The 288,358-nt window shown below is 42.3% G+C and overlaps 9 protein-coding genes, 1 long non-coding RNA gene and 1 pseudogene across 18 annotated transcripts; all 11 read right to left on the reverse strand.

The window, feature by feature from the left end:
* Positions 1-10,989: 10,989 nt before the first annotated feature.
* Positions 10,990-19,994, reverse strand: LOC120022550 (zinc fingers and homeoboxes protein 1-like). Its single transcript, XM_038966501.1, has 3 exons — positions 19,669-19,994; positions 12,836-15,613; positions 10,990-12,570 (listed from the first exon to the last, which is right to left on the reverse strand). Exon 2 carries the CDS (start codon positions 15,494-15,496, stop codon positions 12,842-12,844), a length of 2,655 nt encoding a protein of 884 aa, XP_038822429.1. The 5' UTR covers positions 15,497-15,613; positions 19,669-19,994; the 3' UTR covers positions 10,990-12,570; positions 12,836-12,841.
* A 3,846-nt stretch (positions 19,995-23,840) lies between these two features.
* LOC120022333 (ATPase family AAA domain-containing protein 2-like) lies at positions 23,841-59,001 on the reverse strand. The gene is made up of 25 exons (XM_038966228.1): positions 58,926-59,001; positions 36,868-36,976; positions 36,496-36,568; positions 35,806-35,884; positions 35,582-35,707; positions 35,129-35,240; positions 33,807-33,911; positions 33,123-33,231; positions 32,840-32,955; positions 32,387-32,561; positions 32,046-32,134; positions 31,768-31,927; positions 31,507-31,597; positions 30,982-31,296; positions 30,657-30,774; positions 30,342-30,528; positions 29,961-30,146; positions 29,629-29,764; positions 29,319-29,515; positions 28,566-28,725; positions 28,131-28,253; positions 27,607-27,747; positions 24,346-24,473; positions 24,050-24,178; positions 23,841-23,873 (listed from the first exon to the last, which is right to left on the reverse strand). The coding sequence occupies exons 1-25, from the start codon at positions 58,999-59,001 to the stop codon at positions 23,841-23,843; spliced, it is 3,273 nt and encodes a 1,090-aa protein (XP_038822156.1).
* LOC120022573 (oocyte zinc finger protein XlCOF6.1-like) lies at positions 58,557-60,413 on the reverse strand. Its single transcript, XM_038966531.1, has 2 exons — positions 60,089-60,413; positions 58,557-59,921 (listed from the first exon to the last, which is right to left on the reverse strand). Exons 1-2 carry the CDS (start codon positions 60,273-60,275, stop codon positions 59,023-59,025), a joined length of 1,086 nt encoding a protein of 361 aa, XP_038822459.1. The 5' UTR covers positions 60,276-60,413; the 3' UTR covers positions 58,557-59,022.
* A 6,716-nt stretch (positions 60,414-67,129) lies between these two features.
* On the reverse strand, positions 67,130-83,442 carry LOC120022430. The gene is made up of 3 exons (XM_038966320.1): positions 82,779-83,442; positions 74,662-74,726; positions 67,130-68,186 (listed from the first exon to the last, which is right to left on the reverse strand). Exon 3 carries the CDS (start codon positions 68,184-68,186, stop codon positions 67,560-67,562), a length of 627 nt encoding a protein of 208 aa, XP_038822248.1. The 5' UTR covers positions 74,662-74,726; positions 82,779-83,442; the 3' UTR covers positions 67,130-67,559.
* A 122-nt stretch (positions 83,443-83,564) lies between these two features.
* Positions 83,565-145,021, reverse strand: LOC120022425 (major histocompatibility complex class I-related gene protein-like). 5 transcript variants are annotated; one of them, XM_038966312.1, is made up of 9 exons: positions 144,828-145,021; positions 137,853-138,125; positions 137,429-137,722; positions 137,046-137,330; positions 136,673-136,795; positions 136,492-136,515; positions 134,283-134,312; positions 134,029-134,106; positions 132,494-133,225 (listed from the first exon to the last, which is right to left on the reverse strand). In XM_038966312.1, exons 1-9 carry the CDS (start codon positions 144,895-144,897, stop codon positions 133,218-133,220), a joined length of 1,185 nt encoding a protein of 394 aa, XP_038822240.1. In that variant the 5' UTR covers positions 144,898-145,021; the 3' UTR covers positions 132,494-133,217. The 5 variants fall into 5 exon arrangements, with proteins under 5 accessions (XP_038822243.1, XP_038822242.1, XP_038822241.1 ...); XM_038966315.1 differs by lacking the exons at positions 132,494-133,225; positions 134,029-134,106; positions 134,283-134,312; positions 136,492-136,515 and adding exons at positions 83,565-84,454; positions 86,832-86,879; positions 87,232-87,255; XM_038966314.1 differs by lacking the exons at positions 132,494-133,225; positions 134,029-134,106; positions 134,283-134,312 and adding exons at positions 83,565-84,454; positions 86,832-86,879 and having other exon boundaries at positions 144,828-145,019.
* On the reverse strand, positions 113,434-117,321 carry LOC120022433. Of its 2 annotated transcripts, XR_005472600.1 has the most exons (5): positions 117,183-117,321; positions 115,711-115,843; positions 114,888-115,018; positions 113,712-113,747; positions 113,434-113,596 (listed from the first exon to the last, which is right to left on the reverse strand). It is a non-coding gene; the product is annotated as an uncharacterized LOC120022433 (long non-coding RNA). The 2 variants fall into 2 exon arrangements; XR_005472601.1 differs by lacking the exons at positions 113,434-113,596; positions 113,712-113,747 and adding an exon at positions 114,392-114,469.
* LOC120021983 (major histocompatibility complex class I-related gene protein-like) lies at positions 122,315-128,328 on the reverse strand. Its single transcript, XM_038965786.1, has 5 exons — positions 127,610-128,328; positions 123,544-123,596; positions 123,123-123,416; positions 122,605-122,846; positions 122,315-122,344 (listed from the first exon to the last, which is right to left on the reverse strand). The coding sequence occupies exons 1-5, from the start codon at positions 127,750-127,752 to the stop codon at positions 122,315-122,317; spliced, it is 762 nt and encodes a 253-aa protein (XP_038821714.1). The 5' UTR covers positions 127,753-128,328.
* Positions 145,022-159,516: 14,495 nt separating the features above from the next.
* Positions 159,517-170,199, reverse strand: LOC120022432 (histone H3-like centromeric protein A). Of its 2 annotated transcripts, XM_038966324.1 has the most exons (5): positions 170,088-170,196; positions 166,764-166,896; positions 164,906-165,036; positions 164,353-164,427; positions 159,529-160,204 (listed from the first exon to the last, which is right to left on the reverse strand). In XM_038966324.1, the coding sequence occupies exons 2-5, from the start codon at positions 166,885-166,887 to the stop codon at positions 160,076-160,078; spliced, it is 459 nt and encodes a 152-aa protein (XP_038822252.1). In that variant the 5' UTR covers positions 166,888-166,896; positions 170,088-170,196; the 3' UTR covers positions 159,529-160,075. The 2 variants fall into 2 exon arrangements, with proteins under 2 accessions (XP_038822253.1, XP_038822252.1); XM_038966325.1 differs by lacking the exon at positions 164,353-164,427 and having other exon boundaries at positions 159,517-160,204; positions 170,088-170,199.
* A 73-nt stretch (positions 170,200-170,272) lies between these two features.
* LOC120022427 lies at positions 170,273-174,439 on the reverse strand (annotated as a pseudogene).
* Positions 174,440-182,471: 8,032 nt separating this feature from the next.
* Positions 182,472-206,302, reverse strand: LOC120022421 (tenascin-X-like). Its single transcript, XM_038966306.1, has 19 exons — positions 205,909-206,302; positions 203,870-204,160; positions 202,979-203,590; positions 202,244-202,359; positions 193,925-194,078; positions 193,526-193,804; positions 191,974-192,749; positions 191,389-191,445; positions 190,432-190,965; positions 186,068-186,155; positions 185,484-185,603; positions 185,049-185,201; positions 184,765-184,907; positions 184,529-184,661; positions 184,275-184,426; positions 183,899-183,995; positions 183,187-183,348; positions 182,825-182,988; positions 182,472-182,692 (listed from the first exon to the last, which is right to left on the reverse strand). The coding sequence occupies exons 1-19, from the start codon at positions 206,300-206,302 to the stop codon at positions 182,594-182,596; spliced, it is 4,524 nt and encodes a 1,507-aa protein (XP_038822234.1). The 3' UTR covers positions 182,472-182,593.
* A 38,719-nt stretch (positions 206,303-245,021) lies between these two features.
* On the reverse strand, positions 245,022-258,633 carry LOC120022423 (cyclic AMP-dependent transcription factor ATF-6 beta-like). Of its 3 annotated transcripts, none has more exons than XM_038966309.1 (17): positions 258,324-258,632; positions 256,798-256,877; positions 252,832-252,913; positions 252,542-252,601; positions 252,361-252,443; positions 251,968-252,154; positions 251,636-251,800; positions 251,180-251,343; positions 250,844-251,023; positions 250,152-250,234; positions 249,813-250,007; positions 248,833-248,940; positions 248,450-248,549; positions 248,220-248,287; positions 247,988-248,090; positions 247,771-247,855; positions 245,022-247,375 (listed from the first exon to the last, which is right to left on the reverse strand). In XM_038966309.1, exons 1-17 carry the CDS (start codon positions 258,394-258,396, stop codon positions 247,101-247,103), a joined length of 2,091 nt encoding a protein of 696 aa, XP_038822237.1. In that variant the 5' UTR covers positions 258,397-258,632; the 3' UTR covers positions 245,022-247,100. The 3 variants fall into 3 exon arrangements, with proteins under 3 accessions (XP_038822237.1, XP_038822236.1, XP_038822235.1); XM_038966308.1 differs by having other exon boundaries at positions 251,147-251,343; XM_038966307.1 differs by having other exon boundaries at positions 250,844-251,343; positions 258,324-258,633.
* Positions 258,634-288,358: the final 29,725 nt, after the last annotated feature.

Here is a 288,358-nt window from a genome sequence, read left to right on the forward strand (position 1 = left end):
CTGTGTGGATTTAAGTAATTCATGCATATTGGAAGTGTGCACTCTTTCTTTTTGGATAGAACAAGCTTGTATAGGGTATATCAATTAGGATTTTTTTTTAGGCCTTTACTCAACCCATATTTTACCACTTCAGACCATATGGGACTTTTCTATTATTGCAGGAAACTTGCACTATTTCAGTACTAATGCATTCTGTGATTGCAGGAAACTTGCACTATTTCAGTGCTAATGCACTAATCTGCAGCCTGCTTATTTGATTTACGAAACACAGATTGCTTCTCTAAACGGACCACTTCACCAATGTCATAGCACGAGAGGGGACTATTCAGCCTTTACTCTACAATGATGCATATAACTCAGCACAGCTTTCAATCCTGTGCCACTATCAGGCAGTAATGTGATTTCTGGCCTTTGCCATCCACTTCTAAGGAAAACATTTTTTGGGCATCCAATATAATGGTGTCTCACCTCCTGGAAATCCTCCACTTCCTGATGGCTAAGGCCAATTTTAAGAATCCATTTTGGGATGTCAGTTCACTATCTACTGTACCAACCTTATTTTAAAGTCTAGTAGGGGCTTAGAGAGTAGAGTAACAGCTGTAATAGGACACAGAGGGCACTGGCCTGGCATTCTCTCCTCTGCTCTTGGCAGATGTAATGTGTCTCAAATGGTTTACCTCGAGATTTGAATGGTAAAGGACAGAGCTAATCACTACGGGCTGACTGGCCATGGGCCCACCAACAGAACCCGATACGCCAGTAAATTCATTTAGGCAAAGCGCAAGCCTCCTGTTTTATAGTATTCTTAAGCCGAATTCAAGCGTCATTAATTACCATGAAGTTGGCAAAGCCTTAGTTTAAAGTGTTAAAGCACAAATACAGCCTCAGCCATTGGGGTTGTTTCTGCATGTCATCAGCAAAAGCAGGAGAAAAAGCTGACCCTTCAGCTTACCATCCTGCAAAAGAAATGACAAGCATCACTGGAAGGATTTGTTCACCTTGTTCATTTCCACCACTGTTGACTCGAGACCATCAGACAACAGAGATGGAGTTCTGTTACTTCCCACTTAGTTCCGCTGGGATACATCTAATATTGGTTAGAGGTCCTGAGGCTCTGTCTGCTGGGATATTAGTGGTCAGAGGAACACAGGTAAGATGCACACTGGAGATGAAGTTTGGGTCTTAACAGAAGCAGCCAACATTGTTGAGAACAACCGGAGATTTAAATGGCGTTGCTCATGCTTCACTTGTTATTTTGCCACAATATCAACAAGAAGATGGACTGCCCTGCACAACCTGCTGCAATTCCTGCAGGCCTGTGTTTCAGCTTTTGATAAAGAGATGGTTGAATTTTAAGGGACTCAGGCACAGGAATAATGGGCCAGGTGGAACAGAAATCAGATACCCCTCCAGGCCCCTCGCTGTTGGGCCTCTGAGCCAAGGTCGGCCAACAATGCCGAGTGCTTAATAGGAGGAAGTGATTATAAGCTCACAGAAACTCCGGTGTCAAGAGAAAGGCGCTGCCGCCCATGTCCACTCAAACCATTAGGAAGCTGAGCAGGTGCTCCCTCATCGTGTCCCAAACAACTGGATGGATTGATTCTTAAAACCTGTATCGTAATGTTTTGGTCCAACATCTGAAAGTGAAAGATAAGGGTATGAATGTGTATGATGGACTAGTTTAGTTTATTAATTTGACCATTTTTATAAACAAGCACACAGAAAACTTGAAAAAGCCATACATGCACATGAGGTAAATCATCAAGGATAACACAAAAAAGTCGGATTTATTTCCATTGTGGTTCTCTTGAGACAAGATGGCTAGGCAAGATCGAACACGGTTGAACACAGTATGACAGTTAGATCTTTTTTGTTTTATTATCGATCTCATCATTGCAGTTACTTCATAGGGGCCACTCATATGGGACCAGAATACTTTATTTTTAAAGCTTCCCAGGGAGGATGTTGTTTTTATGGGCAGAGGCAACTCATTCCACTCTGGGCTCCAGTATACAAGAAAGTACCTTTCCCATCATTACTCCTGAACCTGTATAAGCACACATTAGCAACACCTGATCTGGTACTGTGATTGTGTATCCCTAACACAGGGAAATTAATCAGATATCTGGGCACAGAACCATAAATACTACTGTAACCCAAACCCGGTCTAATCTGGGACACCCTAGCCTCAACAGGCAGCCAGCTGAGTTCCTGAAAGCAGCTCCTGCATATGTGAGTATGTGGACTCACCTTCAATACTACCCTGATCAGCTTATTCTGGGCTATCTGGAGCTTCCCCTTCATAAGCTTGGATAAGCCCCCAAACCAGGAAGTACTAGCGTAGTCAAAATGGCATTGAATGAGCTAGCACTTTCAAGTCGTTATCAAGCAGCTTGGGCTTTCTGGCCAAAAACTTAGTCCTAGCATTAACCTTCCCTAGCACTTTAGTGGCCATGCTCACACCTCCCAAGCTTCCATCAAGGATGCATCCCAGGTATCTAACATAGGTTTTAGTAGTCAGCACCTCACCCCCTAACGCCATTCTGATTTTAGAGGAACCACTCAATTTAGGTCTGGATCCCAAAATAATTGCCTCAGTTTTCCCTAAGTGCAGAGATGGCTTATCTCCAAGCCATTTGCTAATGTTAGTAAGCTCTGTGCTAAATATGCTCTCCAACATAGTTTAACTTTTGTGAGACACCAGAAGTGTAGAGTCATCCGCATAAAGGAAGACGGCAAGAACAAGCATCTTTCATATCGTTAATATAAAGTAAAAACAGTAGAGGCCCAAGCACGCTCCCCTGCGGAACGCCCCAACTCATTGAATTTGCCTGAGACAGTGAACCATTAACCTCTACTACTTACTCCCTACCTGATAAATAGGACTTTACCCAGCCTAGAGGAATACGGCTTAACCCCAGTGCCTCCAGTTTGGAGATTAGGATACAGTGGTTAACTGTATCAAAGGCCTTCTGTAGGTCAAGCAGTACCATTCCACAGAGATTTCCTTCATAAATCTATTTCCTGGTGAAGTCAGTGAAGTAAAGTATACATGAATTTTTCTAAAACCCGACTGAAAATCATACATTAGACTTTGTTTGTTGACATATTTATACATTTGCTCATGTACAACTCTCTCCAGTATCTTTGATGTTATACTGAGGATAGATACAGGCCTATAATTACCAGGGTCAGACTGTATCGCCTTCTTATACAGAGGTATAACTTTAATATGTTTCATGTCCCTGGGAAAGATGCCTTGTTCAAGAGAGAGATTAACAATATGCGTAATACAAGGGGCAATTTGCTCAGCAGAAGAAACCTTGCAGGAATATTATCCAGGCCTGTGGCTTTGGAGCATTTAAGCTCTGCTAGCATACTGGCTATTTTGGCTGCTGCTACCTTTGCAAAAGAAAAAGAGTTTGGCTGAACCCCTCACTCGGCATAATATTTTTGACTTGGTCGTTTCCAGACAAACCAGAACAGGTGGCAGGCAGCTTGCTGGCAAAATAAGTTTTAAAAAATGAGCTGAATCCATTGGCATCCTCTGCTTTTTCATATTCCATCTCCCCCTGATGTTCAGTCCTTTATGCAGACATCAGTATTGAAATCCCCTAACAAAATGATTTCCTTCAGCAGAGAATCATTACAGTTTGACAACACAAGTTTGAGACCTTCATAGAATGCATTCTGATTGGGCGGCCAGACAATCTCCAGATCAACGCTTAAATCCGATCTGACGTGATAAGCAATGTCCGATCTTACAAACGCACATATCCCCTCCACCTTTCCGATTCCGGTCCTTACTATCTCAATTTTTGAGTCCCAAACAGATGAATCCAACCATGTCTTTGTAAAACATAAGACACCCACCTTTGATTTGCGAGCCAACAGGCGTATCCCATCGATCTTCGATAGTACAGTCGTGGCCAAAAGTTTTGAGAATGACACAAATATACATTTTCACAAGGTCTGCTGCCTCAGTTTGTATGATGGCAATTTGCCTATACTCCAGAATGTTATGAAGAGTGATCAGATGAATTGCAATTAATTGCAAAGTCCCTCTGCCATGCATATGAACTGAATCCCCCCAAAACATTTCCACTGCATTTCAGCCCTGCCACAAAAGGACCAGCTGACATCATGTCAGTGATTCTCTCATTAACACAGGTGTTGACGAGGACAAGGATGGAGATCACTCTGTCACGCTGAATGAGTTCGAATAACAGACTGGAAGCTTCAAAGGGAGGGTGGTGCTTGGAATCATTGTTCTTCCTCTGTCAACCATGGTTACCTGCAAGGAAACACGTGCCATCATCATTGCTTTGCACAAAAAGGGCTTCACAGGCAAGGATATTGCTGCCAGTAAGACTGCACCTAAATCAACCATTTATCGGATCATCAAGAACTTCAAGGAGAGCGGTTCAATTGTTGTGAAGAAGGCTTCAGGGCGCCCAAGAAAGTCTAGCAAGCGTCAGGACCGTCTCCTAAAGTTGATTCAGCTGCGGGATCGGGGCACCACCAGTACAGAGCTTGCTCAGGAATTGCAGCAGGCAGGTGTGAGTGCATCTGCTCGCACAGTGAGGCAAAGACTTTTGGAAGATGGCCTGGTGTCAAGAAGGGCAGCAAAGAAGCCACTTCTCTCCAGGAAAAACATCAGGGACAGACTGATATTCTGCAAAAGGTACAGGGATTGGACTGCTGAGGACTGGGGTAAAGTCATTTTCTCTGATGAATCCCCTTTCCGATTGTTTGGGGCATCCGGAAAAAAGCTTGTCTGGAGAAGACAAGGTGAGCACTACCATCAGTCCTGTGTCATGCCAACAGTAAAGCATCCTGAGACCATTCATGTGTGGGGTTGCTTCTCAGCCAAGGGAGTGGGCTCACTCACAATTTTGCCTAAGAACACAGCCATGAATAAAGAATGGTACCAACACATCCTCCGAGAACAACTTCTCCCAACCATCCAGGAACAGTTTGGTGACGAACAATGCCTTTTCCAGCATGATGGAGCACCTTGCCATAAGGCAAAAGTGATAACTGAGTGGCTCGGGGAACAAAACATTGATATTTTGGGTCCATGGCCAGGAAACTCCCCAGACCTTAATCCCATTGAGAACTTGTGGTCAATCCTCAAGAGGCGGGTGGACAAACAAAAACCCACAAATTCTGACACACTCCAAGCATTGATTATGCAAGAATGGGCTGCCATCAGTCAGGATGTGGCCCAGAAGTTAATTGACAGCATGCCAGGGCGGATTGCAGAGGTCTTGAAAAAGAAGGGTCAACACTGAAAATATTGACTCTTTGCATCGACTTCATGTAATTGTCAATAAAAGCCTTTGACACTTATGAAATGCTTGTAATTATACTTCAGTATTCCATAGTAACATCTGACAAAAATATCTAAAGACACTGAAGCAGCAAACTTTGTGGAAATTAATATTTGTGTCATTCTCAAAACGTTTGGCAACGATTGTAGGCTTCGGACGTTGAAGTGCACAAAATGTAAACCTTTCTTCCCAAAGGCCTGACTGAATTCCTGATTTACTTGTAACTCGCCACCTACTGCACTACCATCCTCTTACTGCACTACCATCCTCCCGCTGCACTACCATCCTCCCGCTGTACTACCATCCTCCCGCTGCACTACCATCCTCCCGCTGCACTACCATCCTCCCGCTGCACTACCATCCTCCCGCTGCACTACCATCCTCCCGCTGCACTACCATCCTCCCGCTGCACTACCATCCTCCCGCTGCACTACCATCCTCCCGCTGCACTACCATCCTCCCGCTGCACTACCATCCTCCCGCTGCACTACCATCCTCCCGCTGCACTACCATCCTCCCGCTGCACTACCATCCTCTTACTGCACTACCATCCTCCTGCTGCACTACCATCCTCCCGCTGCACTACCATCCTCCCGCTGCACTACCATCCTCTTACTGCACTACCATCCTCTTACTGCACTACCATCCTCCTGCTGCACTACCATCCTCCCGCTGCACTACCATCCTCCCGCTGCACTACCATCCTCCCGCTGCACTACCATCCTCCCGCTGCACTACCATCCTCCCGCTGCACTACCATCCTCCCGCTGCACTACCATCCTCCCGCTGCACTACCATCCTCCCGCTGCACTACCATCCTCTTACTGCACTACCATCCTCCCGCTGCACTACCATCCTCCCGCTGCACTACCATCCTCCCGCTGCACTACCATCCTCCCGCTGCACTACCATCCTCCCGCTGCACTACCATCCTCCCGCTGCACTACCATCCTCCCGCTGCACTGCCTCTGGTGGCCTCTGCAGTCATGGAGCACCCCCCCCTGTTTTACTCTCCACCCTAGGTAAGTCCTCTGGTCCCACTCCACCTTCAATGCTCACACACCCCGCGGGTACAGCACACAGACAGCAAACGTAAGTTTCATTGACCCCATGCCCAAAGCTAGGATCACTGCATTTAAGATGAATCCACTGCGCGCTTTCCAAACATGCCAGACCTTTGCTTTTACTCTTAATCCAATGTTCGCATGAGGAACATGGGTGCATAGGCCATTTGATGGTGTTGGTGATAAACTGAGGTCCAGGGCATTGATGGATATCACCCGATAAGAGAAGGCATAGAGTTATTATAAGATCTCCACCATTCATTTGAGTTTTCAGACTGGCTTTCGATTATCGTTTTGGTTTGTGCCTAGGTGTTATGAAAGTTTGGTATAAAACATTCCTTCCAAACCCGAAGTGTTGGACACCATCAAAAGTGTCGGCATGACAGAAGTTGCTGAGAGTTTACAGTTCTTTCATCTAGATTGCAGCTGCCGCCATGCCGGACTTGCCGGCCACCATTTTGAGTGAGTATGAGGTGTGTGTGTGATAGCTTGTGTGAGTGAGTGAGGGAGCATGCATCACCTGGTAGAAGAAGGCTAGTGATGCTAATAACCAACTCAGTCCATCATCAACATTAGGGGATATTTTATTTAATAGAGAAGACAGATGAAGGATCATACCAGTGGCACATAGTCATTTGATATGGAACATATTTCCTGGTCAATTTTTCAGAAGTCAGACACAGTTGTGTGATTTGCTGAAAGCATAAATTTAGATATTTTCATTGATCTGAGATTTGTATTTGTCAGGTCTATGAAGTCAGGAACAAGGTCAGATACAATCTACGTCAAAGAAAACCTTGGGGATTGGTGACTGATGAGATTTTCTTTTAAATACTGTCTTGACCTCCATAGACACGGATGCACCAAAGGAGGAAACTGCACAGGAGAATGTCAGAGGCACTTTGAGGACACTGCATTCTCTTTGACGACCAATGACATTTGCGGAGCCTGAATTGAGAGTTGATGTAACCAGTTTGAAATCAGGCTTTACTATCTGTGGCAGTGCAGCAAATGCATTGACATGAAAACTAAGGGGGGGGGACACAACATTGTTCAAAACGTCTGGGAATGGTTTATTAAAACTGTGGCATTGAAGGATCGGTTAGAGCGGGCGTGATTAAAATGTCTGTACCCACGACACGCTTTCATGTCAGCTGTGACCTAGATAAACCGGCACACTGTGTGGTGACTTGGTACGATCGGAAAAGTACCTCGCTGACACAATACAAAACTCCAGGCAGGTGAACTGGTAACAATGCAGAGTGGACTACTGGAACCAGGGTTAGGGGGTGACACTTCTCCAACCCCAAGAGGAACTTTGTTATAATTGTATATTATTGGATTGTATGCACTGACTGCATTGAAGGAACACATCAGAGGCAACACAATCTATTCAGGACATATCATGTTCAGCATATGAACATCTATATTATTGGATTGTATCACTGGGGCAATGAATACATGCATAGATGTCAGTCCCTCGGTATAATGGCGTAGGTTGTGAGCAGAGAGAAGAAAGTTAATGCTAGACATGAGCTTGAAATTGGGTCACTACTCTGGTCAGGATTCTTTATTTGATTTGTCTATTTATTCTTGATATTGGAATACTTGAAACCAGTGGAACCATAAGCGATGTCCCAAACGGAAGATGGTGAAGTGAAAAGATCATCTGCTTCCTGTGACCAACTGTAAAGCTTGTGCAAGAGTCACAATAACATTACATCATTATACTACAGTCGCTGTAGTAGCAACACATTACTCCTTCATCCAAGTCATTTTCAATACCGTTCCACTGTGATACATTGATGGGATGCTCTGTTCTGTTTAAAAGCTAAATTAATTCAGGTTAATTTGGTCTCCTACCAATTTGAATGGTATCGCTATGTAACATTATTCAGGTAATGAACTGATACAGCTGAGAACAATGTCCCTCAGCCACCAGATGGCAAATGTGATTTTAAACAGTACATGCTGCCCGAAAAATAGCACACTGTTTGAATACATTCTTTGTATACTTCAGATTTCAATGCCCTCATACAATTGTGTAACAGCCCCCTTTTCAGACACAGAGATCCAGCTATGGTGTCTTCAGCCCAGGCTTTTTAGGCTGGGTTCAACAGTACATTGAGAACAGACCTCTGTTCACTCTACCCTGGATCATATCCCAGTTTCAAACTCGGAACACAAAGGCAAATATGAGACGACAGACTGGATTCGGTGTGATGGGTGGCGTGCATGGACTGAACCGTTCGGGAGTCTAGAGATGGTGGCCTAATGGTATATCTGTCAACAGCTATACAGCATGAATCCCCTTTGCCTTGCGAGTCAGGGTAATGTAAGGACAAGTTCATGGGAGGCGCATCTCTGGACACTGCCATAGCTGCGTCAAAGCAGTCGCTCACGTTGTGGGTTGGTTCAGCCCAGTAAAGAACTCTGTGTTCTCTATTCGTCCCATATAGGCTACATAGTCATGTGGGGGCATTATCGCAGGTGGGGTTATTGGGGATTAACTGGATTAAAAAATGGTTTGCACTGTAGACCGTTGTGCGACAGACGTTGGGAATGCTTTATTTGCAGCGTGTCGCAACATGGGAGCAGGCAGCCAGGCATTTGAAATGTAGGCCGACGCAGTGCTCAGGGACCTCAGGCTGCAGCAGCAGATACGTGGGGGAGGGCGGGGAGACGGGGAGAGTCGTCCTTAACATGACCCAGTGAGCACCAGAGACTGGGTTGCTCTCTCCTCGCTCGCCCTCTGCTGCGTAATCGCTGGGGGAAAGCAGTGGCTGCGGCTGGCACAGATGCCGCTGCTGCCAAGATGAGAGCGTACAGCATTAACACATGCTCATCTGTACCGCCATGTGTGTTTACATAGCACTGCCTGGGTATGCATATCTGGGTCAGCAGAGAATGGGTATGTATTCTACCTCTCATTGCTGGTCGCTGACACCATTTATTTAACTTTCTTGCATATCTAATTATTTTCTCTCGCTCTCTCTTCCCCCCCCTCTGATTAGGATGGAAGCCCACAGCTGGTCACACCCTTGATTTGGCCGGTTCTCTTTAACATTAACTCTTCGATGGCCAAATATCAAGCAGTCTCCCATTGAGCAAGGCAATAAATCTTAGTGGAGATTTTCAGCCTGCCAACACATTTTTTTGTGGGGAATTTCAGCACAACGGGACATTTCTCTTTGGGTAAATGCATCTCCAGTGAAATGACACTGGACTTGTTACTGTGTGAAGTCATAATATAACAAATTATATGAAGATAATATAGGTTGACCGCAAAAGTAACTTTAGTTTTACCAAGCCAGTCCCCTACACTATGTCCATCATTGTAACACTGGTAGGACGGGTGATAACAATGTATGGTCAAAACTGTACTTCAAATGTTAAATCACCCCACTCTGGCTTACCTTAATCAAAGTTGGTTTAGAAAAACAATAACATTGCAAATAGCTCCACCTCCTGGAATAAAAAGACAGCCATACCAGAAGAATCTGAACCATAAAGTATACCTCAGCATGGCTCATTCTTAATAAACCTACCTCAGCATGGCTCATTCTTAATAAACCTACCCCAGCATGGCTCATTCTTAATAAACCTACCTCAGCATGGCTCATTCTTAATAAACCTACCCCAGCATGGCTCATTCTTAATAAACCTACCTCAGCATGGCTCATTCTTAATAAACCTACCTCAGCATGGCTCATTCTTAATAAACCTACCTCAGCATGGCTCATTCTTAATAAACCTACCCCAGCATGGCTCATTCTTAATAAACCTACCTCAGCATGGCTCATTCTTAATAAACCTACCTCAGCATGGCTCATTCTTAATAAACCTACCCCAGCATGGCTCATTCTTAATAAACCTACCTCAGCATGGCTCATTCTTAATAAACCTACCCCAGCATGGCTCATTCTTAATAAACCTACCTCAGCATGGCTCATTCTTAATAAACCTACCTCAGCATGGCTCATTCTTAATAAACCTACCTCAGCATGGCTCATTCTTAATAAACCTACCCCAGCATGGCTCATTCTTAATAAACCTACCTCAGCATGGCTCATTCTTAATAAACCTACCCCAGCATGGCTCATTCTTAATAAACCTACCTCAGCATGGCTCATTCTTAATAAACCTACCCCAGCATGGCTCATTCTTAATAAACCTACCTCAGCATGGCTCATTCTTAATAAACCTACCTCAGCATGGCTCATTCTTAATAAACCTACCTCAGCATGGCTCATTCTTAATAAACCTACCCCAGCATGGCTCATTCTTAATAAACCTACCCCAGCATGGCTCATTCTTAATAAACCTACCTCAGCATGGCTCATTCTTAATAAACCTACCCCAGCATGGCTCATTCTTAATAAACCTACCCCAGCATGGCTCATTCTTAATAAACCTACCTCAGCATGGCTCATTCTTAATAAACCTACCCCAGCATGGCTCATTCTTAATAAACCTACCTCAACATGGCTCATTCTTAATTAACCTACCTCAGCATGGCTCATTCTTAATTAACCTATCAGGTGGTATAAATACAACTGGATTGACAAATATTGCCATTTAATGATGTAAGGTTCAAATAATGACATCCAATATCTTATTAAAATCATATTTCCCTCAAGTATGTTTTGCTGCGTAGATGTCTATATTAAAATACTTCTGAAATGGCATGTCAGTTAAGACAAATTGTGGAACGCAATTGCATCAATACTCATGTTGAGTTTGTAGTAGATCGAACAATAATTGCACAAAAGTCAAAAATCAGGGGGCAGTGTTGTCCACACTAATAAGAAGCATGTCAGAAACAAAATGTATTGTCTGACTGTAAAACAAATGATACATTTAGTATTTTAGTTGATCTCAAAGGCTTACAGTTAGTTGCAGTTTTCCTATAGCTTGACATTGACTACTAAAAATCTGTTTCTTCCCTGCAAAACCACTGGTCTGAAACTAAATACATTTTCTTGACAGTTTATTTTAGCTTCGGATAAAAAGTATTCATGAAAGATATAATAAATAGACTAATCATACATGTCAATTATTACAGCAATTAAGGATGGCAAAAGGCTTATCATAGTACAGAATTTATAAGGTTCTCTGTCTACTAAAAACAGAGAACCAAAACAATAATTTACAATTCACCATCACCCTCAATTGATTGTTATTTGATGTACAGTTGCATATAACCTGTACATCCAGATTTTAGCATAGTCCTTGAAGATAAGAGGAAGATAAGCAGAGGAAAAAAGTTTAAAAAGTTAACTGAAGTAAAATTGGCTCTCGATTTATAAAGGAACCATACCAAGTGCTTGTGGTATCTTCACTCTATATATATTGTCATTGTACACCTGAAAGATTTTAACCCGTAATTTGGGGGGGGGGGAAAGCACAAGTTACTTACTTTAGAAAAAAAACTGCCATCTGAAGCAAATTGTGAATGAAGATGTTTCATGTGTATTTTTTATAACGCATCTAAAATGAACAGTCACTTTCTTCAACTCATAGCTTAAAAGACTGAGGTAATGTTTACTAAGTCCTGAATTACAGCACACATGCCTTTTTCATTTGGAAAGCCAACACACAAAAAAGGACACCCCAAAAAACTGAGCATAATATTAACCAAGCTTACTCCATATTTTGTGATTTAAGACTAACAAAGAACTTGAATACATATAAAAACAGTTTTGTAGAACTAAAGCACTGGTTCCATTTAAAACATAACCCAAAAACAGATGGCACTGATTTAAGTAATATTCACAAATCTGTGAGGTTTTAAAAACCGTTTTGTCAGTACATCAAAGAAAATACATGGGAAATTCCCTTGAACCTTGACACAATTTCACAATTTAAAAAAACGGTTCAATGTTATCACATAACCTACAAGAAAAAGGTGAGGTTTAACCTCATTGACATGTCTTGGATTTAGTAAAGATAGCAAGGTCAAATATGACTAAAATGTCCCAAAAGACCAAATAGTATTTTAAACAAAGGTAAAACATACTGTATGTATCTATTATTCCTTGCTAAAATTATTTGGCATCATACACCTTCTCTTGTTTCTTTGTGTCTGGTTGGTCCATGCAGTATAACACAAACACTTAGTACATTTCACCTGTGTTTTTCATCTCCTTTTCTGTAGGCAAACATTGTGAATTCTGTGGGAGCAAAACACGTCACAAATTAGAAAATCTCATGTTTTCTACTTAGTGTTCACATTTCCTCATTGACTGTATAAAGAGGAAATCAAGGTAAAAAGGTAATTACATTTGTATTAAGCTAATTTAATTAAATTTAGAGGTGGGAAAAACTTGCCATGTAAAAAAAAAAAAACATCCAGGACACACAAGGAATGATTGCCTTTACAATTATAAAATTATTTCACACGAGCTCATTCTACCCATCCTTTTCATCGTCACTCACCTTTAATCACTGATCCTCTGACTCCGGCTGTGATTGCTCGATACATTGAGGCTCTTCCGTGGTTTCATTGTCATTATTATCAACTTCATCATTGTTATTTTCATCATCTTTGTTATCGTTGTCATTATTTTTTTCATCAGTGACGACATCCCCTTGCTCTTTCACTTCCATCTCTGCCTCACTGTCGCCATGCGTCTCCTCTTCACCGTCACTGAAAGGGTCAAGGCCTTTCTCTTCCCTCCTGCTGATCTCCGCAAACCAGTCCCGCACCTGCTCATAGCTCATACTGGACTTGGCCACCAGTTCATCCAAATCTTTCTCATTTAAGACCTTATGCTTGAGGTAGTGCTCCTTTAAAATCTCTTTACCCGTCTTGACTTTGATGGCAGGGGTTGTTTGTTTGCAGGGGTATGGCCGCCTCGTCCTCCTGGACCAACCTCGAAAGCGTTTCCGTGGCTTCTTCTTAAGTTCACCTCCGTTCATTGCCTCGTTAACTTTTCCACTCTGGTACAAGTAGTACCACTTCAGGTTGCTGTTCTTGCAGGCATACCGGGTGTCTCCAAACCAGTTAACAATGTAGGTTCTGGGTAACCCGCTCTCCTCTGCCATCTTGTCGTACTCTTCAGCAGAGGGCCACTGGGTACGAACAAAGGTGCTTTTCAGGACGTGGAGCTGCTCTGGGGTTTTCTTCATTATCTTTCGGCCGCTGGGTGGAGTCTGAGCCTCTTGCCCAGAGGAAGGCGCTTTGATCCGTTCACTCTCCGGCTCCTCTGTGCCATCAGAGTCCACTGGCATTTTTCTCCTCTCGGAGAACCAGGCGTCCACCTCTCGCCTAGTCAGTTTAGTCTCCATCCTAAGCCTACTTAGCTCCTCATCGCTAGGTGTGTCAGACGTCTGGTAGCTGGCCTCCAAAAGCAGAAGCTGCTCCGGAGTCTTTTCCTTGAACTTCTGAGGTGTGAAGTCAGGAAAGGCGTGGCGGAACTTGATTCGTGGATCATAAATGGGCCCTTGGGTTGTCGGAGAGGATTCACTGGCTTCGTCGCTGGAGTCGATCACAATGGCTGTGCTGCTGCTGCCGTCATTACTGTTGGCGCTGACTGAAATGTCATTTAAGGCAACGCCGTGGTGGTCCTTTGAGTTGCGTTGGTTATAGCGTGTGTCGCTGAACCACTTCTTTATTGCTCTTTTGGTGAGGTTAGTGACCTTCATCAACCGAGAGATTTCTGCCTCAGTGGCAAACTGTCTCCTTAGGTAACTGGCCTTCAGCTCTGCTAGCTGCTCCTTGGATTTTTTAGGTCGCGCTCCCAGGGAATCGGGACTGAGTGGAGAAGCAGTCTCAGAGGTGGAGGGTTCTGGCACCTTACTGACACTGGTTCTGGGGTTGGGGACCCCAGCTACAGCTAACGTGATGGGTGAGGCCACAGGGACAGCGTTGCCACCCCCTACCTGAGTCAAAACCATCCCTGGTTGCCCTACAATCTGACAAGTCTGAAAGATGGACTGCAGGCCATTGGCTGCTGTTGCAAAATTGGCTGGGATGACAGTGATGGTCTGTGGCACCGCCTGCACTGAGCCATTAAACTTCTTCCTCCTGGCCTCCTCCACCTCCTCTGGGGTCCAGCTCACACCGTGCTTCAGCCGCTGAGCAGAGAACCACACCTTTATTTGCTCCTCTGTGAACTTGGTTTGGGCTGCTAGACCCATGATTTCTGACACAGATGGGTAAGGGAACCTGTTGTAGGCGCTGACCAGCAGGACATTATTGTCCATGGCCCCATTGTATGTGGGGATACTACTGACCGGGATGAGGAGCTGGGTCTGGGAGGTCTGCTGATTCTGTAAGGCAGACAGAACTTGAGCCAATGTCCCTGGGGGGAGCATTGTGGCTGAGTTACTAGTCTTTATTTGGAGCACGTTTGGGCTGTTGATCATTATGCTTTGCTGAATAGGTTGAATGGTCAGAGGGGTCGACACAGCCACTACATTGGGGGTGACAGGAGGGGGGACCACCTCCTCCGTCTCTTCCTCCCCATCACTCTCCACTTTAATGACACTGTAATCTGCCATTTTGTGTGACCCTGTAAACTTCTTGGCCTCCGCCCTACTCTTGATCTTCATGATTGGCGTTTTGCTTAGGGCAATACCCTTACAGGATGTGTCCTCATCCTCCTCAACCTTAACAAAACTGCCATCAAAGGTCAAGTCATTGACTCTCTGCTCAAAGATGGTTTGATTGTTACGTTTCACCATAGTCCTGGTGAAATTGTCTTCTCCAGGGTGGTGGCGTGCATTATGCTCCAACAATGCATCATACCTCTTGGTGTGAAAGTCACACTCAACACACACATAAGATGAGTTTAGAACTATATTTGGGTGCTCAGTGTCCACGTGCAAGGTAAACATATTGAGCTGTGAGGTCTGAAAGCTGCAGTACTTGCACTCATAACCTCCTTCTGCCGTACTCGAGTCCATAGTTTTAATGAAGTGGTCGATGGCCTGTGAGTCCTCCTCATTCGGGATGCTTTCAGTTGAGTTTTCCACAGGACAGTTAGCGGCCCCCTCAGCCTCTCCCTCTGTAACGACCTCCATGTCAGGGTCTGAATCCACCATTTGAACAGGAGGGACCATGCAAGGCGTTGTTGATTTTCTTCTGCTCGCCATTATCCGTCTTATCTGAGCTTGTGTTGAATATATATATATTTTTTAATCTAAATCTTGGTTCAGGACTTGTTGCTCCATTCAGGTGCTCAAACTTGAAAGTTGGCTAATTGTTAAATCCTGCAAGAGATAGAGCCATATTATGTGCACATAATTGAGAGAGAAATTCAAGGTCTAAACAATTTACATGAATGCCTATCTACTAGAAAATTTAGAGGGGGGGGGGGGGGGGGGCTTTACTGAGCAAAAATATAAATGCAAATATTTCAAAGGTTTTGCTGAGTTACAGTTCATATAAGGAAGTCAGTCAATTGAAATAAATTAGGGCCTAATCTATGGATTTCACATGACTGGGCAGGGGCGCAGCCATGGGTGGGCCTGGGAGGGCATAGGCCCACCCACTTGGGAGCCAGGCCCAGGCAGAGAATGAGTTTTTCCCCACAAAATGGCTTTATTACAAACAGAAATACTCCTCAGCACCCCGCCCTTCCCCCTCTGATGATCCCACAGGTGAAGAAACCGGATGTGGAGGTCATGGGCTGGCGTGCTTACACGTGGTCTGTGGTTGTGATGCGGGTTGGACGTACTGACAAATTCTCTAAAATGACGTTGGAGGCGACTTACGGTAGAGAAATTAACATTAAATTATCTGGAAACAGCTCTGGTAGACATTACTACAGTCAGCATGCAAATTGCATGCTCCCTCAAAACTTGAGACAACTGTGGCATTGTGTTGAGTGACAAAACTGCACATTTTAGAGTGGCCTTTTAGTCCCCCAGCACAAGGTGCACCTGTGTATTGATAATGCTCTTTAATCAGATTCTTGATATGACACGCCTGTCAGGTTGATGGATTATCTTGACAAAGGATAAAATGCTCACTAACAGGGATGTAAACAGATTTGGCAACAATTTGAGAGAAATAAGTTTGTGTGTATGGAAAGTGATGAGATGAGTGATAAGATGGCGCCGAAGAGGATGGCTGACATTTTACATGCGCCTAATCAACTGTGCTATTTTGTTCGGTTTTTTTTGCGTTGTTTGTAACTTTTTTTATTTATTTTGTACATAATGTTGCTGCTACCATCTCTTATGACCGAAAATCACTTTTGGACATCAGAACAGCGATTACTCACCAAGAACTGGAAGAAGCTTTTTCCTTTAACGAGTCTGATGAGGGGGGAAAAACTACTTTCCCAGGAACAGGCTCAAATCCCTGTCATTTGGGTGAAGAAAAGACAGCGGAAAAGAGGGCGCAGGTCGGGCTGCCTTCTGAGAGTCCGTAGGCGAGCGAGTATACTTCCACTGCCATCCGTTCTACTTGCTAACATGCAATCATTGGAAAATAAAATTGATGACCTACGATTACAATTATCCTACAAAAGGGACATTAAAAACTGTAATATCTTATGTTTCACTGAGTCGTGGCTGAACGACGACACGGATAATATAGAGCTGGTGGGACTTTCCATGCACCGGCAGGACAGAGAAGAAGTTATGTCTGGTAGGACGAGGGGTGGGGGTGTGTGTCTTTTTGTCAATAACAGCTGTTGCGCAATGTCTAATATTAAAGAAGTCTCGAGGTATTGCTCGCCTGAGGTAGAGTACCTTATGATAAGCTGTAGACCACACTATCTACCAAGAGAGTTCTCATCTGTATTATTCGTAGCCATCTATTTACCACCACAGACCGATACTGGCACTAAGACTGCAGTCAACCAACTCTATAAGGTCATAAGCAAAGAAGAAAATGCTCATCCAGAAGCGGTGCTCCTATCTGCCGGTGACTTTAATGCAGGCAAACTTAAATCAGTTTTACCAAATGTCACATGTACAACCAGAAGGGGGAGAAAAAAAAAAAAGAAAAAAAAAAAAAAAAACTCTAGACCACCTTTACTCCACACACAGAGATGCATACAAAGCTCTCCCCCGCTCGCCATTTGGCAAATCTGACCATAATTGTATCGTCCTGATTCCTGCTTACAAGCAAAAACTAAAGCAGGAAGTACCAGTGACTCGCTCAATACGGAAGTGGTCAGATGACGCGGATGCTAAGCTACAGGACTGTTTTGCTAGCACAGACTGGAATATGTTCCGGTATTCATCCAATGGCATTGAGGAGTATACCACCTCAGTCATCAGCTTCATCAATAAGTGCATCGACGACATGGTCCCCACAGTGACCGTACGTACAAATCCCAACCAGAAGCCATGGATTACAGGCAAAATCCGCATCGAGCTATGCCCTCAGACAAAACATCAAACAAGCAAAGCACCAATACAGGATTAAGATTGAATCCTACTACACCGGCTCTGACGCTCGTCGGATGTGGCAGGGCTTAAACTATTACGGACTACAAAAGGGAAACCCCGACGCGAGCTGCCCAGTGACACGAGCCTACCAGACGAGCTAAATGCCTTTTATGCTAGCTTCGAGGCAAGCAACACTGAAGCGTGAACGAGAGCACCAGCTGTTCTGGATGACTGTGTGATAACGCTCTTGGTAGCCGATGTGAGCAAGACCTTTAAACAGGTCAACATTCACAAAGCTGCGGGGACAGATGGATTACCAGGACGTGTACTCAAAGCATGCGCGGACCAACTGGCGACTGTGTGGCCAAACACGACTCCAACACCATCATTAAGTTTGCTGCCGACAACAGTGGTAGGCCTGATCACCGACAACGATGAGACAGCCTATAGGGAGGAGGTCAGACACCTGGCAGTGTGGTGCCAGGACAACAACCTCTCCCTCAATGTGAGCAAGACAAAGGAGCTGATCATGGTTTACAGGAAAAGGCGGGCCGAACAGGCCCCCATTAACATCGACGGGGCTGTAGTGGAGCGAGTCGAGTGTGTCCACATCACCAACAAACTATCATGGTCCAAACACACCAAGACAGTCGGGAAGAGGGCACGACCAAGCCTTTTCCCCATCAGGAGACTGAAAAGATTTGGCATGGGTCCCCAGATCCTCAAAAGGTTCTACAGCTGCACCATCAAGAGCATCCTGACCGGTTACATCACCACCTGGTATGGCAACTGCTCGGCATCTGACCGTAAGGCGCTACAGAGGGTAGTGCGTACGGCCCAGTACATCACTGGGGACAAGCTTCCTGCCATCCAGGACCTATATAATAGGCGGTGGACCTATATAATAGGCGGTGTCAGAGGAAAGCCCATAAATATTGTCAGAGACTCCAGTCACCCCAGTCATAGACTGTTTTCTCTGATACCGCACCATGTCTTGGACCAAAAGGCTCCTTAACAGCTTCTACCCCCAAGCCATAAGACTGCTGAACAATTAATCAAATAGCCACCAGACTATTTAAATTGTCACTCCCCCCCATTATTATCTATGCATAGTCACTTCACCACTACCTACATGTACAAATTACCTAAACTAACCTGTACCCCGCACACTGACTCGGTACCCCCTGTATATAGCCTCGTTATTGTGTTACTTTTGTTTGTTTGGTAAATATTTTCTTAACTCTTCTTGAACTGCACTGTTGGTTACGGGCTTGTAAGCAAGCATTTCACAGTAAGGTCTACACTTGTTGTATTCAACGCATGTGACAAATAAAGTTTGATTTGACATTTCTGGGATCTTTTATTTAAGCTCATGAAACAGGGGACAAGCACTTTACATCTTGCGTTTATATTTTTGTTCTGTGTACTTTAACAGATTGTTGTAGGTGTGGTGGGACATGTATATCAAGTTTAATTTCACTAATACGCAAACATTAAATCGTTACATTGTTTCCACTGCCATGACTAAACTCCACGCGCAACACTGATGCCAGTCTTTAAATAGCGCGAGCGCTAATAAACTGGCTGCTTATTCTGTATGCATTCTAGCCCAAAGCAAAGGGATGTGAGAACTGCAGTACAAAACATTTGATTCCTAAATCGATGGAATATTGATAATACTTCTGTATCATTAGTCTGCTAACTACCTGTGTGTTTAACAACTTGTCAGTCAGTTACACTGCAAAGAATATTCATCTGTTAGTTGTCCCCTTGTGCCTCTGTCACGAGTGTACGGTATTTTGCTGTTTTTGGGGGGATGGGAGTATTTTGCAAAAAGTGGGAAATGGTAGTCAAATCTTATTAATGGCAGCTATTATGTGAATGTATGATTAACTTCGCATGGTGTTCATTTTATTACATACCCGTGCAGATAACTGTCGTTTACAAGCATCTTGCAACAACCAGTTAGCTTCCAATCTGACTGCTGATGCGCCTTCTTCCGCCTTTGCGGTCGTTCCCTCACCAACAAATGCACTGTCGACTCCGGCAGTGGCACACAGGCGCAGCGAGTCCATCTGTTGTTACCATAGACGCAGAGCAGAATAGTGAATGCGCCGAGATTCGTTTGGTTTTTCACTCCCTTTCCTTTTGCCTACAAAACGTCGCCTTGTTTGGTTTGTTCATGCATTAAAACCGAACTAGATGTAGGCATCGATAGTTAATCGAATCTAACGAGTCATTTTTTCTTCCAGAGCGTCATGACAAATATTTTACGTCACAACGTCATCTTAAAGCGACTTCCTCCATAGAAAAAAAATAAAAACCACCAGAGGAAGAGGCTCATTATATAAATAATCTTTGAAAGAACTGACCTCTTCTGAATTATCCCAAAAGCCCATAATTTTGACGTGAAATGTTGAAAAATTATAAAATTGCCCAATAAAAGAAAGTCATAAAAAAGGATGTATATAATATGCAATTAAATCAAATTGTATTTGTCAGATGCGCCGATTACAACAGGTGTAGACTTTACAGTGAAATGCTTACTAGCCCTTAAACACTTTCTTAAAACGGCAACAATAAAATAAAAAGCAACAATAAAATAACAGTAACAAGGCTACAGTTGAAGTCGGAAGTTTACAAACACCTTAGCCAAATACATTTCAACTCAGTTTCACAAATCCTGACATTTAATCCTTTTAAAAAGTCCCTGTTCTAGGTCAGTTAGGATCACCAGTTTATTTCAAGAATGTGAAATGTCAGAATAATAGTAGAGAGAATTATTTCAGCTTTTATTTCTTTCATCACATTCCCAGTGGGTCAGAAGTTTACATGCACTCATTTAGCATTTGGTAGCATTGCCTTTAAATTGTTTAACTTGGGTCAAACGTTTCAGGTAGCCTTCCACAAACTTCCCACAATAAGTTGGGGAAATTTTGGCCCATTCCTCCTGACAGAGCTGGGGTAACTGAGTCAGGTTTGTAGACCTCCTTTCTCGCACACTTTCTCAGTTCTGCCCCAAAAAATGTCTATAGGATTGAGGTCATGGATTTGTGATGGCCACTCCAATACCTTGACTTTGTTGTCCTTAAGCCATTTTGCCACAACTTTGGAAATCGAGTAAATCGAGTCCTATATCGACATAACCTGAAAGGCTGCTCAGCAAGGAAGAAGCCACTGCTCCAAAACCACCATAAAAAAGCCAGACTACGGTTTGCAACTGCACATGAGGACAAAGATGGGTCTTTTGGTTAAATGTCCTCTGGTCTGATGAAACAAAAATAGAACTGTTTGGCCATAATGACCATCCTTAAGTTTGGAGGAAAAAGGGGGAGGTTTGCAAGCCAAAGAACACCATCCCAACCATGAAGCACGGGGGTGGCAGCATCATGTTGTGGGGGTGCTTTGCTGCAGGAGGGACTGGTGCACTTCACAAAATAGATGGCATCATGAGGTGTAACAGTTTAACTTTAGACCGTCCCCTCGCCCCGACCCGAGCGCGAACCAGGGACCCTCTGCACACATCAACAACTGACACCCACGAAGCATCGTTACCCATCGCTCCACAAAAGCCGCGGCCCTTGCAGAGCAAGGGGAACCACTACTTCTAGGTTTCAGAGCAAGTGACGTAACTGATTGAAACGCTATTAGCGCGTACCCGCTAACTAGCTAGCCATTTCACATCCGTTACAGAGGCAGGAAAACTATGTGGATATATTGAAGCAACTTTTCAAGACATCAGTCAGGAAGTTAAAGCTTGGTCAAAAATGGGTTTCCAAATGGACAATGACCCCAAACATACTTCCAAAATTGTCGCAAAATTACTTAAGAACAACAAAGTCAAGGTATTAGAGTGGGCATCACCAAGCCCTGACCTCAATCCTATAGAAAACATTTGGGCAGAACTGAAAAGCATGTGCGAGCAAGGAGGCCTACAAACCTAACTCAGTTACACCAGCTCTGTCAGGAGGAATGGGCCAAAATTCACCCAACTTATTGTGGGAAGCTTGTGGAAGGCTACCTGAAACGTTTGACCCAAGTTAAACAATTTAAAGGCAATATAAATGTTTCCTCATGTTTCCTCCAGCATCGTCACAAGGTTCTTTGCTTTTGTTCTGGGATTGATTGGCACTTCTCGCACCAAAGTACGTTCATCTCTAGGAGACAGAACGTTTCTCCTTCCTGAACGGTATGACGGCTGCGTGGTCCCATGGTGTTTATACTTGCGTACTATTGTTTGTACAGATGAATGTGGTACCTTCAGGTGTTTGGAAATTGCTCCCAAGGATGAACCAGACTTGTGGAGGTCTACCATTTTTTTTCTGAGGTTTTGGCTGATTTCTTTTGATTTTCCCATAATGTCAAGCAAAGAGGCACTGAATTTGAAGGTAGGCCTTGAGAAATACATCCACAGGAACACCTCCAATTGACTCAAATTATGTCAATTAGCCTATCAGAAGCTTCTAAAGCCATAACATAATTTTCTGGAATTTTCCAAGCTGTTTAAAGGCACAGTCAACTTAATGTATGTAAACTTCTGACCCACTGGAATTGTGATACAGTGAATTATAAGTGAAATAATCTGTCTGTAAACAATTATTGGAAAAATTACTAAGTAGATGTCCTAACCGACTTGCCAAAACTATAGTTTGTTAACAAGAAATTTGTGGAGTGTTTGAAAAATGAGTTAATGACCCCAACAAGTGTATGTAAACTTCCGACTTCAACTGTATATACAGGGGGACAATGTGGCTATATACAGGGGAGTCATGCCGTCAACATGCGGTGGAACAGGTTAGTCGAGGTAATATGTACATGTAGGTAGGGGTAAATTGGGGGGTGGGTGGGGTCAATGAAAATAGTCTGGGTAGCTGTTCAGGAGTCTTATTTTTTTATTTTTACCCCCTTTTCTCCCCAATTTTCGTGGTATCCAATCGCTAGTAATTACTATCTTGTCTCATCGCTACAACTCCCGTACGGGCTCGGGAGAGACGAAGGTCGAAAGCCATGCGTCCTCCGAAGCACAACCCAACCAAGCCGCACTGCTTCTTAACACAGCGCGCCTCCAACCCGGAAGCCAGCCGCACCAATGTGTCGGAGGAAACACCGTGCACCCGCCCCCCTTGGTTAGCGCGCACTGCGCCCGGCCCGCCACAGGAGTCGCTGGAGCGCGATGAGACAAGGATATCCCTGCCGGCCAAACCCTCCCTAACCCGGACAACGCTAGGCCAGTTGTGCGTCGCCCCACGGACCTCCCGGTCGTGGCCGGCTGCGACAGAGTCTCGGCGCGAACCCAGAGACTCTGGTGGCACAGCTAGCGCTGCGATGCAGTGCCCTAGACCACTGCGCCACCCGGGAGGCTTGGAGTCTTATTGATTGGGGGTAAAAGCTGTGAAGAAGCCTTTTGGACCTAAACTTGGCGCTCTGGTACTGCTTGCCGTGCGGTAGCAGAGAGAACAGTTTATGATTAGGGTGGCGGAAGTCTTTGGCAATTTTTAGGGACATCCTCTGACACCGCCTGGTATAGAGGTCCTGGATGACAGGAAGCTTGGCCCCAGTGATGTACTGGGCCATAAGCACTACCCTCTGTAGTGCCTTGCGGTCAGAAGGCCGAGCAGTTGCCATACCAGGCGGTGATGCAACCAGTCAGGACGCGGTCGGTGGTGCAACTGTAGAACTTTGAGGATCTGAGGACCCATGGCAAATCTTTTCAGTCTCCTGTGGGGAATAGGCATTGTCATGCCCTCTTCACAACTGTCTTGGAGTGTTTGGACACCATTAATATTAGATTCCGTGCACCAGCTGGTAGATTAAAGACAGACAGAAAGTAAACAGCATAGTGGACAACTAGGAGCATTGAAGTGCGAGGCCAAACTTCTCAGCTGTTTTGGTCCTGTGGGTCCCACACACTGACTTGCAAGTCTCAAGTCAATTCTGACTCAAGTCCATGCCTCAAATACTGTAAATGATGGAAAACCACATTTCAGACCAATGTAATGCATGATTAGGACCATTGTAATAGGTTAAAAAAAGAGAATCTTTAAATGCATCATATTTTATTACAATATGGAAATATGTAAAACATCAAGCGAAGTTAGGAAAAGTTGTCAATGTCTCTCTTCATTTCCTAAAATGAACGAAAGGAAAATTAACAAAGATTTCAAGTCATTCACGTGACTCACACGCACATCAATTAACTAAGCACACATTTCAATGTAGGGAATGTTTTTGGTCTCCATACACAACGTACTGTATTTCCTACAACAAGTGACGTGAAAGAGTCCTAAGTTGTAAGCCACATACCTGTACGAGCTCCGTCTTATCAAAGTTCTTGCGGTGTCTGTAGATGCTCTGACACAACAACGCATAGAGCTTCTCCAGCTGATGCACCTCATAACCCTCAGTCTTGGACACAGCTCTTTTGAGCAATTCCTGGACAAGAAATATTACACAAATCACTGTATGAATATAGGATGAATGGTTAAGTGTTTGGCTGTGACCATGATTGTTTTCTGGACCGATATTTCTGGTCTACAACGTTCTGGTACATTGTAAGAAGCATGACCTGACCTAAAAGACTGGTCAGGAGGGTACAGTACCTTGAGTTTGTCGTGGTCCACAACCAGCTGAGGGGTCTTCTGGGTCAGGATCTCCAGGGCCTTGTCCACGTCGATCAACTGCTGTTGCTGCTGCACCAGAGTCCTACTGGCACGGGTCACACGCCTCTCTGTTGGAGGGAAACGCAGGAAGGTGTGTGTGTGTGGGGGGGGGGGGGGGGGCCGATAAGCTGAAGTCCCCTGCTGGCTGAACAGGCTATTGCTAATGCTAACACAATGTGCAATTGGTGTTGACATGCACATCTCCTAACATGCAAATGAGGTTTCTAATCGAACAGTGGATCTGAAGCATTAAGTGGAGGCATGGTTTCCTATTCTAGACCTTAGAGGTGTTACTTTGAAAAGCGTTCAAACTAAGGCACAGAAGACCATTATAAGCATTTGCACCATTAATGTCGTTTGATATCTACAACAAAGTCAACCTTTCTGCATGCGTTCACTCGCCCTCATGCTGTGGCGAACACATTTACAGTACAACCAAAGGCACTCACTTTTACAGAGTATTTAAATAAGTCAAGAGGTGGGTGTATCCCTTTAACTGATGCGTTATGCTGAGTTAGAGCTCCAACAGCAGGAGCCCCATAGACCAAAGGTCAGCGAGACTGACTGAACTGTTCCCGTCGGCCAGAAGCAGTAGCTTGCCTCGCTGCCCGTGTCCTGGACCCTAATACAGACCTATGTCCCAGTCCTCCTCCAACATTTCAGGCTCTTTGGTCTTTGCATGGTGTTTCTCCCCCTGATCTACCTCCTTTGTAGGGGTGTTGTTAACTGGACTTGATCATGTTCCACTGGAGGGCTGATGGTGGTCTCCAATGACTGCCACCACTGGACCGGCTTAGACCCCAGATTGGACGTGTGTGAGTCTTCTGTGGGGTCTTGAGCTTGCTGTTGCCAGTCTCCATTGGGGATGGTGGGCTGCTCTGTAACACAGGCCTCTTCCACATCCTCGGCAGGCTTAGTGGTCTTCTCTGAGGTACACTCCATAGGGGAGTCTCCACAGCCGTTCTCTAGAATAGTCTCCAAAGGCTTAGCTTGTTTCTCTTCACCCTCCTCTATGCGATCCCTCTCATCCTCCTCTTCCTCCCCAGAGTTTGTGATCTCCTTGTTGGAAGAAAGGGAAGACGTGGGTTTCTTTTTAATTCTTCTTTATGATGCCGGAGCTCCATTTGCTTTTGGGTCGTGTTTTGGGCCGTTTCTTCTCACGGGCTAGTAAAGTGGTTAAATAGAGAAGGTCATTTAACACGATAGAGAAATGGACAGGCAGAAAGACAGACTTCTCTGTAACCATGAATATCCCATTCCTCTCCTCCCTGGCTCTCAATTTCTGCTCTTCCCTGTCATCGTGGTTTTTTAACTGTTTGGTCTGGTCTTCTGACTGGTCCACTCAACTGGAAAGACTCCTCCTCTTCCTCTGGCTACACCTACTTCTGTTCCTGTCCTGATCGTTGGTACGTCCACTTTCTATCACTCGCAACACATCTGGCTGGTATTAGTTTTCTGCCCTTACATTTTGAAACACTACTACTGATAATAACTGCTTATGTACTGTAAATCAAGCAGTAAAAAAAACTTTGGTGGTTTCCCAGTGTCTACCATTCAGTGCCTTCAAAAAGTATTCACACCCCTTTACTTTCCCCACATTTTGTTGTGTTACCGCATGCATTTAAAATGGATTACATTTAGATTTCTTTGTCACTGGCCTACTCACAATACCCCATAATGTCAATGTGGAATTATGTTTTTAGAAATGATAATAAATTAATAAAAAATGAAAAGCTGAAATGTCTTGAATCAATAAGTGTTCAACCCATTTGTTATGGCAAGTCTAAATAAGTTCAGGAGTAAAGATTTGCTTAACAAGTCACATAATAAGTTGCACAGACTCATCATTCTGTGTGCAATAATAGTGTTTAACATGATTTTTGAATGACTACCTCATCTCTGTACCCCACACATATAATTATCTGTAAGGTCCCTAAGGTCGAGCAGTGAATTTCAGACACAGATTCAGCCACAAAGACCAGGGAGTTTTTCCAATGCCTTGCAAAGAAGGGCACCTATTGGTAGATGGGTAAAAAAACAATAAAAAAACACATACATTGAATATCTCTATGACCATGGTGAAGTTATTAATTACACTTTAGATGGTGTATCAATACACCCAGTCAATAAAAAGACACAGGCGGCCTTCCTTACTCAGTTGCCGTAGAGGAAGGAAACCGCCAATTGTGATTTTAAAACAGTTACAGAGTTTAATAGCTGTGATAGGAGAAAACTGAGAAATGGATCAACAACATAGTAGTTACTCCACAATACCAACCTATTTGACAGAGTGAAAATAACGAAGCCTGAACAGGATAAAAATATTCCAAAACATGCATCCTGTTTGCAACAAGTCACTAAAGTAATACAGCTAAAAGTTTGGCAAAGCAATTAACTTTTTGTCCTGAATACAAAGTGTTATGTTTGGGGCAAATCCAATACATTACTGAGTTCCCCCCTCCATATTTTCAAGCATAGTTTTGGCTGCATAATGTTATGTGTAAGCTTGTAATCGTTAAGGAGTGCAGAGTATTACAGGATAAAAAATAAACTAACTGGAGCTAAGCACAGGCAAAATCCTAGTAGAAAACCTGGTTCAGTCTGCTTTCCACCAGACACTGGGAGATTAATTCACCTTTCAGCAGGACAATAACTTAAAACACAAGGCCAAATCTACACTGGAGCTGCTTACCAAGAAGACAGTGAATGTTCCGGAGTGGTCGAGTTACAGTTTTGACTTAAAATCTGAAAAATGGTTGTTTAGCAACGATTAACAAGCAATTTGACAGAGCTTGATGAAATTTGAAAATAATAAAAATGGGCAAATGTTTCACAATCCAGATGTGGAAAGCTCTTAAAAAGACTAACCCAGAAAAATGAACAGCTATAATCGCTGCCAAAGGTGCTTCTACAAAGTATTGACTCAGGGGTGTGAATACTTATTGTAAATGATATATTTCTGCATTTCATTTTCAATACATTTCTAAAAATATGTTTTCACTTTGTCATTATGGGGTATTGTGTGTAGATTGGTGAGAAGTTTATTTAATCCATTTTGAATTCAGGCTGTAATACAACAAAATGTGGAATAAGTCAAGTATGAATACATTCTGAAGGCATGTCATTTCCACTGGATGTTCCTCTGCTCTGTAACAAATAACCTACCAATAAACAGTTAAGAAGTAGATTGGTGAGACTTACGTGCGGGCCGTGGGGTGTTGGCAGTGAACGGGGTGCTGGCGTCTTTGCCAGTGTTACCACCTGGCCTCTTGGACTCTGCGAACCCTTCCTCTCTGGGCAAGGTCTGGTAGTAAGAGGGGGCGAACTTTGATGACGTGCACCCTGTTAGCAGACATTAACATGTTATTCGCTTTGTCAATGAAAACTAAGATGTTTCTGGGAAAATAAGAGAGGGTTCATCTCATCATTGGACAAATAGTTCAAGAAGCTGACACTAGACACTGAAACAATAACTAGCTGAACTCGTCTGGAGAGTGGTTGGTCACACTATATTTGAATACTATCAACAAACTATTTGTTGATAAGCAACTGCTTGCTAAGGCTACGGTTGGGTTTAGGTTTAGAATAAGGGTTAGGAGATAGTTAGTTGAAATGTTACTGATAGTCCATCTGTAGATGCTCTACAGATGGACTATCTAAATAAAGTGTTACCTAGATGTTACTACTGTAGCTTTTAAATCCCAGCAATACGGCAACGTTATTACCTCTCTTGTTGCGTGACTCTCTGATCTGCTCACAGATCCTGTTAAAGTCCTCGTCCAGTTCGTCCCGGATGATGGCGTGGGTCGTGTCCTTCAGGGCACAAGCCCGGTGACGAATCTGACGATCTGGAAACACAAAGAGAGAGAGAGAGACATTGATGACAAAGGTACATCGGTAGGGGGCCTTGTCATCCACGGGGCCGACTAACTGCAGCGGAACAACGAGAAGGGAGATAACTAACAAAAACTAATGTAGCATACTCAATGGAGTAAGATAAGCTTGGTCCCAGATCTGTTTGTAATGTCTTGCCAACTCCTCCGGTCATTGGCAAGACAGCGGAAAACAGATCTGGAACCAGGCTAGAATTACATTTCAGTTATCATTTAATAATAATAGCAGCATTCAGCTGAATGAGCTGGAGATGATTGTAGGTATACCAGATGGGTCGCTGTCAGGGTTGTACTCCAGGGCGTTCTTCCAGATCAGGTCCACGTCGTTGACAAACTCCCTGACGGTCACGTACTTGTGGAGGTCGACCTTGGACAGTACAGTGGAGAGGTCCATGGGATGCCTGATCACCTTAATATAGTCAGGAACCTGGTGAGAGAAGAACACAAACCATTGATAAGATGGGGGACACAATACCACTCTGATAGGTTGTTTTGGATGAGCGCGTCGGTAAAGGAGAGAGGCTACAGATCTGAGGTGATAAGAGTGCAGCCCAAGGAACCACAGCTCACTTAGACTGTATGTACTTGTATTCAGACTCGCTAGTTAAGTATTGACTAAGTTTGGGCCATTCAACTTACATTAGAGTAAAAGTAATCTTGACTATTTGCATTTATTTATTTTACCAGGTAAGTTCACTGAGAACATATTCTCATTTAAAGCAACGACCTGGGGAATAGTTACAGGGGGGGGGGGGGGGGATGAATTAGCCAATTGGAAGCTGGGGATGATGATGGCCATGATGGAATGAGGGCCAGATTGAGATGTTTTCCAGGACACCGTGGTTAACACCTCTATTCTTACAATAAGTACCATGGGATCTTTAGTGACCACAGAGAGTCAGGCCACCAATTTAACGTCCCATCCGAAAGATGGCACCCTACACAGGGCAATGTCCCCTGGACTACAACACCTCATCTTCCTTCCTTGTTCCGCTCTCTTTTTCGGTGTTCTCTCCCTACCTCTTCTATGTCCACAGGCTTAGTGAAGGCCTTGAAGCGCTTGTCCTGGGAGAGGCGCTCGGTGACGTTGCGCAGGAACAGCCTCAGCTCCCTGAGTGTGTCCTCTTCCTGCTCCTCCAGACGCAGACGCTCCCTCTCACTCATCTGCCTGGGGGGAGGAGGAGGGGCAAGGGGGAGCACCTCCATGGCATGCATCACTGAGGTGGGGGAGGCAGAGCGGGTAAAGGAGGAGGAGGGTTCAAATGGAGATGGGACACAAACAGCAATTATACCAAGTGATTATCAAAAGGTATACGTGTCTTGTACTTACAGGCTTTCTTCTTGGAAGCAGGTGCCCTGGCAGCCTGGCTAAGGATGAGATTCTCAAAGAACTTCCTTCTCTCCTGCTGGGTGGGAATTTGGATAGAGTGCACTTCTCCATACTCCAACCGGAACAGAGTCTGGATCTGCGAGAGACAAATTGTTGAATAGTTACCTCAGTGACCATTTAGGGCCTTCACCTCTACAAAGAGTATTAACTGAATGTAAAAAAATATATATATATATAATTTTTTTAATGGGTTGAGTAGCCCAGTAAGGTACACATACCACTCCTCTACAGTACTTGTGATGTATTGTGGGGAAGGCCCAGGTAAGACCTACCTCGTCGGCCAAGTCGTGGTGAGCCACGTTGCTGGTGGCCAGCAGCATGATGGGGGAGAAGGAGGGGATGTCCTGCAACAGGCTGAGGAAGGTGGCCTTGAGGGCCAGGCCCACCGTGTCCCACCACTGCTGGATGTGGGGGATGTACAGGATGCTGGGGGAGGTCCGCTTGGCCTCGCAGAACACCTGGGGCAGGCAGGGCGAGAGGTCACCGACACTATCACTCACCAACCAATCTTCCTGCCCTTGACTTAGTAATTATGTGCTTGATGGAGTTAGCCTTTCTACATTGAAGTCAACTCTGGGGCTATAGTTCTCTGCACCACAAATGAGAGGAGCATGTTAACATTTCACTTCTAAAAGATTCGGTTCAGCCAGTACCTGAGCACAGGCCTCCTCGGGGGAGGTGCAGCTGACTCCAAACAGCACGGCCATGTCCAGGGTGTAGACGGTGAACTTCTCCAGGGCGTGGAGCACGGCGGGGGCCAGGTGGGAACTCTGACCCGCCCCGGGACGCCCAGCCAGCAGCAGCCTGGGCCGGTAGGTGGTGGGGTGGCAGGTCGCACTCCTGGAACAGGAGGCGAGAGGTGAAGCGAATGGAGACTCCGGGATGTGATTATGAACGGAAACAACGAGAATAGGGGGTTTATTTAAGGTTAAAATGTATCTACGTCTTATAGGTAGGCTATACCTTACCTGGCAAAATGGAGGAAGCTCCCTTTGGTGGTGGTCTGTTTGGTGATGGAATTATTGGATGAGGGGCCCTCATCCCCACTGTACATGAGGTCATCCTCCAGAATGCTGGCTGTCAGATCTGACCAAAGGAAAAAGTTGATTGAGAAGTTGCATCAACTGAACTTAACCAACAATCCACTCTAACAGTGACCTAGCCTGGTCCCACATCTGTTTGTGCTGTATAGCCAACATTGGCATGACAATGACCATAGGAGTCGGCAAGACAGCACAAAATAACGACCGTGACTGTGTTCTCAGACCAAACTGAACCGCGACCCGGACCCACCTGTGTCCCTCTTCCTCTTGAGGCCCTGCTCGGCGTGGGGGAAGACCTTCTGCAGTGCGTCCAGCACGTTGGTGAGTTCGTTGCCCAGCAGGGGCGTGACCACAGGGGTCAGGGCCTTGGCAGGGGACGACACGGCCCTCTGGGAGGCTGGCACCATCTTCCTCACGGCGGCCACAAAGTCCCGACTGTTGATGTTGATGGAGCCCACATCCAGCAGGAGCTTCTGGGACGTGCTGTAGATCTGGGGGTAACGGCGGCGCAGCGCGCAGAGGGCCGCCTCGGCGCACACCGCCTTGATGTCGGCGCCGCAGTAGCCTGGGGTACAGAGGGGGAAGACGTTGCGGATAATACGTGGCATGTGTAGGATTGACTGTGGAACTGTGTTAAATCGATAGATTAATTGTGGTGAATCTGTCTGAATATTATGAGACAACAAAACTACATAGTCCTTTTTGTTCTTACAATTAGTGTGAAATTTTGACTTCCCCAACGCTAGAGTTGATTTGGTATACATTAATCACCTACCGACACATTTATCAGCCAACTCTTCCAGGAAAGGATCGGAGGGTGTAGGATTCCACTGTCTGGTGTGAATCTTTAGGATATCTTTCCGGGACTGAAGTTGGAGAAAGAAATTAAAAGGTAAAGCACACAAATGAAACGTAAATGCACGTAGGTCTCTGATTTCAGTGGAAGAGTCGGATAAACATTGGAGTTACACATGCACACATATCAACTCAAGTGATGATTCCCCCCCCCCCCCCCCCCACCTGGGATCAGTCTTACCTCGCGATCAGGGAGGCCAAAGAGGAACTCCCTGTCGAAGCGTCCGGGGCGTCTAAGGGCGGGGTCGATGGAGTCCAGTCGGTTGGTGGCTCCAATCACCACCACCTCTCCTCGGCTATCCAGGCCATCCATCAGGGCCAGCAGGGTGGACACGATGGAACTGCAGGAAGGAACCACAAGGGGGGAGTACACAATGTTGCATGCAGGTGCAATCAAGGGTAAGTCTCTGTAAGTAATGACTTCACTGGTGTGAAATGAGAGTGGCTGAAATGTCTCACCTGTGTATCTGGTCTTGGCGACTGGAGCGCACCGGAGCCAGCCCATCAATTTCATCAAAGAAGATAATGGCTGGCCGCATCTGGTAGGCCTGTGGGTACAAATAATGAGTCTTGCGGTCAGTGCAAGTACATCTCTATATAATAGGCATTACCCTAAAACACTGTATAGCCAGCCACCCTTGCATTTCACTTTGCAGAGTTACAACAAGAGACCAATAGTGACTTGAGCAGAAAATTCTGATAGATAGACCATTGAGTCTAGTATTTGCCTCACAAAAACTGAATGCACTGATAATTACATGAATGATCTCCAGTGTGTTGTATGAGGAAATGTACTTTACTTGGTCAAAGAGCAGCCTTAGCTGGCGTTCCGACTCGCCCACCCACTTGCTCAAGCAGTCGGCCCCCTTCCTCATGAAGAAGGCCACCTTCCTGTCCCCCTGGCTGCACTCGTTGGCCAGCGCTCTGGCCACCAGGGTCTTCCCCGTACCCGGGGGACCATAGAACAGGCAGCCCCTGCAATAGACAACAGGGATTGTCTTAGAATGGATCCTTGCAAAGGACACAACTGATCCAAGAGCCAATTAAATGAGTGGATAAGGCTGTGATTAGGGTTGGGGGTGGGGCTTAAATCCATTGACAGGATCCATTCTAATTGTTCACCCAAGTAAGTTCCTCATCGAGTCATAAGCTATTTCCTATGTCATTATTGTAAGCTATCCAAGATAATGTAAATCAACTGCTAGTTACCCAATAAAGTATGTTAGCTTTTCAACCCTAAAACAAGTGCTCACCTTGGGGGCTGGATCTTGAATTTCTCAAACACCTCTGGGTAGAGCAGAGGGAAGACTACCATCTCTTTCAGGGCGGAGATGTGGCTTGTCAGACCGCCAACGCTGTCAAAGCGCACCTTGAGGGAAGAGAGAGGGTTGGTACATTACACAGAAGAAGCAGGCAGTTCATTTAAAGACCATAGCATGTAGGCAAACCAACTTTTAGATATATATACACAAAAAAAAAAAATAGCTTAAAATCATTTCACATTTAAATTCAGCTGACTGTGATGTTAGAACGTACCGACTGGTCAATCGCCATGGGGTCGACATCCGCCAGGCTCGCACCCATCTTCATTCTGTCCTTATGGATTCCCAAAATGTCCTCTTTGCGCAAATTCAGAGGCAGACACCTGAGAGGGATCCCAAAATTTGCGGTTTTGGCAAGCTTATTCTGAGCAAAAGCTCAAAACCGCACCGGATTCCGCTGGTCTAAAATATTAGACTGAGATTTTATTTTAAAATCCAGATATTAATATTGTTCCTTGTGTTAGTCTCATATAGGAGAAACTCATGAGCTAGATCATGTGTTCACTCCAAAAGGTCTGGCTCCCAATGAACCTCACCAAGGAGATATTACTAGAAAACCATGCTGGAACCTTCGTCTATTATTACATCATCGACGACCACCACTCATGTTGTCATAGACACAGTTCAAAAAACATTCAAGAGTGGGGAATCATTGGTCTGCTCAGGCCCTTTTTTCTAGCATGTTCATTATCCTTTAAATAGGATTGAATCGTGTCCAAGATAATATGTGATGTCAAATAACAGATGATCAGTATAAAAATGATGTAATATGTAACAAAACATTGTTTCATCCTTTCTGTAGTACCAATTTCTAGCGGAGATGTCATCTGTGAACTAAATTAAACATTTTACCATTGTAGGGACAAGTAAAACTGTTAAAGTGTATCAAACTGATGACATGTTAACTGACCTGTTCTTGGCTTCTTGCTCTGCGTCTTCCTCGTCAGAGGAGTCGTCCTCATCAGAGGAGCTGGCTTCCCGGGTGTGCCAAGCATGCCTTCTCCTGTGGGTCAAACCAAACCGTAAGGAGACAAAGAAAGGACAAACTTCTTCACTACTTTACGGTGCTCCTCTCTTCCCAAGCTGTCAGTCCCCAATAGCAAATGTGAGACCTAAGTTGTTTAAATTGTGCCAAAGACTCACCTGCCTATGGACCCATTCCTGTTGTTTGAAACAGTGAAACAAGAAAAGAGATGAAAAACATTAAAAGTAATCTATATTCACAACGTCCTACAAGAGCAGCCCTTAGACAACAACCAGAACCATCAAGGACCCAACACATGAAACACAGCCTTATTGGACCCTACACTACCGGTCAAAAGTTTTAGAACTACTCATTCAAGGGTTTTTCTTTATTTTTACTATTTTATACATTGTAGAATAATAGTGAAGACATCAAATCTATGAAATAACACATATGGAATCATGTAGTAACCAAAATAATTATTAAACATATCAAAATATATTATATATATTATGCAATAATATTATATATTATGCAATTTCTGAGACTGGTAACTTTAATGAACTTATCCTCTGCAGCACAGGCAACTCTGGGTCTTCCATTCCTGTGACGGTCCTCATGAGAGCCAGTTTCGTCATAGCACTTGATGGTTTTTGTCTTAAAATAATGATGGACTGTCGTCTCTCTTTGCTTATTTGAGCTGTTCTTGCCATAATAATGACTTGGTCTTTTACCAAATAGGGCTATATTCTGTATACCACCCCTACCTTGTCACAACACAACTGATTGGCTCAAACGCATTAAGAAGGAAAGAAATTCCACAAATGAACTTTTAAGAAGGCACACCTGTTAATTGAAATGCATTCCAGGTGACTACCTCATGAAGCTGGTTAAGGGGATGTCAAGAGTGTGCAAAGCTGTCATCAAGGCAAGGCGTGGCTATTTGAAGAATCTGTTTTTGTTTAATTTGTTTAACATGTTTTTCGTTACTAAATGATTCCATATGTGTTTTTTCATAGTTTTGATGTCTTCACTATTATTTTACAATGTAGAAAATAGTAAAAATAAAGAAAAAGCATTGAATGAGTAGGTGTTCTAAAACTTTTGACAGGTAGCGTACAATATATTTAGGTTAAAACAGATTTTGATCATAAAAAATAACACAATAAAACCAATGTAATATACATATGGACTAAGACTATTGGTAAAGTGCCAGTGAAGTAGAATACTGTGGGAGGGTGAGCAACAGTGGAGACCTGCCACTCCTTCGGCTGGTGGTATGGGCACTCCTGGGCACTGAGGCACTGATGCGGTAGCTCCCTCTAGTGGAAGATGCCTGACGGTCGAAAAACGGCTGTTTCCTGGATTCTACAGATGAAACAGTGAGAGGAGTAACATCATGATAAGCACTGATCTCCCTGCCCATAGTCAAGCACTTCAGAGTAGGAGTGTTGATCTAGGCTCAGTTTTGCTTTCTAGATCAGAATATTGTTTGTGGAGATTTGCTCTGATGAAGGTCGACGTTAAACAACGTTAAAATGTGATGAAATCCTTTTTTTAAATTATTACTAAATTACACTTCTCAAAAGGCACCGAATTGGTGGAACTACGCTAATTTACAGAGAACATTTCTCAGAAGGCTTTAGTTCAGTGAAGAGTAATAAGTTGGGATGTGCTTTTTACGGGATTCAAATGTAAAAAGGACCAACCATCCAGTGGCGCATGGTAGCGAACCACCGCGTTTTTCTGTCGAGGTTCATAGCGCTTGCTGTTATCGTCGTTTTCATCATCCTCATCATCGTCGTCATCATCGTCGTCACCGTCATCAGAGTACTCTGGAAATAGGTATCGGACCAAAAGTTAATGAATTCATGTTTAGAGAGTTATGGTCAAAAATACTGTAACTTTCCCCTAAACTACAATAGAAACATACCTTCAGCTTCTTGTTTGGAAACAGTTTTTACCGTTGGAGAGTCGATAGTCTTCTTTCGCTGGGCTTTAGAATACATCCTCTGCAATTATACATTTTTAAATAAAAACTTCATAGATACAACAGGTATGGTATAGTTATGTCCTTCTTTCAATGACCGGTATGACACAATGGTACATATTTCAGTGAGACTTCAAATCTCATTTCTCATATCTCAAGGCTCTAAACAAGGGATAACTGTGTGAAATTCTAATTAATCTATTACTACTCCGGCTTCTTGAAATACGGTGGCCACTGATAAACCCTTTATAAGTCATCTGCTGGTGAATGAGGCAACAACATGACAATAGTGTGATTACTTTCCCCAAAACCACAGCACAGAGGGGACTGCTGAGGGCAGAGAGAGAGAGAGAGGGTGGTGGACCACAGATGGGTGCAACACCCTTACAATGGCCTGATAAGAGATTGTGTGCAGTAGCAGAAGATATAGAACCTGGAAACAGTGGCCAGTTATTATGTAAACATTTCTACAGTGCAACAAGCCCTTGTGTTTGGGTAGAGTTAGTGTGGGTCTTCAATGTCAATGAATGGTTTCTTATTGTTTGCTAATTATACGCTGTACTGTATGTCATCCCTGCCTTTTTGGATGGCTGAATGACAAAATTATATTTCACGGGATGGAAAAAGCCTCACTGATTGTTTTGAGTTTTTCAAGTGGCGGCACATCTTCATGTCATCAATCTTGTGGAGGACCGCCTCAGCAGTACTATGGAGAAAAACAAGTGACGATATAAAAACTTCTGATGGTATCCTTCTTTAGCATGACTTCATGGAGGTTTTGGGTCCCAATGCAATAAGCATTAATTGTGTACTTATCATTTTGGGGGAAAAGCAGAGGAATTTGTAATATGCCTATAATAACCCACGTCTGACATCTGTAATAACCCAAATAGTCCCTGTATTAGGACTATCCCCCATGTTACACACTCTACTGGGGAAGTAAACAAGAGACTAGGGAGCAAGGACACACGGGGGGAATCAGGATTTTGTGGTGATGCTCCTTACTTAGTGATGAGGCAGTCGTAGATCATGGACTGTTGGTCCCTGGTGGTTCTGGTGCTGCGTCGCACAACCCCCTGGGATCCTCCTGGTCTAGGAGACCCCTCTGGAACAGCTATTCAAAACACAATTCATACCTTATTCACAATTCCATGTAGGTGAATGAGTGTGAATGAGAATGATTGTTTTTAAAGGAGTCAATTGTGGGACATCCTCTTAAAAAAAGAAAAATAGTTGTGTTTTTTATGACATGTCTAAATAGGTGAATAGGTGAATTGTTGTATTCTAGGAACGACCTAGATTGTGTTTGCATCATAATGTGAAACATGCTTTAAGCTCACCAGTTTGGTCATCTTCACTGGCCCCATTGACCTGAAACCTGGGCGATTTCCTGGGAAGGAATCAAAAATAACATTGAAAAAAAATGACCTTAAAATGTCAGAAGAATTCTTGATGGTATCGGAATCAAAGTGCTCTGTAGGACTAGCCTGGGTACCAGTCTGTTTAGCTAACATTCCACCCCAGCAATGACATGGAGTAGGCCTACAGGGAGTGGAAAGTTACCTAAACAGACTGGTACCCAGGCTACTGTAAGACTGCAGACAAAGACACATCTTGACTTTATATCTGGCTTAGGGATAGAAACATTAGCCTACCATGCCGAAATGTTTATGCAGTGCATTCGGCAAGTATTTCAGACCCCTTGACTTTTTCCACATTTTCTTACGTTACAGCCTTATTCTAAAATGGATTAAATAAGAAATTTTCCTCATCAATCTACACACAATACCCCATAATGAAAAAGCAAAAACAGGCTAATTGAATATAATATTTACATAACTATTCAGACCCTTTATTAAAGCACCTTTGGCAGCGATTACAGCCTCGAATCTTCTTGTGTATGACATGCTTGGCACACCTGTATTTGCGGAATTTCTCACATTCTTCTCTGCAGATCCTCAAGCTCTGTCAGGTTGGATGGGAAGCGTCGCTGCACAGCTATTTTCAGGTCTCTCCAGAGATGTTCGATCGGGTTCAAGTCTGGGCTCTGGCTGGGCCACTAAAGGACATACAAAGACTTGCCCCAATGCTACTCCTGCGTTGTCTTGGCTGTGTGCTTAGGTTCGTTGTCCTATTGGAAGGTGAACCTTCTCCACAGTCTGCGGTCCTGAGCGCTCTTGAGCAGGTTTTCATCAAGGATCTGTACTTTACGCCGTTCATCTTTCCCTCGATCCTGACTAGTCTCTGTCGCTGCCGCTGAAAAACATCCCCACAGCATGATGCTGCCACCACCATGTTTCACTGTAGGGATGGTGACAGGTTTCCTCCAGTCATGCTTGGCATTCATGCCAAAGAGTTCAATCTTGGTTTCATCAGACCAGAGAATCTGGTTTCTCATGGTCTGAGAGTCCTTTAGATACCTTTTGGCAAAATCCTAGCGGGCTGTCATATGCCTTTTAATGAGGATTGGCTTCCGTCGGGCCACTCTACCATAAAAGCCTGATTGGTGGAGTGTTGCAGAGATGGTTGTCCTTCTGAAGAGGAGATAGAACTCTGTCAGAGTGACCATCGGGTTCTTGGTCACCTCCCTGACCAAGGCCCTTCTTCCACGATTGCTCAGTTTAGTCAGATGGTCAGCTCTGGAAACAGTCTTGGTGGTTCCAAACTTCTCCATTTAAGAATGATGAGACCACTGTGTTCTTGGGAACCTTCAATGCTGCAGACATTTTTTTGTACCCTTCCCCAGATCTGTGCCGCCACACAATCCTGTCTCGGCGCTCAACGGACAATTCCTTTGACCTAATGGCTTGGTTTTTGCTCTGACATGCACTGTCAACTGTGGGGCCTTATATAGACAGGTGTGTACCTTTCCAAATCATGTCCAATCAATTGACTTTACCACAGGTGGACACCAATCAAGTTGTAGAAACATCTCAAGGATGATCAATGGAAACAGGATGCACCGGTGCTCAAATATGTAAATAAGGTATTTCAGTTTATTTTTAATACATTTGAAAAAAATTCTACAAACCTGTTATTGCTTTGTCATTATGGGATATTGTGTGTAGAGTGCTGAGGAAAATGTTTTATTTAATCCATTTTAGAATAAGGCTGTAACATAACTAAATGTGGAAAAAATGAAGGGGTCTGAATACTTTACGAATGCACTGTGTACAAAGAACAAAAATATAAAAAACGCAACATGGAACAATTTCCACGATTTTACTGAGTTACAGTTCATATGGATATCAGTCATTTGAAATAAATAAATTAGGCCCTAATCTATGTATTTCACGACTGGGACAGATACCTTAAAAAGATACCTTAAAAAAAAGGTGTGACCACCATTTGCCTGTGGAATGCTGTCTCACTCCTCTTCAATGGCTGTCGAAGTTGCTGGATATTGGTGGGAACTGGAACACGCTGTCGTACACGTCAATCCAGAGTATCCCAAACATGCTCAACTGGTGACATGTCTGGAGAGTATGCAGGGCATGGAAGAACTGGGACATTTTCAGCTTCCAGGAATTGTGTACACATCCTTGCAACATGGGACAGTGTATTTTCGTGCTGAAACATGAGGTGATGGCGGCGGATGAAAGGCACGACAATGGGTCTCAGGATCTCGTAAAGGTATTTCTGTACATTCAAATTTCCATCGATAAAATGCAATTGTGTTCGTTGTCCGTTACTTATGCCTGCCCATACCATAATCTCACCGCCACCATGGGGCTGTTCACAACGTTGACATCAGCAAACTGCTCGCCCACACAACGCCAAAAACCGGGGTTCATCCGTGAAGAGCACACTTCTCCAGTGTGCCAGTGGCCATCGAAGGTGAGCATTTTCCCACTGAAGTCGGTTACGGTGCCGAACTGCAGTCAGGTCAAGACCCTGGTGAGGACAACGAGCATACAGATGAGCTTCCCTGGGATGGTTTCTGACAGTTCGCAGAGCAATTCTTTGGTTGTGCAAACCCAGTTTCATCAGCTGTTCGCGTGGCTGGTCACAGACCATCCCGCAGGTGAAGATCCCGGATATGGAGGTCCTGGGCTGGCGTGGTTATACATGGTCTGCGTTTGTGAGGCCGGTTGGACGTACTGCCAAATTCTCTAAAACGACGTTGGAGGCAGCGTATGGTAGAGAAATTAACATTAAATTCTCTGGCAACAAATCTGTTGGGCATTCCTGCAGTTAGCCTGCCAATTGAACACTCCCTCAAAACTTGAGACATCTGTGGCATTGTGTTATGTGACAAAACTGCACATTTTAGAGTGGCCTTTTATTGTCCCCAGCACAAGGTGCGCCTGTGTAATGATCATGCTGTTTAATCAGCTTCTTGATATGCCACACCTGTCAGATGGATGGATTATCTTGGCAAAAGATAAATGCTCACTAACAGGGATGTAAACAAAATTGAGCACCAAATTTGAGAGAAATAAGCTTTTTGTGCTTATGGAAAATGTCTGAGATCTTTTATTTCAGCTCTTGAAACATGGGACCAACACTTTACATGATGTGTTTATATTTTTGTTCAGTATACATCCCTAATTTTTAACTCATGAGTGCTCTGACTTGCCTTGTTATCTTTCTGACAGGTCTCCCATTATCTGGTGTATGTCCATTTAGCTCTTCCAAGGAGATAATATGCCGATCGTTCTCACCAACATATCCCTGAGAAAGAGAACAGCAGACCTCAAATTAAAATTAAAAAAATATTGGTCAACCTTGAAGCCACTGACAATCAATTGTCTTACATCTGTTGAATATAAGTGGTTTGTTGCGACAAAGTTTAGAAATGTACAACAATTATCTGCATAGCTAACTACAATTAAGCTTCTTTTTTTTTTTTTATCGGTGACATTATTTGCAGATTTTGCAAAGAGACGAGATGACTGACAGTTTTCAAATGAGGACACTAGAAGAAAAAAAATCATTTTTTCCCACCACTCACTGTCAACTGTTCAACTCACCTTAGTCAAGCGTGCGGACTTCCTCGGTAAATTCTGCGGGGATTGAAAATCGGCGTCTGGTTGTGAAGACTTTTGGTTTGTTGATTGGTCTGCGTCCGAAATTCTACGTATTATCACCATTGTGTTAAATTAAGTGCGCGTTTATAGAGTATAATAGCTAATACTACGGTCAATTATTCACAAGTGCAATGTTAACAATGGTATGCATCGATCTATCTCCATATAATTGCGAATTGTGAACGAGGTCCTAGCAAACCTGAGCTGTCAAAACTACTTCTGTATAAATTCAAAAGACAGCATTCTGGCGCCACCTACGTCACAGATCGTATGCTGGCATCGTTCGTTTTACATCTCCCGGGGCGGCAAGATTAGTTTATCATGAATCCCTATTAGCTATGGCACACGCAGCAGCTACTTTTCCTGGGGTCCACATAAAACGTACAAAAACATGAGAAAGTACGGAACAGCTATAGACAAGGACATTGCCTACATACATACACTACCGTTCAAAAGTTTGGGGTCACTTAGAAATGTCCTTGTTTTTTAAAGAAAAGCACATTAACATTAATGTCTACACTGTAAATGATTATTACAGCTGGAAAAGGCTGATTTTTGTATGGAATATCTACATAAGCGTACAGAGGCCCATTATCAGCAACCATCACTCCTGTGTTCCAATGGCACGTTGTTAGCTAATCCAAGTTTATAATTTTAAAAGGCTAATTGATCATTAGAAAACCCAATTATGTTTGTCATGTTTTGTCTTTCATCATGTCTTGTCCCTGTGCTTCCCTCTGCTGGTCTTATTAGGTTCTTTCCCTCTTTCTCTCTCTCTATCGTTCCGTTCCTGCTCCCAGCTGTTTCTCATTCTCCTAACGACCTCATTTACTCTTTCACACCTGTCCCCTATTTTGCCCTCTGATTAGAGTCCCTATTTCTCCCTCTGTTTTCCGCTTCTGTCCTTGTCGGATTCTTGTTTGATGTTTGCTGTTCCTGTGTCCTTGTTCCGCCCTGTCGTGTTCTTTGCCTTCTTCAGATGCTGCGTGTGAGCCGGTGTCTATGTCAGCTACGGCCAGTGCCTTCCTGAAGCGACCTGCAGTCTGTGGTCGCGTCTCCAGTCGTTCCTCTCTATTGACGAGAGGATTTCAGTTCCTGTTTTGGATTGACCATTGATAATATCCAGGAGAATCATTATTTGTTTATTACTGGAATAAAGACTCTGTTACTATTACGTCGCTTTTGGGTCCTCATTCACCAGCATAACAGAAGAATCCGACCAAGATGGACCCAGCGACTATGGATTCTCTCAACACTGCCGTCGAGTTCCAGGGAGCAATGCTCGGCAGACACGAGCAGGAATTGTTTGCTGCTCGTCATGCCGTTGAGACCCTGGCCGCTCAGGTTTCCGATCTCTCTGGACAGTTTCAGAGTCTTCATCTCGTGCCACCAGCTACTTCCTGGTCTTCCGAGTCTCCGGAACCTAGGGTTAATAACCCACCATGTTACTCTGGGCAGCCCACTGAGTGTCGCTCCTTTCTCACCCAGTGTGATATTGTGTTCTCTCTCCAGCCCAACACGTACTCAAGAGAGAGAGCTCGGATCGCTTACGTCATATCACTCCTTACTGGTCGGGCTCGGGAGTGGGGCACAGCTATCTGGGAGGCAAGGGCTGAGTGTTCTAACGATTATCAGAACTTTAAAGAGGAGATGATACGGGTTTTTGATCGTTCAGTTTTTGGGAAGGAGGCTTCCAGGGCCCTGGCTTCCCTATGTCAAGGTGATCGATCCATAACGGATTACTCTATAGAGTTTCGCACTCTTGCTGCCTCCAGTGACTGGAACGAGCCGGCGTTGCTCGCTCGTTTTCTGGAGGGACTTCACGCTGAGGTTAAGGATGAGATTCTCTCCCGGGAGGTTCCTTCCAGCGTGGACTCTTTGATTGCACTCGCCATCCGCATAGAACGACGGGTAGATCTTCGTCACCGAGCTCGTGGAAGAGAGCTCGCGTTAACGGTGTTTCCCCTCTCCGCATCTCAACCATCTCCTCCCACCGGCTCAGAGACTGAGCCCATGCAGCTGGGAGGTATTCGCATCTCGACTAAGGAGAGGGAACGGAGAATCACCAACCGCCTTTGCCTCTATTGCGGTTCTGCGGGACATTTTGTCATGTCATGTCCAGTAAAAGCCAGAGCTCATCAGTAAGCGGAGGGCTACTGGTGAGCGCTACTACTCCTGTCTCTCCATCAAGATCCTGTACTACCTTGTCGGTCCATCTACGCTGGACCGGTTCAGCTGCTTCCTGCAGTGCCTTGATAGACTCTGGGGCTGAGGGTTGTTTTATGGACGAAGCATGGGCTCGGAAACATGACATTCCTCTCAGACAGTTAGGGAAGCCCACGCCCATGTTCGCCTTAGATGGTAGTCTTCTCCCCAGTATCAGATGTGAGACACTACCTTTAACCCTCACAGTATCTGGTAACCACAGTGAGACCATTTCCTTTTTGATTTTTCGTTCACCTTTTACACCTGTTGTTTTGGGTCATCCCTGGCTAGTATGTCATAATCCTTCTATTGATTGGTCTAGTAATTCTATCCTATCCTGGAACGTTTCTTGTCATGTGAAGTGTTTAATGTCTGCTATCCCTCCTGTGTCTTCTGTCCCCTCTACTCAGGAGGAACCTGGTGATTTGACAGGAGTGCCGGAGGAATATCATGATCTGCGCACGGTCTTCAGTCGGTCCAGAGCCAGCTCCCTTCCTCCTCACCGGTCGTATGATTGTTGTATTGATCTCCTTCCGGGGACCACTCCCCCTCGGGGTAGACTATACTCTCTGTCGGCTCCCGAACGTAAGGCTCTCGAGGATTATCTGTCTGTTTCTCTCAACGCCGGTACCGTGGTGCCTTCTTCCTCTCCCGCCGGAGCGGGATTTTTCTTTGTTAAGAAGAAGGACGGTACTCTGCGCCCCTGCGTGGATTATCGAGGGCTGAATGACATAACGGTTAAGAATCGTTATCCGCTTCCCCTTATGTCGTCGGCCTTCGAGATTTTGCAGGGAGCCAGGTTCTTTACTAAGTTGGACCTTCGTAACGCTTACCATCTCGTACGCATCAGAGAGGGGGACGAGTGGAAAACGGCGTTTAATACTCCGTTAGGGCATTTTGAATACCGGGTTCTGCCGTTCGGTCTCGCTAATGCTCCAGCTGTCTTTCAGGCATTAGTTAATGATGTACTGAGAGACATGCTGAACATTTTTGTTTTCGTTTACCTTGACGATATCCTGATTTTTTCACCGTCACTCGAGATTCATGTTCAGCACGTTCGACGTGTACTCCAGCGCCTTTTAGAGAATTGTCTCTACGTGAAGGCTGAGAAGTGCGCCTTTCATGTCTCCTCTGTCACATTTCTCGGTTCTGTTATTTCCGCTGAAGGCATTCAGATGGATCCCGCTAAGGTCCAGGCTGTCAGCGATTGGCCCGTTCCTAAGTCACGTGTCGAGTTGCAGCGCTTTCTCGGTTTCGCTAATTTCTATCGGCGTTTCATTCGTAATTTCGGTCAAGTGGCTGCCCCTCTCACAGCTCTGACTTCTGTCAAGACTTGCTTTAAGTGGTCCGGTTCCGCCCAGGGAGCTTTTGATCTCCTCAAGAAGCGTTTTACATCCGCCCCTATCCTTGTTACTCCTGACGTCACTAAACAATTCATTGTCGAGGTTGACGCTTCAGAGGTGGGCGTGGGAGCCATTCTGTCTCAGCGCTTCCAGTCTGACGATAAGGTCCATCCTTGCGCTTACTTTTCTCATCGCCTGTCGCCATCGGAACGCAACTATGATGTGGGTAACCGCGAACTGCTCGCCATCCGCTTAGCCATAGGCGAATGGCGACAGTGGTTGGAGGGGGCGACCGTTCCTTTTGTCGTTTGGACTGACCATAAGAACCTTGAGTACATCCGTTCTGCCAAACGACTTAATGCACGTCAGGCTCGTTGGGCGTTGTTTTTCGCTCGTTTCGAGTTCGTGATTTCCTATCGTCCGGGAAATAAGAACACCAAGCCTGATGCCTTATCCCGTCTCTTTAGTTCTTCTGTGGCTTCTACCGACCCCGAGGGGATTCTCCCTGAAGGGCGTGTTGTCGGGTTGACTGTCTGGGGAATTGAGAGACAGGTAAAGCAAGCACTCACTCACACTGCGTCGCCGCGCGCTTGTCCTAGTAACCTTCTGTTCGTTCCTGTCTCTACTCGTCTGGCTGTTCTTCAGTGGGCTCACTCTGCCAAGTTAGCTGGCCATCCCGGCGTTCGGGGTACGCTTGCTTCTATTCGCCAGCGGTTTTGGTGGCCTACTCAGGAGCGGGACACGCGCCGTTTCGTGGCTGCTTGTTCGGACTGCGCGCAGACTAAGTCAGGTAACTCTCCTCCTGCCGGTCGTCTCAGACCGCTTCCCATTCCTTCTCGACCATGGTCTCACATCGCCTTAGACTTTATTACCGGTCTGCCTTCGTCTGCGGGGAAGACTGTGATTCTTACGGTTATCGATAGGTTCTCTAAGGCGGCACATTTCATTCCCCTCGCTAAGCTTCCTTCCGCTAAGGAGACGGCACAAATCATCATTGAGAATGTGTTCAGAATTCATGGCCTCCCGTTAGACGCCGTTTCAGACAGAGGTCCGCAATTCACGTCACAGTTTTGGAGGGAGTTCTGTCGTTTGATTGGTGCTTCTGTCAGTCTCTCTTCCGGGTTTCATCCCCAGTCTAACGGTCAAGCAGAAAGGGCCAATCAGTCGATTGGTCGCATATTACGCAGCCTTTCGTTTCGAAACCCTGCGTCTTGGGCAGAACAGCTCCCCTGGGCTGAGTACGCTCACAACTCGCTTCCTTCGTCTGCTACCGGGCTATCTCCGTTTCAGAGTAGTCTTGGGTACCAGCCTCCTCTGTTCTCGTCCCAGCTCGCCGAGTCCAGCGTTCCCTCCGCTCAGGCTTTTGTCCAACGTTGTGAGCGCACCTGGAGGAGGGTCAGGTCTGCACTTTGCCGTTACAGGGCGCAGACTGTGAGAGCCGCCAATAGACGTAGGATTAGGAGTCCTAGGTATTGTCGCGGTCAGAGAGTGTGGCTTTCCACTCGTAACCTTCCCCTTACGACAGCTTCTCGCAAGTTGACTCCGCGGTTCATTGGTCCGTTCCGTGTCTCTCAGGTCGTCAATCCTGTCGCTGTGCGACTGCTTCTTCCGCGACATCTTCGTCGCGTCCACCCTGTCTTCCATGTCTCTTGTGTCAAGCCTTTTCTTCGCGCCCCCGTTCGTCTTCCCCCCCCCCCCCCCCCGTCCTTGTCGAGGGCGCTCCTATTTACAAGGTACGAAAGATCATGGACATGCGTTCTCGGGGACGTGGTCACCAGTACTTAGTGGATTGGGAGGGTTACGGTCCTGAGGAGAGGAGTTGGGTTCCATCTCGGGACGTGCTGGACCGTTCGTTGATTGATGATTTCCTTCGTTGCCGCCAGGGTTCCTCCTCGAGTGCGCCAGGAGGCGCTCGGTGAGTGGGGGGGTACTGTCATGTTTTGTCTTTCATCATGTCTTGTCCCTGTGCTTCCCTCTGCTGGTCTTATTAGGTTCTTTCCCTCTTTCTCTCTCTCTATCGTTCCGTTCCTGCTCCCAGCTGTTTCTCATTCTCCTAACGACCTCATTTACTCTTTCACACCTGTCCCCTATTTTGCCCTCTGATTAGAGTCCCTATTTCTCCCTCTGTTTTCCGCTTCTGTCCTTGTCGGATTCTTGTTTGATGTTTGCTGTTCCTGTGTCCTTGTTCCGCCCTGTCGTGTTCTTTGCCTTCTTCAGATGCTGCGTGTGAGCAGGTGTCTATGTCAGCTACGGCCAGTGCCTTCCTGAAGCGACCTGCAGTCTGTGGTCGCGTCTCCAGTCGTTCCTCTCTATTGACGAGAGGATTTCAGTTCCTGTTTTGGATTGACCATTGATAATATCCAGGAGAATCATTATTTGTTTATTACTGGAATAAAGACTCTGTTACTATTACGTCGCTTTTGGGTCCTCATTCACCAGCATAACAATGTTAGCACAGCTGTTGTCCTTATTAAAGAAGCAATACAACTGGCCTTCTTTAGACTAGTTGAGTATCTGTAGCATCAACATTTGTGGGTTCGATTACAGACTCAAACCATTCGACACGAAAGTAGATCTGTTTAAATTCTTTCGCAAGATTAAATTTAAGGGCCTAGTAACACATCAAAGAACTGGCACCCATTTTAAGCCCAAAAGCAAATTCTGTCCCATGGTTAACAACTCCTCGATTAATACCTATTGTAGGTTAGTCGAACAAGAAGCCATGTCAGTATATACAAGACAAACAAACCATATTCAGAAGAATCTCACTAGAACAGAAGAACTGGCACTCAATGAATTAATGAAAGATTCATCTTTGGTTATAAAAACCTGCAGACAAGAGGGGTGCTGTGGTTGTTTTAGACTATGAAAAATATAAAGAAGAAATTCAGAGACAACTCAGCAATGAATGTTTCTATAGAAAACTGAGTGTTGATCTCACACAGGTGTTCCAAAGGGATATATGCTCTAATCTGGAGCAAGCCCTATTAAACCACCTTATCTCAAAACCTGAATATGAATATCTTTGCTGCAAATGTGCCATACGTCCATGCTTATACATTTTACCGAAATTACACAAACCTAAAACACAACAAGGCAACTATCCAGGCAGACCAGTGGTTGCAGGTATAGGCTCAATGCTAGAGCCATTGTCAAACTTTGTAGACTCTTTTATTAAATCTCATGTGCAATCATTGGCATCATATGTAAAGGACTCTATAGAGTTCATGAACAAGATCTCACCAATAACGGGTTTAAAAGAAGACTGTATTTTGGTCACATTAGATGTCGAGAGTCTATATACCAGCATTCCCCATGTGGGGGGGGCTGGCAGCACTAGCACACTATTTGGGAGACAGAGATACTAATGAATATCCACCAACAAACTTCATTCTAGAGCTGGCTGAATATGTTTTGACGTACAACTATTTCATGTTTGATGATGAATACTATCTCCAAACGAATGGAACATCGATGGGCTCTACATTTGCTCCGAGCTATGCTAACCTCTATATGGGTCTTTTTGAAGAACGTTTTGTTAATAATGAAAACGAGAATCCATTTTTGAATGAAGTCCTTAAGTGGTATCGATATATTGACGACATTTTTTGTATATGGGTAGGAACTGAAGAAGAACTGTCAGATTTTATGGCACTACTCAATGACATTGACCCTAATCTCAAATTCACTATTGAACGTGACACTCAACGTGTTCATTATCTCGATATGTGGATTGAGAAATCAAATGGAACCTTGTTTACAACTCTGTATAGAAAAGAAACGGACAGAAATACTCTATTACAGGGTGACAGCTTCCACCCTGAGCCATTAAAAAGAGGACTTCCAAGAAGCCAATATTTTAGACTGCGCCGTATATGCCACTCCACAGATGATTATCTAGAAAAAGCAGCGGAGATGCGCATGAGGTTTCTAAAAAGAGGCTATTCGTCACAATGTGTGGATGAAGCTCATAATTTGGCATTGGAAAAAACACGAGATGAACTGTTACAAAAAAGACCCGCTAAAGCTACAGAACACTCCGTAATGTTCACAACTACATATACTTTGAATTCGCGAAAAGTGGGAGATGTGGTCAAGAAACACTGGCATATTTTATCATCGGACCCAGTTTTGCCGGCCTAATTTAAATATCCACCACGTATTGTGTATAGGAGAGGTCGCAATTTACGCGATAAATTGGTTCATGCCAACTGCCAGCCACTTAAGAAAATTAGCCAAGCTCTTTTACGCCCTATACCAAATGGTAGCTATAAATGCATAGGATGCGCACAGTGCAACAATATGATGAAGTGTGAATATTTCTGTCACCCACACACAGGAAAAAGGTTCAAAATAAATGACATTATTACGTGTTCCACCACCCATGTTATTTACATTATTAAATGTCCATGTGGGCTCTGTTATGTCGGTAAAACCACCCGCTCTCTCAAACAGAGAATTAGTGAACATAAAAGTTCAATCAGGAGAAACGACCGGGATTATCCAGTCGCTGTACATTTCAATGACTTGAAGCATGACATTTCCACCTTTAGATTTTGTGGCATAGAGAAAGTTAAGATATCAGACAGGGGAGGTGATATTAATAATACTCTGAGTAAAAGAGAATGTTTTTGGATTTTCACCCTCCAGACATTATTTCCAAAAGGACTTAATGATGAAATGCCTATGTATGTTATGCTGTGAATTGGAACATGAAATATGTGTCTCTTGTAGATTATTCTGACGTTTTTCATATGATGTACCCAATGACTAATGAAAACTTGCTATGTCCTCATTGAGATTATACAGAAGTGTTCAATACGCCTTATTTATACACTTTTGTAATATTTATGAAATGCATATTGTTATATTTGGTAGCACTTATTAGTTTTTTCCTTTGCCTCCAACCCCCTTCGATATGTAGAACGGATGTGGGTGGGGCCAGGTCTACATAAGGGTGCAACTTTCAAAAAATCCCAAAAGCTCTGATGAAGGCCTTGAGGCCGATACCTAAAGCTTATTAAATATCGGTGATACTATCAAGAGCAGTGTGCGGTTTCCTTTTTCCTTCATCTTGTTCAATTGTTGCCATGCACCTGCAAATAAGATTGCTCAGATGTGCGAGTGCCTTTTTGAATTCGATTACAGGCTCAAAATGGGCAGAAACAAAGACCTTTCTTCTGAAACTCGTCAGTCTATTCTTGTTCTGAGAAATGGCTATTCCATGCGAGAAATTGCCAAGAAACTGAAGATCTCGTACAACGCTGTGTACTACTCCCTTCACAGAACAGCACAAACTGGCTCTTACCAGAATAGTAAGAGAGGTGGGAGGCCCCGGTGCACAACTGAGCAAGAGGACAAGTACATTAGAGTGTCTAGTTTGAGAAACAGACACCTCACAAGTCCTCAACTGTCAGCTTCATTAAATAGTACCCGCAAAACACCAGTCTCAACGTCAACAGTGAAGAGGCGACTCCAGGATGCTGGCCTTCTAGGCAGAGTTCCTCTGTCCAGTGGCTGTGTTCTTTTGCCCATCTTATTCTTTTCTTTTTATTGGCCAGTCTGAGATATGGCTTTTTCTTTGCTCTCTGCCCGAAGTCCAGCATCCCAGAGTCGCCTCTTCACTGTTGACATTGAGAGTGGTGTTTTGTGGGTACTATTTAATGAAGCTGCCAGTTGAGGACTTGTGAGGCGTCTGTTCCCAAAACTACAATCTGTTACAGAGTGGACTAAGTTCTGTAGACTTTACCCTTTGCAAATGTTTCAAAAAATGTCATTGTTTATAAAGGTGTACAAAGGCGAATTGAGTTATTGCACAAGCGCACTTCACAGAGTAGGCATTCCCCAACGAAAATATGCAAGCGCCTGCTAGAATGCGCCAATAGAATCTTGCTAGCACGTGCTTGGCTCTGCCCACCTCTTTGCTTGTTCTGCCCACTATGGCTCATTTGTTCCTATTTTAAACGACAGGCTGTGGTCTATCTTGATACAATCCTGATCTAGCGAGCTTACATTCTGTTCTGTGTAGCGATACAGAATTTAAGCTTGTGAGATCAGGATGGTTCGCACAAGGCTACAATGGGGGTAGATAATTAACTGAAATGTATTAGTCACACGCAATCTCAATTGGGGGTGGGGGGGCTGCATCATTGGTAGGGGACGACATATTTACTGTTGCCTTGTTTCCTTATTGATATAAACTATATATGCTAAAGTATCTGGATACCCCTTCAAATTAGTGGATTCGGCTATTTCAGCCACAACCATTGCTGACAGGTGTATAAAATCGAGCACACAGCCATGCAATCTCCATAGACAAAACATTGGCAGTAGAATGGCCGTACTGAAACGCTCAGTGACTTTCAACGTGGCATTGTCATAAGATGCCACTTTTCCAACAAGTCAGTTAGTCAAATTCCTGTCCCGGTCAACTCTAATTGCTGTTATTGTGAAGTAGGATTGTCTAGGAGCAACAACGGGTCAGCCGTGAAGTGGTAGGCCACACAAGCTCACAGAACGAGACCGCCGAGCACTGAAGCATGTAAAAATTGTCTGTCCTTGGTTGCAACACTCAGTACAGAGTTCCAAATGGCCTCAGGAAACAACGTCAGGCCAATACCGATCATAGGGAGCTTCATGAAATGGGTTTCCATGGCCGAGCAGCTGCACACAAGCCTACGATCATCATGTGAAATGCCAAGCGTCGGCTGGAGTGGTTTTAAGCTCGCCGCCAATGGACTCTAGAGCAGTGGAAACAAGTTCTCCGGAGTGATGAATCACGCTTCACCATCTACAGCATTCAATGATATTCTAGATGAGTCTGTGCTTCCAACTTTGTGGCAAAAGTTTGGGGGAGGCCCTTTCCTGTTCCAGCATGACAATGCCGCCGTGCAAAAAGTGTGGTCCATACAGAAATGAATGGGCTGCACAGAGCCCTTACCTCAACCCCATCGAACACCTTTGGGATGAATTGGAACGCCGACTGCGAACCAGGCCTAATCGCCCAACATCAGTGCCCGACCTCACCAATGCTCGTGGCTGAATGGAAGCAAGTTCCTGCAGCAATGTTCCAACATCTAGTGGTAAGCCTTCCCAGAAGAATGGAGGCTGTTATAACAGTAAAGAGGGAACCAACTTCGTATTAATGCCCATCATTTTGGAATGAGATGTTCGACGAGCAGGTGTCCACATACACTACATGACCAAAAGTATCTGCTAAAACAAACAAACATTTGTATTAGCATATTTAAAATAATTGAATAAGGAATTCACATGATCATATTCATTTCATATTGTATATTATAAACATAATAATATGTCATAAACGTAACTATCCCCAACACATAACTTCAGAGCCAGGATCCAAACCATAATACACTGCTCAAAAAAATAAAGGGAACACTAAAATAACACATCCTAGATCTGAATGAATGAAATATTCTTATGAAATACTTTTTTCTTTACATAGTTGAATGTGCTGACAACAAAATCACACAAAAATGATCAATGTAAATCAAATTTATCAACCCATGGAGGTCTGGATTTGGAGTCACACTCAAAATTAAAGTGGAAAACCACACTACAGGCTGATCCAACTTTGATGTAATGTCCTTAAAACAAGTCAAAATGAGGCTCAGTAGTGTGTGTGGCCTCCACGTGCCTGTATGACCTCCCTACAACGCCTGGGCATGCTCCTGATGAGGTGGCGGATGGTCTCCTGAGGGATCTCCTCCCAGACCTGGACTAAAGCATCCGCCAACTCCTGGACAGTCTGTGGTGCAACGTGGCGTTGGTGGATGGAGCGAGACATGATGTCCCAGATGTGCTCAATTGGATTCAGGTCTGGGGAACGGGCGGGCCAGTCCATAGCATCAATGCCTTCCTCTTGCAGGAACTGCTGACACACTCTAGCCACATGAGGTCTAGCATTGCCAGGTCGCAGTTGCAAATGAGAACTTGTTCTCAACTAGCCTACCTGGTTAAATAAAGGTGAAATAAAAAAATAAAATAAAAAATTGTCTTGCATTAGGAGGAACCCAGGGCCAACCGCACCAGCATATGGTCTCACAAGGGGTCTGAGGATCTCATCTCAGTACCTAATGGCAGTCAGGCTACCTCTGGCGAGCACATGGAGGGCTGTGCGGCCCCCCAAAGAAATGCCACCCCACACCATGACTGACCCACCGCCAAACCGGTCATGCTGGAGGATGTTGCAGGCAGCAGAACGTTCTCCACGGCGTCTCCAGACTCTGTCACGTCTGTCACATGTGCTCAGTGTGAACCTGCTTTCATCTGTGAAGAGCACAGGGAGCCAGTGGCGAATTTGCCGATCTTCGTGTTCTCTGGCAAATGCCAAACGTCCTGCACGGTGTTGGGCTGTAAGCACAACCCCCACTTGTGGACGTCGGGTCCTCATACCACCCTCATGGAGTCTGTTTCTGACCGTTTGAGCAGACACATGCACATTTGTGGCCTGCTGGAGGTCATTTTGCAGGGCTCTGGCAGTGCTCCACCTGCTCCTCCTTGCACAAAGGCGGAGGTAGCGGTCCTGCTGCTGGGTTGTTGCCCTCCTACGGCCTCCTCCACATCTCCTGATGTACTGGCCTGTCTCCTGGTAGCGCCTCCATGCTCTGGACACTACGCTGACAGACACAGCAAACCTTCTTGCCACAGCTCGCATTGATGTGCCATCCTGGATGAGCTGCACTACCTGAGCCACTTGTGTGGGTTGTAGACTCCGTCTCATGCTACCCCTAGAGTGAAAGCACCACCAGCATTCAAAAGTGACCAAAACATCAGCCAGGAAGCATAGGAACTGAGAAGTGGTCTGTGGTCACCACCTGCAGAACCACTCCTTTATTGGGGGTGTCTTGCTAATTGCCTATAATTTCCACCTTTTGTCTATTCCATTTGCACAACAGCATGTGAAATTTATTGTCAATCAGTGTTGCTTCCTAAGTGGACTGTTTGATTTCACAGAAGTGTGATTGACTTGGAGTTACATTGTGTTGTTTAAGTGTTCCCTTTATTTTTTTGAGCAGTGTATAATTGCAGTCAGTATTTCAATCAGAATAAGAATATTCATCATAATATAAAACCTATTATTTCTATCAAGTCATCACTCTTAAACCATAATTATCTCCAAAGCATTTACAAAATATATGCACCATCGTTTAATGATTAAATTATTTCACTGCATAGCTAAACGTTAGTATCCACACGCAGCAATATTCCTTTGCCACTGAAAGTGGAAGTGACAGGGTTTTAAATACGTTGCAGATATGAAACAAACAGACAATCATAATATCAGTCAAAAATATAGAATTCCCAGTTTATGCTTCAAAATCCACCTTTATAAAGAGGTTTTAAAATTAGCTTCTATTTGACAATTCCATGACGTGACGTACAGTAAGGCATTTTTGGCAGAATAGATGGATGCAGTTCAATGCATGATTAACATAATACACCAATACATTTCTTGGTAGTCTAAAAACATATTGTAACGACCCTTGGTTTATAAGCGCGGAAATCAACTCTGCCGTTGAGCATGCTTTTGCGGCATAGACGATAGTGCGCTGGACTTCGGGCTAGAAGGTCGAGGGTTCGACCTTCTAGCCCCTGCCTGTTTCATTACAATATTGCTAGCAGGTTGTAAATCACAGCTGGCCTGGTAGATTGTTTGCTGCCTCCACCCGTTTGGGATGGACTGTTTCAATCACTCCATATTTTGAACAAAAACGGACAACTGTAACTAAGGCTGGGAATGACAACACAATCAAACTAGCAAGGGCAATAATCCCAAATCAGTCACAATGGGGCTAATAGGCTAGCGCATATGTGTCACACAAGGCCCGCGGGACGAATAGGACACACAGACAAGTATAAATTAGTCAACAGTTCAGTCATCTACTTTATGAAATTACAGCCTGATGTGCTCCCATCCAGTGTTGCCAACTAATTTTCAGGGTAAGTTGCTAGAGGCAGGTTGAGTTGTTGCTAAAAGTTGCTAAATTACGTTGTGATGTCATTGCGTGATAACGTAAAACTGCGTCATTATGTAGAATATGCAATAACGTTACTCAAATTGACTGGCCATCTCTGCAAAAAATATGATTTGACATTTGTTCAGGTACAGACTCCCACTCTTTTCTGTACTTCCGGCTGTACAATTTTGATTGAAACTTGTTGATTGATGTTGTAAGTTCTGTTCAAGATCAAACATTCGTTACCAACTATATTCATTGGGTTTGTCTCGTCGAACCCGTGCTACTGCTGCTGCAGTCAGCCAACAATGATTTGCAATTTGCTGAAATTGCTGCTGGCCTGCTGATGACGTCACTCACAATGCACTTTTGCAGCCAGGCACGTGTGTTGTGACAGTGTGTGACAGAAAATTAAAACGTTTTTGTGTCATTTAGAGGAAAAATGCGTGCATTTGAGCCACTTTTCAAAAGTTGCTAAAAGTTCAAAATACATGTTTAAAAGTAGCTACATTTGTTGCTAGGTGCTGTTTGAAAAACAGTTGCCAGGGTAGTCTGAAAAGTTGCTAAATCTAGCAACAAAATTGCTAAATTGGCATCACTGCTCCCATCCGGTGAATTCAAATCCAATTATGCTGCTGTCGTGTGTCCCGTTTACAGCGCACAGCTGAGGGAAGGTTACTAAAATGTCTCAGTCTGGCTTCGGTTTTTAAAGCTTGACAATGAATAAATTTAACCTGCAACAAAACACCACACAAAAGAGAAAGATGTAGGCCTATTACAGCAACATTAAAGCAGTGGCCTAGGCTGGCTACTCAACTACAATAACTTACATTTTGAGTGCACCCTACAGCAACGTTGCATTTAAGTTTAAATGTTACAACAAACCTATAGCTACGTTTTTGTTATTTGGAGTGAAATACTTTTTTTTAATTATTTTTTTAAATAGGGTCACAGCATATCATGCACATCTACAAGCATAACAGCAAAGGCTGGACAAATATTAAATATTTGATTAAATATGTTCAAATGCTATATACAGCAGCCTCCTATGTACATAAGTGGGCAATATAAAGGGCCATATTTATTCTTATAAAAAAATTGCCAATTTGGGTTTCGGTTGCACATTTGTTTTGTAATAAATAAATAAAAATGAAAAATCAATTTGGCCCTGTTGCCCATTCAGTTTGACACCCCAGGGCTAGCGTATCTATACTGAACAAAAATATAAACGCAATATGTAACGTGTGGGTCCCATTTTTCATTAGCTGAAATAAAAGACCAGAAATGTTCCATATGCACAAAAATATTATTTTTCTCAAACGTTTACATCCCTGTTAGCGAACATTTCTCCTTTGCCAAAATGATCCATCCACCTGACAGGTGTTGCATATCAAGAAGCTGATTAAACAGCATGATCATTACACAGGTGCACCTTGTGCTAGGGGCAATAAAAGTCCACAACACAATAACACAGATGTGTCAAGTTGAGGGAGCGTGCAATTGGCATGCTGACTTCAGGAATGTCCACCAGAGCTGTTGCCAGAGAATTTAATGTTAATTTCTCTACCATAAGTCACCTCCGTCGTTTTAGAGAATTTGGCATTACGTCCAACGGCCTCATAACCGCAGACCACATGTAACCACACCAGCCCAGGACCTCCACATCTGGCTTCTTCACCTGCGGGATCATCTGAGAGCAGCCACCTGGACAGCTGGGGAAACTGTGGGTTTGCACAACCAAATAATTTCAGAAACTGTCTCAGGGAAACTCATCTGCCTGCTGGTAGTCCTCACTAGGGTCTGGATCTGACAGCAGTGCGGTGTCGTAACCAACTTCAGTGGGCAAATGCTCACCTTTGATAGCCACTGGCAAGCTGGAGAAGTTTGCTTTTCACGGATGAATCCCGGTTTCAACTGTACCGGGCAGATGGCAAGCAGCGTGTATGGCGTCGTGTTGGTGAGCGGTTTGCTGATGTCAACTTTGCTGATGTGAAATTGCTTTGAACAGAGTGCCCCATGGTGGCGGTGAAGTTATGGTATGGGCAGGGATAGGCATTAGCTACGGACAACGACTCCAATTTTATCGATGGCAATTTTAATGCACAGAGATACCGTGACAAGATCCTGAGGCCCAAGGCCGCCATCACCTCATGTTTTACCATGATAATGCACTGCCCCATGACACAAGGATCTGTACACAATTCCTGGAAGCTGAAAACCTCCCAGTTCTTCCATGGCCTGCATACTCAGCACACGTCACCCATTGATCATGTTTGGGATGCTCTGGATCGACGTGCACAATAGTGTGTTCCAGTTCCCGCCAATATCCAGAAACTTCGCACTGCAATTGAAGAGGAGTGGGACAACATTTCAAAAAGTCACAATCAACTGCATGATCAACTCAATGCGAAAAGGTGTCGCGCTGCATGAGGCAAATGGTGGTCACACCAGATACTGACTGGTTTTCTGATCCACGCCCCTACTTGTTTTTTTTAAGGTATCTGTGACCAACGGATGCATATCTGTATTCCCAGTCATAAAATCTATAGATTAGGACCTAATACATTTATTTCAATTGACTGATTTCATTATATTAACTGTAACTCAGTAAAATCTTTGAAATTGTTGCATGTTGCATTTATATTTTTGTTCAGTGTATTTATGTAGCTAGCTATTTATTTAGCAAGCTAAAAACACAGAGCCTAACGTTAACCCGGCTAGCTGCTGGGAGGATGTCTTGTCATTGGAGGAGTGGGTGAGTGACTGACTTTTCCCCCCTCATTGTTTTTCAGTGGCTACAGCTAGAGATGCAGGTGTTATTTAGTTTGAAAAATTGTGAAATTGCTTTGCTAGCTAGCTAAGCTGAACTTATCCACAGTTAGCATATCTCCTAGTAGTCAGCCAAATTACGTATTTGGCGTTGATCAAATGGGCAGGCAGACAGGCAAGTTCCCATTCAAATGTCAAAACCTGGGTTGGAACAAGCAAGCATTGGCAGGCAAGCTGCAGAAGGATGAGCAGGCTACTATTCCCCATCATTTCAGTGGAATTTTGATGGCCAACTAGCTTAACAAGTTTGAGAGGGTTTATCTAAGGTTTCCTCGTTAGATTTGAGCTTATCTCGCTAACAATATCATTAGATGTTGATTTTGTTGTTGCCTATGCACATCAACAACTGAGGGAGAGAGAGCCTACCTTTTCATGGTTGTTTGATCAATAGGACTGTGAAGTTCCCAAATGTAAGAGGACTCCTGTGGTATTTACATAGTTGCAGAAATCCATTCAGGTGTATTTTGTGCGAATACGTTCTAATGATCTAAAGTCGCACTGTTGCTACTACATGTAAACACACAGTCCAGTTCAAAGTGAAGGATGGCAGGCCTGGCAAACGACATATTTGCATATAGGCCTACTATAGCTCTGATTGGCTATGGCGCACCAGTCTCCGTAAACTCTGGTCCTGGACAGATGTTGTTATTAGGTTTTATTTACTGCAGTGTCTATTAATTGTCCAAACACACAGCTGCTTTCCCACTCTATATTGCTATAGGATTTTCACAAACGCCATACTATACATCCCAGCATTATATGAATTACCATATCTAAGTGCTCGCTTGTCAGATTATTAGAAATGTTTATTTTAAAGGTGTCATTTTCCCGGGGGTGTATATGAACAGATTTATATAAAATGTCACGTTGCTAAAACGCTGTCAGTTCTAATTGAAACAAAAGACAAAGGAACCCAGGGGTGTATTCATTAGGCCGATTCTGTTTCAAAACGTTTTGTCTGTTGCAAAGAAACCGTTTTGCAATGAAAACAAGAGTTTCTATTAGACAAATTAAGTAGGTCCCTCACTGTTTCGTTCCATTGGATGTAACGAATACACCCCAGGTATTTAACAAGTGAACTGGTTACAGGTGCGCGCATAGGAGTGTATAGTTAAAGGGGCATAAGAGCCTTTGCTACGCAATGATATTGTCGCAAATCTGGGTGGTTGCCCCATCCGGGATTCGAGTTGCTAGGTTATGGGTTAAAGCTGAAATCCTCAACAAACAGCACCATTGATCACCCCAGGCACATTTGTTATCATTTTTGTTTTATAAAAAATAATAAAAATAAAATATAAGTAGTACATACTCTGCTGCAATGAAGTCAGAGAAAAACATAAAACTGTTGTTTGAAGTAACATATTTGTTGTTATATCACAAATGTACGTGGAAGTTTCACCACAATGGATTTCAACTTTAAGGTTGCTGCAATATCATGGATGAGCAGCATTAGGTCAGAATAGACCATCAAATTGGATAGAGAAACACTCAAATTCAAGGATAGAATTTTCTGAAAAGTTTTCTGTATTAACATCAGTCTGATCATTTTCTCTTCACCGTGGCTCAGACATTCCAAAACAATCTAATTGTTAATAGGCTAATGTTTAAACAGTCTATATCTATTCATTTGAAACCAACAGCATGAATGATCCAGTGTGGTGTTGCTTTCATACGAGTTTTGTCCACATCCTGCATTTTTAGTCCCATCTTCTGACGTAAGATGTCCGTGTCCTCACTGTCTTTCGCCATTCTGTTTTGGTTCTGTTTTTGTTATTTGTGGACTTTATCCACATGTTTCAACAGGTAAGCATTCCCAGTGAATCTTCTACCACACACAGAACAGCCATGCTGTTTTTTACCTGTGTGAGTCAGTATATGCCTGTTCAGATGTGTTTTTCGACTGAATTTCTTTCCGCAGCTACCACAGCTAAATGGTTTCTCTCCTGTGTGAGTACGTACATGTTGGGTTAGGTTCCCCTTCTGATAGAAGCTTTTCCCGCAGTATCCACAGCTAAATGGTTTCTCTCCTTTATGAGTCTGTATATGCACATTCAGCAGCCCCTTCCTATAGAAGCATTTTCCACAGTCACCACAGCTAAATGGCCTGTCCCGTGTATGAATCCTCATGTGCTGGGATAGATGTGCTCTGTTTTTAAAGGTCTTGCCACAAACAAGGCAGGGGTTCCCACCGTGACAGAGTGGGACATGGGCCTTCAGTTTACTGGTGGAGTTGTGGGGGCATTCAATGGGTCTTTCCCTGGCGAGAGTCACATGCCTCTGAAGGTCAGCTTTTAGAGCAAATACTTTGCCGCAGTCACAGCAGCAGTGAGATTTTTTAGACATGGTGCTGAGTTTAGAACAGTATGCCCCCAATGGTGGTTCGGGATCCAATGGTGGACTGTTAACTTGGTCACTAATTACAGCTGAGCAGTGGCTGATGGCTTCCTGATCCCATTCACTTTTCACACAGGGAGAACTAAATATAAACTCTATGGTATTACCCTCCGGCCCTTGAAACTGCTCTTCCTCCTGGCTGGTCCTCAGTTCCTCTTTAATCAGTATGTGCCCTGGTTCCTCTTGTCCCAGACTAGGGCACCACTCCTGCTCACCGTGTTTTTGCTCGGGGGGAAACTCCTCTTCAGATACAGGGAGAGAGAGCTGCTGGGAGTCTGGATGGAAGAAATGATAGGCGCAGACATGCCTGAGTACACATGATTTTTGCAAAATCGACAAAATAATCATGCATGGTGAAAGCTAAACTAAAAGGTTAATGAAATAATAATCGCTGATAGCCTAAACAGTATATTAAGTGAGTAAATGGGATCTACACACAAACCTGTTGTACATAGTTTTATACCCGGTGTAATCCCAAATAGTTTCCGTAGACGATCATTCTCCTCTTTAGATCGTGAGATCTCCTCCTGGTACTCAGCTACGACTTTCTCAACTGCCCCCAAAATCTCCACTGTCGCCGCCGTCAAACACTCAGAAAGAAACGAATTCAAAGACTGTAATTTAGACATTCTTAGAAGACTTGTGGTATTATTATTGTCAAAAGAGCCTGTTCCTCTCAGGTTGTATTCACCTATCTAGTCTACAATTCGTCTACGAGGAAGGAATATTAAAAAATAAACTCCCTCTCCTAGTTCTACATCCGTGTTGTCTTCTTCTTCCGTTCTAATGAGTGGGTATGGCGGACCCAGAAACACAAATTGGCGCCCCCGGGTGGATGCAGTTTTAATACAGAGAATTACATACGGCGCAAAAAGCAATCATTTATACTGAATAAAAATATAAACACAACAATTTCAACGATTTTACTGAGTTACAGTTCATATACGGAAATCAGTCAATTGAAAAAAAATCATTAGGCCCTAATCTATGGATTTCACATGACTGGGCAGGGTCGCAGACATTGGTGGGCCCGGCTCCCCAGTGGGTGGGCCTATGTCCTCCCAGGCCAATCAGAATGAGTTTTACCCCACAAAAGGGCTTTATTACAGACATAAATACTCCTCAGTTTCATCAGCTGTCCGGGTGGCTGGTCTCAGACGATCCTGCAGGTGAAGAAGCCGGATGTGGAGGTCCTGAGTTGGCGTGGTTACATGTGGTCAGCTGTTATGAGGCCGGTTGGATGTACTGCCAAATTCTCAAAAACGACATTGGAGGCGGCTTATGGTACAGAAAATAACATTCAATTCTCTGGCAACAGCTCTGATGGACAATCCTGCAGTTAGCATGCAAATTGCATGTTCCCTCAAAACTTGTATGACAAAACTGCACATTTTAGAGTGCCCTTTTATTGTACCCAGCACAAGGTGCACCTGTGTAATGATCACACTGTTTAATCAGCTTCTTGATATGCCACACTTGACAGGTGGATGGGTTATATTGGCAAAGGAGAAATGCTCACAAACAGGGTTGTAAACAAATTTGTGCACAACATTTCAGAGAAATAGGCTTTTTGTGCATATGGAACATTTCTTGTATATTGTATTTCAACTCAGGAAACATGGGACCAACACTTTACATGTTGCAAGAGGAGGAAGGGAAGCGCTACTAAGGTACACAATAGTACATTTTGGTAGAAAGAAGGTGCTCTTTGGTAAAAGGGGTAAATTGGTCATCAAAAAGAAAGGAGGACCAAGGCACTCTTCATATAATTAATTAAAATGCCTTTATTTGTATGGCATGTTCAATAGAAAAAAAGTTTTAAAAATCCGACGCGTTTTGGCTGGATGGCCTTCGTCAGGGAGTACAAGGAAATAATACAATGTCCTCTTTTGAACATCTTTTCCAATTAGCCCTAATTTGAAGAGGTAGTGATTACAAAATTGATTGGACACACCTAGTAAGCAATACTATACACATTAAAAAATGAAATACTGTAGCTATGTTATCAAAAAATTCAACTCCAAGCTAGAAGTATCAGAACGCCTAGAAAGGTAGTTCTAACCTTAAATATGACTGGGAGAAGTTTCAAGAATAAGAAAGCAATATATTCCATAGTACACTAGAACACAGCAAACATGAACAACAGTATTAACATAGCTGAGGGAAATTGAGCAAAATGTCCACTAGATGACAGCAAATGGACCTATCACGACCCTACAGGAAGGGTGAGAAATCCATATCTTCATTTAAACCAGGGTACTTAGTGGCCTGCAGCTTGTAAATCCCAAAACTTTCCCTTTGGTTTAACTGTTTACGACGGCTCCCTTTTCTAATTGAGGCCGGAACATGATCAATACCCATAGCTTGTAGGGAGGCAGGGTTGCCATGGTGTGACTTGTAGAGCCTTGCCATTGGGTAGTCTTCATTGCCTACCCGTATGGCGTACTTGTGTTCCACTAAACGGTCTTGAAGGCGTCTCTTTGTCTGTCCAATGTAGAAGACCTTGCACTGTGGACATTCCAATCTATAGATGACATGCGTGGTTTTGCAGTTAATGAAATGCTTGACGTAATACTCAATTTTAGAAGCTGTGTCAACAAAATACTTTTTCTGTGCAATATTTCTGCAATGGTTGCACTGGTTGGTTACATTTAAAAGATTCCTTGGTTTTGTCGTCAAGCCAAGTTTTTTGAGAGTCACCAGGAAGATAGCTGTGGACTAATTTGTCGTTAAGGGTGGGACATCTCTTAAAGCTTATGACTGGTGGCTCGGGGAAGACTTGGCGTAGTAGCATATCACTTTGGATGATTCCCCAATTATTTTTAATGATTCTTTTCATGTTCTCTGCTTCAGTGCTGTATTTTGTAACAAAATACACTCTCTCTGATGTATCACGATGTATCACGCGTTTATACTTTTGTTCAGTAAATATAAACCTTGAATTGCTAATGCTATGTATTGGCCATTGAGAGGCTTTGAAGCTCCCGGTCGGACATATTGGTACTCCCCAGTAGGAACAGTCCCCCATAGGAATGAATGGAATTCTACAGTATTTCAATTAAAGGACACAATTATATGTATTTAAGCTGTTTTTTTTTGTTGTAGTGGGGACAGTAACATTAGAAATAAAATAATTCTTTAAGGAAAATGTTTTTATATATTCTTACATTTTTTATTTAATCTTTAGCTCACATAATACATAATTTAAAAGTATGAATTAAGGTGTCTGTAATATATAATAAATGTGGCAAAAACATATGCAGACATCAATAAATACATTTCTATAACTTCCCTCAAAAGGGCCACAATGAAAATGCTTTTTAATTTTTTTATTATGAATAGATTTTATTTTATGTCATCCTCTATGAATTTCAATGCATTGTATCCAGGTGTGGTTGTAGTGTTTTTAAATGCATTGTATCCAGGTGTGGTTGTAGTGTGTTTTTAAATGCATTGTATCCAGGGGAGGTTGTAGTGTTTTTAAATGCATTGTATCCAGGTGTGGTTGTAGTGTTTTTAAATGCATTGTATCCAGGTGTGGTTGTAGTGTTTTTAAATGCATTGTATCCAGGGGAGGTTGTAGTGTTTTTAAATGCATTGTATCCAGGGGAGGTTGTAGTGTTTTTAAATGCATTGTATCCAGGGGAGGTTGTAGTGTTTTTAAATGCATTGTATCCAGGTGAGGTTGTAGTGTTTTTAAATGCATTGTATCCAGGGGAGGTTGTAGTGTTTTTAATTGCATTGTATCCAGGGGAGGTTGTAGTGTTTTTAAATGCATTGTATCCAGGTGAGGTTGTAGTGTTTTTAAATGCATTGTATCCAGGTGAGGTTGTAGTGTGCTTTTAAATGGTCAAATAAATCTAATCGAACAAAGGATCATAATTTTGCCTGAACTGAAATAATGGATGAATGTTTGTCAGAAGCAATTAAAGTGAATGTAATTTAATTGGAACTGAACAACTGCACTGCACATAAAGAGTTTGCACTTTATTGTACATCATGAATGAACAGCATTACGTGAAAATGGATGAGAAATACTCTTAGACAAATACAAGCAGACCTCTCCTGGAATGTATAGAATATTTTTAATGTTATCAATAACATCAGTCTGACCAATTTTTTTCCATCACCCTGAGAGACATTCCAAAACAACTGACCAGGAATTGTTCACTGGCTAACATTGCGTGAGTCAGTATCATTCAGGGGACCCTTGTGATTGAAGCTTTTTCAGCAGTCACCACAGCTAAATGTTTTTTCTCTTGTGTGAGTCCATATATGTTAGTTTAAGTTCCCTTCTCCACAGGCAACACAGCTTAATGATTTATTTCCTTGGACCCAGTTTTTATTTACAATAACTGCCTGGACAAGTTGCCCAAACCTAGCAATAGGCTACAATAAAAAGAGACACATGGATAATGCAACACTTAACAGTTAAAACACATACAGTACCAGTCAAAAGTTTGGACACACCTACTCATTCAAGGGTTTTTCTTTATTTTTACTATTTTCTACATTGTAGAATAGTGAAGACATCAAAACTATGAAATAACACATATGGAATCATGTTGTAACCAAAATGTTTTAAACAAATCAAAATATATTTTATATTTGAGATTCTTCAAAGTAGAAACGCTTTGCCTTTATGACAGCTTTGCACACCCTTGTGGCATTGTCCTAAGCAGGATGGAGCAGGTTTTCATCAAGGATCTCTCTGTACTTTTCTCCGTTCATCTTTCCCTTGATCCTGACTAGTCTCCCATTCCCTGCCGCTGAAAAACATCCCCACAGCATGATTCTGACACCAACATGCTTCACCGTAGGGATGGTGCCAGGTTTCCTCCAGACGTGACGCTTGGCATTCAGGCCAAAGAGTTCAATCTTGGTTTCATCCGACCAGAAAATCTTGTTTCTCATGGTCTGAGAGTCTTTAGGTGCCTTTTGGCAAACTCCAAGCGGGATATCATGTGCCTTATACTGAGGAGTGGCTTCCGTCTGGCCACTCTACCATAAAGACCTGATTGGTGGAGTGATGCAAAGATGTTAGTCCTTCTGGAAGGTTCTCCCATCTCCACAGAGGAACTCTAGAGATCTGTCAGAGTGACCATCGGGTTCTTGGTCACCTCCCTGACCAAAGCCCTTCTCCCCCGATTGCTGTTTGGCCAGGCAGCTAGCTCTAGGAAGAGTCTTGGTGGTTCAAAACATCTTCCATTTAAGAATGATGGAGGCCACTATGTTCTTGGGGACCTTCAATGCTGTAGAAATGTTTTGGTACCCTTCCCCAGATCTGTGCCTCAACACAATCCTGTCTCGGAGCTCGACGAACAATTCCTTCGACCTCATGGCTGGTTTTTGCTCTGACATGCATTGTCAACTGTGGGACCTAATATAGACAGGTGTGTGCCTTTCCAAATCATGTCCAATCAATTTAATTTACCACAGGTGGACTCCAATCAAGTTGTAGAAACATCTCAAGGATGATCAATGGAAACAGGATGCACCCGAGCTCAATTTCTAGTCTCATAGCAAAGGGTCTGAATACTTACGTAAATAAGTTTCTAAAATTTCTAAAAACACGTTTTCGCTTTGTCATTATGGGATATTGTGTTTAGATTGCTGAGGATTTTTGTATATTTTTTTATCCATTTTAGAATAAGGCTGTAACGTAACAAAATATGGAAAAAGTCAAGGGGTCTGAATACTTCTTGAAGTGAAATCATTCTTACCGCTGTTCACCGTTGAAAGTGTCTCAAACAAGAGCAAAATTACGACAAAGTACATTATGAACCCTCACATGAACCCTCACACATAGAGACCCTATTCATTAAAAAACACTGACTAGGTTTCTGGCATAAGAGAAAAAATATTTGTCTTGACCTTCAAGGCTGCATGTTGGAATTATTTGTGTTCTCCATAAATCAATGTTTAAAATGTGATATTAAAAGAAACTCCACTGCATATTAATTCAAGAGTGTAGCTTTGTCTTAGCCTGGTAACCCAGTGAACGGTTATGAAATGGGCCCTAGGTTGAAATAAACAATCATAACAAATGATATTACAAATACCCCAAGTATTAACAATGCTCTACAATATTAAACAACACAATTTTTACATATATTTGCAGGATCTTAAAACAAGATATACAATATGTTAAAAACACTCATGAAACACACAAATGTGTTATGGAGAAAATGCGTTTAAGTTAATCAAAATATTACTTAAAATATAATTTGTTATGATTTTTATTTCAATCTAGGGCCCATTTCAAAACCATTCACTGGCTTATTTGGGTATTTGCAATGTTTGTCTATAACTCTTTTGAAATGTTACTTAAAATATGAGTATATCATTGATTGGTCAGGGATATAAAAACATATCAACATATACCGCTAGGTTTATATAACCCTGATCTAGTACAAGTCTAGTTATAATCCCTGAAGAATGATACAATTACCTTAAAGATGCCTCGCCATACAGTAACATCCACTGTAACAGTAAAACAATGAAATGTACAACAGAATACATAAATTGAAGAGAATGAAGAGGCAAGATGGTGCCGACAGACATTGCCGCTTTGCTTCTAGCATTTCGCTACACCCGCAATAACATCTGAAATTGTTTTGTTTTTTTGTGGACCCCAGGAAGAGTAGCTGCTGCTAAACAAATGTGTAAAATTGCAATAGTCAATATCAGTATATAGGCTACTGTAAAATTGCAAACACATTACAAATATAAATCTTCTTTGCACATCTTTAACTTTGTGATTTAAAAAAAAAAGTAGATCATGTTATGTCTGGCTATTCTAAGCAAAGTACAAACGCTAATTGATGTATTTGATCGGTTTCCTTACAAATGTGTGTTATTGCACCGTGCCTGGCATGTAAGTGCGCAATAGCTTTCCAGTCGTCGACACAATGTATGGAGGAACGCGCATAAAAGTAGACTACAAATGCTATAATGCAATTACAACAAGTAGACTATTATGATAGTAGACCGCAGCAGTTTATATGGTAAGCGATTTTAAAAGTATATATTTTTATTATTCTTTACCACGCCTGCTGTACATTTTCACTTTCGCTTTGATATTCGAGTACACCATTTACCGCTTTGGCTCTGGCAAATACGTTCTAGTGAAAAATATACAACAAAAAGCATCAAATTAGGTCTATACATCTAGCTAATTACACTACAGACGTTTTTTAAAGATATATCCCTATTTTAAAAATAATATGTCGATGGAAAGCTCCTTCACGACTGTCCTTTGAATATCTTCCTAGGAGTTTGAAGAGTATTTCTATCCAATAATTTGAGGGCTGAAATAAACCTAGCTGTTGTCAGGTAAAATAGAGCGTGGGACGTTTCCGTGGCTGTAGCCTGTGGCGTCATACTGAAGAAAAATATAGCCACGGCTATGAAAATATTCTAACATATTTTTACTTGAAATCAAATATTTAATTAAATCTCTGAGTCAATAACAAAAAACAAATGAAACCCCTTATCTTTATTTTATTTGAGGTGCTTACACTTTTGAAACTGTTGTCACTAACAATTCATGTGAAGTGATTTTTATTTATTTGCTTTACTTTAATGTTATTGTATGTTTCTTATGAGAAAATATACTTGTAGTGATATCCTATGTTCATTTGTTATTGTAATGCAATTAATTTTAAATAAAATATAAAAACGCTATCAAAATACTGTGATTTTTCATTGTAGGTTGGAATGGATAGCTTAAATCATGGACAACATAAAATAAACATTCACATAACCTCAATCATTGTATTATGTAACAATTATGAGACTTTGTATTTTACATTAACAGACATTTTCTGACCACTTGGTAAACTTTCTCTTTTTCTCTGATGATACACATCTCATCATAATGTAATGATTGATTGCTCTGACATAGGTGTCAATCAGTACATCTCTACTGTCAACTCATCCCTCCCTTCATCATCTTCATCCTCTACCTTACGCTTTTCCAAGTTCCCCAAACTCCAGAAGTCCGAGCGCCTCCTCTTTTTCCCGACCCCTCCCTCCTTTGTTACTTCCTTCCGGAACCCAAAGCCTCCTTTCTCTTTATTGAAAGCCTGCAGCCCGCCGATGATGGACGTGATAGCCTCATTCCTCTTTCTTCCCCCCTCGCCTTCCTCTTCCCCCTCTTGGTAGTGCAGAGTTTCCATAGGGTGGCCGGGGAAGGGACCCAGCGACCTCCTCTCCAGATCCCCCCTCATCATGCCCTTCTGTCCCCAGCCATTCTCTGCCATCAGCTCCCTGAGCAGGCCCAGACGTGGGTCCTCTGGTCCCAGCTCCAGCAGCGGTCCCCAAGAGCGGAGGCCCGCCGCAGCTACAGCCCCTGGGACATCGAGGGAGGCCTGGAGCTGGAGTAAGTCAGCCTCCCACTCAGGGTTCTCCAATGTGGGCAAGATGGCAAGGGGGAAGTGGGGGTGCCCGTGTGCCACTGGGATGGGAACCAGCAGAGCCAGTGACAAAAGAGTGATCATCGGCTGAGAGGCACAGAGAAGGAACGAAGATAATCTCATCTATAAGTTGTTGGAAAGATAAAGTAGTTGTGAAATAAATCACAAAAGGAAAAAGAGTCAATGCATCATGAATTGCAAACCATCCAGATATTTGCAAGCCCTGATTCTTAGGGCCCTATTCAAGAATAATACAAAATTAACTGTGTGGGGCAACAAAGAAGATTCACATCATAACACCATTCCTTCTTCCCACACAAAAATATTATTTTACCCTGAAATAGCACTAAGTGGGTTAGATAAGATAGGACAGCAGCACAGATTTCTACAGATATTTAGTTAGAACCATTTACTATGTAAGCACTGAATCATATGTACCTGCTGTACATATTAGTACACAGAAATAAACAGAATATCAACATCCACACCTAATACCAACCACATTAGCATTGATATATCCATTGGCTTACCTTGTAGAGTTTGTGTTTCTGCCTTGACATCACCCTGACCTTTTAAATACCCCATAAATTAAGAGTTTATCAGCTGACAGCATCGTGATTGGTTAATCGAGCCCTTGACACACAAGTGTAACGTAACTCTGACATCTACATTCTTCTGGCTTGGAAACAAGTCTTACTTAACTGATGGACTCTAAAGTGTCCAATTATTGTGCTTGATTGTGAAGTGATTCATTAGGATTTAAAGAAACCTCATTAAGGTCTCAGTCATTAAGGTCATCTCACAGGGAGGACACAGACACAGCTGAAAGAATTCCATTGTCCGGTTTTGTAAGGATCGACGAGAAGCCGGTACAGGGAGTTAACATTTAATAATTATCGGACATGGAATGGAACGGGACAGCGTCTGGACAAGAAAACATAACGACATGAATACTGACAAAGGGAATAAAGTGAGGAGCAGACCAATATAGAGGGGGTAATCAACTAAGTAATGGAGTACAGGTGAGTCCAAAATTACACAGCTGTGCGTAATGATGGTGACAGGTGTGCGTAATGTAGGCAGTCTGGCGCCAGAGAGGGAGAGCGGGTGTGACAGGTTCCTGACATAATCCCAATCATTACAGACATAATTCATAAATACTCTGGATCAGTCACTTTTCTCAATTGAACTATTTATGTAAAAACGTCATAAAACCAGACTACTATAACGATCATACAACACCAACTATGTCGGAAATTCCAACACGAAAGATAACTTCTCTTTTGCTTTCTGTTTGCCATGTAAAAATCATTATGGTGCATTAAGTTTGTTGGAACCTCTCCAGCGCGCTGACAATAAACAATGATTCATTTAAGATTGACTTTGAGTGTCCCTCGTGGTAATTTCCACGACACTGTGTAAGAATTTCCACGACACAATCATAAGTGGTTTATTGAGGTCACACCCAAACTATAGATTAAATTAATTACTTAACAGAGCGGTTATTCTCACAGAGGACAGTCCTCTGTGCTTAGTAAATTCTCCTTTTAAAGAGATTGTCCTGTACTTTTGTATACTTTTTAGCCAGTAGTTCTGAAAGTAGTGCTCACGAGCCAAAAGTGTTTCCTGAAAATTGCTTGCTCTGTCACACAAACTCAGCAAAAAAAGAAATGTCCTCTCACTGTCAACTGCGTTTATTTTCAGCAAACTTAACATGTGTAAATATTTGTATGAACATAACAAGATTCAACATCTGCGACATAAACTGAACAGGTTCCACAGACATGTGACTAACAGAAATGGAATAATGTGTCCCTGAACAAAGGGGGGGTCAAAATCAATATTAACAAACAGTATCTGGTGTGGCCACCAGCTGCATTAAGTACTGCAGTGCATCTCCTCCTCATGGACTGCACCAGATTTGCCAGTTCTTGCTGTGAGATGTTACCCCACTCTTCCACCAAGGCACCTGCAAGTTCCCGGACATTTCTGGGGGGAATGGCCTTAGCCCTCACCCTCCGATCCAACAGGTCCCAGACGTGCTCAATGGGATTGAGATCCGAGCTTTTCGCTGGCCATGACATTCCTGTCTTGCAGGAATCACGCACAAATCGAAATCGATCCCGCTCCAGAGTACAGGCCTCGGTGTAACGCTCATTCCTTCAACGATAAACGCGAATCTGACCATCACCCCTGGTGAGACAAAACCGCGACTCGTCAGTGAAGAGCACTTTTTGCCAGTCCTGTCTGGTCCAGCGACGGTGGGTTTGTGCCCATAGGCGACGTTGTTGCCGGTGATGTCTGGTGAGGCCTACAAGCCCTCAGTTCAGCCTCTCTCAGCCTATTGCGGACAGTCTGAGCACTGATGGAGGGATTGTGCGTTCCTGGTGTAACTCGGGCAGTTGTTGTTGCCATCCTGCAGGTGTGATGTTCGGATGTATCGATCCTGTGCAGGTGTTGTTACACGTGGTCTGCCACTGCGAGGACGATCAGCTGTCCGTCCTGTCTCCCTGTAGCGCTGTCTTAGGCGTCTCACAGTACGGACATTGCAATTTATTGCCCTGGCCACATCTGCAGTCCTCATGCCTCCTTGCAGCATGCCTAAGGCACGTTCACGCAGATGAGCAGGGACCCTGGGCGTCTTTCTTTTGGGGTTTTTCAGAGTCAGGAGAAAGGCCTCTTTAGTGTCCTAAGTTTTCATAACTGTGACCTTAATTGCCTACCGTCTGTAAGCTGTTAGTGTCTTAACGACTGTTCCACAGGTACATGTTGTGGGGGATGAATCAGAATTACTTGGGTAACATGGATAAATAAGATGTTTTATTTACATAATATGCTTATGTGAGATACTTGTCATTAGAATGTCTCCCTTTGGACTATACTGTTGGCAGTTGCACTTTTCCCTTCTCTGCTAGGGAAAAATCACTTGGGGCCCAGAGAGGGGAGAGGTCAGGCTTGTCTTCATATGTGAATGTATCTGTTAAACCATCTGGTGCTATGCAGAATATCAGAAGGGGAGGAGGACAGAATGGAACATTGTCTTCTTATGTGAATGTGTCTTTACCTATTTTTAAACCATGTGAAGGGATGGCGTGATTAATGGGGAACCAGTTAGTTGTCTCCACAATGTCTGTACGCCAGTCACTCCCTCCTTTTCCCATTGGGGGGAGGAGTATGGCAGTGTCTGGAACCATTGTATGTCCCCTCTGATGTTGCACTTATCTTGAGCTAGTATATGACCTAGAGGCTCACTCCCCTCAGTGAGCTTGTCCAGGAGTGAGGTTTACTTGAGATGGGAGAAAATAGAGTTGACAATTGAGTTATGCCTTGGATGAGGTAATGTTTTGGTACTATGAAGTACCAGGGACGAGATTAGAACCTCGTCTTAGAGACCAAACTGAACGATAATTTATAGCTAATGCTATCTGGCTATGGGATACTCCTTTCTCAAGTAAAAGGCCCTTTATGAAGTTTTCCTAAGATCTGTGGTTCGTCATGTAAGTTGAGAGGGGTGTATCTTGGCTATAAAAGATCTTGGTATTCTTTTGTAGGCACTCTCAGAATTCATTATAGACACTGAATTGATCTGAGAGTCAAAGGGCTATGGTGAAGCTCATATTATTAAAAGATTAAGTTTAAGTATAACTCTGACTGGTGTGTGGTTTGTAACTCTCCTCATTTGGTAAACAGGAAATTGCCACGACAATGTTCATTAATTGTTTATGGTTCATTGAACAAGCATGGGAAAGAGTACAGGCCTCGGTTACAATGAAGATCTGTGAAGTTATTTGGATTTTTACGAATTATCTTTGAAAGACAGGGTCCTGAAAAAGGGACGTTTCTTTTTTTGCTGAGTTTATGTGCTCCCTCTCTTGCTCTGCTGTGTGTGCATCTTGCTAGCTGTTACTCAAATGGGAAAGGGGCTGAAGCTCATTGGCTGAAACTCGAATTGCTAGGGGGCTGGCCCATGTGGGCTTCCAGAAAACAGTCGCTTTCAAACTAGGGATTTTGTGGCCGATTGAGGTAAAACAGTAATTCTGCTCATAGATTATGCATGTATGAACTACACATTGAAACATCCAGCCCAAAGCAGGAGGTTTAAAAAATACTTCCTAATTGCCAAAGATCCAGAGCATGTCTAAGAGGATTGTAGCATGATCCTAACTAAACCAGGTCTGTTAAAAGCAGTCTAGTAAGGTATGACTTCTCCAATTTGACTGATAGGAATTTACTTCAGCTATCTGATCTGTTGAAAAATGCTTTTAGACAACGAGTAAATAAAAGACATCCTATGTTTCCATTAGTTAATAAAGACCATTTATTAAAGTACAAAGACCTCATATTGTCATATTAGGGGTGGGGTTGGGTTACTTGATATTGCACACACACATTTCCTGGCACTCACTGTGCACAATATCATCTATACATCTTGTTCTTGATTACTGCATTGTTGGGTTTAGAGCTTGCAAGAAAGGCATTTCACTGTACTTGTGCACATTACATTAAAACTTGAAACTCTAAACTATGTGCACATTGATATTGATACCATATCATAACAACCATGACAAACTGTGGAACAAAACAAGTAGTCATGCGGAATAATCATAAAATGCTTAAATTTACCATAGCATTATTATATACTGAACAAAAATATAAACACAAGATGAAAAAATGTCAACGATTTTACCGACTTACAGTTCATATAAGGAAATCATTCAATTGAAATAAATAATATGATATGCATTGCTGGGTCTCTGCTTTTCACTGACAGTCGCAACTCAACAATAATCTATTGTGCTGCCCAACATGCTTCCAACTGTAGGCCAAATCATGCTTTCTGGTGTAGTATCCGATTTTCAATTATTTTATTTCTTTCTGTATAGACAGGAGTAAGCTAATTAGGCTATATAATTTTAGCAATTTAATTATATTTACTTTAGTGAAAGCGTAGCTTCCCCTAGCCTTATGGACATGCCGCCTATGCCTTTTAATGTGGAATAACCACAACCAGTCAGGAGGTTTTCATCTGATTGCCAAACAATCGCTTAACAAAGGCGCTCCTGTAGGCTATCCGCGCACATTCGTCCACTCACTAAATCATTTCAGCATCCAAACCCCGACAATGCACTGTGCAGCCGCAATTTGATGAATGGAAAGAGACACCTATTACAAAACACCTATGTGTATTGTGTACGTGTACTGCCATTGTCATTAGGCCTACACTTGTAGCCTGAATTGATGCATCCACTGTTGTCCACGTGGTCCTCAGACTCCGAATTGACCTCCAGCGTCTCGGCCTCTCATCTCCACCTTGACAAAATGTAAGTGTTCTCCTCAAACCACAATGCAATTTGGAGCATAGACCACCATGTTAATTGGAAAATGTTTCATGCGGCTGACATGCAGTAATGTTAGATAATGGTGTAATAGCCTATATTTTTGAGGGATGTTGTATTAATTGTGATAGGCTCACGTTTTACAGGTACGGCGTACCCCCACTATTTATTTTGCCGGGACGACGCACTGGACCTTACCGCCTTACTTTCACCCCTGATCTTTGGCAAACATGAAATGCCTTACAACTGTTTTCTTTCTGAGTGTGTTTATGTAGCGACAAATCCCCTTAAATTCAGGTGGTAAAATAACTAGAAAGAAGCCCATTCTGTTGAGGTAAAAAAATGGATATAGCAATATACACCCATTATTAGATAAACCATACGCCATTAGGGTGAGTTTTGGTTAAGTGGGACACTTAGCAAAGTGGGACACTTAAGCTTTGTAATGGATATCTTTAAATGTGTACAATAGCACAACCATCAATGCCTGTGTGTTAGTGAGGAAGTATGTGATTGTAAAAAAATGGGTTCAATGGGTATGGCGTCATCATTGTGGGCGTTCGGTCTTCAATAATGTCCATAGAGCAGCACCAAAAACAAAAATTGAACTTAAACAAAATGTTTTACTTTTTCCAAAGTCATTGTATTCTGTCACAATAATGCTCCTCTACTGTATGTGGCTTGTGTAGGAGCATGACAACAAGTAAGTTGTTTTGATCTTGAAGGATGATCTTATCCTTGTCGATCTTAATACTAAAGCTGAAAGTATGTGAAGTACACCTAGAAAGTATGTGAAGTACACCTAGAAAGTATGTGAAGTACACCTAGGTTCATTGTGTCAAACAGCATGCTTGTTATTCTTCAGTGTTTTACTTCCTTGACAAACCTGTTCTGGATCAGAACTACAGTAACTCCTCTGTCTGTCCTGTTTATGACTAATGTACCACATGATTTATGATAAGTGATCAAAGCAACCTTTGCAATGAAAACAAACATGAGTTATTTCTAAATGGTTCATGGTTAATAATTTTTTGGTAAACCCTGCTGCCTTTTTGTGTAATTGTTTGGTAAACCCCACAGTCTTTATTCACCTAAACGTTACCTAATAGTATCACCATACATACTCAGCTATAATCAACTACATTGGCCTTGTTATGCTCAAAGTTCAAAAGTGCAATTACAAAGTTAATGCGACTTTGTAATTATAGGTCTGCAGTAAGTCCTTGAGAATGGTTGCATTAGTTACATATCCTGTAGTTTACCTGTTGACTTTGATGGTCATGGCGTCACTTTCGAACTTGTCTCTGAAGATGGAGGACACGGCCACCTTGTATTCAGTGTTGGGAATCAGTCCAGTTAGAAGGTAGGTGTTCATGTTACCATTCACCAGAATATTCACCATGGAGAGAGAAAAAGAGTGAGAGAGAGAGAGAGAGGGAGATTCATTTCAGTAGGGAATAGAAGAAAAAACAAACAGAGACAGACAGACAGAAACCAGACAGACAGACAGAAAAATAGACAGACAGACAGACAGAAAATTAGACACAGACAGTAAACCAGACAGATAGACAGAAAACTAGACAGACAGAAATAATTCTTTAGTGTCTCCTCCTCTGGTTGGGGTCCAGGTGAGTCCAGGTGACCCTGAAGCTCTCTGTGGAGAACTCGCTGCTCCTCAGGTTCAGAGGCTTTGAGTGTAACGGCTTTCGTTGGTGGAAGGAGAGGGGGACCAAAATGCAGCGTGGTACATATCCATAATATCTTATAATAAGAATGAATACAAAATACAAAAGAACAAGAGAATAAATGAAAACCGAAACAGTACAGTATGGTACTAACACAGGAAACAATCACCCACAAAACACAATAGAAAACAGGCTACCTAAATATGGCTCCCAATCAGAGACAACGACTGACACCTGCCTCTGATTGAGAACCATACTAGGCCAAACACATAGAAATATAAATACAGAACAAAACATAGAAAAACAACATAGAATGCCCAGCCCAACTCACACCCTGACCAAACTAAAATAAAGACGTAAAAAAGGAACTAAGGTCAGAACGTGACAGTACCCCCCCCCCCCCCCAAAGGTGTGGACTCCGACCTCAAAACCTGAACCTATAGGGGAGGGTCTGGGTGGGCATTTACCGCGGTGGCGGCTCTGGAGCAGGACGTGGACCCCACTCCACCATATTCTCGGCCCACTTATGTGGCACCTTAGGAGTGGCGACCCTCGCCACCGACCCCGGATTGGAGACCCTAGTAGAGGGCAGCACTGGACTGAGGGGCTCCTCTGGACTGAGGGGCGCCTCTGGACTGAGGGGCGCCTCTGGACTGAGGGACACCCTCCTTCCCCGTCAGACCACAGGATCCAAGAGGTGTTCCCAAGCCATGTCATTTTCAATTTGTTCCCCATCTCCTTCCTCCTCCATTGCCACCTGATAGGCACGTCACCTGATAGGCAAATGCGTATCCCTAATCAACGCTACATCCTCTTGAGGTAACCCAGCACTGTATATGCTTTCACATCAATGCCTCCAGAATGTTGTCCAGAGTACAATTACCCCAACATCTATCCTTTCATCTGATGCATTAAAGCAACTAACCCAACCCAACTATGGTGGTTAAAGTAGCTCCAAGACCCAACCCATCTGCATGTCTATAGTGGAATCTACTCTTTCTCTCTCTCTCTTTAGCTCCGCTTCCTTATCGCTGCAGGTGCTGTAAGGAGTACTGTGTGTAGACCAGACCAACGCTGTCCCAACACCCCCCTCCTAGTGTATCTTGATGTACACTCAATCTCCAGAATTCAGCCCGTGTTCTCGTTTATCTCCTGCTCCTCATGTGCCGCTTTCACCTGGGAATATGCACACTGCAACACATGGGTCATTTCCTGACAACATAGACTCTCCCAACAATGCTACTACAGTAACCCCTGCTACTACTAACACTGCCCATGACGCACACCTCAAAATCCCCAATTTGCGCCGTAGTCCAATTCCATGCTGTTACTATCGCCTCCTTCAGTTATTGTCCCTATAGCGACTGCCGTGAGAATAACTACTGCATGGAATCTGTCAATTGTTCGCTGTCTGTTTGGCTGTTATAAAAGGGAAAGAGATCAATGACGTTGGAAGAATATCCAACCTAACAAAACTCTGAGTCACAGGTTTCCCGAAAGTGTCTGAAATTCCAACACTATCTCTGCTACTTTCACCATGATCTGGGTATGTGTAATAGTCCCTACATTGTGCAGTTAGCTGTCCTCCCTCTCCTACGAGCTATCTCCTGTAACAATATACATAGTCTCTGGGGATGATACCACTATCACCCCGACCTCAATTTATAAGCCCCCACAGATCTTCACCTCAGTCACATTCAATCCCACTTAACAGCCTTATGTAAACCTTCTGTCTCAAACGCAGACCTCATGTGTACCTCGCCTCCTGCTACAGATACATTTGCACGTATATCGTTCCATCTAACCCATAACACATGGTCACTACTTCTAATGCACCATGGTCACTACTTCTAATGCACCATGGTCACTACTTCTAATGCACCATGGTCACTACTCCTAATGCACCATGGTCACTACTTCTAATGCACCATGGTCACTACTTCTAATGCACCATGGTCACTACTCCTAATGCACCATGGTCACTACTTCTAATGCACCATGGTCACTACTCCTAATGCACCATGGTCACTACTTCTAATGCACCATGGTCACTACTCCTAATGCACTTCTAAAGTTATAAACATACTAAAATATATACATCAGTCCCTCCTTTGGAACAATGATCACTCTGTGTTCCACGAAACCTAAAAACATATTGACTTAAACAGGGAAAAGAGAAAATACATGTTTAATAATTTCACACCACCCTTGATGCTACTACAACTGGGGACAGAACCGCCCATCCTTTACGTGCTATGCCCATGTCATGCTGGTCTCCATGCCCGTCTCCTTCATCTTCATCCTTGGGTGTTAATGCAAGACACAGACTATGAGCCTTGTATGCAATTAATTGTACCGTATCATCGAGCAATCTATATGTACTGATGCGATTTAACATACAAATTCTGATGACATGGTAAAAAAAAATATATATAATTAAATTAAAAATAGTTGACCCAAGCTATCATCCAGTGAGTTCTCTAGCAACCTCCCTATTGGAGGACACTTAAAGATAAGGTTTATACAGCCTCCCTAGGCCTAATACATTTGGGCAGTGCACCCACCCCTCACAGTTTGAGAGCAACTCTCTCGCTGTAGCCGAAACATAGCTAAAACATTTTAGAAATGATCCAACCCAAATTCAGAATGACAGTCTTTAGTGCTTTACTTTGAGTCTATCACTCCAAATCGAGCTTCTCAACCTAGCACACATCATCACGGTTAGAATGTACATTTATAAACGGGACCTATTATTGCCGGTAATAACACTTCTCATTACAACCCCCCTTTGTCCCTGTTTTCCTGTCTCGAGTGGCATGGTAATGAAATATCGGTATCTCAATGCATTCTTAGTCTAAATCATTCGCAGTGTGTAGACCTTCCTTAATATCACCCCTCCTCCCCTTCCTCTTGGCACTTCCTCCTTCCCAACGGCACATTTGTGACTCATGCCTGTCACATTTGATGGCCCTTGGTAATGCCCCAATTTCAATATAAAGTCATCTGTTTTTCCCACATACGAGTCTCTCACCTGAGCCGCTACCACCATTTTGTTAGGTCCATGTCTCCCACCTGTACACCAGGAGCTTGAGAGAAGTTTGAATGTTATCTCTCCATGCTCACTCCACATGCGCGGTCTCAGGACTCATGGCGCAGTCCTTCCGCCTGTATCCAGGTTAATGGCTCGGACTCAGATAGGAGTGTTGTTACTATCGCATTGAACTTCTTTGTCGCTCTTTCTTCAGCCGGTTAGGGAGGGTTTTGAGGTTCACACACACTGTTTGTGGTCAAATTATTCCTATCATGTATTAAGACACAATCTGACATCACCTTCCATGATAACCACAAGAGAGGACAGATCAGAACAAAAGTTTAGTTCAATTCGTTTCTGATTCAGGAAATCCAGACAAGCATTGACTATATGACAAATTATTACATTCCCAATTTTCTTAATAACCTTATCTCTACGACAAATGTCAAAGAGCATAACAACATACTGTTACTGTTGAAACCATTTCAAAATGTTGTTCATACTCCCTTATTTTACTGGCGACCTCTTGGAAGAGTTACCAGATCAGGGAGTTAGCACCATAACCCATGGGGGTATCCCAACAATCCAGCAGACCCAATCTGGGGAAATTTGTATTGAAACAAAAACAAAAGTGAAATCAGTAATACACATATTACAATCCATTTGGAGTAACTGTCAACCCTTATTAACATATTTACCCTTCTATATGCAGACTGAACAAAATACATTTGTGTATTTACCCAAGGACCAGAGCCCCAGGGAACTGGTAATTTCCCCTTTGAACACATTTCACATCGTGATTCAAAAACCAACAACGCTGCATGTTAACTCAAAAATTATTACATTGAATAACCAATCAACTTAGATTTACAACTCCATAAGGAAATAATAGTATCTCATAAAGTAATTGTAAGACTGGTGTTTCTTATTCATTTTATAATTAAATCCCACCTGTTTCGATCATTTCTAATGAGATTGATCAGGCCTCACCAGAAAGTCAGGATACAGGGCATTTGACACCAATAAATATTTCATAGCCCTTTTCTTTCCCTGTCCTTCCGAAACCCTTTACAAACATTTCCATCATTCTGCATACCCAATTTAAAACCAAATTGAAAAGATCCCACAAAATAAATCCCACGGTATCCGGTAAGTTGTGCATGCGTGCTGGTGTGTGTGGTAAATCGTAGGTCAAAAACACACATGAACAGGCCTTACTTATCTGGGAACTCCGTTTATGGCCTAATCCAGATACTTTTATACTTAAAACTGACGAATATCACTAACTGCTCTCCCCAAGACCACAGTCTCAGGGAACATTCACTTCACTCGTGCATAATAGAGGGGTGTTGCGCTACCCGGTTCTGCACATGTGCAGATCAAATACACAGCTGGAACGCCGATTAAGCTCTACATGTCCTAATAATTCGAAAGATTGCTCAGAAAAACAGGTGTTTTAATCAGCGTATGCTTACTTCGATTATGATTTTACGCCGATTAAGATAAGCAGAGTAAGGTTTTTACATGACTAATGCCATACTTGGCCTTCTGCCATAATCAGTTTAATATTGAATTATTAGTGTGCATGTAAACTACTCATTGTTTCATGTGTTGATGTAAGAACTAAGATTCATATGTTATCACGTTTACCATGTGATTTGTAATGAGGTAAAGAAAATCTATTGGACACCTTTCTAAGAGCTCGATTCAATCTGTAACGATCATGCAGAATATCAGCGTTGTAAAGCAGTTCACAATTAAAGGGGAAATCTGTCGTTGCTACATGCATTTTTGGACTTATAAATTCATTATACATACCCATTGATCCTTCAAGAATATAAATTAGAAATGCCTCATAAATAAAGGCCAAATTCACAATTTGTATGATTTATTTTTAATCAGGGTTCTGCAGCACCCTCAGCAGACCTACATCACGCGGCTATGTGCCTATTGGCTATGAGCCGATTTAACACTCAATACTGTATATCTGTATCTAATTAAAGATCGATAATATTATCTTTTCCCAGTGATAAAAGATGGCGCTAGCAGCACTGACTCTGGTAATGTTATTAAAAAGTATTGTCAGTTATTTTATTGTATATTTCTTAAGTACATAGTGAATGCAGTTGAAACTGTGGAAGTGCTGATGTTAGTTCTGCTGTTCCAGGTCAAGGCAGCAACGAACGTCTAGAGAGGGAGGCAATGCTGGCTAATGGAGGTAACATAATTTATCCTTTTATTTTACATTTAAAAAAGTAATACAATCATGGCCTCCAATCTCATTCTTAAAAGTTGCAGTTTTTTCTGGTGTCAATTGTTGTTGATTGTATAACAAACAGTATCTGAGCACTTAACAGATTAGGTGGCAGCAGCCATACCACCCTGCATCCAACTACAGGCATTGACACTACAAACCATATATTAACCAACATCCCCAAACACCCCAACAAATATCAACATCAAGAGACTACATGGACATGTAACAATAACACACCACTACTATTTATTTCTTTAGGTTCGTGAAATGGGTCCTTGTCCACCCACGACTCTGGTAATATTTAACTTATATTGTAATTCATAGAGTTATCTAAATGATTGTATTATTGTTATTAGAATTCCTACTGTTACTGCAGCTATAGCCCTGAGTATTAAGAGCAAGCAGTCATTCCCATAATGACTTTATTGCTCTTTTCTCTCAGACATTAAAGTGACTGACAGCACATCCAAACCAAAGAACGTGTGATTCTGTTTTGTTAATCAACAAATACTGTGAATCTGGATGTATTCACTTCCAAGCATTTACGATTCTGATCAGATAGGCTTGGATATGAAGTTCTTAGTTTATGATCATTTTGATCTTTTGAAAATCGTAGTGGGATTCTTTGTGAGAATAAAATGTGCCAAAAGAAATGTGTTTTCACTTGAATAACATTTTTGTGAATCACATTTTATATATAGAAAATGAACATTTGTGTTTTCATGTTTTTCTTACCAGATGTATTGGTGCTGGAACCATAATTTGATTTCTATTGTACAGTTACAGTTTACATAACCAACCAAACTTGTTTGACCTGTTTGACCACGTTCCATGAGGAAAGACTAGAGCTCTCCTGGTTGTGAAAGCCAAGGTACTCTGTTGTCACAATGTCCAGTTCACCTGGAAATTTGAAGCAGACTTTATTTAGGCATATTAGTCTTCTTATTTTCGGGCCGTTCAACATTCATGTGTGCGTTCAAAATTTATTTTGTCTTACCTTGGTTCCTTTTTGCGACACTTTCGACGGGGGACAGCGGTAAGAATGTTTATTTCTGTAAGTTAAATGTTTTTTTGCCGAGTTGCTAAGTAAAAAAAAATCATATTAAGAAATTATTATGTTGACAATTCATGTTCAATTATTTTATCATGTGAAAATGTTGTTTTATTAAGTTATTTATTGTTCTGTTGACACAAGAAATGTGCGTGAACTGTCAAAAATAATAATTTGTTACTTAATAACTACGTCTCAACATTTTATTTAGTTCTTAAAACTGTATTGATAATTAGGCTACAATTATATTATTCGCCTGTTGCTGCCAAGTACATTGACTATACCTGACTGTACACCTGTGAAAACTATCTCACCTGGCAACAGAAAAGGACCGTTTGATTGGTTGGAAATGCTATGGTGCCGACTAGCCTAGTGTCCAATTTCGTTGATCAAAGATCCGTTTTTTTAGTTTGGTCTCTTTCAACAACCATTGTAGGCTAAGTGGTGAACAAAAAATTGAATGATTATTAAATACAAATAATATAAAATGTAACAGTTTGATTAAGGTACATTTTATCACCATCATCCCTTCATTTAGAATTCCAATTAATTTGATATTCCTTTAAACAGCATTTCCCAAACTCGGTCCTCGGGACCCCAAGGGGTGAACGTTTTGTTTTTCGCAGTAACACTACACAGCTGATTGAAATAATCAAAGCTAGATTATTACTTAATTATTTGAATCTGCTGTGTAGTGCTAGGGCAAAAACCAAAACGTGAACCCCTTGGGGTCCCGAGGACCAAGTTTGGGAAACCCTGCCTTAAAACAATCGTCCTCAATTCTTTTGGTCTTTGAAGAAGCATTTTATCTCTACTCAGGAGTCACAACTAACTCATGTTTCACTCTTTGTGACCAGTGGAGAAATGGTCGCTAAATTACATCTACACTGCCCTGTCAAAGAGAGTAGAATTGCCTGGTATCAATGAGTTCACTGCCATGGGTCTGACGAACAACAGACAGATTGATTACTATGACAGTGTGGCAAAGAAGAAGATTCCCAAACAGGACTGGATGAGGGAGAAGCTGCCAGCAGACTACTGGGAAAAAGGTACTCAGTCACGCAAGAGCAAGGAGCAGTGGTTCAAAGTCAACATCCTAATGGAGGCTACATAGCCTACTGTTGATATTTTACTAAAACGCCAAAATAATTGATTAACTTTAAAGTACAATGCAAAAAAGGGGGTGGGGGGAAGACTTAACCATACCAATTCAGTAGGGATGATTGTGAGTACTTATGAAAAAGGCTAAAGAGGGAATTAACAGAGAACAGGAGTGTTTCTTTTCTGTAATCCACATTTACACTATTTAAGGTTCAGATGACCATTCAAATGGCAGCTTGTTTGTAAATACTCACAGTCCTTATTAGCCTTGGTTCTTTGTCCCCATATGCCATGAATTTGGAAAGCCAGTCCACACACTCCTTCCCAGGTAGAACCTTGGTGTACTGGTTGAGGATCTGCACCCCGTCCCGCTTCCTCTTAATCAGCTGAGCTTTAACAACTGGGCCCACCCACTGCATAGTGACATCATCAAAGGCCAGGAAGTCGTCACCATCGTAGCTGTATTGGTCGCACTGACCTTTATGAATTTCAATGTGCCGTCAATCTGTTGGGCAACCGCATTTTCACTTATGATACATTTTCTAGAAGTAAAATCCTTCTTACTGCTGTTCCCTGATGAAAGTGTCCCAAACAAGAGCAAAACTACAACAAAATACATTTTGAACCCTCACATGTATTGTATGACCCTAAAATATACAAATATACTACATTCTGTGTCTAATTCAGGTCTGCCCCACAATGCTACGACTGTGTGCTCTTAGCGTTCTCTAACAAGTAAACTCCAATGTTGATCCTGATCATTAAGTTGAACAGGTGTTATACAAAGTCCAAAGTCTCTTCTCTGATGCAACTGTACTTCATAAGCAATAGTCAAACCTTGTCTTTGCACACCATTCAAAATCAGAATTATGTGCAAATGCACTGTTGCTTACAATTCTGTTATCATTAGCCAATACTATCCTCCTGTAGATAAATTCATGTGGAACAGGCTATACTTTTGGAACTTTTAAACTAAATGTTGGCATGTACTGTTGAATACATGGTAGACCCTATGTTGAATTATAGAATGTGCAAAAAAGTGGCTTTTATTAGTATTTTTTTTAATTATTTCTTTCAGAATAACAAATCATACAGGATGTTTCAAAAGCAGTACAGGTTACATACATTGTGTACGTGTGTGTACGTCCGTGGGCATGCATGTATGCAATAAGCCTTGTAAAATAGTGGTTTAGTAAATAGTAACAGCAATGCTATGCAAAATGTATTAAATCATTTGGTGAATGCATTTAGTCCACAGGTAGAGTTCATAACACGAGAGACCCTATTCATTAAAAAACACTGACTAGGTTTCTGGCATAAGAGAAAACAATATTTTTGTCTTGACCTTCAAGGCTGCATGTTGGAATTATTTGTGTTCTCCATAAATCAATTTTTAAAATGTGATATTAAAAGAAACTCCACTGTATATTCATTCAAGAGTGTAGCTTTGTCTTAGCCTGGTAACCCAGTGAACGGTTATGAAATGGGCCCTAGGTTGAAATAAAAATCATAACAAATGATATTACAAATACCCCAAGTACCCCATCATCATCAGTACCCCAAGTATCTAGTACAAGTCTAGTTATAATCCCTGAAGAATGATACAATTACCTTAAAGATGCCTCTCCATACAGTAACATCCTCTGTAACAGTAAAACAATGAAATGTACGACCCAAACGGTTCCTAACCACCCCACTTATGAGTCTCTATTTGGAAGCAAGTACTTACTCAAGAACAGCAAAAACCATTAAATGCAGCAGTTTTTAGCACATTGAATCAAAGTAACTATAATTTCCATCACTAGCTTATAAGATTGAAAACGTGCAACTGAATAGTGTTATCAATAGCCATCCTATAAAATTATGAAATTAATTAACGTTCCTTCGTGGTCCGGTCAGGAAGTTTGGCCACCAATGGTCATCTAGCAACCTGCACATAATTAGACAACATGGAAAAGATGTGCATTATTAGATTGAACACGAGTTACAGTGGGAAATGTAGTTACACTGATTACTTATTGTTACTGACATGGAAAAACAACTCACAACCAACAATGTCAGACAAAGCAGTCATCTAAAGTACTGCAAAATCTATTTAATCTAAATTAATTATGGGTTACTTGTATCACATAGCTTTTTATTTTATTTATTAACCATGAAATAAAACATTTGTAAAATAACTGTCCATAAAGATGATACAGTAATTTGATATTGCCCAACATCTGGCCACCCCAAAAATTTGATAAGGATTGAAATATCATGAAACCATTTTGTTAATGAAACATATGCTGATTGTGTGGTAAGCAAACAATGTTTTTTAGTGTATATGGGATTGATAATAGTGCCTTGTTCTGTTCTCTGGCATACTGTAACTCAGATTTCCCTGCATGTTCATTATCATACTAACATTGCTTGTCTTATAGAGTAACCAAGGAAACCTTTGGACTATGGTGAATGATCACACAGATAATCTCTCATACTGGGGTCAGCCATGTTCTCAATGTTTTGAGAACAGCAAAACCAAAATCTACAATCATTTGGATCGTATTTACACATACTTGTAGAACTCATTATGAATACATTTATGTGTAATTTACGATCAACTTTCTGAAGCAACACCTAACCTAATTGATTTAGTTTATTTGTGTGATTGAAGACTGTTGTCTTACCTTGCTATTTCCTTTTAACCCCATTACAGCCACTCCATTGCCATTAGTATTGCCATCTGTATACTTGTATACCATTGGCATCTGTATACCTCTGGCCCTTCTTTAGACACTGTGTTAACTAACCTCCAGACGAGCTTCAATGCCATACAACTCTCCTTCCGTGGCCTCCAACTGCCCTTATATGCAAGTAAAACTAAATGCATGCTCTTCAACCGATCGCTGCCCGCACCTGCCTGCCCGTCCAGCATCACTACTCTGGACGGTTCTGACTTATATGTGGACAACTACAAATACCTAGGTGTCTGGTTAGACTGTAAACTCTCCTTCCAGACTCACATTAAGCATCTCCAATCCAAAATTAAATCTAGAATTGGCTTCCTATTTCGCAACAAAGCATCCTTCACTCATGCTGCCAAACATACCCTCGTAAAACTGACTATCCTGCCGATCCTTGACTTCGGCGATGTCAATTACAAAATAGCCTCCAACACTCTACTCAGCAAATTGGATGCACTCTTTCACAGTGCCATCCATTTTGTCACCAAAGCCCCATATACTACCCACCATTGCGACCTGTATGCTCTTGTTGGCTGGCCCTCGCTTCAAATTCATTGCCAAACCCACTGGCTCCAGGTCATCTATAAGGCTTTGCTAGGTAAAGCCCCGCCTTATCTCAGCTCACTGGTCACCATAGCAGCACCCACCTGTAGCACGTGCTCCAGCAGGTATATTTCACTGGTCACCCCCAAAGCCCATTCCTCCTTTGGCTGCCTTTCCTTCCAGTTCTCTGCTGCCAATGATTGGAACGAATTACAAAAATCATTGAAGCTGGAGACCCATATCTCCCTCACTAACTTTAAGCACCAGCTGTCAGAGCAGCTCACAGATCACTGCACCTGTACGTAGCCCATCTGTAAATAGCCCATCCAACTACCTCATCCCCATACTGTTATTTATTTTTTTGTTCCTTTGCACCCCAGTATCTCCACTTGCACATTCATATTTTGCACATCTATCACTCCAGTGTTTAATTGCTAAATTGTAATTATTTCACCACTATGGCCTATTTATTGCCTACCTCTCTTATCTTACCTCATTTGCACACACTGTATATAGACTTTTTCTCTATTGTGTTATTGACTGTATGTTTGTTTATTCCATGTGTAACTTTGTGTTGTTGTTTGTGTCGCACTGCTTTGCTTTATCTTGGCCAGGTAGCAGTTGTAAATGAGAACTTGTTCTGAACTGGCCTACCTGGTTAAATAAAGGTGAAATAACATTTAAAAAATGATTAGCTAAAGAAAAACAGAGGAAGATGTCAGTAGATGTTTGAATGTATAGCTACAATACAATTCTACAGTGTCCCGCGTGGATCATTTGGTAAAGCGTAGCACTTGCAACACCAGGGTTGTGGGTTAGATTCCCACGGGGGACCAGTACTAGAAATGGTATACCCTTACTACTGTAAGTCGCTCTGGATAAGAGCATCTGTAAAATGTTAAATTATAAAATGCAGCCTTTAGTTAGTTTTGTGAATATTGTATGTCCGTCACAGAAAAGCAACTTTCCTTGAGGCAACACCTAACTTCATGTACTGTAATTTGTTTATTTGTGGCATTACAGACTTTGTTGCCTTACCATACTCGAAAGTGTTCACTCCAGAAAATTCCACTCCATTGCCAGTAGCTGGAAAAACACAATCTAAAGTTTCAGTACATAGAAAAAACAGAATTATCTGTGACTTTCAAAAGTAAATTTTAACGCAATGTATTCAATGCAACCACTCTCTTCAGAAGAGGATAATGTAATGAGTGTCTTAAATAGGCCATATTTTTCAGAACCAAAAAGTATATCTAAACACAGTAAATGCTTGATTGTTATATAGGGTGTCTTTACAATTGGATGAACAGTTAGTTTTGATATAAAAGCATCATGTTGTCCTTACAACTAGTGTCAAAAGTATGTTATACGTAACAATTTGACCATTATGTTGATAAATGACATGTATACAGACCGAGGGAGAGGCTGCGATACTAACCTGTAGTTCTCAAGCCAGGAATCACTTTGATGGGTAAAGAGAAAAATACATAGAAATGTTATAATTCATATGGATTTAGGCCGTAGTTCCCACCTTTCATAGCAGTACCTTTGATTAATATTTTCTTAACATTTAACAACAAAAAAACAATTTAATTGATATAAATCAAGACCTACCAATTGTCCCTCTTTTGTGCAGAACAAACAGGACCCCCGAAAGCAAGATCAGAACTACAATAATGGCGATGACTGACCCAATGACTACAGCACCGAAACTACTGCAATCACAACATTCTCCATCTGAAAAACAAAAGGCAGAGTATTTATAAAAAGCAACAATATGTAACCAGAAGCTAACATCAGTTTGGTTCCTGCTTCACTTGCAAAGCTGTTGTTAGTATGCTGTTCAGTTCAAATTAAGATTGTTTCCTGTGTCAATAACACTAAACCAAATTAACCATCAATAACAACACTAAACCAAATTAACCATCAATAACAACACTAAACCATATTAACCATCAATAACAACACTAAACCAAATTAACCATCAATAACAACACTAAACCATATTAACCATCAATAACACTAAAACAAATTAGCCATCAATAACAACACTAAACCGAATTAACCATCAATAACACTAAAACAAATTAGCCATCAATAACAACACTAAACCATATTAACCATCAATAACACTAAACCAAATTAGCCATCAATAACAACACTAAACCAAATTAACCATCAATAACAACACTAAAACAAATTAGCCATCAATAACAACACTAAACCAAATTAACCATCAATAACAACACTAAACCAAATTAACCATCAATAACAACACTAAACCAAATTAACCATCAATAACAACACTAAACCATATTAACCATCAATAACAACACTAAACCAAATTAACCATCAATAACAACACTAAACCAAATTAACCATCAATAACAACACTAAACCAAATTAACCATCAATAACAACACTAAACCATATTAACCATCTATAACAACACTAAACCAAATTAACCATCAATAACAACACTAAACCAAATTAACCATCAATAACAACACTAAACCATATTAACCATCAATAACACTAAACCATATTAACCATCAATAACAACACTAAACCATATTAACCATCAATAACAACACTAAACCATATTAACCATCAATAACAACACTAAACCATATTAACCATCAATAACAACACTAAACCATATTAACCATCAATAACACTAAACCATATTAACCATCAATAACAACACTAAACCATATTAACCATCAATAACAACACTAAACCATATTAACCATCAATAACACTAAACCAAATTAACCATACTTTACCCCATTTCCCCCCAACTGTATCCTTCAAAGTTCTATGGTCGACATAACATTCATAAGTTTCCTTATCTGCCTCTGGGATCTGCACACTCATCCTGATCTGGTAGGTGTCATCATCATTGGGTAGGACTCCTGTAGACTGCACTCCATCATGTTTGGTTAATGTAACACCATTCTTCTTAATATGCATTAACACATCTTTGGGATAGAAACCTGTGGCCATGCAGGTCAGTCGGACATGTCCTGCAGTTTTGGCCTTTTTAGCAAATGCATAGACCTTTGTAGGGGCTAAAGAGGGAATAAACAGAGAACATTAATATTATTTCTGATCTCACATGTACAAATGGTTGTTTTTGTTTGTTAGGCTATACTATTTAAGTACTCACAATCAGCCATAATGAATTCACTGTCCCCATATTCCATGAATTTGGACAGCCAGTCCACACACTCCTTCTCCAGGTAGCCCTTGGTGTACTGGTTGAGGATCTGCACCCCGTCCCACTTCCTCTTAGTCATCTGAGCTTGAACAACGGGGGCCACCCACTGCATAGTGACATCATCAAAGGCCAGGAAGTCGTCACCATCGTAGCTGTATTGGTCGGTGCCCTTTATGAATTTCACTTTGCCGTCGCTCTGTTGGTCAATCTCACAGCCATGTTTCCACTGAAGAATATGCACATCTGAGAGGAAAAACAAATGAAAAAGACAGTCAATGATGCCTCTATGACAATATACATGGATAACTAATGACCTACAATTTTAAAAGATTAATGGTGAGCGTAGGACAGATTGCAGGTGTTCCCTCACCAGTGTTGTTGTGCATCATGCGATCCATCAGGATGTTGACGTTGACTTTGAACCACTGCTCCTTGCTCTTGCGTGACTGAGTGCCTTTTTCCCAGTAGTCTGCTGGCAGCTTCTCCCTCATCCAGTCCTGTTTGGGAATCTTCTTCTTTGACACACTGTCATAGTAATCAATCTGTCTGTTGTTCATCAGACCCATGGCAGTGAACTCATGGATACCAGGCAATTCTAGTGGCTTTGACAGGGCAGTGTAGATGTAATTCAGGGAGTAGATGTCTGTAGGGAAAAAGATTTTAACATTGAGATAATTTGTCTGAATCTGCCTTCTCTCCATGTTACTCAGACTATGCTGTAAAACATGAATAGGAAATGACTGCATGTTAAATATTTATCTCTATCATACTGTAGGTCTGTAACGGCCAACAAAATAATGTATTCAATTAATAGTGTCAGAGAGGCCTTGCATGATGTTGTCTAAATGGTAGGTGGCATATCAATAACAAATAAGCCCAAACTCATGCATTAGTGAGAAGTGGGACACATTCTGCAACTTATAAATCAACCTATTTCATATTAATATATTGAAGAGATACTTTGCGATTTTTGGACATGAGGCCCTTTATCTACTTCCCCAAAGTCAGGTGAACAACTGTTTATGGCTCTGTGTCCAGAATGAAGGAAGTTAGCATTGGCTTGTGAAACTACCTCTAACGTTAGTGCAACTGCTAAATAGCGTTAGCGCAATAACTAACAATCTTTGGGTACAGCTAGTTAGCATCGGCTCTCAAAAGTACCACCAACTTCCTTCATACTGGACACATATACCTATAAATGGTATCCACAAGTTCATCTGACTCTGGGGAAGTAGATAAAGGGCTTCATTGACAAAATCTTGAAATATCCCTTTAACAAAACACCACCCGAACTCATCAAGTAGCTCGGACCTCTTGGTGTAATGATTAAGGTGTTGGCTTGACAGTCGCTAGATCCAGGTTTGAGTCCCGGTCGGAGCTATTCCCCGGATTCTCTACCATATCAAGAAAATAAATCATATGTATTTCCTTTTTCCTTTGTTCATGTATTGTTCTTTTGTTGTTGTATATCGTATTATAAAATTGTATGACCGTCCTTGTCTATCAGTGAGTGTATAAGTGTTATGTTAGTTGTCATGTGTTTTTTTTGTGAATAAACAAATGTGTGTAAAATTGCAGTAGTCATTATCAGTATATAGGCTACTGTAAAATTGCAAACACATTACAAACATAAAATCTTCTTGGCACATGTTTTACCTTGCGATAAAAAGTTTAGATAATGCTATGCCTTGTTGTTCTAAGCAAAGTAAAAAAGCGCAATGTATTTATCGGTTTCCTTACACATTTGTGTTGTTATTGCACCGTGCCTGGCCTGTAAGTGCGCAATAGCTTTCCAGTAAGCGATACAATGGATGGAGGAGCACGCGTAAAGGTCGACTAGAAATGCTACAATGCAATTACAACAAGTAGACTGTTATGCTAATAGACCACAGCAGTATATATATGGTAAGCGATTTTAAAATGAATATTTTTTTATTATTCTTTTGCCACGCCTGGCTGTAAACGTTTACTTTCACTTTTGATATCGAGTACACAACTTACCGCTTTGGCTCCGGCAAATACATTCTAGTGAAAAATATAAAACAAAAAACATCAAATTAGGTCTATACATCTTGCTAATTAAACTACAACCGTTTTCTTAAGCTATATCCGTATTTAAAAAGTACATGTCGAAGGAAAGCGCCTTCACGAATATCTGTTGCGTTCCTTCTTCCTTCTGTGGGTTTTATGGCTGAGTTCAACCCAAAAGGGTGTTTTGCCGCCGCCAACTGGACCGGTTGAAACCTAAACAAGGTAAAAAGAAAATCCATACGTGATAGGGAAACTAACCTAATCCACCCAAATAAAAATGCTACATTGACATAACAAAACTCACACTACTTCCTTCTTTCAATTCTCCATATCTCCCCTGAGAGGGTGTTACACTTGTGACAATATTCCATGTAACTCCTTCGCAGAATCTTTCAACCCCAGGAACTGCTCTGCCGCTTCCACAATTATTTTTATCTTCCTGGACCTTTTCTCCACCTTGGCAGTGCCATTTATCATCATAGCTATAAACGTCCACCTTCCTAACTTTTTAAATACCTGGGTCCTGCTGGTGAAAGGAAACCCCTGCAGCCTGCAGTGAAGGCCTATCCACAACCATATTACTCTTCAAGTGCACCATTCAAACCCTCAAACCTTTTAACAGCTGCTGCATATGAAAAGCCAACTGACATTTACTCCTGAGGTGCTGACCTGTGGCACCCTCGACAACCACTGATTATTATTTGACCCTGCTGGTCGTCTATAAACATTTGAACATCTTGGCCATGTTCTGTTATAATCTCCACCCGGCACAGCCAGAAGAGGACTGGCCACCCCTCATAGCCTGGTTCCTCTCTAGGTTTCTTCCTAGGTTCTGGTCTTTCTACACAGTAAATTTATCTGAGTACATTTTACTCAAATTGAATACAATTATACTCTACAAAATATAACATTTGGTTCCAGTCTAAATAGAGTAAACATTACTCTTGTTGCAGAGTTATTTCTACTCTATTCAGTGTTTATATTTAACTCTACAAACTGTAATTTACTCTATTTAGAGTAACATGGGAACAACTCTACTGCCAATTCACGCAATATAGAATTGAATGTTATCAGTCAAGCATAGCATTTGTACAACTAAACTTAACGTCAATAAATCAGAAGTCAGTATTTAACAAAGAACTTTATTCTTAAATGTAAGACATTTGCAATACATACATCAAAATACTGATGATAATAAAATTAAATTGTGGACTGAAATGAAATGTTGGCCTCTGTTCACTTTAATACATGTACATAAAAAAGCTCAATATTGCAATTCAATACATCTAACAATGACATGGAGGATTTTGTGAAACTGGCATCTCACATATCAAAAACACTGATAAAATAAAATTGTGGCCTCTATAAAATGACATTTTGGCATCTGTCCCCCCCCCTTTATTAAAAGTAAATAAAAAAGCCATTATTGCAATACATCTTGGTTTTAAAGAGCTTACTGTGCCGTTTTTAGAGTCACAGGAAACAGTATGGGACAATAAACAAACTTCAATCACCACAACTGTAAGACATCTGTATATCAAATGCTTTGTGACAGAAAAGCTATTTAACATCAACTACATAAGGTCCCTCTGTTGTACACCCAACTCTATATGCTCATCAAGACATTGTTTGTATGGCAAAAGTAACCTCTCATCTTTAACAAAAACATGGTGGATTTTCTGAAAAACTGGCATCTCACAATGGACTTTAAGACAAACTAAACAATACACATTTCCATGGTGTTTGGCCCATTTAACAATTAAAACCGTTGTCACGTTCCTGACCTTATTTTCCTTTGTTTAGCTTTGTTTTGTTGGTCAGGACGTGAGCTGGGTGGGCAGTCTATGTTATGTGTTTCTATGTTTAGGTTCATTGGAAATTAGCCTTATATGGTTCTCAATCAGGGGCAGGTGTTTGACGTTTCCTCTGATTGAGAACCATATTAAGGTAGGCTGTTCACACTGTTTGTTTGTGGGTGATTGTCTTCCGTGTCAGTGTTTGTACCACACGGGACTGTTTCGTTTGTTTAGTCTGTACCTGTTCGTGCGTTCTTTGTTATTCAAAGTTCACATGTTCAGGTCTGTCTACGTCATTTTGTTGTTTTGTAGTTATTCAAGTGTGCTTCGTGTTCGTCTTGTTTAATAAATCAACATGTATTCAACCAACGCTGCGTTTTGGTCCGATCCCTGCTCCTCCTCAGACGAGGAGGAGAACAACCTGTACAGAATCACCCACCAACCAAGGATCAAGCAGCGTGGGAAAAAGCAGCAGCAGCGATCGCAGGATTTCTGGACATGGGAGGAAATACTGGACGGTAAAGGTCCATGGGCACAACCTGGAGAATATCGCCGCCCTCGTGAAGAGCTGGAGGCAGCTAAAGCCGAGAGGCGGCAGTATGAGGAGGCAGCACGGAAACAGGAGCAAAATCTGGACTACACTACGTGGGAGGAGATTGACAGGTGGGCGATCGACCCAGGGAGAAAGCCGGAGCCCGCCTGGGATTCTCTGGCGCAGTCTGAGGAGGGATACCGGCGAATGGAGGCAGCACGACGACGCGGTAGGAAGCCTGTAAGTCAAGGCCAAAAATTTCTTGGGGGGGGCTAAAGGGTAGTGTGGCGAAGTCAGGTAGGAGACCTGCGCCAACTTCCCGATCTTACCGTGGAGAGCGAGAGTACGGGCAGACACCGTGTTATGCGGTAGAGCGCACGATGTCTCCTGTACGTGTGCATAGCCCGGTGCGGGTTATTCCACCTCCCCGCACTGGCAGGGCTAGATTGGGCATTGAGCCAGGTGCCATGAAGCCGGCTCAACGCGTCTAGTCTCCAGTGCGTCTCCTCGGGCCGGCATACATGGCACCAGCCTTACGCATGGTGTCCCCGGTTCGCCAACACAACCCAGTGCGGGTTATTCCACCTCCCCGCACTGGTTGGGCTACGGGGAGCATACAACCAGGTAAGGTTGGGCAGGCTCGGTGCTCAAGGGAGCCAGTACGCCTGCACGGTCCGGTATATCCGGCACCACGCACCAAGCCTCCTGTGCGTCTCCAGAGCCCTGTTCCTCCTCCACGCACTAGCCCTGTGGTGCGGTTCTCCAGCCCGGTACCACCAGTTCCGGCACCACGCACCAAGCCTCCTGTGCGTCTCCAGAGCCCTGTTCCTCCTCCACGTACTAGCCCTGTGGTGCATGTCTCCAGCCCAGTACCTCCAGTTCTGGTACCACGCACCAAGCCTCCTGTGCGCCTCCAGAGTCCTGTGCGTCCTGTTGCTGCTCCCCGCACTAGCCTTAAGGTGCGTGTCCTTAGCCCGGTACCTCCAGTTCCGGCACCACGCACCAGGCCTACAGTGCGCCTCAGCCGGCCAGAGTCTGCCATCTGCCCAGCGTCGCCTGCACTGCCCGCCTGCCCAACGCCGTCTGAGCTGTCCGTCTGCCAAGCGCCGCCTGTGCTGTCCGTCTGCCAAGCGCCGCCTGCGCTGTCCGTCTGCCCAGAGCCGCCTGCGCTGTCCGTCTGCCCTGAGCCTTCAAAGCCGCCTGTCTGTCCTGAGCCTTCAGAGCCGTCCGTCAGTCAGGAGCCGCTAGAGCCGTACGCCAGACAGGAGCCGCTAGAGCCTTCCGCCAGACAGGAGCCGCTAGAGCCTTCCGCCAGACAGGAGCAGCCAGAGCCGCCCGCCAGACAGGAGCAGCCAGAGCCGCCCGCCAGACAAGAGCAGCCAGAACCGCCCGGCAGACAGGAGCAGCCAGAGCCGCCCGCCAGACAGGAGCAGCCAGAGCCGCCCGCCAGACAGGAGCAGCCAGAGCCGCCCGCCAGCCAGGAGCAGCCAGAGCCGCCCGCCAGCCATGAGCAGCCAGAGCCGTCAGCCAGCCATGAGCAGCCAGAGCCGTCAGCCAGCCATGAGCAGCCAGAGCCGTCAGCCAGCCATGAGCAGCCAGAGCCGTCAGCCAGCCATGAGCAGCCAGAGCCGCCAGCCAGCCATGAGCAGCCAGAGCCGTCAGCCAGCCATGAGCAGCCAGAGCCGTCAGCAAGCCATGACCAGCCAGAGCCATTAGACAGTCCGGAGCTGCCCCTCAGTCCGGAGCTGCCCCTCAGTCCGGTGCTGCCCTTCAGTCCGGTGCTGCCCCTCATTCCGGTGTTGCCCCTTAGTCCGGTGCTGTCCCTTAATCCAGGTGGGTTAATTTGGAGGGTGGCCATTGGGAGGAGGCTACGGAAGCGGGGATTGACTATGGTGGGGTGGGGACAACGTCCAGAGCCAGAGCCGCAACCGTGGACAGATGCCCACCCAGACCCTCCCGTATAGGTTCAGTTTTTCCGCATCTTGGGGGGGGGGGGGGGGGGGGGTACTGTCACGTTCCTGACCTTATTTTCCTTTGTTTAGCTTTGTTTTGTTGGTCAGGACGTGAGCTGGGTGGGCAGTCTATGTTATGTGTTTCTATGTTTAGGTTCATTGGAAATTAGCCTTATATGGTTCTCAATCAGGGGCAGGTGTTTGACGTTTCCTCTGATTGAGAACCATATTAAGGTAGGCTGTTCACACCGTTTGTTTGTGGGTGATTGTCTTCCATGTCAGTGTTTGTACCACACGGGACTGTTTCGTTTGTTTAGTCTGTACCTGTTCGTGCGTTCTTTGTTATTCAAAGTTCACATGTTCAGGTCTGTCTACGTCATTTTGTTGTTTTGTAGTTATTCAAGTGTGCTTCGTGTTCGTCTTGTTTAATAAATCAACATGTATTCAACCAACGCTGCGTTTTGGTCCGATCCCTGCTCCTCCTCAGACGAGGAGAAGAACAACCGTTACAACCGTGGTGTCAATTGGTACCTGAGGAGTCTCAGCCATCTTACAGCCCCAGTCCACCACATTTAAAGATAACATTTTACCTGGACCGATCATGACTGTTGGTGTCAAATGTCTGCCAACTGTATGCTATTTGACTTGTGTTTCTTTGCCAATGTTTTAGTTACATTTGAAGCTTTTTAATAGTTTTTTAAAGAAATTATGCTTTGCTTCATAGCGCATGCACCAGCTATGCAAAACGGGTCCAATTTTAAGCATACATGTGGGGTAATACACCATAAAATGATGCTTCGATAGCAGCCTCTTTTTTGGAAACAATTACTTGAATAACTTGTGGTGTTCTACGATTAAGTGTTTAAAAAAAATTGTAATAGCCTTTGATATCATTGGAGAAAATACAATGTTTACTATCTGAAGCAACAGTAAATACCAGTGTAGATCATTTGGACAAACTAAGTCCCCAAAGATAAGTGGTAGATTGCGAAGTAAACACTAGGACTGGATAGCATTTAACCCCAAGTCATTAGTCCTCTCCTAACTTCACTGCAGGAGGTTTGTTGTTTTGCTCCATGTAACCATAGTTAAAGCTCTTTATTCTGCTGTCTATTTCATTTGATGTTGTGTACTTGTCTATCAAGTGCAGTATTAGCAGTTATGTCATATTGTGCCAATCCCTCCAAGATATCATGCATAATATTGACAGAGAAGTTTTCACATGTATTGAAGTACTGCAAGGAGTTGAGAATGCAAGAACGTTTAACACCCATGTCACGCCCTGACCTTATATATCTCTGTTTTTCTATATATTTTGGTTAGGTCAGGGTGTGACTAGGGTGGGTACTCTAGTTTTTGTATGTCTAGGGTTTTTGTATGTCTATGTTGGCCTGATATGGTTCCCAATCAGAGACAGCTGTTTATTGTTGTCTCTGATTGGGGATCATATTTAGGTAGCCATTTTCTTCATTTGTGTTGTGGGATCTTGTCTGTGTATAGTTGTTTTAGTGCACATCAGTAGCGTCACGTTTCATTTGTTGTTTTGTTAGGTGAGTTTCAGTTCATTAAAATTATGTGGAACTCTACTCACGTTGCGCCTTGGTCTCATCATTATGACGAACGTGACAACCCATCACAGAGGGAAGACTGGGATTCATCTTTTTTTTGGCAGTGTTCTGCATGAAGTGCTCGAGTTCGCATAACTATCTTGGGTGAATCTTCAAATTCAGTCTGAAAGTCCTCTTTCTCAGCAAGACAAAAATGGCAACAATATCTGGCACTGAATGATTCAACAAAACCAAGTAAACAGTGAAGACCAAGGTTGTCACCTGTAACTTGGACAATAGTTCCATACGCTGGTTGATCATACAAGGGGAGCATAATTCCATCCCTCAAGTACTTTAATATCCTGCACAATTGGATCAAGTATTTTAGAAAAACCATATGTTTTAACGTCTTGGGCATGAAATAAAGCAACCAAATGAATATTAAACAGAAATGAGTTGAACTTGAGAAAAATTCCATAAGGTGAAATAGATTGCTCCTAATTTATGTATTTCCCGTTTTGATCCAAGAGGATTTGCAGTTTAAAAATCATAGAAAAGCTGTATCTGAATTGCATGCTTCTGTTTTGAAAATAGAGCATGGCTCTTGAACAGATCTCCATCACATAAGTCAACGTTTACTTGAACTGGAATCAGTTTGCATCATCTCCTTTATATTAGGGTGTTTGTAAATAAACACGTTTTCAAAATTGGGATGTAAACAAATTTATCAGTAACAACAATTTGATCATAGCCTTCAGTAGTCCGATTGCGTTGTGTATCAAATCTTGAACCAAGAACGTATTCAACTGGGTCTACCATTTGTCACGTTCCTGACCTATTTCTGTTAGTTTGTTGTATGTGTTAGTTGGTCAGGACGTGAGTTTGGGTGGGCATTCTATGTTTTCTGTTTCTATGTTGGTTTAAGGGTTGCCTGGTATGGCTCTCAATTAGAGGCAGGTGTTTGGCGTTTCCTCTAATTGAGAGTCATATTTAGGTAGGTTGTTTCACAGTGTTCGTTGTGGGTGGTTGTCTCCTGTGTCAGTGTTTGTCGCACCATACGGGACTGTTCGGTTTGTTTGTACATCGTTCCTTTTGTGTAGTCTATTTTCCCTGTTCGTGCGTTCTTAGTGTTATATGTAAGTTCGTATAGTTCAGGTTTGTCTACATTTGTTTTGTTATTTTGTTAATTATTTCAAGTGGTTTCGTTTCGTGTTTTTCCCGTCTTGTTTTATTAAAATTATGTCATATCAACCCGCTGCGCCTTGGTTCAATCCATGCTCCTCCTCTTCGGATGAAGAGGAGGAGGACTACCGTTACAGAACCACCCACCAAATAACCAGAACCAAGCAGCGGTGTAACGGGAGGAACGGACAGCGCACGAAGCAGGATTTATGGTCTTGGGAAGAGATCATGGAAGGAAAAGGACCATGGGCTAAAGTGGAGGTGAATCGCCGCCCATGGGAACAGCGGGAGGCAGCTCGGAGAGCGGAGGTAACGGGAGAGAGGAACCGGCATTATGAGGGGACGCGTCTGGCACGGAAGCCCGAAAAGCCCGTGAGTACTACCCAAAAATGTATTGGGGGGGGGCTAAGAGGTAGTGGGCCAAGGGCAGGTAGGAGACCTGCGCCCACTTCCCAGGCTAACCGTGGAGAGCGGGAGTACGGGCAGACACCGTGTTACGCAGTAGAGCGCACGGTGTCTCCTGTACGTGTGCATAGCCCAGTGCGGGTTATTCCACCTCCCCGCACTGGTAGGGCTAGATTGGGCATTGAGCCAAATGTCATGAAGCCGGCCCTTCATATCTGGCCACCAGTACGTCTCCTCGGGCCGGCTTACATGGCACCAGCCTTACGCATGGTGTCCCCGGTTCGCCTACATAGCCCGGTGCGGGTTATTCCACCTCCCCGCACTGGTCGGGCGACGGGGAGCATTCAACCAGGTAAGGTTGGGCAGGCTCAATGCTCAAGGGAGCCAGTACGCTTGCACGGTCCGGTATTTCCGGCACTACCTCCCCGCCCCAGCCCAGTACCACCAGTGCCTACACCACGCACCAGGCTTCCAGTGCGTTTCCAGAGCCCTGTTCCTCCTCCACGCACTCTCTCTATGGTGCGTGTCTCCAGCCCAGTGCCTCCAGTTCCGGCACCACGCACCAGGCCTACAGTGCGTCTCAGCCGGCCAGAGTCTGCCGTCTGCCCAACGGCGCCTGAACTGTCCGTCTGCCAAGCGCCGCATGAACTGCTCGTCTGTATTGAGCCTTCAAAGCCGCCCGTCTGCCATGAGCCTGCAAAGCCGCCCGTCTGCCATGAGCCTACAGAGCCTTCCGCCAGACAGGAGCCGCTAGAGCCTTCCGCCAGACAGGAGCCGCTAGAGCCTTCCGCCAGACAGGAGCCGCTAGAGCCTTCTACCAGACAGGAGCAGCCAAAGCCTTCCGCTAGACAGGATCAGTCTGAGCCATCCGTCTCCGCAGCGCCATCTGAGCCATCCGTCTCCTCAGCGCCGTCTGAGCCATCCGTCTCCTCAGCGCCGTCTGAGCCATCCGTCTCCCCAGCGCCGTCTGAGCCATCCGTCTCCCCAGCGCCGTCTGAGCCATCCGTCTCCCCAGCGCCGTCTGAGCCATCCGTCTCCCCAGCGCCGTCTGAGCCATCCGTCTGTCCCGAGCCATTAGAGCCGCCCGTCTGTCCTGAGCGTCCAGAGCCGTCAGCCAGCCATGAGCGTCCAGAGCCGTCAGCCAGCCATGAGCGTCCAGAGCCGTCAGCCAGCCATGAGCGTCCAGAGCCGTCAGCCAGCCATGAGCGTCCAGAGCCGTCAGCCAGCCATGAGCGTCCAGAGCCGTCAGCCAGTCATGAGCTGCCCCTCAGCCCAGAGCGGCCATTAATCCAGAACTGCCCCTCAGTCCAGAGCTGTCTCTCTGTCCGGAGCTGCCTTTCAGTCCGGAGTTGCCCCTCTATCCTGAGCTACCTCTCTATCTACCTCTCTATTCTCACCTACCTCTATGTCCTGAGCTACCTTGTCCCGGAGCTGTACCTTTATTTTGTGTTGCCTATATTAGGTGGGTGGAAGAGAGGGGTGGTCATTCTGAGGGGGATTAGCAAACTGGGATTGACTATGGTGGGGTGGGGACCTCGTCCTGAGCCTGAGCCACCACCGTGGTCAGATGCCCACCCAGACCCTCCCCTAAACTTTGTGCTGGTGCGCCCGGAGTTCGCACCTTAAGGGGGGGGTTATGTCACGTTCCTGACCTATTTCTGTTAGTTTGTTGTATGTGTTAGTTGGTCAGGACGTGAGTTTGGGTGGGCATTCTATGTTTTCTGTTTCTATGTTGGTTTAAGGGTTGCCTGGTATGGCTCTCAATTAGAGGCAGGTGTTTGGCGTTTCCTCTAATTGAGTCATATTTAGGTAGGTTGTTTCACAGTGTTCGTTGTGGGTGGTTGTCTCCTGTGTCAGTGTTTGTCGCACCATACGGGACTGTTCGGTTTGTTTGTACATCGTTCCTTTTGTGTAGTCTATTTTCCCTGTTCGTGCGTTCTTAGTGTTATATGTAAGTTCGTATAGTTCAGGTTTGTCTACATTTGTTTTGTTATTTTGTTAATTATTTCAAGTGGTTTCGTTTCGTGTTTTTCCCGTCTTGTTTTATTAAAATTGTCATATCAACCCGCTGCGCCTTGGTTCAATCCATGCTCCTCCTCTTCGGATGAAGAGGAGGAGGACTACCGTTACACCCTTCCCCACTTTTCTGTAAAGTACTGCCTTCTCTTACTTTCAGAATTTAATACACCAAAAGGATTACATTTTTTCTAAACACTGATCAATTTTACTTGTCTCCTGTATAGACACACTTCACAGCTTCTTTAGCTTGAATATCATCAACTATCTCTTCCATGGAAATGACCAATGAGTTAATGGTTGTTTCACCTACACCTGCCACTTTAAGTTCAGCTATGGTTGCAGCGCGGCTGTCTACAAGACTCTTATTGACAAGGACTGAGTCAGAAGGGGAACTTGTTGATGGCAAGTCATCAAAATGACTTACTGTGTCACGATCGTTATAAGGAGTGGACCAAGATGCAGCGTGGTATGTTTCCATCCTTTTATTTGGAAGAGAAACTTAAACAAAAACAATAAAGCGAACAAACGAACCGTGAAGCTCAGAGTAGTGCTCACAGGCAACTATACCTAGACAAGATCCCACAAAGCACAATGGGGAAATTGCTACCTAAATATGATCCCCAATCAGAGACAACGATAAACACCTGCCTCTGATTGGGAACATAGACATATAATGCCCCTTGATAACCCACCCTTAATCACACCCGACCTAACCAACATAGAGAATAAACAGCTCTCTATGGTCAGGGCGTGACATACTGCTACATATTCAGATGTAGAGGGGCCTTCACCATGATCAGAACAAGGTCTATGTGCTTTATAAAGATGCTTTCTGAACCCAGAAAAAGTGCCATAAACTTGTGAACAACCAGCCTGACCGCATTTAAGACCAAGTGTCTTTCCTGGACAAAGTCCGTGGACCAACTTCAAGTGTTTTGTCAAGTAATTAGCTTTGCCTGGGGGCATTTGCAAGAAAAACTCAACATTTTAGATGAATGATATGAAAAAGTTTGTGCGAAATGAAAAAGGTTATTTCCTATGCTGCGATTTAAAATATCTTCATATTAATTTTCATCCTTAAAACTACAGATGCGCCCATAGATGAAGATTTGCTCATTCAACAGGTCTGACCCTCGCAGTGCAGAACTTAACTGGGCTTTTATACCACCAGAGTTTACATGAACAGAGTTTTACATTTACTTCTTGAACTGCACTGTTGGTTAAGGGCTTGTAAGTCAGCATTTCACGGTAAGGTCTACATTTGTTGTATTCGGCGCATGTGACAAATAACATTTGATTTGATTTGAGACGCAACACACATTTCTTCTGATCTTCAGAAGCACAACAAATCAAAACCAGCCCGCCTCTCGTGATCCTACCCAGCCCTTTCTCCACCAGTTTGGATAACTCAAATGGATTCCTCAAGATTGGTAATTCGATCAGCTGCTCCTCATTTACAAACCTAAATCCTACAAAATACGAATTGATATTCTCATAACTGTACTCTATGGCTCAAATCAAATTCTATCAAAGTTTATTTGTCACGTGCACCGAATATAACAGGTGTAGACTTTACAGTGAAATGCTTACTTACAGGCTCTAACCAACAGTGCAATTTCTAAGTATAAATAAATAAATAAATAAAAGGTATTAGGTGAACAATAGGTAAGTAAAGAAATAAAAACAACAGTAAAAAGACAGTGAAAAATAACAGTAGCGAGGCTATATACAGTAGCGAGGCTATATACAGGCACAGGTTAGTCGGGCTGATTGAGGTAGTATGTACATGCAGATATGGTTAAAGTGACTATGCATATATGATCAACAGAGAGTAGCAATAGCGTAAAAGAGGGGGTGGTGGGTGGCGGGATACAATGCAGATAGCCCGGGTAGCCAATGTGCGGGGGCACCGGTTGGTCGGGCTAATGGAAGTAGTATGTACATGAATGTATGGTTAAAGTGACTATGCATTTATGATAAACAGAGTAGCAGCAGCGTAAAAAAAGGGGTTGGGGGGGGCACACAATGCAAATAGTCTGGGTAACCATTTGATTACCTGTTCAGGAGTCTTATGGCTTGGGGGTAAAAACAGTTGAGAAGCCTTTTTGTCCTAGACTTGGCACTCTGGTACTGCTTGCCATGCGGTAGTAGAGAGAACAGTCTATGACTGGGGTGGCTGGGGTCTTTGACCATTTTTAGGGCCTTCCTCTGACACCTCCTGGTGTAGAGGTCCTGGATGGCAGGCAGCTTAGCCCCAGTGATGTACTGGGCCGTACGCACTACCCTCTGCAGTGCCTTGCGGTCGGAGGCCGAGTAATTGCTGTACCAGGCAGTGATGCAACCAGTCAGGATGCTCTCGATGTTGCAGCTGAAGAACCTTTTGAGGATCTGAGGACCCATGCCAAACCCTTTTAGTTTCCTGAGGGGGAATAGGCTTTGTCGTGCCCTCTTCAAGACTGTCTTGGTGTGTTTGGACCATTCTAGTTTGTTGGTGATGTGGACACCTAGGAAGCATTTGGCTGCATTCCAAACACTTTAAAAAAAGACACACCCTCTCCCCTCAGCCCTTTTGTTCTTTTACCCCTTTTTCTCCCCAATTGGTAGTTAGTCTTGTCTCATCGCTGCAACTCCTGTACGGACTCGGGAGAGGCGAAGGTCGAGAGCCTTGCGTCCTCCGAAACACAGAAGCCAGCCACACCAATGAAGAAACACCATACACCTGGCGACCGTGTCAGGGTGCAGTCGCTAGAGCACGATGGAACAAGAACAAACCCTCCCCTAACCTGGACAACGCTGGGCCAATTGTGCGCCGCCCCATGGGTCTCCCGGTCGCGGCCGGCTGTGACAGAGCCTAGACTCGAACCAGGATCCCTAGTGGCACAGCTAGCACTGCGATGCAGTGCCTTAGACCACTGCCCTCAGCCCTCAAATTAAATGGACACTTCTGATGACCTATCATGACGTCTGATGAGGGAGGAAATAATTCATTTTAAATGGACCACCCTTGCCCGGAAATTCGTCACTCGTTCGTCCCGCGACGATTGTGTTTTCAGCCACTGGTAACTTGTGGGTGCTTTATATGCGCAACAGTCAATTATGATTGCATGTCTACTTATATGAACTATATAATATAATATCCTCCAAATAGGATCGGACCTCCATTATGGCATCTGCTGAGAGATTCCTTCGTACTGCATCCTCAGTTGCTCTCTCGCCAAACAGCATCCAAACAGTAGACGTTTGTGGCACTACTGCTGGTGCTTCTACTCCCTCTTCTTCCTGTTGCCCTGGTGCCTGAGCCAGCTGACTGCTGGGGCTGTCCCTCCCTGCTGCTGAGGTTATTCTTTGAAGAGCCTCATCAATCGCTCTGGCATCACTGAAGGCTAACTTCTTAAACCTGTGGTCAAGTGCAACGGTTTCTGATAGCACGTGATTATATTCCATTCTGTGGAACTTTCGGTCTATTGATGAACATAAGGTGTCCATCAACTCTGTCACATGTCCTGTGGTTACATTTGCTTCTCTCTGGTGGCTGGCTGTGATTCACTGCAGACCCTTACACAGGAGTATCATTTTTGAGGCTGTCACATAGCTGAAAAGAGAGTACAGTAACTTATTAGTTCAGGTTCATGTTTTGTCTACTGACACTACATTCTCATCTACTGCTCATATACATATATAATACTATATTAGATAATGATGTAGTAATAACTGCTTATTGTACCTCTCTCCACTGATCTCCACAGTGACCTTCTCAAAGGGTTCCAGGACTCTGCACACCTCCTCCACCACCTCCCATTCCTCTTGGGTCAGAGCATCAACAGGTGCATTGACAATGGCCAGGGTAGATATGACGGCATCCTTTGACTCAAGAAACGGCTTCAACATATAAAATGTTGAATTCCACCTTGTAGTGCAGTCTTGTTTAGGCCTCAGCTCAGGCATCCCCATATGGAGTTGTGTAGACTTTAGTTTTCATCACCTACTGTGTTCCCGTGGAAGTATTCCACAGCTGCTTTCACTTTGTCCACAGTGGGCTTCATCACCTTCAGAGCATCTCTGACAATCAGGTTGATTATGTGGGCAAGACATGGATGATGGGTCCATTTAAAAATTTTCATGGCTTTGGTTATGTTAGCTGCATTGTCGCTAACACAACAGACCACTTTTCCATCTACTTGCCATTCTCTGGCCACTGTCAACAGTTCCTCTGCCAAGTTCTCTGAGGTGTGTCTGTCGCTGAACTCAAAGCAGTCCAGAAGACAGCTAGACATTGAAAAATCTTTAATGAAGTGACTAGAAGTGGTTACCCTTGATGTCCAGCAGTCTGCAGTAGCTTTTTGGACTCTTTCCCGCACTGAAGCCTGTGTGCTCTCATACAGTTGTGGAATAAGTGATTTTGAAAGGGTTTTCCTGCTTGGAATTGTGTACATTGGATTTAGACTATTGATATAATTTGTAAAACCTCTGTCCTCCATGATCGAAAATGGCTGGAAATCGGTGGCAATCATTTTAGCCAATGCAATATCAATTTGGCCTTGTTTTGCTACAGACATAGACTTTGGCATAAACTGGTCCATAGACGACTGCGTTGCTGTGGGTCGCGGAGTAGTCCTACTTGACTGAGTGGATACATCTCCACGTGTGGAGGTGCTGGCTCCACCACTATCACTAGCAGGCCCGCTAGTTTCTCGAAGCTCCGCTACAGCTAGCTTCACAGTTGGGTGCACAGTTCGCATATGCCGGTGTAAGTTGTGCGTAGAACCGGCTTTATATGAGATTTTGTTTTGGCAAATTTTACACTGTGCTCTAAGATTGTCTACATTATTAAAATGCATCCAAATGCTACTGTGCTTCCGACACATTTTCCAGCTGTTGTTTTCACAGCTGTCCAACCTCCATTGGTTGACACTGCGTGTCTGATTGACAGGAACAACAGGTAAGGCTGTTAGTCTGAGCAGACAGTCAGAACAAATGTGTGTACACTTGAGCATTTAGTTAATTATATTCATTTAAATCTTATGGTTATTCATATCTTAATTTTTAAAAATGTAAATAAATAGATTTGGCTCTTCTGATATGCAATGTTCACCGACAAGAGCCGGCTCTTAGAGCCGACTCATTCGCGAAAAACCCATCACTAGTTTCAGGCACTGAAGGGACATAATTGTACCACTGATAGATGAGAACATCTTTGATTGCGAGTGTACAAACTCGACAAAACACGAGGGCTGAGGGGCTTACGTTGCCAACTTCCCTTTCTTGGCTAATCATTTGGACCGATGACAAAGATAGTCGCGAGGATTCCCCCAAGGGGAGAAGGCGAGGGTAAATGGAGGAGGGTGTGTCTTTTATGAGATTGAAATGCTGCCTACTTTTTTCCCCTGCGTTGCTTTCCTTGTTCTTTGAAGAGTATTTCTATCCAATGATTTTCGATTTTGAAATAAACCTAGCTGTTGTCAGGTAAAATAGGGCGTGGGAGGTTTCCATGGATGTAGGCTGTGCCATCATACTGAAGAAAAATATAGGAAATATTAAGATATGAATAATCATAAGATTTAAATGAATATAATTAACTAAATGCTCAACTGTACACACATTTGTTCTGACTGTCTGCTCAGACTAACAGCCTCACCTGTTGTTCCTGTCAATCAAGTTTGTGGACGACACTACAGTGGTAGGCTTGATTACCAACAACGACGAGACGGCCTACAGGGAGGAGGTGAGGGCCCTCGGAGTGTGGTGTCAGGAAAATAACCTCACATTCAACGTCAACAAAACAAAGGAGATGATTGTGGACTTCAGGAAACAGCAGAGGGAGCACCCCCCTATCCACATCGACGGGACAGTAGTGGAGAGGGTAGTAAGTTTTAAGTTCCTCGGCGTACACATCACGGACAAACTGAATTGGTCCACCCACACACACAGCGTTGTGAAGAGACACAGCAGTGCCTCTTCAACCTCAGGAGGCTGAAGAAATTCGGCTTGTCACCAAAAGCACTCACAAACTTCTACAGATGCACAATCGAGAGCATCCTGTCGGGCTGTATCAGCACCTAGTATGGCAACTGCTCCGCCCACAACCGTAAGGCTCTCCAGAGGGTAGTGAGGTCTGCACAACGCATCACCGGGGGCAAACTACCTGCCCTCCAGGACACCTACACCACCCGATGTCACAGGAAGGCCATAAAGATCATCAAGGACAACAACCACCCGAGCCACTGCCTGTTCACCCCGCTATCATCCAGAAGGCGAGGTCAGTACAGGTGCATCAAAGCAGGGACCGAGAGACTGAAAAACAGCTTCTATCTCAAGGCCATCAGACTGTTAAACAGCCACCACTAACATTTGGTGGTTGCTGCCAACATACTGACTCAACTCCAGCCACTTTAATAATGGGAGTTGATGGAAATGTATGTAAAAATGTATCACTAGCCACTTTAAACAATGCCACTTAATATAATGTTTACATACCCTACATTACTCATCTCATATGTATATGTATATACTGTACCCTATACCATCTACTGCATCTTGCCTATGCCGTTCTGTACCATCACTCATTCATATATCTTTATGTACATATTCTTTATCCCTTTACACTTGTGTGTGTATAAGGTAGTAGTTGTGGAATTGTTAGGTTAGATTACTCGTTGGTTATTACTGCATTGTCGGAACTAGAAGCACAAGCATTTCGCTACACTCGTATTAACTCGCATTAACATCTGCTAACCATGTGTATGTGACAAATAACATTTGATTTGATTTGATTTATAGCTACGGCTGTGAAAATATAATACATTTTTTACTTGAAATCAAATATTTTATCAAATCTCTAGAATAAGTCAACAAAAAAAATGTATTCTTACAACTCTCATAGACTTACGCAAATGTAACCCCTGACCTTATTCTCTTTATTTTATATGAGGTACTTAAACTGTTTAAACTGTTGTTACTGACAATTCATGTGTAGTGATTTATATTTGCTTTACTTTAATGTTATTTTATGTTTGTTAAGAGAAAATATACTTGAAGTGATGTTCATTTGTTATTGTGTTGCAATTTTACATTTCATTTAAAATAAAAAAATAAAGGCTATCAACTGTGATTTTTCACTGTAGGTAGGAATGGCAAACTTAAATCATGGACAACATAAAATAAACATTCACATACACTCAATAATTGTATTATGTTACAATTATGATACTTGTATTTTACATTGACAGACATTTTCTGACCACTTGGCAAACTTTCTGTTTATCGGCTTGTCAGTCTCTTTCTCTTTTTCTCTGATGATACACATCTCATCATAATGTAATGATTGATTGCTCTGACATAAGTGTCAATCAGTACATCTCTACTGTCAACTCATCCCTCCCTTCATCATCTTCATCCTCCAGCCCTCTACCTTACCCTTTTCCAAGTTCCCCACACTCCAGAAGTTCGAGCGCCTCCTCTTTTTCCCGACCCCTCCCTCCTTTGTTACTTCCTTCCGGAACCCGAAGACTCCCTTTTCTCTATTGAAAACCTGCAGCCCGCCGATGATGGACGTGATAGCCTCATTCCTCTTTCTTCCCCCTCTTGGTAGTGCATAGTTTCCATAGGGTGGCTGGGGAAGGGACCCCGTGGCCTCCTCTCCAGATCCCCCCTCATCATGCTCTTCTGTCCCCAGCCATTCTCTGCCACCAGCTCCCTGAGCAGGCCCAGACGTGGGTCCTCTGGTCCCAGCTCCAGCAGCGGCCCCAAGAGCGGAGGCCCGCTGCAGCTACAGCCCCTGGGACATCGAGGGAGGCTTGGAGCTGGAGTAAGTCAGCCTCCCACTCAGGGTTCTCCAATGTGGGCAGGATGGCAAGGGGGAAGTGGGGGTGCCCGTGTGCCCCTGGGATGGGAACCAGCAGAGCCAGTGACAAAAGAGTGATCATCGGCTGAGAGGGTCACAGAGAAGGAACGAAGATAATCTCATCTATAGGTTGTTGGAAAGTAGTTGTGAAATAAATCACAACATGTGTCAATGCATCAGAAATTGCAAACCATCCAGATATTTGCCCTGATTCTTAGGGCCCTATTCAAGAATTTAAAAATATGGTGGTGTTGTGGTGCAACAAAGAAGATAAACATCATAACACAGCATTCCTTCTTCCCACACAAAAATATTATTTTACCCTGAAATAGCACTAAGTGGGTTAGATAAGATAGGACAGCAGCACACAAAATGCACACCTAACATGCAGATTTCTACAGGTATTTACTTAGTAAATGGTTCTATGTAAGCACTGAATCATATGTACCTGCTGTACATATTAGTACACAGAAATAAACAGAATATCAACATCCACCCCTAATACCAACCACATTAGCATTGATATATCCATTGGCTTACCTTATAGAGTTTTCAGTGTTTCTGCCTTGACATCACTCGGACCTTTTAAATACCCCATAAATTAAGAGTTTATCAGCTGACAGCATCGTGTCCTCTGTCCCTGATTGGTTAATCGGGCCCTTGACACACAAGTGTAATGCAACTCTGACATCTACATTCTTCTGACTTGGAAACAGGTCTTACTTAACTGATGGACTGTAAAGTGTCCAATTATTGTGAAGTGAATCATTAGGATTTGAAGAAACTGCATTAAGGTCTCAGTCATCAAGGTCATCTCACGGGGAGGACACAGACACACCTGAAAGAATTCCATTGTCCGGTTCCTGACATAATCCCAATCATTACATAGTTCATAAATACTCTGGATCAGTCACTTTTCCCATTTGAACTATTCAAGTAAAAACGTCATTCAACCAGACTTCTATAATGATCATACACCAACTATGTCTGATTTTCCAACACAAAAGATAACTTCTCTTTTGCTTTCTGTTTGCCATGTAAAAATCACAATGGTGCATTACGGTTTTTGGAACCTCTCCTGCACGCTGACAAAACAATGATTCATTTAAGATTGACTTTGAGTGTCTCTAGTGGTAATTTCCACGACACTGTTTAAAAATTTCCACGACACAATCATAAGTGGTTTATTGAGGTCACTCCCACACTATAGATTAAATGAATGACTAAACAGAGGTTATCCTCACAGAGGACAGTCCTGTGTGCTTAGTAAAATCTCCTTTTAAAGAGATTCTCCTGTACGTTTGTATACTTTTTAGCCAGTAGTTATGAAAGTAGTGCTCACGAGCCAAAAGTGGGCCCTGAAAATTGCTTGCTATGTCACATATGTGCAGATATGTGCTCCCTCTCTTGTTCTGCTGTGTGTGCATCTTGCTAGCTGTTAGTCAAATGGCGAGGGGCTGAAGCTCATTGGCTGAAACTCTAATTGCTAGGGGGCTGGCCCATGTGGGGGAAAAAGGTGCTTCACATCTTTCAGAAAACAGTTGCTTTCAAACTAGGGACTTTGTGGCCAATTGAGGTACAACAGTAATTCTGCTCATAGATTATACATGTATGAAATACACATTGAAACATCCAGCCCAAAGCAGGATGTTTTATAAATACTTCCTAATTGCCAAAGTTCCGGAACATGTCTAAGAGGATTGTAGCATGATCCTAACTAAACCAGGTCTGTTAAAAGCAGTCTAGTAAGGTACGACTTACTAAGGCACTGCATCGCAGTGCTAGCTGTGCCACTAGAGATTCTGGGTTCGAATCCAGGCTCTGTCGCAGCCGGCCGCAACCGTGAGACCCATGGGGCAGCGCACAATTGGCCCAGCGTCGTACAGGTTAGGGGAGGGTTTGGCCGGCAGGGATGTCCTTGTCCCATCGCGCACTAGCGACTCCTGTGGTGGGCCGGGCGCAGTGCACGCTGACACCATTGGTGCGGCTGGCTTCCGGGTTAAGTGGGCATTGTGTCAAGAAGCAGTGCGGCTTGGTTGGGTTGTGTTTCGGAGGACGCACGGTTCTCGACCTTCACCTCTCCGGGTCGGTACGGGAGTTGCAGCGATGAGAGGGAGAAAAAAACTGGTAAAAAAAGTCTAAAATAAAAATAGTAAGGTACGACTTCTCCGATTTGACTGATAGGAATTTACTTCAGCTATCTGTTCTGTTGAAAAATGCTTTTAGACAACGAGTAAATAAAAGACATCCTATACTTCCATTAGTTAATACAGACCATTTATTAAAGTACAAAGACCTCATATTGTCATATTAGGGGTGGGGTTGGGTTACTTGATATTGCATACGCACATTTCCTGGCACTCACTGTGCACAATATCATCACAAACATCTATACATCTTCTTATTGATTACTGCATTGTTGGGTTCATAGCTTGCAAGAAAGGCATTTCACTGTACTTGTGCACATGACATTAAAACTTGAAACTCTAAACTGCGTGCACATATTGATATCATAACAACCATGACAAACTGTGGAACAAAACGAGGAGTCACGAGGAATAATCATAAAATGCTTAAATTTACCATAGCATTATTATATACTGAACAAAAATATAAACGCAAGATGATTTTTTTTTACAGTTACAGTTTAAATAAATAAATGACGCCCTAATCTATGGATTTCACATGACTGGGGAGGGGTGTAGCCATGGATGGATTTTGGAGGGCATTGTCCCACCAACTTGGGAGCCAGGCCCAGCCAATCAGAATGAGTTTTTCCCCCCACAAAAGGTCTTTATTACAGACATTTGGCATGATCAAAGGTGGTCCAACCAGTGCCCGCCGTTTAGTTTTGGCCTGCCCTGCTGTGTTCAGTGGTAGGTGAAGTACATTCTCTTCTTGGTTGTACTGAGGAGCTGCAGCAGGTTGTGTTTTTAATGTCTAACAGAGTGGGACATGGGCCTTGTGTTGACAGGTAGAGTTGTATCGGTTTTTGCAGAAGGGGCATTTGCTGGGTCTCTCCCTGGCAAGAGTGACATGTCTCTGTAGGCCAGCTTTCAGAGCAAATGCTTCGCCACAGTGGCATTTGTTAAACGTGGTGCTACATTTTGAACAGTGTTCTCCCGCTGGTGGGTCGGGATCCAATGGTGCGTGCGCTGCTGTAAAGTCCTACTAAGTCGCTGCTTACAGCTGAGATGTAGCTGGAGGCATTGTTTTGATTATCTGGAGGGTCACAGGGAATGTCTTAACACTTTAGCTGGGTCACAGCACCAAAATATTTTAGATCCACTAGTTTAGAGTCACTCTCTGTTCTCCACAGTCTGGGTTTTGGGAAGAGACAAGGACTGAAGTGGGTCCTCCTGATCCCATTCACTTTTCACACAGCGAGAAATGCACATTAACTCTTTGGTATTAGCCTATTGACCTTGAAGCTGCACTTCCTCAGGGCTGGTCTTGAGTTCCTTCTGTTCCTCTTTAATCTGTGTGGGCTCTGGGTCCTCCTAGCCCAGACTGGAGCACCTTCATGCTCACAGTGCTGCTGCTCAGGGGGAACCTCCTCCTCAGAGACAGGGAGAGAGAGCTGCTGGGAGTCAGGAGGGAAGAAGAGAAGCTAGCTAGCTAAAGCCTTTAGACATGCCTAAGTAGCTACAAGGTTTTCACGAGACAACTAGTAAGCTATTTAATCATGCATGGTGAAAGTTCAACTTGAAAGTTCCTGAAAAGTTAATCGATGTTAGCCCGCCCGAAACAGTGAATTAATTGAGTAGGTAATATCTACATACGATATACAAAAATATGTGGACACCCCTTCAAATTAGTGGATTTGGCTATTTCAGCCACACCCGTTGCTAAAAGGAGTATAAAATCAAGCACACAACCATGCAATCTCCATAGACAAAGATTGGCAGTAGAATGGCCTTACTGAAGAGCTCAGTGACTTTCAAGGTGGCACTGTCATAGGATGCCACCTTTCCAACAAGTAAGTTCATAAAATTTCTGCCCTGCTAGAGCTGCCCCGGTCAACTGTAAGCGCTGTTATTGCGAAGTTGAAACGACTAAGAGCAACAACGGCTCAACCGCGAAGTGGTAGGCCACACAAGCTCACAGAATGGGACTGCCGAATGCTGAAGCGTTCACTACCAAGTTACAAACTGCCTCAGGAAGCAACGTCAGCACAATACCTGTTAGTCGGGAGCTTCATGAAATGGGTTTCCATGGTCTAGCAGCAGTTTGGTGGATGCCAGGAGAACGCTACCTGCCCCAATGCATAGTGCCAACTGTAAAGTTTGGTGGAGGAGGAATAATGGTGTCATGACTCTCCTGTGAGGATCCAATGATCAGGTTACAATGGCTCAACATCCACCAGACCTCTCTCACCTGCAGAGGGGAGGAGGGATTGGTATGGGGGTTTTATGACACCTCATGCCCGGTCGTAAATTGTAAATCTCTAAAGGGGCAAACTTTCTCTCTCTACCCTTTAGTATTGAGATTGGAATCTCTTTATTACAGAGACGTTTTGCCGCACAAAAACTTGAACGTCCAACAGTGAATACGGGGACAATATTTTTAACATCCAAATGTAGGGGATGATGAGAGATGGAATATGGGAAATTAATGTCTATTTTGTAATGTCATTAAAAATTGTATAAAAATGATGTAACAAAAATATTGTAACTTGAAGAGTTTTCACACTGTGTATGTCAGGTTTCCATCCTTTACATTGTGTAGGAAATACCAGGGATGAAGAGAATATTTTTTATTACATTTTCTAACAAGATCATAGTTTTGATGATACTTTGCCCAGTAAGTAGCCACGCCGAGGGAGCTCAGAGAGCATGTCAGCATAACGGAAACACCCCCTTTTTACACGAGCATATAAAGGATGAGTTGAGAATTAACATACCAGGCCAGAATGACTCTAGCTGCAGCTTAGGTCTCCATTGGTTACGACCCTGACGCTTCGAACACACAGACTGAGTCATTGCATCAATGCTGCATAACATTTTGCGCAGCTACGCAACTATACTGAATGCAGGTATCTACACACGTGTTGCAGACGATCACATGCAATTTATTTTTCATTTTTTTCACCTTTATTTATCAGTTACTTATTTAGATGACCCAAACCCGAAAGGGTGCAATTGATGCAGAGAGGGAGGTTGATATATACAGACCGTCACCAGGTAACAGTTGTTGGTTCTCATCAATATCTTCATGGCTGCCAGTTGGAGATCCTTCCTGACTAGAACCTTCACTAGAAATTTCACTAGAACCCTGACCTGAAAAAAGAACAGCAAAACAGTCAAACCCCATCACCTACACAGTTTACGTGTTAGACCGAGTCAAAACCAATGTCACAAAAGAACGTAATGAGGTAATCATTTTAAACATTACCTGAGTCAAGAGGAGAGGGGTTGTCTCTGGTCTTCCCTAAAAAAGAGCTTGTGATAAACTTATTATCCTTATATTATTACAAATAATTGTCACGCCCTGACCATAGTAAGCTGTTTTTTCTCTGTGTTGCTTGGGGCGTGATAGTGACTAGGGTGGTCATCTAGGTTTTTGTATGTCTATGTTGGCCTGATATGGTTCCCAATCAGAGACAGCTGTTTATCGTTGTCTCTGATTAGGGATCATATTTAGGTAGCCCTTTTCCCCATTGTTAGTTGTGGGATCTTGTCTACATTGAGTTGCCTGAGTGCATACCAGTAGCGTTTCGTTTCTTCTTTATTGTTTTGTTTGGTGAGTTTCTCTTTATCAAAATATGTGGAACTCTATGCACGCTGCGCCTTGGTCTACTCATTACGACGAGCGTGACAATAATAAAGAAAATGATGACATCATATTACTGTCATGTCTCTCTATCTTTCCCCACTGTAATCCTTTCTCTCTATCGGATATTAAAGTCAGAAATGTATATATAAATATAAATATATATTTTTATATGTATAAAAAAAGATAAGTCAACTGACGTTGAAATTAAACAAAGTTTTGGCTTTTCCCAAAGTCATTGTATTCTGCCACAATAATTCTCCTCTATGAGGCTCTTGTGTGGGAACATGACAACATTTATCAGCAAGTTGTTTTGATCTTGAAGGAGGATCTTATCCTTGTCGATCTTCATACTAAAGCTGAAAGTATGTGAAGTACACCTAGAAAGTATGTGAAGTACACCTAGGTTCATTGTGTCAAACAGCATGCTTGTTATTCTTCAGTGTTTTACTTCCTTGACAAGCCTGTTCTGGATCAGAACTACAGTAACTCCTCTGTCTGTCCTGTTTATGACTAATGTACCATGTGATTTATGATAAGTGATAAAGGCAACTTTTGCAATGAAAACAAAAATGTGTTATTTCTAAATGGTTCCTCGTGCATTTTTTGGGTAAACCCCGCAGTCTTTTTTCACCTAAACGTTACCTAATAGTATCACCATACATACTCAGCTATAATCAACTACATTGGCCTTATTATGTTCAAAAGTGCAATTACAAAGTTAATGTGACTTTGTAATTATAGGTCTGCAGTAAGTCCTTGAGAATGGTTGCATTAGTTACATATCCTGTAGTTTACCTGTTGACTTTGATGGTCATGGCGTCACTTTCGAACTTGTCTCTGAAGATGGAGGACACGGCCACCTTGTATTCAGTGTTGGGAATCAGTCCAGTTAGAAGGTAGGTGTTCATGTTACCATTCACCTGCATCTTCACGATGGAGAGAGAAAGAGAGAGAGAGATCAATTTCAGTAGGCAACAGGAGAAAAAAGCAGATGGAGAGACCTCTTTAGTGTCTCCTCCTCTGGTTGGGGTCCAGGTGAGTCTGTAGAGGACCACGTCTTGGGCTGAGTGTTCCCAGGTGACCCTGAAGCTCTCTGTGGAGACTTCAATGGTCTTTAGGTTCAGAGGCTCTGGGACTATCTCTGGATTACACACAAAGGATAAATGGCTCAGTGTGTTAGAGCATGGTGCTGGCAACACCAGGGTTGTTTGATCAATTTCTGCACATGCTACATATGAATAAATAAATGTGTCACAGTCAATGTTGAGAGTGACACACTCGCTTTGGGTAAAAGTGTATGTGTTACCTCACAACCCTATCATCTGTGGAAAAATCAGTCAAAATTACATATTTTTACACTAAATCCTGTCATTAAATTCCTAAGATAAAGAAAAGCAGCTCAGGACAAGAGCAATAGAGAATTACAGTAGAGTAGAGCAATAGAGAATTACAGTAGAGTAGAGCAATAGAGAATTACAGTAGAGTAGAGCAATATTTTGGACTAGCAACTCTCTGGCAATCAATCAATCTCCTTTAGTACCACTCTACCACAGGTACTATACAGCTCTCCAAAACTAACAGCTGGGGAGAATAGAGGAGAGGGGAGAGGCAGTCTTACTGGTGGTAAATCTGCCAGTCAGGGGCTTGGCTTGACAACCCCCGTCATACAAAGCCAAGATGGTCACAGTGTACTCTGTTAGTGGCATCAGGTTACCAAGCAACACTGGGGTTTCGCTGCATCCACATATGCCCTATGGTCAAAGAAGAGGTAAGGTTTAAGCGTGCGAATTCATCTCATCTCAAAGAATATGTACTGTAGATGGCATTCTTGTCCTGATACAGTCTTTACATCCTGGCCAATATCGAAAAGCATTCATTCATTTTAAGAATAACAACAAATAACAATAACGGTACTGGGATGTCTGTGCCTGCTGGATTAGCCTTTTTTTATTTATTTTTTTACTGTATTTCCACTTTACGTTTCAGAAGGGGGAACATGCACACGATAATGAGATTATTGTGGATGGTCAGGTTAATATAATAGTTTGTTTAAAACGTTTACATGGTTTGCAAGAAGAACGATTTCCCTAATAATCCTGTTTACATTAAACCATCTGAAATCAGGCTAATGATGGGACTTGGATAAATGCAGAAAATCGCCAATCAAAATAAACGTTCTACCACAGTGACCATGTTATTTTTGCGAAGACTATTTGATTCTGAGTTCGGACCTATAACGTTTGTATGTGAAAACTATTTATAAGATGCATACTTTCTTACTTTTTCAGAATTGACTTAACTCGGCTTGTGCTACCCGGTTCTGGCACATGTGCAGATCAAATACACAGCTGGAACACCGATTAAGCTCTACATGTTCTAATAATTCGAAAGATTGCTCAGAAAAACAGGTGTTTTAATCAGCGTATGCTTACTTCGATTATGATTTTACGCCGATTAAGATAAGCAGAGTAAGGTGTTTACATGACTAATGCCATACTTGGCCTTCTGCCATAATCAGTTTAATATCGAATTATTAGTGTGCATGTAAACTACTCATTGTTTCATGTGTTAATGTAAGAACTAAGATTCATATGTTATCACGTTTACCATGTGCTTTGTAATGAGGTAAAGAAAATCTCTTTGGAAAGTGCATTGACATATACCCATTGTTACTTCAAGAATATAACTTATATATTCCTCATGAACTTAGTTGTTGTCGTACCTCATCAGAGCCCAAAATATAAGCTCAAAATCAAATTTTATTTGTCACATGCGTTTCATTATTTTCCTCGTCTATAAGAACTTTGTAATTTTTAAAATAGCCAAAATAGTCTTTGTGTCTCTGAACAACTGGCTATCAATAAATCAGGCTGGGCTGAATATATAGTTTATCGACGACGAGAGCTACTCATTTCCCTTTGAATCTATTTTCCTTGAAAATTGGATACAGAACTTTACGCCGTTCTGCAATTTCCTTCGGGAACTGGTCATTCATACCAATTTGGGTCCCAGCAAGTCTTTCACCCAGGCTTTTAACCATTATTTTTATCTTTAAAGGAAGCAAATTTGGCAACGATTGGGCGTTCATACCTTTGCCGTCTGTCCGAAGCAGTGTACACGTTCCAGTTGGATTTTGTTGATAGCTTCGCGTGGAATCTGAAGAGTTGTAAGGAGGAACTCTCTAACTACATATTCAGGAACTTCTCCTTCTTTCTCTTGGATACCTGTAAGTACCAGATTCTCTCTCATGGATCTAGTCTGTATGTCAAGTAAGGCTTCTCTCAGAACAGTGTTCTTCTTTTTAAGTTCATTCACTTCGGTTTCAATCTTATTGACTGTCCCTTTTAGCCTGTTTGTTTCCTTCTCCAATGTCGCAGCTTTTTCATCACTCATATCGAGGCTTGATTTCAACTATTTTATATCCTTACTGACTAATTCAAGTATACCCAGTTTGTCATTTACTGATTTTAACAGATCGGTTTCAACCTTTACCATTCCCGGTGGTGAAAATATTAAATCGTCTGTGTCTGTAGAAGAGTCACGTTTCCGTTTTGAAATCGGTTCCGCTGTCTTACTCTCCGTCATGTTTGGGTGTTGCTTGTTTTCGTAATACTTGTCGATACATTTCTCTAGTCTTACGATTTGTTGTTTTCCAGATTGAAGGTTATCACCCACCAGATTGTGTAGTGCTAATATTTAGTCTAATTTACCGATATTGAATATTACGTTTTTATCTTGAGGTGCTCTACAAAACTACGTTCAGTCCCCCATCTTCAGTCCGCCACCAAACAACATTTTACTTTCACTTTTAGCAACATTACAGATAAATAATCTTGGGCCTACCACTGTCCATTGTCAAAGTGTCCCAAAAAGGAGAAAAAGTACGACAAAATATATTTTGAATGCTCACATGAATGAATTGCCCGAAAATAATAAGAATATTTATCCTAAATAATTTCTGTGTCAAATTCGTAGGTGAGCCACACAGTGCGACGACAGTGAACCTGGGCTCTCCTGACAGGTGAACTCCCATCTTTCCTCATGGAACATGGTCAAACTAGTTTGGTTGCTTGTGTTAACTGCAGCTAGACCTATATGCATAATCTTAACTTTATTCATTGGTATCCTTCATTGTTATAATGACTCAAAAGCCTAACAAGGGTCCAATAATTATTGGACCAGTCAAACGTGGCATGCAGTGTTGAACACATAAGGGATACTGAGGCGTTCACATTGGTTCATAAAGGAGTCTTTTATTAAAGCAGTAATTTATACTTTCCCCGAAAAATTCAAACAAAACATATTTAAAAAGCAGTTCAGTGCATGTGTGTTTATGTGTGTGCAACAATTTAAATGATTGGTTTCTAGTTTAAAATAAACCATCTACAATAGAAATAGAATAAGGTTCCAATACCTATACATTTAAATGGCCAAAATATAGGCGATTTACAAATCAATTTGTTGAAAAGGAATTCTATTATGATATTCGAAAGATCAAAACGTTCATTAATAAGTATTCAAATCCAAGCCGATCAAAACGGTCAATTCTTGGGAATGTACACATCCAGATTGACAGTATTTGTTGACAAACAGAATCACATGTTGTTTGCTAGATTTAGATGCGTTGTCAGTCACTCCTCAATGTCTGAGAGAATAGAGAGAGAAAGTCATTATGGGAATGACTGCTTGCTCTTTATACTCAGGGCTATAGCTGCATGAACAGTAGAAATGCTAATAACAATAATACAATCATTTAGATAACTAAGAATTACACCTAAATAGTAATGGTGCAGATAGCATTACATATCCATGTAGACTCATGATGCTGATATTTGTAAAAGGATGTTGGGATGTTTGCAGTGGTGTAAAGTACTTAAGTAAAAATACTTTAAAGTACTACTTAAGTAGTTTTTTTGGTTATCTGAACATTACTTTGCTATTTATATTTTTGCCAACTTTTACTTTTACTTCACTACATTCCTAAAGAAAAAATATATTGATTTTTTGTACTCGTTACATTTTGACAGGAAAATGGACCAATTCACACACTTATCAAGAGAACATCTCTGGTCATCCCCACTGCCTCTGATCTGGCAGACTCACGAAACACAATAACAAGAAAATTGTGCTGTCTGGTTTGCTTAATATAAGAAATTTGAAATGGTTTATACTTTTACTTTTGATACTTAAGTACATTTTAGAAATTCCATTTACTTTTGATACTTAAGTATATTTAAACCCAAATACTTTTAGACTTTTACTCAAGTAGTATTTTACTGGGGGACTCACTTTTACTTGAGTCATTTTCTATTAAGGTATATTTACTTTTACTCAAGTATGACAATTGAGTACTTTTTCTACCACTGGGTGTTTGGGGATGTTAGTTAATATATGGTTTGTACTGTTGATGAACATGTGCCAGTTGCCTAGTTGTATACATGGTGGTATGGCTGGAGGAACCAAATCCTTTAAGTGCTCAGATACATAATAGTACTTTCAACAACAACTAACACCAGAAAAATGTGTAACTTTCAAGAATGAGATTGGGGGGCCATGATTGTACTACATTATATATATATTTTAAGGATAAATTATATTACCTCAGTTTGCCAGCATTGCCTCCCTCTCTAGACGTTCGTTGCTGCCTTGACCTGGAACAGCAGAACTAACATCAGCACTTCTACAGTTTCAACTGCATTCACTATGTACTTAAGAAATATACAATAAAATAACTGACAATACTTTTTAATAACATTACCAGAGTCAGAGGAAGTGCTGCTAGTGTCATCCTTTATGACTGGGAAAATAAAATATAATTACTCTTTACTTATATACAGTATTCAGTGATGATAATCGGTCCTCTATAGCCATGCATATTCCCACTTAAAATTTGATTAATTAACTGAAAAAACCTCATAGCAAACAATGGGCAATTTCCAATACATTCATTTAATTCACTTCCTGATTTGACAGAATTTAAAACTACCCGCCTAGTACATAGAAGATGTGACTTTACATTTCACGTCAGTGTCATAATAATCCTACTCAGTACAGATAGTTCATTAGTTAGAATGAATGTGTCATGTTGTCCCCTACTATGTTCAGTGTCTAATTGCTAGCTTTTCTTTAGGTGTTCCCTTCCTTGAGAAACATTTTCTTGACTATGATTCACAGTCCCTTCATTTTACAAGTTTATATACCACATGATTTGTGATAAAGGTGATTAAAGCAAAGTTTGCATCAAAAAGCAAACATGACAGAATTACAACTAAATAATAAATAGTAATAGTGCAGTTAGTATTACAAGTCAATGTAGTCTCATGATGCTGATATTTGTCCAAGGATGTTGGGGTGTTTGGGGATGTTAGTTAATATATGGTTTGTACTGTTGATGGACATGTGCCAGTGGCCTAGTTGGATACATGGTGGTATGGCTGGAGGAACCAAATCCTTTAAGTGCTCAGATACATAATAGTACTTACAACAACAACTAACACCAGAAAAATGTGTAACTTACAAAAATGAGATTGGGAGGCCATGATTGTACTACATTATATATTGTTTTATACATTTTCTCAAGGATAAATTGTTACCTCCATTAGTCAGCATTGCCTCCCTCTCTAGACGTTCGTTGCTGCCTTGACCTGGAACAGCAGAACTAACATCAGCACTTCTACAGTTTCAACTGCATTCACTATGTACTTAAGAAATATACAATAAAATAACTGACAATACTTTTTAATAACATTACCAGAGTCAGAGGAAGTGCTGCTAGCGTCATCCTTTTTCACTGGGAAAAGATAATAGAATCACTCTTTAGTTAGATACAGATATACAGCCTTCAGTGATGATCATTGGTCCTCTATAGGCATGCATATTCCCAAATAAAATTCTATGAATTAACGGAAAAATCATCATAGCAATGTAATTCACTCTCTGATTTGACTGAATCGAAACTACCCACCTAGTACATAGAAGATTTGACTTTAATTTCACGTCAGTGTCACAATAATCCTACTCGGTACAGATAATTCATGAGTTAGAATTAATTTGTCATGTTGTCCCACACTATGTTCAGTGTCTAATTGCTAGTTATTCTTTAGACTGTTCCACAGTCCCCTCATTTTACAAGTCTATATACCACATGATTTGTGATAAAGGCGATTAAAGCAACCTTTGCAACAAAAAGCAAACATGACAGACCTTGCTGTATTGTTAAAGTAACCTTTGATAACTTCATGAAGGCGTTTTTTACAATACCAGAAATCAATGTTATCAGTCAATCATTCTTAATTGCAATTATAATCTACACTCCGTTGCATGAAAGAAATTGGAGCCTTATCTGCTTTTAACAACTGTAAAACATAACATGACCTCCACTCTACAACTATGAGTTTTGTAAGTCTTACCAGGCATGTTCAAAACAGCTGCTCCATTTCCATTGCCTGCAAGTAACAGAGTCATGTGAACAGAATAACTTTGCAAGTACATGGTTGATGTTGTGCTATATACTAATCGGTATTGTCCAGAACAACAAGTAGACAATAAGAAGTCAAACTATTCATCTGTATGTGATTAATAAAAATTATTGATGTGTAAAAACAAGAATTAGAGGGCTGTCATTCATTTAATTATCACAAGACATAATTAAATCACAACAATTAACACTCATAAGATGGCCCATCATTATACATATCCCTACCAGATCTTTGGTATTGCTGTGCTACTGCTACACATGTAATTGTTCTAGGAAGGATAAAAAACATGACATTGTATCAACGGTACCATTTAGAGGTGCCTGGATCCCAGTAGGTGGTAGAGCTCCTTTTTTACCAGCAACTAAAACAATGGAGCAAGATGTTAACGCCAAATATGACAGCTTTTTATTAAATGAGTATCTGAAACAGTGGAAGAAACAGTGGAAGAAACAGCGGAAGAAACAGTGGAAACACCGTGGTAAAAACACCGTTTTTGACCTCCTGACTTGAGATTTACTAAAAGTCATGCCCTGATGTTGAAAAAGGTTTCGACATGCCTAAACTACCATAATCGCTTTAGTTTATCTCACAAAACAATACAAATAAGAAAAATAACATACTGTATGAAATTCATTCACAATGTGAGAAACTTACATATTTTGCCTCTCTTCCAAAGAACCAACAGTGGGGTAACCCCGGTGAGCAGGAGGACCACCGCAACAACAGCACCAATGATAACACCTGTTACTTGGGTACAATCACAGCATTTCCCATCTGCATGGAAGACAATATAAGAGGACATACTCAGCATTAACAATAACATACTGTACATTGAGCTTGAAAAACAGTTGTCACATTTTAATAATCTGCATTCATGACCTGTTAACAGACTCAGAAACGTCTGATTTTACCACAATTGATAACCATGCTAATAACTGGTTTGTTGAAAATACATACAGTACCGGTATATTGAATATAAGGACTACTTTACCCCATTTTACCACAATTGGTTCCTTCAATGCTCTATGGCTGACAGAGCATTCATAAGTTTCCTTATCTGCCTCTGGGATCTGCACACTCATCCTGATCTGGTAGCTGTCATCATCATTGGGTAGGACTCCTGTAGACTGCACTCCATCTTGTTTGGCCAATGGAACACCATTCTTCTTAATATGCATTTCTACGTCTTTGGGATAGAAACCTGTGGCCATGCAGGTCAGTCGGACATGTCCTGCAGTTTTGGCCTTTTTAGCAAATGCATAGACCTTTGGAGGGGCTAAAGAGGGAATAAACAGAGAACATTAATATTATTTCTGATCTCACATGTACAAATGGTTGTTTTTGTTAACCATTTGTTAGGCTATACTATTTAGGTCCATAAGTACTCACAATCAGGATTGCAGTCAGTCCGTGTCTATAGACTGCTTTAGAAGCAATATCTATCTAAAAATAAAATGTATCTGAACTATCTGAGTTGTAAAAAGATCCTTTGAGTTATCCATAGTTAGGCTACACTATGTGAGGTTTAGAACACTATTCAAAAAGTACTCACAATCAGCCCTACTGATTTCTTTGTCCCCATATTCCATGAATTTGGAAAGCCAGTCCACACACTCCTTCTCCAGGTAGCCCTTGGTGTACTGGTTGAGGATCTGCACCCCGTCCCACTTCCTCTTAGTCTGCAGCGCTTGATCAACTGGGGCCACCCACTGCATAGTGACATCATCAAAGGACAGGAAGTCGTCACCATCATAGCTGTATTGGTCGGTGCCCTTTATGAATTTCACTGTGCCGTCACTCTGTTGGTCAATCTCACAGCCATGTTTCCACTGAAGAATATGCACATCTGAGAGGAAAAACAAGTAGAATAGGAGAGGGAATGACTCACCTATGTTATGGTCAAGTCTTGGAGTTTTAGTAAAATATCTACAGTAAGCTATGTAGAGTGACACAAATGCTGTGTTGTTTCTCACCAGTGTTGTTGTGCCTCATGCGATCCATCAGGATGTTGACGTTGACTTTGAACCACTGCTCCTTGCTCTTGCGTGACTGAGTGCCTTTTTCCCAGTAGTCTGCTGGCAGCTTCTCCCTCATCCAGTCCTGTTTGGGAATCTTCTTCTTTGACACACTGTCATAGTAATCAATCTGTTTGTCATTCATCAGACCCATGGCAGTGAACTCATGGATACCAGGCAATTCTACTGGCCTTGACAGGGCAGTGTAGATGTAATTCAGCGACCATTTCTCTAATGGTTACAAAAAGTGAAAGATGAGTTAGTCGTGACTCCTGAGTAGAGATGCTTCTTCAAAGACCAAAAGAATTGGGGATGATTTTTTAAGGAATATCAAATTAATTAGAATAGTAAATGAAGGGATGATGGTGATGATAAAATATACCTCAATCAATCTGTTACATTTTTTATATTATTTGTATTTAAAAAATCATAAAATGTTTGTTCACCTCTTAGCCTACAATGGTTATTGAAAGAGACCAAACTAAAAAAACTGATCCTGGATCAACGAAATTGTACACTAGGCTAGTCGGCACCATAGCATTTCCAACCAATCAAACTGTCCTTTTCTGTTGCCAGGTGAGATAGTTTTCACAGGTGTACAGTCAGGTACAGTCAATGGAACTTGGCAGCAAGAGGCAAAACATAAACATTGTAGCCTAATTATCAATACAGTTTTAATAACTAAATAAAATGTTGGGACGTTGTAGTTATTAAGTAAGTAATTATTATTTTTGACAGTTTGCAAACATTTTCAACAGAACAATAAATAACTTAACCTACAATTTTCACGATACAATAATTGAACATGAATCGTCAAAATGTACCTCTATAATAATAATTTCTCCATATAATTTTTTCCCCTAGGTCTATAGCAACTCAGCCAAAAAACATTTTACTTTCACCTTTAGCAACAAGACAGAGAAATAAATGTTCTTACCGCTGTCCACCGTCGAAAGTGTCGCAAAAAGGAACAAAAGTACGACGACATACATTTTGAACGCACACATGAATGTTAAATGCCCCGAAAATAATAATAATAATATGCCTATCCTAAATAAAGTCTGTGTCAAATTCCAAGGTGTGCCCCATAGTGAGCCGCATAGTAGAGTACCTTGGCTTTCACAACCAGGAGAGCTCTAGTCTTTCCTCACCGAACGTGGTCAAACAGGTCAAACAAGTTTGGTTGGTTATGTAAACTGTAACTGAAGCTAGGTCTACTTCATGCAGTATATATAGACGTACCTTTATTCATTGCTATCTTTCATTATTATAATGACTCAAACGCATAACAGGGGTCCAATAATTATTGGAAGAGTAAAATGTGGCATGCATTGTTGAACACTTACTGTAAGGGCTACTGAGGTGTTCACATTGGTTCATAAAGGAGTCCTTTATTAAAGCAGTGTGAAAAGTGAAAATACAAGTGAAAATACATTTGTTTTGGCACATTTTATTCTCACAAGGCCTCACAAGCCTATCTGATCAGAATGGTAAATGCTTGGAAGTGAATACATCCAGATTCACAGTATTTGTTGATTAACAAAACAGAATCACACGTTCTTTGGTTTGGATGCGCTGTCAGTCACTTTAATGTCTGAGAGAAAAGAGCAATAAAGTCATTATGGGAATGACTGCTTGCTCTTTATACTCAGGGCTATAACTGCACTAACAGTAGGATTTCTAATAACAATAATACAATCATTTAGATAACTCTATGAATTACAATAGAAGTTCAATATTACCAGAGTCGTGGGTGGACAAGGACCCATTTCATGAACCTAAAGAAATACATAGTAGTGGTGTGTTATTGTTACATGTCCATGTAGTCTCTTGATGTTGATATATGTTGGGGTGTTTGGGGATGTTGGTTAATATATTGTAACGACCCTGGGTTTATGAGCGCGGAAATCGACACTGCCGCATGAGCATGCTTTTGCGGCACAGTCGATAGCGCGCCGGAACTCGGACAAGAAGGTCGAGGGTTCGAGACCTGCTCCCTGCTGTTTCATTACAATATGGTTTGTAGTGTCAATGCCTGTAGTTGGATGCAGGGTGGTATGGCTGCTGGCACCAAATCTGTTAAGTGCTCAGATACTGTTTGTTATACAATCAACAACAATTATCACCAGAAAAAAAACTGCAACTTTTAAGAATGAGATTGGGAGGCCATCATTGTGTTAATTTATCATTTTATTTTACATTTAAAAAAGTATGTTACCTCCATTTGTCAGCATTGCCTCACTCTAGACGTTCCTTGCTGCCTTGACCTGGAACAGCAGAACTAACATCAGGACTTCTACAGTTTCAACTGCATTCACTATGTCCTTAAGAAATATACAATAAAATAACTGGCAATACTTTTAAATAACATCAGCAGAATCAGAGGACGTGGTGCTAGCGTCATCCTTTATCACTGGGCCTTTATTACTCCTGTATGAGTGGAGTAATACACTCATCCTGATCTGGTAAGTGTCATCATCATTGGGTAGGACTCCTGCAGACTGCACTCCATCATGTTCGGTCAATGGGACACCATTCTTCTTCATTTGAATGAACACATCTCTGGGATAGAAACCAGTTTTGGCCTTTTTAGAAAATGCATAGACCTTTGGAGGGGCTAAAGAGGGAATAAACAGAGAACAGGAGTGTTTATTTTCTGTAATCCACATTTACACTATTTAAGGTTCAGATGACCATTCAAATGGCAGCTTGTTTGTAAATACTCACAGTCCTTATTAGCCTCGGTTCTTTGTCCCCATATGCCATGAATTTGGACAGCCAGTCCACACACTCCTTCTCCAGGTATCCCTTGGTGTACTGGTTGAGGATCTGCACCCCGTCCCACTTCTTCTTAGTCGGCAGAGCTTGATCAACTGGGGCCACCCACTGCATAGTGACATCACAGATAGAACAATGAGACAGATATTTTAATGGATGTATAAATGTGAAGCATCCGGTTGGTGTTTCCGAGATGAAGCCCACTGGTGGACAGTGGGAGAAGATGGAACCAGATTGATTTTGGCCGACATTCTGCTAATTTGTCATGTCAATACAGTTTTCTGTTCCCAAAACTAGAATCTGCTATGAACAGAGTAGACTAAGTTGTAGACTTTACACTTTGCAAAAGTTAAAAAAAATCTGTTTAGAATGAGTGCAAAGGTGAATTGAGTTATAGCACAGGTGCACTTCAAAGTAGGCATTCCCTAACGGAAATATGCAGATGTATACTAGATCGCGCCAATAGGATATCGCTAGCGCCTGCTTGGCTCTGCCCACCTCCTTGCTTGTTCTGCCCACTATGAATAATGTGTTCCCATTGGAAACGACAAGCTGTGGTCTATCTTGGTTTTGATAACCATGTAAATCTCTCTCTGACAAGGTGACTTTTATCACTATGTACAGTATTAGGCTCCATTTACTCTCAGATTCGAAAATGCTAATTAGCATCAAAGTAGACATCATGCAAGAATACAAATCCCTGCTAACTCTAGCACGTCATCTCTAACTGTCAGCTTTGCTAACAGGTACATTTAAAGAAATGTAGCAAATGTATTAAATACTACATCTAGCTAACATTAGATAGTGAATCCAGAGATTCTTACTTTTGCCTCGATTAGGCAATCTCGTCCAGATCATCATGGCATTTGTAGTTCTTTATGATAGCCACATTAGCAGCTAATTAGAATTTCATTTGTTGGGGGTAAATACAGGCAAATATATTGATAAAAGTCACCTTGTCTGAGAGATTTAGTTATCAAAACGTCACGCCAGGGTAAGTCTACACAAAACAGCCCTGATGTTAAGTGTTAATAAAATCCCCTATGGGTAAAATTAATGGTGGAAAAACGATTGGAACCATTTCCATTTCACCGCTAGATTTTATGGGTATTATGACTCATACTGTGGTACTCTATAGGAGGCAATGACACACCTATGATCAAGTCCAGTCTTCTTTGCGCATTGCAAGTTAATTATCTTGGAGTTTTAGTAAAATAACTACAGGATGTTAACATTGACTTTGAACCACTGCTCCTTGCTCTTGCGTGACTGAGTGCCTTTTTCCCAGTAGTCTGCTGGCAGCTTCTCCCTCATCCAGTCCTGTTTGGGAATCTTCTTCTTTGACACACTGTCATAGTAATCAATCTGTTGGTTGTTCATCAGACCCATGGCAGTGAATTCACGGATACCAAGCAATTCTACTGGCCTTGACAGGGCAGTGTAGATGTAGCTCAGCGACCATTTCTCTAATGGTTACAAAATGCAGCAAATGGGTTAGTCACAACTCCTGGGTAGAGATGTAAAAGAAGTTAGGTAGAGATGGGAATTCAAAAAAAAAGTTATGATAATCGATAATAGTTAGCATAGTAACATCATAGTAATCATTTTGGTATGAAATCTAGACTATCTGATAAATCAATCCATTATAACTTTGTTTAATTCAATTATGTTTTAGACTAATTTGTTGTTCTGAAAGAGACTAAATAATACTAGAACGGAGACTAAGAACTTTTATGTGCCAGTCATACTAGTCTTATCACCTGACACCTGGCAGTTCCAACCAATCAAACTATCTTATCGTGTTGCCAAGTAAAAATTATTTTCTCAGGTGTGTAATCAATGGAACTTGCCAGCAGCAACAAGGAAACATTGCAATATAAAGACCTTCAAAACTAGCCTAACATTAAACAAAAAGCTGGGGTTGTCATCAATAATATGAACATAACATTACAATTTAAATAATATGAACAAAACAGTCTTTAATTTAAGAAACATATATTTTTTTTTAACTCAGCAAGTAAGGTAAGAACAAATTCTTATTTACAATGATGGCCTAGGAACAGTGGGTTAACTAACTGCCTTGTTCAGGGGCAGAACGACAGATTTTTACCTTGTCAGCTTGGGGATTTGATCTAGCAACCTTTCGGTGACTAGCCCAACGCTCTAACCACTAGATTACCTGCCACCTCGGCAGTAATTGAAAATGTTTTTTTTTTAACGTTTATTATTGACTTGAAAAATAATGTAGGCTATATATATATATATATATATATGGCTCTGCCAAGAGCTTTTATTTTCACTTATGATACATTTTCTAGAAGTAAAATTATTCTTACAAAATACGTTTTCAATCCTCACATGTATTGTATGACCCTAAAATATACAAGTACACTGCTCAAAAAAATAAAGGGAACACTTAAACAACACAATGTAACTCCAAGTCAATCACACTTCTGTGAAATCAAACTGTCCACTTAGGAAGCAACACTGATTGACAATAAATTTCACATGCTGTTGTGCAAATGGAATAGACAAAAGGTGGAAATTATAGGCAATTAGCAAGACACCCCCAAAAAAGGAGTGATTCTGCAGGTGTTGATCACAGACCACTGATCACAGACCACAAATGTGCATGTGTCTGCTCAAACGGTCAGAAACAGACTCCACGAGGGTGGTATGAGGGCCCGACGTCCACAGGTGGGGGTTGTGCTTACAGCCCAACACCGTGCAGGACGTTTGGCTTTTGCCAGAGAACACCAAGATTGGCAAATTCGCCACTGGCGCCCTGTGCTCTTCACAGATGAAAGCAGGTTCACACTGAGCACATGAGCACGTGACAGACGTGACAGAGTCTGGAGACGCCGTGGAGAACGTTCTGCTGCCTGCAACATCCTCCAGCATGACCGGTTTGGCGATGGGTCAGTCATGGTGTGGGGTGGCATTTCTTTGGGGGGCCGCACAGCCCTCCATGTGCTCGCCAGAGGTAGCCTGACTGCCAATAGGTACCGAGATGAGATCCTCAGACCCCTTGTGAGACCATATGCTGACACATGCACATTTGTGGCCTGCTGGAGGTCATTTTGCAGGGCTCTGGCAGTGCACCTCCTTGCACAAAGGCGGAGGTAGCGGTCCTGCTGCTGGGTTGTTGCCCTCCTACGGCCTCCACCACGTCTCCTGATGTACTGGCCTGTCTCCTGGTAGCGCCTCCATGCTCTGGACACTACGCTGACAGACACAGCAAACCTTTTTGCCACAGCTCGCATTGATGTGCCATCCTGGATGAACTGCACTACCTGAGCCACTTGTGTGGGTTGTAGACTCCGTCTCATGCTACCACTAGAGTGAGAGCACCGCCAGATTTCAAAAGTGACCAAAACATCAGCCAGGAAGCATAGGAACTGAGAAGTGGTCTGTGGTCACCACCTGCAGAATCACTCCTTTTTTGGGGGTGTCTTGCTAATTGCCTATAATTTCCACCTTTTGTCTATTCCATTTGCACAACAGCATGTGAAATTTATTGTCAATCAGTGTTGCTTCCTAAGTGGACAGTTTGATTTCACAGAAGTGTGATTGACTTGGAGTTACATTGTGTTGTTTAAGTGTTCCCTTTATTTTTTTGAGCAGTGTATATAAAATTCTGTCTAATTTAAGTCCGCCCCACGATGCTATGACTGTGCGCACTTAGCTTTCTCTAACAAGTAAACTCCTGTGTTGATCCTGATCATTAAGTTGAACAGGTGTTGCACAAAATCCAAAGTCTCTTCTCTGATGAAACTGTACTTTATAAGCAATAGTCGTACCATGATTTTAAACACCATTCATAATCAGAACTCTTTGCAAATTCGCTGTTGTTTACAATTCCGTTATCATTAGCCAATACTATCCTCCTGTAGATAAATGAATGTGCAACAGGCTATACTTTTGGAACTTTTAAAAACATTTTGCCCTGGTAGACCCTATTTTGAATGATAGAACGTGCAAAAAAGGGGCTTTCATAATTGTTTTTTTATTCAGAAAAACAAATCATGCAGGATGTTTCAAAAGCAGTACAGGTTACATACATTGTGTACGTGTGTGTACGTCTGTGGGCATGTATGTATGCAATAAGCCTTGTAAAATAGTGGTTTAGTAAATAGTAACAGCAATGCTACGCAAAATGTATTAAATCATTTGGTGAATGCATTTAGTCCACAGGTAGAGTTCATAACACTAGAGACCCTATTCATTAAAAACGCTGACTAGGTTTCTGGCATAAGATAAAACAATATTTTTGTATTGAGCTTCAATTGAGCATGTTGGAATTATTTGTGTTCTCCATAAATCAATGTTTACAAGGTGACATTAAAAGAAACTCCATTGCAAATGAATTCAAGAGTGTAGCTTTGTCTTAGCTTGGAAACCCAGTGAACGGTTTTGAAATGGGCCCTAGATTGAAAATAGGGTTGGCTTGCCTTCTCTAGTCACTCGTAGGCTCAGTCACTGGTATACTTTACAAAGCCATTTTGGGTTTACTACCATTTAATTTGGGCATTTTTATTATTCAGAAATGTGGTGGGAACTCTCTTTGTTCGCAGGACTTTATCCTGCTAACTGTTCCAAATGTCCAAACTGAATTTGGAAAAAAGGCTTTTATGTACTCTGCACCATCGGCTTGGAATGCCTTCCAAAATAGTTTTAAATTGGAAGAACTTGTCCCAATTGGTGTTTTTAAATCATTGATGAAGGATTTTGTGGCTGATTCCTTGACCTGTCAATGTTTTTAATTTGCCATTTTATGATATCATTATGGCCACTACCATAAATGGTTTTTACTATTTTACTTTTAGTTTTTCATGTCGTCTGTCTGTAATTGTGTATGACTTGGTGCTGCCAGGATAAACAATCATAACAAATTATATTGCAAATACCCAAAGTATTATCAATGCTCTACAATATTAACAACATAATAATTTGTACATTTATTTTCAGAAACGTAAAACAAGATATTGTTTGGCCAGAGGTATAAAAACATATCAGCATATACCTCTAGGCTTATATAACCCTAAAGCATTATACAAATACCTTAAAGATGCCTCTAAGAAACATCCATTGCAACAGTAAAATAATGAAATACACGACAGAATACATTCACTACTATCCCCCATAGTACAAAGGTTAACCTATTCTATTCTATAAATAAATATTCCAGTCTGGCACAGTTGTGGGATGCGATAGATCCCAAATTAATACAACCACTAGCATAAAAAAAAAACTGGTTCAAGCAATGAGCCTGAAGCCAGAACATTTAAAATGTCGATATACTATGAGGGTATTTCTTCACATTATAAGCGCAGCAATGCGCACACGGCAGTAAGTGCAAATGTTCCATTAGTAGGAAAACACCATTCTCAAAAGTGACCACAAATGCGATTATGCATGTAATGCTTTTTTTGTATATAAAGGTGCATTTTTATGGTGAAGATTATCTTCACCAAACTTCAAACTCACGCGCTGTGAAGACCAAGGAGCTCTTCAAACAGGTCAGAGATAAAGTTGTGGAGAAGTACAGATCAGGGTTGGGTTATAAAAAAATATCTGAAACTTTGAACATCCCACGGAGCACCATTAAATCCATTATTAAAACATGGAAAGAATATGGCACCACAACAAACCTGCCAATAGAGTGCCGCCCACCAAAACTCACGGACCAGGCAAGGAGGGCATAAATCAGAGAGGCAACAAAGAGACTAACTCTGAGCTTTGCCGCTCTGAAGGAGCTGCAAAGCTCCACAGTGGAGATTGGAGTATCTGTCCATCGGACCACTTTAAGCCGTACACTCCACAGAGCTGGGCTTTACAGAAGAGTGGCCAGAAAAAAGCCATTGCTTAAAGTGTTCGCCAAAAGACACGTGGGAGACTCCCCAAACATATGGAAGAAGGTACTCTGGTCAGATGAGACTAAAATATTGTTTTTCGGCCATCAAGATAAACGCTATGTCTGGCGCAAACCCAAAACCTCTCATCACCCCGAGATGAATAGTTATGCACACTCAAATGTTCCGTTTTTTTGTCTTATTTCTTGCTTGTTTCACAATTAAAAAAAAAAAAAGTGGTAGGCATGTCTTCAAAGTGGTAGGCATGTTGTAAATCAAATGATACAACCCCCCCAAAAATCTATTTTAATTCCATGTTGTAAGGCAACAAAGTAGGAATAATGTCAAGGGGGTGAATACTTTCGCAAGCCACTGTATATCATTCAAGTGACAGGCTACTATTGTAACCCATCACAGTATTCTTGATTTAATCTTGTCTGTACATATACTAAATAACATATGTGTGAAATTTGTTTTGATTTAGAAAGGACCATTATCATGCACCTGTATGGAAACAGGGACAGCTGAAATAAATACGTCAGTAGACTATACTCCTGTTTTAAAGAGAAGCAATGTGCTTAATACTAGGATAGTTGACAAATAAAATATAGTAGGCCTAGCATATGGAAAGCTGATGGAATTCTATTTTTAATAATGACCATCATTCTGTTTTCTCACGCAATTGCATAGCCTATAGAAATGTTGAGCAACATGACCTCATTGGCTCTCGTGAAGTGTTTGATTAGATTTTTGATTACATTTGCATTGATCGCAGAGTGATTAAAGGGACAATAGAGTTAGCCAGTATGGTAGGCTACTAATGACCATCAGCAGCATCAGAGCTTGGAGAAGTCTAATTAGCGTGACTAAATGTTCATGTGGAATTTGACTGCCGTCATGACGCGTGGCCACACCGAAACAGCCGTAGCCATACTATAAAATTATGAAATGAATTGACTGTCCTTCATGGTCCGGTCAGGAAGTTTGGCCACCAACGGTCATCTAGCCACCTGCACATAAATTGACAACATGGAAAAGATGTGCATTATTAGATTGAACACATACATTACAGTGCAATGTTGTAAAATATTACCCATTACAATAATTTACATAACTCAGCTATAATTACAACTGGATGGGGTCAAATACCACCTATGGTTTTGCCTCACATTTGGGCTTCTGAGTGGTACAGTGGTCTAAGGAACTGCATCTCAGTGCTAGACGTGTCACTACAGACCCTGGTTTGATTCCAGGCTGTATCACAACCGGCCGTGATTGGGAGTCCCATGGGGGGGCAAACAATTGGCCCAGCGTCGTCTGGGTTAGGGTTTGGCCGGGGTAGGCCGTCATTATAAATAAAAATTTGTTCTTAACTGACTTTCCTGGTTAAATAAAGGTTAAATAAAATATTTATTAAATTAACCAACCAGTGGTTTGGATCTTTAACTTTATCTTTTGGTGATAAAACAAGTGTTGTCCGTGACATTTTGAAAGTGATATTCCTTATGTTCTAAACTGTCTATTTATTGATAAATGCAAACTTTGTAGGATCAACAAAGGAAATGTATTTATTACATTAAAGTAACCAAATCTAAGTGACAAACCAAAGCAGCATATAATTCACACTTGTTTTATGCTATCTCCATAATTACTCGTTAGGAAATTATTTTGGTAATAAACAAGCGACATTTCAATATTAGAGGAACCAGAAGAACCCTATAAGACTTGAGTTGGATATCACTGAATTATTCAACCATCCAAATTGCAAGTTGAAGAAGAGATGACAGAAGTGTTGATATCAATCTAGACTTACTTCCCTTAGGCAGCATTGACTTCTTAACGTCCTCCTCACTGCCTATGTCTGAGGACCCTTCGTTCTGGCTGCCTTTACCTGAAATAGTGGCAGAGGGAAACTGTCTTTCTACAATCTCAAAGTAATTAGGAAACAAATACAATCTCAGTCTTGGATTTATATTAAGTATGGACACATGACTGTAAGTCGCTTTGGATAAAAGCGTCTGCTTAATGTATTTTATTTTTATTATGGGTCAACGGATATTAGATTACCAGAGTCTGATGAGGTTCTGCTTTCATCATCTTTGGATAAGAAAAGGGAGAAAACAGTCACTCATTTCATTCCAGATAATACTTAGTAAAGTAAAGTTTCAGTACAAGAAGATCATGTTGTAATAGGAGTTGAATGAATGACTAAAGTGTTTCAGACGTATTCAAAACCCAAAGGGAAATCTAAACAGTATTGGTTGTTACATAGAACACCTTTTTAAGTTTGATGACCGGATTGTTGTTCTGATATTAAAGCATCATATTGTCCTTATAACTAATGTCAAAAGTATGTTATATGTAACATTCAACCATTATGTTGATAAATGACATGTACAGTGCATTTGGAAAGTATTCAGACCCCTTCCCTTTTTACCACATTTTGTTAAGTTTCAGCCTTATTATAAAATTGATAAAATTACATTTGTTTCTCATCAATCTACACACAATACCCCATAATGAAAAAGCGATACATTTTTAGCTAATTTTATAAAGATAAAAATAACAGAAATACCTTATTTACCCAAGTATTCAGACCCTTTGCTATAAGAATCGAAATTGAGCTCAGGTGAATCGTATTTCCATTAATCATCCTTGAGATGTTTCTACAACTTGATTGGAGTCCACCTGTGGTAAATTCAATTGATTGGACATGATTTGGAAAGGCACACGCCTGTCTATATAAGGTCCCACAGGTGACATGTCCGAGCAAAAATCAAGCCATGAGGTCAAAGGAATTGTCCTGGGGAAGGGTACCAAAAAAATGTCTGCTGCATTGAAGGTCCCCAAGAACAGTGGCCTCCATCATTCTTAAAAGGAAGAAGTTTGGAACCACCAAGACTCTTCCTAGAGCTGATCGCCTGGAGAAGGGCTTTGGTCAAGGAGGTGACAAAGAACCTAATGGTCACTCTGACAGAGCTCCAGAGATCCAATGTGGAGATGCGAGAACCTTCCAGAAGGACAACCACACTCTACCAATCAGGCCTTTATGGTAGTGGCCAGATGGAAGCCACTCCTCGGTAAAAGGACATGACAGCTTGCTTGGAGTTTGCCAAAAGGCACTTAAAGGACCATGAGAAACAAGATACTCTGCTCTGATGAAACCAAGATTGAACTCTTTTGCCTGAATGCCAAGCGTCACGTCGTGGCATGGTGGTGGCAGCATCATTCTGTGGGGAGGATTTTCAGCGGCAGGGACTGGGAGACTAGTCAAAATCGAGGGAAAGATGAGCGGAGCAAAGTACAGAAAACCTCAGGACCTCAGACTGGGGCAAAGGTTCACCTTCCAACAGGCCAACAACCCTAAGCACACAGCCAAGACAACGCAGGAGTGGCTTCGGGATAAGGCTCTGAGTGTCCTTGAGTGACCCAGCAGGAGCCCAGACTTGAACCTGATCAAACATCTCTGGAGACATGAAAACAACTATGCATCGACGCTCCCCATTCAACCTGACAGTGCTTGAGAGGATCTGCAGAGAAAAACCAAATACAGGTGTGCCAAGCTTATAGCGTCATACCCAAGAAGACTCAAGGCTGTAATCGCTGCCAAAGGTGCTTCAACAAAGTACTGAGTAAAGGGTCTGAATAGTTATGTTAATGTATTAATTTAGTTTCACATTTTCCATAATTTGCAAAAATGTCTAAACCTGTTTTTGCTTTGTCATTATGGGGTATTGTGGTGTTTGGTTTAGAGAATATGAAATATACTAATTCAAGTCGCTGATGGAGCGCTAAGGTTAAGCGGGTCTACACAAGAAGTTAAGGGTTATAGGAGGAAGGTATATAGTGGGTGCAACTAAGCTTGGAATGTGTTGAGTGCAGGGAACACGATCGCATGTAGCAGTACTGATAAACTGTTGAAGGCTAATAGCACTTAGCTCTCTGCTTAGCAAGAATGATGCAATGTTTAGCGCTAAGGACGAGACTCCACCCAAAGTGGGGTATGAATACTACCACGGGGGAAGCCATGTCTGTGTCTGAATTACAGCTGTATCGACCCTTTGGGAAGAATTAAACTTGGTTAAGCTTCTCTAGTGACTGAGTTATTTACTCTGAAAATTAGAACCTAACAGTGTGCAGATTGAAGAGGGGGAAGAAACAATGTAATCCATTTTAGAATAAGGCTGTAACGTAACGAAATGTTGAAAAAGTCAAGGGGTCTGAATACTTTACGAATGTGCTGTATACAGACAGAGGGAGAGGCTGCGATACTAACCTCCAGTTCTCAAGCCAGGAATCACTTTGATGGGTAAAGAGAAAAATACATAGAAATGTTATAATGCATATGGATTCTGGCCGTAGGGCCCCCCCCCCTCATAGAAGTACCTTTGTTAAACTTTTCTTAACATTTAACAACAAAAACATTTCATTGTTAATTGATATTAATCAAGACCTACCAATTGTCCCTCTTCTGTGCAGAACAAACAGGACCACCGAAACCAAGATCAGAACTACAATAATGGCGATGACTGTCCCAATGACTACAGCACCGAAACTACTGCAATCACAACATTCTCCATCTGAAAAACAAAAGGCAGAGTATTTATAAAAAGCAACAATATGTAACCAGAAGCTAACATCAGTTTCCTTCCTGCTTCACTTGCACAGCTGTTGTTAGTATGCTGTTCAGTTCAAATTAAGATTGTTTCCCGTGTCAATAATACTAAACCAAATTAACCATCAATAACAACACTAAACCAAATTAACCATCAATAACAACACTAAACCAAATTAACCATCAATAACAACACTAAACCGAATTAACCGTACCCCATTTTCCCACAATTGGTTCCTTCAATGCTCTATGGCTGACAGAGCATTCATAAGTTTCCTTATCTGCCTCTGGGATCTGCACACTCATCCTGATCTGGTAGGTGTCATCATCATTGGGTAGGACTCCTGTAGACTGCACTCCATCATGTTTGGTTAATGTAACACCATTCTTCTTAATATGCATTAACACATCTTTGGGATAGAAACCTGTGGCCATGCAGGTCAGTCGGACATGTCCTGCAGTTTTGGCCTTTTTAGCAAATACATAGACCTTTGGAGGGGCTAAAGAGGGAATAAACAGAGAACATTAATATTATTTCTGATCTCACATGTACAAATGGTTGTTTTTGTTTGTTAGGCTATACTATTTAAGTACTCACAATCAGCCCTACTGAATTCGTTGTCCCCATATTCCATGAATTTGGAAAGCCAGTCCACACACTCCTTCTCCAGGTAGCCCTTGGTGTACTGGTTGAGGATCTGCACCCCGTCCCACTTCCTCTTAGTCGGCTGAGCTTGAACAACTGGGGCCACCCACTGCATAGTGACATCATCAAAGGCCAGGAAGTCGTCACCATCGTAGCTGTATTGGTCGGTGCCCTTTATGAATTTCAATGTGCCGTCACTCTGTTGGTCAATCTCACAGCCATGTTTCCACTGAAGAATATGCAAATCTGAGAGGAAAAAACAATAATGAAAAAGAAGGTTAATGACGCTTCTTTGACAATATACATGGATAACTAATGACCTACAATTTTAAAAGATTAATGGTGAGCGTAGGATAGATTGCAGGTGTTCCCTCACCAGTGCTGTTATGCATCATGCGCTTCATCAAGATATCGACATTAACTTTGAACCACTGCTCCTTGCTCTTGCGTGACTGAGTGCCTTTTTCCCAGTAGTCTGGTGGCAGCTTCTCCCTCATCCAGTCCTGTTTGGGAATCTTCTTCTTTGACACACTGTCATAGTAATCAATCTGTCTGTTGTTCATCAGACCCATGGCAGTGAACTCATGGATACCAGGCAATTCTAGTGGCTTTGACAGGGCAGTGTAGATGTAGCTCAGGGAGTAGATGTCTGTAGGGAAAAACATTTAAACATTGACATCATTTGTCTGAATTTGCCTTCTCTCCATGTTGCTCAGACAATGCTGTAAAACATGAATAGGAAATTACTTTAGGTCAAATATTTATCTCTATCATACTGTAGGTCTGTAACGGCCAACAAAATAATGTATTCAATTAATAGTGTCAAAGAGGCTCTGCATGATGTTGTCTAAATGGTAGGTGACATAAATAACAAATAAGCCCACACTAGTGCATTAGTGAGGAGTCGGACACATTCTGCAACTTATAAATCAATCTATTTCCTATTAATATATTAAAGGGATACTTCTGGATTTTGGCAATGAGGCCCTTTATCTACTTCCCCAGTCAGATGAACTCATGGATACCAGTTGTATGTCTATGCGTCCAGTATTAAGGAAGTTAGAGGTAGTTTCACAAGCCAATTTCTAACTAGTGTTTGAGCAATGACTAAAAGGCTATGGGTACAGCTAGTTAGCGTTGGCTCGCGAAAGTACATCTAACTTCCGTCATACTGGACGCAGACACCTAAAAATGGTCTCCACGAGTTCATCTGACTAATCCTGAACTATCCCTTTAAACCAACACCTAGCGACCTCATCAAAGAGTCCGGACCTCTTGGTGGAACGATTAAGGTGTTCGCTTGACAGCTGCTAGATCCAGGTTTGAGTCCCGGTCGGGGCTATCCCCCGGATTCGCTACCATATCAAGAAAATGAATCATATATATTTCCTCTTTCCTTTGTTCGTGTATTGTTTTTTGTTTGTATATTGTATTTTAAATGTGTGACTGTCCTTGTGTATAAGTGTTTTTTTTATAATTTTTTTTATTAACAAATATCAACAAACAAAAGAGGAATAGTCACATGCAAACAAGCATACATACAAACTATTTACATTGCCAGGAATCCTAAACAAACAAATCATATTCATTAATAATACAACACGTTTTAATTGCCTTTTTGTTTTTCATTTTAGTTAAAGTAGTGCCATATTGTTTAAATTCATTTATAAAGTGAAATAAGTTAGGTTTTGAATTAGACCATTTGCATTTGTGAATATGAAATTGACCTAGTATTATTAGCAGTTGAATTAAATATACTACATCTTTATCTATGTCAGAATTTCTGAAATAAATCATTATAGCAAAACCATGAAATAGACCAAACGGTCCTATTTTTTTTGTAACAAAATTCTGTATATCAATCCAAAAGATTCTACTATAAATACAGGCAAAAAACAAATGCAAAATGGTCTCCTTCTCCATTCCACAGAAATCACATTTATAGTCAATATTCAGCTTGAATCTTTCCAAAACATGTTTCACGGGATAAATTCCATGTAACATTTTAAATGAAACTTCCTTTACCTTGTTACTGATACAATATTTGTTAGCAATTTCCATGCTTTCCCCCATTGTATATCACCATAGATATTTGACCAAAATAATCTTGCTGAGGGAATTTTAGTATCACAAACAATATTCCTAATCTGTTTATTACTGTCACGCCCTGACCTTAGTATTCTTTGTTTTCTTTATTATTTTGGTTAGGTCAGGGTGTGACAAGGGGTGGTTTGTTTAGTCTTGTCTAGGGTTTTTTGTATGTCTATGGGTTTTTGACTAGTCTAGGTAGTTATATGTCTATGGTTGCCTAGATTGGTTCTCAATTAGAGGCAGCTGTTTATCGTTGTCTCTGATTGGGAACCATATTTAGGCAGCCATATTCTTTGAGTATTTCGTGGGTGATTGTCTATGTATTAGTTGCTTGTGTCTGCACTTATTATATATATAGCTTCACGTTCGTTTTATTGTTTTGTAAGTTTATTCAGTGTTCTTCGTTAATAAAAGTAACGATGTATTCATATCACGCTGCGCATTGGTCCTCCGATCCTTCTTACTACTCCTCCTCAGATGAGGAGGACGACGAACGTGACAGAATCACCCACCAAACAAGGACCAAGCAGCGTGAAAGGGAGGAACAGCACTTGGTGGAAAAATGGACCCGGGAGAAGGATGAGTGGAAAACAACCTGGGAGGAAATAGAGAGGTGGTCAATTGATCCAGGGAGAGTGCCGGAGCCCGCCTGGGATTCAATGGAACAGTGCGAGGAGGGATACAGGAAAATGGAGGAACGGAGACGATATAAAGGTACGCGGCTAGCACGGAAGCCCGAGAGGCAGCCCCAAGATTTTTTTGGGGGGTGGCACACGAGGAGATTGGCTGAGTCAGGTAGGAGACCTAAGCCAACTCCTCATGCTTACCGTGGGGAGCGTGTAACTGGTCAGACACCGTGTTATGCAGAGATACGCACGGTGTCTCCAGTGCGCTATTCTAGCACATTGCGTTCTATTCCAGCTCCTCGCATTGGCCGGGCTAGAATGAGGAGGGTGCCGGCTCAGCGATCCTGGTCTCCAGTGTACCTCCTTGGACCAGGATATCCTGCGCCGGTTTTGTGTACTGTGTCTCCGGTGAGTCTGCACAGCCCAGTACGTCCTGTGCCAGCGCCCTGCATTTGCAGGGTGAAAATAAACATCCAGTCAGGACGGGTTGTGTCAGCTATACACTCTAGACCTCCAGTGCGTCTCCACGGTCCCGTGTATCCTGTTCCTCCTCCCCACACTCGCCCTGAGGTGCGTGTACTCAGCCCGGTACCACCAGTTCCGGCACCACGCACCAGGCCTACAGTGCGCCTCCAGGGTCCAGTATGCCCTGTTCCTCCTCTCCGCACTCGCCCTGAGGTGCGTGTCCCCAGCCCGGTACCACCAGTTCCGCCACCACGCACCAGGCCTACAGTGCGCCTCCGCCTGAGACGCCCGTCTGTCCTGAGCCACCTGAGCCGCCCGTCTGTCCTGAGCCGCCCTTCAGTCAGGAGCCGCCTGAGCCGCCCTTCAGTCAGGAGCCGCATGAGCCGCCCTTCAGTCAGGAGCCGCCTGAGCCGTTCTTCAGTCCAGAGGCGCCTGAGCCGCCCTTCAGTCCGGAGCCGCCCCTCAGTCCAGAGGCGCTCTTCAGTCCAGTGGGGCCCTTTATTAGGGTCTCCAGTCCAAGGTCGGTGGTGAGGTTTCCCGCTCCAGAGACATTATGTAAGTGGGCCGAGTCAGAGGTGGAGCGGGGTCCACGTCCCTCACCAGAACCGCCCCTGCGGAGTTATAACCACCCAGACCCTCCCATATAGGCTTAGGTGTGCGGCCGGGAGTCCGCATCTTTGGGGGGGGGGGGGGGGGTACTGTCACGCCCTGACCTTAGTATTCTTTGTTTTCTTTATTATTTTGGTTAGGTCAGGGTGTGACAAGGGGTGGTTTGTTTAGTTTTGACTTGTCTAGGGGTTTTTGTATGTCTATGGGTTTTTGACTAGTCTAGGTAGTTATATGTCTATGGTTGCCTAGATTGGTTCTCAATTAGAGGCAGCTGTTTATCGTTGTCTCTGATTGGGAACCATATTTAGGCAGCCATATTCTTTGAGTATTTCGTGGGTGATTGTCTATGTATTAGTTGCTTGTGTCTGCACTTATTATATATATAGCTTCACGTTCGCTTTATTGTTTTGTAAGTTTATTCAGTGTTCTTTGTTAATAAAAGTAACGATGCGCATTGGTCCTCCGATCCTTCTTACTACTCCTCCTCAAATGAGGAGGACGACGAACGTGACAATTACTACATTTATCTTTGATGTTAATATTGCCAATGAATATATGTTCATGTAAATCTATGTTACTTACATCAACCACAGAGGAATTTAAAAGAGATACAACCCCCCTTGGAATCGCATCAAAAACAATTGCATATTCTTTCGGGGTTATTGGAATTTTAAACTTATCAAGAAATTCCCCATATGAGAGTAGATATCCATCCTCATTCAGTAACTGACCAACCAAAATAATTGTATTGTCACGTTCCTGACCGGTTTTCTGTTATTTTGTATGTGTTTGACGGTCAGGGCGTGAGTTTGGGTGGGTAGTCTATGTTATGTGTTTCTATGTTGGTTAAAGGGTGACCTGATATGGTTCTCAATTAGAGGCAGGTGGTTTTCATTTCCTCTGATTGAGAGCCATATTAAGGTAGGTGTTTTCACATTGTTTGTTGTGGGTGGTTGTCTTCCATGTCTGTGTACGTGCACCACACGGGACTGTTTCGGTTTGTTCGTTCGTTTTATGTAGTCTGTTCCTGTTCATGCGTTCTTCGTGTATATGTAAGTTCGTTAGTTCAGGTCTGTCTACGTGCGTTTGTTATTTTGTAATTATCAAGTGTATTTCGTGTCAGTGTTCGTCTTGTCAAATAAATCATTATGTATTCATCACCCGCTGCGCCTTGGTCCACTCTCTCACCGAAAGACGACCGTTACATGTATTCTCAAACCAGTTACGAAAAAAAGAGACCTATTTTTAAATCGTATATCTTTGTTGTTCTATATAAAGTATCTGTGAGGGGAAAAATTGTGTTTATACGCTAACATCCAAGCTAAAATTGCCTGCTTATGGAATTTGGCCAACTTTACTGGGATTTTATCAACATCAAAATTACATCGAAGCAAAAATTCGAAACCACCAACAGAGTCAAATAAATACTTCGGGAAGACATTCCAAATACTGTTCAGGTTCTTAACATACCTCAGAATCCAATTTATTTTAAAAGTATTATTTAGAGTATTGAAATCTAAAACCTCAAGACCTCCTTGTTCTTGGGTATTAGTGAGAATATATTTTCGTAGATAGTGAGGCTTGTTCCTCCAAATAAAATTATAAAGCATCTTATCTAAGTCCTTTACAATTTTAGGGGATAATTCAAGTAATAACGAGACATAAACCGATCTGGATAACCCTTCAGCTTTGGAAAATAAAACACGACCGTATAACGAAATATCTCTAAGCAACCAGAGGTTCAATTTCTTCTTTGTTTTCTCAATAATGGGGTTAAAGTTTAATTCACTCCTTTGTTTTTCATCCTTGCATATAACAATTCCAAGATAAGTAACCTTATCTTTAATTGGGATACCATATACTTCCTGTAAAACACAATCCTCGAGTGGAAGTAAGACTGACTTATTGATATTAATGTTCAAACCTGAAACGAAGGAAAAGTCTTCAATACAGGAAACTGCTTTAGAAACCTCATTCCTGTCTCTTAAAAATATGGTGGTATCATCAGCCAGTTGACATAGTATAAATTCATTGCCAAGTTCTGAAACACCTTGAAAAATCCGTGAATTTCCCTTCCATTAACAAAAGCCTTGGCTCCCGCAAAGTATGCACTTTTCCCTTCCTTCCTTGCTCTCTCAATCATCGGCCACAGACGATTCCGAGCTTCTTTGTCAAATGCTGTCAGCTCCTCCTTGAACCTCAGGTTGTTCTTTTTTAAATAGTAATTTTTCTTTGCACTTTTCCATGTCATATACCTCGCTGTCCTGGAGATGAATCTCATGACCACTGGTCGTGGTGGCTGGATGTTTTCCCCATCTCTCAGCCTACCCAGGCGGTGCACTACATCCAGAGAACCTGCAACAACATTTCGCTCCTCCTCCGGGACTATTGCCCTGCAAATGTCCTTCACTCTTGCTTTGATGTTCTCGTCAGATATTTCTGCTATTCCATAAATTCGAAGATTCCATCTCCGACCATACCGGTCATTCTCGTTTACCTTCGACTCCATTTCAGTGAGTTTCTTCTCCTGCTTTGCAACCTGAATTTTCAATGTTGCGTTCTGCTGCTTCAGAGTTTTTACTTCCTCAACATTGAAATCAATCGATTTCTTCCGGTTAACGATACTGATAGTGTTCTTTTTCACCAAATCCATGATGTCATCTGCGCTTTCTTTGATTTTAGATGTGAGGATGCGGATGATGTTGCCCTGTTGCTGGCTCATTGATGGTTAACTTCTCAGCTTCTTTGGAAGTTGCTCCTTGGTTGGGGTATTCGGGTATGATTCACAACTTAACTACACACGCTGAAACTGTTCGATAGCTAGCTTGTTTGTTGGAAATCGTCAAAAATATATTTCAATGGTTTGATTAATTACAAAATTATTCAAAATAGCTACATTGTATGGTTAGATATCATTTTTTGTGAAAAAACAAACAAATTGCAACTGCAGTCTAAAACCATAAACTTTGTGTCACCCCCTCTCATGCCACCATCTTGAGCGCCCCCCCCCCCCACCCAAACTAAGTGTATAAATGTTTTGTTAGTTGTCATGATGTTTTTTTTGTTGCACCCCAGGAAGACTAACGTTAGCTGCTGCTAAACAAATAAACAAATGTGTGTAAAATTGCAGTAGTCATTATCAGTATATAGACTACCGTATAATTGCAAACACATTACAAACATATAAAAACTTATTTGCACATGATCTACTTTGTGATTAAAAAAAAAAGTAGATAATGCTATGCCTTGTTGGTCTAAGCAAAGTAAAAAAAGCTCATTAATGTATTAATGTTTCCTTACAAATGTGTGTTGTTATTGCACCGTGCCTGGCCTGTAACTGCGCAATAGCTTTCCAGTAAGCGATACAATGGATGAAGGAACGGGCGTAAAGGTCGACTAAAAATGCTACAATGCAATTACAACAAGTAGACTATTATGCTAATAGACCACAGCAGTATATATATGGTAAGCGATTTTAAAAGTAATATTTTTTATTATTATTTTGCCACGTCTGGCTGTAAACGTTTACTTTCACTTTTGATATCGAGTACACAACTTACCGCTTTGGCTCAGGCAAATACATTCTAGTGAAAAATATAAAACAAGAAACATCAAATTAGGTCTATACATCTTGCTAATTATTTTCTTCAGCTATATCCTTATTATAGTATTTGTCGATGTAAAGTTCCTTCAGAAATATATGTTGCGTTGCGTTCCTTGACCTTTGAAGAGTATTTCTAGCCAATAGTGATGGGTCGTTCGTGAACGAGTCTGCTCTAAGAGCTGACTCTGACTCTCTCCACAGTGGCCAGAGAATGGCAAGTAGATGGAAAAGTGGTCTGTTGTGTTAGCGACAATGCAGCTAACATAACCAAAGCCATGAAAATGTTTAAATGGACCCATCATCCATCTTGCCCACACAATCAACCTGATTGTAAGAGATGCTCTGAAGATGATGAAGCTACTGTGGACAAAGTGAAAGCAGCTGTGGAACACTTCCACAGGAACACAGTAGGTGCTGAAAACTAAAGTCTACACAACGCCAGATGGGGATGCCTGAGCTGAAGCCTAAACAAGACTGCACTACAAGGTGGAATTCAACATTTTATATGTTGAAGTGGTTTCTTGAGTCAAAGGATGCCATCATATCTACCCTGGCCATTGTCAATGCACCTGTTGATGCTCTGACCCAAGAGGAATGGGAGGTGGTGGAGGAGGTGTGCAGAGTCCTGGAACCCTTTGAGAAGGTCACTGTGGAGATCAGTGGAGAGAGGTACAATAAGCAGTTATTACTACATCATTATTTAATCCAGTATTATATATGTATATGAGCAGTAGATGAGAATGTAGTGTCAGTAGACAAAACATGAACCTGAACTAATAAGTTACTGTACTCTCTTTTCAGCTATGTGACAACCTCAAAAATGATACTCCTGTGTAAGGGTCTGCAGCAAATCACAGCCAGCCACCAGAGAGAAGCAAATGTAACCACAGGACATGTGACAGAGTTGATGGACATCCTATGTTCATCAATGGACAGAAAGTTCCACCAAATGAAATATAATCACGTGCTATCAGAAACCGCTGCACTTGACCCCAGGTTTAAGAAGTTAGCCTTCAGTGATGCCAGAACAATTGATGAGGCTCTTCAAAGAATAACCTCAGCAGCAGGGAGGGACAGCCCCAGCAGTCAGCTGGCTCAGCCACCAGGGCAACAGGAAGAAGAGGGATCAGATGGAGTAGAAGCACCAGTAGTAGTGCCACAAACGTCTACTGTTTGGATGATGTTTGGCGAGAGAGCAACTGGGGATGCAGTACGAAGGAATCTCTCAGCAGATGCCGTAATGGAGGTCCGATCCTATTTGGAGAAGCAGATCCTCTGAGCTGGTGGAAGAACAAGGCCTCTGTCTACCCACGTCTTACTAAATTCATGACAGGGAGACTCTGCATAGTGGCCACATCCGTTCCCTCTGAGAGGGTCTTCTCAAAAACGGGACAAATAATTTCTGACAGAAGAAACCGCATCAGCCTATGGAAAGTGAGGCAGCTTGCATTTCTGAATGCTAATCTCCCATAAAAGCTAAATCTGGTCAGCATTGCTGTGTGCTGCTGGTTATTACATGGCAATAAAGAAGAGAGAAAAGAGGAACCAGTTTAATGTTTTAAGTGGGATGCTGCAGTTTTGCACATTATTTACTTTTCTTTGATATGGTGTAATATTATATTATGCCGTTCAGATTGTATTCGTTTTGAATTGTTAAATTTATATGCACTTTGTTTATATACATTTAAAAAGTTATACTTTAAATGCAAATGTTAAATAACATTCCTTTTCATAACAAACCAATGCATTGTTAAATACATTGTGGTTAAGGTAGAGTATGATTTCATTTAATCATTTAATTAGAATTGTTTTAACACCAATCATAGTCAAACTATCGCAAACTGTTTGACTTGAAAAAAATACGAAACATATATAGCAGTTTGGGAGCCAAAACATTCGGCTCTTTTTGGTAAGCTGAGCCGAACGAGCCGACTCACTGAAAAGAGCCGGAATGCCCATCACTACTAGCCAATGATTTTCTAGGGCTGAAATTAACCTAGCTGTTGTCAGGTAAAATAGAGCGTAGGGGGTTTCCGCGAATGTATGCTGTTGCGTCATACTGAAGAAAAATAGACTATGACGATATAGTAACATATGTTTTACTTGAAATCAAATATTTAATAAAGTCTGTAGTATAAGTTGTGAAGGACGGTTTTGTTCTCTTTCTAACAAAAATATATGCCTTATAGAAATAGGACATGTTAATCACAAAACATAGCGTGATTGCAGAAAAGCTGTTGATAATCTAGGGTGTCGAATGTGCTAACCACGAGGTTGAGACAAGATGGAAAATTCTCAGCTACACAACAAACACTTCCGGATATCTGGATCCTGTGTGCTGTGCGACTGGGACCAGTTTAGGCACCACCGATAGGCTAGCAAGTTTAAACCACGCTAAGCCTCTACTGTGATAGGCCAACTCTGGAACTACCTCGTCCCAGTATAAAAGAAAACGTCTGTACTATTCTAGTCAGTTCTCTGCCTTACCCTGCGTGGTGATAGTGAACCCGTATATACGAAAATTGCATTTACCATTCTGAGCTTATGTTAAATAAAAATACTTAAAGTATATTCGGTGACTTTGAATCACATTTTATCCTGATACCAGATTCGATTGACGCAACCTTTTATAAAGTCAAGAACAAAAAATATATACATGTATTCTTACAACTCTCATTTTTATTTGACGTACTTAAACTTTTGAAACTGTTGTCACTGACAATTCATGAGTAGTAATTTTTAGTTATTGTTTATTTGCTTTAATGTTATTTTATGTTTCTTAATTTAAGAGAAAATATACTTGTAATGATGTCCTATGTTCATTTGTTATTGTATTGCAATTTGACATTTAATTTAAAAAATAAAAAGGCTATCAAAATACTGTGATTTTTCACCTTAGGTCGGAATTGGTAGGAATGGATAACTTAAATCATGGACAACATAACATAAACATTCACATACCCTCAATCATTTTATTATGTAACAATTATGATACATTGACATTTTCTGACCACTTGGTAAACTTTCTGTTTATCAGTTTGTCGGTCTCTTTCTCTGATGATACATATCTCATCATAATGTAATGATTGATTGCTCTGACATAAGTGTCAATCAGTACATCTCTACTGTCAACTCATCCCTCCATCATCTTCATACTCCAGCCCCTCTACCTTACCCTTTTCCAAGTTCCCCACACTCCAGAAGTCCAAGTGCCTCCTATTTTTCCCAACCCCTCCCTCCTTTTTTACTTCCTTCCGAAGCGGAACCCGAAGCCTCCCTTCTCTCTGTTGAAAGCCTGAAGCCCGCCGGCGATGGATGTGAGAGCTTCGTTCCTCTTTCCTCCCCCCTCTCCTTCCTCTTCTCCCCCCTCTTGGTAGTGCAGAGTGTCCATAGGGTGACCAGGGAAGGGACCCAGCGGCCTCCTCTCCAGATCCCCCCTCTGGCCCCTCATCAAGCCCTTCTGTCCCCAGCCGTTCTCTGCCACCAGCTCCCTGAGCAGGCCCAGACGTGGGTCCTCTGGTCCCAGCTCCAGCAGCGGCCCCCAAGAGCGGAGGCCCGCTGCAGCTACAGCCCCTGGGACATCGAGGGAGGCTTGGAGCTGGAGTAAGTCAGCCTCCCACTCAGGGTTCTCCAATGTGGGCAGGATGGCAAGGGGGAAGTGGGGGTGCCCGTGTGCCCCTGGGATGGGAACCAGCAGAGCCAGTGAGAAAAAAGTGAGCATCGGCTGAGAGGCACAGAGAAGGAACGAAGATAATCTCATCTATAAATTGTTGGAAAGATAAAGTAGTTGTGAAATAAAATCACAAAATGTAAAAAGAGTTAATGCATCATAAATTGCAAACCATCCAGATATTTGCAAGCCCTGATTCTTAGGGCCCTATTCAAGAATAAAAATAAAAAATGAAGTCTGGTGCAACAAAGATGATAATCATGACAGCATTCCTTCTTCACACACAAAAATATTATTTTACCCTGAAATAGCACTAAGTGGGTTAGATAAGATAGGACAGCAGCACACAAAATGCACACCTAACATGCAGATTTCTACAGGTATTTACTTAGAACCATTTACAATGTAAGCACTGAATCATATGTACCTGCTGTACATATTAGTACACAGAAATAAACAGAATATCAACATCCACCCCTAATACCAACCACATTAGCATTGATATATCCATTGGCTTACCTTGTAGAGTTTTCAGTGTTTCTGCCTTGACATTCCCCTGACCCTTTAAATACCCCATAAATGAAAAGAGTTATCAGCTGACAGCATCGTGTCCTCTGTCCCTGATTGGTTAATCGGGCCCTTGACGCACAAGTGTAATGCAACTCTGACATCTACATTCTTCTGACTTGGAAACAGGTCTTACTTAACTGATGGACTCTAAAGTGCCCAATTATTGTGCTTGATTGTGAAGTGAATCATTAGGATTTGAAGAAACCGCGTTAAGGTCTCAGTCATTAAGGTCATCTCACGGGGAGGACACAGACACACCTGAAAGAATTCCATTGTCCGGTTCCTGACATAATCCAAATCATTACAGACATAGTTCATAAATACTCTGGATCAGTCACTTTTCCCAATTGAACGATTCAAGTAAAAACGTCATTCAACCAGACTTCTATAATGATCATACAACACAGACTATGTGTGACATTCCAACACGAAAGATAACCTATCTTTTGCTTTCTGTTTGCCATGTAAAAATCCTCATTTTTATATGGGTAGTTGGATGTTTTAGTTTGTTTTCTTATCTGTATATTGGTACCCAAGTTCATGTCATTGTCTGGTGTTGTTGGGTGTCTACAAAATATCCTATTTTGGGCAGTGGGTAATTGGTATTATGCAATTGTAAGTGGTTTATTGAGGTCACACCTACACTATAAATTTGATTAATTACTTAACAGAGCAGTTATCCTCATAGACAGTCCTGTGTGCTTAGTAAATTATCCTTTTAAAGAAATTCTCTGGTACTTTTGTATACTTTTTAGACAGTATTTCTGAAAGTAGTAATTACAAGTCAAAAGTGGGCCCTGAAAATTGCTTCCTATGTCCTGTGTGTGCAGATATGCGCTCCCTCTCTCGTTCTGCTGTGTGTGCATCTCACTTGCTGTTACTCAAATGACAAGGGGATGAAGCTCATTGGCTGAAACTCAAATTGCTAGGGGCTGACCCATGTGGAGGAAAATGTTGCTCCGCAGCTTCCAGAAAACAGTCGCTTTCAAACAAGGGATTTTTTGGCCAGCTGAGGTGAAACAGCATACCACCCTGCATCCCACTGCTGGCTTGCTTCTGAAGCTAAGCAGGGTTGGTACCTGGATGGGAGACCAGATGCTGCTGGAAGTGGTGTTGGAGGGCCAGTAGGAGGCACCCTCTACTCAAAAGAAAATGCAACAGGGCAGTGATTGGGGGCATTGCCCTGTGTACGGTGCTATCTTTTGGATGGGGTGTTAAACGGGTGTCCTGACTCTCTGTGGTCACTAAAGATCCTATGGCACTTATTGTAAGAGTAGGGGTGTTAACCCCAGTGTCCTGGCTAAATTCCCAATCTGGACCTCATACCATCACAGTCATCTAATCATCCCCAGCTTACAATTGGCTCATTCATCCCCTTTAACTGTTCCCCAGGTCGTTGCTGTAAATGAGAATGTGTTCTCAGTCAACTTACCTGGTAAAATAAGGGTAAATTAAAAAATAAATACAAATTCTGCTCATATATCATGCATGAACTACACATTGAAACATCCAGCCCAAAGGAGGTATAAAAAAAATACTAATTGCCAAAGTTCCGGAGCATGTCTAAGAGGATTGCAGTATGATCTGAACTAAACCTGGGCCGGATTCACGAAACATTACTTACCAAAAAACTTAAGCTGCTTAAGAAAAAGAAAAGAAGTTCATAAGATAGTTCGTAAATGCAATTCGTCAAAATGTTCTTAGGAATTCGTCGTTTTCTTAGGAACTTCGTAAATATCTTATGTGGCATTGACATTAGTGATGTGCTTGAAACCAATAAATAAGCCTATGTGACAGGGATGATAGGATTTGGCCTACTATAATAAAGTGTTGATATTTCAATTTTATTACATTTATTTTTTTGTTTTATGTCTCGAGAATAAAAATATTTTAATTGGCTCGCAAACCCTTTACACACAAACAAAAAAAACAAATTTTCACACATAGCCATCAGACTAACGTTAGTTACTGTACATAAAAACAAAAAATGAATAAACAAGGAAAGCTCAATAAAAACTCGAGTAAACAAGAGCTTGAAGTGATGGTGGAGGAAATAGCAGCCAGGAAAAGGTTGCTGTTGGGGAGACTTGATATCTGCAGGTTCACTGCAGAGACCAAAAAGAGAGGATGTGCGAGAGTGGCCGAGTCGGTCTCTGCCATCGGGGGTATGGCAAGGGACAGTGACACCGTAAAAAATAAGTGTTCCGACATCAAGTCGGCTGCTAAGAAGAAGGGAGCTGAGAAACCATTCATGTGGACCAGCTGGAGGAGAAGATGTCGTCCATCATAGAGATGGTGGTAGAGGGACTGCGCGACCGGTAAGTTAATTAGCTACGGTTGCTAGCTAACGTGTAAAGATATTATAGCCAACAAAGCTAACGACGTAAACTTTAGCTAAGTTAACCAAGTTCTTCTTTGCAAATTGACAAGATAGCGCTAGCTATTTAACACTTCTAGAATATTGTAATATATTGTTAATTACTAGCTAGCTAGATAATGCGTGTTTAAATTGTATTCTTGCTGTATTTAAATATCCGCAAGCCAACTGTTTGTGTGGCGCAAGAAAACATTAATGATTACAAAAGTACCCATTCGTCTCAAGACAAGGGGTTAGCTGCCCTAAAGTTAAGTACATTTCCAAGAAGAAATCCTAAAAGCATTATTTTCGAGAATCGCATTTATTCTTAACTTTTTTCTTAGGAAGAAACTTAGGAAAAACCTTAAGAACATTTCCAATAACTTTATTGAGGAATAGCAACTTCGCTTAACTTTCTTCTTAAGTCTATAGTTAGGTTAAAAATGCCAGTTAAGAAATGTATTCTGAACAAGGTTTTGTGAATCCGGCTCCTGGTCTGTTAAAAGCAGTCTAGTAAGGTACGACTTCTCAGATTTAGCTGAAGTAAACTCCTATCAGTTATCTGATCTGTTGAAAAATGCTTTTAGACAACGAGTAAATAAAGTGGAGGTCCTAGGCTGGCGAGGTTACACATGGTCGCAGTTGTAAGGCTGGTTGGACTACTGCGAAATTCTCTTAGACGACTTTGCAGGTGGCTTATGGTAGAGAAATTAACTTAACATTATCTGGGAACAACTCTGGTGGAAATTCCTGCAGTCAGCATGCCAATTGCACACTCCCTCAAATCTTGAGGCATCTGTGGTATTGTGTTGTGTGACAAAACTGCATATTTTAAAATGGCCTTTTATTGTCCCCAGTACAAGGTGCACCTGTGTAATGATCATGGTGTTTAATCAGCTTCTTGATATGCCACACCTGTCAGGTGGATGGATTATCTTGGTAACTGAGAAATGTTCACTAACAGGGATGTAAAAAATTTGTGCACAGCATTTGAGAGAAATAAGCTTTTTGTGCGTATAGAACATTTCTGGGATTTTGTATTTCAGCTCATGAAACATTTGATTGATATATAGCCAAGCTATCATTGCTCATTGTGTATTTATTCCTCATGTTATTTCTTCTATTATAATTTATTGTATTTTGCATTGTTGGGAAGGGCCCGTAAGTAAGCATTTCACTGTTAGTCTACAACTGTTGTTTATGAAGCATGTGACAATTAACATTTGATTTAGTACCAGGTCAAACCCCCCTCTGCCTCCAGAAAACCCCGAATTCTTCGGGGCATGGATTCTACAAGGTGTGGCGTTCAAACGTTGCTCAATTGGTATCAAGGTACCTAACGTTTGCCAGGAAAACATTTCCCACACCATTACACCACTGCCACCAGCCTGTATCGTTGACACCAGGCAGGATGGGGCCATGGACTCATGCCGTTTACGCCACAACAGGAACTTGGATTCGTCAGACCAGGCAATTTTTTCCCACTCCTCAATTGTCCAGTGTTGTTGATCGCGTGCCCACAGTTCCACACACACCATTGTTATACCGCGCTGTCATTTGCCTGTTTGTCGCCCGCCCACAGGACTGCCGCTGACTGGATGTTTCTTGCACCTTTCTCGGTAAACCCTAGACACCGTTGTGCATGAAAAGCCCAGGAGGTCGGCCATGTCGACGATACTGGAACAGGTGCGCCTGGCACCAACGATTATACTGCGCTCAAAGTCGCTTAGTTCACTCGTTTTGCCCATTCTGAAGTTCATTTGAACAGTAACCGAATGCCTTGATGCCTGTCTGCATGCTTTATATAGCAAGCCACGGCCACATGACTCACTGTCTGTAGGAGTGAACCATTTTCAGAAACAGGATTGTGTACCTAATAAACTGTGTATGTGCTGCCGCTGACAGGAAAAGCTGACAGGAAAAGCATTCGGGGTGAAAGGTCAGATCACCAGACCTCATGACCATTGCTGACGACGGCATTGGCTGGGAGCAGCCGGCACATCGTCCCACACTGAATAACCTGGCCAGGTAGAGAAATACGATCAGTTAGCGCTCATTATTCTTGAACAATACGAGGCCAGAGCAGGTCTTTTACAACATTAACATCCACTTAAGGAAATCACCTTCGACGGAAGAGAAAAGTGTACAAATAGAAGATTGCCAGTAGCCTACAGAGTAGTACAGCACAAGAAAATGAAGATGGGACCAAAACAACCAAATGGGTAGTCTGGTGCAGATAAGTACATTAGGTAGAGGGAGATTCAAATCAACCAGAGCAGAGGTGTGTAAAGTGGGTGAAGACTGTTGAGTCACCTGCAGTAGTCCTGCTGGCAGTAGATGCTGCCGTCACGGCAGTAGAGAGTGAGGTGCGTCTTGAGCTCACACTGGCATTGGCTACAGCGGAGACACGCCGCGTGCCATGCCCGCCCGGCAGCCAATAGGACAAAGCGGTTGCAAACACACCCCCCCGCAGCTGGCACACACCAGTGGCTCCTCTGCTATGCCTGTAGCTGGAGACTGCAAAGCAAGAATAGAAAGGTAATTCCTGGGTTCAAGGACTCCGTTCTAATACTTTACAAAGGCATCCCTCCCTCCTCTCTTACTTGAGGTAATCACAGATTTGACATGATAAGCTGACTCATGTCAGATCAATGATTAACATTGGTAATTCAACAGGGCCATGAAGAGACATTTCAGGCCATTTGGAGGCCACTATAAAAAGAGACACACATTTCCTGTTGTCATGCGCACATGCATGTTAATTATGATGTAGTCAGACACTCACTACTGGAGCAGTGCAAAAAAGGAGCAGAGCTTCTCTTTATGCGAAGCTTGCAAATCAAAGTCTATTCATAAAAACCCATAGAAAACACATGGCGTGTAGGGCCCCTGGGTCAGCATTGAGGCTGTTCTCACACCACTAGATAGTATTTTTTTTTTTACAATCAAAATGTAATCATATTTGGTCAAGAATTAATCCAATTCCCAAATTTGTTTAATTCAGATACAATGTCTGTTTAGGAATGTTAATAAAAAATATTTGATCGCTCACAAACCTGGGGCATATGCTATTATATAGTCCCGTTCTACAGGAGTGTATGGGTTTCAGCCAACTCCTTTGACTATTGGCCGTCAGAAACGTCTGGGGCCAGGCTACAGACAAACATAATTGGTTCCGGCTAGCTGGGGCTTACACTGGCTATGGAATTCTCCTCTCCTGACCGGCTGCTCCCTTGGTTCACAGACCCCTCCCCCTTGTCACCATGGAGGCTGCCATACAATAAGCCCTCCAGGGTGCTGCTCTGGTGACACCATGATTGCCCTTGTGGCAGAGGGGGAAAAGAGGGATGTGGATCACATCAAATAACAATAAGACATTTAAAGAGTTCTTGTTTATTCATTACACAACTTCATTAAGTTTATTTCTAACACTATCCTTGCAGTGGATACTTCCATCTCCAATCCTAAAATGCACCTTTAACAAACATTTACAATACATGCAAGTAAACAACATGGAATAAGAATGTATTGCTCTTACCATTGCTATTCAATGAATTGGCTTGACTAGACTCAAGAGCATAAAATTGTCTTACCTGATGTCTTGATGGCCCGAAAGAATGCACTTATTTTGGAACCATGAATAATATCCTCTTTAAAACGACATTAAATGTACATTATGGCACTTGAATAAACAGTACTATTCTCTGTCCATGTGAATACATGAACACCTACTCTTTGACTCAAAGAAATCCTCGCCATTAAAGGGATGCTACGCAAAAACAGTGTTCCCACTTGTCTGTAGTCGTTCAACTGCTGCGCCGTTTAAACATCTAACTCTCTAAATGTTGTCCGGTGTGTTTCGCAGTCACAAGTGATGCCCTAGCACACCTGTAAACAGGACCATCTGAAGCTGTTCCAGGCAGGTGTGAGAAGATCTGATTGGCTGCCTGCTGGGAAAGCTTGTAGATCAGGCTGTCCCAAGGGACCAATTAAAAAAGGGGAGCCAAAAGGGGCATCTGGCAACACCACACCATCAGATGAAGACAAAAGGACAAAAGGCGGTGGATGAAACTGTTAAGTTCATGTTTTAAGTATCCCTGTATTTCTGTTATTACGGGGCTATCACTCAGTCAAGAGTGCGCATGCGCTGGAAGGCTGTTGGTTGTTGGACCTAGCCTGGAGTGTAATGGCTACCTTGTAGTGTGTTCATATAGTTGAGTAAACTTTGTTAAACTGGAACCTTGTCGTTGTGTCATTTCGAATTAACATTGGTAGCAGACGATGGCTTCTAACTACAACGTGCCACCTCGCTTCGACGAGAAGAGGTCGTACGAAAGTTGGAAAAATGAACTGGGAATCTGGACACGCGTTACTAATCTGGACGCGAAAAAGCAAGCACTTGCGGTGGTATTATCGCTCGAGGGAAGAGCGAGAGATACAGCACTGGAGATATCCGTTGAGGATTTGAACAAGGATGACGGTATGGGAACTTTGATCACAGCACTGGATTCTGTATTTCTTAAAGAAGAGAAAGACCGTGCCTACGAGGCATATTCAAACTTTGACAGTGTTACGAGAGATATTTCGGTTGCAATGGCGGACTACATCATTGATTTCGAACAGAGGTACAATAGAATGCGCAAGTACGACATGGTTCTCCCAGATGCAGTGTTAGGGTTCAAGTTGCTAGACACTGCTTGTCTAGATGGTAGGGAGAAACAGTTGGCGTTGACTGCTTGTACTGTGCTGACTTTTGCATCTATGAAGTCGGCACTAAAAAGAATATTTGGTGAAAAGACGTCTGTCGCGCCAATAACAGATGGAATGCAAGTGAGTGACGCAGCATATTACACCGAGCAGCACAGAAAAGGCGCCAAAAAGTCACGTTCTCAAGATAACCAGAAGAGGGCGCCATTTCCCGGCACAAATCCACTGGACACATATGGAAGGAGATCGAAATGTGCTATTTGTCAAAGCACTTACCATTGGGTTAAAGACTGTCCTCATAAAAATGAACAAGTTAAACTAACAGAGGAAAATGTAAACACAGAGATAGAGCAGTGTAACATTACACTGTTTTCAAATGAATCTGCTTCTGATACTGAGATTTTTATAGTTGAATCCTTAGGATCTGCTGTGATTGATACTGCATGTACACGGACAGTGTGTGGTGCAAAATGGCTTGATAGCTATGTCAGTGAACTAAATATGAAGGAAGTACAAAATATGATTGACACACCAAGCAACAGAGCTTTCAAATTTGGAGACGGGAGAATTGTCCATTCTACCAAGAGAGTTAAGATACCAGCAAAAATTGGTCAGACTAAGTGTCACATTGAAACAGAGGTGGTCCCTACAGATATCCCCTTACTATTAAGCAAAGCTTCCCTCAAGAAGGCAGAGGCTGTACTAGACATAAAAAATGACAAGGCAGTGATGTTTAAACAACCAGTGACTCTTGAACTTACTACCTCAGGCCACTATTGTGTAAACATTTTAGACAAAGACATCACACAGTGTCCATGCAAAAATGAGATTCTGACTGACACAGAGCACATGAAGATTCTGACAGTCACAGAGAACATGAGCACTAAAGAAAAACACAAAGTATTGTTAAAGCTTTACAAACAGTTTGGACATGATACAGTTAACAGACTTCAAAAGTTACTCAGCAGTTCAGGGAATAATGATGATGAGAAGTACGAGTCTGGAGACAAAGTGTACTACAAACGAGTTGACTGTCAAGAGTGGAAAGGACCGGGAGTAGTCATTGGTCAAGATGGTGTGGTGATATTTGTGAGGCACGGAGGCATGATTGTCAGGGTGCATCACTCAAGATTGCGGAAAGTAAATGATCAACAAGATAGAGGGGCTGTTGCTGAGAATCAGTCTCCTAATGAAAATGACAAAAAGGACACAGTAACAGACACAAACCTACCAGATGTCGCATCCAATGATATGGACACCGAAACTGACATAGGAAATGGAGCAGAGACCTTCAACCATGCCACAGGTAATACTGTTGAGCGTTCAAATGAGGAAAACATTCAACAGCCACATGTGTTAAGAGAACATGGTTGTTCCAATCTGAAAACTGGACAACCTGTTAAATACACGGACAGAGAAAGTGGTATTCCACATACAGCAACCGTCATTGGACGAGCAGGAAAAGCAAAACACAAGAACTGGTACAACTTGCAGTACTCTGAACCAGCTACACTTTCTGGTACAACAGGGTCAGCTGACCTGCCACTTGTAGATAATATCAGAATTGAACCAATGGAAAATCGAGAAAAACAGAATGACATTCAAAATGATGATGTACTTGAAACAAAGGACGTGTCATTTGACTCAGCTAAGCTAGATGAGCTCAGTAATTGGAGGAAAAATGGAGTGTTTGAGGAAGTCAAAGACATTGGCCAAAAGTGCGTCTCAACAAGGTGGGTGTGTACCCTTAAAGAATCCTTAACTGGAATAGTGCCCAAAGCACGTCTAGTGGCTAGAGTTTTTGAGGAGCTGGCTGCTAAAGAACTCCCAAAAGACTCACCGACATGGGCCTCAGAGTCACTCAGATTGCTGATGTCAGTGATCTGCCAGAAAAAATGGAAACTTAATTCCATAGACATCAAATCTGGATTTTTGCAGGGAACAGAGCTGTCAAGGGACATTCACATCCGACCTCCGCCCGAAGCTAAAAGTGAAGGAACACTGTGGAAACTAAAAAAGTGTGTGTATGGACTGGCAGATGGATCACTCTACTGGTACAACAAAGTCAAGGCAACAATGCTGAATACAGGTGGAAAAATGTCACAAGTGGATCCTGCAGTCTTCTATTGGCTTGATCAAGACTGCAATGTGACTGGAGTACTTGCCTGTCATGTTGATGACTTTATCTGGGGTGGCTCACAGACCTTTGCTTCAACTGTGATTCCACACCTCAAAGCTGTTTTCTAGGTTGGCCGTGAGGAGCATGATCATTTTTGTTATGTTGGCATAGAGTTTATTACAGTTGATGGAAAAATACTGATGCAACAGGAGAGCTATATCAAGAATCTTCAACCTATCCACATGGATTCTTCAAGAGCCGTACAAAGGAATTCCCCTCTGTGGAATTGAAGCTGGTCAATTGAGGTCAAAGATGGGACAAATTTTATGGGCTGCGAGACAGAGTAGACCTGGTTTGATGGTTGCAACTTGGCATCTAACACAAAACACGCCACTGTACAAACCATTCATGAGGCAAACAAAGTTGTTCGTAAACTGGAATCACAACAAGTGACGTTAAAGTTTCAGCATGTTGGAAAAGATGACTCTTTGAAACTAGTTGTCTTCAGTGATGCTTCGCTAGGTTATCACTGGTGGGACAAAACGGCACTTCCTACCTGTAGTTTGTGTCACTGACAACTACTCATTAGTTGATGCTGTGAAGTCAACCAAGTCTGTCACAGAGAAAAGACTTTGAGATTAGCAGCATCAAGGAACTTATTCAAGCACAGAGAATCCAGCGGATTCTGTGGTCGACCACAAAGGAACAGCTTGCTGACTGTCTGACTAAAAAGGGAGCATCCGGTCTTGTGCTCCTACAGGCTCTCGCTCCTACAGGCTCTCAGTAATGGAAAGTGGCAGCCTGTAACACAACCCATTTGTAATGGGGATCTTGAATAATACTTGGACCTTTAATTATGTTGTTGATGTTTTATTTGTCTTTAAAGAAAAGGGGGAGATTGTTAAGTTCATGTTTTAAGTATCCCTATATTTCTGTTATTACGGGGCTATCACTCAGTCAAGAGTGCGCATGCGCTGGAAGGCTGTTGGTTGTTGGACCTAGCCTGGAGTGTAATGGCTACCTTGTAGTGTGTTCATATAGTTGAGTAAACTTTGTTAAACTGGAACCTTGTCGTTGTGTCATTTCGAATTAACAGAAACCACATGCACACCAACGCCACAGAGACATGTTAAAATTGGGCATGACAAATAACAGGTTAACATGAAAGAAACTAATGTCCAGGTTCTAAGGAATGGATCTGTAGTGCTACAATAACCCTTCATTATAATAGTCCACTACATGTAATTCTATGATTTTATCCCTGCACATATGAAACAGAGGTATACAAATGTGAGCCATTTCTAATTGTTTTTGTACCGAATAAAAACATTTATTTAAATCCAACATGAAAACAATTTATCAAAAAATTATTTACAAAAAATCTAATATTTACAGATTTGACCAGTATACTAACTTGGCTTAGGTACCACGAGGCCCAAAACACACATGAACTAAAGCAGTATACCCAACACAGTGTTTTTCCTTCACAATGTACAAAAAAATATATGTGTTTCTAAATGCAAAACATTGGTCAACAGTCTTTGCCTGAGTTAGCATTTTGTTATAGAATATACTGAGGTTATAACTGGCATGAACATGATGCATGTATGTTTGGGGCAAATTAGGTCCACTAATGCTTTGCATCAAAACATAGCATTGTTAGGTCCTCAACACCCCATGGTCCATGATCCAAGGTCACCTTGGCTGAGCTTGAGTTAAAAAAAAAAAAAAAAGAGGCTACAACAGACCTCATCCCAAGCCAAACTGCTCATCTGAGCATTCTCAGAGATCATCCACTCCTCGAATTCGCCGGGCAAGCTGAATGTCACGGGGGAACAGCGTTACACGCTTGGCGTGTATGGTACACAAGTAGGCGTCGGAAAACAGTAAAACGAGGAAAGCCTCTGCAGCCTGGAAGAGAAATAATGGTGTCAAACAATGACCAGCAAACGTTCATATTGACAACACCATTAATAGAGATACAAAAAAAGCAGAGGGGATTTTTTTATTGCCGATATGTAAAAAAAATACAAATAATAATAATAATAATGTGTACTATGATGTTGTTAATCATTTTAAACTGTAAGAAGGGTTTAGAGCAGGGGTCTCCAACATGTCGATCGCGAGCTACCAGTAGCTGCAATTTTCACGTGTTCCACCACAAACGGTCAAAACAAATCTCACAAGTATCAGACACCGCAAACTCCCAGCTACAGTCGTATGAAAAGGTTTGGGCACCCCTCTGAGGCTGCATCATAATTTACTCTGTCGTCACAGAAAATGATCACAGTGGCATGCCATTAATTTTCTAATAAAAGCTGAGTACTGGGGTATTGTCCAGACAAAGATTTTTAGTGTAGCAATATTAAGTTGTATGAAATTAAATCAGATGTGAAAAATAGGCTATGCAAAAATGTGGGCACCCTTGTCATTTTGTTGATTTGAATACCTGTAACTACTTAGCACTGAATAATTGGAACACACAATTGGTTTGGTGAGCTCATTAAGCCTTGAACTTCATAAACAAGTGCATCCAATCATGAGAAAAGGTATTTAAGGTGGCCAATTGCAAGTTGTTGTTCTCTTTGACTCTCCTCTGAAGAGTGGCAACATGGGGGCCTCAAAACAACTCTCAAATGACCTGAAAACAAAGATTGTTCAACATTATGGTTTAGAGGAAGGCTACAAAAAGCTATCGCAGAGATTTAAGATGTCTGTCCACTGTGAGGAACATAGTGAGGAAATGGAAGACCACAGGCATAGTTCTTGTTAAGGCCAGAAGTGGCAGGCCAAGTAAAATATCGGAGAGGCAAAGGCGAAGGATGGTGAGAACGGTCAAAAACAGCCCACAGACCACCTCCAAAGACCTACAACATCATCTTGCTGCAGATGGTGTCACTGTGCATCGTTCAACAATTCAGCGCACTTTGCACAAGGAGAAGCTGTATGGGAGAGTGATGCGGAAGAAGCCTTTTCTGCACACACGCCACAAACAGAGTCGCTTGAGGTATGCAAACGCACATTTGGACAAGCCAGCTTCATTTTGGAATAAGGTGCTGTGGACTGATGAAACAAAGATTGAGTTATTTGGTCATAACAAGGGGCGTTATGCATGGCGGCAAAAGAACACAGCGTTCCAAGAAAAACACTTGCTACCCACAGTAAAATTTGGTGGGGGTTCCATCATGCTGTGGGGCTGTGTGGCCAGTGCCGGTACTGGGAATCTTGTTAAAGTTGAGGGTCGCATGGATTCCACTCAATATCAGCAGATTTCTTGGGAATAATGTTGAAGAATCAGTCACAAAGTTGAATTTACGCCGGCGCTGGATATTTCAACAAGACAACGGCCCAAAACTCTGCTCAAAATCTACCCGGGCATTTATGCAGAGGAACAAGTACAATGTTCTGGAATGGCTATCCCAGTCCCCAGACCTGAATATCATTGAGAATCTGTGGGATGATTTGAAGCGGGCTGTCCATGCTCGGCAACCATCAAACCTAACTGAACTGGAGATGTTTTGTAAGGAGGAATGGTCAAAAATACCTTCATCCAGAAACTCATTAGAGGCTATGGGAAGCTTCTAGAGGCTGTTATTTTAGCAAAAGGAGGCTCTACTAAATATTGATGTGATTTTTCTATTGGGGTGCCCAAATTTATGCACCCGTCTAATTTTGTTTTGATGCATATTGCACATTCTGTTAATCCAATAAACCTAATTTCACTACTGAAATATTACTGTGTCCATCAGTTATTTGATAGATCAAAATGAAATTGCTGATCCAAAACACCCAATTATTTATAAATGGAAATCATGGAAATTGTCAGGGGTGTCCAAACTTTTTCATACGACTGTATTATTTAACCAACGCAACATTATCCCACCGTTAGCCACTATTGGCTTAAAAAGCCAAACTTAAACACAATATATGCCAATTAATTTCCAGCAATATTGCCCCTTTTTCCCCCCGGTGTGGTGCGGGGGTTTGTTTATCACTCCATGTGTAGCCACTGCCACTTGATGTGATAACTGTCTTGTGGGTTGACAGAAATACTTTTCCAGAAACCTTCTCAATTGAATGTTAACTGCAAAGTAGGCTTACCTGGCAGAAGTATATAATGAGAAATTATATCATTTATTTGTTATTTGCAAACTTTGCCATGAAATAGACAGCAGCAGTACAGAAACACCACTAGACCGGCACACTAGATGCGCATTTAAAAAGGGCCAGATGTGCAATTAAAGGGAAATTACACACAAATCAATTCATACCAACAACAAAAAAATGTTTTCTGATGTGATTTAAACATTGACTCAGAACATCAATTTAAAAATAAATCTAAAAACAGTCAAATTAAAACAGAAAATTCATCCGATTTTAGTGCCCCACTTGAGAGTTTTATTTAACCATTATTTTTTGAAAACAGTATATTGACAGGAAACATAACGCACTATTTTCTCTTGTACACTCAGGGAAGAGTGGCAGGGGAGAGAAGAATGTGCTTGTTCGAAAGCTTTAGAAAAATGTGTAGCTTGTGTCATGATGTTGGCCTGGGGGTAGGTTTATGACAGTCATAAATACCTCTTCCCCCCTTTTTCCTCTCTCTACCCTACTGATGTGACATTAGAAAACCCCTTGGTTAACAGAGATTCTGGGAACATCAGAAGATCGGGGGGAAATGTACTATATTCTGGTAATCTGACCAATTGAACATATGCGGTGGTACTTGTGTGTATACATAAATGTATATTATGTCAGTTCGGTTGTCATCTGGGACATTCTCATCAATTATAGGATGACAAACTCTACAGTGGAAAGTCTGCACATTGTAGTTATCGGACTCACATGGAATTGTTGTTCAATTTAAATGTTTGAATATGAAATTATTCGTGATGGGATGAAATGTGATTTTAGCTTCTAAAATGTGAGAATTGGGTTTTCATGAGTGAATTAGGCCCGACTCAGTGGCCCGCCCACGTGAAGAGACATAGGTTGTAAATTATGAAACACACCCCTTTTCTCCCTCCACTATATAAGCCCTTGACGAAAATGTAACTATCTGTTCTGAGGATGTGAGGACGACGGTCCATACGTTAAAAGGACTAACATGTCAACTACAGAACTAAGCCAACATCAGCGTGAGCTTTGGTTGCGAATGGTATGAACTTTGAACTCTTATTCACAACAGAAGTGATCCCTCCTAGCCGTTGAGTTAGCAACAGCAGCTGCAAACGAGGGCTAGAACAGACAGAGTATCCCGTATACCACACAACGACGTTACTACAACGTATCCAATTGACCACCAGAGACATTCTTCAAAGGACAAAGGACTCGGTTGGGCAACACAGCCTCCAATCTACCACCAACCTACCGAAGTGCAGCTCAGAGTAAATATTTATTGCATTTTCCTTTTCCAAATGGGCGGTAATTTAGAATGCATAAGATACTGTATTTACGATAGCACAGCTTCGCCCTTTGTTCCTCAGTCTTCCCGCTCTTTCACTCAAACCCAGCCCCTTGTGTAACTAGCTGTCATATCTGTTCCGCTCGCTAGGGACGTTTTCCTTTATGACGTAATTTGTAATCAAGGTATGATTCATTCTGTGTGATTAGTTAGGTATTTAGTAAATAAATAATTAAACCCAATTTTGTATTGCTGATTCAACTTGTTAGCCAGGGTTCGTGAAGATAACCAAGCATTTACAACTTTCAGATGAGACTGAAATAAGGTGACGATTAATATTGACTGCTATTGATGTAAAATATTACTAGGTCTTTAAGAGTTTATTCGGAAGATAACAGCTCTATAAATATTATTTCGTGGTGCCCCGACTCTCTAGTTAATTACATTTACATGATTAGCTCAATCAGGTAATATTAATTACGGAGAAACGATTTTATAGAATAGCATGTCATATCACTTAATCCGGCATAGCCAAAGACACGACACTTGTTTCATTTTTATAAAGTAGCTCACATGCTAGAAAATGTTGGAGACCCCTGGTCGAGAATTGATATAACAGTTATTCAAATAAGCACAGAAGTGGGAACCAACATACCTCCTGCAAGGCCAGAAGAGCGTTCACCTGCCATCTCATGAAGTCCCTGCTATAAGTATGGCACACTTCTCGAACCTGCGTAGACAACCTGAGTAAACAACCTTGCAATTCACTGCTGCGCCAATTCTGTCATTTTGCAATGATTTTGTCCAACTTGTCAAGAAAATGCACTGACAAGGGAATGTTTGGTGACATGTGACTTAATTGGTCCAAATTGCAAACCCCCTTATTGTAGTGCGGTGATTGGTCAGTTGTGTGAGATAATATTGCGATGATTTGACTGTTGTATGCGGTAATAGTATGGTGATTGGTCAAATATGCAAGCTCTCGGATAATATGCGGGGAACTGTTGATTTTGCAACCAAAAAAAGGGTAAAGTTCACAGGGCTAACTATGCATTACCAACAAGTAATGTATTGTCAGACAGTGGCAGAATCCATCTAGGAATGTAAGGTGACTATAGACAAAATGGTGGTTATAAAATCGGTTCGCAGGAGCCATGTGCTAACCAACCTCTACCAGACAAGAAAGGACAGAACCAGGGGTATCGTACCAGGCGTGCAAACGGTCCCTTGCGCAAAAGCAAGTCAGTGCTCTTCTGGTACTTGCGAATTTCCATCAGAGCTCGGGTGCCAGGGCGAAACCTTCTCTTTTTTCGCGGGGAGGGAGCTGGACCTGCAGAGGCTAGAGGGACCCAGATCATCTTTACACAATGAGAACAGAACCTTATATTTCTTCATTGGAACACTTTCAACTAGTGGTCACATACAGTGCATTCATGAAGCATTCAGACCCCTTCCCCTTTCCCACATTTTGTTATGTCACAGCCTTTTTTTATCCTCAATCTACACACAATACCCATAATGTCAAAGCAAAACCTGTTTTTTTAATACATGCAAATGTATTAAAAATAAAAAACAGAAATACCTTATTTACATAAATATTCAGACCCTTTGCTATGAGACTTGAAATTGAGCTCAGGTGCATCCGGTTTCCTTTGATCATCCTTGAGATGTTTCTACAACTTGATTGGAATCCACCTGTGGTATATTCAATTGATTGGACATGATTTGGAAAGGTACACACCTGTCTATATAAAGGCCCCACAGTTGACAGTGCATGTCAGAGCAAAAACCAAGCCATGAGCTCGAAGGAATTGTGTGTAGAGTTCCGAGACAGGATTGTGTCGAGGCACAGATCTGAGAAAGGGTACCAAAACATTTCTGCAGCAATTGAAGGTCCAACATTCTTAAATGGAAGAAGTTTGGAACAACCAAGACTCTTCCTAACGCTGTCCGTCCAAACTGAGCAATCGGGGGAGAAGGGCCTTGGTCATGGAGGTGACCAAGAACCCGATGGTCACTATGACACAAGCTCCAGAGTTCCTGTGGAGATGGGAGAACCTTGCAGAAGTACAACAATGTCTGCAGCACTCCACCAATCATGCCTTTATGGTAGAATGGCCAGACGGAAGTCACTCCTCAGTAAAAGGCACATGACAGCCCGCTGGAGTTTGCCTAAAGGCACCTAAAGGACTCTCAGACCATGAGAAACAAGATACTCTGGTCTGATGAAACCAAAATTGAACTCTTTGACGGGAATGCCAAGTGTCACGTCTGGAGGAAACCTGGCACCATCCCTACGGTGAAGCATGGTGGTGGCAGCATCATGCTGTGGGGATGTTTTTCAGTGGCAGGGACTGGGAGACTAGTCTGGATCGAGGGAAAGATGAACGGAGCAAAGTACAGAGAGATCCTTGATGAAAACCTGCACCAGAGCGCTCAGGACCCCCGAATAGGGAGTAGGTTCACCTTCCAACAGGGCAACAACCCTAAGCACACAGTCAAATCAACGCAGGAGTGGCTTCGGGACAAGTCTCTGAATGTCCTTGAGTGGCCCAGCCAGAGCCCAGACTTGAACATCTCTGGAGAGACCTGAACATAGCTGCGTAGCGACGCTCCGCATCCAACCTGACAGAGCTTGAGAGGATCTGCAGAGAAGAATAGGAAACTCCCCAAATACTGGTGTGCCAAGCTTGTAGCGTCATACCCAAGAAGACCGAGGCTGTAATCGCTGCCAAAGGTGATTCAACAAAGTGCTGAGTAAAGGGTGAATACTTGTGTAAATGTATTATTTCCGTTTTTTAAATAATTTTATACATTTGCTAAAATTTCTAAAAACCTGTTTTTTGCTTTGTCATTACCGGGTATTGTGTGTAGATTGACAATAAAATAAAAAAATCATTTTAGAATAAGGCTGTAAAGTAAAAAATTGTGGAAAAAGTCAAGGTCTGAATACTTTCCCAATGCACTGTCCATAGCTAAACAAAAACAGTTTGCTTCAGTGTAAGCATTGAGAAGCCATGAGTCCAACCCACATTCCCCCTTCTCCCTTCTCCCTATTCTCCTCACCTGATGGTCCGCTCAGCCGTGGTGCCTTTGATGTTGAAGCAGTCGCGGTCGAGGCTGGAGGCCGACGCTTGGGTACTGCACCCTTGCGCCGGCTTGCAGAACTGTCAGGATCACGACGAGGCATCCTCCAATACTAGTTCACAAAACAGCGTCAATGAACCCAAACGGTTGCATGATAGTGAAGAGGAGATAGAGAAAAGTAAATGCGTTGTGACTTGCTCCAGTATTGACCATATAGGTTTGCATGGTCTTAGTCATTAATCTTGCATGTCATCACACACACACACGACCCTCTTTTAGCCATATGGTGTATATTGGAAAAGAAGAATAGAACGGGTTGGACTCAAAATGCATACTGAAAAAATGACAGAGGTGTCAAACTCATTCCACAGAGGTCCTGAGTATCTACTCGTTTTTCTTATTCCCCTTTCAAAATTGTGTCCAATTAAACCCTAGACAACCAGGTGAAGGTAGTTCCGAACTAATTAATTAACTTAATTGATTAATCAAGTACAAGGGATGAGTGAAAACCCGCAGACACTCAGCCCTCCATGGAATGAGTGAGGGGGTTCAATTAAGCTCGACCGAGCTTACTGGTAGGCGTGTTTTACACCGGCTGAAAGAGTATCGTATTCGATTTGGAACCGGGCTGCCTACCATGAGTGAGCCAGGTGCTCCTCTGTCCGACAGCGAATTCGGTTCAAAACAAAAGTGACATAATTACGCATGTGTAATAATACATTTTATATAGCGCTTTTCAGTACAAAAGGGGTGGCAGGTAGCCTAGTGGTTAGAGCGTTGGGCCAGTCACTGAAAGGTTGCTAGATCGAATCCCTGAGCTGACGAGGTAAAAATCTGTCGTTCTGCCCCTGAACAAGGCAGTTAACCCACTGTTCCTAGGCCATCATTGTAAATAAGAATTTGTTCTTAACTGACTTGCGTAGTTAAATAAAGGAGAAAAAAAAGTTGAATCTCAAAGTCTCTTAAAAAACAACATGTGTCCGTTCTTGGGTGATGGTCTTCAACAGCATTAGATGATAGGCAGTTCAGAAAAGTAGTATCTTGAGCGGATGGAGCATAGATGGAGCAGCCAGGGAGGTAGGTAGAAACATCTGACAAACAGGCCACGGAGCTCTTCATCGGGCACGTCGTCGTCTTTGATGTTCACAGCTCCTTCTCCGTAGGCAAGCTGGATCGTCCACTACTGAAATGTAGGACCCACCTGGGTGATGCTTCAGCGACTGTAAAAGCGGCAGTATAACCACTACTCCTCAGCAGTAGTCTGGAAAAGCCCCCTACGAGGCGATCCTCTGCATCGCCTCACACCGCTGTCCACTTCCCTCTAAGAACCAGGGCAGTTGGCCAAAAAGCTGATGCTGTTGATCTGGTGTTGCTGCATCATTAAAATCACACTATATTAGCTAGCCAAGCCAAAACAAGTTATCAAAAACAAAGATGCAGTAAAAAAACACAAAACATGTACCATATTTACAGAGCTCTCTGCCATGGCTACTTCGGGTCACCATGACAAACACTGAATTATTGTAGTAGGATTCTTTACTCACATGCAAAAGTGATTGCTGAGAAACGATTTATCTGCCTTCCCAACTTTTATTTTTTTATTAAAACATTTATGGAAAAGAGATATATGTTTCAGGACGATGCACCATGGAGCCTTGTTGACATTAACGAGCAACGCAGATTACTTTTATATTTAATAAGGGCGCTCCTCCCTCCCCGCTTTCGCCGGTGACGTGACGGGCCATAGCCCGGTGTACCCCGGGCCAGATTCATCAAACCCCCTCAGTGACACGCGGGCCCAAGGTTAGGTAGGGTTTAGAGAAGGATTGTCTCAAGGGTCCCACTTAGCATCTACCATGGTCTGGTAACTCTGGCTGTGTCATGTTGGGCTCAGGCATGACATCGTGGGGTCACGTTCAAGGGAGTGTTCTGATAGGTGCAACGTTCTTCACTACATCTGAACGTTCTGAAGATAAGCAATCTGTTATACAGAAAACATACAACGGATGGGTCGTGTCCTGGATGCTGATTGGTTAAAACCGCATTCCAGCCAGTGTCTGTTCCACAAGTTACCACCATCTAAAGCTGACATTTAAATGCCTATTTAATCTGTTCCATCTCACTGCAAAATCCACTGTCTCAACAGCCCAGCCAGGCAATTTATAAACTTGATCTCCACTATAAAAAGCATCTAGACATTATCTCCCATTTCTGTTAGACTAGCAGACTGACAGCAAGGTTTATAAAACATCTGCTGTTAAATTTAACAGCAGATGTTTTATAAACCTTGCTGTCAGTCTCTCCGACATTTGCAAAACTGTTTCAATATTGAAATTCCATCTACAGTTGTCACTAATGAAAGAGTTGGGACGAGGCAGAGGCAGCGTTTCTTAGCCAGTCGAAATCATGAACAGCTGTTATAATTATTAAGGATATATACAAAGAAATGTCTACAGAAAACAGTTAAAACTAAAGGCAGCTAGATGTCTGTATTTCCAGTTTGAAGTGATTGTAGTAGCTGTGTTGTTGGCTAGCTCCTCAGAACAGTGACCTGTCAAGATAGCGCATTTTCTATGCCAGGCGAAATCGCGCATCATCAGCTCATTCTTATGGACCTATCCAAATAAATGTCGCTAGAAAACAGCTTAAACAAACGCAGCTACTTTGCTGTTATTCTGGCTGCAATGTTTGACATGACTAAGTTAGCCGTAGTTGTAGACTAGCTAGCATGCAAGGGATACGAACGTTGCCAGCCAGTATGGAACATTTTGAACGAACTACTGGGTCACGTCCATAGATACAGAACAAAAAGACTTAACGAATGGCTTACGTCTCTAAAAACCAAACCGATAGAAGGAACGATCAGCGAATTGACTTTCTCATGGAAGTATGAGTGCCTTCATCAAAATAACCTTTGGGCATTATCACTTAACGTTAAGTATCTGAACGTTCTGTAACGTTGCACCGTCCTGAAGATGCCTCTGAACTCAACCAGGGCCAAACTGGAAACAATGAAAAACCGCATTTACTCAAAAGGTAACAAGCAGATAGTTAGCTAACTCGCCACAAACGACTTACATTAACTAGTTATCTAGCTAGCATCGGGTTGAACCCAGAGAATTGTAAATCAAGAATTAAAAAACGGCAACTGGCACGTTCATTTTAGGGAGGTAAGAAAGCTAACGTTACGTAACTAGTTATTCATAGAGCTTTTCATCTACATTGAGCAAGCATGCCACCGCTAACTAAGCAAACCATACAGAGCTAGCATTACTTTTGAACGTGTCGAAATTCCACACTTACCAGCCGATACAAATTTTATGTGAAGAGCTTTTTGTCAACAATGCACCAAAGACTAAACCTCTCCCTGAACCAACGTGCCCGAAATTCAAACGACGCTGTTTGGTATCGGTCTCCTCGCAGAGCCAATGAGATGTATCGATAGGCGTATGGAAACGCCTTGTTTACCGTTACTCCAATGGGTGGTGTTAGAGAAAATTAAGCTGCTTGTTTATTGGACAAGTCAGTCAGCTCGAGTATGTGATTTAACATGACATTATCGTATGGTCACAGATACAGCAATGAGCCAGATATTTCACCGGACGTATAAATGTGAAGCATGGTTGGTTATAAAAATATTTGTTACACACTAGTAACAGCATATAGTAGTATGTCATCCTCTAGTAATATAACAAAATAGCTTGTAATAGTAAGAACAATTATACAGACAAAATTAACAGATTCAGGTGTGGGGTTATCATAGTGACTGTTGTACTATTGCATGCATGTTCTGGTAGAAACAGGGCTGCCCAACCCTCTTCCTGGAGATCTACTGTCCTGTAGGTTCAGTCCAACCCTAATTCAGCATATCTGATTCAGCTAGTTAAGGTCTTGTTGAGCAGCTAATTGGTAGAATCAGGTGTGCTAAATTAGGGTTGGACGGAAAACCCACAGGACTGTAGGTCTCCAGGAAGGTTGGGCAGCCCTGTGCTAATAGGTTTAATAAAAACATCTAAATGCATTAATTGTATTTTGGTAGTAAGTATTTTTACTAATGAGTTTTGGAATTCATGTGGGTTTGATAATGCCTGCAGCAGCATACATTTTACTGAGTGTCCATAAGCTGAATTGATTCATCAACGACGTTCAGAGGCAGGGGTGTGACCGTCTTTGTTAAAACTGCAGTGGTGCCAGGCTTGTACTTGTACTGTCCTTCTCTGGAAATGGGCAAAGAGAAAAGATTTACAGTATATTGTAATTCACATTATGAATAATCAAGTAATAATCACACAATTGTGTTGGTTGTAGCCCAGTAGAAACTTGTATGGCTCACTTTTTCCCCTTCTGGGCAGGTTGGTCATAGCCCCTAAGGTACTGAACCCCTGCCTGAGTGATGACACACAGGTCCACATTACTGCCAGAGCCCAAGTCACAGAAAATCCCAGCCGCAATGGCATCCCGCACCAGCTTTTTAGCCTCATCTAGCTGAGCAAGATAGACAGATAAGACAGGTGAGCAATAGATTGTATGAAATGAACTGTTCAATGGTAAATAACTGCATCTCACCTCCATGTTTGGTCTGTATCTGTCTTCAAAGATAGAAATAGCTGCACCTGCTCCTGAACCTGCAAATACAACAGCAGTACTGTTACCTTTATCTAATGTTTCAATATTCAATACAACTTACCATTAGAAGCTCTTCCCACGGCCCAGATGAAGTATTTGATGGCAAATGATTACCAAAGACAAATACAGGCATCTATCTGATTATGCTGGACTGAAACACAAGGACATGGTGAAAAAAAAGTCTCCATCGCTGACAAAGTCAAGCATTGACTAGATAAAAAGTGAGATCAATACCCATAGTAAGGAATGGTAGTTTGTCATAGGAGCCGTGTGGGTAGACACTGTAGAGGTGAGCGCCAGTCACATCCACACCTCCAACAATCAGAGGCGCCAATATGTCCCTGGTACCTGGAATGGAAGCATTGCAGATGCCACAATTCAGGTGGAGAGCTACAATGTAATAGCATCATAATGTTTGTGATAAAATTGTAATCAAATGAGGGATTTGATATTGATGAAGGCACTATTGTGGCAGTTTTCTATTATGGCCTGGAAAGTAACTAGATTGTCAGCATTCAAACAATGTTATGAGAATGGCCACTGTAGATGTCTTATTTTCCCATCGTCACAAACTCATTCATGCTCTCACCTGAAGAGCATCTGTTTCAGTTGTCGGGTAACCGTGACAACAAGGGGAGGGCGTCCTGTGCTTAGTGAGTGCAGCTCCACATTGGATGACATCATCTGAGTGGTGACTTCTGCATCTGCAGCCACACCTGCTCCACAACAGCTACAATAAAAAATTGAGATTAGTGGGTGAAACATGGTGGTTCAAATAGACTTCAACGAAAGCCCCAGTCTGTGCATACCATTGTACAGGGGCTGATGCTCAACTACATATGGGTTAAACAAGCTACACTATTATACTGTACAAGGTGTATTCTTTGTGGCACTTACTAGATGTTGGGTGCAATGTAGTGGATCTTCATGCAATTCTTGTCAGCTACCACCATGTCATCAGTGGCTCTTGTGTCAGCTCCAAGTATCACCCCATCCTGTGGAGGGAGGAAACGCAAACTATAATCATACTTTGTGCTGAGCTCAATCCTGAGACCACTACATCACAGTAAACGGAAAATGTGTAATGACTGATTCTCACCTTGAATACTATGCCAGCGATGGTGGTTCCAGTCTTCCTTGCCTTAGGAGAACTGTAACCAAGCTCTGACAAATTCCCCTCCAACACAGCATTCCTGCAGTGAGAACTTGTTATTATGCAATGTTGGGTATATTTAGAGAAGCTGGCTTTGTGTTGGCCTAAGCAGAGCCCGGCCGATCACTGGGTCCAAGCTTCCTGCCACCCAGGACCTCTATACAAGGCGGTGTCAGAGGAAGGCCCTAAAAATTGTCAAAGACTCCAGCCACCCTACTCAGACTTCTCTGCTACCGCACAGCAAGCGGTATTTTAGCGCCAAGTCTAGGTCCAAAAGGCTCTTTAACAGCTTCTGCCCCCAAGCCATAAGAATGCCGAACAGTTAATCAAATGGCTAACAGTACTATTTGCACCCACCCCCTTTTTATTTTACGCTGCTACTTGCGGTTTTATCTATGCATAGTCACTTTACCCCTACCTACATGTACATATTGGCTCAATTACCTCAACTAACCTGTTAACCACCGCACATTGACTCGGTACCCCCTGTATATAGCCTGGTTATTTTGCGTTACTTTAAAAAAAAAAAAGTTTTTTGGGGGGCCCGATAAAGTGTCGGGCTATAAACCTAAGCCTACTAAAACCAGAAATTATTCAGGAAATCTTCCTCTGCTGTCTCTGCTAAAACTATTTACATGGTAACAATGTAGGCCTACAGTAATTATCCTGTTTTAAACTGCGATATTGTTAATTATTTTTCTGCAGGTTCACAATTTTACACAAGCAGACAAATTGAATAAAATTCAGAAAATTAAAAGACAATTCTGCCACTTCTCAACCTCCAGCACCAAACCGGTCTACAAAAAAAATTGTTATTCGTCACACATATTTAGCAGATGTTATTGCGGGTGTAGTGAAATGCTTGTATAAACAGTGGGTTTCTATGATCTGTAGTTAAAAAGAAAGGTTTTAAAATTGTTTAATCGCAGTGTAGGATTAAAAGTAAAGTGATTTTCAAAACCTGCAACAAGGGAAGGTATTTTCTTGGTTTCCACTTCCGTGAATCTCAGTGTTTGAAAATATTTTAACTTGTCGTCATCTGGTAGAACTTTATATATTTTTTCTACAAAACATAGAAAATGTGCCCTTTTCACATATGTTAGCTACTCCCACCAGCCTCCTTTGGACTATAGGAGGGTGGGCCCATTGTATTTGGTGGAATAGAAAAAAATGGACCGAGTCAAACATGTGGTTGCCATATGTTTAATACCATTATAGCATTACAATCAGCCAGTCCTCGTATAGTTCCTCCCAAAAGCCTCTGGTTGACATTGGTATTGTGCTGAAAATTAGGTTTAAAAGTGGAGTTGCCCTTTAATTGTGCGCGAATTGTTATGGTCTTGACTCGAACCCCTGACATCCACCAAGAACTGTCACAATACATAATAAAAAAAATTATTGCAGTAAATGTTTCTCAAATTACCTTATGGACCACTAAGAAAGGAACTCACCTGCGAGTGTTCTCAAAGGAAAAACCAGCGCTTTGAGGTTGGGGAGGTCGAGAATTATGGAGCATCTTCAATCAAGATGGGCGAACGAATCCACAACTCGAGAACCCTCAGGTGAAAGGAGAGCGTCTACTGCACTTTACTTTTCAACTCCTTTTACTTTGTTAAACGCTGTCACGGTAAACTGTCTCGGTTGGACGTGTCAGCGTTTCCTGGGGTGAACTTTCACTTTCAATTTTAAAACAGCCTCAGATTAATCCAAATACAGTATAGGACAGGGAGAACAACATTGTCATGGCTAGAAGGGTTACAGCTTTTGTCAAATTAACTTCAAAAGTAGTTTTATTTTTAAAATTTTAGCTAAGCCTTTTCCTAAACTTAATCCTGCTAACCTGCTGCGTAAATTCTAACTTGCTGCAAAAATCCAATCTGAAACTGTATCCCATCATGTCAAAACAGAACGAAATGGATTCTCAATGGCTGTTTGGCTGATAGGTATGGGATCATTGGGCGTCCCAATTCGGACTTCACGGTCCAGGTTTTGACGTCCCTACTCCATTAACGTGAAAATGGTAGCAAACAAGACAGCTAGTTAGCTAAATTGCCATACATGTTTAATGCTTTTTGACCTGTCCCCAAATTAATGTAATTGGTTCAGAGTTTGTTTTGATATTTTAACCTGCGTGTCGTGATCACGTTTGGTGTGGGGGGACAAAATAAATGTATGCACGATGGTGCAAGCTCGCAGCCGGTTTGAGTTCCGTATAACAGCTGACTACACCGAAGCCAGCGTTTAATACATTTTGAGATCTACCCACACTGCTCGCGGCGCGCCAACGAGCGTCTGCGTTGCCAAGGGCACGGAACCCAAACCGGCTGCCCACGTGACCAATGACCAATTAATAAAAACATCTGAATTGGGCTGCCTTTGCGTCAAAAGGCTAGCTAAAGACCACATTACCTCCAGTACACCTACCGCCCCGACAGATCCACGGACGACGCAACCGCCATTGCACTGCCCTCACCCACCTGGACAAAAGGAAAGCATTTGTGAGGATACTGTTCAACTACAGCTCAGTCTTTAGTACCATAGTGTCCACTACACTCACAGGCCTGAACTCCTCCCTATACAACTGTCCTGGACTTCCTGATGGACCACCCCCAGGTGGTGAAGGTAGGCAACAACCTTCACACGGATCTTCAACACCGGGGGACCCCACAAGGGTGCATCCTCAGTCCCCTCCTGTATACCCACGACTGCGTAATCAGGCCTACAACAGTAGGCCTGATTACCAGCAATGTGAGAGCCTACAGAGAGGTAGGCACTGACGGCATGGTGCCAGGTAAACAACCTTCCTCAACATTAGCAAAACAAAAAGCCGATTGTGGACTTCAGGAGGAATCAGGCTGGGCACGCCCCATCCTCATCAATGGGGCCAGTGGAGACGGAAAACTTCAGTTTCTCGGCATCCACATCTCAGGAGTCAAAACGGTCAAACCACAGACACCATGACGACATGACAGCAACACAATCGTAGAAAGTTGAAATTCGGCCTATCCCAGAGGGCCCAGTGTTCCACAGGAGCACCATCGAGAGCATACTGTCGGTTGCATCACAGCCTGGTACGGACACTCCACCGCCGCTGACCACAAGGCTCTAGTGGGGTACGCTTAGCCGAAATCACCAATTGGTGCACACTGCCTGCCCTCCAGGACATCACCAGGTGTCACAGGAAGGCCAAGATCAGGGACCTCAGCCACGGCCTGTTCTCTCTACTTCCATCACTCAGACGTGGGCAGTACCATGGCAAACTGTCACTGGCCAATAGCTTCTACCTCCAGACCATCAGGTTGCAGCATAGTTCCCCATGTCCCCTGGACTCATTTGCCTGATGACGTGCAATTTGAAGAAGAGTTTTCATACAAGTGCATTTGTCCACTTCGCTCTTCGCCGCCTCTTATCTATTACTGTAAAATAACAGATTGGATAGGAGATAATGGACATGTCTGCAAGAACGAGGGTAGCCTTTTGACTTTTTATTGAAAAAGTCTGTAGGCTTCTAAAGGTAAAAAAAATTCACAGCTGAAAGACGCAGAGGATGGTGAGAAATGGATGTCTTGGCACAGACAGAAATATTATATTAATGTAATGTAAAACAGAGGCACAGGGTAAAAAGGGCAAACATACCCAAAATAAACTCAAAACGCTAGCTTTACACAATCGGCAAATAAGGGAAGTGCACAACAAATCTACATAATAGGAATTAAATACCTTGGTCGCCATATACAACAGTCATACAATATGCACAGTCAGTAACACATCTCTAGTGAGCCATGCTGTTTGGTTGAAAGGGGGCAACTGACTGCAGGTGGGGTATTTAAAGGTGTAGCTCCACCTCTTTCAGGTGGACGTGATTGTTCTTAACAAGCTTTGATGGAGGTGTGTGGCGACCAATGAGGGGAGGGCTCCCCTCCAGGTAGGCGGAGAGTGGGCGGGGTTTGTACAATTAACCTTGACCTTTTTCCAAAAGGAGGACGGAGGAGAGAGGACGCAGGAGGAGAGAGGACGCAGGAGGAGAGAGGACGCAGGAGGAGAGAGGACGCAGGAGGAGAGAGGACGCAGGAGGTGAGCCAATCTAATTGATAAAAGGCCAGCGACTCTTTCATCCTTTCCACGTATACTATCTGACCGAGAGACATGACCACGGCATGCCGCACCACGTGCAATGAGAATGGAGGGCCCTATTGTGGCTTGATAAGGAATGTGAAGCAGAAGACACCACACTGATTTATGTCCCTTTTATGTTCAGTTCTTTCCCCTGCTCCAGAACGACAATTAGATTTGGTTTGGGGAAACTAATGTTGAAACAGGCCCACATTCTGAGTTTAGGAATTCAGCACTGGGAGCTGTCCATGTGCAAACAGAGTCCACAGTGTTCATAGGCTGTTCAGTTGAAGAACGTCTGCAACTAGGCCACTGTGCAATGGCATTGAGGGCAACATTGTAAAGGCTCCAATCAACAACAAAAAATACCAACATTTTACTAATGTTATTAATAATGGAGCAATAGCATGAGCTTTCCGTGATATTGACCTTCATAAAGAAAACAAAAAATGCATCATGACAAAAAAGAAATGACAATTTCCAATATTTAGGCCTTCTGCAAATCTCAACACCCATACCGACAATAATTGGTACGGGAATAATTGGTAAAAGAACCAAGATTTTCTTTGTTTAATGCCTTTATTGCCAAATTTGAGCTCTTTGCTAGAACAGAAATGCAGTATGCTAATTTTTTTCATGTCAGAGCCTGACCGATGTCCAGTGGATGGTGTTGGGTAGATCTCCATGCCTTCCAGCAATCGACCGTAGAACTGTTTGGGTCACTAAACCTGTGATCTCTTTCTGTCCCTGCTGCAGTTTGGGGCGTCTCTGTGTGCTACTGGCTGGCTACCTGACTGTGGTTATTGGTGACTAAGGGCCCAGATGATTCTGATCCAGAGTTGGCTGTTCTGTTGACTCCTGCTCTCTCCTCTAAACCAGTCTTTGTGGATTTGAGAGCACTCTCGGACCACGGCGTTGGTCGACAATGGCGCCTTGGCCAACAGGCGGGCATGGGCAGTGGTCCTGGAGTGCGACTTATCCCCTGTCCGTTTACCACGGTCATGCTGACTGCGAAATCTGCCCATCCACGAAGAAAATTGCAGACGTCCATGTTGAAACCTAGGTCTGTCAGACACTCGTGCTTACTGATGTCCCCTCGGCACTCCTTCATGAAATTATCCGTGAGGTTATTGAGGACGAGCCCAGTGAGATGGCCAACAATCAAGGTAAACTCGTCTGTTGTGTAGTCCTCCCACTGCTTAAAGACTCTCTTATCTCCAACATCTTGAAATGAAGCGAAATCAGAGAGATCTACAGGGATCCCTTTAGACTTGTAATACTGCAGAACTTGAAAGACATTATCGCACACATCGTTGATGAATCTCTCTGCCACATTGAGCCAGAAGGGTGTTATTCCGGTTACTTGTTCTAATTTGTCCATGTTGTAGCCATGTCGCCTAGCTGCCTCAAGTGGGTTGGCAACGGCTTGCTGCAAGTAAATGAAAGAACTGACAGGGATTTTGAAAGTTCAGTACGAGTCAAAAGTTTGGACACACCTACTCATCCCATTTAATAAAAAATAAAAAAAACGATTTTCTACATTTTTGATTAATAGTGAAGACATCAAAACTATGAAATAACACATGTGGAATCATGTAGTAACCAACAAAGTGTTAAACAAATCCAAATATAATTTATATTTGACATTCTTCAAAGTAGCCACCCTTTGCCTTGATGACAGCTTTGCACACTCTTGGCATTCTCTTAACCAGCTTCATGAGGTAGTCACCTGGAATGCATTTTAATTAACAGGTGTGCCTTGTTAAAAGTTCATTTGTGGAATTTCTTTCCTTTTTAATGCGTTTAAGCCAAACAGTTGTGTTATGACAAGGTAGGGGATACAGAAGATAGCCCTATTTGGTAAAAGACCACGTCCATATTATGGCAAGAGCAGCTCAAATAAGCAGACAGACAATCCTTACTTTAAGACATGAAGGTCAGTCAATCTGGAAAATTTCAAGAACTTTGAAAGTTTCTTCAAGTGCAGTCGCAAAAACCATCAAGTGCTATGATGAAACTGGCTCTCATGAGGAACACCACAGGAAAGGAAGATCCAGAGTTACCTCTGCTGCAGAGGATAAGTTCATTAGAGTTAACTGCACCTCAGATTGCAGCCCAAATAAATGGTTCACAGAGTTCAAGTAACAGACACATCTCAACATCAACTGTTCAGGGGAGACTGCATGAATCAGGCCTTCATGGTCGAATTGCTGCAAAGAAACCACTACTAAAGTACACCAATAAGAACAAGAGACGTGCTTGGGCCAAGAAACACGAGCAATGGAAATTAGACCAGTGGAAATCCGTCCTTTGGTCTGATGAGTCCAAATTTGAGATTTTTAGTTACAACCGCCGTGTCTTTGTGAGACGCCGAGTAGGTGAATGGATGATCTCTGCATGTGTGGTTCCCACCATGAAGCATGGAGGAGGATGTGTTATGGTGTGGGGGTGCTTTGCTGGTGACACTCTGTGATTGATTTCGAATTCAAGGCACACTTAACCAACATGGCTACAACAGCATTCTGCAGGAATACGCCATCCCATCTGGTTTGCGCTTAGTGGGACTATCACCCAATTGAGATGGTTTGGGCTGAGTTGGACCGCATAATGAAGGAAAAGCAGCCAACAAGTGCTCAGCATATGTGGGAACTCCTTCAAGACTGTTGGAAAAGCATTCGTCATGAAGCTGGTTGAGAGAATGGCAAGAGTGTACACAGCTGTCATCAAGGCAAAGGGTGGCTACTTTGAAGAATCTCAAGTATAAAATATATTTTGATTTGTTTAACACTTTTTTTGGTTACTATATGATTCCATATGTGTTATTTCATAGTTTTGATGTTTTCACTATTATTCTACAATGTAGAAAATAGTCAAAATAAAGAAAAACCCTTGAATGAGTAGGTGTGTCCAAACTTTTGACTGGTACTGTACATGGTTATTGTCAATTGCTATACAAATGAATATGATACTGTATGTCACTCTGTTAAGATACATTATCTTTGTAACACATTAGACTCTCCCTACCTTTTGCAATAGGGCCAACACAGGGTTCACCACAGAATTCACCACAGGCTTCAACACAGGGTTCACCAATGGCTTCATGTGGACTTGCTGATCAGGAACCTGGGTTGGTACAGGAACCTCCACCTGGGCTGTTACAGCGTCACTGTTGAGATTTGACCATGTAACCAGGTAAAATGGACTCTTGTCTGTCTGTCTGTCAGTCTGTGTGTGTTAAGTAGAAAGGTCATTACCTGGAAGCCTCAGTACATTTAGCAGTGATGCTTGTTCTCTTCTGGGTATTGTGAGAAATGTGTACACATTGTTAAAACAAGCTTATGCTATTTACATTAGCAGTACATACATAAACCATAATGGTTTAATAATAATCTGCAATATCAATGGTTAAATAAAAAGAAGGATAATCCTAAAACATAAAAATCATACCTTTCTCCCTGTCAGCATGGTGGATCTGAAGGAAATGTGTACCTGTTTGAGAGAAATGTGTGTTCTTGGGAACCTTGCATGTAGTGAACAATGGAAGGTTCCATGTCATAATGGATGATGGAATGAACATTCCGTGCAGAGGTTTCAATCCCATAGAATTAAATATTTAAACTCAATCCACATAATTAAATGGAACACAGTCCATACATACACTGAGTGTACAAAACATTAAGAACACTTTCCTAATATTGTGTCGAAAGCGTTCCACAGGTCCATGTTGACTCCAATGCTTCCCATAGTTGTGTCAAGTTGGCTGAATGTCCTTTCGGTGGTGGACCATTCTTGATACACATGGGAAACTGTTGAGCGTTAAAAACCCGGTGTTGCAGTTTTTTGACACACTCAAACCGGTGCGCCTGGCACCTACTACCATACCCCGTTCAAAGACACTTCAATCTTTTGTCTTGCCCATTTACTCTCTGAATGGCACACATACACAATCCATGTTACATTCATCTCGAGGCTTAAAAATCCTTCTTAAACCTGTCTCCTCCCCTTCATCTACACTGATTGAAGTGGATTTAACAAGTGACATCAATAAGGGCTCATAGCTTTCACCTGGTCAGTCTATGTCATGATAAGAGCAGGTGTTCCTAATGTTTTGTACACTCACTGTATATGTAATAATAGAATGTTCAAATATATCTGATTGTGGACATTCATTGTCTTGTAGTAGTACAACTGTTTCATTTGAGTAAAAGTGCAGTAGGTGTAATCTTTGTCAGTGAGTAATGGCCGGTAGTAATGTATAACTATGGGAAGCATTTTATCTTGCTCCTTTGCACCCCAGTATCTCTACTTGCACATTCATCTTCTGCACATCTATCACTCCAGTGTTAATTGCTATATTGTAATTATTTCGCCACTATGGCCTATTTATTGCCTTACCTCCCTAATCTTACTACATTTGCACACACTGTATATAGATTTTTTCTATTGCGTTATTGACTGTACGTTTGTTTATCCCATGTGTAACTCTGTGTTGTTTGTGTCGCACTGCTTTGCTTTATCTTGGCCAGGTCGCAGTTGTAAATGAGAACTTGTTCTCAACTGGCCTACCTGGTTTAATAAAGGTGAAATAAAAAATAAAAAAATACATAAATTGGGACGAACTGGGGAGTTTGGTAGAGTGAGGAGGGTTGGTATTCAACATAAAAAATAACTGTGTATTGTAACACCTTTTGTCACTGTGCAGTTTATCTTCATGGTCTCCAAATCTAACACCTAGCTATCAATGAGAACCTCACTTGTATACAGTACTTGCTCATATAATGGTACACCGAGTGCAGTTTGTGTGCGCAATGTAAATAAAGACTGATGTTGAACTATTAGCCCATTTACAATACTGGAAGCAGACATAATACACGAAAACAGAAAGCAAAAAATCAATAAAATCATTTTAGTTAGCGGCTTCTGCTGCCTATGTTCCACCATTATTTTATTATTGTAGCAACTACAATTTGAGAATTGGGGCAGAAAACAGAAAATACAGGACATACAACCACAAATAAGACAAACAAAGGACACAACTTGAGAATTACCAGTCAAGTACAAACATAAATCTCCATTATTCACCCGCTCATTTCCACGGTTGTACCATCATAGCGAGGGGACAGTGCATACATTTTTACAGCTGACGCGAGGAGTGCCACAACACTTAGAGTAAAAAAGGACATTGCAAAGATAATCTAGAAACTGTACAATATAACATACGGATGGATAACTGTCCTCTATACATTTGAAAAAATCAAATCGCTTTAGTCTGGAGAGAAAGGCATTTGGAGATTTTTCAACTATAGCTAATAGATGCATGTACTGTGTATGCATGTGGGATTGAGTGTGTTTGCCTGTGTGCTTATGTACAGGAACTGACCAAATGAAGGAAACACTTGAGTAAACAAGGCATACAAGGTATATTGAAAGCAAGTTCTTCCACACAGGTGTGGTTCCTGAGTTAATTAAGCAATTAACATCCCATCATGCTTAGGGTCATGTATAAAAATTCCCAGTTGCCCCATTATTTTGGCTACCTCTGACTTTGAAAGAGGGGTCTCAAAGGAGCATAGGAGGTTTAAAGTGTGTGTGTGTGTATGTTTGTGTCAGTCACCATATCTCAACCCACTTGAACACTTATGGGAGTTTCTGAAGTCGTGCCTGAGACAGTGTTTTCCACCACCATCAACAAAACACCAAATTATGGAATTTCTCTGGATGAATGGTGTCACATCCCTCCATAAGAGTTCCAGACACTTGTAGAATCAATGCCAAGGTGCATTGAAGCTGTTCTGGCTCGTGATGGCCCAACGCTATCTGTTTGTGTTTCCTTTATTTTGGCAGTTACCTGGCTGTGTGTGTGTGTTCATAAAGTGTGCCTCTCTCCCCTTCTCATTTTCTGTCCACCACTTTGTCATTACCCCTGAGTTGGAGGGGTGAAAGATGTTGGTCTGAGCTTCATCTCAGTGAATGGGACGGAATAATCCTTGCCTTTCCAGGCAGTCCAGATCAAACCCTGAAACACAAAGAGACAATTCAGTTAACAAACCACCCCAAAAATGTAACTGATTGTAGTAGTTGACTTAGATTCATTTGGTGATTTAGACTCTGAAATAGTGAAATGAGGTATGAAGTCAGCTGGGATTACCTGGTGATTAACATTGGTGTCGTAGAGGCCATTAAGGTTGGCCTGGTGGCAGTTCTTATACCACCAACCCCCCCTATAGGACATGGCGCAGCGGGTGATGAAAGGCGCGGGGTCTCTGTCTCTGGTAGAGAACATGCGCCCGTTGTGGTAACTCATAGAGTCACCTACCGGGAGTTAAAAGGAGAGAGGGAAAGGGGAAAAGGGAGATCGAGTGGAAAGACAGATGGCAGGTGTGAGGAGGGGAAACAGTAGGTGTGGAATAGAGGGAAAAGGAGAGAAAATAAACGATGGGGTTTAATGATTATGTGGAAGTATGCACAATAAGAGGTCAATCATGTTTAGTGGACAGATTCTGTTCATACCTGCTGTACCGCTGTACCCAGACACTTTGAGAGCGTAGTTCCTCCTAACAGTGTCCACCGTGAACGTGGAGTACTTGGCAAACACGGATTCGTCCCCTGCACGGAGGTCCACACGTAGGGTCATCGGTGCCATGCTGGTTAGATTGTGTAGGTTCTCATTACCTATATACGGATAGAGATGAGTGGGAAAGAAGGTGTTATAGCACACAAAAAAACTGCTTACTGCCAAGCCAGCTGTAGTAAACTATATGTATTGCCTCCAGGGGGCGCCGAAGACTATTATTTTAATCAGATCTGCGCAGTAGAGCATGATGCCCCTCAATGTTAGAATAGTGGATACTGTGCTACCTGCGCTAATGCTCAGCCAATTGCTCCAATAAAGTGAAAGGGCTTTGATGAGCCCTCTGCTACTGCTCTTGGTTTTCCTTCTGTTTGTGCACCAATAGTGCCAGTAGTCTGCTTTTTTCTACCCTCTTGCCATACGTTTCCACATTAAATTGATCCTTCTCATCTGGCATTGTACTGTTTAATTTCTCTGCCTAGCAATGGGTCTATTTACAGAGTTGATCTGTCATGAAGGATTGCACTGTTTACGTAAAAGTGACATGGTTTAGCTTTTGTGTCGTCAATATAGCAGTTCTGTTTGATGTTATGCTGGTGCACTGCTGCTGAAGCGGGTGAAAACAAACTTCGCGTGACGAATGACTCTCACCCAGCCAAAATTCCCCACTCAGTTCTCCAAATCCTTTGCTGTAGTTCTTCCAATCTCGGAAGAAGTCCGTTTTCCCATCCATCCTTCTCTGGAAGACCTGTAATACACACACGCTCATACAGCTGACATATACCAGGCTAAATCAACACTTAACATGTCAGTTAAAGTAAAATACCACTCTTTTGTTTTGTTAGTTCACTGTTGATACAGTCCCAACATTTTCTGCATGTCAGCAATCAAGTCTATCAAGATAGACTTATGTCTTGAAAACTTGATTGCTGACATGCAAAACCTTTTGGGACTGTATCAACAGTGGACTAATGAAATACCACAAGATAGTTTTTGTGTGGTCCCTCTCACAATCATCTTCTCTTACCGTCCAGCCGCCTCCATCAGTCACCTGGTCGCAGTAGACCAACACTGGTTTTCCCTGCCTTCCCTTTGGGAAGATCTCCACCTCTCCAGACTCATGCATCCCGTTCAGCAGCTCCTGGGAACAGTCACTTGGGAAGGGGTACCGGAGATTCCCTGAGAGAAAAAAATCAAAGAGAGAGACCAACTTTATGAAACTGCGCTTTCGATGTATGTATTTAGTTTGTTCAGTTTAGTCAAATATATTTGACCACTTACCTGTGGTGAACTCAGTGGAAATTGCAGCAGTATAGCTCCCTCCCCTCTCTCCCTGTAGCTGCACGGTGTACTTGGACATAGGATGCAGCCTGGTCAACTTGAACTCTGTTACTGTGGCGTCAATGGTAACCTCCTGTTGAGAAGAAAAAGGCCATCTGTCGAGACCAGTGTTTGTTGCATTTTGTCCTAGTGTACTGTACTGAATAAAATAGAATGTGTGTCTGTCTCTACCTTACCTGCATCTCCTGTCCCTCCGTCTGATAGGTCAGCTTGTAGCTTCCCACAGCGGCAGAGGGTGGTTTCCACGTCAGCAACGCTGAGCGAGGAGTCACCTGACTGGCCTTCAGGTCACGCGGGCCTTCCCCGTCTCCCCCAGATCCTGCCAGAAGGACATGGACACAATCCCAAGAAGCTCAGTTGTGGGATTCAATAAAAACAGCAGCCTTCCTTTTCTTCTCTGTCTCAGGTGAGTTGACTGTTTAAAGCATTAGGGTAGTTTGAGAGTGTGTGCCGGACTGACCACTGGTGGTGGTGAAGACGGTGATGGCGGGAGCGCCGTCCAGGTTGCCCAACTGACTGGTGACCGTGACGGTGTACATAGTGGAGCCCTGCAGGTCCTTCAGCTGCTGCTCGGCCGCGTTGCCCGACACAGTGATCTTCACATCATCTGAACCTTGGTTTACACAGAAACAAGTAAGCGGCAAAGAGAGAGCAGGTGAGTGGCAGGGGAGAGAGGTAGGCAGCAGGATTGAATTTATTTCTCAGTGTTTATATTGTAATGCTGTTGGGGTGGTCATAAACTGGCTGGCCAATACAAGTATTGTGATCTCATCTTGAATGCCTGTGGCCTGTGAAAGCTCCAACTGGAAAGGGAAATGCTCTAATATGGCTAGGGGTTTTAAAAAGTCCCACAGGATATTGTTGTAATGAATATCCAACCTGTGATACCCGTTACCTTTTTCAGAGCCATAAACTATGACGTAACGGTCAACCGTTGCCAGTGCTGGTCGCCATAGCAGCAAGGCCTTGGTGTCTGTGACATTAATGGCCTGGAGATCCGTTGGAGGGTCAGGGACTAAGATGGGTTTGGGTTGTGAAAAAATGAAGGCAAGAGAAAGTGAGCGTAAGTTATCAAAGTGTGAATTCAAACCCCTTTGATATACCATTGGATTTCGCAACATATGGAACATAGGAATCTCATTCTTACTAAAAAAAGTATTTAGACATTTTAATTGAAGCAGCTCCAGAATAGACCCTTTGAGAAAATATTAAAATGCACAGATCTTTCCCAGATCCTGCACCTGCTAGAACCATTATTAGAACACAGAACCCATTGAAGAACACACACGAAAGTAAGAAATAAAACACACATTACTCATGTGGTTTTTAATGCTTAACTTAAATTCGTTGGCCGAGACATCACAAAGGACCAAAAAAAAATTGATGTCGATAGTCTTGATAATTTACTATAATTTATAATCTGATAATTTCCTGTAAATTAACATTAATCCTAAAACTGAAAGTCAACAGTAAACTTACGTGTCATAACCAGGTCTTTGATTGCATCGCTCTCGTCCAGTCCAAGGACGGATATCACACTGACCTCATAGGAGGACCCCGGAGAGAGCTTTGACAGTGCCAGAGTGGAATCCCCAGAGTCCACCATTACGGAGATCGGCTCCCCTGGAATAGAGCGGACAAATTGCGAAATATGAAGTGTTCTACAGATGTAAAGAACACACAATGAAGTGACGTGACTCAACAGTCAGGATGTTGACTTCCAGAACATCTGTGTAAGGTCCTACCTTCCTGTGTGTGAGTGTAGGTGACCTTGAAGCCACTCACTGGACTTTTTGGCTTGGTCCAGGACACAGAGAAAGACGTCTCAGTCACTTCACTGAAGAGAAGACCTGAGGGAGGCTCTGGGCCTGGGCATGGCACGGGAATGATATGTGTGATTGAGAGCGAAAAAGAGAAACGAAAGAAGGAAAAAGATATAGAAAGACAAATAAAAACAGGAAGAAAGACATAAAAACAAAGGAAGACAAATAAAAACAGGAAGAAAGACATAAAAACAAAGGAAGACAAATAAAAACAGGACGAAAGACATAAAAACAAAGGAAGACAAATAAAAACAGGAAGAAAGACAAAAACAAAGGAAGACAAATAAAAACAGGACGAAAGACATAAAAACAAAGGAAGACAAATAAAAACAGGAAGAAAGACATAAAAACAAAGGAAGACAAATAAAAACAGGACGAAAGAAAGGAAGGTAAAAATAGTGGACATGGAAACAGAGCTACAATACATTTGAGAAACAGAAAAGGTAGACTTGAGAAGGTAAGTCATTACTACATGTGTGGAGAAGTAACATATTAGAAGGTCAATATCAGTGGAGGCTTCTGAGGGGAGGACGGCTCGTAATAATGGCTGGAACGGAGCATATGGAATGGCATCAAACACATGGAAACCATGTGCTTGATGTATTTAAAACCATTCCACTAATTCCGCTCCAGCCATTTTCACGAGCCCGTCCTCCCCAATTAAGGTGCCATCGACCTCCTGTGGTGAATATGCCCTAAACTGTAGGTGCACCCATACTTTACTCACGCTGTTATAATTAGTGCTCCAATGAGTTTGTGTATATATGTACAGTGCAAACATATATACAGTATACGCAGTACAGCATATACTAAAACAGACAAAGGTGTCACTGTTAAATGCAGATGTTGGACCCTGGAAAGCAGCAAGGGAAAAGGATGAGATATTAATGTTGAGCTGGTCTTTTGATCCTGAAGGAAAAAAAAGAAGTTGGCAGGAAAGAGAAAAAGTTAAAATAGTTATAACAGAAGAAAGGAAAAATCTTAAAATGTTGATAACAAATACAGTTGACCGCTCTTTTTTTTTTTAATACACGAATAAGAGCGATAAAGCAAGAGATATCATTTCTAAGGAATAAGAAATGTTTTGACCAACAGATTTTCAACCTTGAGTGAGCAGAATCCTGCCATAATGATTCCAAATAACATTTAAGACCTCACCCTCTGGAGAACAAAAAAGGAGAAAAAAAAGAGCTAATCGTTAAAACCTTGTGGAATTTCATTATTCTCTTCTTTTTTTATATATAAAAAAGACTCACAGGATTAAAATCTGTACATTTCACACTTAAGATCAGGAAAAACCATAGAGACCAACCATGGTCTTACCCTGGGTTTTGTGAGTGATGAAGGGAGCCAATGAAGGTTGCTGACTTAAAGTTTACCCTAAGTGAGAGAAAATCAGACCAGCAGTGAAGGGGGTTGTGGCTGAATGAGTCAAGTATTTTAGATTGTCTCATGAATATCAGAGTAATTTTCATTAGTACAGTGCCTTCAGAAAGTATTCACACCATTTAACTTTTTTTCAGATTTTGTTGTGTTACAGCCTGAATTTAAAATTGAGTAAATAGAGATGTTGTGTCACTGATTTACACACAATACCCCATAATGTCAAAGTGGAATTTTTGTTTGTAGAACATTTTAGAAAGTAAAAACAATTGTCAAAATGTGCTTAACATGTCATATAATAAGTTGCATGGGCTCCTCTGTGTGCGATAATAGTGTTTAACGTGATTTTTGAATGACTACCTCGTCTCTGTACCCACACATACAATTATCTGTAAGGTCCCACAGTTGAGCAGTGAATTCAAACACAGATTCAACGACAAATACCAGGGAGGTTTTCCAATGCCTCACAAAGAAGGGCACCTATTGGTAAATGGGTAATCAAATTTTAAAAGCAGATACTGAATATCCCTTTGAGCATGGTGAATTTATTCATTATACTTTGGATGGTGTATCAATACACCCAGTCACTACAAAGATACAGGCGTCATTCCTAACTCAGTTGCCGGAGAGGAAGGAAACTGGTCAGGGATTTCACCATTAGGCCAATGGTGATTTTAAAATGGTTAGAGTTTAGTGGTTGTGAATTGAGAACTGAGGATGGCTCCACAACATTGTAGTTACTCCATAATACTAACCTAAATGGCAGAGTGAAAAGAAGGAAGCCTGTACAGAATACAAATATTCCAAAACAAGAAACGGAATACAGCTATAAGCACAGGCAAAATCCTAGAGGAAAACCTGGTTGTCTGCTTTCCAACAGACACTGGGAGACAAATTCCCCTTTCAGCAGGACAATAACCTAAAACACAAGGCCGTATATACACTGGAGTTGCTTACCAAGATGCCATTGAATGTTCCTGAGTGACCTAGTTACAGTTTTGACTTAAATCGGCTTGAAAATGGCTGACAAGCAATGATCAACAATCAACTTGACAGAGCTTGAAGATTTTTAAAAAAGAATAATGGACAAATATTGTACAATCCAGGAGTGCAAAGCTCTTAGAGACTTCCCCAAAAAGACTCACAGCTGTAATCGCCGCCAGAAGTGCTTCTACAAAGTATTAACTCAGGGGTGTGAATACTTATGTAAATTAGATATTACTGTATTTAATGTATTTAATATTTAACCTTTGAAAAAAAAATCTAAAACGTGTTTTTACTTTGTCAATTTGCGGTATTGTGTGTAGATGGGTAAAAAACAAAGATTTAATCAATTTTGAATTCAAGCTGTAGCACAACAAAATGTGGAATAAGTCAAGGGGTATGAATCCTTTCTGAATGCACCGTATGTGCTTAACACATGGATGTGTTTGGGTTGACATACTGTACATGTACAAAATGGAAAACACAGGCTGTATATGATATGTCGAATATGGACCAGGGAGACTATGTGTTTATTGTGTAAGATGTATCACTGATCAAAAACCTGGATCTGCAACTGTTACAAATGCAATGATTATGGATTACATTTCGGAAATGACATTTGTTGATGGGACGCACTTCAAATAGTTTCCCAGTAAACAACTGCCCATTTCCCCTGTGTGTTTTGGCAATCATACCTGTTTTTCCACAATGCGCCCAGTATGAACACCACACATCACAGTTGCACGCATCACTTCACCACGTGGCATAAACAGGGGGTTAACATGAAATACAATTGAATTAGCAGATATGCATGGTTATTTGGTCATTGCATATTTTGTAATTAAAGCTTTGGACATTGCTTTAATTAAAAGCCCTCGGTTGTCAAGGACAAACCAAAAGAAACACGGCTCACGGTGCCAATAAGCAGATGATGCAAATTAACAGCATACATGATGAAGTACTGTAATTCAGGAAGTTACAGTATCAAGAGTGTGACGGCTCTTGAAATGGATATGGATCAAGCAGATGTGCAAGTGTACCTCACTTAAAATGGTGTGAGGATGTATCGGCATCTAACTTGGGTGTCTGGAATAACTTGCATAGTTCAAGAAAAGCGAAGTCCTGTATTTGAACAATAATGAATGAACCCTTGTAGAGGTTGGTAAAGTTTAAACTATGGCCAGTACCTGTGCTGACGATGAGTCTGTGAATTTTGGAGTGTAGTCCGGGACCCTTCCCAAACACGGACAAGGAATAGCGGGTCTGTGGATGGAGATTCTGGAATGGGAATGAGCGAGCTGACCCCGGAAGGACTATGGAGAACTTGATTGTACCACCGTCACCAACTTTAGCCGTAGCATTACGGTCGCTGCTCTGTCTTTGGTTATCACTTTTGCTATTGGTAACAGTGTTCTCCTCCCCGCCCTCCTTACCTTGACTCACCCCCATTTCACTTTCCTCCTCATTCCCCTTGTTCTCCTTCTCAGTTTGTCCCTCCGCCTCCCCTTCCTCCTGCCTATCCTCCTCTGACTCACTCTCCCCCTCCTCCTCTTCCTCTTCCTTCTCCTCCTCTTTCTCTGCCTCATTCTTACTTCCATGCTCTTCCCGGGTTACTATGACATTTCTATACATCCCCTCTGGTGCTTCCCAAACGAGTATGAACCCTCCTGAGGTTATGCTTTGAACCCCCACTGAGTTTAGAGGCTGGCCTGTTTTTCCAGTAGTAGTGACATCTGACCCATTTATCTGGTTTGGGCTGTCTCTTGAGTCAGCATTCTTACTCACTTGGCTACCTTTGTCAGGATGGCCTGTTTTTGAATCTTGGCCCCTTTGGCTCAAGCTACTGTTATTTCTTATGTATGTTTGATCTCGTGCTATTTTACCAGCTGTGGCATTTGTTTTCCTGAGGAGAGTTTTGGGCTTAAGGTCTGTGTTTGTGTCATTCTGGCTGGTGCTGTAGGTGCCCTGCTCCCCTGGTTGAGAGGTTTGAACGATGATGCCGTTGTCCCTGTTTGTCAGTTTAGGTGGGAAAGGTCTGCGTATGGGGCCTCTTGATGGATGCTGAGGGGGTATCAGGTTTGTTCGTGTCCTGTTTGGGAATGCCCCCATATTTGGGTGTGGACGGCGTTGCTGGGTCCCCTTTGGAGGTAGACGGCGTAAGGGTGGTGTGCTGCCCAGTGTCAGAGTCTTTGACCTGTTTCGTTCAGTTCCAGACGACACCACGTCAGTTGCCCTGTCCCCATCTCTGCTGATACCATCCTCTGCCACAGCAACATTTTCTTTAGTAAAGTCTGATTCCTCTGAAGTGGATGATGATGATGAATAGCCTTTGCCACTGTGTTCTGATTCACTGGAGGACTTTGGTGCTCTCTCTGGCTGAGCATCTGGAGGGAGGGTTGAGGATTGTGCTGGGGAAACCGTTAATGTCTTTGGAAACACTAGTTGTCTGTCAGTCATGGGTTGACCCGTACCGGTCTTTGATTCATTTTGTTTTGTGGGAGCTGAAAAAGGTGAACGTGTCCTGTTTTGGAATGGTCTCATATTTAGGTTCGGGCGGCGTTGGTAGGGCCCCTTTGGAGGTAGGCGGCGAAAAGGTGGTGAGCCGCCCACTCTCAGAGTCTTTGTCTTGTTTTGTTTGGTTCCAAACAACCCCACGTTAGCGGTTTTCTCTCCATCTTTGCTGACTCCCTCTTCTGCTACTGCAACATGATCTTTACCTGAGTATGAGTCCTCAGGGTTGGAGGGAGATGGTCCTTTACCATTCTGTTCTGATTCACTGGAGGATGTTGGCTCCCTCTCTGGAGGGAGGTTGGATGATCGGGATTGGGGAACAGGCAAAGTCTTTGCATTCACCACGTCTCTGTCAGTCATAGGTTGACCCATACCGGTCATTGATTCATCATGTTTTGCGGGAGCTGAAGAAGAAAGTGACATGTAGGAAATAGGTGACACTGGTGAAGAGGAAGTTGGATATGTAGGACTTTGTGTGGTGTGTGGAGAAATGTCATCTGCTTTACTCAGTGTGTGAATTACCAGGTTACGCTCATGAAATGTTGTCTTTGAATGTCCTGTTTCAGACACTTTTAGGGCACTGTCCTCTTTTTCAGCTAAACCCTGCTCTGCTGTGGGTTTACTTTTAATTATTGTGCCATTCACCCTCCCTCCAATGACACTCTCTCTACGTGTCACATTGACTTTCCTGTGTGTCAATTTAACCTTGTTGACACATTTCTTCCCATTCGGGTGAACCATAGTATTTTTTTCTGATGTGGTGGTATGCTCCAAACCCTCTGTCCCTGGCCCTGGCTCATTTGTTTCAATCTCTGTATCTTTTTTTCTATCGGGTAGGTCCTTTAAGCCAGGAATCACTGTTTGTTCAGAACAAGAGCTTGGAATGGCATTTACAGGAAGGATTCCAACAGGATATGTCTTTGTCAAAGTTTCATCTTTTTCTCCAAGAGGACTTGTCTCCAGGTTAGTTTCTTTCACAGTTAAGGCTATAGTCTTGTCCCCAACAAAGGGATTTTCTGGTTTAGAGTCAGTATCCAAGGTCTTCTTGACCTTTGGCCCCTCCAATGGATTTCTGCTTGTAGGCTTTTTCAGAAGACTGTGACCCACTCTCCTCCCACCCTGGCCGACTCTTGTACCATTAAAATGGATAGAGCCTCCAATGTATGGTTTCCTGGGCAAGGTTATTCTATCACCTGTTTTAGGTATAACCCTGTAGTTTGTGTTGACAAGTGGTCTTGTACTGGTTCTAACAGATGTGTCCTCTTTGGTTCCATTGGTGCCTTCGACTGTTACAGAGCCTGGTCCACTCCAATCCTTCACCCTCTCTGGTTCTTCACCCTTGGCCTTCGTGTAGAAGATGTCCTTCACAGGCTTTGTATTCCCTGCTGAGTCTCCCTCATGGCTTTCTACTCCTGGTGCTACCGGCATGGTCACCTTGGATATTGTCTTTGTGGATTTTCCTAAAGGCATGAAGCGATTGTTTGGAATCAAAGATAAAACTACAGGAGGGAAGCACTGTTAGATCCAAATGGGAAAGTCCCAAATATTATCTTTGAACTGAACAATTCAAAAAAGTATTCTTTCCAACAACACCTGCATTGACATTAGTGCAATAAATAGTTGGCCTATGTGCTGTCCAAACCTGCAGAGAGAAGTGGAAAGATTATTACATTTGGTCATCAACACAACCTTGCCACTCATGGTTCGGGTGCTGAAATATTCAATGTTGTGAGTTAAGTGTGTGCTACTATTGTCGAGAAAGAGAGCAGCATTAATCATACAAAAGAAAGAAAGAAAAGGAGAATGTATTTTACGAAGAGAGATCAGCTTAGCTCCAGGAGTTTTTATATTGTACATAAATTCATTTTAATTTCACTTCCAATGACCTTCTCTATTGAATAATGACGTGTCTAGACATGTTAACTTTAGTGGGATAACACTTCACAGGAGCAGGGCTGGCCTCCCTTGCATATTCACATTGCCAGGGAATCCAATTTGTTTCAGAGATTTCTCTCTTTTTCAACATAGTGATGACTTTCTCCTGCTTCTTCTGCTTAGTTCACAATTTCTTTGTTGTTTCATGACTGTATATTTGTGCAACTCCCTTATCTCAAAATATAGTATTATAATCTGACACACTTAATCAAGATCACTTCTCATACAATCTAGTCCCTGGATCCTTTCATATACAATGTAGTAAGTAAGGTAAGCAACCCCCTCATCCAATAAAACTCACCAGGAGTGACTTGGACTGTTGTTGGCTTGCTCTTGATCCCGCCTTTTTCAGCCACTAATGTGATGTCATACAAATGTCCCGGGTCCAAACCGTCAATCTGGGCCGAGTCCCTCTCAGGGGGCAGGGTCAGGTCTTGTCTTCCCTTGGCTGTTCCGTCTGTCTGATTGGGTGTAACAGTTAAGCGATACCTGTCGATGTCGCCTTGTGATTGTTCCCATTGGACAACTGCAGATGTTGTGGTTGTCTTCACAACTTGAAGGTTTGTGGGACCAGAGATAACTGGGTGAGGGAAAAGCAGTGGGGGGGGGGGGAAACTACTTAGCATTTATGTCTATCGATAACCGAAGTAGCATATGATAATGATAATAAGGGGATACAAAATAGTCTTTCCTGACTCACGAGTGGTGAATTCTGCTGTGCTCTCAGCGCCCATTCTCCCATCTATTTCTCCAGTGATTGTCACTGTGTACGCCTGCCCGGCCGCCAGGCCTGTTTGGGTGTATGCCGTGAGCTTGCCTCCAACTTGAGATGTTATCTGCTGATCGCCTTCTTTCTGTGTGGCACAGAAAATGATAAAGTCAATATTAGAACAGATATCAAGAGGATTAATAATCCCTTTTCCTTCATAGGTCTACTGGTATTTCAGTTCATTTGCTAAAGTAACTGTAGTTAGAACCTGTTAAAGATGATATAGAATGGGTGCATGTATGCTTACCAGCAGGGGGAGTAGGCTAACTTACAAATTCTGTCATGCTGAAGCCTATATTCCGATTTTTTTGTAAACATCAACCGAGCCTACTCTCTAAATTAGTAACTGGACTCAGATTGATTCATTATCATATTATTATTTTCTTGTCACTGAGATGAACAGCCTCATATTCCAGTGATGTATTAGTAGTATTGTGAAAATAATAAATTATTAACACGTAAGGGAAATCCAGTAGATCACAAAGCTTTGAGAACTGTTGTCAGCCTTTCACGTTCCAACTCTCACAATTTCCTTAATTGATATGTGATCATTCGAGAAACCAACTTATAAAATATGCTATTAAAACCAAAACCGTATCAGGTTGTTATTCTTCAATCTATGTATTGGAAAACGCCATTATTTCCATGAATTTAAAAGCAGTAGGTTCAGGTTTTACTCAGTTACTCCAATATGGGGGTGTTCTCCAAGTTTTTCTCAATTGTGTAATATATTCTCTCATATGGGAAATGGGGCCCAGCTGGGTTGCCAGGTTGCCCAGCGTACGTCATATGCCTCTAGTTTTGAGCGTGTCATTGTGCTTTATCTTGCACAATGTGGGGTTTGTGTCCTGTTTAGTCTGCGTGTGTTGTTTATCTGTAAACATGAGAGATGAATGTGTATCTCCCTCATTCATTCTCTTCCGCTGTGTCACAGCTGCCGACCAGTGAAGTAATTTCTCTGGCCAGGGCCATGTTTTTGACAGTGTTTACGGCTGCCCTAGCAACAAGCATCCCACATCTGCATCTTTTCTTCTCCCTTGCTGCCCACTCTCTCTATCTCCCATTATCCTTCCCTTTCCCTAACTATTGTTGCTATGACTTTCTCCTCTGACTCTCCTATGACTAGTTTAATTTATTCCCTTTACAAGGATGTCCTCCCTTCCTCCATATTTCTTCTCACACCTACCCATGTCATGTACGGGAAATAGGCTGTTGTTTTGCAATGAGGTTTTGGAATGCATTCTGGTGCTGATGCTGTTGTCAATCGTCACTCTACTAACCTCCAATAGTCTCTGTTTTTCACAACAACAACAACAAATCTCTCTCTTTTTTTCGTCCGGAACCCTTTTACGAAGAACAAAAATCTCATTCACACATTGAAAGAGTTCCATTAAGTAGGAAAAAGAGGGTTTTTTAATCTTGTAGCACTTCCCTACCTTTTCCAATGGTCCTTTTTTGTTGTCATTAAGGTGCTTCTCTTTGTGTCAGTGTTGTAGATTAGACTTTTAAGGACATGGATACAGCTTCTCTAGAGTGTGTGTGTCTACTGTAATGGCAAGGGCCAACAATATGTGCATGATGAGTATCAATTCAGTTTGTCATTGTGTACATCTGACATCACCCCTCTGTGCAGGTTGGGAGCATATGTTCTATTAATTAAAGGTCCAATGCAGCCGTTTATATATTAATATCAAATCATTTCTGGCTAACAATTAAGTACCTTACCTTGATTATTTTTAATTCAAATGGTTAAAAAGAAATAAAAATAGCTTCTTCGCAACAAGCAATTTCTCAAGCTAGAATTTTGCTAGGACTGTCTGGGAGTGGTCTGAGTTGGGAGAGAAACATTGAAAACTAGCTGTTATTGGCAGAGAGGTTTGGAACTCTTTCTTATTGGTCTATTAGCTAATTTACCGCCTGGTGATGTCACCACAACTCCATCTCACCAAAACAGGCAACAATTTCAGGCAGTCTTTTCAAACAGCTCTTACACTAAAAGGGCATTATCATCATTTTCTAAATTGCACAGTATTATTCCAACCTCATAATGTTGAAATATATATAAAACACAAGAAAATCTAGTTTTTTACAGTGGGAGACCTCACATGGCCCGGATATTGTATTAGATCCTAATAATGTATGTTCTTTATACATAGTGTCCAGGCTACTGTATGTTAACTGAACTTGAACTCAATAGGAAGTTATTCTGTAATGTAAATCAGTGAAACACTAATAACATTCTATACTCAACACAAAGAGTACAAAGGCAGCTTTGAATACAATTGGTAGCATATGTCTCTGTGAATTCACTGGAATTCATTTATTGCATCGGTTAGCTACCTTTGATATTGGATACCGGGTGTGATCTTTTTAGTCCACTGATTGATACCATGAGCTGCTGAACAAATGTAATACAACAACACACTTATGTCATGTTATGAAGTCCCGGTATGTCAGTCATATGTTTTACATTTTATGTAATGCTTTTATATTCATTTTATATTATTATTATTATTTTATATTGTATCCTCCGTTCTGTGGTTACCATGCCTGTGAATCCAACCATATAAGTTGAACCAGTATAGAAGTATATCAGCTGAAACCAGTATTTACTGTAGTGACAGTTTGTTAACACCAAACATCATTAAACAGAAACTGGAATAATGTCCACTGCTATTTCTATTGGCAAAGCGTTTGAATATCTGCACTTTTACAGGATCTATAAACCTTGCTATGTACTCCAACAGTCCACTAAAGGGTTTTACTCAGTGAAACAATGGTTTTGCCATTTGAAAGTCTTTCAAGGCTGAGTGAAATTAATGACTGAATTTAAATAGAAAAACACAGTAATTGTGAGTTAAGAGGGATTGAGAGTCATCTGTTTCTGACATGGTCTGCGACTCCCCTGCCAGTAACTTTTGTGATGGACCTCTGCTGCTCAGCTGTCAAACTGTGGTGTGTTACTGTTCTCAAGATCAATCTTTGGATTGATTTATTTGGCATAGAAAAGGAAGGGCTCTCTATTCAGTCCGTATCGCAGAAGTTCAGCGTTACAGTGTAATTGAAATTTAAAGGCAATGTTCCGGCGTTAGCGGAGACTGCATTCATGGTAAAAGCTATATATATTGGCTCAATCGGAAATTACCTTTAAATGACCTTACATATTATCCACTAACGGCAAATAGGGGCAGGCAAATGTAACACTTATCTACCTACTCAGAGCATGTGCTGACATTTTCAACCTCTCCCTGACCCAGTCTGTAATACCTACATGTTTCAAGCAGACCACCATAGTCCCTGTGCCCAAGAATGCGAAGGTAACCTGTCTAAAAGACCATCGCCCCGTAGCACTCACGTCTGTAGCCATGAAATGCTTTGAAAGGCTGGTCATGGCTCACATCAACACCATCATCCCAGACACCCTAGATCCACTCCAATTTGCATACCGCCCCAACAGATCCACAGATGACACAATCTCTATTGCACTCCACACTGCCCGCTCCCACCTGGACAACAAGAACACCTACGTGAGAATGCTGTTCATTGACTTTAGCTCAGCGTTCAACACCATAGTGCCCTCGAAGCTCATTACTAAGCTCAGGACCCTGGGACTGAACACTTCCCCTCTGCAATTGGATCCTGGAATCCTGACGGGCTGCCTCAAGGTGGTGGGGGTTAGGCAACAACCCATCCGCCAAGCTGACCCTCAAGAAGGGGGCCCCTCAGGAGTGCGTGCTTAGTCCCCTCCTGTACTCCCTGTTCACCCATGACTAAGTGGACGCACACGACTCCAACACCATCATTAAGTTTGCTGACAACACAACGGTGGTTGGCCTGATCATCAACAACGATAAGACGGGCTATAGGGAGGAGGTCAGTGGCCTGGCATTGTGGTGCCAGGACAAAAACCTCTCCCTCAACGACAGTAAGGAAAAGGAAATGGAGGGCTGAGCGCGCCCCCATCCACAACAACAGGGCTGTAGTGGAGCGGGTCGAGAGCTTTAAGTTCCTTGGTGTCCACATCACTAAGGAATTATCATGGTCCACACACACACCAACACATTTGTGAAGAAGGCACTCTCGATGCCTCTTCCCCTTGGGAGGCTGAAAAGATTTGGCATGGGCCCTGAGATCCTCAAAAGTTTTACAGCTGCACCATTGAAAGCATCTTGACTGGCTGCATCACCGCTTGGTATGGCAACTGCTTGGCATCCGACCGCAAGGCGCTACAGAGGGTAGTGCATATGGCCCAGTACATCACTGGGGCCGAGCTCCCTGCCATCCAGGACCTCTATACCAGGCGGTGTCAGAGGAAGGCCCTAAAATTATCTCTGCTACTGCACGGCAAGCAGTACCGATGCACCAAGTCTGGAACCAACAGGGCCATGAACAGCTTCCACCCCCCAAGCCAAAGCCATAAGACTGCTAAATAGCTAGTCCGGGTAGCTATTGGTTAACTATATAGCTATCACATTGACCCTTTTTGCACTAACTCTTTTGACTCACATACAGTACACTCCTGCCACTATTTATTATCTATCCTGTTGCCTAGTCACTTTATGCCTACCTAAAGTGCCTTCAGAAAGTATTCACACCCCTTTACTTTTTCCACATGTTGTGTTACAGCTTGAATTTACAACAAATTAAATTTAGATTTTGTACCACTTATCTCTGCACCTGTACATAGCTCATCTGTAAATACCCCTTCCAATCTACCTCATCCCCATACTGTATTTATTTATTTATCTTGCTCCTTTGCACCCCAGTATCTCTACTTGCACATTCATCTTCTGCACATTCTACCATTCCAGTGTTTAATTGCTATATTGTAATTACTTCGCCACCATGGCCTATTTATTGCCTTACCTCCCTTATCCTACCTCATTTGCACATGCTGTATATAGACTTTTCTACTGTATTATTGATTGTATGTTTGTTTATTCCATGTGTAACTGTGTTGTTGTATGTGTCGAAACTGCTTTGCTTTATCTTCGCCAGGTCGCAATTGCAAATGAGAACTTGTTCTCAACTAGCTTACCTGGTTAAATAAAGGTGAAATAAAAAAGAAATAAATAACAAATCTACACACAATAGCCCATAATGTCAAAGTTGAATTGTGTTTATAGAACATTTTAGAAATTAATAAAAAATGAAAAGCTGAAATATCTTGTGTCAAATAAGTATTCAACCCCTTTGTTACGGCAAGCCTAAATAAGTTCAGGAGTAAGAGTTTGCTTAACAACTCACATAATAAGTTGCATGGACTCTCTGTGTGCTGTAATAGTGATGCAAAGAGTCAATATTTGCAGTTCTTTTTCAAGACCTCTGCAATCCGCCCTGGCATGCTGTCAATTAACTTCTGGGCCACATCCTGACTGATGGCAGCCCATTCTTGCATAATCAATGCTTGGAGTTTGTCAGAATTTGTGGGGTTTTGTTTGTCCACCTGCCTCTTGAGGATTGACCGCAAGTTCTCAATGGGATTGAGGACCCAAAATATCAATGTTTTGTTCCCCGAGCCACTTAGTTATCACTTTTGCCTTATGGCAAGGTGCTCCATCATGCTGGAAAAGGCATTGTTCGTCACCAAACTGTTCCTGGATGGTTGGGAGAAGTTGCTCTCGGAGGATGTGTTGGTACCATTCTTTATTCATGGCTGTGTTCTCAGGCAAAATTGTGAGTGAGCCCACTCCCTTGGCTGAGAAGCAACCCCACACATGAATGGTCTCAGGATGCTTTACTGTTGGCATGACAGAGGACTGATGGTAGCCCTCACCTTGTCTTCTCTGGACAAGCTTTTTTCCGGATGCCCCAAAAAATCGGAGAGGGGATTCATCAGAGAAAATGACTTTACCCCAGTCCTCAGCAGTCCAATCCCTGTACCTTTTGCAGAATATCATTCTGTCCTTGATGTTTTTCCTGGAGAGAAGTGGCTTCTTTGCAGCCCTTTTTGACACCAGGCCATCCTCCAAAAGTCTTCGCCTCACTGTGCGTGCAGATGCACTCACACCTGCCTGCTGCCATTCCTGAGCAAGTGTCTAACATGACGTTTGAATGCCTACCTAATTCATCTCTGTACCCCACACATACAATTATCTGTAAGGTCCCTCAGTCGAGCAGTGAATTTAAAACACAGATTCAACTACAAAGACCAGGGAGATTTTCCAATGCCTCGCAAAGAAGGGCACCTATTGGTAGAAACAGACAGACATTGAATATCCCTTTGAGCATGGTGAAGTTATTCATTACACTTTGGTTGGTGTATCAATACACCCAGTCAATACAAAGATACAGGCATCAGAGAAGAAGGACACTGCTCAGGGATTTCACCAGGAGGCCAATGATGACTTTAAAACAGTTACAGAGTTTAATGGCTGTGATTATAGAGAACTGATGATGGATCAACAACATTGTAGTTACTCCACAATACTAACCTAAATGACAGAGTGAAAAGAAGGAAGCCTGTACAGAATACAAATATTCTAAAACATGCATCCTGTTTGCAAAAAGGCACTAAAGTAATACTGTAAAAAATGTGGCAAAGCAATTAACTTTTTGTCCTGAATACAAAGTGTTATGTTTGTGGCAAATCCAATACAACACATTACTGAGTACTACTCTCCATATGTTCAAACATATTGGTAGCTCTGTCATGTTATGGGTATGCTTGTAATCGGTAAGGACTGGAGAGTTTTTCAGGATAAAAATATATGGAATTGAGATAAGCCACAGGCACAATCCTAGAAAAAACCCTGGTTCAGTCTGCTTTCCACCATTCACTGGGAGATGAATTTACCTTTCAACATGATAATATCCTAAAACACAAGGCCAAATCTACACTGGAGTTGCTTACCAAGAAGACAGTGAATGTTCCTGAGTGACCGACTTACAGTTTGGACTTAAATCTACTTAAAAATCTATGTCAAGACCTGAAAATGGTCGTCCAGCAATGATCAACAACCAATTTGACCAACCTTGAAGAATTTTGAAAATAATGGGTAAATGTTGCATAATCCACGTGTGGAAGCTCTTAGAAACGTACCAAGAATGACTCACAGCTGTAATCGCTGCCAAAGGTGCTTCTACAAAGTATTGACTCAGGGGTGTGAATACTTTTTGTAAATGAGATATTTCTGTATTTCATTTTCAACAAATTTGCCAACATTTCTAAAAACATGTTTTCACTTTGTCCTTATGGGGAATTGTGTGTAGATGGGTGAGAGAAAAAAAAAGTTTTAATCAATTTTGAATTCAGGCTGTATCACAACAAAATGTGGAATAAGTCAAGAGTTATGAATAGTTTCTGAATGCTCTGTATAGAGTGCATTTAGAAAGTATTCAGAGCCCTTGACTTTTTTCAATTTTACAGGTACAGCCTTATTCTAAATTTAAGGTACAGCCTAAATGTACAGGTACAGCCTTATTCTAAAATGGATTAAATCAAAACACTTTCTCGTCAATCAACAAACAATACCCCATAATGACAGCCTTGTCCTCGTCAACACTCACAACTGTGTTAACGAGAGAATCACTGACATGATGTCAGCTGGTCCTTTTGTGGCAGGGATGAAATGCAGTGGAAATGTTTTTTGGGAATTCAGTTCATTTGCATGGCAAAGAGGGACTTTGCAATTAATTGCAATTCATCTGATCACTCTTCATAACATTTTGGAGTATATGCAAATTGACATCATACAAACTGAGGCAGCAGACTTTGTGAAAATTAATATATGTGTCATTCTCAAAACTTTTGGCCATGACTGTATATAGTCAAGTTATCGTTACTCGTTGTGTATTTATTCCTCGTGTTATTTAAAAAAAATATGATTTCTCTTTTTTTCTATCACAAAGCATGTGACAAATACAATTATTTGATTTGATTTGATGAGAAGCCAAAGGAGTCAATGTCTTTTTCCATGAGAGGTTTTTATTTACTCTATGCCACCATTGAATTCCCTTTGGCTTTCAGGGACATTTTAGGCAAACGATTTGGGGATTTGTCATGGAAATAACACACCACCATGACCTTTTCAACATTTGCCCCCAAAACAAGTCTTAAAACCTGGAATGAGAACCGGGCTTCGTGCCATGAGAGCAACCTTCTGTTCATTTTGGTGACTGTTCATTCTCAGCTAATACATCTGTTGTCTAACAGTTGTTTCTCAAGTTCAGTTTACTTTGTGCTTTAGTTAGGACCCAGATTCACAACTTAATAAGAACTTGTGAGTTGGGTGTGTAGGGTGTTGTTACCTGGCTGGCGAAGGTGACGTGGTAGGTGTCATACTGGACTGGAGGTGGGGTCCAGAAGAGGGTGACAGAGGATTCAGTGACGTCCTTGGTGTTGAGCTGGGACACACCAGACATGACTAGAGACAGGGGGGGGGGGGGGGGGGGGGGGGGGTTAGGTGCTTAGTTCCAGTCATTCAAGCCAACAATGTCATGCAATGTTTACCGTGGAATTGATTTTAAAGGCAATAAGGCATCCTTTTGACCAGCAGTTACATTTCCCCCATTTAACTGTAAAGTCAATGTAAATGTATTTTTCCAAGTCCATTAAGTCAACTTGTGTAAGTAACGTCAAGCTGCAACATATGGTAGAGGTCTACATACAGTCATTGAACGCGTAACATTTATAACAGTATGTTGACTTGGATAGAAGGGAATACTATATTTCCATTTTACTCATTTAACAGACGCTCTTGTCCAGAGTGACTCACAGGAGCAATTAGGGTTAAGAGCCTTGCTCAAGGGCACACCGGCAGATTTTTCACCTAGTCAGCTCAGGGATCTGAACCAGGGACCTTTCGGTTGCTGGGCCAACGCTCTTAACCGCTAAGCTACTTGCCACCCTATATGCCACACTGACTGGACACTGATGTATTAGCACTGCCCTGTGGCTAATACACTGTGCTCTCTGTTTCACTGGACAATATAAAAGCCAATTACAGTCGAGAGTGTTTTATGGAGAATATTTGGATGACTTACCGGTGCCACAGTCAACTCCAGTGAACCCAGCTTCACACTGGCTGCAGTCCGGGGCGGTGAAACCACGGCGACACACACACCTCCCCTTCACACAGCGCCCTTTGTTGCTGCAGTTATCGGGACAGCCCTTAGCGGCGCAGTCCTGCCCAGTGAAGCCCACTTCACACACGCACTTCCCGTTCACGCACCTTCCCTTGTTGCTGCAGTTATTGGGACATGCTTTGGCGGAACAGTCCGGCCCCGTAAAGCCCATATCGCAGACACACTGGCCGTTCACACACTTTCCACGGTTGCTGCAGTTGCCAGGGCAGGACTTGGTAGAACAGTCTGGCCCTGTAAAACCGCTATCACACACACACTTGCCATTCACACACTTCCCCCTGTTTTTGCAGTTTCCAAGACATGCCTTGGTGGAGCAGTCGGGCCCTGTGAAGCCAGTGTTGCACACACACTGGCCATTCTCACATCGCCCCTTATTGTTACAGTTACCAGGGCATGCCTTGGTGGAGCAGTCAGGGCCTGTGAAGCCATTGTTGCACACACACTGGCCGTTCTCACATCGCCCCTTATTGTTACAGTTACCAGGGCATGCCTTGGTGGAGCAGTCAGGGCCTGAGAAGCCATTGTTGCACACACACTTGCCATTCACACATCGCCCCTTATTGTTACAGTTACCAGGGCATGCCTTGGTGGAGCAGTCGGGCCCTGTGAGGCCAGTGTTGCACACACACTTGCCATTCTCACATTGCCCCTTATTGTTACAGTTACCAGGGCATGCCTTGGTGGAGCAGTCAGGGCCTGTGAGGCCAGTGTTGCACACACACTTGCCATTCTCACATTGCCCCTTATTGTTACAGTTACCAGGGCATGCCTTGGTGGAGCAGTCAGGGCCTGTGAGGCCAGTGTTGCACACACACTGGCCGTTCTCACATCGCCCCTTATTGTTACAGTTACCAGGACAGGACTCTGAAGAGCAGTCTGGCCCTGTGAAACCTGGGTCGCACACACACTGGCCGTTCACACACTTCCCCTTGTCATTGCAGTTGCCGGGGCAGTCAGACAAACTGCAGTCTGGCCCACTGAACCCTGGGAAGCAGACACACTTGCCGTCCTCACAGCGTCCCTGGTCACTGCACTCGTTAGGACACTCGTCTCCTTCCGGCTGCATGGAGCACTCAGCGCCTAAAGAGGGGGTTCGGACAGAGACAAAGAGTAAAACAGTAAGACATTTTCCCTCTAAGCTGCGCGCACTAGTCCCGGGACTGCTGCACAGAGTGTAAAAGAAATATCAGCCCACAGAGAGAAGCACGAGATTGAACTTCACTCAACTTTATAGAGTTTTCCCTCTTAGTTAACACTATCAACGTTTCCCTTCACTGTGGCAGTTGTGATCGAATCAACGCAATATTAACCACTTTCAATGCAACACAGAGAAGAAAAAAAACAATGCAAGAACGTATCAGAGTAGGATTCTATTGTGCAAGACTCAGGCCATACTCTACACAGACTGGTGCGGCTTAACCAATCAGAGCTGCAGTAGGCCTATATGAAAATAGATCATTGCCATATATGGATTTGTGCCGTTTACTTTGAACTGGACTGTGTTTACAGCTGTGGTCGTGAGTAGATGCGGTTGTTTCGAGATCAAATAATTATCTGCATGGAGCCACGTGTGCATATTTTGTTCATATCCTTTACTAGTTAGTGAGTTATTAGCCCAGTTATAGATCATTTGTAGTCAGTAATGGGGGACTGATTGCTTCCTACAAGAGCACAAAAAGTGCACATTTCTAGACCTCTTTGAAAAGCAAGTCAGGTAAAGAGGGTTTTTTTGTCTTAAAGGGGCAGTGTTGTATTTTGAGGTAGTCAATAGACAGAGGGTAGCATAATTTGTCTGATTCTCTGTAATAATGGTATGGGAATAATAATGGATTTTATTTTGTAAAGTGGTTTCTTGCATCAAACAACACAACAACATTTTCAGTCACCTCCTTGTCTGAAGGACAAGTGGATCAACAGGTTAATGTCAAGCCCTGCATGTTTTCTTTATTCAGTCTCATGGAATATAGGCCCACATTGAACACCACACATTGGCTGCTACTGTAGGCTGAATGATAGAACAGCTTTTTCCATATTAAAATGTTATGGAATGCATTTTCTCCATTGTTTTTGATGGTAGGCCGCTCAGGTAGGCCTACATTATGATCTAATAGACACATTAGCCTACTTGGACACAGTTAAAACGGTAACTTAAAGCAGATACAGCCTCTGTTCACAGTAAACGAGCGCTGGAAGTTGCACAGAATATTCAGAATGTTCAAGTTTGCACTCAGCAGATCTGAAATTTACTCTGTGCCCCCCAAAAATTTGAAGGAACATTGCTAGAGTGTATTGATATTTTAAACAGATTAGTGGATAAACTATCCCTGCATTTGCAGAAAGTGTCCCACATTGAGAGAAGGGTGGAGAGCTGGATTAGGAGGATTGTCTGAGATCACATTGGGCACAAAATTAGAGCTGGACCTTTTTCTATACTTGCTCTGATTGGTCGAACCCATTTGTAGAGTCCTCATTACTCAGGTCAGTTAGATCATAATATGAGCATGGCTGTAGTCTGCCAGTTTTATAAATGTGATCATGATTGAGGTCAGTAATGGATCGTGTGTGTGTGTGTGTGTGTGTGTGTGTGTGTGTGTGTGTGTGTGTGTGTGTGTGTGTGTGTGTGTGTGTGTGTGTGTGTGTGTGTGTGTGTGTGTGTGTGTGTGTGTGTGTGTGTGTGTGTGTGTGTGTGTGTGTGTGTGTGTGTGCGCTCAAATTAGAACCAGTTGGGGGATTTCAGTGAGATGAGAGGAGCTATGAGGAGATTCTGTGTAATGGTCAAAACCAGACCCATTTGATCAGTGAGTCACCTGGCAGCAGTCCTACTGTACCTTTGCTCTGCTGGGACGTGCAGCAGCCCCCCTCTGGGCCTCCACACTTCTCCCTCAGGGCAGACACCTCCTTCTCCAGCCTCTCCAGACGGTCTCGCAGGGCAGCAAACTCGGCTTCGCACCCGCCTCCGCACGACCCCGGAACCAGTCGGATCCGATGGGTAAGGACTAGAGAGGAACCAGGCTCAAGGTCCAGTTCCTTTCCCTGGTTCTGACTGGAGTCCCCCTGAACACATGCCTCAGAGATAACCACTTTGATTGGCTGCCCACCACCCTCTGGCTTTGTGTTCCTGGGTGCCCTTTGACCCCCAGTCTGCAGGCTCTGGGAACCTGATGGGGTCAGGAGGGCAGGGCAGGCGAGGAGCAGGAGGAGGAAGGATGGGAAAAGAGGCATTTTGGGCAGGAAGTCGCCTTCAGGTGGAGGGGGATGGCAATTCGCTTAAAAAATGATTACAGTTATCAAAGAAAGGCTGGGGCAGAGGGACGAACTCTGCTGTGGAGGTGCCTACAAGACAAGGGTTTTTGTCATCAAGAGGTTGCCTTATTCATGTGACTCTGTAGAACCGTCACCACTGTATCCCTGGGAAACAAGACAGTTAAGAATAAACATTCACCTGAATTCATGTAAGCACAACTATCACAGTGGCTATAGTGAGCTGGAATAGCCTTCTAGTTGTTTATGGCCCTGTCAACACAGCATGTTAGCTTGGAAAAAATGTTTATCTAGAAGAGTAATTCAATATACTCTGTGACCAGCGTTCCTATTTTCCTACGGCAACGTGATTGTGGCACATGTGGAACCACAAACTGGTTCTGAACAGTTTGCCATTTGTGAACAGCCCATTATAAGGATGGTGTCATCCCCAGGCCCAGTTGGTGTGGGTTAAGCTTGTGTTTGGACAGGGTAGAGCCATGCAGGATAATGTGATTTACCGCTGGGACCCAATAAGGTCACTTTCCTCATTCCAGCAGGGGGTTTGGATGCAATTGTCTGACCTGGAGCCAGTCTCAGTTCGTACCACGTAGGCTAGGGTCAGTGTACCCACAATCCCTCCCTCTCTCACCTGACTGAACCCTAACCAGCCTATCCTCAGTCCTCTCAGGCATTTTTCATACCTGCCGTGTATCACAATATGGAATGCTATGGCTGCCATATCACCAGCCTAATGCCTCGACCTGCTATGTGTCCAGTAACATGTGCTATGTCTTTTCTAAATTAACTAGGTTAAGTCACAACCTACCTAACATCCCCAGAATGTATATGCACAAAAGTGGATGATGTTCAAATGATCTATGCACACGCAGTACAGCTCAAATGACCAGAAAGGTAAAGCATTAAGAGCAGCATAACGTCATAGCACCTAGAGAGTTGAGTGAGGGAAATAGATAAATATACAGAGATAAAAAAAATGAGGGGGCAGTAAAAGAGAATAGGAAACAAAATAGCACCAGGAAACGACAACATGTTATTACATTTCCGGCAGCCTGGAAAAAGCTTATAAATCGAGGCCCTTGGTGGGCAAGTACAGTGCGTTCGTAAAGTATTCAGATACCTTGAATTTTTCCACATTTTGTTACGTTACAACCTTATTCTAAAATGGATTAAATGTTTTTTTCCCCCTTATCAAACTATACACAATACCCCATAATGACAAAGCAAAAACTGTTTTTTAGAAGAAATACCCTTCCCCAGATCTGTGCCTCGACACAATCCTGTCTCGGAGCTCTACGGACAATTGCTTTGACCTCATGGCTTAGTTTTTGCTCTGACATGCACTCTCAACTGTGGGACCTTATCTAGACAGGTCTGTGTCTTTCCAAATCATGTCCAATCAATTGAATTTACCACAGGTGGACTCCAATCAAGTTGTGCAAACATCTCAAGGATGATCAATGGAAACAGGATGCACCTGAGCTCAATTTCAAGTCTCATAGCAAATGGTCTGAATACTTATGAATATAAGGTATTTCAGTTTTTTATTTTTAATAAACATGATATTTTTCTAAAAACCTGTTTTCGCTTTGTCATTATGGGGTATTGTGTGTAGATTGATGAGGAAAAATATTAATTTAATCCATTTTAGAATAATGCTGTAACGTAACAAAAAGTGGAACAAGTCAAAGGTTCTGAATACTTTCCAAATGCACTGTATCTTGTCAGCATGAGGAGACTCACAGACACATATCACTCAGGGATAGATTCACTCAGTCCCTCAGAGCTATACTGCTTCCAATCCCGCGAGGCTATGTAGCTCAGGGTTTACAATCATATAATATCTCTGGCACGGGAATACCAAAACTTCACACCAGCCTTACTCGCAGTCACAACATACGGCTAACATCACAGAGTGAGGAAGGAGAGGCAGAGGAAAAAATACTAAAGTCCACCTAGCTACTACAGTGATGGTTGCTACTGCGCTAGTTGACGAAACCCAACTCCATGGTGAAGGAAGTTCTGATGAACTCCTCCAACAGAGTTGAGCAGGGACCAGGCTTTGTGGAATTCAGCTACTACTGTGCCTACTGCCACCTCTCTGAATGATAGGCAGCATGGGGATTTTTAACAGTGGAACTGGTGTTTCCAACTCTCTGTGATTTCCATCCTGGTCTGGAACTCAGTAATAGACTCAAAAGTACTGACATCCTCCAAAAGTTTCCTTATGAATACCTGTCACAGCTGGTAATGACTCTCTAGTCACAAAAGAAAGCAGTATATTTTACAGCACTTCTGTCTGCAGATATCTTAGTCAAATGGACTGTCAAATGTTTCCAATTGCTTTGCATCCTTTTTTGGCGTCTGCATCATCTTCCCACATCCCCACCTCCCTCCGGCTCTCTCACATTCAAGCACACTCATACACACATTAAAATATACAATGGAATATCAAAACTATTTATGCCTGTCAATACACCTTTTGTAGAGCGGTTTTGGATTGTATAACGGGTAGTGATGGCATGCTTTTGTGTATTGGCACTAGTGACTCACTCTCTTCCATTTGAAGTCTACACAGACACTATGAACTACATCACAGACTTCTGTAATAAAACGTTTACAGGCCAAAGTCATATGGATTTGATCCTACCGTTTAAAACCGTTCCCTCATGTAGTTATTCAGTACTTATACTAATATGCATTGCTTACAAATGTACATCTAGGATGCCCAGATAATGTACTCAGCTCTACTTTTTATTCATATAACTAATAATGAATTGATTTAATTCTTATTGATATGAATTAACCATCTTTGGCATTTATTGTCAATATAAATTTGAGCATAAAAGCATTGCTAAAGTAAAGTACAAATGCATAGGGCTTACCTGGATACTCTGCCTCTCTCCCTGACCAATGTCTGTCAGTCAGTCCAAAGCTCCCTCTCCCTGCTCTTGGAAAGCTCTGATTGACTGACCATGAGAAAGGGAGGGGGATAGGAGAGCGGGAGGGAGAAGGAAAGAGAGAGGGGAGGAGAGCAGTAACATTTTCTCATACTTCAAGAATTTTTCCTCCCTCTCTCACTTCTCTCTCTTTCTCCCTCCTCTCCCTCTTTCTCTCTGATGTAATTCTATGTGCTTTACGGGTCCCTTTTGGGCGGTGGATTTCGATGGAAAACATCTGAATTTTTAGATGTTTTGAACAACTGGGCCTAATCTTTAATCTTTTTTTGAACTCATCTTTGTCCTCTCCTTGGACACTTTATGATGTTAGTGAGACATTCCTCATTATCTTCCGTTTGCTCTTTTTTGGCAGTTGACAAAATCGGAATGTTTTATATCAGTCGTATTTGCTTCTTCAGACAGTACATTTGCACATAAGGCTTGTGAGTGCATCTGTTTTCAGACTTTTGCAATATGCATCCTCACTGTATTTTCTGTACTCTGTATGGCCGTAATAAAAACAGTCATAATATATTTCATTTGTGCTGTGATTGAAATGTGGTTTTAGGCTTTAGGGGTATCGAGGGATTCTGGGAAGTGAAAATATGGAATTGTCTGATGTCTGTCGTGAGAAAAGGGGAACCATCTCTAACTTGATGTCTTTTATAGATGCATGGTTGAACGTATGGAAAGCTCACAGTAAAGTCAGATGACATAAGCACTATCAATCGGCTATCTACCAACCCATAGCACATTCCCAAATTCATTCATTCTGTTATTCTCATAGTAAACACTCTCGTCTCTTCCAAAAGTATCTCACCCTAACTCGCCTAGTACCCAGCCCTATCCTCGCCTAGTAGACTACACTCTTTTCCAACTCCGAAACCATGGAAACGCATCCTTAGTCCCACAATAGTGCAACTCCTCATCCATTCACTCGTCATTGTCCTCCAGACTTTCCCACCTACCGTATCGTCCACATTCTCACCCCAAAGTAGTTTCTAGTTTTTACAGATGCCGTCTTCCTCACTTGTTGTTACCACTGCCATGTGATTAATGTTCTTTCCCTTGCAATCTGAGTAGACTACAATTGAAGAGCTCCATTGGCAAGATATTCTGTTGTGGTTAAAACCATCTACCAGGGTAGGGGTCATTCCTGTTTAACATTTTGATTTCTAGGAATCAATTGAATTGAAATTAATTTGAGTGTTTGTCTCTTTCCCATCCTTCCTCCTCTTACTGCTCCTCGCTCGGCCCACGCACTTGACCCCACCAAGTTCACAGAGCCTGCAGACTGGGGTCAAAGGGCACCCTGGGACACAAAAGGTGCAGCGAGAGGGTTTACTCCGGCCAAAATCTGTTCATGAAAACAAGACCACTAAGTGAGGAAATGTTGTGTTGAATTTGGTAAAAAATGAATTGCTGATTTGCTACATTAAGCTTATATGATGGAATATATGTTTCATAATGGCTAGGTTGTTACGAATGCACTGATATAAGTAGACGCATGTGGCATTTCAGATACTTGGGAAAAAACACGTTATAAAACGAGTTGTGCCTGTTGTTCACACATGTATCTGCCCTCTCATTGGCTAGAATAGTCCCACCTAATCTCACCTCCTCCCGCCTGCCTTCCATCTTTGAGGACATGTACTTCTATTGCTAAAGCGCTCACTCGACTATCTTGTCAATGTAATAGATCATCTTTGACGAAACCAGAGGGTGCCAGGCAGCCAATCAAAGTGGTGATGTCAGATGCGGTGTGTCCCAGTGTAACCAGTGATGTTTCACTTCAATTTCTGGTTGAGTTTAGGATGGAATGGACATAACCCGGTGCAGAACTTAAAGTTGGCCATCCCACTCAGGGACAGGAGTCTAATTTGAGTCCGTTGATATACTTTATGTACGTATAGAAAAGCTAAAGGAAAAGCTCAACTTGGCAGGTGCAATTTCTGTTTAAGGAAATGTTGAACAGGTCACAACATAAACACAATTAGTTTGTGCTACAGTAGCTCTTATTTCCCCCCTGTGTTTGTGTCCCATGCTAACACACTGGCAACGAGTAGTTTTTCCCCAAACCTTATGTCAACTCACTATCAGCACCTCTTGCCTCATCTCTTGAGCTGTTCTTATCGTTAAAGCAAAACACATTTCTCAATTTGTCATCTATTCATATTTTTCCATCATTTAGAAACTATTGTGGACATATAATGTTTACCGCTAACTTCCCCTCAATGTCATCATACAGTCTTTTTTTTGTTATCCTTATCATCAACATTATACCATACCCTCATCGTGATCATTATCATCATGATCATCAACTGACAGTCATCCTGCACTTTCTAATTGGTCTTTGATGATGACAGCCATGTTTCTCCATTTCCATCTGAATACATTATATCACTCATGGGCTGCGTTCACACAGGCAGCCCAATTCTGAACTTTTTTCCACTAATTGGTCCTTTGACCAATCACATTACATCTTTTCACATCCAATCTTTTTCAGATCTGATTTCTTAACAGATCAATTATTGAAATTGGGCTCCCTGTCTAAACGCAGCCATAGTGGTCAGACCTTTCTTTCATTTACATTGCCAGGCCACTTCATCTTTCATCTGTATTTCCAGCTTTTCACTTTTCAAATGCAAAGGCATCAGTCTGAACCAAGCACACAGCGTTCTTTGTTCAAAAGCTTATAGCAGGCTCATATTGTGTCAGAAAAGGCTCATAAGTGTAACAGAATAGGTACAGATGTTCCTTTGATATTCATGTCAGTTTTCTGGGGTCACCCCTGGCAGCACTTTCACCAGCCATGTTTTCTTAAGGAAGGTTTGTACATCAATAATGAGGACAAAGGGTGACAAGTAGTCACAAAAACACAATTTACATGGCACTAAGTCTACTTTGGTTCATAGTGTGCATAATAATTACATTGGGTTGAATTGGCACCTTTTAGTCTATGGGTTATGTACTGAAGACATTTATAGGCCACTGCATATTTGGAGTGGGATAGAAGTTTGAGTTGTTTCAGGCCTAGTGATAAGGGCTTAATTAAGGGCAATTGAGTTTATTATTGAGCTCAAAGGGATGGTTGTCCTCCATAGACCCATCAACACTTCTTTATGGTCACTATCAATGACTAGACTTGATCTTTGAAATGTGTGAGGAAAAATCCCCCATGTAGCCTTTGAAGAAAAATGTAAAATTCACTGTATGTCTAATAAATCAATATATGTGTTTATTTAATGAAAATAAAAAATACATTAAAAAATATGTAATTTATTTCCCTGAGCCTCCTTTGGCCTTTTCAATGCTCAGTCTGATTGTGTTTGGAAATAAATTTAAATATATTTACATACATAGTCCTGATTGGTTAATAGGATGGTCTAGAGCCCACCCACTTACCCAGCTGACCAGTTATTGGTCTATTATAATCAGATCACATTGCGATGTCATGATGTGGGCCAAAAGTTCCATTCCACCTGAACAGGCTGAAATTACAGGCAATCATTTTGAGAGTTCTTACACCAAAAGAGCATTATCATCATTGTCACAATTTCAGTGTTATTTCAACCTCATAGTGTGGAATTATCATTTAAAAAAGCAGGAAAATCTGTTTTTTAACTGCACTGCCGCTTTTATGGATTTTAGTAATTGTATCATGCATTTTTTTTTCTCAATGATTTGACCTGCAAATGGCCAGGGGTGTGTCTTAGCGAAGGGACACAGGTATACATTCTGGTTCAGCTCAGCTCTACTTTTAACTGAAATAGTTTTCTCAACAGACTCCTGTCACAAGCTGAAATCGTCCAGTTAAAGAGTCAGGGGTCAGAGGAAGGAAGGAGAGGGGTTACTGATGTTTTCCAGCAATGCTCAGAGGTCCGTTCAGTGTTGCTCACAGTCAAAAAATGTCAATTAATACATCACTAATGTGCAGATGTAGTCCTCTAAGTATTTTCCGCAGCCAAAGTTGTTTGTTTTCCTTTTTTTCACCCTCACTACCAGTCCGTTTCCTGTATTTGCAAAACATGTTTCCCTCTAGGCCATTTCCCCGGGGCCTTGTCAATGACAAAAACCAAACCCTGCATGTTTTTACTTTGTCACATGGCAGCAAAATTGAGGAGATGGGGGGGGATCTGTTACGCTCGTTTAATGTTCAGCTGTCCAGGCCGGCTTTTGATGAATGTACCGTATGTGTGAGCACCATCGGCGATGGCAATCAATCAAGTGAAACGATTCAAACACATTGTAAACAGCCTCTCTGTTTTGACATGAAGGGTTGGACCGTAAGACAAGGGTGCATATCGTGGTGCATATAAAGAGGGTCTCCGGTTACTCACACTAGTGGGGTGTTGAACATTTTCAGCATGGTTTGTTGTGGTCAATTTGTCCATGTGTCACTGAATGTTTTTTGCTGTGGTTAACCCCAGTGTGTGTCAATCAACTGCAGGTAAGGCACTGAAGCCAACTGACATCAGTATGCTGAGCATAAATCGGAGCTGTACAGAGGATCCTGTTAGTTTATCAGTGTTTCTCCACCAGCCGCTGCGTTCATGTCTATCACATCATATCCCTATAAGGATATCAATCAGTCAATGACATCTGCAGCTAGCGTTGTGATTTTTATTCCAAGTAGACCGTATTACTCCAAATAATTTGCAATGCAACAGTTTCACAATTGGACCATGTGCATAAACCCTCTGCTATTTACAGTGAAATGAACGGCATTGGAAAAACAGCCAAAGTGCTGTGGTCTCTTTTAAGCGCAGATTATTTGTGCTGTCAAAATGGGTCCCTTTGTGTAAGCTGCCAAACTTACTGATCCTAGATCAGTGTCTTACTTCCATTCATCAGAATAGAGAGCTTGTGGCCTAGTGTGACTGAAAGGTGATTCTGTGGCTGACTCTGGGTGTGTGGGGCGGCAGTCCTAGACGTCTTGGGTGTTATAGATGTGACTCTGTGACGTTATCCACCTACGGCAGTGAGTCCCAGGCCACATGAAAGAGATTCCACCCTTCCCACAAAACCCCATCACAGACCCTCCAGGTCGACTCTGTATGTACAGTTCCCCATGCTAATACATGCAGGAGTGCCCCATCAAAGGCTCGCAATGATTGGCAGGCATATTAACGGCATGCATATTTATGCAATGCACGTTGTGCCACACATACTGTACAGCTCCTTTAGATCAACTGAGGCATTTCAAATAAAAGGTGGGGAAAGAAAGAGGTACGTCAAAAGAGGGTAGTCACCAGCCTCGCTTGGCAGTTATGGTTGAAAGCTTTAGGATGAAACTGGTTTGGTGAAGATATTTTTTTTCTTCAGAAAGCACTCAAATGTGAGGTGAACATGAATGGAATGTAATAACGTAGGATACATCAGACTTTAAGAGTTTACCCATAGTTCCTCAACCATAACAAGACAAATACTAATGCATTGTCATGTCCTATTTAAGTAATTTATCTGTCACATTAAGTAAGAAATATGTGTAATTGCAAGTTTCATATTCAGAAAGTTTACCAGTAGCATCTGTTGAAGAATTCTGAGCACATATCCTAGAATGGCCATCCATGTTGTTCTCTGGATTGGGGTCTCACGTAAATAGCAAGTGATTCGATGCTTTACGTCACAGAGGATCACATTTTTATACATGCGTTACTTTCCTGTTTCACTGTACTATCATGACGTGGATGTCTGGCCCTGAGCCCAGTTGAAATCCGTTAGGACTTACCAGGCAAGCGCTCTCTACTCATGGGCCGTAATATTGTTGATTGACACCACGGCGGGTCAGCCCATTGACTTTATGGCCCACTGGACGATAGAGACCTCACTGGTCTCTGAGGCGGAGTCGGAATACTAGAGCTGGTCAGTTGGTACTTGTAGCACCGATTTGTGTTAGCATTACTCAACACTTGTTAAAGCATTACTCAACACTTGTTATAGCACCGCTTTGTGTTAGCATTACTCAACACTTGTTATAGCACCGCTTTGTGTTAGCATTACTCAAGACTTGTTAAAGCATTACTCAACACTTGTTACAGCACCGCTTTGTGTTAGCATTACTCAACACTTGTTATAGCACCACTTTGTGTTAGCATTACTCAACACTTGTTATAGCACCGCTTTGTGTTAGCATTACTCAACACTTGTTATAGCACCGCTTTGTGTTAGCATTACTCAACACTTGTTATAGCACCGCTTTGTGTTAGCATTACTCAAGACTTGTTAAAGCATTACTCAACACTTGTTACAGCACCGCTTTGTGTTAGCATTACTCAACACTTGTTATAGCACCGCTTTGTGTTAGCATTACTCAACACTTGTTATAGCACCGCTTTGTGTTAGCATTACTCAACACTTGTTATAGCACCGCTTTGTGTTAGCATTACTCAACACTTGTTATAGCACCGCTTTGTGTTAGCATTACTCAACACTTGTTATAGCACCACTTTGTGTTAGCATTACTCAACACTTGTTATAGCACCGCTTTGTGTTAGCATTACTCAACACTTGTTATAGCACCGCTTTGTGTTAGCATTACTCAACACTTGTTATAGCACCGCTTTGTGTTAGCATTACTCAACACTTGTTACAGCACCGCTTTGTGTTAGCATTACTCAAAACCTGTTATAGCACCGCTTTGTGTTAGCATTACTCAACACTTGTTATAGCACCGCTTTGTGTTAGCATTACTCAACACTTGTTATAGCACCGCTTTGTGTTAGCATTACTCAACACTTGTTATAGCACCCCTTTTCTGAAAGACATGGGCTCACACCTACGCAAACACTAACAAAACATACACATATCCATCCACACGTGCCATACAGACGTGACCTGCCTACCCTCTGTGATCCGATATACCCAGGCTCTTTTCAGGGGTCAGAGCTTTCTGGCCACACGTAGAGATAGAAGCACCATCCACTCTGTCCTGACTCAGACTTTGCAACGGTGCAATCCAAACTAGCACCACTCCAGGTAGGTTAAACGGAATGCGCGTGCACATACCCAAACACGCGGGCACACATACCGAAGTTTCAAGCAGCTGTGATGTGAGATTTAATCAAAGAGCTTTCTGACTTCAAGACGACTTAAATCTTTCAAAATGACATAACGCGTATTCTGATTGTTGTCCGCTCATGCAGGACTTGCCTTGAATTATACTATTGGCGGTTGCACACGTAATACACTGTTGGATACACAAACAGATGTGTACATTTTATGGGGCAATCAGGATGCTCTTTGCTATGGAATTCCAAACAAACAGTGAATGCCATATGGTGCACTAAGTGGGGGCTCGGAAGGAAAATTCTGTTTTGTCCATCTTCAGAAGGCAGAGTAGGGACTGGAAGGACATCAAGAAACAACAGAGAGAGAGAGAGAGCGATTACAAGACAAGCCACTATCGCTCTCATTCACTGACTTAAAAAAAAAAAAGCCATATGGTGCTCTTCATTCTATGAAAGCCTGGAGGACAGGGAACCTGGAGTGAGCATGGCCCTTTTACAAATAGAACGTAGGTCTTATACCAAGGCTACTCACTTTGAGTTTTAGAATGGTGTCGGATGTGTTTAGTCCCCGTCCGACTGAATACTTATTTCCAGTGATTTGATTGGTTTCATGTTCAACAGAACTAGAGACTCTGAAGTAACTACTGGATTAAACCAGCCAGAATAGAGGCTTTGCCAGGCCTACTGAATATCCTTATCAAACATTTCTATTAGATACTATAATACCTTGTTTATTTTGAGCCAGTTTGCTACAGCAGGAAAATAATCCTGCAACAACAGAAAATGTTAATTGTTATGTGGATTATAATTAATGGACATTTTTGGAGAGGTTGACACATTTTTCGTAAGGGAAATTCAAGTGTAAATTACAAACTTCAGAAGCCTTTTTATGCTTCAAATTCACTCCAAGTGTTACATTTGCTGCATTGCAGGAAAGTTATCCTGCAACAGGTTGATCAAATGAAGATCCTACATCTGTTTCTGCTTCGCCTACGGACACTAATATTGCTGTAGCAACCACATCATTAAGGCGCCTATTCTATGACCTCACCGTAGGGATAGGGTTCGGACTTATGATTAAAATCCATGTCTTTGCCTAAAAAGCTCAAGATCTCTGGTAATTTCTGTCCTCTCTCCAAGCCACCCTGGAATTTGCTACTGGTCTACTTCAGAGCCTGGATTTGTCAGTGGGCTGGCTCTTGAGGAAGGATTTCATTAGCATCTTAAAGGGTAAAAGTTTCCCATTGATTTAGGCGTGTCTTTGCGATTGGATGTAAGCCAGGAATGGGGTATGTTTTGGCTGCCTAATGCTCTGGGAAAGGAAGGTTAGCTCCAGGGGCGCCACTTTGGTTTTAAAAGTGGGGGGGACATAACCTGGCGCGGGGTCTGGGGGTCCTCCCCCTGAATTGTTTTGGCCATGTAAAGCTAATTTCCTGCATTTTTACACAATCCAATATACAGTCTCTATTTAGAAAAGCAAGAAATAATGCCCACAGTCATCAAGCTAGGTAAGGGATCATGTTTTAGTGATTAATAAGATTGAACTAGATCAAAGTGAATTCAATAATAAATATTGTGTTGCAACTTTAACCAATAGCCTAAGAAATGAACAACTCTTGAAAAAATTCAAAGACTTTTGATTGTCTTTATTAAGACATCCTCTATATCAAATTTCAGCCAGACCGACCAGCCAGCCCGAGCCGCCCTCCCTCCCGAACCCCACAAGTTTAGTCAATAACTCAACTCTCTCCCAACACAATTTCCTTTCCAGTTCACACCTTACATTTTTCTAATTCCCAAGGGAAAGGTTTGGAAACAAAGAACTTAACGAAAACAAACAAATACACCTCAAATATACATCGACACACAGAAACATCAAATCCTCCACATCGTTAATCTCATAGGACGAACAGTACTGTAGAGCTCTTTTTACTTGCACACAATATAGCTGGGTCGCCCCTTCCTGTCTGTAGTGGTCTACCACCCTGCAGCGCCCAAATCCAACACACCCCACTCAGTTTTAGGATCTTAGTGAAACATTCATTATTTCGGGTGTGTTAGGCCAAGGCCAGAGTGACAACCCACAAGACGGCAGACCCCCAGGGCCAGGACTGAGCAGCCCAGCAGCTACAGTTTGCCTAAATTGGTATCCCCCCTGACGTGGGCATGTTTTCAATACATACTCCTTTTGTCGTACTGTATTCCATATAAGTCATCCAGACCTTATGGAAGTTGCCCAGTATACCCTTAATCTTGAAATAAATCAAATCTCGTGATACATAACTTGACATTGTGGGAGGATCACCAACCTTCCAATTAATGGCAATGCGTTACTTAGCCGCTATAAATGCTTGGTTACAGAGTTTCTTCAGATAACAGTCTCCAGTATTTTCCAAGCAAACAAAAACAGAGAGAAGGGAGAATCTGTAGACACCCTGAGATAAAAGAACATACTCTTTGCCAGAATTCAGCCAGCCTTCACAAGAGCATAACATATGCAATTATGTCCCCTTTTGTGTTTTACACCTCCAGCAGAGGAAGTACATTTCTGAGTGCATTATATTCAGTTTCACTGGCATATAGTACGTTCTATGGTTTTAAACTGCAGTAATTTATGTATGAGTTGACATGAACATGATCTGGCATTTAAACACATCTGTATCCATTCATTATCCTTATCAATAGCTTCAACCAGGTCTTCCTCACATTTCATGTTTTGTGTCATGGGGAAAAGCCTTTTTATCAACCCCATACAGTTTGGAAATTAACTTTGGAGGTTTGTCAGACTGCCTTAAAATAGCATCTGGCTTGTCCGGTGTTTGCTGCACAAAGAGAATAACGTGTTGTATTTGCATAAATTCACCTCACCTCCGTCATAGACTGGTCTTCCCTGGCTGCCTGAGCTTGCTGAGACTCCTGTCACCATCTGATCCTCTTAAAATGACAAAGAATGACCTTGGTGTACATTTTTACATGATATTATCCAACAATAGAATCAATGTTTCAGTAATCTAAATGACCATTACTCCCAAATCTCAGACTGTAGCTTTAAGCTTAAACTGCGGTCCTGTAGTTACTGTAGGTCTACCCATCAATTCAAAATGGAACTTTGTATCATTCACTGATATTGTTAATATACTGCTCCGTAGACTGGTCTTCCCTGGCTGTCTGACCCTGCTGGGACCCCTGGCACCATCTGATCCTGCTAAAACATAATGAGCATAGTGTTGTGTACTGACTGCACCAGAGGGCTGCATTCCCGCGGGGATTATTGCGGCTCGGCCGCTCAGACAGAAGATTAAAATATTTTTTGGGGTCCAACAGATTATTTGGAAATGGTCCTCTTTCTGCTTTGTATGCATTAGCCTACCTATTATATTAAAAGCACATGTTTTTCGCTGCTCGAACTTCAGTAGCCTACCTCTCCTAGTTGGGCGTGAGAGGTCAAGTGTGCCTAGTATGTGTGGTCTCACTGAAATAGGGTAGGCTGCCTACATGGGCAAAGAATCACGTGGCAGTTAACTTGAATATAAAATGTACTTAAATATGATTAGACTAGTTTGCTACAGTGTCTTTAAATAAATATTGATAATGGAAGGGCGCTCAACCAAAGTGAGTCAAGTCAAATCAAATGTTATTTGTCACATGCGCCGAATACAACCGGTGTAGACCTTACAGTGAAATGCTTACTTGCCAACAATGCAGTTTTAAGGACACCCCCCCCCCCCCCCCTCCAAAAGTAAGAGATAAGAATAACAAATAATTAAAGAGCAGCGGTAAAATAACAATAGCGGGCTATATACAGGGGTAATGTGCAGGGGCACCGGTGTCGAGGTAGTATGTACATGTAGGTAGAGTTATTAAAGTGACTATGCATAGATAATAACAGAGAGTAGCAGCAGCATAGAAGAGGGGGGGGGGGGCAATGCAAATAGTCTGGGTAGCCATTTGATTAGATGTTCAAGTGCAATCAAAAAATGTAATCATCATTGAAAAGGAAAAGGCACAATGTCCACATAGGTTAGGTTACTATGGTGAGCAAGGTTTGCGCCTTTTTATTTTCAATAAGAATTGATTACCCATTTATTTGTCTCTGCCTGCAAACCGTCCTTCTAAAAGGTAGGCTACAGCGCATTCGGAAAGTATTCAGACGCCTTGACTTTTTCCACATTTTGTTAAGTTACAGTCTTATTCTAAAATGGATTAAATAAAAAAATATCCTCATCAATCTACACACTGTAACGGCTTTCTTCCTGGGATGAAGGAGAGGACCAAAATGCAGCGCAGTTAGTGTTCAACATGTTTAATTTACCGAACTGTGAACACTTACAACAATACAAAACAACAAACGTGAAAACCGAGACAGTCCTATCTGGTGCAGAACACAAACACAGAGACAGGAAACAACCACCCACAATCCCCAACACAAAACAAGCCACCTATATATGATTCTCAATCAGGGACAACGAATGACAGCTGCCTCTGATTGAGAACCATATTAGGCTGAACACAGAAACAGACAAACTAGACACACAACATAGAATGCCCACCCCAACTCACGTCCTGACCATACTAAACAAATACAAAAACAAGGGAAAACAGGTCAGGAACGTGACAGAACCCCCCCCCCCTCAAGGTGCGAACTCCGGGCGCACCCCTAAAACTCAAGGGGAGGGTCTGGGTGGGCATCTGTCCGCGGTGGCGGCTCCGGCGCAGGACGAGGACACCACTCCACCATTGTCTTTGTCCCCCTCCTTAGCGTCCTTTGAGTGGCGACCCTCGCCCCCGACCCTGGTCTAGGAACCTTCCCAAAGGTCCAACCTAAATAGAGGAGATAACTCAGGACAGAGAGGTAGCTCAGGACAGAGAGGTAGCTCAGGACAGAGAGGTAGCTCAGGACAGAGAGGTAGCTCAGGACAGAGGGGCAACTCCGGACTGAAGGGCAGCTCCGGACAGAGAGGCAGCTCTGGACTGAAGGGCAGCTCCGGACTAATGGCAGCTCCGGGCTGAGGGGCAGCTCATGACTGGAGGACAGCTCATGACTGGAGGGCAGCTCATGACTGGAAGGCAGCTCATGACTGGAAGGCAGCTCATGACTGGAAGGCAGCTCATGACTGGAAGGCAGCTCATGACTGAAGGGCAGCTCATGACTGAAGGCCAGCTCATGACTGAAGGCCAGCTCATGACTGAAGGCCAGCTCATGACTGGAAGGCAGCTCATGACTGGAAGGCAGCTCATGACTGGAAGGCAGCTCATGACTGGAGGGCAGCTCATGACTGGAGGGCAGCTCATGACTGCCTGGCGGTTCTGGCAGCTCCTGACTGGCTGGCGGCTCCGGCAGCTCCTGACTGGCTGGCGGCTCTGGCGGCTCCTGACTGGCTGGCGGCTCTGGCGGCTCCTGACTGACGGACGGCTCTAGCGGCTCCTGACTGACGAACGGCTCTGACGGCTCGGGACAGACGGGCGGCTCTAATGGCTCGGGACAGACGGATGGCTCAGATGGCGCTGGGCAGACGGATGGCTCAGATGGCGCTGGGCAGACGGATGGCTCAGATGGCGCTGGGCAGACGGATGGCTCAGATGGCGCTGGGCAGACGGATGGCTCAGATGGCGCTGGGCAGACGGATGGCTCGGATGGCGCTGGGCAGACAGATGGCTCAGATGGCGCTGGGCAGACGGATGGCTCAGATGGCGCTGGGCAGACGGATGGCTCAGATGGCGCTGGGCAGACGGATGGCTCAGACGGCGCTGGGCAGACGACCGACTCTGACCTGCTGAGGCGCACAGTAGGCCTGGTGCGTGGTACCGGAACTGGTGGTACCGGACTGGAGACACGCACCTCAAGGCTAGTGCGGGGAGCAGGAACAGGGCACACTGGAATCTCGAGGCGCACTATTGGCCTGGTGCGTGGTACCGGAACTGGTGGTACCGGGCTGAGGGCACGCACCTCAGGGCGAGTGCGGGGAGAAGGAACAGTGCGTACAGGACTCTGGAGGTACTGGGCTGGAGACACGCACCGCAGGGAGAGTGCGTGGAGGAGGAACTGGGCTCTGGAGACGCACTGGAAGTCTTGAGAGCAGGGCTGGCACCATCCGCCCTGGCTGGATCTTCACCCTAGCCCGGCAGATGTGGGGAGCTGAGATGTTGCGCACCGGGCTAAGCACACGCACCGGGGACACCGTGCGCTCCACCGCATAACACGGTGCCTGCCCGGTACGACGCCCTCTCTCTCCACTGGAAGCACGGCTGGGAGAGCTGTAGCGCCGAGCTGGCAGAGGACGTGCAGGGCTAGGGAGGCGCACAGGAGGCCTGGTGCGTGAGGCTGGCACAGTCTTAACCAGACGGCTAGCACGCACCTCAGGACGAGTATGGAGAGCTGTTCCCGGTGACATCAACTCCCCGACACGTTCAGTCGGGCGGATGTCGTGCCTCATGCACCAAACCAGCACCTCCCTCATAACTCTCTCCTCCAATTTCCCCATTAACTCCTTCACTGTCTCTGCGTCGCTCACCTCCAATTCCGCCATGACCGACACACACAATACCCCATCATGACAAAGCTAAAAAAAAAAATCCCTATGCTATGAGACTCAAAATAGAGCTCCGGTGCATCCTGTTTTCATTGATCATCCTTGAGATGTTTCTACAACTTGATTGGAGTCCACCTGTGGTACATTCAACTGATTGGACATGATTTGGAAAGGCACACCTGTCTATATAATGTCCCACAGTTGACAGTGCATGTCAGAGCAAAAACCAAGCCATGAGGTCAAAGGAATTGTCCGTAGAGCTCCGAGACAGAATTGTGTCGAGGCACAGATCTGGGAAGAGTAACAAAATATTTGTGCAGCATTGAGTCTGTGCTAGAAGTTTGGAACCACCAAGACTCTACCTAGAGCTGGCCGCCCAGCCAAACTGAGCAATCGGGGGAGAAGAGCCTTGGTCAGGGAGGTGACCAAGAAGCCGATGGTCACTCTGACAGAGCTCCAGAGTTCCTCTGGGGAGATGGGGAAACCTTCCAGAAGGACAACCATCTCTGCAGCACTCCACCAATCAGGCCTTTATGGTAGAGTGGCCAGACAGAAGCCACTCCTCAGTAAAAGGCACATGACAGCCCGCTTGGAGTTTGCCAAAAAACACCTAAAGGACTCTCAGACCATGAGAAACAAGATTCTCTGGTCTGATGAAACCAAGATTGAACTCTTTGGCCTGAATAACAAGTGTCACAACTGGAGGAAACCTGCTACCATCCCTACGGTGAAGCATTGTGGTGGGGATGTTTTTCAGAGGCAGGGACTGAGAGACTAGTCAGGATCGAGGGAAAGATGAACGGAGCAAAGTACAGAGAGATCCTTGATGAAAACCTGCTCCAGAGCGCTCAGGGCCTCAGACTGGGGCAAAGTTTCCCCTTTCAACAGAACAACGACCCTAAGCACACAGCCAAGACAACGCAAGAGTGGCTTCGGGACAAGTCTCTGAATGTTCTTGAGTGGCCCAGCCAGAGCCCAGACTTGAACACAATCGAACATCTCTGGAGAGACCTGAAAATAGCTGTGCAGCGACGCTCCCCATGCAACCTGACAGCGCTTGAGAGGATTGTGAGAAATTCCCCAAATACAGGTGTGCCAAGCTTGTAGCGTCATATCCAAGCTGCCAAAGGTGCTTAGTAAAGAGTCTGAATACTTATGTAAATGTAATATTTCGTTTATTTTTATTTTTATATATATATATCAATTTGAAAACATTTCTAAAAAGCTGTTTTTGCTTTGTCATTATGGGGTATTGTGTGTAGATTGATGAGGGGAAAAAACAATTTAATCCATTTTAGAATAAGGCTGTAACATAACAAAATGTGGAAAAAGTCCAGGGGTCTGAATACTTTCCGATTGCACATATCCTATAGGACTATGCAAAACGTAGCAAGTGTCGCTGTCATCATTCTTGTTGCTTCCAGTTCAGTAGCCATACCTACGAGATCCAGTGCGCGTGTGGTCTCAATTAAATAGACCAGGCTTTAGCCTATGCATGGGCTGAGAAGCACGGGGCAGTTATCTTTTCAAGGAAATGTACTTCCTAAATAGGCCTATGATTAGGCTATAGTTTACTACATTGCCTAGAAATAGGACTAAATATTGATCACTCATATTTCTCAGTCTGAAAATGTATATAAAAATAGCTCAAGAGAAAGTGCAGCCCCGTCGATGAGAATCGGGCTGTGCTCAGTCCTCCTTTTCCTGTAGATGATTGTGGACTACAGGAAAAGGAGGACCAAGCACGCCCCCATTCTCATCGACGGGGCTGCAGTTGAGCAGGTTGAGAGCTTCAAGTTCCTTGGGGTCGCCTCCCGGGTGACGCAGTGGTCTAGGGCACTGCATCGCAACGCAAGCTGCGCCACCAGAGACTCTGGGTTCGCGCCCAGGCTCTGTCGCAGCCGGCCGCGACCGGGAGGTCCGTGGGGCGACGCACAATTGGCCTAGCGTCGTCCGGGTTAGGGAGGGTTTGGCCGGTAGGGATATCCTTGTCTCATCGCGCACCAGCGACTCCTGTGGCGGGCCGGGCGCAATGCGCGCTAATCAAGGGAGCCAGGTGCACGGTGTTTCCTCCGACACATTGGTGCGGCTGGCTTCCGGGTTGGAGGCGCGCTGTGTTAAGAAGCAGTGCGGCTTGGTTGGGTTGTGTTTCGGAGGACGCATGGCTTTCGACCTTCGTCTCTCCCGAGCCCATACGGGAGTTGTAGCGATGAGACAAGATAGTAATTACTAACAATTGGATACCACGAAATTGGGGAGAAAAGGGGGTAAAATTAAATAAAAAATAAAAATTATTAAGTTCCTTGGGGTCCACATCACCAACAAACTAACATGGTCCAAGCACACCAAGACAGTCGTGAAGAGGGCACAACAAAACCTATTCCCCCCCCAGGAGACTGAAAAGATTTGGCATGGGTCCTCATATCCTTAAAAGGTTCTACAGCTGTACCATCGAGAGCATCCTGACTGGTTGCATCACTGCCTGGTATGGCAACTGCTCAGCCTCCGATCGCAAGGCACTACAGAGGGTAGTGCGTAAGGCCCAATACATCACTGGGGCCAAGCTTCCTGCCATCCAGGACCTCTATACCAGGCGATGTCAGAGGAGGCTCTAGTCATAGACTGTTTTCTCTGCTACCGCACGGCAAGCGGTACCGGAGCATCAAGTCTAGGTCCAAGAGGCTTCTTAACAGCTTCTACCCTCAAGCCATAAGACTCCTGAACATCTAATCAAATGGCTACCCAGACTATTTGGAATCCCGCCCTCTTCTACGCCGCTGCTACTCTCTGTTTATTATCTATGTATAGTGACTTTAATAACTCTACCTACATGTACATATTACCTCAATTACCTCGACTAACCGGTGCCCCCGCACATTGACTCTGTACCGGTACCCCCTGTATATAGTTTCGCTATTGTTATTTTACTGCTGCTCTTTAACTACTTGTTACTTTTATTTCTTATTCTTATTCGGGGTTTTTTAACTGCGTTGTTGGTTAGGGGCTCGTAAGTAAGGTCTACACCTGTTGGTTGTCTTCGGCGCATGTGACTAATCAAATTTGATTTGATTTGAAGTCTCTCCTACTCTGCTCTCTTCAAATGACATCTATCATATGGCTGATATAGCCCAGTAATACACTGTAAGGGCCATGTGAGAATCTCTGATAATTTAACATATTTCTTAAGTTGTTTTTGCGCATTTGATATTGCCTGATAGGGCGCAAAATTGGGACCATGGCTGGCAAGTGAGCTGCGTCACATACTGTACTCTTAAAATAACATTGCAGGACTGCGGTTGGGTTTGGGACCAGTTCTTGCTGTAGCGGGTGAGAGTTGGACAGAAAGCCAGCAGGTGCAGGCGGAAGCGGGATGAAGAAATCTATACTGCGCAGACCTCTACTGTACAACATGACAGCGAAGCCTGTATCGTTAGAGCTGTTTATTACTTTGTCAGTGTGAAAAGTAGGGAATTGGCTAGAGAAAACTGACAGATCAATAACGTTACATTGTCATACTGACTAATAAAACTCATATTGCACTGAAAAAACGTCAGAATATCAATCTTCAATAGTTTGGCAGATGTTTTTATCGTTTGATTCAGGTCTAGTGTGATTGAGGCAAGAATAATAGCTAACGTTATCTCTCTCTCTAACATGCTGACCAGACCGGACACGTCGCGTGCGCGAGCGTCGCAAAATAAATTTAGAAATCCATGTTATTCAATTATTGCACCCACACTGCTTGCACGCGCCAACGAGCGTCTGCGACGCCAAGGGCTAAAATAGAAGTCGTTCCTATGTCTGACGCAGATCGCGCTGAAAGTCATCTCCTCATTGGTTTATAGAAGCAGGTACCCACGTGCCATCTCCTCATTGGTTATACCCACGTGGGTGACTGAAAGACGAACTTTGTTGCAGGTTGTCGTGGTAATACAATGAAAGTTTAGATGCGATCACCATATAAGTTCAAAGATGAAAAAGCCTGGAAGGAGGAGAGATGACTAGAAACGATTCGGTTGGCTGTTTTATGTGTGGATTAATTGTCGGAGTAGAGGTCCTTGTGCATTTCAGGTAAAATAACAACTCAATGTTTATATCCCAGGACAAATTAGCTACCAACAAGAAGCTAGCTAAATAGGACAAATTAACGTTAGCTAGCAAGTGCAAGCTAGCTAGCTAAATTGCCATACATGTTTAATGCTTTTCGACCTGTCCCCAAATTAATGTCATTGTTTCAGAGTTTGTTTTGATATTTTAATCTGCGTGTCGTGATCGCGTTTGGTGTGGGGGGACAAAATAAATGTATGCACGATAGCGCACGATGGCGCACGCGCGCAGCCGGTTTGGGTTCCGTGTAATGGTAACACAACTGGCGAAAGCTAGCCAAGTTCATTTACTTCTGAAATGGGACAAAACAAAGGCTACAAAACACTTCCATACAAACAACAGCTGTTAGATAATAAGAATAGCCACTTCATATCGCTATCTGACAGATAGAGGCTAGAGCTGACCTGGTTGTGGTAGCTACTAGCTAGCGTAGCTTATTCATTCACCCCAGTCAAGAGGGGATGAAATATTAGCTAATGTTTCATCCCTTAGTGGTTAGATCGTTGGGCCAGTAACCGAAAGGTTGCTGGATCAAATACCCAAGCTGACAAGGTAAAAATCTGTCGTTCTGCCCCTGAGCAAGGCAGTTAAACTCACTGTTCCCTGGGCGCCAAAGATGTGGATGTTGATTCAGAGGGGTTGGAATAAATGCGGAAGACACATTTTAGTTGAAGGCATTCAGTTGTACAACTGACTAGGTTTTCCCCTAATGTTACATGTCAATTACAATACTAGCTCAGCACTGCAAATAATATTTTATAAAATATGTTAAGTCAAACAGCAGTTACCTTGCCAGCTACATCAGTCAACTAAAGAGTAGCCAGTTTTTGCTTTGCTTGCTTTTAAAACTGGTGAAAGAGCACAACACAAACACAATGAACTATGCTCAACTCTCCCGTGCTTGTCCATCCAGCCTTCGAGAAGCTTTGCCTTCACACAGCCTGTCAATCCACTCTGTGGTGTCCATGCGGTCCTAAATCCAGCCAGCTGACCGCTCCAAACAGTCTTAAACCACAGCGTTGCCACTGAAACTGGGGGGGACAAAAATGCAATTTCAGAATGTGGGGGGGACATGACCCCGTCCCCCCGTCCGTCCCCCCGTCCGTCCGCAATGACAGTTGCGCCCCTGGTTAGCTAACTATTCACATGACATACAGTATGGGTAATAGTTGGCGACTATCATTGTAATGAAACAGACAATGATGTAGGTGGCAGAGGTTAGGCATTGACGAAGGGACATTTGGAAACAGAAAAAATGTCCTTGAAAAAGACCTTTCTGTCTCTCCGGGGACGTGAAAGGGCACCATTGTAACAAGGAATAGAGAAAACGTTTTTTTTTTCTCAAACTCAAAGCCGACCATTCAGAAAAAAGGAGTTGAAGAATCTGAGTAATGCTGAATGTGTGTGAGAGAGAGGGGGGAAATCAAGGGATGCAGAAACATTAAATAAATATCACAGCTGGGGCAGTAAAAATGAAAAAAGAGAGGGGGAGTGTTGCGAATGAAATATTTGACTTCAGTGCTTTGAAGGAGGGCTGTTTGCCTGGCTGTTGACTCAGCGTTAATGAGAGGGTTAACGTGACATTAGGCACAGTGGGGCTATTGAAGGTGTGCTGTTGGGCCTGTAGTGCTGCCATGCTTGTATTGGAGCCCCACGTCAACACCCACTTGGATTAAAATAATATAATTCACCTTTTCTCCCACCTTCATTCCTCACCCTGTCTATATTTATTATATATCTACACCTAGTATTTGGCCCCACCAGTCTCTTTGGTCCCACTTTGTTCAGTGAACTTGAACATGCTAATTTCACTGAAGTAGCTACAGTATATAGAAATGCACTTAACAAATCATTTTCCGTTCCAGATTGTTTGGGATATTGCAACACACAGTGCTTGTATGTGAAGCGTATGAATTGAACCAAATCTGGTGAGTAACAGCAAGCTCCATATAAATACCCCTATTCAGATTACTGTAGGTAATTTTAATTAGCCAAACACAGTCAATCTCTGTTGACACTTGCTGACCTCTGTGCCACAACCTCTTCTGAGGGGGCACATGAGTCCACAGCACACAGAGTTCCCTAAGGTACTTCAGTACTGCTGGCCAAAACGAAACAACAAAAATGTGTAAAATAAATAACAACAAATACACTCCTGAAGTGGGTAGAATGTTTATTAGCGGTATAATTTGTATTAGTCTCATAAGATACCTAACATAATGTGTGTGTGTGTGTGTTCCATTAATAGGCATTTAATAGCATTTTATGTGAACAAGCTAGAGAACATTTGAGAATGTTCTTTGCTCGTCTAGCTTTGCTCAAACTGTAAATGTGTTTGTGTTTTTATTGGCATATACAGTGCCTTCAGAAAGTATTCATACCCCTTGATTTAGTCCACATTTTAATGTTTTACAGCCTGAATTCAAAATTGATTACATTTTTCCCCCACCCATCTACACACAATACCCCATAATGACAAAATGAAAACGTGTAGTAAAATTTTTAGCAAATTCATTTAAAATGAATAAAGAAATATAGAATTTACATAAGTATTCACACTCCTGAGTCAATACTTTGTAGAAGATCCTTTGGCGGCGATTACAGCTGTCTTTTTGGGTAAGTTTCTAAGAGCTTTCCACACCTGCAGTGTGAAACATTTGCCCATTATTCTTTTCAAACTTCTTCAAGCTCTGTCAAAATGGTTGTTGATCATTGCTAGACAACAATTTTCAGGTCTTGCCATAGATTTTCAAGTAGATTTAAGTTAAACCTGTAACTCGGCCACTCAGGAACATTCACTGTCTTCTTGGTAAGCAGTTTCAGTGTAGATTTTACCTTGTGTTTAAGGTTATTGTCCTGCTGTAAGGTGAATTTATCTCCCAGTGTGTGGTGGAAAGCAGACTGAAACAGGTTTTCCTCTAGGATTTTGCCGGTGCCTAGCTCCATTCCATGTATTTTTTATCCTGAAAACTCCCCAGTCTTTAACGGTTACAAGCATAACCATAATATGATGCAGCCCCCCCACTGTGCTTGAAAATATGGAGAGTGCTATTCAGTAATGTGTTGTATTGGATTTACCCCAAACATAACACTTTGTATTCAGGACAAAAAGTTAATTGCTTTGCCACATTGTTTGCAGTATTACTTTAGTGATACTGCAAATGTTTTGGAATATTTGTATTCTGTACAGGCTTCCTTATTTTCACTCTCTCAATTAGGCTAGTATTGTGGAGTAACTACAATGTTGTTGATTCATCCTCAGTTTTCTCCTATCACAGCCATTAATCTCTGTAACTGTTTTAAAGTCACGATTGGCCTCATGGTGAAATCCCTCAGCGGTTTCCTTTTTCTCCGGCAACTGAGTTAAGAAGGACGCCCTCTATCTTTGTAGTGACTGGGTGTATTGATACACCATCCAAAGTATAATTAATAACGTCACCATGCTCAAAGGGATATTCACTGTCTGCTTTTTACATTTTATTCCCCATTTACCAATAGGTGCCCTTCTCTGCGAGGCATTGGAAAACCTCCCTGGTCTTTGTGATTCATTCATGCTCAACTGAGGGACCTTACAGATAGTTGTATGTGTGGGGTACAGAGGTGAGGTAGTCAGTCAGAAATCATATTAAACACTATCATTGCACATAGAGTGAGTCCATGCAACTTGTTATGTGACGTGTTAAGCACATTTTTCCTTCTGAACTTATTTAGGCTTGCCATAACAAAGGGGTTGAATACTTATTGACTTAAGACATTGAATACTTATTGGCTCAAGACTTTTCAGTTTTTAATTTTTTATTAATTTGTTTTAAAAAATGTGAAAATACATAATTCCACTTTGACATTATCGGGTGTTGTGTATAGGCCAGTGACAAAAAATATAAATTTACTCAATTTTATATTTAGGGTATAACACAACAAAATGTGTAAAAAGTCAAGGGGTGTGAAACCTTTCTGGAGGCACTTGCGTTTCTGTGTGGCCTAGCTAGCATATATGACTGGTTAGTCACTGTAGTAGAGAGCAAAGGAGGCTGGATGCCACTGAACCAGAGGTGAAGTATTTCACTCCTGGTTTACTCCCTTTAACTGTGACATGGACCATCTCCTGAGACTATGTGGTCTTCACACAAACACACCTGTCTGCAGGAGAAATAACCCAACTGAGGCTAAACAAAGCTGACATTGTATCCCCATCCAAGGAGTTTCCCTTTGCCAAACAACATACTGTAGCTATCCAGTAGCGGTGATTGAATTAAGCAATAAGGCACGAGGTGTGGTATATGGCCAATATACCACAGCTAAGGGCTGTTCTTAGCACGACGCAATGCGGAGTGCCTGGATACAGCCCTTAGCCATGGTATATTGGCCATATACCACAAACCCCTGAGGTGCCTTATTACTATTATAAACTGGTTACCAACATAATTAGAGCAGTAAAAAATAAATGTTTTGTCATACCCGTGGTATACGGTTTGATATACCACGGCTGTCAACCAATCAGTATTCAGTGCTCAAACCACCCAGTTCATAATTAAGAATATTTGTTTTTTACATTGTAATGGGTGTGTGTACTTACTTCATCTCTACATTGTATAGGGTAAAACACCAAGTATGGCAAATTTACTTGCAATTATTGGATGAAATCGAGATTAGCAGTTTCTTATTTCTTGTATTTTCATTATGAGCTAATGATAGACCCTAGAAAGCAGCACTTTAGTAAGTGTTTGAGATATATCAATTAATATTTGTTGTCTGTTTGAGAGCCCCTACTTTTTTTTCCCAAAGTATGGGCCTGTGTTACATTAGCAATGAATATTTCACAGCAGCTGTTAAACCCATCAGTGCAAAACATCTGGCCATGGGGGGGAAACCCTTTTATTGGGGACACATGACTGCTCACATCCCCCCCAAAGTCCCTCCCCCTTGGAGACGCAGCTGTCAGGTTAATGGTTTCCAGGTGAGTGTCTCTTTCTCCCTCTCTTTTGCTTCCCGTCTCTCTGCGAGTGAGTTTCTAATGGTCAGCCTGAGCTTCTGAAGAAAGGGCGATGGCATCTACAGTGTATATTTATACACAGTTTGTTCCCGTCTTCTCCCCTGCTGGCGAGTGCGCCAGTTGCTAATTCATCACTCCGCAGTTCTCTCTGTAGTCCGACATGACACCGTAATTTCCACATTAATCTGACATGATGTCAGTTACCTATGCGTCTCTTGGCGGTAGCCTTGTTGACATTGGAACCTGTTCGGAACTGTACTGTACTATCCGTCACATAGTGTAGCCATCTTATCTCCACATTACCAGGCTGTGAATGGACCCTGGGGGACCCAAGGGCCAGGCAGGTTCCTCTATCCCAGACCCACTCAGCCGTGCATTGCTCTGTGGGTGACGGTGCAATGAGGCAAGGTAGCTATGAGTCAGACCCCACACTAACCCTCAAGTCAGGTGGTTCAGGTTGAAGTTACCCATTACATTAGCACTCTGATGTATGGGAAGGTTTGCTGTTTTACCTCCTAACGAATTGAAGTAAGAATAGGTAGTCCTGCACTTGAAGGTTGAGCGTCCCAGCTGATGATTCTTTATAGGCGACAGCTAGTCCCTTCCCAGGTTGTGGAAAACACTTCCAATCTCCAATCAGTCTACCATCTTATAGTGCGGACGGATTTAGATCTAGAAGTTACAATAACACAAGTCTGGCTTATAGTCAGTCTTTGTCAAACTGTCTGAGATCATAATGACATCATCAACATTCCTTCCCGGAAGCAGAGACAGTGACAATGAATAACAATGGACAAATCCATGTAAGTTCTTAGCAACTTAGCAAAGTATTCATGTAATACTTAATAGTAATATTTCATTCCAATTCAGTTAGATGCTTTTCAAAAACACAAAGGGATTGAGTATTGAAAGATTGAGTATTGAAAACTCAACATGCAGTGGAAGAACAAAAAGCTGTAAAAAGATGTCCAAATAAATGTTAAGACAATACAGTAAAGTAACTGCAGACAACAGTTTCATGTTTTCAAAGTGTTGTTCTTCTGCAAAGAAATTATTGCAAACTTTCCACTGGTGTATAAACACAATTTTGTCCATAAAACATGCTAGAAAATGAAAGCCTCTCTTTGGGCTATGAATCCCATCTCATGATGCAAAATGGTACAGAGATACTGTAATTTACCTTCACTCGACAGGTCACTGAATTTCCATGAACACATTTTAGCATATGTTCCCATTGCAGTAAAGCTCAAACATTTTATTACTGGCAATATGGCACAATGAAACTGTAGAGTGCCCATGTTGCAGACCTGGAGTTCACATACTGTGTTTTATGTCAGTTGTTACTGACACGTTGGTACCCTTCATCCTGATGATTTGGATATCTGATCAGATCATCCTTCTTGCCTAAAATAACCCCAAAATCAACAGTGGCTCGTACAGAGAAACATTTGTTTTACAATCGTAAATATTTTTCAAATTCCCACAAAGGCCAACAATCTGAGTCAATTTGATGTATCATGGAGTTTTAGACACTTTTTGTGAAGAGGCCATTGTCATGGGGAAATATGGCTTTTTTTACCCTTTGACCTTTCTGCATTACGCTGAGGTCATGGCAGAGCAATGCAGTGACAGCAACGATGAGATATGTAGCTCACCCATGCTTTCACTCCATGACAGTCCAGTTTATGTGCAACAGGGAAACTTCCTTTTCATCCTCCGCTCTCAGTTCCTCATGTACTTGTCCTATCTCTGGCAGGTGTTGCCTTTCACACTTTCTCCATTCCAGAAAGTTAGCAAATTTGACTGCGTGGTAGTGAAAATATAGAAAATTGGATTGTGGGATGGTTGGTTTGCACATATCAGGAAATCTGATTTGATGAGGTGATAGAAGGCTGTCTTATACCCGGAACGCAAAGTTATGGGATCAATAAAGCGCTGGACGTCATGGTTTCAGATGGTGACATAGCTCTTTGTAGCCTACCAGCCAAATTCCTCCTCCCTTCCTCCCACCCAACGGTTTTCACAGAGCTGGTGACACCCGCTGTCTGAAGCTTGAAAAACGACTGACCAGCGGAACGCAAGTTAACGTAATGGCTTTGTCCAATATTCTGTTCACTCGCCTTGTCTTTTTTTCCCCTTTTCTCCTTCCTTGTGTCTCTGCCTCTGTTCTTTTCAACGCTTAAAAGCAACCGTCAATATTTTTAGCACCATGTTTCCATGAAACTCCCTCATGGAGTGTAACATTTTGAATAAATTAAATTGACCGTTTCTTTATTATCTTGACTCTAGCACTCTTTAATTTTGCCTGTCTCTTTCTCCATGTGCAGACTCTTTGCAGTCTCGTATGCCCTCCACCCTCTCTTTGTTTTCTCTCTCCCACTACTCTCTCTCTAAAAAATTCAAAGTGACTTTATGGCTATGACAGCAATATTCCATCTTTGCCAAAACACTTAAAGGTCATAAATCAAGGCCAACGCATGTACACACAGTTCCAATAAGAGCTCGTTCAGCTTTAATCTTTTTCTTTCTTTATTTCCCTGCCTCTGTCTGGTGTTCTCGCTCTCTCCCCATCATTTAAGAACTCTTATTGAATTTTCCTTGACCATTTGGTTTATGTTTCTCTGCAAATCTTCATGTTTTTTTAAAGTCCTCCCTGCCTCTCCATCATCATATTTTTCAATAAAAAGGCTGAATATTCTGAGGGGGCATTTCCCCTGAAGTCTGGCTAGAATTGTCCAAACTGACATTTATGGGAAGTCTCCCTCCTCTGACATGCCTCTCCCTTCCTCTCTGTGTCCCCTGCTCGCTCTTTTTCCACTGCGGGGAAAGATGTAACCCATGAAGCGCTAGAGCCAAGATGGACACATGCCTACTGCCATAGTCCCCATGCAGAGCCATTGAAATAGAGCCAACATGGTCCCTGGACCTAGCAGCCTCTGCCTAATTTCCAGCTCTCCAGACTCAGGTGGATACAGGCACAATCGCATACACGCACACAAATTATCTCTGTCTCACTTTTAAAGCAGCCCCAGTTGACTCTTATTACTCTGGAGCCAAAACGGTGGCACGTACTGTGTCAACCATTCAGGAAATAGAGAAAGAGGCAAAAATGTCAGGACAAGGACAGTCAGTGAAGGAGATGGCTGGCTCTTGGAGGACAGATCCATACAGTACAGTACATGCAACAACAGATAAAACGGGAACAAAGTAAATCAGCGCCACATGATGTTTTGATTTGACTGTTTTGAATATTGCTATAATATCTAACACATTGCTTTTTTTTGTTACATAGTTTCTTGATTGTAAAATTTGATGACAGATAGAGACAGACGAAGAGACAATACCCATACAGCGAGAGGAAGACTGTATCTCTTGTAGACCGGGGAACTCTGGGTTTGGGACCGTTGGTGCCAGCTAATGACTTTTTCATCTGAGGTTTGAGAGAAGACATGAGGTGGTTTAAGTACACAGTAAAATACATTAAAAACAAACATAAACACGCCCAATCCATGACATATATTTTGCATTATTTTGCACACACACACACAATAAAGCACATTTCCCCACACACAAATATACACATTTGACGCTTGAATGCATGTATAACTGTAACCCATACCCTTTTATGCAAATGGTGAATTCAGATGCAGTATTCGATAAAAACAGTATCCATGTAACATTGCTACTTAAAAAAACAAAAAAAACTTTTTCTCCCCAATTTCGTGGTATCCAATTGTTAGTAGTTACAGTCTTGTCTCTTCGCTACAACTCCCATACAGGCTCGGGAGAGACAATGGTCGAGAGCCATGCGTCCTCCAAAACACAACCCAACCAAGCCGCACTGCTTCTTAACACAGCGCGCATCCAACCCGTAGGCCAGCCGCACCAATGTGTCGGAGGAAACACCGTACACCTAGTGACCTGGTCAGCACACACTGTGCCCAGCCCAACACATTTACCAACATCCAGTGCAGACGCACTCATACATAAGATCCATCCACGTACACATGTGCATGAACACACACAGATACACTCAGACCAGAGGTATTTCCTCGTAGTCAGGTAGCGGTCTTCACGCTGCTTTCGTTATTCGCAGACCTGTGGCTTGAAGTTAGGACACATACACAGATTTAGGGGTCAACGCCCGTCTGGGTCATCTGATGCATCGGGCCCTCAGTCAAAAGAGCTGATTGTGAGGTAGCTTCAGCGAAGGCAGCATATTGGCCAGAGAGTGTCCATAAAACCCAATGCAGTCTTACCATTGCAAGATGAGCTGGTCTGAGTGACCAACTTTATTTCTCCATATAGCTGTGTTGGCTTACCATCTCCCAACACATACCAAGCACTTTAAATAAACATTTATGGACGTACATTTAACCGCATTTTTACAGAGATCGTTGATGGCTTTTAGCCGGGAGCTGGTGACATGATTACAGTGCTAATGGCGGTATTGTACAGGCTTGTTGCCATTGTACTCCAGTGTAGCAGGCTGGCTCTGACACAAGGTGTTTATTAGGGAAAATGCCCTGAAATGAGCAAGCCAGAGCTTTTTTTCCACAGTTGCTGTGAGCATGTGGAGACATTTAACAGCTACCTTAACTGCTGCTGTCCTTAAATTGCTTATAATTGCCACATGTTCAAATGAGAAATGATAAACAGCATTTAACCGGGATTAGTGGAGAATTATAAGTCCAGCGGGAGAAGGCTTGGCCACCCTTTACGCTCTGCATGTTCATCAGAACTCAATCTGTTATTGTGTCGAATATGTTCATTCCCACAAAGTATAGGCTCACACAGAGCAGACATATGCCCAAGGCAGACATATGCCCAGGGCATGTGCTCAACACTTAAAACACAAAGCAAGGACATATTTCCCTGCATATATAAACAGTGAGAACATGTGCTGTTTCAGTGCTCATAGTACTGGCTCACGCGCGCACCGTGTAAATCACACTCGCCAGCTCGGACAAGGTGGCATAAATCTAGACTCTCTCTTTCAAGAGATTTGCGTGTCCCCACGTAGGCCCTGTACACACACGCACATCTACACGTACTGTGGGGTCCGAAATTATCATTCTGGTCTCATAGACTAGACGTAAAATAGTAAATGTAAATCCAGGACACTCAAATTAGTATGCTATGTTATGTTTGGTATGGTTACATAAGACATATGGTTACTTTAAAAAAGAAACTAATGTAGGGTGGTTGGTTGGGATGGGTGGGTGGGTGGGTGGGTAAATAACCCTAACCCCTAGCCTGGCTAACGTTAGCCAGCTAGAATTCGTAACATAGCATATGTTTTGCAAATATGTTACATATAATATGTTTTGCAAATTCGTAACATATAATATGAACTGTAATTCGTAACATATCATATGAAATGAGTGATGGACATCCACAAATGAATACATACCATACGAAACATAACATAACATAATACATGGAGTGTTTCGGCTTTATGTACAGAATAATACGAAATGCTCTGAGACCAGGGTGAAATTACTGACACCCTTGATAAAGATGAGCAATTATGACTGTATAAAATAAAGAATTCAAATACTGAGCTATATTGTATGCAAAAACATTTTTTTTTAATGAATTTATACTAGTATAATTGCTCAGACAAAGATATTTGTTTAACAAGTAATATATACTTTTTTCTCAAAAAGGTAGTTATCAAAATTATTGACACCCCTAAAGATTTTCATAAATAAAGTAGTCAAAAGTTTAGTATTTGGTCCCATATTCCTAGCACGCAATTACCACATCAAGCTTGTGACTCTACATACGTGTTGGATCCATTTGCAGGTCGTTTTGGTTGTGTTTCAGAATATTTTGTGCCCAATAGAAATGAATGGTAAATAATGTATTGTGTCATTTTGGAGAATAGAATATGTTTCTAAACACTTGTACATGAATGTGGATGCTACCATGATTACAGATAATCCTGAATGAATCATGAATAATGACGAGTGAGAAAGTTACAGAGGCTGAAAGATCATACTCCCAAGACATGCTAACCTCCCCTGTTATTGAAAATGGTGAGAAACATATTATATTCTTATTTACAATAAAAGTGACTCCAAAATGACACAATACATTATTCACCATTCATTTTTATTGGGCACTAAATAATCTGAAACACAACCAAAACAAACTACAAATGCATCCAACAAGTTTGTGGAGTGACAAGAATGATGTAGTCATTACATGCTAGGAAAATGGGACCAAATACTAAACTTCTGAACACTTTATTTATAAGAATCTTTAGGGGTGTCAATAATTTTGACCCCTAGATTTTTTTAAAGAAAATAAATGACTTGTTAAACAAAATCTCTTTCACTAAGCAGTGGTATTAATATAAAATAATATAATTTCCCCATTATTTTGAGCATACAATATAGCTCAGTTGTTTATTTTATACAGACATTACTGCTCATCCTTATCAAGGGTGTCAATAATTTCAGACCCTACTGTACACACACACACACACACTGACCTTGCCCATCTCACATACTGTCTGTCAGCGCACACAAACCTAGTTGGACCGCCAGTTGTAAATCAGGAAGCCAGTTTTATATAATGGAGAGTTTCCACTGCTGTAGCCCAAGCCAACCAGAACCAGTCAAATAAAAGTGAAATGAAGCTCAATTGAATAAAATGACTGGAGGGTATCGATTTTTGGGGGGGCAACTTAGAGACCTAAACATGCTACATGTTAAAGGGAAAGGGGGATACCTAGCCAGTTGTCCAACGGAATGTATTCAACTGAAATGTGTCTTCCGCATTTAACCCAACCGAATCAGAGAGGTGCGGAGGGCACCTTAATCGACATCCATGTCTTCGGCGCCCGGGGAACAGTGGGTTAACTGCCTTGTTCAGGGGCAGAACGACAGATTTTTACCTTTCCAGCAACCTACCGGTTACTGGCTCAACGCTCTAACCACCCCCCCCCCTTGGGAGATTTAGATGCACTATTGTGAAGTGGCTGTTCCACTGGATGTCATAAGGTGAATGCACCAATTTGTAAGTCGCTCTGGATAAGAGCGTCTGCTAAATGACTTAAATGTAAATGTAAATAAGCAAGCTGAATGAGCACAGTGCTTAGTATACCTTACTTAGTCTTTTCTGTCTGCATTTATAAATCAAATCAAATCAAATGTTATTGGTCACATACACATGGTTAGCAGATGTTAATGCGAATGTAGCGAAATGCTTGTGCTTCTAGTTCCGACCATGCAGTAATATCTAACAAGTAATCAAAACATTTCACAACAACTAAAGACAGCACAGAACATTGCAAAAACACGTAAAATGGTGTGAATACAGAACGACATGACCCCCCCATACTAAGTGTAATAACAGATTTCCAAACTCGTCTTCGCTCAGGTTCCAAGGTTCCAAAGGTTCCAAACTCGTCTTCGCTCAGAAAGGTGGAGAGAGAGACGCAGGTAGATACACAGCACACAAACCAATATCCATTCCCTGACATTTCCTCAACATCACCTGGAGACAATGTAAACACAAGCAAACAGATGTACATGCCTGGACAGTGGACACACACACACATACTGTATAAACACACACACACTCACACATACACGCATACTCACACACGTCCAGCCAGCCCGTGGTAGAGTGTTTACAAGTCCAGGCTGTTCCGGGTGGTTGGACTTTATCGCCGTCTTGACATAAAAGCTATTTGTGCCCCGGGCCCATTGTTATTATTATGAGTTTATCTATTCCTCACCCACATTGCAGCAGCTGTAGTTGGGCCTTTGTTGACATTTAATAGGCATGTATTTCAATGGACATCTTTAGCCCATTCTTGGTCATAGTATGAATGGTTTGCATTAAGGTTTACGTGTGTGTGGATGTGTGGACGTGTTTAACAATACTGTTGGGGACCAGAAGTCCCCACAACAATAGTAAACAAACCAACATTTGACCAACTGGGGGACATTTTGTTAGTCCCCACAAGGTCAAATGCTATTTCTAGGGGTTTAGGGTGAAGGTTAGAATTAGTGTTAGGGTTAGAATTAAGGTTAGGAACTAGGATTAGTTTTAGGGTTAGGAGCTAGGGTTAGGTTTAGGGTTAAGGTTAGGTTTTTGGGTTAAGGTTAGGGTTAGGGTAAGGGCACGGGATAGGTTTAGGGGTTAGGGAAAATAGGATTTTGAATGGGACTGAATTGTGTGTCCACACAAGGTTAGTTGTACAAGACTGTGTGTGTGTGAGAGAGAGAATCTCTTTGCAGGTTTGCATGTGTGTATATGCCGGTTATGTTCGTGTGTGAATGAGAAGATCAAAACAGTTTGAAGAGCACTCTGACATTGTTTCAGCAGCAATAAGACAATAACTGGACACTGTCGTAAAACACAGTGGGCGAGAATGAGAGACGTTCCCGTACACACACACTAGTCTGTCATCAGCAATTGGTTTCAAAACTACTCTTTCTCCCTGTGTGCCAGAAAGAATAATAGTAGAAAAAGGAAAGAAATACAGAAAAAGTACAGAAAAATAACCCCCATTACTGTATTATAAAAATCAGGAGAGTAATATATTTCAAATGACATCATCTGTCAGGACCACAAAATAAGGAAATTATGTCATGGGGACTTTTTAATCGTGTTAAGCAAACTTACTAATGAGTTTCCATCCCTGACATTATCATTATAATTTTTACTCTACTCTTGAACCCCATTTCCCTTATGTTTCTCTCTCTCTCTCATTCTCTCTCTCTCTCTCATTAAGATGGCTGTGCTGGCATGACACTGCTTGTGTCACTTCTGCCAAAGTACTGAGGGATGGGGTGTACATTTTCTCTCCCTTGTCTCTGCAGAGAGTTTGTTCTGGAAGTGGTCAGTAACTTAATGTCCGTAACTTTCTATTGAGACTGCGGACTTGTTGATGCATGAACTTAAATGTGGTTTCAAGAATCAATGACCATCACCCCATTTAGAAAAACCTTGCCTTGGATCCAAAGGGTTCTCTGTTAGTGATGAATTGCTCACTAGATTGACCTGTTTCAATGTAAAGTATGGGCACCAGAGGGCAGAGGCACGCAGAATGACCTGAAGCATGAAATGCTGTCATAATAAATGTTTACAGACCAATGTCATTAATATTATGTAAATCAATATCTATAGTGATGTTTGCAAACAATAAATGCAAATCCCTCTTAAAAATCTAAAACCCAGGAATTTAGTGTAGTGTTCCCTACAGTGGAAGTGCATAAGTGGATAGAAATGGGATATGCCTAGTAGTCAGTTTGATCACACCTTCAAACTAAGCATATTTCACTTGCAGTGCTTCACATAATATGACAATAAATGATTGCTGGATCGCTGAACTGTGACTTTTATCACCCACATTGTCATCAATCAGTGACTGAATGAAAAGGAACACTGTGTGGACAGACGGGAAGGGAGGATGGAACAGATAGACCCCACTAAGCACCGCCTGACACCAATGTCTTTTGGACGTCTTTGTTTGGTCTCGTCTCTTTTTTTGTTTTTTCCCCCGGACCGGACATGATTTCAACGTCCACGGACATTGATCTTTGGTCCAGATCGGCCTATATTTGCCCCAAACATAGACGTCTATGATTGGTTCAGATTTGGATCTATGTTTCACAAGTTTGGACAGAACAGCACAGTACAGTACAGTAGAGCACAGTACAGTAGAGCACAGCAGAGTACAGAAAATAAAAATTACATGTATTTCAGTAGAGTACAGCACAGTAAAGTGTAGTGTAATTTGCTGTATTGCACCCTCCTTTACTCTAATGTACTCTACTGAACTAAACTGTTCTGTACTCTACTTAAATAAACGGAACTGTACTGTACTCTACTGTATTAAACTCTACTGTCCTATACCGTACTGTACTCAATAGTACTCTACTGTGCTCTACTGTACTGAACTGTGTTATACTATACTGTCCTGTTCAAACTTGTGAAAACAAATCATAGACGTCTAGGCTAGTTAAGATCAACCTAAATGTTTACTTGTTTGGGGGGGGGCTCATTAGCATAATACCCAGCACTCTTTGCAAGTGTTTGTTTTTACATTTTGGTAATTCAGCAGACACTCTTATCCAGAGTGACTTATAGTCAGGGCATTCAACTAAGGTAGATAAACAACAACATATTAGTCACAGCAAGAAAAAGAAAAATGTGTAACCATTACTGAGAATGTTATTGTACAACTTGAAATAAACCTGATTTCCACATCTGTATTTTCAAATCCAGTAGTGATAGGGAAATGAAGCTTCCTGAAGCATTGAGGCTTTCCAGACAATTGTGTCAAACAGCTTCATTATCCGTTCACAATGCAGATTAGTGACCTCTGCTGGTCAGCAATTAATAGCAACGTGTGATTATCAGAGTTTTTTCCCCAACTGATTTTATCAAAATTCTGTGGCGCAGAGGTAAATCATTGGCTTTAATAGCCTACAAACAGTTGGATTACCAGGTTCACGTCATGCTTCTATTTTTTGCATTATTTAGGAGGCTTAATACAGAAGCGTATACTATATTAAATAAAACAAATTAATTGAACAACATTGCAGAAAGTTTGCTTTCACATCAAATTATTTTCAAAATAGTGTACCTTCAAAAGGATTTGACCTCATACCCTCACATCTCTGAATGTTCCATAGTTCATACTCTACCTGCTAAGCTACCGGTCAGGGGAAATGACGTGAACAACATCCTAACTTTATAAGTACGGTATTTAACTAGGCAAGTCACTTAAGAACAAATTCTTATTTACAATGACTGCCTACCCCGGCCAAACCCGGACGACGCTAAGCCAGTTGTGTTCCGCCCTATGGGACTCCCGATCACAGCCGGTTGTGATACAGCCCAGGATCGAACCCGGGTCTTTAGTGACGCCTAGCGCTGCAATGCCGTAGACCGCTGCACCACTCAGGATCCCAAGTAGATAGTTATCCAGTAGCGGTCGGGGTTTGAAAGCAGCTTAATCGAAGAAAGCACCGGAACCACAGTGAAATCAGTGGGATCTCGCATTTTGCGACACATGGTTTGCACGTGAACAAATGAAGCTTCGGACATAATTGATGATGTATTTCTGATAAAAGTGATACACGCGGTGGCCCACTGCTTTGAAGTTAGCTGCTTAGCGATTTCGACGAATGCCTCGGGGCTCCAGTATTAAACGTAACATCACTAAAACCTAGAAAATATGTAATTTGAACATCCTGAAAAGACGTCTTTTAAATGTCTGGAAAATACATATTTTCACCTTTCATTCAGAACCTAAAATAGAAAAGACGTATTTTATACATCTTTTTAATGTCATTTTGGTTACTGGGACATCCTCTCATGTCTGTAACTCTAGGGGTAAATGTAGACGATGACTGTAAACCCCTACCTGAGGGCCAAACAGCCTTACAATACTCCCTAATCAGCTGAATGTGTATGTGTGAGAGCGAGAGGATGTTTCCTACTGAATTTAAAATCTAAGACATACTGCCTACTGTTAAAAAAACATGAACTTCTAATTAAGACATCTTGTAAATCAGTGTAAATTACTACGTTCTGTGCAGCTATACTGAAGTGTGATCTAAAGAGAATCACAGGCTGTATCACATTCGGCCGTGATTGGGAGTCCCATAGGGCGGCGCACAATTGGCATAGCGTCGTCCGGGTTTGGCTGGAGTAGGCCGTCATTGTAAATAAGAATTTGTTCTTAACTGACTTGCCTAGTTAAATAAAATAAAAAATTAAAAATACATTGAAATGTCCAGGAGGAAGAATTGTCATGTTTACAGTATCACCCCCAAGGGTTAGGGTGTCACCCCCATCCATACTTTCTCAAAGCCAAAACACTCTCCTTTGAACCTTTTACTTTATCAAAATTGGTTGTAGTCATCCCTCTTTTCCCATGTTTTCTGAGCCAAAAGTATATTTTATTACCTCCGAAATAGCAGCAAATGTTTCCAAACGAAAGTAGTATTTCCCTGCAGACCGTTCAAGTGACCAGACCGAAATGTCCCCAAATGTTATGGACCATTGTGAGATCCTGTAGGGGTCTAACATGGATATTTCTTTCTTTGGTCATACAATATCACCATTAGACTGGGGTCTGATTTACCCAGAAACCACAATGCACAGAACCCAAGTGCCCCCTAGCTGTGAAAGATGCCTAATGAAGACAAACATGTTTTGAGTCTCTCACGTTGTATTAACCTTTACCATTGCGTTCTTTGATATCCGTACAGCCTGATGAGCAAGAAAAGCCACTGAAAAAGAACCTGAGTGATTATTGACATTCCCTAAAGTTAATGTCAAAGTCATCAGTCAGGCGGATTCTTATTTTGTGACTGTTCTTGACTCGTTTCTCGGAAAATACCTCAGGAACAGGATCTGTGAGTGTGTGAGCTTCAAACTTTGTCAGTGTGTAGGAGGCCTCATCCTGCATTTACAATGGATAACCTCTCTCTCGTTTGCCCTCCATCATCTGCCTTCTGCTTCACAGCTGGGCATTTACTTCAGCAATTTGGCCCCTGGTTCTCTGTCAAAGTAGTGCCCTGTCCTCTGGGAATTCAAACATACTGATGACGTGAGATAGTAAAGTATGTGCTGAACGTTAAACTACCTCAGCTTGGCCCTGAATAATGATGGGTTCTCGTACTGAGAAACATTGCTGCCAGTCTATATGACGCTGTTGACTTGGTCACCAGACCAGTTTTCCTTTACTTTGAAGTTGTCCTTTTGCATGTATTTCCCCCGATGCAAATTTCTCCTCCTGCTGCAAAGACAAATTTGACTTGTTAATCATTTGCATTTGTCAGGCTACATGCAGCAGTGAGATGAAGTGGAAGCATTCAGTAGAGAGGGTATTATCTGCTTATTTGGACCAGACTAAACCAAGGATGTTCTTTGTATCAACAATAAAAGATGCTGGAACGAGACCTTCGGTTTAAGAGATAATCAAGGTAAAAAAAAAAAAGTGATACACTGAATCCGTAAAGAAGAATTCTAAGCAAAACTGAAACAAAAAAGTTGGCTGATAGCCATGTTCAGAGCCCTAGTTATGTTCAAGTTATGTTTTTTTGGTATGTGCGAGAGAAATTAAACTGACTTTAAAAATCGCTTTATTTATAAAATTCAATGTTCATTTTCTACAAACAAAAAAGGCAGCAGTTCAAACTTGTCGTATAAATCAGAGAAAGATCATTTTTAAAGTTAGAAATTCATTTAAGAAAAAAAAAAAAGAGGCATTGACCATATGTACATTGCTACCATTACAACCACCAATTTTCATGCTTAAAGTTTTGCCGTGTGTGTGTACATATAATGTGCATGTGTGTGGCGAGTGTGTTTGTGTGAGAGAGTGAATTGACATGTACATGCAAAAAGGGAATGTCTTGGATCCAACACCCCACCATATCACTAGTAGCATTGTGTTCCTGTATTCCCGTTGGCTAAAGTGGGTTCTGAAATGGAAATACAACTAAAAAGAGATCAAAACCCCCTCACATAACTTGTACAGCTTCATAAAAAAAATGTACATTTTTTTATCTTTCATTTCTTTTGATAAGAATAATTATACTTTTTATATAAAAATGAAAAACAATGGGTGGTATTCCCATAAAACGGCATTCTCTCAAACATATACACTTGCTGAAGAAGTGTGCAGTTAATCAGGCAGAGCATGACAGACGAAACATAGCGAGAGTTCACAGACAGAGTTTGCAACTAATGAAAATGACTTCAAATCTCATTGTAGACTCAGAAACCACTTTTGGTCAGAAGACTCAAGCTTACTGCATTTGGGGGGGTAAAACCCCCAAATACAACTGAAAACGATGCTTACAGAATTACATTACATATACCGTGTATAAGAAACACAATCAATTCTAGAATTTCAGAGTACCTGGATGATTCTGGATAAGGTGTCAGTAATTTAACATCGCTATATTGCTGATGACCTTGAGAATGTATTCAGATGTTAACACAGCCTATATTTATTTTCTGTACTACCAAATCTGTTGCCATTCTCCATAATTACATGGAGATACAGTGGATCAAGCTCGATGTTGCAAGACTTTGTGCAAGTGATAAAAAAATGACAAGTATATACAAACACACAACACACTGTATGATCAAGGTGGTCGTCTGCATTCAAAGCAAATATATTTAGGCCGATCCATGTACTTTACGTGTTAACTTCTGGAGTATAGGAACGGAAGGTTTGTGCCCATAAGATGATGAGGTTTAGAGGACAGAGCAAAATATAGCTATAAATTTGAAAAAAACAACAATATCTCAAAAGCTACCATTGATATTTACAACCAATAAGCACAAGTTAAATACTCCTCATTCAAATCCAAACACATTTGACATAATAAAAGAAACAAACAAAAAAACAAATCCAAGCTGACTAGCATCTGACCTGAATTTTCTGCAGGAGCCCTTTGAATGGAATTTCAATGGAGAGCGATAAACACTAAATATACAAAACGGAACCTCCACACAAAATGGTTCTCAAATGAAACCATGAGCAGTCCACTACCATTAGCTGCATATATTTCAGTGATTAATTCTGTGCTGTGTCTAAGTGCAGTGAACTGCTAGGTCTATGTTTGGGCAGGTTTTCAAAAAGTATATATTAAGAAATTATTTAGTTAGGAGCCATTGGTGAACCTTTTAAATCTTTTTTTTTACTTTTTCTATAGTGAACAGATCAGGTTTGTGAAGTGGGTATTACTCATTGGTCTATTAATATATTGAGTCTTCAGTAGAATAAACACATTTGCTTTGAGTTGCTGGGACAACGTTTCAACATTGTGGCACCGTAACTTCATTGTTAATCATTTGTTTCAATTAGTACAGATGTCCTCCATAATTCCGACAGATTTGCCTCCTACAACCCTCCTACTCTCCCTTATTCACTCTCCCATTACCCTCTCCTTCCCGTTTCCCACTACCTTCCTTCCCGTTTCCCACTACCCTCCTTCCCGTTTCCCACTACCCTCCTTCCCGTTTCCCACTACCCTCCTTCCCGTTTCCCACTACCCTCCTTCCCGTTTCCCACTACCCTCCTTCCCGTTTCCCACTACCCTCCTTCCCGTTTCACACTACCCTCCTTCCCGTTTCACACTACCCTCTCCTTTCTCCTCCAATCCCCCTCTCATTTGTTCACCTTCACTAACCTCAAACCCCACCCCCCTGGCTGATGTAATACTCGGCCTCTTGTCTCCTGGCAGGTAAGGGTTGCCGTGGAGACGCCGCTCCGCCGGTGTGGGGATGGTGGCGGCCTCGGAGGGAGGTGTGGTTGCTGTGGTGATGGTGGGCGGGGGGAGCGGGAGGGGGGTCGCGGAGGGACGGGGGAACAGCGGAGGCTTTGATGGGGATGATCCGGGTGTCCATGACCTCACAATCCACCTGCATCATCATCTCATAGCCCTGGGATTTATTATATAAACTCTCTTTAGGAGGGAGAGAGAACGAAAGAGTGCAATGTAAAAAAAGACATACTGACAGGGAAAGAAGTGTACAATAGACAGATACAGAGGCTAACAACAACCCCCCCAACATTTAATTTTTTTGTCCCATACACCGGCTAGGTGCAGTGAAATGTGTTGTTTTACAGGGTCAGCCATGGTAGTACAGCGCCCCTGGAGCTAATTAGTAAGTGTTGACAATTTTACGTAATATGCCTCTTCATTCACCCCAAAAATGTATTCAACATCTCCGTTGTTCAAAGATTGAGGGCATTTCAAAAAGTTTTTAAAACAGTGCACAGCAGTGCAATGGGGCTATATTCTGGCACAATTCTAAAGAGCTGATAGTTCCGTCTAGATATCAAGAAAAGCAAACTCACCGTTGACAGACATAGCTGGCATCACCAGAGACATTTTGGGCCGTGTGGTCTTGTTGTGGCTGATAGCTGGCAACAGCAGGTGATCCTACAGAGAGAGAGAACGTAGGCTCATGAATGTCAGACATACGTCTTGCATTATGTGAATGGCACCCACTGTCCGTTTCATTCCCACTCGGTTTCACTTCCCTAGAGGTTTGGCGTTGCTGTTCCGTCTTACCCGTCTGAAGGAGACCACGTAGAAGGTGTCCTCACGCCGGTCGATGGCGTCCATGAAGTCACTGTAGCTGATCTCTGGACCAGCAGGGAACACTTGTATCTGACTGTGAGAGACAAATATTTCTGGTCAGACCAAGACCACAAATACCAATAGCAGCAGTTCTTTCCCCCTAATCACTTTGAAGGATGAACACCACTGTTGATTACTGGGAAATGTGGTCGACAACGGTTACCTGTCAATGGAACGATGGGTCTGAATGGGAAGATATCTGGAGATGTTTGTCTTCCTAAGCTGCGCTTTCTGTAGAAAAGGGAAGGGAAACAACTGATGTGTACCAAAACAATACACATCAACTAGGTCGTTTAACACGCCAGAGGTATCATGTGTACTCACGTGGGAATGTGAAATACTACAAAAATATGATCCGGTACAGAAATACTAAGAAACTAGATGAAACCGCACCTGCGCTATTTTAGCTTTTTTCACAATCTTTGGCTTCCCTCCAGACTTCTTCCTGTCGATCTGGTGCCTGTGGACCCATCCTCTCAGCTCATCCGCCAGCCTAAGTGAGAAAGTGAAGCAGTCAGTTGTAGAAGTCAAGGGGAGTACACAGAAACTTGACTAATTCAGTAGAATACAAAATACAGTAGGATCTATGGGGATATATATATAATATATATACACACTGCCTCCTTTGAACATGGATACAGTGACAGGCCTGTCTGAGAGCGCAGGTGCACTGTAGATGGTGAAACTCAATATCATATTGCATAATGTGGTGAGAGACGGGATGACAGAGAGAGACTCCTGGACGCCTGAGTTAGGACCATAGCAGCGCTGCTGACCTGAGGGACTCGGAGCGGTTGAACTGCCTGCAGTCATTGGAGGTGAAATAGCGGTCGATGTCCTGCAGGACCAGGTCCTTCACGTCGCTGAACACGTCACTCAGGTTCCTGAAAACAGCCAAAACATGTAATTCAGATTGAAACATCCTTCTGAAAGCCTAACCATGATATAAAATAATATTATATGGAAAACCATAGTGATTTCAAAGGGCAAAAGTCCTTAAAGAGATGTAAACATGAAGTAAACATCTTACAGGCAAGTTGTGTGGACATCATTTCATGACAGCCTGTTAGCAGTAAGTTACTTCACTACATTCCTAAAGAAAAGAATGTACTTTTTACTCCATACACTTTACCTCGCACCCAAAAGTACTCGTTACATTTTGACAGGAAAATGGGCTAATTCAAGCACTTATCAAGAGAACATCCCATGACATCTTTATTGCCTCTGATCTGGCAGACTCACTAAACACAAATGCTTCGTTTGTAAATTGTGTCAGTGGCCCCTGGCTATTCGTAAAAAACGTAATAAAATGGTGCCGTCTGGTTTGCTTAACATAAGGAATTGAAATTATTTATACCTTTGACACCTAAGTATATTTAAAAACAAATACAATTAGACTTTTACTCAAGTAGTATTTTACTGTGCGACTTACTTTTACTTGAGTCATTTTCTATTAAGGTAAATTTACTTTTACTCAAGTATGACAATTTAATACATTTTCCACCACTGCCTGTTACATATTTATAATTTCAGACCAGTGTGGCTGCATTCTCAATGACTAGACTGCATGCATGTCTTCTGCAAAGCTCAAACACGGTCTTGTTCTCCAATGACGTTCTACTTGACTGAACCATGTTTGCAAAGCCCCATCGATTAGAACCACATGGTCAGCAGCCGCAGATGGCTGTGGTCATAATGAACAGGCTCACCATCGTGGATATGCAGAGTTAACGATGAATTGGACTTTATTACCAACCTAAACTGGTATGAATCGGTGGATTCCCTCTCCACCTCTCCTCCCTTCCACCCATCCTCTCCTCCCTCCTCCTCAGGATCTAGCCTTTCCTCCACTCTGCTATGTTCCCGAGCCGTCTCAAACTCCAGGAGATTTCTTCCTGTGTGAGGGACCACCTCTTCCTGTAACCCCGTCTCCAGCTTCCTGTCTGTGATACTGGAGGAAAACATTCAATCAAAATCAACTAAATCATGCAGTTATGTACATTACTTTTTAAAAACAGGATTTTTTTGGGGGGGGCCAATTTGCCAATTGATAACACGTCATTGAATGGCAGTGACTATGAACAGTGACTTTTACCTGACAGGGCCGAAACTGAAGGTCATGAACAGTAGCACTACCATGACGCAGACAGCCCTCTTGTTGTTACCAGATTCACTGCCCTGGAACAGAGAGAAGATTTAGAGCAGTGTAAACACTGGGGCCGGGACAATACCAGTATCGCGATACTCAGTATTGTGGCAAGGAAACAAAACACGAAGCGGATTTAACTTCAGGAAAAGAGACCTGATGTTGGAAACAATTATGTTGTCATCCAGAGTCAAATGTATTTATTTTCCAAACTATAGAACACAATATTTTACATACAGCAGGTATTTAAAGAACCAAAAGACTTTGGTCTGCTTCGTGCTTTCATTTTTACCTACTGCGATACTGGAATCGTCCCGGCCCTAGTAAACACGCAAGTACCGACATGTCCTCTTTGAATGTATTCCTAGCTGTTGCTTTAATAACAGTCAAATCTTAACCACATTCTTAAGACTTTCATTTAGAAATCTTAAATTGAAAGCAGTCCATCCGGTTCATTAGGGAAATACATCTCTGCCTCAGTAATGTAATCACCGAACACATTTGCTTAAGGGAGGTTTCCTGGCTTTCCCGCTCCCCTGCCACCCTCCCTCCTCTCTCTCCTACCCCTCCACCACTACCTCTCCTTTCTCCCTTCCCCTGTACCGTCTTCCCTCCCACTCCTCTCTCCACCCCTCCTGTACCTCTTTCCCGGCAAGCCTCTCCCTCAGGGCCTGGTTCTCCTTGCGGAGGCGCTCGTTCTCCTGCTGCGCCTCCCTCAGCTGGCCCTCCAGGTTCTGCAGGTACTCCTTCTTCTTCTTGCGTGACTGGCACGCCGACTCCCGGTTCTTGATCATCCGCTGCTGCCTCTTCATCACCTTCATCTGAGACCCGGTCGGAGGGGAGAGCGCATGACAGTTAATCACGGCAGAACTGGGCGTGTGATCTGACAGTGAAGCCCGGGGTAAGGCAGCGGTTGAAGAAGAGCGTGAAAGAGAACTACTCACTGACTGACTGACATGCGACTGACAGACACTCACATCCATGCCGTTGCAGTTGCTCCCTGGCAGAGAGGACGCCGGGACTATGGGTTTGCTGGGGAATGGGGCCGTGGGGCTATGGCAGTGAGGCATGGTGGGGGAGACGGGCTCCATTTTGACGATGGCTGGCGCGGACCCCAGACAGACTGACTGGGAAAGCACCACTAAGAGAGGAAAAGAAGGTGACATCACTCAGCTATTACGTAACGTATTATGTCATGGTCTCTTACACACCCAAATATCCAGAATACCAGTAATAAAATACATTTCTAATCAACAAATCACAGGAATAGACATGAATAGGTATTGTGGTGATTTGAGCATGCACGCACACAGAGATGCATAAAATAACTTGGAATTCAACGCTCCCCTTTAATTAACCTCATGCATTCACCAAACGGTAAGCCTGGAATAAGGTAATGTGTGAAAAATGGTCCGTCTGGACCCAGGACTCACCAGGCCTGCTCTGGTCCCTGCTAGGCAGGCTGTGCAGTATGAGGGCCTTGGCCGGACTGGGAGCCTGGGAGACGGGGAGAGCCGCTACACACACAGGCCTGGGCTGGATGAGAGGCTTACTGCTCAGGATGGTACTGGCTTTGATCGTGGCCGCAGTGGGGTGGACTGGAGGGAGAGAGAGAACATGACACGCACTATAAAATGTCTGCCAAGAACAATGTCAAGAGCATTTGCACCGAAAGTACATAATATTAAACATGAAGCGTGCTCTCGTGGCTGAAGTCTTTCCTGTGCAGCACATCAATAGCTGACGTCACTGTAGAAACGCGTACCTGTGGCCTGTGCCTGTGTGTCCATGCCATTGTGGGTTGCTGTTTGGTGTTGCTGAGGCGGCAGTTTGGACTGTGGTCGGGCCAGTTGTGCAGAGGCCACCGTGACTTCAAATGTGCCAAGTGGTGGTGCCAGCACATCTCCAAACATATAAGGAGGCGTGGGCGGGTTCTCTCCTTTCACTGTGATCTGAATGGTAGAGAGATGTGCAAGAAATTTTATAAAAAACAGGCTTCACACTTTGGTTACTTCGGAAATACTCGGACTAGGCTCTATGTCACTGAAAATGTGCCCTTTGTGTACATTGCATCTCAGAGTCTCTAAACTGTGATGCATCAATATCGCATAGGGTGCCTTTAGTAGTGTGATGTGGAAGCTGATCTGTCTGGACTGACCTGTGAGTCTGGGAGTGAGGTCAGGGAGCAGTCGGAGGCCAGCGAGGAGGCAGGGGAGGGAGGCTCCGCCTTCACCCGGAACACTGGAACAGCACACACAAATTATACAAAAAGGACACCGTGATTAATTCACATTCAACCATAAAACGAACACATACACAATAGCCAAAGAGGGACTTACACATGTCCACTGGCAAAGGCTGCGTTATCGTCATTTCATCTTTCAATACGGGAACGTCCCCTTAAGAGAGTGCGAGGAAGGCAGAGCAGAGAGAGCGGCAGGGAAAAAGGTTTTAAAAGTACACCACAACCGACGCTGCAATGACACTCTACTGATAAACTGAAGTGATGTTGCCATTTTACTTCATTGGCCTTCTATAGTAGTAATAACATGTCTACTACCACAATGAATACTTTTAAAAAGGAAAACTTCTCCTTATGCTTCCTGCCACGCTTTATTAATCTCTGCACCTGTGAGAAGGTTGTCGTCCAGGTGTCTCCATGGCGACGTGGGATTGTCAGGATCAAGGGTCAGCACGAGATCGTTGTCAAACTGCGAGGAGAGAGAGGAAGCGGAGGGCAGAATTAGGCCATCGTCTGGATTAGTCAGTAGGTCGGCAGGGGGTGGGCCGCTGGTTGCCCCAACAGGGGTTGCCCCTTAACTTTGCCTTCACACACACTGAACTCTCACTACTGCTAGGTAGTGTGTAACACTGCCTGGTTTATACTGATACTGCCAGCACTAGCCGACTACCACCACCAGGTTACTCAACCCTGCACCTTAGAGGCTGCTGCCCCATATACATAGAAATGGAATCACTGGTCACTTTAATGTTTACATAACGCTTTACTCATTTCATATGTACAGTTGAAGTCGATAGTTTACATACACCTTAGCCAAACACAATTAAACTCAGTTTCACAATTCTTGACATTTAATCCTAGTAAAAATTCCCTGTCTTAGGTCAGTTAGGAACACCATTTTATTTTAAGAATGTGAAATATCAGAATAATAGTAGAGAGAATTATTTATTTCAGCTTTTATGTCTTTCACCACATTGGGTCAGAAGTTTACATACACTCAATTATAATTTGGTACCATTGCCTTTAAACTGTGTAACTTCGGTCAAACGTTCTGGGTAGCCTTCCACAAGCTTCCAACAATAAATTGGGTGAATTTTGGCCCATTCCTCCTGACAGAGCTGGTGTAACTGAGTCAGGTTTGTAGGCCCCATTGCTCACACACGCTTTTTCAGTTCTGCCCACAAATTTTCCATAGGATTGAGGTCACTCCAATACCTTGACTTTGTTGTCCTTAAGCCATTTTGCCACAACTTTGGAAGTATGCTTGGAGTCATTGTCCATTTGGAAGACCCATTTGCAACCAAGCTTTAACTTTCTGACTGATATCTTGAGATGTTGCGTCAATATATCAACATTATTTTCCTTCCACATGAAGCCATCTATTTTGTGAAGTGCACCAGTCCCTCCTGCAGCAAAGCACCCCCACAACATGATGCTGCCACCCCCGTGCTTCACGGTTGGGATGGTGTTCTTCGGCTTGCAAGCGCCCCCCTTTTTCCTCCAAACATAACGATGGTCATTATGGCCAAACAGTTCTATTTTTGTTTCATCAGACCAGAGAACATTTCTCCAAAGTACGATCTTTGTCACCATGTGCAGTTGCAAACCGTAGTCTGGCTTTTTTTAATGGTGGTTTTGGGGCAGTGGCTTCTTTCTTGTTGAGCGGCCTTTCAGGTTGTCACTATAGGACTCGTTTTACTGTGGCTATAGATACTTTTGTACCGGTTTCCTCCAGCATCTTCACAAGGTCCTTTGCTGTTGTTCTGGGATTGATTTGCACTTTTCGCACCAAAGTACGTCCATCTCTAGGAGACAGAACGCATCTCCTTCCTGAGCGGTATGATGCAATTATCACAACGCAATTGCGTGGTCCCATGGTGTTTATACTTGCATACTATTGTTTGTACAGATGAACATGGTATCTTCAGGCGTTTAGAAATTGCTCCCAAGGATGAACCAGACTTGTGGAGGTCTACAATAGTTTTTCTGAGGTCTTGGCTGATTTCTTTTGATTTTCCTGTGATGTCAAGCAAAAAGGCACCGAGTTTGAAGGTAGACCTTGAAATAAATCCACAGGTACACCTCCAATTGATGTCAATTGGCCTATCAGAATTTTCCAAGCTGTTTAAAGGCACAGTCAACTTAGTGTATGTAAACTTCTGACCCACTGGAATTGTGATACAGTGAATTATAAGTGAAATAATCTGTCTGTAAACAATTGTTGGAAAAATTACTTGTCAAGCACAAAGTAGATGTCCTAACCGACTTGTCAAAACCATAGTTTGTTAACAAGACATTTGTGGAGTGGTTGAAAAACAAGTTAATGACTCCAACCTAATTGTATGTAAACTTCCGACTGTATATACTGTATTGTATTCTACTGTATTTTAGTCAATGCCACTCCGACATTGCTCGTCCTAATATATATATATTCTTAATTCCACTCTTTACTTTTAGATGTGTGTGTATTGTTGGATACTACAGCACTGTTGGAGCTCGGAACACAAGCATTTTGCTACACCCACAAAGACATCTGCTAAATATGTGTATGTGACCAATAAAATTATTTTATTTTGATTTGATAAAGGCTGAATGAGCAGATTGCCGCACTATTGCACACTATTTTATTTAAACTTTATTTTACTAGGCAAGTCAGTTAAGAACAAATTCTTATTTTACAATGACGGCCTACCGGGGAACAGATCAGGGAACAGTGAGCTAACTACCTTGCTCAGGGGCAGAACAACAGATTTTTTTACCTTGTCAGCTCGAGGAGTCGATCCAGCAACCTTTCAGTTACTGGCCCAACGCTCTAACCACTAGGCTACCTGTAGGTGATGTAGATTGGAATAGGGATGGACATGAGTAATCGAGTCCTCAAACGGATGTCAAAACTCTCTCTTTAACCCGACTAAAGATCACTTTTTTTTTGACAGTCAAACTATTTTGTGGAATGTGCTTTGTGGCTGCCCGAATGGGCAAGAAAACATTTGTCCCGATTTTACATATTTTTTGTTGTTGTCTTGAAGACAATGTTAATTTGCTTTGACTCTACTGTTCCATTTCTACATGTGCATTTGCGGGAAACAACAACAAAAAAGAAACCAAGCCAAGCATCAGTTCTTCTCTTTGAATTCATTTTCCCTTCTGTGTCTCTCTCACTCACTAAACTGTTCCGTCCACTCCCTCTACACACGCGTGCTAAGTGCGCACACAAGCTCTCGTTAGGCCTACAGAAATAAATGCCCCAAATTTTTTTGTATCTAACTGATGGGATACACAAGCTACATTCCTTGCCAAACGACAACAAATTGTGTTCCGTCCCTGAGTTGATTGATGTAGGGACATAAGTGTTCCAACGACGAGCTGCAGTTTTGGAATAATTGCGTCCCGTCGATTTTCCGCTTAGGCTACTTTGCAAACTGATAATGCCATTTAGAATTGGTTAGCCTAGGCTATAACCCCCACTAAACATAGACCAGTTCCACGCTGAAAATATGCCAAAACATTTGTTTGATAAAGACAAAGAGTGTATTTTCAGAATCATTAAGAACAGGCCTACTAACTAAACAGATGTTGTGGTCGTAATTCATCTCCATGCAGTTTTCAATGTAGAATTCTTAATTCATTTAGAAAAATTCCAAAGAAAAGGCTAAATAAACTAAATCAAACAACTGTATATTGATGAAAGATTTTTGTTTGTAACCCTCAGAAAATTGTCTCTCAACTCGCCAAATTGAGCCCCGTTTCAAATGATTACTCTGAGAATAACTATTCCAGACGCGATATGCGCATCAGCAACTTATTTCATTTAGAAAAATAGTCAGTTCTATTTTATTCAGTTATATGACATAATTTTTTTCTAGAAATGATGCGTCTTGAATGTGATAGGGCTTGGGAAATAAAAAGTGTCTTGTCTGCTAAATTAACAAAACAAGGCTATACCATTACACAGTCATAGCAGTGACACTTGCTTGTTGAAGCCTAAGGTTACTACCTTTTTGAAGATTGTGTTCCACAATATAATATAACAGTTACAATAAATGAATCTTAAATGACACTTGTTTTTATATATAGATAAATGCACACATATTTATTTCCAGTGTGAGCCTTGTGTTCTAAAATAGACCCCCCTCCCCCTGTTGGAGTACTCAACAAAAAAAGTGAGAGCGCTAACTGTCAAAACATTTCAAATGCCCATTCCTAGAATAGGCCTCATGTTGAGTAGACAGGAAATTAGGTCTAAATCATTGATAGCTTTGAATTAACTTTGTTGTGGTGATACAAAATGTGTAGTACAGTGGTCAGATAATACAGTCAGGGTCTGTAAGCAGAAAATCTCTTTGTCCGTACCGATGTTTCATATTTCGGCCCTCTCGTGTACTCTCCGTCCTCTCCCTCCTCCATGCTCTCACACTGGTACAGACAGGCATCTGAGACAGACAGACCAATTAGTTAGCACTGTAGGAACATAATTATGCACATGGACAGACACGCAAGTTGCTTGAGTATCAGTTGCTATAGCGGTTGTAAGTAAAGCCTTATCACTATACCACAGTGACCCCTTGTCGCCATGGTTTCCCGTGCCTTATTTGGTTTGACAAGGGCTTGAAACACGACTCTGACCTTTGAGCTAAAACAAGAAGAGGGATCTACTAGTAAATGATGGTTGTGATCATAAACACACCTAAAATGAGCTCAAGATTTGATGCTTTTCTACACCCATTTTAAATTCAAAGCAGCTTCAATTCACAGGAGTCCAGTTTGGTTTTTCCGGCTTTACAAATTGAGGGAAATCTAAGCAATGGAGGGGAAGCTGGCTTAAAATACATGAGATGGGAGGTTTTCTGCCCTGAGGTGACCCATCTTCAATAGCAGAGGGATCAGTAACCAACCTGCTCTGTGCTGAGAATTGTTCCCCATTACTGTTGAATTTTAATTAGCCAAGGGTTAGCTACTCATGATAATAGTAGACCCCATTAACTAGAGGGACAACTTAGGGCTGAAATGAATTCTAGCCTACATTATCATGGGATGTTTTTTTCTTGAAAGAATGCTTTTCGTTTTCCACAACTAGTTTTGATTCATACTGCAGGCCTAACTAGTTAAATGCTGTCTATCATAAATAGTAAATGTAAAATTTAATCAAGTTCAGTGATCACAGGAAGTTAAAGTGCTCACAGTTTACAGATTGCGTGAGACAACCAGACTTAAGTCTGCAAACTTCAGCATACAAAAGCAATGATCAGGGAGTCAGTAAAAGGGAAAGGTCTGTGTATCTAAAATACAGTGCCCTACAATGAAAGCAAGCCAATCTGTCAGATGCAAATGCTATTGATTTTAAAAAAAAAGGGCCCGAGATACCCAGATGTCGCAAAAAGCCAGCTTGGTTTTCAGTCTTTAGATAGGCAAAGGCCTATGGTTTTATTCCACATATTGCATACGTTTGTAATTCAGGTATTTGGGATCGATGGTCTTTTCAGATAGCCTTTATATTATGGAAAACGAAAGCTTCCAGAGCACAAGCTTTTCTCACACTAATACCAAAGGCTTTTTATAACTAAAGTTAACACTCCTATATGTGCTAATACAGTGACATATCCGGTTTGCTGCCCAGCGCACATATAGCTAGTCATAGGCGCGCGCGCGCGCACACACCCACGCAAGAAACCAAACTACCACCAACTTTAACATTATGATTATTTGTTGTCAGGGTCAACCTGGTAAGGTTAGGAAATGAAAGATGCATAGTCAATTTCACGCATTCGTTATCAGCTAAAGTCGCGTTAGTTAGCTGATCATTTTAGCTAGCTAACGCATCCATGCTTCCCAGGTGGTAAACATGCATTACAGTACCATTTATTATCTCTCCCACTTACCCCAATCCTCGCTTGTCAGAAGGTTATCAGCGAAGAAACGACTATCCAAATCAGATAGTAAATCCGTAGTCATAGCCACAAGGCGTTTGTTAATTAGAGGGAGTGAGACAATCACCGATCAATTATATTAAAAAAAGATAAATCCGCGAATTCGATTTACAGCGAATGATGTTCAGTTGGCGATTGGGTCCATCGACGTGCAAAAGATAATTATAATTTCTTACGCGAAACATTCGATTTTGTATTTATTTTGTTTCATAATATCCACTCGGTCCACAGAACCATCTCGCATATGACGACATCCAGACTAGAAACGAAATTTCCGGTAAAAGCCCGCCCATTTTCAATGCAAGATCCAATCAAAGCAAGGATTTGTTAGATTGATTCTTCAGTCGCCCTATCCAATAATGTTATTACTATTCAGGCAGAGTAGACCGTCGTAGATGGACAAAAGTAAGAGGTTTATAAGGTGAATCGGCCAAAACGCACTTCAGAATTTTGAGTGACGTTGAAAATCTTCAATGGTAGACATGTAATTAGGTATTCCTTTCAAAGGACAGGCTCTAAAAATCAATCACGTGTTCAACAATAAGAAACCTTTCATTTGAACACATGGTTGATAGCTAGCTAAAGTTGTCTCTTTTCTAAATTATCAATGGATGGAGATAGGGTTTTGGATTTGTGGTTTTACTTGATTCTCCGTACTGGCGAATGATTATAACGGGGAATCTGATCCAACCATACATTCCTACATTGTGCCCCTTGCCTGAGAGTATGGAAGTTCAATATGTATCTAGATGTAGTAAGCTAGTGTTAACTAGCTAACGTTACCCATGAATTTAAGTTTTTAGCCAGGTAGCAAGACAACCAACTTAAAGCGTGTATGACAGTGATAGGCCGTTTAGTCAACATGAGATAGAGGATCATGGCATTGGCTTGAGTGAGTCATGTTTCTTCGACTTGTATGCACAAACAAATCAGAACCATGGACAACCACATCATATTTAGCTTACATTGATTGGACTAGGTTTTGGTATATTTTAGTTGTCACTGTCATTAGACTAAGCAGAGGTGATTTGATGGTGAAATGGTGCTGGAATAGTGGAGGCAGCAACTGTTTTTGTAACTCCATGGTTCTAAATCAATAGTTGTTTTGTGGTCCGAAAATGTCGGAAACATTAACTTGATTGACCATGCTGTAGGTCATGTAACTAACTGTCTGTTACATGCAATATGCTTTGTGGACTTCACCGGTGTGGTTGAATTTATTATGCAGCACTGTCTTCTTATTGTCTCTGCCTTAGGCCTACAGTGCATTTGGAAAGTATGCAGACGTCTTGACTTTTTCCACATTTTGTTGCTTTACCCTTATTCTAAAATGTATTCAATTGTCCCCCCTCAACTACACACAATACACCATAATGACAAAGCAAAAATAGGTTTAAATTATTTAGCAAATGTATTCAAAAAAATTCGAAAAAGATATTACATTTTACATAAGTATTCAGACCCTTTACTCAGTACTTTGTTGAAACACCTTTGGCAGCGATTATAGCCTAGAGTCTTCTTCACTCAAGGACATTGAGAGACTTGTTCCGTAGCCATCTCTGCATTGTCTTGGCTGTGTGCTTAGAATCGGTGTCCTGTTGGAAGGTGAACCTCTGCCCCAGTCAGGTATTTGTGGCTCTGGAGCAGGATTTCATCAAGGATCTCTCTGTACTTTGCTCTGTTCAACTTTCCCCTCAATCCTGACTAGTCTCCCAGTCCCTGCCGTCCAGCAATAGGAAGAGTCTAAAGAAGAGTTAAGAAAATATTGACCAAATAAACTAAAGTAAAAAATTATAAAAAGTAACACAATAAAATAACAATAACAAGGCTGTATACATGGGGTACCGGTACTGAGTCAGTGTGCGGGGGTACAGGTTAGTTGAGGTAATTTGTACATGTAGGTAGGGGTGAAATGACTATGCATAGATAATAAACAGCAAGTACCAGCAGTGTACAAAACAAATGGGGGGGTCAATGTAGATAGTCTGGTGGCCATTTGATTAATTGTTCAGCAGTCTTATGGCTTGGGGGTAGAAGCTGTTAAGGAGACTTTTGGTCCTAGACTTGGTGCTCTGGTACCGCTTGCCGTGCGGTAGCAGAGAAAACGGTCTGACATGGGTGACTGGAGTCTCTGACAATTTTATGGGCTTTCCACTGACACCGCCTATTATATAGGTCCTGGGTGGCAGGAAGCTTGGCCCCAGTGATGTACTGGGCTGTATGCACTACCCTCTGTAGCGCCTTACGGTCAGATGCCAAGCAGTTGCTATACCAGGCGGTGATGCAACCGGTCAGGATGCTCTCGATGATGCAGCTGTAGAACTTTTTGAGGATCTGGGGACCCATGCCAAATCTTTTCAGTCTTTTGAGGGGGAAAAGGTTTTGTCATGCCCTCTTCACGACTGTCTTGGTGTGTTTGGACCATGATGGTTTGTTGGTGATGTGGACACCAAGGAACTTGAAACTCTCGACCCACTCCGCTACAGCCCCGTCGATGTTAATGGGGGCCTGTTCTGCCTGCCTTTTCCTGTAGTCCACGATCAGCTCCCTTGTCTTGCTCACATTGAGGGAGAGGTTGTTGTCCTGGACCCACACTGCCAGTTGTCTGACCTCCTTCCTATAGTCTCATCATTGTCGGTGATCAGGCCTACCACTGTTGTGTCGTCAGCGAACTTAATGATGGTGTTGGAGTTGTGTTTGGCCACAGTCGTGGGTGAACAGGGAGTATAGCAGCAGGGGACTAAGTACACACCCCTGGGGGGATCAGCGTGGCGGATGTGTTGTTACTTACCCTTATCACCTGGGGGCGGCCCGTCAGGAAGTCCAGGATCCAGTTGCAGAGGGAGGTGTTTAGTCCCAGGGTCCTTAGCTTAATGATGAGCTTCGTGGGCACTATGGTGTTGAACACTGAGCTGTAGTCAATGAACAGCATTCTCACATAGGTGTTCCTTTTGTCCAGGTGGGAAAGGGCAGTGTGGAGTGCGATTGAGATTGCGTCATCTGTGGATCTGTTGGGGCGGTATGCGAATTGGAGTGGGTGTACGGTTTCCGGGTTGATGGTGTTGATGTGAGCCATGACCAGCCTTTCAAAGCACTTCATGGCTACCGACGTGAGTGCTACGGGGTGGTAATCATTTTAGGCAGGTTACCTTCGCTTCCTTGGGCACAGGGACTATGGTGGTCAGCTTGAAACATGTAGTTATTACAGACTGGGTCAGGGAGAGGTTGAAAATGTGAGTGAAGACACTTGCCAGTTGGTCCGCGCATGCTTTGAGTACACATCCTGGTAATCTCTCTGGCCCCGCGGCTTTGTGAATGTTGACCTGTTTAAAGGTCTTGCTCTCATCGGCTACCGAGAGTGTTATCACACAGTCATCCAGAACAGCTGGTGCTCTCGTGCATGCTTCAGTGTTGTTTGCCTCAAAGCGAGCATAAAAGGCATGTAGCTCGTCTGGTAGGTTCGCGTCACTGGGCAGCTCGCGTCTTGGTTTCCTTTTGTAGTCCGTAATAGTTTTCAAGCCCTGCCACATCCGACGAGCGTCAGCCGATGTTGTGGGATTCAATCTTAACCCTGTATTGACGCTTTGCTTGTTTGATGGTTATTCTGAGGGTGTACCGGGGGGTGTATACTCCTCAATGCCATTGAATGAATCCCGGAACATAATCCAGTCTGTGCTAGCACAAACTAAATGGGCTCCCGAATGGTGCAGTGGTCTAAGGCACTGCATCTCAGTGCAAGAGGCGTCACTGTAGTCACTGGTTCGAATCCAGGCTGCATCACATATGGCCGTGATTGGAATTACCATAGGGCGGCGCACAATTGGCCCACCATCGTCCAGGTTTAGCCGGGGTAGGACGTCATTGTAAATAAGAATTTGTTCTTAACTGAATTGCCTGGTTAAATACATTAATGCTGCACAAATGTTTTGGTACCCTTCCCCAGATCTGTGCCATGGCACAATCCTGTCTCTGAGCTCTACGGACAATTCCTTCAACCTCATGGCTTGGTTTTAGCTCTGACATGCACTTCTTCTTCTTTGATGTGGTTTATCGGCGGTTGGCATCCAATATTAATGGTGCATTACCGGCACCAGCTGGACGGGGTATAGCATAAGAAACAAAATAAAATTAAAAATTAAAAAAACATTCTGGGAAAGGGGGAAAACGACATCATACAAAATTAAACATGTCAACTAAAAATATTTTTTAAATGAAAACCTCACTTCTTCAATCACAGTCCACTCCAAAATACATCCCTGTGATGGGGCTGCATTCACCGACAGGATTTCTTGCACCGCCTCAACTGTGAAATCACGAAGACCCAAAAAACGTTCAGCCCCATTCACAATGATTCCAATTGTCTTAGACTTATTCTCCGCCTGTGCTGTACAGCTTATGACCATTGCAATAAATAATACAAAGTCCACCTTTTCAACATGTAGCATTCCACTATCCCTCGGTTGATAAAAAAAACGTCACTAGTCGTGGTGGCTCTACTACCATTGCTTCTTCCCGCCACTCGTTCCTTCCATTTTCTCACCGTCTCCAGATAGGAGACACGCTGGACACTCCTTACCCTTGCCACCTCATTCATCATAACAGAGAGACTCTTCATCAAAGAACAGTAGCATGGATGAAGTGAACTTCTCCGTCCACTGTACAGGTCAATCGACGTGCACCAACCACTCCATCGATGTCTTCAGTTATAGCCTCTGCCTTTATTTCTTGCGCAACCCCAGAAAAAAAACCCTTGATAGGCGCCCGGCTACGAAAATCCACGCCGGAAACATTCTACTCCGAAATCTTTTTGAGTCTTAACACACGCTTCTTCTGCTCCGCAGACACACAAATCGAAAACCACTTCTTGTGACTCGCACCGACTCACACATCCCAGATATTCCTGGATACGTTAAACAGATTTCGGAAGTAGCATTGATCCTAAACCTTGACTGGTGGTTTCTTATTTTCCAACATAGCTTCAGAGTTTTACTTCTCCCTTTGCCACTGTAACCCACCAATTCTCACTTTCTGTACTATTAGCTTCACTCGACTCACTAGCAGTTTCAATCAAAACCTCAGTTTCCGCCATCTTCCATCTTCAACCAATGTCTAAGTGTCCCGCTCCAGCAAAGAGCTACTCTCCTTTCTCTGACATGCACTGTCAACTGTGGGACCTTATATAGACAGGTGTGTGCCTTTCCAAATCATGTCCAATCAATTGAATTTACGACAGGTGGACTCCAATTAAGTTGTAGAAACATCCTACGGACGATGAATGGGAACAGGATGCAACTGAGCTCAATTTCGAGTCTCATTGCAATTGGTCTGAATACTTATGTTAATAAGGTATTTCAGTTTTTTATTTTTAATAAGTTAGCAAAAATGTCAACCTGTTTTTGCTTTGTCATTAAATGAGGAAAAAAAAATATTTAATCAATTTTAGGATAAGGCTGTACCGTAACAAAATGTGGGAAAAGTCAAGGGGTCTGAATACTGTATGCACTGTATATATCAAGTTCGCAAGGCATATGAACTAAAAGGTTATAGAGCAAACAACGCAATTTTCACAACACAGGTTGTAACATGGCTTTTTTTTCTGGCTTCCCCAGTGATTTTACCCACGCACCACAACTGTCCCGAAAAGAAATTACATTAAAATGATGAATGACTTTTAACAAGTATCAAATCTACTTTTATTCATCACATGCTTCGTTAGCAACAGGTGTAGACTAACAATGAAATGCTTACTTACGGGCCCTTCCCAACAATGTAAATAGAAAAGGTAATAACACATAATAATACAAGTTATAATAAATACACAATGAGTGATAACTTGACTATATACAGGGGTACCATAACCGAGTCGATGTGTAGGGGTACGAGGTAATTCAGGTAGATACCACTCCACACATTTCTTGTTAACAAACTATAGGAAAAAGTCAGATTTAACTTCCTGACTGATGTCTTGAGATGTTGCTTCAATATATCCACATAATTTTCCTGCCTCATGATGCCATCTATTTTGTGAAGTGTACCAGTCCCTCCTGCAGCAAAGCACCCCCACAACATGATGCTGCTACCCCCGTGCTTCACGGTTGGGATGGTGTTCTTTGGCTTGCAAGCCTCCCCCTTTTTCCTCCAAACATAACGATGGTTATTATGGCCAAACAGTTCTATTTTTGTTTCATCAGACCAGAGGATATTTCTCCAAAAAGTACGATCCTTGTCCCCATGTGCAGTTGCAAACCGTAGTCTGCCTTTTTTATGGGGGTTTTGGAGCATTGGCTTCTTCCTTGCTGAGCGACCTTTCAGGTTATGTCGATATAGGACTCGTTTTACTGTGGATATAGATGCTTTTGTACCTGTTTCCTCCAGCATCTTCACAAGGTCCTTTGCTGTTGTTCTGGGGTTGATTTGCACTTTTCGCACCAAAGTACATTCATCTCTAGGAGACAGAACGCTTCTCCTTCCTGAGCGGTATGATGGCTGCGTGTTTCCATGGTGTTTATACTTGCGTACTATTGTTTGTACAGATGAACGTGGTACCTTCAGGCATTTGGAAATTGCTCCCAAGGATGAACCAGACTTGTGGAGGTCTACAAAAAATAATTTTGAGGTCTTGGCTGATTTCTTCTGATTTTCCCATGATGTCAAGCAAAGAGGCACTGAGTTTGAAGGTAGGCCTTGAAATACATCCACAGGTACACCTCCAATTGACTCAAATTATGTCAATTAGCCTATCAGAAGCTTCTAAAGCCATGACATAATTTTCTGGAATTTTCCAAGCTGTTAACTTTTAGGGATAGGGGGCAGCATTTTCACTTTGGATGAATAGCGTGCCCATAGTGAACTGCCTCCTACTCTGTCCCAGATGCTAATATATGCATATTGTTATTACTATTGGATAGAGAACACTCTGAAGTTTCTAAAACTGTTTGAATTATGTCTGTGAGTATAACAGAACTCATATGGCAGGCAAACATCCAAACAGGAAGTGGAAATTCTGAGGCTGGTTAATTTTCAACTCATCGCCTATTCACATCCCAGTAAGATATGGATCTCTTCGGACTTCCGACGCCTTCCACTAGATGTCAACAGTCTGTAGAACGTTAAATGAAGCCTCTAGTGTGATGTGGGGCCGGCTGGCAGCTATTTGAGTCAGTGGTCTGGCAGAATGCCAGTTCCTGGTCACGCGCATTCTTTATGATATCGTCATGCGTTCCATTACTTCTGTAGACAAAAAGGAATGCTCCGGTTGGAACGTTATTGGATATATATGATAACCACATCCTGAAGATTGATACTCTAACTTAGTTTGACCAGTTTATTCGACCTGGAATATAACTTTTTTAAGTTTTCGTCCTAGTTCGCCTGGACCGTTGACAGCGTTTGGACATGTGAACTAAACGTGCTAGCAAAAGTAGCTACTTAGACATAAATATTTGACATTATCGAACAAAACAACAATTTATTGTGGAACTAGGATTCCTGGGAGTGCATTCTGATGAAGCTCATCAAAGGTAAGGGAATATTTATGATGTAATTTCGTATTTCTGTTGACTCCAACATGGCGGAGAAATGTTGTGTATTTCTGAGCGCCGTCTCAGATTATTGCATGGTGTGCTTTTTCCGTAAAGTTTTTTTGAAATCGGACACAGCAGTTGCATTAAGAACAAGTGTATCTTTAATTCTAAGTAAAACATGTATCTTTCATCAAAGTTTATGATGAGTATTTCCCGTTATTTGATGTGGCTCTCTGCAATTTCTCTGGATATTTTGGAGGCATTTCTGAACATTGTGCCAATGTAAACTGAGATTTTTGGATATAAATATGCACATTATCAACAAAACATACATGTATTGTGTAACATGATGTCCTATGAGTGTCATCTGATGAAGATCATCAAAGGTTAGTGATTAATTTTATCTCTATTTCTGCTTTTTGTGACTCTGTCTTTGACTGGGAAAAATGGCTGTGTGTTTTTTGGACTTGGCGGTGATCTAACATAAATATATGTTGTGTTTTCACTGTAAAACATTGTTTAAATCGGACACGATGGGTAGATTAACAAGATGTGTATCTTTCATTTGCTGTATTGGACTTGTTAATGTGTGAAAGTTAAATATTTCAAAAAAATATTTTTGAATTTCCCGCGCTGCCTTTTCAGCGGAATGTTGTGGGGGGTCCTAGAAAGGTTAAAGGCACAGTCAACTTAGTGTATGTAAACTTCTGACCCACTGGAATTGTGATACAGTGAATTATAAGTGAAATAATAATTGTTGGAAACATGACTTGCACAAAGTAGATGTCCTAACCGACTTGCCAAAACTATAGTTTGTTAACAAGAAATTTGTGGAGTTGTTGAAAAACAAGTTTAATGACTCCAACCTAAGTGTATGTAAACTTCCGACTTCAACTGTATAACTAGGCAACAGGATAGATAATAAACAGCAGCAGCAGTGTATGTGATGACTCAAAAAAGGTTTGTGCAAAAAGATAGATAGTAGCTAATAGCTATTTGTTTAACTATTTAGCAGTCATAGTAGTATCATACTTCAATTACTCTATTAACTACAACTTGCAGTAAGGTATCAAGGGGCTATCCTCTCAGTCACCAGTGCCATATGTTACGTAATGGTCCAGCCAGGGTATATGAGGTCATCGCCATGTAAAAACTTCTGAATGGAATGTAGGTACCTCATATCTGAAAAGTCTTCATCTGAAAACAAGATCCCTACTAAATGTGTTCCTTACATGGATGTAATGTTTGTTGTTATCTGGCGCCCTCCACTGTATGAAGTAGGCTAAGTAGGTTACTGTATGTCCAAATTCACAGACAAATCACTCTCAGAACCATCTCTGGTATGTCTCGAGAGCATATCAAATGCACAAAACTAGTAGAAAGTATTTACTACTGTCATCATTCTAATAGCATTGTTTGGAAAGTCTCTCTGCAGGGGTCCCACCTGGTTCAGATCTGTACTCACAAAGAGATCATTAAACGTGGCCTAGCCCTAGTGTGAATGGCCTCTTATTTGCCAATCAATCCAAAAAAGGCATTTCTAAATTAGTATGAAAAAAGATGTATTGTGCATACAATAAGATATATAATATGTGAAAAAACATGTCAATGTCCTCTCATTGACAACTTGCCAAAATGATTTCTATATGTCCCACTATCAGTTAGTCCAGTTTATTCTAGTTAGACTAAACTCAATTCACGCCTGCTATGTCTGCCCTCAGTGAGAAGAGTCTCGGTAACTGAGGATCATCGTCTGTACCTGGCCTGCAGTGGCGCCGTTGACTTACAGTGGAGACACGAGGTCAACGGGATCATAGTCATCAAACGAAGCCAATCGGTTGCTTACCGGAACCACCAGAAATATGACCCCCAGCCTGATGACTCTCTGGTTATAGAAGAGCTGGAGCCCTCCGACTCTGGGGCCTACCACTGCAACGACCAGCTAGTGGCAGACGTGGAGGTACTGAGAGGTATGAGGACAGGAGGTTACAGTGTGTGAAATTAAACGCTTATCTGACCACCCCTCTAGAATAATGAATATGTTTTATATAAATATATTGGTTGCTGTCCTTGATGATGAGAGCTGAAAATGGACTACTGACTGGACGATCAATAATGGTTGAACCAATTATCAATTACAAGCAGAACAAGTGGACAACCACCAGTGAAATTGCGCCGTCATTGGAGTGATAGAAGATTATAAGTGAACCATTTTTAAGGAAATTAGCTGAAACGTATTTCTTTTGTCTAATGAGCATATTCCTGTCATTGTCTGTAACATTTCTGCATCTTGTTACAATCATTTCATAAATGTCTTCCCACAGGCCAAAAATGTGCTGTTTCTGCTGGCAGAACCCTATTGCTGCCCTGTACTGTATCTAGAAAAGCCAAGAAGAGGTGGTTCTTCAAGAAAGATAATCATGCGAAACAGGAAAGGGGAGAGGGAGGACCCACTGAACAGGTTTTCATTTGATGAAGATGGAGCCATGCAGAACCTCAATCTGCAGCCAGGGGACTCTGGAGTGCACCTGTGTAATGGGGAAACGGGAGCTAAAGTAACAGTGTTGACAGGTAGAGCTTTCCAAATAGCATTTGATCTATTTAATTGTCCGTGTTTTATTTTAACAGTGACATTTTCATTTAATTAAAAGATCAGGCTCAACAATCAACTTCATCACTTCCTAGGAAAATCAGTGAGAGAACGCGTTGGGGGAACCACACTTTAGAGACCCCTCTAATCCCATTCCCCTGTCATTTAAAATGCCATGCTTATGCCTGACTTGATTATTTATTTATTTTTCAATCCCAGATCACCTCAAAATCCAGAGTTTCACTGCTGTTATGAAAACAGGTAACACACAGCAACACTATGCAATTCTTATTACAAGTATGAAAGTAACACTGTGATTGTAAATTCCATGACCTATATTCTTCACCATATATTTTCAGATGTTGTTGGGAGAGATAAGGACCTACAAATGGTAGGTTGTCCACGGACATTCAGACACAAATTAGACTGAATGAAAATGATTTCAAATCTTTGTTGTTGCTCTCTGTGGTGAAACTAAAATGGCAGTGTGTGTTGGTCAAAATTGAGGATCTTGAAAAACAAGAACATGAGTGCCACCCAGCTTTATGGTTGCCATTAGCAACCCTCCATGCTGTGCTCACTACAGAGAGCATCAACTTTCGTCCTGCTATCTTTAATACAGGTGACATTTTCACATGTTGAACTGTGCTTTTGTCTTTCAGTTGTGGTGATGATAGCTGTCGTTGGACTATGCTTCATGGTGCTTTTGGCTGGAATGATGGGCCTTTTTGCTGATAGACAGACTGAACAGGAAGAAAGAATTGCAGTACAGGTAAAAATGTCTAAAAACTATATTGTTACATTATATGCATCTGATCTTGTTTGTACAAGCCTTTAGGTCCATATTAAGCTATTACATTGGCCTATGCGGTCATGCAACAACCTTTTTACAAACATGTGATATGATCACCTTATTTCCTATAGTGACAGGACACAAGCAGGAAGGAGCTCCAGACGAGGTGCTTGTCAAATCTAGGTAAAGAACACTGTCTAATTGTTTGCTCCCAGAAAAGTCCCAATAGTAGTGTTTGTGTGAAACGTGTGCGTTCTCCCAACAAGTATTGCTCTCATTATAAACAAGTGATTGTTTCATATTTTGTCTTATAGGGTCTGAGACACAGGGTGATGGGGAAGAAGTGAGTACAAATGAATACATCTCACTGCTAACTGAAAGCATTGCTGAAATGAATGTTTGTGTCTCAGGGCCCTTCTCATGTGGAAGACAGTGAGGTTCAGTTTGCATCTCTGGGTCGGCAGAACTGGAGGGAAAGATCGAGGGTACAGGGAGACCAGCATCACGTCATCTACTCCGCTGTGGTCACTGCTAGACCAGCATTCCAGGGTTTGAAGAGCGTAACACATTGATTTGACCGATTGACTCCTTAACCAGACAGTTCGTATTTGACTTCTGTTACATAGGTGACATCTCCCTGGGCCAATCCTGGCACTCCCTGAGCAGTGGGGCGGGCATTACCAGTGTGCTTCAGACTGCCATATTGCAGACCCACTTCCTGTGAAAAACATATTTATCATGATTAGAGATGAAATATTAACATCATGCCATCCAAACCTGTCAGGTGTACATTTACAGTTAGATAAGGTTTAGTCCTAACAATTATGACTTCAATCATTTACAGAAGTACTTTTACCTTGAGACTTGAATTCCTGTTCACACAGGTGTTGCACAAACATTTTGATTTACCTGAAAGAGGGAACAATTTAGTTTTAAAGGGGCAATCTGCAGTTCAAACAATTACAAAAAGCTTCGCCCACCACTGCTTTGGTAAATAGCTGAGCAGTCGGTCTGGAGAGATGGAACCACTCTCAAATTCATACACAGAACTATGGATGCAAGGACTGACCATCCATGAGATCAAATTATAGTTTGAATTTTGTTTTGAGGATATGCAGGGTTTGTTTACAATTACAGTTTTTATTTAAAACAATTGAGTTAAACAATCTTATATTTGGGGTTTTGATGGGGTAGGACAGTTGAACTAAGCTCATGAGGCATTTATAGGTGGTATTCTTCAAGAATCAATGGGTACAAATTATTATTATTACTTTGAAAGTCAAAATATCTAACTTTGGTTTTGGAGTATGATGCGTCTTTAAGTAAACTTGTCAAACTTGAGATGCGTTCAAAGATTGCGTTTACATTCCCTGCTGTCATTGGTGCTACCATTCAACCATAACAAGAATGGGGATTGCCAAGATTTGTACATTATCTTTCGATGTTTACAATACACTATCTTACTTGCTTTTCTTGTCACTGCAACAGAAAGTGAATGTAAAGTTAATATTACACTCCAAGGCATGGTCTATGTATAGAAAGTACAAGAGCAGACACCTTCCTGCTGATCACACACGGGAAGGATGTTTCTGCTCTCTGTGAAGTCATTTTTCATATAAATTTACACGTGTTCCTGCCTTCTTGCTCTCACTATGCCAAAGTAGAGAGAATGATTTATTTCAGATTTTATTTCTTTCATCACATTCCCAGTGGGTCAGAAGTTTACATACACTCAAAAAAAGTAATTGGTAGCATTGCCTTTAAATTGTTTAACTTGGTCAAACATTTTTGGGGTAGCCTTCCACAAGCTTCCCACAATAAGTTGGGTGAATTTTGGGCCATTCCAGCTGACAGAGCTGGTGTAACTGAGTCAGGTTTGTAGGCCTCCTTGCTCGCACACGCTTTTTCAGTTCTGCCCACAAATTTTCCATAGGGTGAGGTCACTCCAATACCTTGACTTTGTTGTCCTTAAGCCATTTTGCCACATCTTTGGAAGTATGCTTGGGGGTCATTGTCCATTTGGAAGACCCATTTACGACCAAGCTTTAACTTTCTGACTGATGCCTTGATGTTGCTTCAGTATATATACACATAATTTTCCTTCCTCGTGAAGCCATCTATTTTGTGAAGTGCACCAGTCCCTCCTGCAGCAAAGCACCCCCACAACATGATGCTGCCACCCTCGTGCTTCACGGTTGGAATGGTGTTCTTCGGCTTGCAAGCCTCCCTCTTTTTCCTACAAACATAACGATAGTCATTATGGCCAAACAGTTCTATTTTTGTTTCATCAGACCAGAGGACATTTCTCCAAGAAGTACGATCTTTGTCCCCATGTGCAGTTGCAAACCGTAGTCTGGCTTTTTTTATGGTGGTTTTGGGGCAGTGGCTTCTTTCTTGCTGAGCGGCCTTTCAGGTTGTCACTATAGGACTCGTTTTACTGTGGCTATAGATACTTTTGTACCGGTTTCCTCCAGCATCTTCACAAGGTCCTTTGCTGTTGTTCTGGGATTGATTTGCACTTTTCGCACCAAAGTACGTTCATCTCTAGGAGACAGAATGCTTCTCCTTCCTGAGCGGTACGACTGCTGTGTGGTCCCATGGTGTTTATACTTGTGTACTATTGTTTGTACAGATGAACGTGGTACCTTCAGGCGTTTGGAAATTGCTCCCAAGGATGAACCAGACTTGTGGAGTCCTAAAATAGTTTTTCTGAGGACTTGGCTGATTTCTTTAGATTTTCCCATGATGTCAAGCAAAGAGGCACTGAGTTTGAAGGTGGGCCTTGAAATACATCCCCCGGTACACCTCCAACTGACTCAAATTATGTCATTTAGCCTATCAGAAACTTCTAAAGCCATTACATAATTTTCTGGAATTTTCCAAGCTGTTTAAAAGCACAGTCAACTTAGTGTATGTAAACTTCTGACCCACTGGAATTGTGATACAGTGAATTATAAGTGAAATAATCTGTCTGTAAATAATTGTTGGAAAAATTATTTGTGTCATGCACAAGTCATTTTGGGTGGTTTGAGTGGTTGAAAAACAAGTTTTAATGACACCTAACTAAGTGTATGTAAACTTTCGACTTCAACTGTATACTATACATAATATTAAAACCCTTGATAAAGATGAACAAAAAAGACAGTATCAAATAAATAATCTATATTGTATTCTCAAAAAAAGGTGAAATTATATTATTTTTCTCAAAGAAGTACGGAAGAGTATTAGGACCAAGTGAAGAAAAATTAATAAACGGTTATTTCTTGGGGCACGGATAGTACTTTTAAAACTTTAAATACTTAGAGAATAAAGTAGACATTTCTAAAATAAAGTTTAAATACATTTCTGAGAATAAAGTCCAAATAAAATGTTGTGAATAAAGTTGCAATATTTCGAGAATAAACTCTAAATTTAATTTTGAGAATAAAGTCAACTTTTGAATTGTTTTTAGTAACAAGGAAATCCTTGGTCTTTTAGCACATAAATACCATATTATAAGATGTCTCTGTCATGGTGCCTTTCTAATTGCTAATATTTTGTTGTCATTATTATTCCTTGTTTGTCATTATAGCTAAGATTCAATAGTGGTTATTGATAAGAATAGAGATGACTGGGTGACTGGGAGGGCATCAGACACTTCTCTGAGGTGTGTGTGGGGCCTCCTCTCATCTCACTAAAGTCTCTCGGTGGACCCACTCTGCCCAAGTAGACCCACACCAGCCACTATATTTTAAATAAATATAAACAAATGAAACAAGGTAATACAAACTGATCACAATACTTAAGTGACAGTCTGTCTCCAATATATGTACAATGACATAATCCACAGGCTTTTGGTACATTAGTTGCAGCTAAAAGCCCTAAACACCATAGTGCCTCAAAGTAAAATAAGTACTTTGATTTATGTTTGTGTGTTTTCTGTTAAACGTCTGCTCAGCCCACATGCTCACACGCTCTATATGTTTTGTACACTCAGTATACAGCGTATTTGGAAAGTATTCAGACCCCTTGACTTTTTCCACATTTTGTTACAGCCTTATTCTAAAATGGATTCAATAAAAAAATTCCCTCATCGGTCTCTACACACAATACCCCATTATGACAAAGTGAAAACAGATTTTTTTAAATATTTGCACAATTATTCAAAATAAAAAACGGAAATATCTTATTTACATAAGTATTCAGACCGTTTGCTATGAGACTCGAAATTGAGCTCAGGTGCATCGTATTTTCATTTTCTGACTTTCATTTATCTGCAAGTCCAGCCCTTATATTTAGCCTCACAATGTAGTATTTTACCAAAACAATTTGAAATAGACATTCATGAGTTTTATTGAGAAAAAAATGGTCAGCAAAAGCAAAAACCTGATAAATATAAAGTACAGACATTTTTGGCTCAGTGGGAAATAAATATTTAACTAGTCAGTGACAACTGTGTGAAGTTTGGAGTTTGTGGCGGCAACCGTGAGCTTATTACAGTATTATAGAAACTATGGCCTTGGATTTCCTATGATCTTCCATGTAGAAGAACCCCTTACCTTCTAATGACTCTTTTGTATCTTGTGAGCGTCATAAAGGAAATCATAGCAGGTAACAGATGGCTTTTAATAGTTTGTAGCTCTAACCATTCGGACTCTACAGACGTTTTTGTAAAGAGACCCGGCCCCGGACCCCTTCGGGATGCGCCATTGTCTCACAAACACCGCTCTAGCTCAGCCCCCATTAATCACACATGTTATCTCATGAAATATTTCAGAAAAAGGCTCAGTGGCGTTATCCTTGCAAGGGTAGGATGATGGAGTACTGAAAACAGGGTTGCCCAAAAATTTGACCCTTATATTTTCAAGAATGTATGTATTTTTGTAATCTCTTCCTCTGAGCTATTGTATTATTATAAAATAATATAATTTCCCCCTTTGTTTTCATGCATTATAGCTCAGTATTATTTCTTTTATAGTGTTTTTTACTCATCTTTATCAAGGGTGCCAATAATTATGGATGTGACTGTATATATTGCATAGACGTTGATGCGCTGATGAAAAATAAGTGCAAACTTTCCTCTATAAATATAGAGCGGCAAGCCAAGGAATTGCGGCAAGCTCACCTGACCGGAAACAGAGTCCAAAGAGACAGAGGGTGCCAAACAAGACTGAGACTGGGGCAACACAGGCCAGGAGAGTCCAACACGACACCACCTCCATTTCCGCCACCTCTGCATCTGAAACACAAACCACACAGCGGTTAACACACACCAGCCCAGGGCTAGGGTTGCTGTGGGAGGAGAGCTGAGCAGAAACAGAAACCTCAAACAGAAATGATGCCTATGTATGTACACTGATAGGCAACCACTGTTTATGAAGAAGTATAGAACACGTACTCTTTACCTGCCACTTAATGATAAACAGGAAAACAAACAAACCACATAATCTGGTGAGTAGAGAAAGCAGACTAAGCTTTGTCTGATATGTTATCCACATGGTCAACTGTATTTTTTGGGCCCTCCATGTGGTCTCATGTGGCGTTTGTTTCCTCAAAATCTTTTTATCTTGAAAAGCTTACATGGAACACTTAACAGCATCGACTTTTTATTTTTGACCATATAGCCAATTCTATTTCTATACTGGTAACCTGCACAGGCCCTTTCAGTATCATGAATAACATCCCCAAAATGTTCCTGAAAAGTTATTGTAATATGGAATCACATATTCAGGTATCTGAATATATACTGAACACAAATATAAACGCAACATGCAACAATTTAAAAGATTTTACTGAGTTACAGTTCATATTAGGAAATCAGTCAAATTAAATAAATTCATTAGGCCCTGATCTATGGATTTCACATGACTGGGCAGTGGAGCAGCCATGGATGGTCCTGGGAGGGCATAGACCCACCCACTTGGGAGCAAGGCTTACCCACAGGGAAGCCAGACCCAGCCAATCGTAATTCGTTTTTCCCCACAAAAGGGCTTTTTCATCAGCTGTCCTGCGGGCTGGTCTCAGACGATCCCGCAGATGAAGAAGCCGTATGTGGAGGTCCTGGGCTGGCGTGGTTAAACATGGTCCGCGGTTAGGCCTGTGATTTCTGTGATCTTTTATTTCAGCTCATGAAACATGGGACCAGCACTTTACATTTTGCATTTATATTTTTGTTCATTATACAGTACATACATGTTAAGCGTGTATATGGGAGGCGAAGTCAAGTGCAGGAGAGCGGAGTGTAATAAACAGGCGCACTTTAATACCGGTTACCAAATGACAGCACAACCACATACTAATGCCAATAAACACGGTCTAATACAAAAGTGCAGCGCCTGACAAAATGTCCACGTAACAATAAACAATTACACACAAAGACATGATGGGCAAAAGAGGTGTAACGATTTTCCTCCTCCTCTTCAGCCGAAGAGGAGGAGCAGGGATTCGACCAAAACGCAGCGTTGTGAAATGACATTATATTTATTTCAACAAGACAAAAAACGAACTATACTTGATACTAAACAAAATAACAAAACGATGTAGACAGACCTGGACGTAAGAACTTACATGTAACGAAGAACGCACGAACAGGAAAAATGACTACACAGAACGAACGGACAAACAAACCGAAACAGTCCCGTGTGGCGCAACATAGACACAGACACAGGAGACAACCACCCACAACAAACAATGTGAAACCACCTACCTTAATATGGCTCTCAATCAGAGGAAACGTAAACCACCTGCCTCTAATTGAGAACCATATCAGGTCACCCATTAACCACCATAGAAACACATAACATAGACTGCCCACCCAAACTCACGCCCTGACCGACTAACACATACAAAATAAACAGAAAACAGGTCAGGATCGTGACAAGAGGACTAAATACATGTAGATTGATTGGGGAATGAAAACCAGGTGTGTATGGAACAAGACAAAGCAAATGGACATATGAGAAATGGAGCGGCGATGGCTAGAAAGCCGGTGACGTCGATCGCCGAACGCCGCCCGAACAAGGAGAGGAGCCGACTTCGGGCAGAAGTCGTGACAATACGTACCATTTTTATATATCTGAATACCCTGTGTACCCAGTGACCTGACCTCTGTCTGAATTTGTAACTCAAGCTTCTGAGATCCCATTATAAAGGTATCTATTCAGTACACTAAAGACAAGCTAGTGCATTTCTTAGTCTGGCCCAAATACATATTTGGCTATATAATGATGACCAACAACATACCTGTAAAAGTCAGGCGGATGCCTTTTCCAAAGCGTATTGTCCCATCGTAGCGACCAGCACAGTAGTAGAGTCCCAAATCTGCTTCTGTCACCACAATGATCTCCAAACGGTTGTTTTCCTTTGTGTCAAAGTGACCCGTGTATTCCTCATTAACTGCTGCAGTATTTAGAAAATGTGATAGCCTGGTAACAGTTATAAGGGTAACAAGTTCCTCTGAGCGCATTTGGAACCAGATTATTTCTTTACTGTTTGTGAGGGTGCATGACAGGGAAGCATTTTGTCCAGCCTGAACAAAATGGACCACAGCTGATGCGGACAGAAAGTGTAGTCCAGAAACATCTAGAAAAGAACATTTAATAGTTTATTAAACCCATTTTCAAACTATATATCAGTGTTGGTAGGTGGAAGGAGCTATAGGAGGATGGGCTCATCGTAATGGCTGGAATGGAATAAATGAAATGGTATCAAACTCATCAAACATATGGAAACCACATGAACTCCGTCCCATTAATTACCTTCCAGCCCTTACAAAGAGCCTGTCCTCTTACAGCCCCTTCCACCAGCCTTCTCTGCTATCTGTCTATTTATATATCAAGTATCTGTCTGTCTTTCTATCAATCAATCAGTCAGTCTGTCAGTATCATCATCCATCCATCTATCCATCCAACAATATACTTACAAAAGAAAATGAGCAGGTAGACTAATTTTCCCATAATAGCAGTATATTTCACCTGTGAAGATGACAGTCTATTCACCACTAGACAACCCTAATGAAGTACTAAAGAGAAAGCCTATGGTACAGTATATGGTAATGGATTGAATGGGGAAATGCTTATGTACCCGAGAAAGACCACCACATTTGACATTTGTTGCACCGAGGCTGAGCTGCGGTTTTGGACACCGTAACTTGTTATGACAGGTTATGTTTCCTGCGAAGTTCCCCATACTTAAAATGAAATTATTCTGCCTTTTTATTTCCTTAGGTTTCGTTTCTGGTAGTTCAGTTGCTGCGACCTGCTGCTCAGGCTCACAACTTGCAAGTTTGATGAGGAGTCAACCAAGTCGCTGTCTGTTACAATGAAAATGTATGGCATAGACTGAGACCGGTGAGAGACACAAACTTGGTCTCTTTTTTGCTTTCTTGAGTAAGGCAGCACCAAAATGCAGGTGTTTCAGCCTAGCTCAGTGCTTTCTGTGGTGGTGGGGTAGCTAGCTGAAAATACGGAGCTTAGGGATTGGTAATGTTCTCTAGTTGCACCATGATTGGCTCAGTGTTCTTTCGCTCATGGGGACACTACGTCATCGCAAAATCTACGGGTATAGCCCGAAAATTCAAGCCCCTTGGATACTGCCACAGAGTTATATTAGAAGTCCCCATCCAAGAAGGCTCAAGGTCATTGGCCACAGATAGAATGACGTCAAATCAAGTTAAATCTACAGTAGCTTTGATTGGACTGATCATGTCAACATCATACTTTCAAAATCTTACCTAGCAGTCATCATCATGAATCAAGTCGACAATCTACTGGCAAATCCTTTTCAATTCAAGTTGGAAATCGCAAATTCAACAATGATTGGTTTAGAAGGAATCAGTGGCTAACTGCAAGCATTGCAAAGCAATCACTAGCCTGCTGTTTGGTGGACTGGGTGTGTGGTCCAAGTCTGGGTGTAAGAGTCTCTTTTCCAAGATTAAAATGATATACATCCAACATTGGCCATGCTGTCAATCCAGCATGACTTCTGAGGCACTCAAAACAACTGGAAACTCGGAAATGGGAAATCTCAGACTTCAGTGAGTTCAAGACAACTGGGAACTCAGGAAAAAAACACTCTCAGAGTTGAAACGGTCTTCCAACTTGGCATTGGCATTTAGAGCTCCGACCTGAAGATCACTACGTCATCATGATTCGACCTTGTTTTTTTCTGAGTTCCCAGTTGTCTTGAAAACACCATAAATCCATAGAATGCCAAACTTGAAGTTTGATGACAATTTTCCCACGAAAGACCATCACGCCAAGTGAGCACATTACACCAAGGTGAGTCCAAAAATGTATTGTATACTGCTGCATAAATTATGTAATGTGCCAGGGAGATATGTATACTGTAGCCAAGAAAGTAATACTAAGTGTATGTTGTATAGTAAACTGTTAGTAGCCCATGTGCCTCACCCAAATAATTTGGTCCATTTTCCCCTCATAATTCAGCATACTGTTCTGACTTGGTGGTTAATATGTAGCCTATAGGCTGTTTTAGAAAAGTTGAATCATCAAATATCGTAAGAGCTTTCATTGTCTGCTTATATGCCACCTATATTTATCCTACGGTTCTGATTTGGTGTACAGGGAGAATGCTTGTTAGAATGGCCCATGTTCTGAATTCTGTAGCTGTACATTTCAAAGTGCTGAACAACTAGTTATTGTCACACCCTGATCTGTTCCACCTGTCTTTGTGCTTGTCTCCACCCCCCTCCAGGTGTCGCCCATTATCCCATTATACCTGTGTTCTCTGTTTGTCTGTTGCCAGTTCTTCTTGTCTCGTCAAGCCTACCAGCGCTTTTCCCGTACTCCTGTTTTCCCGTACTTCTGTTTTCTAGTTTTCCCGGTTTTGACCATTCTTCCCACCCTGACCCTGAGCCTGCCTGTCATTCTGTACCTTGTGATACTGCCCTGGATTACTGACCTCTGCCTTCCCTGATCCTGAGCCTGCCTGGCGTTCTGTACCTTTTAGACTGCTCTGGATTACTGACCTCTGCCTGCCTTTGACCTGTCGTTTTGCCTGCCCCCTGTTTTTGTAATAAACTTTTGTTACTTCGAACTGTCTGCATCTGGGTCTTATCCTGAGGTCTGATAGTTATATTGGCCACGTCCGTCCTATCACGCTCATTAATGTCCTCATCGGAATTACGGATTTCCTTATCTGCTCGTCGTCCCCTTATGCCATAGTTTGTACGTCGCAATTGTCAGTAGAAACCTCATTTGTTTAAGCAAGTCAGCCATATCAGCTATGTTTTTTTAAATACAGTAAATTAGGCTTTTATATTTTTATTTCACCAATATTTAACCAGGTAAGCTAGTTGAGAACAAGTTCTCATTTGCAACTGCGACCTGGCCAAGATAAAGCAAAGTAGTGCAACACAAACAACAACACAGAGTTAAACATGGAATAAACAAGCGTACAGTCAATGACACAATAGAAAAGTTTATATACAGTGCGTGAAAATGTAGTAATATTAGGGAGTTAAGGCAATAAACAGGCCATAGTGGCGAAATAATTACAATTTAGCAATTAAACACTGGAGTGATGGATGTGCAGAAGATGAATGTGCAAGTAGAGATACTGGGGTGCAAAGGATCAAAAAATAAAGAACAATATGGAATGAGGTAGTTGGGTGGGCTATGTTAATTTTATCTTTATTTAACTTGGCAAGTCAGTTAAGAACAAAATCTTATTTTCAATGACAGCCTTGGAACAGTGGGTTAAATGCCTTGTTCAGGGGCAGAACGACAGATTTGTACTTTGTCAGCTCAGGGATTCAATCTTGCAACCTCTCAGTTACTAGTCTAGGGCTCTAACCACTAGGCTACCTGCCGCCCCAAAGATGCAATGATCGGTAACCTGCTCTGACAGCTGATGCTAAAAGTTAGTGAGGGAGATATAAGACTCCAGCTTCAGTGATTTTTGCAATTCGTTCCCATCATTGGCAGCAGAGAACTGGAAGGAAAGGCGGCCAAATGAGGAGTTGGCTTTGGGGATGACCAGTGAAATATACCTGCTGGAGCGCATGCTACGGATGGGTGCTGCTATGGTGACCAGTGAGCTGAGATAAGGCGGGGCTTTACCTAGCAAAGACTTATAGATGACCTGGAACCAGTGGGTTTGGCGACGAATATGAAGCGAGGGCCAGCCAACGAGAGCATACAGGTCGCAGTAGTGGGTAGTATATGGGGCTTTGGTGACAAAACGGATCAGTACTGCCACATGCGATCGTGTTCCTTGCACTCAGCCCCTCCCAAGCTTCATTATGCACCCCTCATGTCTCTAGTATAGTAATGTTCAGAATGTTCAGAATCCAACAATATACACAGGAAACTGTTGAGTGTGAAAACCCAAACCATTGCAGAAATATTGCACAGAAGAAGTATTTTGTTGACACAGCTTCCAAAATGGAGTATTACGTCAAGCATTTCATTAACTGCAAAACCACTCATGTCATCTATAGATTGTAATGTCCACAGTGCAAGGTGTTCTACATTGGACGGACAAAGAGACGCCTTCAAGATCGCTTGGCGGAACACAAGTACGCCATACGGGTAGGCAATGAAGACTACCCCATGGCAAGGCACTACAAGTCCCTACACCATGGCAACCCTGCCTCCCTACAAGCTATGGGTATTGATCATATCCCAGCCTCGATTAGAAAATGGGACCGTCTTAAACAGTTAAACCAAAGGGAACGTTTTTGGATTTACAAACTATAGGCCACTAAATACCCTGGTATAAATGAAGATATGGATTTCTCACCCTTCCTGTAGGGTTGTGATAGGTCCATTTGCTGTCATCTAGTGGACATTTTGCTCAATTGCCCTCAGCTATGTTTAGACTGTTGTTCATATTTGCTGTGTTCTAGTGTACCATGGAATATATTGCTTTCTTATTCTAGACACTTCTCCCAGTCATATTTATGATCACATAGCTACAGTATTTCACCTTTTAATGTGTATATTATTGCTTACTAAGTGTGTCCAATTTGGTAACCACTCCCTCTTCTAATTGGAAAAGCCTTTCAAAAGAGGACATTGTATTCTCTTTTTTTGTACTCCCTGACGAAGGCCATGCAGCCGAAACGCGTCATAAAAAAAATAAAAAAATTCTATTGAACATGCCATACTAATAAAGACATTTTAATTAATTATATGAAGAGTGCCTTGGTCCTCCTTTCTTTTTGATGACCAATTTACCCCTTTTACCAAAGAGCACCTTCTATCTACCAAAATGTACTATAGTGTACCTTAGTAGCGCTTCCCTTCCTCCTCTTTCTACTGCTTAAACATCCTTATTTAACCTGTCTCCTCCCCTTCATCAACACTGATTGAAGTGGATTTAACAAGTGACATCAATAAGGGATAGCTTTCAGCTGGATTAACCAGGTCAGTCTATGTCATGGAAACAGCAGGTATTCATAATGTTTTGTACACTCAGTGTATGTATCACTGGACAGTTTATTAAGTACACCACCTCCTGGGCTTTTCACGCATTACAGTGTCTAGGGTTTACCGAGAATGGTGCTACAAACAAAAACATCCAGTCAGCGACAGTCCTGTAAGCGAAAACAGCTCTTTGATGAGAGAGGTTGTAGGAGAATGGCAAGAATCATGTAAGCTAACAGGTGGGCCACAAAAGGCACACAACAGCTCAGTACAACAGTGGTGTGCAGAACGGCATCTCAAAATTCACAGCTCATCGATCCTTGTCACAGATGGGCTATTACAGCAGACGACCAAACCAGGTTCCACTCCTATCAGCTAAAAACAAGAAGAAACATATTTGGGATGAGATGGTATGGGCTGTTCGCAGCCTGAATGTACCGCCGTCCAAACTGCAGCAAATGCGTGATGCATCGCATCAGGATGGACCAACAACCCTGTGGAATGTTTCCAACAACTTTTAGATTACCCTGAATAATTCAGGCTGTTCTGGAGGCAAAGGGAAGTCTGATCCGGTACTCGATGGGTGTACCTAATAAACTGTCCAGTGAGTGTATATACTGTATATACAGTCCAGTATATAATATTAAAATCCTTGATAAAGATGAACAAAAAAGACCATATAAAATAAATAATACAAATACTGAAATTATATTGAATGCTCCAAAAAAAAAGGGGAAATTATCTTCTTTTGCTCAAAGACAGTACAGAAGAGTATTAGGGCCAAGTGAAGAAAAATAGACGATGATGGGTGGTGGTATTTAGATTTTTGGGGCACGGATAGTACTTTTAAAACTTGAAATAATTATAGAATAAAGGAGACATTTCTAGAATAAAGTTGCAATATTTCGAGAATAAACTCTAAATGTAATTTTGAGAATAAAGCCAACTTTTTGAGAACAAAGTCATTGTTGTGACTTAAAGTATGGGATTTGGTCTCCCTGGCTCCATGTTGCTGTGCGCGCCACCATTGAAATGTAGCGCCTCCAAGTAAAATAAGTACTTTGCTTTATGTTTTTTGTGTGTTTTCTGTTAAATGTCTGCTCAGCCCACATGTTCACACGCTCTATATGTTTTGTACACTCAGTATACATTTTGTTACGTTACAGCCTTATTCTAAAATGGATTAAGTAAGATTTTTCCCTCATCAATCTACACACAATACCCCATTATGACAAAGTGAAAACAGATTTTTTTAAATGTTTGCACATTTACTCAAAATAAAAATTGCAAATATCTTATTTACATAAGTATTCAGACCGTTTGCTATGAGACTCGAAATTGAGCTCAGGTGCATCGTATTTTCATTTATCTGACTTTCATTTATCTGCAAGTCCAGCCCTTATATTTAGCCTCACAATGTAGTATTTTACCAAAACAATTTGAAATAAACATTCTTGAGATATATTGAGAAAAAAATTGGTCAGCAAAAGCAAAAACCTGATAAATATAAAGTACAGACATTTTTGGCTCAGTGGGAAATAAATATCTAACTAGTCAGTGACAACTGTGTGAAGTTTGGAGTTTGTGGCGGCAACCGTGAGCTTATTACAGTATTATAGAAACTATGGCCTTGGATTTCCTATGATTTTCCTTGTAGAAGAACCCCTTACCTTCTAATGACTCTTTTGTATCTTGTGAGCGTCATAAAGGAAATCATAGCAGGTAACAGATGGCTTTTAATAGTTTGTAGCTCTAACCATTCGGACTCTACAGACGTTTTTGTAAAGAGACCCGGCCCCGGACCCCTTCGGGATGCGCCATTGTCTCACAAACACCGCTCTAGCTCAGCCCCCATTAATCACACATATTATCTCATGAAATATTTTAGAAAAAGGCTCAGTGGCGTTATCCTTGCAAGGGTAGGATGATGGAGTACTGAAAACAGGGTTGCCAAAAAATTTGACCCCTATCTTTTCAAGAATGTATGTATTTTTGTAATCTCTTCCTCTGAGCTATTGTATTATTATAAAATAATATAATTTCCCCCTTTGTTTTCATGCAATATAGCTCAGTATTATTTATTTTATAGTGTTTTTTACTCATCTTTATCAAGGGTGCCAATAATTATGGACGTGACTGTATATATTGCATAGACGTTGATGCGCTGATGAAAAATAAGTGAAAACTTTCCTCTATAAATATAGGGCGGCAAGCCAAGGAATTGCGGCAAGCTCACCTGACCGGAAACAGAGTCCAAAGAGACAGAGGGTGCCAAACAAGACTGAGACTGGGGCAACACAGGCCAGGAGAGTCCAACACGACACCACCTCCATTTCCGCCACCTCTGCGTCTGAAACACAAACCACACAGCGGTTACCACACACCAGCCCAGGGCTAGGGTTGCTGTGGGAGGAGAGCTGAGCAGAAACAGAAACCTCAAACAGAAATGATGCCTATGTATGTACACTGATAGGCAACCACTGGTAAACAGGAAAACAAACAAACCAACTCATCTGGTGAATAGAGAAAGCAGACTAGGCTTTGTCTGATATGTTATACACAAGGTCAATTCGATTTTTTGGGCGCTCCGTGTTGTCTCATTTGGTCTTTGTTTCCTCAAAATCTTTTTAACAGCATCGACTTTTTATTTTTGACCATTAGGCCAATTCCAATTCTATACTGGTAACCTGCACAGGGTCCTTTCAGTATCATGAATAACACCCCCAAAATGTTCCTGAAAAGTTCTTGTAATATGGAATCACATATTCAGACATCTGAATATATACTGAACATAAATATAAATGCATCATGCAACAATTTAAAATATTTTACTGAGTTACAGTTCATATTAGGAAATCAGTCAAATTAAATAAATTCATTAAGCCCTGATCTATGGATTTCACATGACTGGGCAGTGGAGCAGCCATGGATGGTCCTGGGAGGGCATAGGCCCACCCACTTGGGAGCAAGGCTTACCCACAGGGAAGCCAGACCCAGCCAATCGGAATTCGTTTTTCTCCACAAAAGGGCTTTATTACAGACAGAAATACTCCTCAGTTTCATCAGATGTCCTAAGGACTGGTCTCAGACGATCCCGCAGATGAAGATGCCGGATGGGGTGGTCCTGGGCTGGCGTGGTTACGCATGGTCTGCGGTTGTGAGGCCAGTTGGACGTACTGCCAAATTCTCTAAAATGACATTGGAGGCGGTTTATGGTAGAGAAATTAACATAAAATTATCTGGCAACAGCTCTGGTGGACATTCCTGAAGTTAGCATGCTAATTGCACGCTCTGTCAACTTGAGCCATCTGTTGCATTGTGTTACGTGACAAAACTGCACATTTTATAGTGGCCTTTTATTGTCCCCAGCACAAGGTACTTGATATGCTACACCTGTCAGGTGGATGGATTCTCTTGGTAAAGGTATGTAAACAAATTTCTGCACACAAATGGAGAGAAATAAGCTTTTTGTGTGTATGGAACATTTCTGGGATCTTTTATTTCAGCTCATGAAACATCTGACAACACTTTACATGTTGTGTTTATATTTTTGGTCAGTATACAGTACATACATACCATTTTTATATATCTGAATACTCTGTGTACCCAGTGACCTGACCTCTGTCTGAATTTGTAACTCAAGCTTCTGAGACCCCACTATAAAGGTATCTATTGAGTACACTAGACAAGCTAGTGCATTTCTTCGACTGGGCCAAATACATATTTGACTATATAATGTCACGACCCCTCCTCTGCAGTGCAGGGGGCGGTTCCTCCTGCAGGCAGAGGAGGGTCGTTAGTGATTGGAGTCACCTGGGCTCAGGGTATTTAAACTGCTGCTTCACTAATTTCTCTCTCTCTCTCTGCTCCTCCAGGTATGATCCTGTTTAGTTTGTTCCTTTGTAGTTTCGCATAGTTCTCAATCAGTCATATTCACACACACAGATTCACGCATCCATGCACTTTACATACACCTTACATTATGATACTTCCACACCTCATTCCTTTTTCTTTGTTTAAAGTTAATAGTTTTGTTTAGAATAAAGAACATTTTTAATTGGCCTATACCTGTTTGTGTCCCCTCATTTTTGTCACAGGCTATGAGCCGGCTTGTGACAATAATGATGACCAACCACATACCTGCTAAAGTCAGACGGATGCCTTTATCAAAGTTCATTGTCCATCATAGCGGCCAATACAGTAGTACAGTCTACTGGAAAGTGAAATAGTTGATTAAACCCATTGATTAAACCCGTTGATTAAACTGCTATCTATCTAGTATCAGTACCTGTCTGTCTGTCTTTCTATCAATCAGTCACGCCGTCAGTATCACCATCCAAGTTAAATCTACAGTAGCTTTAATTGGACTGATCACGTCAACATCATACTTTAAAAATCTTAGCTAGCAGTCATCATCATGAATCAAGTCGACAATCTACTGGCAAATCCTTTTCAATTCTTGTCATATGAAGAGAAATTATAGATAAAATGTATAGGTGCTAATTGGACAAACCTTATACAACAAGTTGGAAATCGCAAATTCAACAATGATTGGTTTAGAAGGAATCAGTGGCTAACTGCAAGCATTGCAAAGCAATCACTAGCCTGCTGTTTGGTGGACTGGGTGTGTGGTCCAAGTCTGGGTGTAAGGGTCTATTTTCCACGCTTAAAAGGATAAACATCCAACATTGGCCATGCTGTCAATCCAGCATGACTTCTGAGGCACTCAAAACAACTGGAAATCTCAGACTTCAGTGAGTTCAAGACAACTGGGAACTCGGAAAAAAAGCAGTCTGAGTTGGAACGGTCATCCAACTCTGAATTTCAAGTCGTGAACTCTGGCCTCGTTCTAGAGCTCCGACCTGAAGATCACTGATGTCATCATGACTCAACCTTGTTTTTTCTGAGTTCCCAGTTGTCTTGAAGGCACCATAAATCCAGAGAATGCCAGACTTGAAGTTTGATGACAAAATTTGCCCACGAAAGACCGTCACGACAAGTGAGCACAGCACAAGGTGAGTCCAAAAATGTATTGTATGCTGCTGCATAAATTATGTAATGTGCCAGGGAGACATGTATACTGTAGCCAAGAAAGTAATACTAAGTGTATGTTGTGTAGTAAACTGTTAGTAGCCCATGTGCCTCACCCAAATAATTTGGTCCATTTTCCCCTCATAATTCAGCCTACTGTTCTGACTTGGTGGTGCAAATGTAGCCTATAGCCTGTTTTAGAGAAATGTAATCATCAAATATTGTAAGAGCTTTCATTGTCTGCTTATATGCCCCCTTTATTTATCCTACTGTTATGATTTGGTGTACAGGGAGAATACTGTAAGAACGGCCCATGTTCTGAATTCTGCCGCTGTACATTTCAAAAGTGCTGAACAACTAGTTATTGTCACACCCTGATCTGTTCCACCTGTCTTTGTGCTTGTCTCCACCCCCCTCCAGGTGTCGCCCATCTGCCCATTATCCCATTATACTTGTGTTCTCTGTTTGTCTGTTGCCAGTTCTTCTTGTTTCGTCAAGCCTACCAGCGCTTTTCCCGTACTCCTGTTTTCTCTCTAGTCCCTGTTTTCCCGGTTTTTACCATTCTTCCTACCGTGACCCTGAGCCTGGATGTCGTTCTGTACCTTGTGATACTGCCCTGGATTACTGATCTCTGCCTTCCCTGACCCTGAGCCTGCCTGGCGTTCTTTACCTTTCAGACTCTGCTCTGGATTACTGACCTCTGCCTGCCCTTGACCTGTCGTTTTGCCTGCCCCCTGTTTTTGTAATTAACGTTTGTTACTTCAAACTGTCTGCATCTGGGTCTTATCCTGAGGTCTGATAGGACGGACGTAGTCAATTAAACTATCACGCTCATTAATGTCTTCATCGAAATTATGGATTTCCTGTTATCTGCTCGTCGTCCCCTAATGCCGTAGTTTGTACATCTCAATTGTCAGTAGAAACCACGTCTGTTTAAGCAAGTCAGCCATATCAGTTATGTTTTTTTTAAAGGCAGTAAATGAGGCTGAATAACTGTTTCGCTGCCAGACAAGGCTCCGCTGATAGCCAGGTTTAGAAGTGGTAAGGTGTTTGGACTTTTGGGACAGCTTAATGTAGGCCCTACATTGTTGGCACCGTTTGTCACCGTTATAGTGCAATTCATGTATTGTTTAGTGTTATGTTGTGTAGTGGCTTTGACGGCATGCATCATTTTTATTTTTTTTGTTTTGCCCCACCAAGATTGACATGCTAAAGTCGCCACTGCTTTGGCCTAAAAATGAAGGGTCGTAATGCATATGAACTAACAGGTTATAGAGCAAACAACGCAGTCATCACAACATGTAATGTTGTAATATGCCTTTTTTTCTGGTTTGGCTTCCCAAGTGATTTTACCCACGCACTGCAACTGTCCTTGAAAGAAATTAAATGAAATTGATGAATGACTTTTAACAAGTATCAAATCCAAATCTAATTTTATTTGTCACATGCTTTGTTAGCAACAGGTGTAGACGAACAGTGAAATGCTTTCTTACGGGCCCTTCCCAGCAATGTAGAGAGAAAATAGAGAAATAATAGAAAAGTAATAACACGTAACAATAAGAGTTCTGGTGAAAATGTTAGTCTTTTGTGTTTCCTAATGATTCTCCTCACCTCCAGTGTAAAAGCTACAGGTACAGTGAACAATTTGTTAAGTGCATTGAGTACTACACGCGCAGCCCTCA

This window comes from Salvelinus namaycush, chromosome 27, assembly GCF_016432855.1.
Source record: "Salvelinus namaycush isolate Seneca chromosome 27, SaNama_1.0, whole genome shotgun sequence".
In the NCBI taxonomy this organism is placed as follows: domain Eukaryota; kingdom Metazoa; phylum Chordata; class Actinopteri; order Salmoniformes; family Salmonidae; genus Salvelinus; species Salvelinus namaycush.

What these genes read in the sequence shown, in the direction of transcription:
- LOC120022421 (XM_038966306.1), bottom strand. Translation starts at nt 206,302, where the DNA reads ATGCCTCTTTTCCCATCCTTCCTCCTCCTGCTCCTCGCCTGCCCTGCC. An exon ending in CAAAGACCTGGTTATGACAC is followed by an intron (nt 185,604 to 186,067) that starts GTAAGTTTACTG and finishes AACCCATCTTAG; the next exon opens with TCCCTGACCCTCCAACGGAT. An exon ending in CGTCTTCACCACCACCAGTG is followed by an intron (nt 184,908 to 185,048) that starts GTCAGTCCGGCA and finishes TCCTTCTGGCAG; the next exon opens with GATCTGGGGGAGACGGGGAA.
- LOC120021983 (XM_038965786.1), bottom strand. Translation starts at nt 127,752, where the DNA reads ATGGGTCTGATGAACAACCAACAGATTGATTACTATGACAGTGTGTCA. An exon ending in CGCAAGAGCAAGGAGCAGTG is followed by an intron (nt 123,597 to 127,609) that starts GTTCAAAGTCAA and finishes CAAGGAGCAGTG; the next exon opens with GTTCAAAGTCAACGTCAACA. An exon ending in AGAAATCAGTAGGGCTGATT is followed by an intron (nt 122,847 to 123,122) that starts GTGAGTACTTTT and finishes TTCCCTCTTTAG; the next exon opens with CCCCTCCAAAGGTCTATGCA.
- LOC120022425 (XM_038966312.1), bottom strand. Translation starts at nt 144,897, where the DNA reads ATGTATAGACCTAATTTGATGTTTCTTGTTTTATATTTTTCACTAGAA. An exon ending in TATTTGCCTGAGCCAAAGCG is followed by an intron (nt 138,126 to 144,827) that starts GTAAGTTGTGTA and finishes TTTTCCCTACAG; the next exon opens with ACATCTACTCCCTGAGCTAC. An exon ending in CGAATTCAGTAGGGCTGATT is followed by an intron (nt 137,331 to 137,428) that starts GTGAGTACTTAA and finishes TTCCCTCTTTAG; the next exon opens with CCCCTCCAAAGGTCTATGTA.
- LOC120022423 (XM_038966307.1), bottom strand. Translation starts at nt 258,396, where the DNA reads ATGACTACGGATTTACTATCTGATTTGGATAGTCGTTTCTTCGCTGAT. An exon ending in ACCGATTCATACCAGTTTAG is followed by an intron (nt 248,941 to 249,812) that starts GTTGGTAATAAA and finishes GGCTGTTTTCAG; the next exon opens with GAACCTGAGTGACGTGTTCA. An exon ending in GCCAGCTATGTCTGTCAACG is followed by an intron (nt 247,376 to 247,770) that starts GTGAGTTTGCTT and finishes TCCCTCCTAAAG; the next exon opens with AGAGTTTATATAATAAATCC.
- LOC120022333 (XM_038966228.1), bottom strand. Translation starts at nt 59,001, where the DNA reads ATGGCGAAAGACAGTGAGGACACGGACATCTTACGTCAGAAGATGGGA. An exon ending in TGAAAAACTCAAAACAATCA is followed by an intron (nt 35,885 to 36,495) that starts GTGAGGCTTTTT and finishes GTATAATTGCAG; the next exon opens with AGGATGTATTCTAAAGCCCA. An exon ending in ACCAGCCGAAGGAGTGGCAG is followed by an intron (nt 33,912 to 35,128) that starts GTCTCCACTGTT and finishes TTTGACCCACAG; the next exon opens with GAGAAGGCATGCTTGGCACA.
- LOC120022430 (XM_038966320.1), bottom strand. Translation starts at nt 68,186, where the DNA reads ATGAGATTATCTTCGTTCCTTCTCTGTGCCTCTCAGCCGATGATCACT.
- LOC120022432 (XM_038966324.1), bottom strand. Translation starts at nt 166,887, where the DNA reads ATGCCTCGTCGTGATCCTGACAGTTCTGCAAGCCGGCGCAAGGGTGCA. An exon ending in AGGGACCGTTTGCACGCCTG is followed by an intron (nt 164,428 to 164,905) that starts GTACGATACCCC and finishes TTGTCTACGCAG; the next exon opens with GTTCGAGAAGTGTGCCATAC. An exon ending in CTCTTCTGGCCTTGCAGGAG is followed by an intron (nt 160,205 to 164,352) that starts GTATGTTGGTTC and finishes TTTCTCTTCCAG; the next exon opens with GCTGCAGAGGCTTTCCTCGT.
- LOC120022550 (XM_038966501.1), bottom strand. Translation starts at nt 15,496, where the DNA reads ATGGCGAGCAGAAGAAAATCAACAACGCCTTGCATGGTCCCTCCTGTT.
- LOC120022573 (XM_038966531.1), bottom strand. Translation starts at nt 60,275, where the DNA reads ATGTCTAAATTACAGTCTTTGAATTCGTTTCTTTCTGAGTGTTTGACG. An exon ending in TATAAAACTATGTACAACAG is followed by an intron (nt 59,922 to 60,088) that starts GTTTGTGTGTAG and finishes TCTTCCATCCAG; the next exon opens with ACTCCCAGCAGCTCTCTCTC.